Here is a 288,358-nt window from a genome sequence, read left to right on the forward strand (position 1 = left end):
GACCAACAGAGTCAGTGGGAGGAATGCCTCCCTGCCCTAGTACAAGCCTATAATAACAGTGTACACAGCACCACAGGTTATGCCCCGGCATTCTTGATGTTTGGGAGACACATGCGGTTACCGGTTGATCTGTTGCTGGGGACTAAGCCTACGGAGGGAGTTCAGAGTACGACGGAGTGGGTGGGTCGTCATCATCGGCAGCTCCATTACGCCTACCGTCGGGTTACGGACCATCTGAGCGCAGCAGCAGCCAAAAATAAACGGTTGTATGATCGGACAGCTCGAGAAGCCCCCCTACTGCCCGGAGAGCGAGTATTGGTGCGAGACAATCGACGCCCAGGGAAGGGCAAACTCAGCGACCGTTGGGAGACTGTACCGTATGTGGTGGAACGCCAACAAAGGCCTGATCTACCTGTGTATACCGTTCGCCCTGAAGGAAGGCTAGGCCCTGAGCGGGTACTCCACCGGAATTTGCGTCGTCCTTGCCCAAATTATTTGGCCCCGATGGAAGAGGCCCCTGAACGGTCTATGACCCCAGTAGCTCCATCAGTGGGATGGGCCGTGGTCCCAAGGGGCCCCGAAATCGAGGCGGCAAGAGCAGTCCCCTTATCCCCACCTCGACGTTCCCAGAGGGACAACCAGGGGAGGCCACCCCAGCGATACGGCGAGTGGGCCGAAGTTTCCCGGTCCTAGGGACTAGTCCCGAATGGCAGGGGGGGATGTCACCGGGGTGACAAAGGCAGGCGGAACCTTTTAATCACGGCCGGGTTTCCGAGGGGAGGGATTTCCGGTGTGGGACCCGGAAGACTCCAGTTCCGGAAAACTCCGAGCAGAGACGGAGGATGATTAGCTGATACAAAACAGGTGCGGGAGAGGATGATTGCGATCGCGATTGGGACGCGTTGTCAGTTGGGAAGGATAAAAGGACATTTCATCTTCAACAAAGCAGAGGAAGGAGAGAGGAATAGCGGTGGGAGATATCCGGGTGAATCTGGAGATGTGGAGAGGAGAACTGTGGTGGATAAGAGATAAGTGCTGTTGATGTTTGGATTGAGAAATGAGAAATCTGGTGGAGGACGTGATGAGAAGATAAGTGCTGTTGATGTTTGGACTGTGATATGAGAAATCTGTTTGGAGGATGTGATGAGACTGCATGAAGTGTAATTTTGTCTTTTTGGAGGAAGTTGAATGTCCCACGCTCCATTGGAAAAAGTCCAAGAGATTGTGAGAGGTGCAGTGGACCAGACCCCCTGTCTCCGCCCTAGTTTGTGAGTGACGAGACTTTGCAGTGTTGTTCATTAATGTAAACACGTGTGCAGATTTGTGCGAGTTGCAGTTGAGCACGAGTGGAGGTGTAATGCAGTGACATTGGGGAAGCGGTCCTGGCTGTGGAGACATCATCCGCGACTCATTGGATGGAGACCGTTGGAAGAAGTCATCTAGTGGTGAAATTCTCCTATTCTCCTCTTTAATCGTTACGGGTCATTGTGAAGTGTTAGTTTGCTGTGGAATCCTCATCTTCTCTCTGTCTGAGCCCTGTGAATGGAACTAGCTTTGCTGTGGAAACCTCAACTTCTCTCTGTCTGAGCCCTGTGAATGGAACTAGCTTTGCTGTGGAATCCTCATCTTCTCTCTGTCTGAGCCCTGTGAATGGAGCTAGCTTTGCTGTGGAATCCTCATCTTCTCTCTGTCTGAGCCCTGTGAATGGAGCAAGCTTTGCTGTGGAATCCTCATCTTCTCTGTGTCTGAGCCCTGTGAATGGAGCTAGCTTTGCTGTGGAATCCTCATCTTCTCTCTCTGTCTGCCGGAGCCTTGTGAGTAGAACCAGCTTCACTGTGGAATCCTCATCTTCTCTCTGTCTGAGCCCTGTGAATGGAACTAGCTTTGCTGTGGAAACCTCATCTTCTCTCTGTCTGAGCCCTGCGAATGGAACTAGCTTTGCTGTGGAATCCTCATCTTCTCTCTGTCTGAGCCCTGTGAATGGAGCTAGCTTTGCTGTGGAATCCGCATCTTCTCTCTCTCTGTCTGCCGGAGCCTTGTGAGTAGAACCAGCTTCACTGTGGAATCCTCATCTTCTCTCTGTCTGAGCCCTGTGAATGGAACTAGCTTTGCTGTGGAAACCTCATCTTCTCTCTGTCTGAGCCCTGTGAATGGAACTAGCTTTGCTGGGGAGTCCTCATCTTCTCTCTGTCTGAGCCCTGTGAATGGAGCTAGCTTTGCTGTGGAATCCTCATCTTCTCTCTCTGCCTGCCTGTGCCCCGAGAAAAGAGCCAGCTCTGTGCTGATTCCGTACTCCTCTCCGTCCACCCGAATCCTGTGAAGAGAAAGACAGTTCTGCTGTGAATCCGAGAGAAACAGTTCTGCGGATAATTCTTACCTGTCCTCCACCTGTCTGAGCCCCGAGAGGAGAGCCAGTCCTGTGGCTGATTCCGTATTCCTCTCCGTCCACCCGAATCCTGTGAAGAGAGACAGTTCTGCTGTGAATCCGAGAGAAACAGTTCTGCTGATAATTCTTACCTGTCCTCTACCTGTCTGAGCCCCGAGAAGAGAGCCAGTCTTGTGGCTGATTCCGTACTCCTCTCCGTCCACCCGAATCCTGTGAAGAGAAAGACAGTTCTGCTGTGAATCCGAGAGAAGCAGTTCCGCTGATAATTCTTACCTGTTCCTTGCCTGCCAGAGTCCTGAGAAGGACCAGTTATACGGCTGAAACCTCACCTTCCTCCGGTTGGCTTGAGGTTGTTTTTACTTAATTTATTCAATAAAGATTCTGTGTTTTTCTACATTACTTTGCCTCTGTGTCCTCTGTGGTGTTGGCTCCTCGCGGTGGTACGTGAGTCGGGGGCTGGGACGGCCGGTCATCTGGCGTCCACTCCTCCCCCGACCCGGTGACATAAACATTCTTTATTCATATGAAAATATCAAAAATCACACACACAAACCACATAGTCTCGAAATCGTGCATTTATTAGCTTCTTGTTTCAGGTGAAGAGATGTGTCTTAGCTTTGTTGTCACGGAGGTCAGTCAGAATGAGGAGGTGTAAGAGAGCGCTGAGGGGGGTTGCAATATTAAATTGACACAGTATAGAAATTGTAACGATTTTATCCAGCATTTAGTCTTTGTACAATCGAATATTATAATTGCACTACTGTCCTGTACTGCATGAGTTTGATTAGAAATATGTGTTGTGTTCTTTTGTGTTACCGATTTAGTATAAACCCCCCTTCTTCAATCAATGGTATATTTCTCGCGTGTTGCACTCTTCAGTTTGCGGGAAGCACTCTGAAGAGAGGTATGTGTTGTAGAATTAAAGAATACTTTAATCTTTACCGTTCCACCCGCCAAGGATGCCCTTTAAGCCCACTTCTTTTTGCTATTGCCATTGAGCCTCTTTCCGTTGCTTTAAAAACTGACCCATTAATAAAAGGAATAACAAGATTAGGTATTGAACAGAAAGTCTCATTGTGCGCAGACGATCTTCTTTATATCTCTGATTTTTCTGTGTCGGTACCTGCGGTTCTGAACAATTTAAAATTATTTGGTTTTATTTCTGGTTACAAGCTAAATTTAGGCAAAAGTGAATTTTTCCCATTGAATGCAGTGGCCAAAAAATACCCTTTACAACATACTTTACCATTTAAAATTGCACAGTGCAATTTTAAATATCTCGGGGTCTGTATAACCAATAGATTTAAAGATCTTTTTAAGTTTAACTTTGATAATCTACTACTTCAGGTTCAGAAAGACTTTGAACGATGGTCGGTACTTCCTATATCCGTAGCTGGTAGAATTAACTCTGTAAAAATGAATACCCTCCCAAAGTTTATGTATTTGTTTCAGTGCGTTCCCATTTTTCTCCCTCAATCCTTTTTTCAGAGACTGCTAGAATTAGCAAAGCACTTCTTCAACGACCCAAATCTCTTGGGGGTATGGGCTTACCCAACTTTAGACACTATTACTGGGCAGCTAATTTCAGGGTCTTTCAGTACTGGTTAAACCAGGTCAAATCGCAGTGCTCACCCATGTGGCTTGCCATGGAAGCAACTTCATGCATTCCTACTACATTAACTGCCCTGTTATACTCCCCTATTAACAGTTCCTTTTCTCCCTACACAAAAAATGTAATTGTAAAAACTTCACTGCGAATCTGGAGACAGTTTAGGCTGTATTATGGATTACAAACATTCTCTATGTCTGCCCCTATAGCGTCAAACTTTGCTTTTCCACCATCAATGATGGACAAGACTTTTTCCCAGTGGGCAACATATGGCCTATCAATGTTTAAAGGTTTATAAATAGATGACGTTTTTGCATCCTTTCAACAGCTCGTGGATAAGTTTTCACTGCCCAGAAACAATTTTTTCCGATACTTGCAGGCTCGCAGTTTTATCCTTATATGCACCCTCAATTTCCTAGTCTCCCTACTCCCACTTCTATAGATTTACTCCTTGAGCCAATTGGAAAAGGGATGATTTCTTTTTTTTATGACAAAATATGTTCTCTACATAGAAGCTCACTGGCATCTATAAAAACTCAGTGGGAGGAAGACTTGTAAATATTTCAGATGAACTATGGGAGAGTATTTTATACAGGGTGCATTCCTCATCTGTGTGTGCCAAACATGAATGGATCCAATGCAAAATACTTCATCGTACTCATTGGACTAAGGTCAAACTCTCTAAAATTTATTCTGACATTGATCATATCTGTGACCGTTGTCGTCAGGCTCCTGCAACCTTGGCACATATGTTTTGGTTCTGTCCAACCCTACATGGATATTGGACTGATATATTTGAGACAATGTCGGAGGTAATTGGGACAGCAATTGTTCCACCTACTCACTCCTTGTGGATTAGAGACGTTTTTCACTTTATTAAACTGGAAAAAATCAGATACTCACTAAGGGGCTCTTTCAAGCTTTTACAAAATGTGGGGTTCTCTCCTTGCATATATGGAAACATACACTCCCTGCATACTGGAAAATAGTTAATAATTGTATTCTCTACTAGTGTACTGCTCCTGTAATAACACTTATAATTGAATATTGTGGTTAAACATTTACCTTGGCTGGGAAGGTTTTTTTTCTTCTTCTTTTTTTTTTTTCTTGGGGTGGGGGGTGGTTGAGGGGTAATTTTTGCATATATGGTACTTTATTAGTTATATTTGTACATTCTTATTTGGGGTCAACAATTGTTCCCTTTATATTAGGTAGGTCCTGGATCCCTGCGTATCTTCTGATCCTGCCCCTTTTTGTTCTCCTACATATGTTAAATTGTACAACTTTGTTATGGAATGTTTGGAATTTTGTAATATGTGGAGAAACCTATAAATAAAGTGAGGAAAAAAAGTGCATCTCTCCATCATAAAAGTGCATCTCTCCATCATAAAAGTGCATCTCTCCATCATAAAGTGCATATTTCGATCATAAAAGTGCATCTCTCCATCATAAAAGTGCATCTCTCCATCATATCATAAAAGTGCATCTCTCCATCATATCATAAAAGTGCATCTCTCCATCATAAAAGTGCATCTCTCCATCATATCATAAAAGTGCATCTCTCCATCATAAAAGTGCATCTCTCCATCATATCATAAAAGTGCATCTCTCCATCATATCATAAAAGTGCATCTCTCCATCATAAAAGTGCATCTCTCCATCATATCATAAAAGTGCATCTATCCATCATAAAAGTGCATCTCTCCATCATAAAAGTGCATATCTCCATCATATCATAAAAGTGCATCTCTCCATCATAAAAGTGCATATCTCCATCATATCATAAAAGTGCATCTCTCCATCATATCATAAAAGTGCATATCTCCATCATATCATAAAAGTGCATATCTCCATCATAAAAGTGCATATCTCCATCATATCATAAAAGTGCATCTCTCCATCATATCATAAAAGTGCATCTCTCCATCATATCATAAAAGTGCATATCTCCATCATATCATAAAAGTGCATATCTCCATCATATCATAAAAGTGCATCTCTCCATCATAAAAGTGCATATCTCCATCATATCATAAAAGTGCATCTCTCCATCATATCATAAAAGTGCATCTCTCCATCATATCATAAAAGTGCTCCACAGGCTCCGGTGGGTTAATAAAGGCCTTCTGAAGCGATACGTTCGTGTAAGAAACATATTTTTGGGTGAACTAACCCTTTAACTAGCAGAACTTGATTTGATTCAGTCTATTCACAAATATGAATTGTGAATGATTCATCTTTTTTTTTTATTATCACACACACACCGTTAAAACTGTTTATAGTAAATGTATGAATAGCCTATATGTTTATGTATATGTTTAGTATGTATAGTGTGCCTTGAGACAATGAAAGCTCTGATTCAATTATTATTTTGCACCATCACTCAAAACTGACAACAACTTTTTCAAACGTTGTGAAAGTCATTTATTTCTTCTAGAGTTCATGATTTCAATCCCTTGTGACCCAATATCTGAAATCTCAGAAAGTGCTTCTTCATCCCTCATCTTCTGCATCACAATTTTCCTCACATTTTGAACTGTGATTGTTTTCCAGCATTATTTTCTCCACTACTAATGTCATTTCCACATCTTCACTCCTTACATTGTTCACAACCATTTCTGTTATTTCCTTCAAAACCACACTATCCTCAATCTGTTAATTTAATAATGACCCTTCTGTTTTATTATTTCAACTGAAAGATACTTTTGATAGTAATAATGAAAATAATATTTATTATGTGTCACTACAAAATAAAATGAATGAGATCTTCGTCAAAACAGAGTTTGAGAAAGGCACACACACACACACACACACACACACACACACACTGTTCTTACTGTCTCTATGAGGATTTGATACACACATTTATTCTGTTTTATTTCAGTGAAGTTCATCAGTATTAATGTAATGAAGAGGAAATAAGAGTCTATATAACATCTCACTGTTACTGGTTTATCGTGCAGCTCAAAGTATTATGGGTAAAATCTCTCTATATCTGTTCTGAAACATCAACACAGTTTCACTGATCCAAAACCAACCAGAAACCCAGGATAGAGCGGCTGAGTGAATGTGGTCTGGACTGTGTGGATGAGGCTCATTGTGTCAGAGACGCTGTAGAAGGACAGAGTTCCTGCACTGTGATCCACACACACTCCTATTCTTCTGCTGATGGACTTTACAGGGAGAGAAGTGTGTATGTTATTGTGTCTGAATGAGTAACTGGAGGAAGAGCAGTCCAAACTCCAGGACTGATCATTACGTCCAAACACACACTTATTACCCGATCCCTTCCTGCTGATGCTCTTATATGACACTGATATAAACACACGACTCCCAGTCCACTCAATCTCCCAGTAACAGCGTCCACACACACTCTCTCTACACAACACCTGATAACACCAGATATGATCAAATCTGTCTGGATGATCAGGATACGGCTGCTGTGTGTCAGTGCCAGTAATAACTCTGTTCCTCTTAGACAGACTGAGGTGTTTATTCACTGTGTTCAGATCCAGAGTGAGCTGATGGGAATCTGATGGAGAGAAAACACATCAGAAACAGGAATTATGAATCTGTCTGATCTTTTAATGTCTCTGAACTCTTCATGACTCAATGTTCAATGTATCATCAGTGTCTCAGTACAGATGACCAAATATCCTGAGCAAATCCTCATTTACATGATCAATTATAAAACTCTTCTATCATGATTTATTTCTCCTTCTACAGGAAGAACATGAACACATTCAGTGAGTTTTTCTGCTTGTTTTCTAGTGACTCACATTGTAGGAAGTCGTTCCTGGTCTTGGGATTCATGTTGGTGAAAGTGACTGTGGAAATAAACAGACATGAACAGTGTGAAGAGAAATGACAAGATAAAATACATTCATTTCTGAGACATTTCTAATATAATGCTGTATGATATTAGATGATGGACTCATTTCTGAGAGCTGATGAATAATCTCCAGGGGCTTCATTTATAAAACACACACATCGGATTGATCCGTTCATCCGATTGTTCAGATTTGGGATGTTTCTCACACGTCTGTATAAACGAGCGCAGGACTTTACCTCCGTCTGAGATCTTCTTGATCTCCTCTTTGCAGAAATCCAGTTTGTCTCTCAGCTGACGGACAGATTCTCTCATGCCATCAAAAGAGGAGAGAGAACCGAAGGGAACGTCGGGTTCGTCTGTAGATTCAGGAGGTGCTGAGAGAGACTGGAAACTCTACAGAAAACAGAAATCAAAACTCATCATCTCCACACTTCAGCCAATAACCTGCACTATATCAGATCTGTGCGGCTCTTGTAGACTTGACTTCTCTTCAGTGACTCGCTTCAATCCAGCACTTTCACACAATCAGCTCATTTTTAATGGTCAATTTCCCAGGGCTTTGTAAGTGCGTCTCTTTAAACAGAAGATGATCAGATGAGCGTCTGACTGATGATTATATGATAACACAACACTCGACTGAATCTGACTGAATTCCTGACAACATCTCAGTCAACGGCTCATTCTGCTCTCATGAAATGTTTCTCTGTCATAGCAGGATCTTGCTCAAGTCCACTATGATCCTGTTCTCCTAGATCTCTGTTACCTGCAGGAACTGGATGTGATCTTGTGTGTGTGAAAGCTGCTCCAGCTCAGCGTCTCTCCTCCTCAGATCATTGATCTCCTGCTCCAGTCGCTCCAGTCGTCCTTCAGCTCGACTCACTGCAGTCTTTTCCTGATCTCTGATCCGCTGTGTCGCCTCAGAGCGGCTTCTCTCAATGGAGCGGATGATCTCAGTGAAGATCCTCTCACTGTCCTCCACTGCGGTCTGTGCAGAGCGCTGTTACACACACATCACAATCACACAGTGGCTTCAGCAGGACTGACCGAGTCCAAACTGAGACGTCTCACACTTCTCTTCTTCTCCAGACTCACCTTATGAGACTTCACAGCCTCTCTCAGCTGATGAAGATCTTTCTGTCTCTGCTGGATTCTCTGACGGATCTTCATCTGCGTCTCCTTCAGCTGTTTCTGGAGGACAAACCAATGACAGCAAATGACAACTGAAATGTCAACATTATTTCATCAGGGTCCAGTTTTATATGAATCCTTCACCCTAAAGTTTTAATTCTGTCATCATTTACTCTTCCTCAAGTCGCTCCAAACCTGTATGACTTTCTCTCTATTGTGAGACACAACAGAAGATATTCAGAAGAATGTCTCAGCTGTTTACAGAGGCCAAATAAAATATGGTGACACGTCAATAACATCAAACCTCATTGGTTCTTGCACGTCACAGTCACATGACTAAACACCATGATGTCATGACACAAACACCAGTGAAGTTTGATATTTCTGATGTCATCATATTTGATTTGGGCTCCACATACATGAGTTTATCAATGATTGATTTAATTTGTGAATCAAACTTTGGCCCTTTTAAAAAGTTTGGCCCTTTTACTTATTTTGGAAATAACATACTACTATAATGGTGAAATAAGTGTGAACTGAATGTAATGTTTTCAGACACATAATTGCATGTTAATTGCTATTAATTAAATAAAAAATATTATAGTTTAAATGTAAATTTAAAGCAATTAGCTGAACTTAAGAGTGACATTTTGACCCACTTAAGTAGGATTTAAGTATACAATGTAATTTCATAATTCTATTGAGTTAAATTGAAATATTAAATATTATTAAAATGTACTTTAAAATAAAACTTAAGTAAAACTTTAATTTTATGTTATAAAAAGTGTACTTTATAAAATGTACTTATGAAACAGTTATGCAAATTGACTCTCTTTAAGTGCACTTAAGTGGCCTTTCATTTCATTAATATTATATTATCTGCAAGTGCAGTTTTTTTTTAAATACACTTTTAATTTGAAGTACACTACACGTACATGTCAATACACTTAAGTGTACTTCTTTCTTTAACCACTAGTTGTTAGATTACTTTTATGCTTTTTCTCTTTTTTGGAGCGTGAGACTTTTTTTACTCCATTGACTTTCAATGTATAAACTAAAATATATGAGACATTCTTCAAAATATCATCTTTTATATTCCACAGAAGAAACTCAGTCAAACCGGTTTGGACCAACATGAGTAAATGAGTAAATAAAGACACTTTCATTTCTGCGTGATCAATCTCTCTCAGCTCATACCTGTTTCTCTGTCCTCTGTGCTGCAGTTGATACAGTGTTGTGGTTTTTATGTTCATACTCTTTACACCACACACAGATGCACTGTTGATCAGTAATACAGTACATTTCTAGCTCTTTATCATGTTTACGGCAGATCATGTCCTGCAGTCGTCCAGTGGCATCAATCACTTTGTGTGGCTTACGAGAGTGATATTCCTCATGACGGTCAAAATGAGTTTGACAGTAAGACTCCTGACACACCAGACAGGACTTGACGGCTTTGTGTTTTCTTCCAGTACAGACGTCACACTCCACGTCTCCAGCGCCAGCGTAACAGTCAGCAGGAAGTTTAGTCTTCTTCAGTTTCTCCACCAGTTCAGTCAGAATGGTGTTTTTCCCTAAAGCAGGTCTTGGACTGAAGGTCTGTCTGCACTGAGGGCAGCTGTAGACGCTCTTCTCATCCTCCTGATCCCAGCAGTCTGTAATACAGATCTTACAGTAACTGTGTCCACAGTGGATAGTCACTGGATCCTTCAGGAGATCCAGACACACTGGACACATGAACTCATCCTGAGATATTCTGGCTTCTGCCATTTTACCGCAAGAATACAGAGACACAAACACACAACAGCTCAACACTCAATGCTTGTGTGTTTGAGTGGCGTGTTTAAAACAGGAGTGTGTGTAAAGCAGCTTCCTCATTCCTGGTGAAGGAGAGTCACTTTACTGCTGTGTTTATGTGTCCTAGTGGAGTCAAACACATCGTAATGACGAGATCCGAGAACATGAACCATTCAATCCCTGAAATTCTGCGTTATACAGTAAATTATGTTTTTATGCCTCAATTGTGCCTCCGTGTTTGGGCTTTACTTTCAGTTTTATTTGCGGTATTATTATTATTATTTTTTATTTCAGACGTAAATAATGATCCATATTACAGACAAAAAGAGACACACATAAAAGCTATACATTTATCACCTGTATAGGCGCATAAGCCAGTGAGACCAGATGCTAGAAGAATATCGCACCGAGCTTAGTCCAGAGTTAGTCCAGGGTTAGTCCAGGGTTAGTCCAGGGTTAGTCCAGGGTTAGTCCAGGGTTAGTCCAGGGTTAGTCCAGGGTTGGTCCAGGGTTAGTCCAGGGTTAGTCCAGGGTTGGTCCAGGGTTAGTCCAGGGTTAGTCCAGGGTTGGTCAATGCAGTGATGATACTTTTTGCCGAGCTCGAAAGCCTGCACATGCACCTGTACATAAGATTTCGCAGTACAGCAGGGCAGTTTGACAAACCCACATTTACAAACATTTGGCTCGCACTACTCCATCGTGGGACCCTCAGTAGCATCCGCAAGGCATCATTATACGCTACAGTTAGCTTTTTCATACTACTCTTTCTGTAGCGCCTCCACAGGTGTGCAGTATACATGGTAGTGCAGTACGCCTTAGAGAGTCTGATTTTGACAGGTATTGAGCACATCCCAAACCTGCGAATCAGCATGTTAGCCTGTCCATAGAGCATGCCACACTGTCTATAGATGTCTCTGTCATCGGACAAGTCTGCAGTCACATAGTGCCCCAAATATTTACATTCATTTGTGACCTTAAGTCTATTGCCTGACAAAAAAAAAAAAAAAAATCAGGAAATGTCAGTGTGGAGTCCTCCAGGGTGGATGAGAGTGACGTGTGTAACTGCTGTGTCCCACCGAGTGTGGTTGAGGTGAAGTGCTGCACGCATGATGTAAAGAATCCTGTCACGTGTTTATCGCCCTTGTCTTGTGTTACAGTCTGGAGGTCTCTGAGGAAGAGATTGAGAGAATGCGAAGTCTGAGCCCTCTGCACCTGCTATACTGGGAAGAACCAACCGTACTCGAATTACTCACTTGCTGTCTAGTCGACGCCCCCTTCACAGTCGTAAGCTTTCTGCACCTGAGTCCTTGGAGCACTCACTGGCTGTCCAGGCGAGGGTCTCTTCACAGCCGTAAACCTTCTGCACCTGAGAGATCGAGAAGAGTCGATCCTACTGAGAGGCTGGAAAGAGTCAACCGTATTGAGAGTACGCCTTTGGCACTGAGAGACTGAAAAGAGTCAATCCGTATTGAGAGTACGCCTTTGGCACTGAGAGCCTGAGAAGGGTCAACCGTGTTGAGAGTCCTCGCCTGCTGTCCAGTCCACGTCCCCTCCACAGTCGAGAGCCTTGGGCATCCGAAGAGCCCGAGAAGGGCTGACTGTATCGAGTACTCACCTGTGGTCCCGTCGACGTCCCCTGCAGCGACTGGATACGGAGGAGGAAGAAGAAGCTTTTTAATTAGGATTACAAATTATTTTAAGTCAATAAAATCTGTCTAAGTTTTACTCTCCTTTGTCTGCTTGGTTTCTGGTCCGCTCCTCAGTGGTACTCATTCCAAAGGGAGGGTGTAGACCCGGTCGACCCTCCCGACCTGTGACAGTTGACTCGCTCCCTCTGTCAAAATCTAGGGAACAAGTGTCTGTCCATATAAACTTCCCTCGTCCACTTCACGATGAGGAACGCACTTCAAAATGGTGGCAGGGATTCCCCCGAGGGGAAGTGCTTAGGGAAGTTCGCAAGTGCATGTCTAAAAGTGGACTGGAACGCAGCCCTGGAAGAAGATGTCTTCCTCAGACTACTACAAAAAGTAGTATATAAAACATCTTAATTTACATATAGAACTATCATATTTTGTACATATATTCTTTAAAGGGTCTACTGCTGATATATTTTGAGAATTATACTCCTGCATATATATTTTGCTCGTAAGACTTGTAAATTTGTTTACGGTCACAATTGTGACCGGTAGTATAACACAGTGCTTCAATTGAAAACAGAGGTATTGGCTGGTATTGGCAGGTTTTGGCAATCCTACACTGAACATGCCACACCTGTGAGGGGGATGGATGATCTTGGCATGTAGCGTTGCGGTGGAAAGAGGAAAGAGAATTGCAATGTTTTACCACACTCTTAACAGAAATGGCAATACAGGTCCTTCTCAAAAAATTAGCATATTGTGATAAAGTTCATTATTTTCCATAATGTAATGATAAAAATTAAACTTTCATATATTTTAGATTCATTGCACACCAACTGAAATATTTCAGGTCTTTTATTGTTTTAATACTGATGATTTTGGCATACAGCTCATGAAAACCCAAAATTCCTGTCTCAAAAAATTAGCATATCATGAAAAGGGTCTCTAAACGAGCTATTAACCTAATCATCTGAATCAACTAATTAACTCTAAACACCTGCAAAAGATTCCTGAGGCTTTTAAAAACTCCCTGCCTGTTTCATTACTCAAAACCGCAATTATGGGTAAGACTGCCGACCTGACTGCTGTCCAGAAGGCCATCATTCACACCCTCAAGCAAGAGGGTAAGACACAGAAAGAAATTTCTGAACAAATAGGCTGTTCCCAGAGTGCTGTATCAAGAAACCTCAGTGTGACGTCTGTGGGAAGGAAAAAGTGTGGCAAAAAACGCTGCACAACGAGAAGAGGTGACCGGACCCTGAGGAAGATTGAGGAGAATGACCGATTCCAGACCTTGGGGGACCTGCGGAAGCAGTGGACTGAGTCTGGAGTAGAAACATCCAGAGCCACCGTGCACAGGCGTGTGCAGGAAATGGGCTCCAGGTGCCGCATTCCCCAGGTCAAGCCACTTTTGAACCAGAAACAGCGGCAGAAGCGCCTGACCTGGGCTACAGAGAAGCAGCACTGGACTGTTGCTCAGTTTTGCATGTCATTCGGAAATCAAGGTGCCAGAGTCTGGAGGAAGACTGGGGAGAAGGAAATGCCAAAATGCCTGAAGTCCAGTTTCAAGTACCCACAGTCAGTGATGGTCTGGGATGCCATGTCAGCTGCTGGTGTTGGTCCACTGTGTTTTATCAAGGGCAGGGTCAATGCAGCTAGCTATCAGGAGATTTTGGAGCACTTCATACTTCCATCTGCTGAAAAGCTTTATGGAAATGAAGATTTCATTTTTCAGCACGACCTGGCACCTGCTCACAGTGCCAAAACCACTGGTAAATGGTTTACTGACCATGGTATTACTGTGCTCAATTGGCCTGCCAACTCTCCTGACCTGAACCCCATAGAGAATCTGTGGGATATTGTGAAGAGAAAGTTGAGAGACGCAAGACCCAACACTCTGGATGAGCTTAAGGCCGCTATCGAAGCATCCTGGGCCTCCATAACACCTCAGCAGTGCCACAGGCTGATTGCCTCCATGCCACGCCACATTGAAGCATCATTTCTGCAAAAGGATTCCCGACCAAGTATTGAGTGCATAACTGAACATAATTATTTGAAGGTTGACTTTTTTTTTTATTAAAAACACTTCTTTTATTGGTGGGATGAAATATGCTAATTTTTTTAGACAGGAATTTGGGGTGTTCATGAGCTGTATGCCAAAATCATCAGTATTAAAACAATAAAAGACCTGAAATATTTCAGTTGGTGTGCAATGAATCTAAAATATATGAAAGTTTAATTTTTATCATTACATTATGGAAAATAATGAACTTTATCACAATATGCTAATTTTTTTAGAAGGACCTGTATATGATCGACTACGCCACCCCGGAACACCAGGGAAATTGTCCTAAGGACACACAGGTTCGTTTTGAGTGATTGGGTGAGAAGACACGAGTCGTATAAATATAAAAATTTATTTTGTTCAATGTTGAATAATAAATAGACATTCAAAGTTTAAAACTTTTACACTAACATTATAGTAATAATGCATACCATCAATCAGCATCTACTCATACACACAATAACATTCAATTTAAAGACACAAATTAAACAAGAGCAGGGGTGTCTGGAGGTACGGACCAGCTGCCAAAGTGGAAAACAAACCCCCCCCCCCCCCAATAGTCCACTACAAATACCCAACCGCACACGTGAAGGTTAGATGCCAGAAGACGCACAGCACTAGGTATGAGCACACCACACAACTGCCAGCTTCGCCTTCACCCTCCAGAAACCCCCCCAGCTCCTGTAACAAGAGAAACAATAAAAAAAAACATATACACACACAAGTCAAGATGATAAGATGTCAAATAATTCCAAGGATTTAAACCACTTGAACTGTGCTCACAATACCACATGAAAACATATTCACATAAACATAAACTAAGTTCACTACGGTTTATAGTGATCAAAAATAAGACACGAAATAAACAAAGCAAAAGAAACAAATAATCATACATAAGACCATACGGTACTCAACCTATACACACACAAGATGCTGATTTCGAAGTGTAAACTGATGGAATTCAATAGGCGGCGGCCAGCCGGCCCGCAAAGCCATGCACAATCCTCAAATCCGTGAACCGGAATTGTATCACAGTAGCTTAATAGTTGCTATCGTGATAAAAGTCGAGGCAAAACAGCGACGCAGTCGTAATTATACGTGATCACAATTCATTGTGGATGCTCAATTCCCACAAATAACCCAAGAGACCTTCAGATATGCAGGGAAGACCTGCAGAGCATAAAGAGACTACATTTTGATTAAAGAGAAAAACACATTACTAATACACAAACTATAATTCTACATACCACGGGATGTTCCTGCACACAAACCGGGTCATAGTCGCACACCATATTGCAATACAGTGTCTCGGGCAGGACCATGTAAGGGACGTGCTATCAATGCCAACGAGGACTAAACAAATCATAAATAGCCAACCGCGGTCAAATGCGTCTTGTTATAACCCAAGAGCTATACATACCTGTGAGGAGTGAGCAGCCAGCGCACAGCAGATGGAAAGACCAGCTTACAGTCTAACCCTGACAACGAGAGAAATTCACATCACCCGCCTGCATATTACGAAAAACACGAGTTCACTCCAAACAAATCACATACCTGCGGCAACCGCGGATGACGTCACAAGAGCGATACCAAGACGCATAACAAGTGGCCACCACACATCCCTTATATCAAGAAAGGGGAGGTGGCTTAATAAATTAAGCACAGGTGAATGATATCCTCCTAAGTGAATTCAGTCACCCTGCTACATTGGCAAAAGAGAAGTGCTCACTAACACAGATTTAGACAGATTTGTGAAGAATATTTGAGAGAAATAGGCCTTTTGTGTACATAGAAAAGGTCTTAGATCTTTGAGTTCAGCTCATGAAAAATGGGGGCAAAAACAAAAGTATTGCGTTTATAATTTTGTTCAGTGTAGTGATGAGTGTCCCAGAAACGGTCAATGTGCTGGACCTTCTTGACGTACGTGACCCCCTTCCCCCCACCCCCACCCCAAATTGAAAGTGACTGTGATAGTGATGGCTCAGATAGGGAGTACCAGGGTGAAACAGCCCATTTGCCAAGTAGACTATTGAATGGCGATGCAGAGGTGAATTATCTGGAGGATTGGGCAGATGTTCATGAGAACCAATTGGTGTGCCCCACACATGACGACAAACAACCCTTTCCACAACGTACGGCCCATCTTCAGTGCACTGAATGAGTGAACACACATCTCCCTGAAACTGGCCTAGGACAGGGCCCAAGTGTAGTCATGGTCTAGCCCATACGGGTCTAGCCGAACAAGCAGAAGTTCCCCCAGGGTGTAACTTTGTACATGACAACCTTTTCACCTCACTAAGCCTTCTTCACGAAATGACAAAAAGAGATATTGGATGTCTTGGAATGAATTGTGTCAATAGGTCTAATTGAAGAATTTGAATGAATTCTGACTATGTTGTTTCCCACCGGTCACTATTGTGACCGAGTATAAAACCTAATATTTCACTAACTTAACCAACATAAAATCAAAAAAGGCATAATGTTTGAGTGTTAGGGAGGTCTAAGGAGTAAAATGCATGTACTCAAGTTGCAAGAAATTTTTTAAAAGCGGAGACAAAATGCTGCCCTGTAGTAGACACACAAAGTGACAGTTGACAAAAAGATGCAGAGACACAATTTCCCCATTTTACAGACATTAACTGATGCCCATACCAAAAACCAGAACATAGTCAAAGGTCTTTGAGGCATCAATAAAACACATACAAATTGTTGTATCATGTCTATTATACAGATCCAAGATTTCTTTCAAAGCAAAAACGCACATATCTGTTCCATGTTTGGGTTTAAAGCCAAACTGGTTATCAGAGGTCAGCAAAAACTTTTCCAACTTATTTAGAATGGACCTTTCCAGCACCTTAGACAGAGAGCTGGCCAGAGCTATAGGTCTGTAATTGTCTTTACTGTTAATTTAGCTAGTTTTATCTTTTACAATTGGAACCAAAATAACAGACACTAATAGGTCAGGTAAGACTCTGTGTATTAGAAAGCCTGTAAAACAAATGGTGAGCAAGGGACACAGTTTACTGCTAGCATATTTTAAATGCTCGGCAGATACCCCGTCTGCACCACATGCCTTGTTGTAATCCAGCTTCATCACTATCTCAAAGACTTCTTGTGGAGTGACAATCACATCTTCACTCTTCTCAATTTTGTCAACAGTAAAGGAATCACTCTTAACAGCATTGAAAATGTCAAAATAGTGTTTCTGCCACATCTGTGCAATCTATGCTGCTCCATTTACACCATCAATATGTGTTGGTAGGAGCAGTTTATTGCTGTTCATTCTTTTTATTTATTTCCAGAAGTCTGTAGGACTATTGCTTTGCAGTTTCCTTGCCAGTAAGTCAGCCTTGAGAGTGTTCCCAATTACTTTTAATAAACAGTAGGGCATATTTAAAGTTTGCCTTTGCTTTCTTCATATACTCAAACACATGACCACACTTGGGTCTGCCTGATTCAGCCCAAGCTTTAAAGGCCCTTCTAGCCTCAGCATGGGACTGCTCCACATATTCACTCCAGCCTGGTATAGCTTTATATGTCTTCATTTCATACAGAGGTTGACTTGAGACAAGGAGAGAATCTACAATCTTATCATACAATGAACACAGTTTAACTCTGTGCTGCAGATTCTGACAGCTATTATTATTACAGGTTACAGCGCTTCTAGGCAGCTCAATATTACTCAGCCTGGTTTCAGACTGGGTAATATACGTACAAATGTCCTCTTGCGTTAAGGTGGACAACTTAGTTTTACCAACTTGCGTCTCATTGCTCACATATTTAAGAGATAGCACTTTGCCCACATTCATCAACAAAGAGAAGGGCACATGATCCAAAATAGCCAATTCATAGTTGATCCAAATGGATACAATAGAATCCAAAGCATCACTGGTACATATGCAATGGTCTAACCAGGAGGTGGTGTGCCACGCCTCACTAATGTAAGTGTAGCTGTCGTTTGGTAAAAGTGCTTCACTGGCGAGAGAAAGGCTATTTTCTGAGCAGAAATGCTTTAAATGAATAGCAAACAAGGACCTGTTATCTGAGAGATCCGCATTGAAATCCCCCACAATAAAGATGCTGCTAGAAGCATTGTCCTGACGCCACACACAGGTAGTTTGCATGTTGGTTTGATGAAGAGATTCTCAGCTGATCATCTGATGTGATGCGTGTTGCAGAAGCGAGTCATATCTGGCTATACCATGTCATAAAGCCTATAACACGCTATAACATGTTTATTTTTTAGCATTGTTAAGAGGAGTAAAATTTACATATGTAGGTCCAATAACCAGATGCATGTAGACTTGTCCAGTTTTGTCTGGAATGCGGTCCAGATCACCTCCTGATATCGGATTCAAATCCGCTCGAAGAGCATTTACACCTGGTCTAGCAAACCTATCACAGCAAACGCATGAAGTGGCCAGGTGTAAACAGGCCCAAAACAACGGAGCGGTAGCTACACATTACAAGCGCTCAGGGTCATGTAATGATCTTTCGGCGCAACATCCTCTAATATTTTTATTTAGAGCCAAACACTTCATTAAAGCAATTTCCGTGTTTCTTTCTCCCGACAAACACGCTATTACAGTTGTAAAGGGCTGCATTACAGTTTTTCTGAATTGCTAAAACACATTTCTTGAAACCATCACTCACTTTCCAACCCGATCTCACGGTAGTGATGTGTCGTTCATGAACGTTTCGAATCTTTAATATGACTTTAATATGTTCCTGCACAACCGAAAGCTGCAGTTTCAGGACCCCAGTTTTAGGAGCGCAGTTTCAGGACCCTAGTTTTAGGAGCGCAGTTTCAGGACCCTAGTTTTAGGAGCGCAGTTTCAGGACCCCAGTTTTAGGAGCGCAGTTTCAGGACCCTAGTTTTAGGAGCGCAGTTTCAGGACCCTAGTTTTAGGAGCGCAGTTTCAGGACCCTAGTTTTAGGAGCGCAGTTTCAGAACCCTAGTTTTAGGAGCGCAGTTTCAGGACCCTAGTTTTAGGAGCGCAGTTTCAGGACCCCAGTTTTAGGAGCGCAGTTTCAGGACCCTAGTATTAGGACCGCAGTTTCAGGACCCCAGTTTTAGGACCGCAGTTTCAGGACCCCAGTTTTAGGACCCTAGTTTTAGGAGCGCAGTTTCAGGACCCTAGTTTTAGGAGCGCAGTTTCAGAACCCTAGTTTTAGGAGCGCAGTTTCAGGACCCTAGTTTTAGGACCGCAGTTTCAGGACCCTAGTTTCAGTTTCAGGACCCTAGTTTCAGTTTCAGGACCCTAGTTTTAGGACTGCAGTTTCAGGACCCTAGTTTTAGGAGCGCAGTTTCAGGACCCTAGTTTTAGGAGCGCAGTTTCAGGACCCCAGTTTTAGGACCGCAGTTTCAGGACCCTAGTTTTAGGAGCGCAGTTTCAGGACCCCAGTTTTAGGACCGCAGTTTCAGGACCCTAGTTTTAGGAGCGCAGTTTCAGGACCCCAGTTTTAGGACCGCAGTTTCAGGACCCTAGTTTTAGGAGCGCAGTTTCAGGACCCTAGTTTTAGGAGCGCAGTTTCAGGACCCTAGTTTTAGGAGCGCAGTTTCAGGACCCCAGTTTTAGGACCGCAGTTTCAGGACCCTAGTTTTAGGAGCGCAGTTTCAGGACCCTAGTTTTAGGAGCGCAGTTTCAGGACCCCAGTTTTAGGACCGCAGTTTCAGGACCCTAGTATTAGGACCGCAGTTTCAGGACCCTAGTTTTAGGAGCGCAGTTTCAGGACCCCAGTTTTAGGACCGCAGTTTCAGGACCCTAGTTTTAGGAGCGCAGTTTCAGGACCCCAGTTTTAGGACCGCAGTTTCAGGACCCTAGTTTTAGGAGCGCAGTTTCAGGACCCTAGTTTTAGGAGCGCAGTTTCAGGACCCTAGTTTTAGGAGCGCAGTTTCAGGACCCCAGTTTTAGGACCGCAGTTTCAGGACCCTAGTTTTAGGAGCGCAGTTTCAGGACCCTAGTTTTAGGAGCGCAGTTTCAGGACCCCAGTTTTAGGAGCGCAGTTTCAGGACCCTAGTATTAGGACCGCAGTTTCAGGACCCTAGTTTTAGGAGCGCAGTTTCAGGACCCCAGTTTTAGGACCGCAGTTTCAGGACCCTAGTTTTAGGAGCGCAGTTTCAGGACCCTAGTTTTAGGACCGCAGTTTCAGGACCCCAGTTTTAGGACCGCAGTTTCAGGACCCTAGTTTTAGGACCGCAGTTTCAGGACCCCAGTTTTAGGAGCGCAGTTTCAGGACCCTAGTTTTAGGAGCGCAGTTTCAGGACCCCAGTTTTAGGACCGCAGTTTCAGGACCCTAGTATTAGGACCGCAGTTTCAGGACCCCAGTTTTAGGACCGCAGTTTCAGGACCCCAGTTTTAGGACCGCAGTTTCAGGACCCTAGTTTTAGGAGCGCAGTTTCAGGACCCCAGTTTTAGAACCGCAGTTTCAGGACCCTAGTTTTAGGACAGCAGTTTCAGGACCCCAGTTTTAGGACCGCAGTTTCAGGACCCTAGTTTTAGGAGCGCAGTTTCAGGACCCTAGTTTTAGGACCGCAGTTTCAGGACCCTAGTTTTAGGACTGCAGTTTCAGGACCCTAGTTTTAGGAGCGCAGTTTCAGGACCCCAGTTTTAGGAGGCTGCAGTTTCAGGACCCTAGTTTTAGGAGCGCAGTTTCAGGACCCTAGTTTTAGGACCGCAGTTTCAGAACCCCAGTTTTAGGAGCGCAGTTTCAGGACCCTAGTTTTAGGACCGCAGTTTCAGGACCCTAGTTTTAGGACTGCAGTTTCAGGACCCTAGTTTTAGGAGCGCAGTTTCAGGACCCTAGTTTTAGGACCGTAGTTTCAGGACCCCAGTTTTAGGACCGCAGTTTCAGGACCCTAGTTTTAGGAGCGCAGTTTCAGGACCCCAGTTTTAGGACCGCAGTTTCAGGACCCTAGTTTTAGGAGCGCAGTTTCAGGACCCCAGTTTTAGGAGCGCAGTTTCAGGACCCTAGTTTTTTTAGACCGCAGTTTCAGGACCCTAGTTTTAGGACCGCAGTTTCAGGACCCTAGTTTTAGGAGCGCAGTTTCAGGACCCTAGTTTTAGGAGCGCAGTTTCAGGACCCCAGTTTTAGGACCGCAGTTTCAGGACCCTAGTTTTAGGAGCGCAGTTTCAGGACCCTAGTTTTAAGACCCCAGTTTCAGGACCCCAGTTTTAGGAGCGCAGTTTCATGACCCTAGTTTTAGGAGCGCAGTTTCAGGACCCTAGTATTAGGGCCGCAGTTTCAGGACCCCAGTTTTCGGACCGCAGTTTCAGGACCCTAGTTTTAGGAGCGCAGTTTCAGGACCCCAGTTTTAGGACCGCAGTTTCAGGACCCTAGTTTTAGGACCGCAGTTTCAGGACCCCAGTTTTAGGAGCGCAGTTTCAGGACCCTAGTTTTAGGAGCGCAGTTTCAGGACCCCAGTTTTAGGAGCGCAGTTTCAGGACCCTAGTTTTAGGACCGCAGTTTCAGGACCCTAGTTTTAGGACCGCAGTTTCAGGACCCTAGTTTTAGGAGCGCAGTTTCAGGACCCTAGTTTTAGGAGCGCAGTTTCAGGACCCCAGTTTTAGGGCCGCAGTTTCAGGACCCTAGTTTTAGGAGCGCAGTTTCAGGACCCTAGTTTTAGGAGCGCAGTTTCAGGACCCCAGTTTTAGGACCGCAGTTTCAGGACCCCAGTTTTAGGACCGCAGTTTCAGGACCCCAGTTTTAGGACCGCAGTTTCAGGACCCTAGTTTTAGGACCGCAGTTTCAGGACCCCAGTTTTAGGAGCGCAGTTTCAGGACCCTAGTTTTAGGAGCGCAGTTTCAGGACCCCAGTTTTAGGACCGCAGTTTCAGGACCCTAGTATTAGGACCGCAGTTTCAGGACCCCAGTTTTAGGACCGCAGTTTCAGGACCCCAGTTTTAGGACCGCAGTTTCAGGACCCTAGTTTTAGGAGCGCAGTTTCAGGACCCCAGTTTTAGGACCGCAGTTTCAGGACCCTAGTTTTAGGACAGCAGTTTCAGGACCCCAGTTTTAGGACCGCAGTTTCAGGACCCCAGTTTTAGGAGCGCAGTTTCAGGACCCCAGTTTTAGGAGCGCAGTTTCAGGACCCTAGTTTTAGGACAGCAGTTTCAGGACCCCAGTTTTAGGACCGCAGTTTCAGGACCCTAGTTTTTTGTGACAGCGCCACCTACCGAACTGGATGATATCCAGGACCGCAGTTCTAGGATCCAGGTGGTTTAGTTTGTAGGCTACATAGTATCAAGATCCACCTATTATCTTAAGTCTAGTTAGAAAATATATATATATATATATACTGTATATATATTTTTAATAAATAAGATTATGGAATAGAAAAGCTCCTGTAGCAGGTGGATTAGAGCAAGTAGCATCAAGCTAACTTACATGACACAATTTAAAAGTAGGGCTGTCAAACGATAAATCGCGATTAATCGCATCCAAAATAAAAGTTTGTGTTTACATTATATATGTGTGTGTACTGTGTATAATTATTTTTAATACATAAATACCCACACATGCATGTGTATTTAAGAAATATTTGCATGTATATACTGTATATAGACTGAATGTAGCCTATATATAATGTATAATTTTATATAAATATAAACATTTTATATATAAATAACATATTTTTCTTAAATATATACATGTGTGCATTTATATACAAAATAATTATACACAGTACACACACATATATTATGTAAACACAAACTTTTATTTTGGATCCGATTAATCGTTTGACAGCCCTATTTAAAAGATTAATATTACACTTCTACTTAAAGCTCACTTTAAACCACCATCGAGTATTTGTATCATATTTCGGTCGTGGTTTAAAATGGTTTTAAGTAAAAAAAAATATGTTGAAATATGTTATATTTAGCATTTTATATGCAGCTAATGGCTACACCTTGCTTAGCAATACTAGTGTAAACATTCTTTATTCATATGAAAATATCAAAAATCACACACAAACCACATATTCTCGAAATCGTGCATTTATTAGCTTCTTGTTTCGGGTGAAGAGATGTGTTTTAGCTTTGTTATCACGGAGGTCAGAATGAGGAAGTGTACACAGCATACACAGTAGCGCGTCATGGGGATTCGGCAAGATGGCGGAACGGGCAAGCAATACTTTCTGAGCTCTCGTTCACCTGCCCCAAAATTTTTACTTCAAAATTCAATGTGATTGGTCAAAAGGTTTAAAAGTAATTTGAACATTTAAATAAGTGATTGAAACATTTTATTCCAGAAATTTAAAGCCCAATCGAAGTTTTAACCGAACATGCCAAACGAAAAGACCGAACCTAAATCAGCCGTTACCTCAGGCCAAGCAAACACGGACCATGGTTACGCGCAGATGGATGTTTCAACCAGTGGTGGGACAAAGAGAAAGAGTTCCCCTCTTACTCCAACGAAAGTCCAGCGCCACCTTCGAAGGTAAAAACCTCACAGGATTCGAGTCTGAAGTTCCAAACGCGTCTCTTGTTGAAGCTGTAGAAAAGCTCACCTCCAGAATTGACCGCTTTGGTGATCAGCTGAGAGAAAACTCTGTCATGGTGGCTAATATCACCAGACTAGTGGAGCTGAATGCCACTGAGATTAAAGAGTGCAAGGTCAAGATTCAAGCGATAGAAAAAGAAATGCCCCGTCTCGTAAAGGAAAACGAGGAGCTGAAAGATAAAGTCACAGAGTTGGAGCGTTACAAGACACGCTGGAACCTTAAAATACACGGTTTGAAAGAAAGAGTTGACGAAAACACCCGAGACGCTGTCAAGAGTATCCTTTCTAAATTAGCACCGCAGTGGGATACATCGATGGATTCGGTAGTTGATACTGTGCACCGCATCGGGAGAAAGGAAGAGGGGAGAGACCGTCAGGTTATTATCCAGTTCACCATGAGATTCCACCGTGATTCCATCTGGAAGTTGTCCAAAAACTCTCTAAGATTTGCAAAGATCTGGGAATTCAATTCAAGCAAGACTTTTGCAAAGCTGACAGGGAGGCTCGCGCAGCTGCATGGCCGAAGATGGAGCAAGCCAGGGCGGCAGGCCAGAATGTGTACTAGAGGACATGTGGGCTACATCAACGGTAACAGGGTTACTCAGGATTAGACAGCGCTTTGGACAAAAGCATGTCATTTACCTCTCGCTCTAACAGATTGAGATTTATACCTCAGGCTTTATATTAATAGCTTCTGCCCTAACCTAAACATCTTTCCTGATCACACTGTTGTTGTTAAAGGGTAAAGTTATGTTATTACATTAGTGACTATAGTGAGTTCTCAGGTTAATAATCACTATCTAAAAAAGGGAGGAAAAAAGAAAGAAAATTATTTAATTGTTAGCTTGTTAATTCAAAATCAGTGTTTACTTTAAAGCTTTACAAAAAAAAAAAAAAAAAATCGGTTTTTCAAAAAAGTAGAAAAGCTTGAACTAAGTTAATAAAGTATGTTCACTCTAGATCTTTAATTTAAGGAAAATAGTGTTTGTTTTATTAGTTATTCTGATCACATTTAATAATGCTTGATAGGGGCCTTGCAAGATTGTTTACTTCCAGAAATATAAATTCTTTTTTTACACTTATTTCGTAATTCCTTTTTTATATGTTTTCTCATAACCAGATGCTTTCTTATGTTTCACCTAACACTAGGGGTCTAAGAGATTTTGTTAAAAGAAAATCAGTATTTCTGTTTTGTAAAAATGAAAGGGCACAATGCTTTCTTCTCCAAGAAACTCATTCTGTTGACATGGATGAAAAATTCTGGTCAAACCAGTGGGGAGATAAAATACTTTTCTCTCATGGCTCTAATAGGTCAGCAGGCGTTGCTATACTTTTAAACAATTTTCCTGGGAAGATATTAACCACTGTTAGGGACAGTTGTGGTAATTGGAGAATATGTGTTTTTGGAATAGAGGATAGTTTTTTATTTTGGGAAATATATATGGATATAATAATCAAAACCAAAACAAAATATTGATTGATGATGTTATCAGAGTTGTAAAGGATTTAGGTCAAAGGTATCCTACTGGAAACTTTATTTTCGGAGGTGATTTTAATATGGTAATAGATGATTGGCTTGATAGATCTCCTTCAAAATGTACAAGACATCATTACAATCCCATATTGCTTAACTTTTGTAGTGTGTTTAATTTGATAGATGTATGGCGGACTAAAAACCCTTGTATCCAAGTCTTCACCTGGTTTAAACCTGATGGCTCAGTGAAATCTAGATTCGATTTCTGGCTAGTCTCTGAAGTTGGATCTTGTCTGGAGTCAAGCTCTATGGTTTCCGCTGCACCTTTAACTGACCACTGTATGATTAAACTTATTATTAAACCTGCAAACACATGTCAAAGGACAAAAGGGTACTGGAAATTTAACTCAAATCTTCTAAACAGTGAAACCTTTTGTCAAGAAATTATAGCTACAATCAATAATATAACTGGAGATTCAAATTTTACAACTTATAGAGAAAAAATGGGAATATTTAAAATATAAGGTGCTTTTAAAGTCCATAAAAGTGCATCTCTCCATCATAAAGTGCATATATCGATCATAAAAGTGCATCTATCCATCATAAAAGTGCATCTATCCATCATAAAAGTGCATCTATCCATCATAAAAGTGCATATATCCATCATAAAAGTGCATCTATCCATCATAAAAGTGCATCTATCCATCATAAAAGTGCATCTATCCATCATAAAAGTGCATATATCGATCATAAAAGTGCATCTATCCATCATAAAAGTGCATATATCGATCATAAAAGTGCATATATCCATCATAAAAGTGCATCTATCCATCATAAAAGTGCATATATCCATCATAAAAGTGCATCTATCCATCATAAAAGTGCATCTATCCATCATAAAAGTGCATCTATCCATCATAAAAGTGCATATATCGATCATAAAAGTGCATCTATCCATCATAAAAGTGCATCTATCCATCATAAAAGTGCATCTATCCATCATAAAAGTGCATCTATCCATCATAAAAGTGCATCTCTCCATCATAAAAGTGCATCTATCCATCATAAAAGTGCATCTATCCATCATAAAAGTGCATCTATCCATCATAAAAGTGCATCTATCCATCATAAAAGTGCATCTCTCCATCATAAAAGTGCATCTCTCCATCATATCATAAAAGTGCTCCACAGGCTCCGGTGGGTTAATAAAGGCCTTCTGAAGCGATACGTTCATGTAAGAAACATATTTTTGGGTGAACTAACCCTTTAAGTCAAGTCAAGTCACCTTTATTTATATAGCGCTTTTTACAATGCAGATTGTATCAAAGCGCTTCACAGTGATAACATGAAAACAATATAACAAAGTTTGTTTCTAAAAGAAAATTGCGTCAACGTCCACCTTAAGTAAGGCAGATCAATAATATTATTGAATATTAAATGTCCCCAACTAAGCAAGCCAAAAGCCAAGGCAACAGTGGCAAGGAACCAAAACTCCATCAGGTGACAGAATTTAACTAGCAGAACTTGATTTGATTCAGTCTATTTGCAAATATGAATTGTGAATGATTCATCATTTTTGAATTATCACACACACTGTTAAAACTGTTTATAGTAAATGTATGAATAGCCTATATGTTTGTGTATATGTCTTGTATGTATAGTGTGCCTTGAGACAATGAAAGCTCTGATTCAATTATTATTTTGCACCATCACTCAAAACTGACAACTTTATCAAACGTTGTGAAAGTCATTTATTTCTTCTAGAGTTCATGATTTCAATCCCTTGTGACCCAATATCTGAAATCTCAGAAAGTGTTTCTTCATCCCTCATCTTCTGCATCACAATTTTTCTCACATTTTGAACTGTGATTGTTTTCCAGCATTATTTTCTCCACTACTAATGTCATTTCCACATCTTCACTCCTTACATTGTTCACAACCATTTCTGTTATTTCCTTCAAAACCACACTATCCTCAATCTGTTCATTTAGTAATGAGCCTGTGTTTGATCATTGCAACTGAGAGATACTTTTGATAGTGATAATGAAAATAATATTTATTATGTGTCACTAAACAATAAAATGAATGAGATTTTCGTCAAAACAGTTTGAGAAAGGCACACACACACACACACAGTCTGTGTTATTTCAGTGAAGTTCATCAGTATTAATGTAATGAAGAGGAAATAAGAGTCTCTATAACATCTCACTGTTACTGGTTTATCGTGCAGCTCAAAGTATTATGGGTAAAATCTCTCAATATCTGTTCTGAAACATCAACACAGTTTCACTGATGATCCAGAATAAATATAAAACCCAGGATAGAGCGGCTGAGTGAATGTGGTCTGGACTGTGTGGATGAGGCTCATTGTGTCAGAGACGCTGTAGAAGGACAGAGTTCCTGCACTGTGATCCACACACACTCCTATTCTTCTGCTGATGGGCTTTACAGGGAGACGAGTCTCTATCTTATTATGTATGAATGTGTAACTGGAGGAAGAGCAGAACAAACTCCAGGACTGATCATTACATCCAAACAAACACTCATCACCCGATCCCTTCCTGCTGATGCTCTTATATGACACTGATATATACACACCATCATCTCCAGTCCACTCAATCTCCCAGTAACAGCGTCCACACACACTCTCTCTACACAACACCTGATAACACCAGAAATGATCAAATCTGTCTGGATGATCAGGATACGGCTGCTGTGTGTCAGTGCCAGTAATAACTCTGTTCCTCTCAGGCAGACTGAGGTGTTTATTCACTGTGTTCAGATCCAGAGTGAGCTGATGGGAATCTGATGGAGAGAAAACACATCAGAAACAGGAATTATGAATCTGTCTGATCTTTTAATGTCTCTGAACTCTTCATGACTCAATGTTCAATGTATCATCAGTGTCTCAGTACAGATGACCAAATATCCTGAGCAAATCCTCATTTACATGATCAATTATAAAACTCTTCTATCATGATTTATTTCTCCTTCTACAGGAAGAACATGAACACATTCAGTGAGTTTTTCTGCTTGTTTTCTAGTGACTCACATTGTAGGAAGTCGTTCCTGGTCTTGGGATTCATGTTGGTGAAAGTGACTGTGGAAATAAACATGAACAGTGTGAAGAGAAATGACAAGATAAAATACATTCATTTCTTAGACATTTCTAATATAATGCTGTATGATATTAGATGATGGACTCATTTCTGAGAGCTGATGAATAATCTCCAGGGGCTTCATTTATAAAACACACACATCGGATTGATCCTAAATTCCATGAATATCATCACTAGGGATATTTTTGGCCGTTCTGTGGATTTGTTCACATTGCACTTTATTTAGGATGAACTGTGATTTATAAACTGTTATGCATTTAATAATTTTTTTCTGCAAATGGACGTTTTATAAATCATATGAACATTTCAGAAACGGTTGTGCGTTCAGATTTGGGATGTTTCTCACACGTCTGTATAAACGAGCGCAGGACTTTACCTCCGTCTGAGATCTTCTTGATCTCCTCTTTGCAGAAATCCTCCAGTTTGTCTCTCAGCTGACGGACAGATTCTCTCATGCCATCAAAAGAGGAGAGAGAACCGAAGGGAACGTCGGGTTCGTCTGTAGATTCAGGAGGTGCTGAGAGAGACTGGAAACTCTACAGAAAACAGAAATCAAAACTCATCATCTCCACACTTCAGCCAATAACCTGCACTATATCAGATCTGTGCGGCTCTTGTAGACTTGACTTCTCTTCAGTGACTCGCTTCAATCCAGCACTTTCACACAATCAGCTCATTTTTAATGGTCAATTTCCCAGGGCTTTGTAAGTGCGTCTCTTTAAACAGAAGATGATCAGATGAGCGTCTGACTGATGATTATATGATAACACAACACTCGACTGAATCTGACTGAATTCCTGACAACATCTCAGTCAACGGCTCATTCTGCTCTCATGAAATGTTTCTCTGTCATAGCAGGATCTTGCTCAAGTCCACTATGATCCTGTTCTCCTAGATCTCTGTTACCTGCAGGAACTGGATGTGATCTTGTGTGTGTGAAAGCTGCTCCAGCTCAGCGTCTCTCCTCCTCAGATCATTGATCTCCTGCTCCAGTCGCTCCAGTCGTCCTTCAGCTCGACTCACTGCAGTCTTTTCCTGATCTCTGATCCGCTGTGTGACCTCAGAGCGGCTTCTCTCAATGGAGCGGATGATCTCAGTGAAGATCCTCTCACTGTCCTCCACTGCTGTCTGTGCAGAGCGCTGTTACACACACATCACAATCACACAGTGGCTTCAGCAGGACTGACAGAGTCCAAACTGAGACGTCTCACACTTCTCTTCTTCTCCAGACTCACCTTATGAGACTTCACAGCCTCTCTCAGCTGATGAAGATCTTTCTGTCTCTGCTGGATTCTCTGACGGATCTTCATCTGCGTCTCCTTCAGCTGTTTCTGGAGGACAAACCAATGACAGGGAATGACACATAAAACTACTGTCATACAAACATTAAAGTTACATGAATCCAGAATTGCTGGAGGTTAAAGATCTTGCATGGTAAGTTTTTGCTGTCTGGTTCAAACCACAGATTCATGGTTTCCTGAAATGAATGTCAGCAGTATTTCATCAGTAACTAGTTTTATATCATTAGTATCATCATTTACTCTTCCTCAAGTCGCTCCAAACCTGTATGACTTTCTCTCTATTGTGAGACACAACAGAAGATATTCAGAAGAATGTCTCAGCTGTTTACAGAGGCCAAATAAAATATGGTGACACGTCAATAACATCAAACCTCATTGGTTCTTGCACGTCACAGTCACATGACTAAACATCATGATGTCATGACACAAACACCAGTGAAGTGTGATGTTTCTGATGTCATCATATTTGATTTGGGCTCCACATACATGAGTTTATCAATGATTTAAAATAATTAAGTAAAATTTTAATTTTATATTATAAAAAGTGTATTTTATAAAGTGTACTTATGAAACAGTTATGCAAATTGACTCTCTTTAAGTGCACTTAAGTGGCCTTTCATTTCATTAATATTATATTATCTGTTTTTTTTTTATTATATTATGCAGTTTTTTTTAAATACACTTTTAATTTGAAGTACACTACAAGTACATGTCAATACACTTAACCGTACTTCTTTCTTTAACCACTAGTTGTTAATTACTTTTATGCTTTTTCTCTTTTTTGGAGCTTGAGACCTTTTTTATTCCATTGACTTTCAATGTATAAACTAAAATAGATGAGACATTCTTCAAAATTTCATCTTTTAAATTCCACAGAAGAAACTCAGTCAAACCGGTTTGGACCAACATGAGTAAATGAGTGAGTAAATAAAGACACTTTCATTTCTGCGTGATCAATCTCTCTCAGCTCATACCTGTTTCTCTGTCCTCTGTGCTGCAGTTGATACAGTGTTGTGGTTTTTATGTTCATACTCTTTACACCACACACAGATGCACTGTTGATCAGTAATACAGTACATTTCTAGCTCTTTATCATGTTTACGGCAGATCATGTCCTGTAGTCGTCCAGTGGCATCAATCACTTTGTGTGGCTTACGAGAGTGATATTCCTCATGACGGTCAAAATGAGTTTGACAGTAAGACTCCTGACACACCAGACAGGACTTGACGGCTTTGTGTTTTCTTCCAGTACAGACGTCACACTCCACGTCTCCAGCTCCAGCGTAACAGTCAGCAGGAAGTTTAGTCTTCTTCAGTTTCTCCACCAGTTCAGCCAGAATGGTGTTTTTCCCTAAAGCAGGTCTTGGACTGAAGGTCTGTCTGCACTGAGGGCAGCTGTAGACGCTCTTCTCATCCTCCTGATCCCAGCAGTCTGTAATACAGATCTTACAGTAACTGTGTCCACAGTGGATAGTCACTGGATCCTTCAGGAGATCCAGACACACTGAACACATGAACTCATCCTGAGATATTCTGGCTTCTGCCATTTTACCGCAAGAATACAGAGACACAAACACACAACAGCTCAACAATACTTGAGTTTCTGTTTCCTTGAACTGAGGAGTTGAAATGGTTTCCTGCTTGTGTGTTTGAGTGACGTGTGTAAAACAGGAGTGTGTGTAAAGCAGCTTCCTCATTCCTGGTGAAGGAGAGTCACTTTACTGCTGTGTTTATGTGTCCTAGTGGAGTCAAAAACATCGTAATGACGAGATCCGAGAACATGAACCATTCAATCCGTGAAAATCTGCGTTATACAGTAAATTCAGTTTTTATGACTCAATTCCGTCCGTGTTTGGGGTTTACTTTCAGTTTCAGTTTGCGTGTTGGTTTGATTAAGAGATTCTCAGCTGATCATCTGATGTGATGCGTGTTGCAGAAGCGAGTCATGTAGGTCATAAAGCCTATAACACGCTATTACATGTTTATTTTTTAGCATTGTTGGGAGGAGTAAAATTTACATATGTAGGTCCAATAACCAGATGCATGTAGACTTGTCCAGTTTTGTCTGGAATGCGGTCCAGATCACCTCCTGATATCGGATTCAAATCCGTCTCGAAGAGCATTTACACCTGGTCTAGCAAACCTATCACAGCAAACGCATGAAGTGGCCAGGTGTAAACAGGCCCAAAACAACGGAGCGGTAGATACACATTACAAGCGCTCAGGGTCATGTAATGATCTTTCGGCGCAACATCCTCTAATATTTTTATCTAGAGCCAAACACTTCATTAAAGCAATTTCCGTGTTACTTTCTCCCGATAAACACGCTAAAGCGCCGCATTACAGTTTTTCTGAATTGCTAAAACCCATTTCTTGAAACCATCACTCACTTTCCAACCCGATCTCACGCTCACGGCAATTTGGCCAATTCGTACGAATGACCCCTGACCCGCCCCTAAACCTACCCCTGACCATACCCGTCACTGGAATTCAGACTAATCGCACGAATTAGCCACGTTATACTCACTCCTCAAATTCGTACGAATTGGCCGTGAGATAGAGTTGCACTTTCTCAAAACTTTAAACACAAAACCAAATATTCAAACCACATTCAGAGAACCTCTGACTCTTCTGGCAAAATCCTCACAATTGCCTCAAAACCATTTCATCTGTGCTCAAAATCAAATAAAGCGTTCAGATCATACACACAGCGAGCGAGTCAATATTAAACACTACAGATCATTCATTAGACACCAGCCTACATCAAAAAATGGAGAACAAAGAATCCAAAGCATGCAGCTACAGAAAAAAAGTATTGTAACAAAGTTTTTGCAATTACGTAAAAAGAGTATAGTGATGACAACTTACAGTAGTAAGGTGAATATATTGTATACTGTATTCACTGCACTGAATATTGTAGGCCTTGCTATGTTTTCTGTGAGACTTGTTACCGCACTTGTAGAAACTGTTGCCCATAGGCGCCGATTTATGTTTCTGGTAAAATACGCCTCTGTTACCAACCAAACAAAAGCACATTGACAATGACAATGACAATGACAATTTATTTGTATAGCACTATTAAAAACAACAGCTGTTGACCAATGTGCTTTCCACATAGACTCACAAATCAATAAGGAACCCCATATTCAAGCAACATGCAAACACATACAAAACACAGTCTTTAATCAAAAGCTTTTGAAAATAAATAGGTTTTAAGTTTGGATTTAAAAATAGTAAGAGATGGAGCCTGTCTTAAGCTAATTGGGAGAGTATTCCAAAGTCTAGGTGCAGCGATGGAAAACGCTCGATCTCCTCTGCGCTTTAGGCGCGATTTTGGGGTAGACAGTAAGGCCAGATTTGAAGAGCGTAGAGACCTTGCAGGCTTTTGTTCTATTAATAATTCTACTAGGTACGTTGGTGCTAATCCATTTAAAGATTTATAAACTAAAAGTAATACTTTAAATTCTACTCTGTAACACACCGGTAACCAATGCAATGATCTTAGAATCGGTGTAATATGCTCTCTCTTTTTTTTTCCGCACAGAAAACGGGCCGTAGCATTTTGGACACATTGTAAACGAGATAGTGTTTGCTGACTAATTCCCAGATATAACGAGTTACAATAGTCCAATCTCGACGAAATAAATACATGAATTAATTTCTCAAGATCTTTAAATGAGAGAAACGGTTTTGCTTTAACGAGCAGACGTAGCTGATAAAAACATGATTTTACCACGGAGTTTATTTGACGATCAAATTTTAGATTATCGTCTAAAACAAAACCCAAATCTTTCACCCACGGTCTCAAGTACACGGACATCTCACCCAGATTTAGGTTTACAGATTTTGATTGCTCAGATGGGCTAAACATAATGATTTCAGTTTTCTTTTCATTAAAAATTAAAAAATTTAAAGAAAGCCATGCCTTTACCTCCTCTAGGCATGCTGTAAGAGACGTTAGGGTTAAAAAATCTCGTTTCACGGGCAAATAGACCTGTGTGTCGTCTGCGTAGCAGTGAAATGACAGACCGTGTCTTTTAAAAATGGACCCAAGAGGAAGCATATATAAAGAAAATAATAATGGAGCTAAAATAGAGCCCTGCGGAACTCCATAGTGTAGGTGTGCTGTACTCGAGTAACGTTCTCCTATCTTAACTGAGAAACTCCTATTTGTTAGAAATGATATTAACCATTTCAAAGCTGTACCTCCTATACCAACATAGTGCCTTAGACGGTCAGTTAGGATAGTATGATCAATTGTATCAAACGCTGCTGTTAAATCGAGAAGAACAAGTACTGTGAAATCACCAGAGTCGCAAGTAATTAAAATATCATTAAAAACTCTGACCAATGCGGTCTCTGTGGAGTGACATTTTCGAAAGCCAGACTGAAATATTTCAAATAATGAGTTCTCAGCTAAATAACTCTGTAACTGTAATAGAATAATTTTTTCAAAAAATTTAGAAACAAATGGCAAATTAGAAATTGGCCTAAAATTTGTCAAAACAGATGAATCCAGGTTCGATTTTTTAATCATTGGACGGATCACTGCATGCTTTAAGCAGTCAGGCATAATGCCAGATTCTAGACTGCGATTTATTATAATCAGAAGATATGGAGCCATATCAGCAATAAGTTGTCTGAATAAAAAAGGAGGAAGACTATCCAGTGGTGAGCCAGAAGGCTTGAGCTGCTTAGCTATTTCTAACAATTCCGCCTCAGTAACTGAGTTAAACTCATTAAATGACACAGCGTCAGTTTCATTTAAAAGATGGTTATTAGGATTAAGAGAAATTGTAGAGGATGTGCAAATTATACTCTGTCTAAGATCTCTTATTTTGTTTTCAAAGAAAGATAAAAACTCATCACATGACGGGGATGCAACCCCCGGAGAGAGTATGGCCGATGGATTTAAAGTAGCATTTATAATATTAAAAAGTGTCTTTGGTCTGGAGCAGTTCTTGTTAATAATGTTTGATAGATGTCGACATTTGGCTTTTTTTACTTCCTTCTGGTAGCTGTGCAGAACGTCCTTTAAAATCTCAAATGACACCTGAAGCCTGTCCTTTTTCCAATTTCGTTCCGCTCTTCTGCAACAGCGTCTAAGGCAACGAATGGAATCATCAATCCAAGGTTCATAATGGGATTTTTGTCGCGGTGATCTTAAAGGTGCCACGGTGTTCAAGACATCAGAGCAGGTGGAATTAAATCTGGAAAGAAGTACTTCCGCGCTGATCTCACAAGCAAATTCATCGAGCGATGGCATCACTTCGTCAAAGATGGTTAGGAAAGATGATTTTGTATGATTATTAATGTAGCGATACGGAGCCTCATAAGATAAGATTTTAGAAATCTTCGCATGGCAGGGTACAGTGAACATAACAGTCTTATGATCAGAGAACCCGTTTTCACTGATTTCCAAATCAACGATAGAAACTCCATGCTGGAGCACTAGGTCAAGGGTATGGCCACCTTTGTGTGTGGAAACATCGATCCCCATAATAAAATCAAAAGCATTTAGTAGATGCATAAATTCCTTAGCCGAGCAATCATTCATGCAGCATACATGCACATTAAAATCACCCACGATAAGAAACTTATCATATTTTGGGGTCAGATCACCAAGGAATTCTGCAAAATCTGTTATAAAGTTTGAGTTATATTTTGGTGGTCGGTAAATAACAGCAATCAGAAGTGGATCAGCAAGTTCAAAGCAAAACATCTGAAGTTCAAAACTGCTGTAAATGTTACTCGCCACCGAGCGACAGTTAAAGTGTTCTTTATATATAGACACTAGTCCACCACCCCGGCCAGTTGTCCGTGGGGAGTTAAAATAGCGACATTTGTTTGGCAGAAGTTCGGAAAAAGGGCTCAGATCTCCTGGACAGAGCCAGGTCTCAGTAAGAAATAGAAAGTCCAGTCTCTGCACAGAGAACAGATCTTTTAAAATAAAAGTTTTATTTACGATCGATCTGGAGTTTATCAAGGCCATCCTTACATTCGTGGAATTTGATGTAGATTCCTTTTCATGCACTGCATGTGGCAGCGAGCGAAGATGATTCAAACACACTCCTCCACAGTGGAAACGAGGAGAAAAATCAAGAGTGTGTACGCCCGAAAGCGACGCCAGCTCAGTCGGAACCAAGGGAACCATCCATTGCCGAAGCGGATACAAAGAGCGTCTCCGAACAGCTCGACGCCAGGTAAATGGGAGTTCTCCATGCCTCAGCAACTCCATCCTCAGCTTAACCGCGATGCCTGCTCGTTTTCCTCGGCGTCGCCTCCGCCTCAAAATCGGAAAAGAGCCAGGCCAGCGGCGCAGGTATCCAGGTATAGATGATAAATCCGGTGGTGGTATAGAGTGAGAACCATCCTGTAATTGGTATGGCTGCACATTTGATGAGATTTCCACATTTAAATTTAATAAAGTTTCTCGATTATAAATTAATATTGATGCGCAGCATTTCTGCACAGTAGCACAAGTTAAAACATATAAACAAACAAACAACAGACGGAGCAATAGACGGCCTGCCACACACATCGGCGCCATCTTTTCTGCAAATGGAAACATTCTTTCCATTTCCATCTGATTAATTAATTAAATTAATAAACTACCTATAATGTTTACTATAACACTGTAAACAAATAAATGAATAATAATAGAAAGAACCATTATTACCACAGAGGTTTCATCTTAGAAATAAAATTAAATAAATCTTCACTAATTTTATTCAACAAATCATTATTATTATTATTTTTTTTACATTTAAATAGGCCTATAACTTTCTGTAAAAACTAGCATTAAACGACTTTGCATACTTATTCAGTTATTTTGTGGAATACAGAAAAGACCTCCGTCATTTTTATGAGAATATTTTGGCTTTTTGGCTTCACTAAATATTGTGAGGAGGATGAGTGCTTTTATCTAATTAATTTAGCCTACTTTTTATAACCAAATTTCACATTCATAATGCAAGTTTACTGTTTAAGGTATTGAGTGAAGTAAAGTTGGACAGATGCTTTGACTAAGAAAGCCATTGTGATTTTTAAAAGTTTATGAGCTTTACAAATATTAATTTGATATTTGTATGATATTGTACAGTAGCCGTATTTCGATTTCTATATAATTACGGCCATTTTTAACGGTTTATTTAATTTAGGCCTAGGTAGTTAGTTGTTTTTCTCTCTTTTTTTGGTTCCATTTTTGTAATAACTGTATAATGTTCAATATCTGCATTTGAATGAAAGTGCATGTATAATGTTAATGACATCGCTGAAAAATGCTAATTCACTTCCGTTTTTTTTTTTTTTTTTTTTTTTTTTTAGTACGTCAGATTCATGAGGGTGCTGAGTAGAGCAGCAGAAACTGTTAGCTGGAGTACAGTTGGTAAATATCTCGAAGAAAGTGAGGTTATTTTTTTTATTTATTTTTTTATTTTGGAGCATATTCTTCGGAATATATAGGCGGTGGAGCTCGACTGCTCCGTGAATGGATCAGAGGAAGGTAGGGGGGAGAGAATGGAGTATAACGAAGGGAGATATGATGAATGTGGGGTGGAAAAGAGGGGACGGTCGAATGAAAAAGATAAAAGGAATAAAAGAGTAAGAAGTGATAAACATGATGAGTCTGAAAGTGATGAAGAAAGACAGGAGACTCTTTATAAAGAAGTTGAGAAATATGAGGTTGTAATACGATTTAATGAAAAGAGACAGGCAATCATGAAGAAGGTTAGCCCGTTTGTGCTAACATCAACCCTGGCAAGTAAAATTGGGGACATTGAATTTGCAAAAATCCTTAATGATGGGAATTTATTTGTGAGGTGTGCTGATGCAGGACAAATGGATAAAGCTCTAAAAATGAAAGATATAGCGAAATGTAAGGTGGAAAACACAGGAAGGGTGGGAACAAGGAAAAAAGATGGAAAGATTGGAGTGATTACAGGTGTACCACTGAGTGTAACAATGGAGGAATTAAAGAAGAATATTAAGGGAGCAAAAATTGCGAGTGCACAAAGAATGAAAACAAAAAGAGATGGAGTGGGAAAGGACAGTGAAACGGTTTCAATAGATTTTGAAGAAGAGAGAGTGCCTAAGAAAGTATTTTTGGGGTTTATGAGCTATCCAGTGAGGATCTTTGTTCCTAAGCCAATGAGATGCTTTAATTGTCAAAGGTTTGGCCATACAGCAAACAACTGTAAAAGGCAGAAAAGATGTGCAAGATGTGGAGGGGACCATGACTATGGAATGTGTGGTTCAGAAAATGTTGCAATTGCGGAGGAGCCCATAATGTGGCTTTTAGTGGATGTGAAGTAATGAAAAGGGAGACAAATATCCAAAAGATAAGAGTGGAAAGGAAAACTACTTATGCAGAAGCTGTAAAAGTAACAAGAGAGAAGGAAAATATGACTCACAAGGAAGTAGATTTGGTCACTCAAGAGCAACAACAAAGTAACCATGAAGGAATGTATGTGACAAAAATGGAACTAGTTACTTTTATAGCAGGTGTGATAAATTGTACAGCAGAAGTAAAATCCAAAAATGAATTAAAATGCAGTTAACCACTTAGGATTAGTAGGACTGACATGGGAAGAGGTAAGGGAAATCCTTACAAATCAGTCAAGTCAAGAAGTGTCATGTATTGGGTAATATTAATAATTGTTTTAATTTTACAGTGGAATGCCAGGAGTTTATTGGCCAATGGACAGGAGTTTAAACATTTTTTGAATGAGGTGGATGAAAAGCCAGATGTAGTGTGTGTGCAAGAAACCTGGTTGAAACCAAATTTAGATTTTAAATTACATGGATATACAGGAATAAGAAGAGATAGGAATACAGGAGAGGGAGGAGGGGGATGTGCCATATTCATAAAGACAGGAATTCCATACAGAATACTTGGGAAAGGTGAGGAACAGGAGTACATACACTCAAAAAAATGATATGTTGGCTTTACTTAACTTTTTTTTAAACAAAATCTAAAGTTAATAAGTTAATGGTCAAGAGCCCAACTAAAACACACACTTATCTCCATAATGGTGACTTAAACATTCCGGTTTTCTCCTTCAGAGATTCTGCTTGTTAACATCAGGTGTCTTCAATAATGCTCAATCATCACTCAGTTATTCACTTAATTAACTCATTAGCTCAGAGTTTAATTGGGTCGCTTAAAATGACCAAATTCCATGATGTTGAAGTTACATGAACATATTATGTTTGTTTAACGAAACATAGTTATGTGGAACCGGTGGAACCTGTTTACATAAAAAAGTTAAGTAAAGCCAACATATCATTTTTTTGAGTGTAGTGTTGGAGATGTGGGAAAGTGGAGGGGCAATTAGTATTATTAATAACTATAACCCATGGAAAAGATTGGAATTAGATAACCTACTAAGGATAGGAGGGCAAGATGGATCAAAAATAATCTGGTGTGCAGATTTTAATGCGCATAGTTCAATATGGGGAAGTATACATACAGATGCTAACGGCAAGGTAATTGAGGATTTGATGGATGAAAGAGAATTGTTCTGTTTGAATGATGGGAGAGGAACCAGAATCAATGTATCAACAGGGAAAGAGTCCGCTTTGGACATAACTTTAGTGTCTAATTCACTGGCTGGAAATAGTAATTGGGAAGTTTGGACATCTACTACAGTGGGAAGTGATCATTACCCTGTCTTTTGTTCAATAGGTCAAAGATTGGAAGTAGGTCCAGGAGAAATAATTCCTAAGTGGAATTTTGGGAAAGCTGATTGGGATAAGTTTAAGAAATTGAGTGATGATTACATGATCAGGGTTGAGGTTTCAGGAAGTATAGATGAAGTTAACAACCAGATAACTACAGCTATTATAATGGCAGCAGAGGAAGCTATTCCTAAAAGAAGAAACAGGGAAAATAGAAAACTGGTGCCTTGGTGGAATGAAGAGTGTTATCAGGCGGTAAGAGACAGAAACAAAGCTTTTAGATTACTTAAAAGAACTCAATGAATCATTTAATCCAGTACAAGAAAGCTCAGGCAGTGGTTAGAAGAACAATTCGACAAGCAAAGAGGACTAGTTGGAGAAATTTCTGTGATGAAATAGGAAGAACTACGCCGGTGGGAGAAGTCTGGAGAATGATTAAAAGGATGGGGGGAGACAGGAGACAGGGGGATTACCCAGTTATGTCATATGAAGAGGTAACAGCAGTTTCCAACAAAGAGAAAGCAGAAATTATGGCAAAATCATTCATAAAGGTACATAGTTCAAAAAATTTGGAAGAAGAAGGAAGAAGGAGAAGATTGATAACGTTTAATCAGCATATTCATAAATTAAATAGGAAGGAAGATACCAAAAATGAATTAGACGAATCATTTACTTTGGCAGAGATGGTAAGAGCAATAACAACAGCAAAACCTTCATCTCCGGGGAAAGATCAAGTTTGTTATATCATATCAAAACATTTGGGGGAAAAATCAAAGTTGAAGTTGCTTGAGGTATATAGTAAAGTATGGAAGAAAGGAAAATTACCAAATGCCTGGAAAGAAGCGGTAGTTATTCCGATAAGAAAACCTGGTAAGGATCCGACAAAACCCACTAGTTACAGACCTATAGCTTTAACTTCTAATCTATGTAAAATTATGGAAAGGATGATAGTAGATAGACTGACCCATGCCATAGAAAAAAGAGGATTATTGGCTAGTTGTCAGAGTGGTTTTAGGAAGGGAAGAAGCACAATAGACTCTGTGGTAAGAATTGAGACGGAAATAAGAAAGGCACAAGCGAATAAAGAGACTTTAATAGCGGTATTTTTTGATATTGAAAAAGCGTACGACATGATGTGGAAGGAGGGGTTATTAATCAAAATGAATAAGATGGGTGTTGGAGGGAAAATATTTAACTGGGTAAAGGATTTTCTTTTTGGACGGAAAATACAAGTGAGGATAGGGACAGACATGTCAAATCAATACATAGTTAGAAATGGTACACCACAAGGGAGTGTGATAAGCCCATTACTCTTCATAATTATGATCAATGATATATTTGAAAAAGTTCCAGAAGACATTGGAAGGTCTTTGTTTGCAGATGACGGGACGTTGTGGAAGAGAGGAAGGAATATAGATTATGTGGTCAGAAAAATACAGGAAGCAATTGATAAAGTTGTGGAGTGGGGTTTTGATTGGGGATTTAGATTTTCTGTAGAAAAGACGCATCTGTCTTTTTTACTAGGAAAAGAGTTCAGGAAGGCATAAAGTTAAGAATGTATGGAAGAGATTTAGAGAGGACTGGAACTTTTACATTTTTAGGAGTAAGTTTGGATTCACGATTGACATTTGCAGATCATATCAGAAAAATGGAGGAAAAAGGGAAAAAAAAGTGATAAATGTGATGAGATGTCTGAGGGGAAGAGAATGGGGTGCAAGTAGATCATCATTGAAAAGAATATATGTGGCATTAATACGATCAGTGATAGATTATGTAAGTGTAGTAATTGGATCGGCAGCTAAGTCTCAGTTAAAAAAGTTAGATGTAATCCAGGCTCAGGCCCTGAGAATATGCTGTGGAGCGGTCAAAACAACTCCTGTAGCAGCCATTCAGGTAGAAATGGGAGAATTACCACTAGATTTAAGGAGGAAACAGTTAATGGCTAACTATTGGGCTGGTTTAAAAGGACATAATAATTCACATATCACTAAGGCAGTGTTGCAGGAAAGCTGGGAGTATGGGAAAAATTTAAAGGAAAATTTTGGACGGATTGGAAATGAAATAGCCAAAGAACTACAAGTGTATAATTTGAGGATGAGTCCCATGATAGTTTATCCAGAGATTGCGCCATGGAAGATAGTTTGGCCAGCGGTAGACTGGTTTGTGTTACAGGACAAAAGGAAGGCTCAGGAGGAAATTAATTTAGAAAGACTGTTCAAAAATCGGTTGTTGGAAAAATATAATACATATATACAGATTTATACTGATGGAGCTAAGAATCCAGAGACGGAAGCAACAGGATTAGGGGTGGTGATACCAGATAAAGGAACAGGAATCAATAGGAGAACATCTAATCAATTAGGGGTTTAAACAGTGGAAATGTTGGCTATATTAATTGCATTATGATGGGCAGAAAAAAGTATTGTTATGCTCAGATTCATCAGCAGTTTTAACAAGTCTTCGGTCATTCAAATCCAAAAGTCGTCAAGATATTCTGTGGGAAGTACTTCAGTCAGTAACAAGAATAGTTGGACAAGTAAAGTTTATATGGGTACCAGGACATGTAGGGATAAGGGGGAATGAAATGGCTGATCATTTAGCAAAAAGGGCATTAACAAAAGGAAATATAGAAATGCAAGTTAGTATTAGTAAAGCAGAAGTTAAAAGTGTGATATGGGAGAAAATAAATCAAAAGTGGCAAGAAATGTGGGAGAGAGAGGGACAGGGAGACACTTATATCAAATTCAAAGGGAAGTTAAAGAAACAAGGGTTGGAAGTGGAAATAGGAGAGAAGAAATTGTGATCTCTAGGTTAAGAATGGGACATTGTTTATTAAATAAAACGCTTAAGTTAATAGGGAAACATAATACTGGATTGAGTGAAGGATGCCAGGAAGAGGAGTCTATAGAGCATATTATTTTGAGATGTAGTAGGTATGGAGCACAGAGAGAGATGATGAGGAATAAGCTGAGGGAGATGGGAGTTCAGAACATCACATTATAAGGGTTATTGAGTTCAGACTAGAATTCTTATGACTTTCTTAAGAGAAATAGGGTTTTTTAATAGAATATAAATAAAGGTAGTATATGAGGGTTAAAGTATAAATATTGATGTTGTAATTATGGTGGTAATAATAATTGTTGTTATTACTATTAAAATTATTAACATGCAGAATGAATGGGACTCGGGAGGAGCAGTGTGTGAGTGGGAGAGGGGGATTTAGTCTGTAAACCTATTTTCTGTTCCACACTCCGGAGCAGAAGGTGGCGGAAATGCACCAATAAGTTGGATGCCAACCGCCGTAAAATAGCAACAAGAAGAAGAAGGTTTTTAGTACTCGCCATTTTGAGAGCGAGTGTGCGCGCGTGCTCATTGTTGTGCTCGCGGAGCTCAACGGCAACTAGTGTTCGTCACCTCACTGGAATAGGCGAGTCGACTCAGTTTGAGGACACAAAGCGAAGTGAATTCTGATAGTTTGTTGGGCAACAAACTTAAAATGAGTTACGGCAGGCCTCCACCCGACGTAGAAGGCATGACATCGTTAAAAGTGGATAATTTAACGTACCGCACGTCGCCGGAAACGCTGCGGCGCGTCTTTGAAAAGTACGGCCGAGTTGGGGACGTTTATATTCCCCGAGATCGATACACGAAAGAGAGCCGGGGGTTCGCCTTCGTGCGCTTTCACGACAATCGGGATGCCGAGGACGCGATGGACGCGATGGATGGGGCGATTCTGGACGGGCGAGAGCTCCGGGTTCAGATGGCCCGTTACGGCAGGCCGCCAGACTCCTACTACGGCGGGCGTCGCGGCGGGGGAGCCGCCAGAAGACACGGAGGACACGGCCGCCGCAGCCGGAGGTAAACAATACCTCAGATCAGACAGAGTTGTTATCTGCGTACAGCGCTTTTCTATGTGTTTTTACAATCTGTGTGTTGTTTTTCTTGGAGGAACGCTATTAGTTCAGTCTGCTTTCCATGACGTCACATGCACGTAACGTTAGACTGATGCCGTTTAATTCAAAATCATGTTTTTTTAATTATTATATGGACTTTAACGCATTTCATGTGTGCTTTTATTTACCTAACAGTGAGTGTCTATGTTCGGAACAGCTCCTAACTACTTATGTTCGTAGAATATAACGTTAGTATAACGTTAGTTAATATGTAACGTTACGGTGCATATATATATATATATATATATATATCAGGGCTCGAAATTAACTTTTTTACCTGGTAGCACTGGTGCTCCCAACTTCAAAAAGTTAGGAGCACCAGCAAAAATTTAGGAGCACCCACCAAATTTGACGTTTAGCTCTGCCAGTAGAGCGGAACGACCGGCAGCATTCTGATGATTAAAAGCCTTAATAATTGAACCTGATTTGTTTTCCACACACTTGTCCCTGCATTTTTTTGTGCTTGGCACTCTCTCCTTGTTTAACCAAGCTCTTGCGCTTAAAATGTATTGGTTTTCTTTTCGGTGGTGGCCGGTGGACACTGTCATCCTTTCTTGCCCTGTTTTTTTTTTTTTTTTTTATTAAAGCTGTGATTTTACCACTGTATTTCATAGCTTTGTAAGATAAAATCCTTCTTTGCTAAACCTAATCATCATTTTGGTATATCATCATATCAATATCAAAAACTACAATAATAAAGTAGCATTAAAAAGTTTATTGTAACTAATTTTCTACCATATACAATTGAATACAATTAGAAGCTAGCTAACAACAACTTGATTTGCACTTTTTGTTTTTGGTTTCACCTCACTCCAGTCTAAACTAAAAGTTTTTTTTTTTTTGGTAAGTTTTCTTCACATTGTCATTTAAATAACCTGAAAATACTGTAGTTTATTAAGGTTAAATCTTCCTAACCACTCTTACTAAAAATAAATGGGGTAAGCACACTTACATTCTTATTTTAAGAGGTGTTCTGAGTAAATGTGGTTTGATTGGTTAACATTAGTTAATGCATTAGGCTAACTAACATGAACCATGAGCAATACATTTTTTACTGTATTTATGAATCTTTGTTAATCTTAGTTAATAAAAAATACAGCTGTTCATTGTTTGTTCATGTTACTTCACAGTGCATTAGGCTAACTACAAATACATCTTTTGATTTCAATAAGGCTACTATTAATGATTAAATTAGCATTAACAAAGATTAATAAATGCTGTAGAAATGCAGTTTATTAATAGTTAATGTTAACTAATGTAGTTAACTAGAGTTTAATAAATTGAACTTTATTGTAAAGTGTTACCGATTTGTTATACACCGATGCAGACGTCTCGTGAGTTCAGTGTTGGACAGATCAGTTGTTTTAACCATTCATTAAATGGAATCAGTTCAAAGGAGTCATTAGAAAAATCTCCGAATGCTTCACGTGAAACTTCGGTCTTCTTACCTTTTACCATCGTGTCAATTCTCGATTTATATGCGTGAGGGAGGGAGAGCAAGACTGTTTGAAGACTGTGAGAGTGCGCGCGCTCTCTCTGCTCGTTCTTTCAGTAATATGAGCCCTGTCACAAGCGCAGCCGTCAGTCATCTATCACTCACCGATCAAATAAGGCTTTGGCGGTCGCCAAAAAAATTCAAAGCAGGAAAAACCTCGTTTCATCTTCTCTCTTATTCAGCCTTTTAGTCGCGCGGTAGTCAGCTCCCTGTCACGTGACAACGGAGCGCAGCGTAAGTGAATGGGAGTGATTGACAGCTAATATTAACCTATCTAAAATCTGCTTTAAAGTTAGGAACGTAAGGATGAAGTTTGATTGGATGTAATCGTTGGATAGAATGATGGTCCGGCCACCACGTATCAGTGCACATAAGGTACACACTGTGCAGTAATTTGCGAACGTTTTGTAGAGAAATAAAAACAGGTCGCACCACAACAACCATTATTTGCACTCGCACAGATGCTCCCAAATATATTTTTAGGTAGCACAGATTAAATTTCAGGAGCATATGCGACCAAAATGGTCGCAATTTCGAGCCCTGCATATGCATGCATATGTATACACAGCCTCCCGTTTCAAAGTGACTAATAAACCGTTAACAAACTTTTTTTTAAATAATAGGCATTATCGAGCAGATATTGCATTAAAGCTGCTGTCCGTAGCTTTTTTTTGGGTTAAAAATTATCCAAAATACATATTTGATAAAATACATAACCAGCCAGTGTTCAAAACTATCTGCTTGCCTTAGCTCGATGCAAAACGGTAAGCTTGTAATAATGTTTTTAATTTTAGTGGTACTGGTGGATTTCCGTGGGAGATTCGAGCATGTCTTTGTGTCATTACGTCACATCTGTACACATAAAGAAGGAGTCTCGGCTAGTATAAGCTATATTGCGTGTGAGGATGCTGGAGGTAGAGATTTATAGCCTTTTCTCACAGCACTTGATATAATTAAACTTATCAATTTGATGGCGGATCCAGAAAGGTTCAAACGATCATCATCAGTGACAACAGATTTACCCGCTGTAAATGCAAAAGACTTCGTTCGGACTTCGGAGTGGCTACAGAAAAAAAGAGACTGTAACCGGACCCATGCGAAAACAAGGATAATATCGGAAGGACATTACATGATGTAGTCACGCAATGCTTGCTGACGTTGTTAACATTAACAATTAGAGAACATAGTATAGCTACTTTGCACGGTTTTGCGTGAAATGATAACTTATAAGCAATTGTTAGATTTAATCAGCGCGATTTACTGCAATGTCAGAACCAGAACAAAAGTGAATGTTTCTTACTAGTTCAGATGACATTTCCCGGTGAAAATTGTTGTTGGTCATACTTCCAAAAAGAATAATCTGTGATTCTGAATGACAATATCCACATCGGCGCGGTGACTGACAGCTGCACACTCTCCTCAAACACTGTGTTCATCCGCGAATGACTGCAATTGCAGATTTCGAACAGAGATGGCGACAAAGAGGAAAAATGCCGGACTGCAGCTTTAAGCTTAATACGTTTATGACTGTGTTTGTTATAAACCGTAAAGGCTCGTTCACATCAAGATTACTACATTATTATGTTAATCGTTAACATTATTATTACAAGTTAATTATAATTAACATTATAATGTTAATTGTGCTGCAATCATGTAGTCTGTCGCTTTAAAGAGTGCAACAGTCAGAATCCATAAGTAAAACCTCAATTTATTTTCTCCATAGTGAAATAGACTTTTTTTTTAAAATAACTCATACACAGACATACTGTGATTTTTTTTTTTTTTAATCACAACAGCGGAATTCACGGTGAACAACTACATTACCCATGATGCTCTACTGAATATTCCACCAATCAGGGAGTCACGAAGCAGTGTGAATGACGTAATCGAGTTGGTTTCGCTATGCTGTCAAAATATTTTTTACATGATCTATATACATAGCCGCGGGAACATATTTGATCAGGGCGGTGCTAGGATAGTGTTTATACGGTAATATAAATGCTTATTTTGAAATAAACTTAAATGTATTGTATATAATATAACTTTATAGTTATATTATATACAATAATTTATATAATATAAATGTTTAGATATAACTTTAAATGAATAGTTTTTAGGGGTGTAACAATATATCGTGCCACAATGTATCGCAATACAAAAATGCAACAATATGTATCGTGGATAGTTCACCCAAAATAAAAAATTACTGTGTGAGATTTTTTTAGTGCCAGTACTACATTAAACTACCATACATAATGTTGATTATAATGTATAATAATGCAATGGGGGAATATTTCCTGATAATGCCAAATGTCTGATGATGTTGGTCAGTAAAAAGTCCTACATCATTTTAAATATATCTAGTCAGTGACAGAGTGCAATCATATTCGTCTAAAATAATTCTGTATTTTCAGCTTCAGAATCATGAATATTTTTATTCTGGTGTCACCATTGTCCTTTGGTTACAAGCTGAAGCACCAAGTCCATCCTATTCATTTAAACCCACAATGTAATATCAAAGTTAGCATTTTAATCAACAGTATATTTTTTGTTAACCTTTTATCATGTGTCTTGGAGTATCGCAATAATATCGTATCGTGAGTTCAGTATCGTGATATGTATCGAATCCAGACATGAGGGTATCGTTACACCCCTAATAGTTTTATATTTCTCTATAGTTTTAAATTCGATTCGCAATGTTTACAATGGAAATTGTAGTTATTTTCCTCAATAAATCCTTTAAGTACACAGTCTTGTACCTTGTTGTAAAAGGACAAAGTGTTTTTGTCTGATTTTCAAATACATTTTTTTTCTCCAAATCAAAGTTTGTAATGTTGTGAATAATTCACCTCATATCTGGTGGGGTTGGTTCATGGCTTAGGTTTAAAAAAATTTTTTGTTTGGTTCCGGTTTCCGACCGACCCTGTCAATTTATGTGCGACCCAAATTTATTTTATGAGCTTGGGGAAGAAATAATAAAAATTAAATAAATACACAAATAAAAAACTTTGAGGCGAACTATAATTTACGTTTTTGTACAGCACGCGATGCAAGATGCCATCTGTTGTCCTCCAGCAAAACAAACGAGGCAGCTACATGGTCGTTCACACATCGTTCGTCAAACTGAACTATAATACATATAGGCTACAAGTTTTTTTTGTTTTTTTTTTGTCATTAAGGACACTTTTATTCATATACGCACACATACAAATGCATGCATTCATAGGCACGCACACACCACATGATGAGTTACAGAGTAACCTCCATCCGCCTCCCAAGTTTCATTAAAAATCATCCCAAATCCCAATACCCTCTTCTGCTGTCTACCACTTCTTTCGCCATGTATTTGTTCGTTTCTTTTATTATTTTATGCAATCCAAAACACTCTAACCTGCCGCGCTTCGTATCGATCGTATCGTATCGTATTCGATCTCCAGAGCCCGTCTAACTTGTCCGCGACAAATGGATTTTTGAAGGACAAGTAAAAGAGAATTTTACTTGCCCGAACGGACAAGTAGCCTGATTAGAACATCAATAACAAACAAACAAATAACTAGGGAATCACTAAACCGAGAGAATGATTTTATTACATTTATTGTAAGTTGCGATCAATTGTGGATAATAAATGCATTAGCCTGCTGACGGTGAGGTTGCGCTGTTGACGCTCGCGCAGCCTCTCGAGGAGAAATCTACACACATGAGCGCAGCACACACACACTCAGTTAACAACATACTGCCTATAAACAAATCTAAATGTGGAGTTTCTATATTTTAACATATGTGTTAAGCAGCCTCAATTATTTTTCCTGAATACCATATCACGATTGAAAATGTGACATTGATTTCCTACAACAGTTCAATAAACAGTTACAATTAAGTCACTTACATTTTAGATGAAATATTGGCTGTTTTTGTTCTGTTTCTGCAGCGAAAATAGTTCCAAACAAAAATCACAGCAGAACCACGGCGCATCTCACAGGAACACTCAACCTGTTTTCATTATTGAATGATTCAGCATTTTGACCGAATCGGTTGAGTCAAAGATTCAATGACCCATTAATTAACATCTGTCTCATTCTTGAATGAATCAACCGTTTAAACGAATCGTTTGAATTAATGAATCAATGACTCACTCATTAATACGGCCGCCTGCCGCCACCTATTGGCAGTTTAGTGTTATGTTTATAAGTAGCCTAGTATACTTCTTTCCGATGTTTCTTATTTGTACATTTAAATCAATTTCATAACATTATTTTATGCAATTGTAATTTTTCAGTGTAAATTATTTAATTTGATCAGCCCTACTTAGGGTAACAGTATGCTTCATCTTTCATTTTAAATTCCTAAATTTGATCAATAAATTCAATTATTTAGAATAAGACGACACTATAGGGCATTTAATAAGATTGGGGGAGGGGATGCCCTTCAAAGGTGCAGATATTACAATATGCCAATTTAAATATCAAAGCTGATTGAACACTGATGAGAACATTGCTTCAGAATAAATAAATTAAAAAATTAAAACAAATCCGGACAAGCAACTTTTTTACTCTGACAAGTGAATGACAGATTTACTTGTTCGGAGGGCAAGCACATGAAAAGGCTTAAGGTCGAGCCCTCAATAATTTCCTACCTATTACTTGCTGCTGCCACTAAAAAAAAAAAAAAAAAAAAAAAAAAAAAATCCCTACCGACCCATGACCTCAACTGACAACAAACCGGAACCAAACTTTTTTTTTTTTTATGCCTTATAATGCTTTAAAATCGAACAATATAGTATCTTCACTGTGGAATTAGAACCATTATTATTATAACTTTATATTTTTCATCTGAAAGTGATTCCAACTACATCGTACCGTTATAGTTCTGGTGTGGATTTCACTATTCTCACAGAACTAAAAAAGGATTATTAAAAGTTTATTGTTATAGTTCTTGGTGTGAATGTTCCTTATATCTTATCAAGTTGAGAGAAAGTGCAGGTCTGTGTACAGACTCTATTGAAATAATCCATCACTTTTCTTTATCTCCATTCTCCACCCACAGTCCAAAGCGCCGGCGACGCAGCCGCTCCAGAAGCAGGAGCCGCTCTCGTTCCCGCAGCCGTTCCCGTTACAGCAGGTCGAGGTCCCGCTCCATTTCCCGCTCTCGCTCCAAGTCACACACTCCCCGCAAGAGGAAGTCCAAGTCTCCTTCCAGGTCTAGGTCACGTTCTCGATCCAAATCCAGGTCCCGTTCCAGAAGCCGCACGCCTGCATCGAACAGAGGGTCCAGGTCCAGATCTAAAAGCCAGCCAAAGTCTGCAGGGGAAGAAGGACCGGCATCATCCTAAAACGCTTCAGTGGTAAGAAAACGTGACCCCGGACAATGATGTGCTGGAATGCATTTGCTTATTCTTTGCAGATGCATCGCATTGGTAAAAATGCTGCAGCATTTGACAATGCTGTTGAACTCAATGTGGAATTGTTTCCTCCAAGCTGCTGAATCCAGTATGGCAATGTAAAAGCAGAGCTGTGTTGAGCTGTTAGAGGTGTGCCTGCTCCTGTTGGGGTTGCTTTGAAGCAGATGGGTGTTTTGGTGGTGCTGAGGTACGTCTACGAGACAACGGACAGACAGCGTCCTGCCATAGACAAAAGTCAAACACAAACTCGCTGCCAGTTGCTTGCTTTAACCTGGAAATGGGAATAAACATAGTACTTGAGTTTATAACTAGCAGGCTGGCACGACCAAAGTCTTATCTAACCCGTGTGCGAAAAACTAAATGAGATTATTTATAGCAGGTGATTTGGGTTGGGTATCGAGTTCGATACTTTTTAGGCACCGAGCGAATTGCCTCTACCATCGAGTATCAAAAAACCTCCAAATTTCGATACCTAAGGGGTTAATCTCGTCAACGTGCCAATAAGCATACAGCATGATTGGCTGTTGCGAGGCATCAATGAAAAACACTAGTTACACCCAGAGAAGCTGGAAATGTCTACTTTTAAAACGAACCAATTCAAATATGAACACTCTGATTATGTAATCAAAATGAAAGGTGCATTTCTCTGTATAGAGCTGGTAAGTCCCGCCCCTTCCGCTTACCCCGCTGGACCTCTAGGTTGAAAAATCGTCAATGCAAGTGAATGAGAGAAACTGATTATTTTCTAATCCCGTTTGAATTTTGCAATGAATGTGAACATATGTTGTCTGTGAATTTTTTATATAATGTTTCGTGTAAAGAAAGCTACAATTTAGCGGGTAGAATTTTCATACGGTTAGACTTTGTGTGAGAGCACTTTGTGGACTACAACTCTTCGCTGCTTTCGACGCGTTTGCTATGCGTCACCACCACTAGCACACGGATCCCGCTAAACATGCCTTTGTTTGAATGGTGACATTTGGGTACAAAACACACAGGCATCTCGATCTAATTCCTTAGATTATCGCACCGTGATTTGTGGAGGGGAAATGTGTTATGCGGTGACGTCACATATGCGACGTGTCTTTCTCGTTATGTCTATTCCACAACTGCTAGCCAAAGAATCATACAATATACTGTCAAACTCGTTACATGAGAAATTATATAAAAAATTCACAGACAACATATGTTCACATTCATGGCACAATTCAAACGGGATCAGAAAATAATTATTTTCTCTCATTCACTTGCATTGACGCTTTTTCAACCTAGAGGTCCACTTGGAGTTTTACGGATGGGCGGGACTTACCAGCTCTATATTGTGGAGATGACGCGTCCGCAACGTCAACTTCATCTTTGCAGACAACACTGACTCAGAAAACACTAGTTTATTAATAAGCAATTAAAATGTCTCCTTGCTCCCCCTGAAATAACACAGATTTCATCAAATTTGTATTGAAAAAAGTATTGTTCTAGCCGGGGAAAACCCAGACAATTTCCGGCAAATGTAGATTTGCTCTGAAAGTTAGTCTGGCAAAGAGCTCATTCAAGCCCATTTCCAATCCGCCGAAATCGCGGCACCAATCAGAAGCGTTGGGGCGGGCTTTACACGATGACGACAGCGCTGGGATTTTGAAGCAGATTTTGTAGCCTACGTTACAAAGATGGATGCCGCCGTCGAACATCACTCGTTCGAATCAGCTATCGCGTCTGTTTTAAGCCATTTGAACGTTTCCTTTTTGTTAAAAACCGAGCAAAGAACAACACTCTGAGATGTTTCCGCCGCTCTGCATACGTCATCTCCTTCATCGCTCTGATTGGTTTAGGTCTATCCGCGACGTCCGTTGGTGACGCCCCTCTGGAAATGATTTGTCTATGACGCTTTGCCAGACCATAACTCAGTTACAACTGAGAATGGTCTGGTTTTAACCAGGCTGGTATTGTTCGGGACCCGGTATCGGAATCAAGGTATCGGACATTTTTGATCGATACCCAGCCCTACAGATGAATTAGTCTGGCAATCAGTGCAAAACAAAATATTATGTAACATCAGTTTAAAACAAAAGTAAACAAACTAACATTATGAGACTAATACTGTCATTCTGATTGGATGAGACACATTTAAAGTCAAATTTCCATAATGAGCACATGTGACCGGACGTCATACTGCCAGAAATCTAGTCTTTTTAACGGGATGTCATTAATACATCACACATTTTATCTTTTTTTATTTTTTTTATTTATGTGTATAGAGATGTATTTGTGTAATATGTGTAGTTTGTTTTTGTGCTATGGTTAACTGTCCATGTCATCTTGATCCCCAGTTTCTCTCTTTTATTTCCCCACCTTTCATTGCCATGTTTGGGTGCGTTCCCACCATGTCGTAATTACGAGATCCCGACTTGTAAAAAGCGCTGGCGTCCTGCTAGAGCTCGTAATTACAGCTGGATTTTTGAAAGCCATCTCGTAATTACGACATGGCTTTTCCACGTGCTTGGTCACATGGCTGACCGCTGTTTTGTGTTCTCTCAGGTCCGTCTCGTCATGGGGCGATTGTAAATGCGTGACCTCGGTTGGAGCCTGAGGAACCCCGGATTGAAAACCCTGAAATCTACACAAAGGCTACATGGGCCTAAAGGTCATTATGACTGATTGGCATATTCAAACTGTTGAAGAGTTATACAGCCCTTTGTTCTTTGTATACATTGTTCCTGTTTTAAACGTGTATGTCCTTTTTAATTCGTTGAGTAGGACGAGCATCACAATTCTATTGGGCTTTAAGGTAACCCTGTTTCGGTGATGGTTCTGAGAGTGCTAGCTGCACCTCACTTGTGTCACTTTTGTAAGACGCTGTTTAGAAATTAATCTAGATTTGGCTTTTTATTGTTGTTGTTAAAAATCTGCTTTAATCTGCAAATGCGTAAACTTATTTCTCTGCTTTGTTTTGAAATCATTTGGAAAGTATGAATAGCTTGTTTACTTTATATTACAGTCCTGATGTTAAACCAATTTTGTATATAATCTTAGTTAATTTGTCTTTTCATGAGTGATTATTTGGATTCTAACCCAATGTCTTGTGTATTTTTTGTGCACTAGGCGCAGTTGTCTAGCTGTTGAGTTTTGCTGGTTAGCTGTTAAGGTCCGGTGTTGCAGTGCTGAGTGCTTGGCTGTTTCCGGTTTTCTCCAGTTTGCTGCTGTTGCAGGTGTGGGTCGAGGTCAAGCAGCATCTGCACAATAAAAAATTCGGTGGCCAAAGCGCTGTCGTCTGTCAAATTGTGTTACAAAGTTTGGAAAGTTGGGAGTATCTTAAACTGTACCGATCAACTTTGTTCTGTCCTGGATCTTCAATAAATCAGTTATTAAATGCTTCTGTCTTGGTGTCATGGCAAAATGTGTTCTTGAGAGGGTTATTATTATTAAACTCACTTCACTTGAAATAAAATAAATTTGAGCTGAAATAAAGTAAAAAACGCTTTAAGTCCCCCTGTGGTAAAAACAAAAATCACGTTTTTAATGTGCTTAAAGACAAACCATGTGCAAACTCATAAGTCGCCAGCATTGCTGAGTATTTTCTCCTTAAAACTGCAGTGAACCAAAGACAGTCTCAAAAACACGGTGTGAAATCGCTGGTGTTTCTGACGTCACACACTACAGTAACCAATCAGATCAACGTGTGATCGTCAACCAGTGGATCTCTGAGCTGGTGTGAGTGAGTGGAGGTTAAATATATTAACCCTCATCCTTCCCTCGCACTTTGTAACACATCTTTCACTCGCGGGTCAAAATGACCCGAAGCCCTAAAATTATACTTCATTTTTTTTGTCCAGAAAAGCTTATTTTATTTCATTTTTTGTGAATTTTTTCTATTTTAATGCTTTTTTTTTGTTGGTATTTATTATTTTACTAACCTTTAAATGACTAGATTTGATCAATAAATAGTCATTTAAGCACATTCTTTCAATTTAAATTCAAAATAACTCACAATTTCATGCATAACCCTTTTAATTCAGCTCAAAATATCTTACATTGGGTGTCTTTGCCGACGTCTTGTGGGGAAAAAAATAATATAACATGATATTTCATGACTCTAGCCACTAAATGGCCTTAGCTCTATATGGAGCAAATGAGCTGTTCCACTGGTCAGTTCATTCAGTATGCATTCAGATACACATGTAGACATTATAAAACAATTTTTGGTAAAGTTTTATGTTTTTCTATGTGTACTGAAACATTCCTCGCATTCCATTCATTCCTAAGGGGGTCAAATTGACCCGCGAGAGAAGGATTTGTTACTTGTTTACATTTTCACCACAAAATTCATTCAATTTGTTTGTGTATTCATGGTTCAAGTGCGACAAAAGTCCAAGGGTCTAGGACCCCTCCGATGAACACTACATTTTTAAATGTCAAAATGACCCTAAGGAAGGATGAGGGTAAACTTTAAATATGTCATTTTGGTGATCAACTTATTATATTTCAGCCAACATTTCTTATTTTTTTTAAGTTGTAATAAATACACACTGAAATGATAAAAAAAAAAAAAAACTAATACAAATGACAAACGCACAACAAAATTACTAAAACTTAAATTAAAATGTAAAATATTGATAAATATAATAGTATCTCAATGATACTTAAATAAATCTAGTTCTTGAGCTATAGTGTATATTGGCATAATCTGTCATCATAAACCCATTTTATTTCTGTAATCTGACATTTTCAAGTGAAGGACTAAAATGTAGAACAGAAGTTTATCAGGACATGTTACATTGGAAGGGAAAGGATTTGTATATACAAGTTTCTCATTAAAACACCTTTCTTGTTATGATCATCATTTGTACAGTATGATTCCCAGGAAGTGTTGATCCAGCAAGATGGTTTTTGTTTGCTTCAAATCTTTCCAGTGGGACATTGATGCACTTCAGATCCCACTTGTGTAACAAAGCCTCAATGGACCAGTCCGCACTGCAATAAAAAGAAATAAAAACGATTAATTTTTAACTAGGCATCTTGGACGGTGAATAATTATGAATGCAGAACCCTATTAATATTACATTTGTCAATATAGCGGTACTAATTTTACAAGATTGCTTTCTGCAGGGTTCCTGCAGTTATGGAAATAAAATTTCAAACTGATTTCCAAGAATGGAAACATAATGGAAGCATCGAATCGAATCTTAAAGTTATGGGATTTTCTATATTATATATTTTTCTTACGTTAATTTTTGAGCTACAAATTGCTCTTTGTCAGTGTAATCGCTATAAAACTAATGTTTAAAATCAAACATATGGAAGCTTGTTTCTGCCACAGGATAAAAAATGAAAAAAGGTAATTAAGACATTCACAATTCTGACTTTATAACACACAATTACGGGTTTATATCTCACAATTCTGGGGGGAAAAGTCAGAATTGCAGGATAAAAAGTCGCAATTACCTTTTTAAAATTACTCTAAATTTATAACTGGCAATTCTGACGTTTTTATTACAATTGTGAGATACTTGCAGCAACTGAGAGAAAAAAAAGTTTATATCTCAGAACTCTTTATTCTCACAATTGCTAGTTTATGATTTGCAACTCTGACATTATTTCTCACAGTTTATAATTCGCACTTTTTACTTTTTTTCTTAGAATCGTCAGATATATACTTGCAATTGCGAGAAAAAAGTCAGAATCGCAAGATAAGCCGCAATTACCTTTTCTTAATTACAATTTTATATCTTTCAACTCTTGACTTTATTTCTCACAATTGCAAGTATATATCTATGGTGGTCCAGTAGTTCACAACACAACAAAATCAAGCCACAACACAACTAAATCATATCACCTTCTCTCCTGGTATGTCGTCCAGAACTGAGCATGAGGGTTTCTCCTTACGAGAAAGGAGATGGTCACGAGCACGTCTTCAAAATCTGTCCAAAGCAATGTTTTGTTTAATATTTAGAAACCTGTGTAACATTTAAGCATTAGATAAACCATGGGGAAAAAGGTCACCTTCAGGTTCATAGAAGACATCTGAGCCCAGGATGATGTCCAGCGGCGGCAGCGAGAGGAGCTCCGGCGACACCCGTCCCCAGGTGAGTGCGATCGCAGGCACGCCGGGCAGGCCGTTGGCGTCACAGGAGCGCCGGCAGTTCCTCAGGCAGAGGGGCAGCTCAGCACTGTCTGACAGCATCACACGCGCCCCACACCTGCCAGCCACCACCCCAGGCAAACCCACCCCGGCGCCCAGCTGCAACGCAAAAGCACAGTTTATTACACTCAATTTGACCCAAACTCCATTAGCTTGAAATAAAAATAATTTAAAAAAAGAAACGCATGCATTGCTCACAATAAGATCTATAATAAGCATTTAGAAAATAGACAGGGTGAAACTTCAACACAGCAGGACTTGCAATACTAATGGAGGGGGTTTGACTCCGATTTATTTGAAGGGTTAGTTCACCCAAAAATGAAAATGATGTCATTAATGACTCGCCCTCATGTCGCCCCAAGCCCGTAAGACCTCCGTTCATCTTCAGAACACAGTTTAAGATATTTTAGATTTAGTCCGAGAGTTTTCTGTCCCTCCATTGAAAATGTATGTACGGTATACTGTCCTTGTTCAGAAAGGAAATAAAGACATCATCAAAGTAGTCCATGTGACATCAGTGGGTTAGTTAGAGTGTGTTGAAGCATCGAAAATACATTTTGCTCCAAAAATAACAAAAACTATGACTTTATTTAGCATTGTATTGTGTTCCGGTTCTGTTGTGGATCCGCGTTCAGTGCCGCTGCTGACGTGTGTCTGGTGTGTGTGTGTGTGTGTGTGTGTGTGTTCTGGTTCTGTTGTGGATCCGCGTTCAGTGCCGCCGCTGACGTAAGACGCTGCTGACGTGTGTCTGGTGTGTGTGTGTGTGTGTGTTCTGGTTCTGTTGTGGATCCGCGTTCAGTGCCGCTGCTGACGTAAGACGCTGCTGACGTGTGTCTGGTGTGTGTGTGTGTGTGTGTTCTGGTTCTGTTGTGGATCCGCGTTCAGTGACGCTGCTGACGTAAGACGCTGCTGACGTGTGTCTGGTGTGTGTGTGTGTGTGTATTCTGGTTCTGTTGTGGATCCGCGTTCAGTGCCGCCGCTGACGTAAGACACTGCTGACGTGTGTCTGGTGTGTGTGTGTGTGTGTGTGTGTGTGTGTGTGTTCTGGTTCTGTTGTGGATCCGCGTTCAGTGCCGCCGCTGACGTAAGACGCTGCTGACGTGTGTCTGGTGTGTGTGTGTGTGTGTGTTCTGGTTCTGTTGTGGATCCGCGTTCAGTGACGCTGCTGACGTAAGACGCTGCTGACGTGTGTCTGGTGTGTGTGTGTGTGTGTATTCTGGTTCTGTTGTGGATCCGCGTTCAGTGCCGCTGACGTAAGACGCTGCTGACGTGTGTCTGGTGTGTGTGTGTGTGTGTGTTCTGGTTCTGTTGTGGATCCGCGTTCAGTGACGCTGCTGACGTAAGACGCTGCTGACGTGTGTCTGGTGTGTGTGTGTGTGTGTGTTCTGGTTCTGTTGTGGATCCGCGTTCAGTGCCGCTGACGTAAGACGCTGCTGACGTGTGTCTGGTGTGTGTGTGTGTGTGTGTTCTGGTTCTGTTGTGGATCCGCGTTCAGTGACGCTGCTGACGTAAGACGCTGCTGACGTGTGTCTGGTGTGTGTGTGTGTGTGTGTTCTGGTTCTGTTGTGGATCCGCGTTCAGTGACGCTGCTGACGTAAGACGCTGCTGACGTGTGTCTGGTGTGTGTGTGTGTGTGTATTCTGGTTCTGTTGTGGATCCGCGTTCAGTGACGCTGCTGACGTAAGACGCTGCTGACGTGTGTCTGGTGTGTGTGTGTGTGTGTGTTCTGGTTCTGTTGTGGATCCGCGTTCAGTGCCGCCGCTGACGTAAGACACTGCTGACGTGTGTCTGGTGTGTGTGTGTGTGTGTGTGTGTGTTCTGGTTCTGTTGTGGATCCGCGTTCAGTGCCGCCGCTGACGTAAGACGCTGCTGACGTGTGTGTGTGTGTGTGTGTGTATTCGGGTTCAAGTAAATATGGCTGGGCAAAAAAATGCAAGTCTTCCTCTGTGTGGAAATCCTTAGACATGTTTGCGAAGATTGTTTTGTTTCCAGCGTGCGTCTCCCTCAGACTGTGAACGAAGCTCGGGCGCACCAGACACACGTCAGCAGCGTCTTACATCACACACACACACACACACACACCAGACACACGTCAGCAGCGTCTTACGTCAGCAGCGTCACTGAACGCGGATCCACAACAGAACCAGAATACACACACACACACACCAGACACACGTCAGCAGCGTCTTACGTCAGCAGCGGCACTGAACGCGGATCCACAACAGAACCAGAACACACACACACACACACCAGACACACGTCAGCAGCGTCTTACGTCAGCAGCGGCACTGAACGCGGATCCACAACAGAACCAGAACACACACACACACACACACACACACACCAGACACACGTCAGCAGCGTCTTACATCAGCAGCGTCACTGAACGCGGATCCACAACAGAACCAGAACACACACACACACACACACACCAGACACACGTCAGCAGCGTCTTACGTCAGCGGCGGCACTGAACGCGGATCCACAACAGAACCAGAACACACACACACACACATACACACACCAGACACACGTCAGCGGCGGCACTGAACGCGGATCCACAACAGAACCAGAACACACACACACACACACCAGACACACGTCAGCAGCGTCTTACATCAGCAGCGTCACTGAACGCGGATCCACAACAGAACCAGAACACACACACACACACACACACCAGACACACGTCAGCAGCGTCTTACGTCAGCGGCGGCACTGAACGCGGATCCACAACAGAACCAGAACACACACACACACACACACACACACCAGACACACGTCAGCAGCGTCTTACATCAGCAGCGTCACTGAACGCGGATCCACAACAGAACCAGAACACACACACACACACACACATACACACACCAGACACACGTCAGCGGCGGCACTGAACGCGGATCCACAACAGAACCGGAAGACAATACAATGCTGAATAAAGTCGTAGTTTTTGTTATTTTTGGACCAAAATGTATTTTCGATGCTTCAAAACACTCTAACTAACCCACTGATGTCACATGGACTACTTTGATGATGTCTTTATTTCCTTTCTGAACAAGGACAGTATACCGTACATATACATGTTCAATGGAGGGACAGAAAGCTCTCGGACTAAATCTAAAATATCTTAAACTGTGTTCCGAAGATGAACGGAGGTCTGACGGGCTTGGGGCTTGAGTCATTAATGACATCATTTTCATTTTTGGGTGAACTATACGGCGTTATATGTGTGCCTCAATCCTGAGCGAGTAATTGTACGTTTTGAGCACAGAGAACTATATTTTGCAAGCACATTGCATTATATTTTAAACAGAAATTAACAATCGCAAAAAAAAAAAAAAAAAGAAATCGTTTGAGCAAAGAAAAAACGATTCCGTGCTCAATAAATGTATTTGCTATTATCCATATTAACGTGCAATAATAACTCCTCTCACGCAGTTTACAGGTGCTCTCTCACAAACTTATTCTCTGCGCTCCTGTCAAGTCTCCCTCTCTCTCTCTCTCTCTCTCTCTCTCTCTCTCAACCTCTTAATTCTGTGCGCGCTCAACTCTTGACACACACGCTCGGCTCGCTCAACTTGCAACAGCGTTACAAGTGTGCCACAAAATTAACCAATCGGAAAATTAAAGGTCAATTGTTATTGGCTGTTGGCAACAGCCAATAACAATTGACCTTTAATTTTCCAATTGGTTAATTTTGTTGCACATTGTCGGTCTCCAATCAAATCGCTAGTAGAACCAAAGCCCGTCTGGTAGAACTATCCACTACTACAGCTTCGAGCTTACTGGAAAAAAAAAATCGAAAAAATAACTGACTACAGCGAGACTAATGGATTAACACATTTTGGTAAGAATTTTTTATTATTATTAACTTAAAGGTGTCTTGTTAGTTTTGTGTATTATAATGCTGTTGTGTTGTTTAACTTATAATATTACAGTAGCCTATATCTCCTATTGTGACTAAAGTTAGTTTGACTTATCCTTTTCACCATTTGACTCTGTCATGTTTGATGGTGGCTAGAGAAGACATCTATCCATAAAATTCATTTTTCGTCTTCTTTGTGCTGCGTGGTGATTGTTGACCAACAGCCAATCACAATGCACTACTTGCACAACTACTTCCGCGTTCTACTTATTACATATCTGGTCCATTGACCTTTCATGTTACGATTGGTTGATTTTGTGGCACACTTGTAGCGCTGTTGTATGTTGAGCGAGCGTGTGTGTCAAGAGTTGAGCGAGTTTGAGAGAGAGAGAGAGAGAGAGAGAGAGAGAGAGAGAGAGAGAGAGAGAGAGAGAGAGAGAGAGAGAGTTGACTTGACAGGAGCACAGAGAATAAGTTTGTGAGAGAGCACCTGTAAACTGCGTGAGAGAGGGGTTATTATTGCACGTTATATGGATAATAGCAAATCCATTTATTGAGCACGTAATCGTTTTTTCTTTGCTCAAACGATTTTTTTATTTTTTTTGCGATTGTTAATTTCTGTTCAAAATATAATGCAATGTGTTTGCAAAATATAGTTCTCTGTGCTCAAAACTTACAATTACTCGCTCAGGATTGAGGCACACATATAACGCCATAGATCTAACCCTTTAATTCATGAATGTGAACATGTCAAGGCATCAGATGTGTGTGTAATGATGAGTATAAGTACCTCAAGAACAGTCTTGTTCTGTAGTTCCTCTCTTGCCATCCACACATACTGTGATAGCACCACCGCACAGGGCCACACATACATGCCATATTGTGAATCAAGAACCTGAAATAAATCAGTGTTTATTGTCAAATTATTGTCAAATTAATTACATAAAGTATTACAAACTTTGCTGTACCTCAGGGATAGACACCGTTAAGGAGTCTTCACAGTCCTGAAATGTAAATGATTTCTCTATTAACGTGTGAGAGGATTCGTTCATGGCCTTGCTGATGTTTTACCTTCCAGTGCTTGTAGTTGACACAACATTTTCAGCTTTCCAAAACAACATTAAATCCATTTCGCCGAACGTACTACTAGTACGTTTAGGCGGTCTCTTTCTCTGGTGATGTTCTATTGGATCTTTAGTCTGCGCGGACAGTGACTCGCACACTCGGCAGCCAATCGGCGTTCAATTCCAAAGTACAATGTGAATCAGCCAGCCAATCGGATTCTTAGAAACGACTACGGGGCGGGAAATAAGCTACAGGTTAGATTGCGCCATACGGCGTGAAAGAAGCTTGCTGCCGCCAGGTTATCTAACTTTAGTTTATTACCGAACCCTTCAGTGTATCAACCTCCCGTCTCTCTGAAATAAACATAACTTGATTCCTGTATCGCGCACAGTACTGTCGGCCGCAAAAGAACTACACACACATCTACAAGGCCTCCAGTGACTGACTAGCCACTCTCCATAGACTTGCATTGCATTGGCATTGGACTTAGCAATAGCACGCGGGCTAAAAGCGTCACCCAAAGACAAGACGTGCCGAAACGCTGATTCTGAAGAATGAACCATAAGAGTAAGAAACGGATCAAAGAAGCGAAGCGGAGCGCCAGACCCGAGCTGAAGGACTCGAGCGACTGGATCAAACACGATTACTGCGAGAGCTTCGATGTGTCGCACAGGACCGTGAAGGTAACGCTACTGTTCATGCGGAGTAACGCTAACGTTACACGTCGCGGTGTTGTAGTTTGTTGTTAACGTTACACACACGCATGTGTTTGTGACGACGGCCAGTGTCTACGTTGCTCGCCGCACGTACACACTTCCTAGTTTACAAGACACTTGAAAAGTTTGTTGTTGCTTGAACAGTGTGACAGTAAGAAACACGTTTTGATTTTAAGTAGGCTAAATAATGACGTAAGGAAATAAATATTGGTCACAAGTTTGGAAACATTTATTTTTTATGTTTTTGAAAAAAAAGTATCTTATGGTCATCAAGCCTGCATTTATTTGAGTAAAAATAGAGGGGGAAAAAAACGTAATATTATGAAATATTATTAGAATTTAAAATAGCTGGGTTTTTTTTATGTGAATGTATGTTAAAATGTAATTTATTCCTGTGATCAAAGCTGAATTTTCAGCATCATTACTCCAGTCTTCAGTGTCACATGATCCTTCAGAAATCACTCTAAAATTACGATTTATTATCAATAATGGAGTGCTGCTTGATATTTTTATGGAACCTGTGATTCTTTTTTCAGGATTATCTAAAAAGATAATAAAAAGTTAAAAAGAACAGCATTTTTTCAAAATATAAATATTTTCTAACAATACAAATCTTTACTATCACTTTTTGTCCATTTAACACATCCTTGCTGAATTAAAGTATTAATTTCTTTGAAAAAAATTACTGACTTTTGAACGGTGGTGTATATTGTTACAAAAGATTCCTGTTTTAAATGAACACTGTTATTTTAAAACTTTTTATTCACCAAAGAATCCTGAAAAAAGGGTCACATGTTATAAAAAATATATATTAAGCAGCACAACTGTTTCCAACATTGATAATATAAATCGGCATATTATAATGATTTCTGAAGAATCATGAAGACAATAATGTATCATTGTGAACAGTAGTTCAAGTGACTGTGTCTGTATCTGAAATCGCATACTTTTCCTACTATATAGTGACAATATGGCGAATGTAGTACGCCTGGATTACATTCATACTTTTTTAGCGCTCACAAAGTACGTACTTATTAAAATAAGTGCCTACTCATGAGAGTCATGGGACGCGGCCACGGTCTACCTCCTAAAGTGATCAAAATTCATCAGCTCGAGTGGAAAACCTGAAGAACCTTTAGGTCTTAAAACTTCTGAAATGTTATTATTTTCATTTGAATTACAGTTGTTTTAGTTACATTAGTAAGTTAACTAAAAATCAATGATCATGCTAAACATCAAGAATGAAAACCGATTGTCACTCTGATAGATGTCGTCAAATCTAATTGAAGCTTGTATGTACAGTAATTGAATCATTTCATATGAGTGTTTGCTTCTGAAAATAATTATATTGCTAAAAATAATCTGAGCAGCGAGACCTGATAGAGGCAAACTGCGCACTGTTGCTCTTTTACAAACCCGGCCTTGTGCATGTTCCCTGTAATGAGTTTTCTCAGTGGACCTTTAAAGGTTTTGTCTTGATCCGGAGTAGAAAAAAAAACGTTTCTATGTAATTGATTTGACATTCGTTTTAATCTGAAGGTTGTGTTTTAAGCGCATTCAGGAACATAATAGTTCCTTCTTCATGGTAGTGCACGGGCCTTCAACTTCACTTTTCAATGCTCTGATATTAAAGGGATAGTTCACCCAAAAATGAAAATTATCCCATGATTTACTCACTATATGACTTTCTTCTTTCAGACAAATACAATCAGAGTTATATAAAAAATGTCCTGGATCTTCCAAGCTTTATAATGGCAGTAAATGGCCGTTTCTGTTTTGAAGTCCATAAAAGTGCATCTCTCCATGATAAAAGTGCATCTCTCCATGATAAAAGTGCATCTCTCCATGATAAAAGTGCATCTCTCCATGATAAAAGTGCTTCTCTCCATGATAAAAGTGCTTCTCTCCATCATAAAAGTGCATCTCTCCATGATAAAAGTGCATCTCTCCATGATAAAAGTGCATCTCTCCATGATAAAAGTGCATCTCTCCATGATAAAAGTGCATCTCTCCATGATAAAAGTGCATCTCTCCATGATAAAAGTGCATCTCTCCATGATAAAAGTGCATCTCTCCATCATAAAAGTGCATCTATCCATGATAAAAGTGTATCTATCCATGATAAAAGTGTATCTATCCATGATAAAAGTGTATCTATCCATGATAAAAGTGGTCCACACGGCTTTTAAGTTTTAAATAATGATATTTTTCTTACACAAACGCATGGCTTTGCTTCAGAAGGCCTTTATTAACACACCGGAGCCCTGTGGAGCACTTTTATCACGGAGAGTTTCATACTAATGTTTGCAATCCACTCCCATTATAAAGCTGGGAAGAGCCAGGATTTTTTAGTAATATTACTCCTAATTGTATTCATCTGAAAGAAGAATGTCATATACACCTAGGATGACTTTAGGGTGAGTAAATCATGGGCTAATTTTCATTTCTGGGTGAACTATCCCTTTAATGTACGGTGTTCTGTAAAGCTGCTTTGAAACGACATGGATTTTCAAAGGCTCTATAGAAACCGAAACCAACTCTACTGTCTTTGTCCAGGACAACGTGGAGCGAGTGGACACCCTGCGCCTCAGTCCAGAGGAGTTCATCCAGCGCTTCGAGAAGCCGTACAAGCCCGTGGTTCTGCTCAACTGCCAGGAGTCGTGGCCCGGCCGGGACAAATGGACCTTGGAGCGACTCAAGCGCAAATACCGCAACCAGAAGTTCAAATGCGGCGAGGACAACGATGGCTACTCTGTCAAGATGAAAATGAAGTACTACGTGGAGTATCTGGAGTCGACCCGTGACGACAGCCCCCTCTACATCTTTGACAGCAGTTTCGGGGAGCACGCCAAGCGCCGCAAGCTTCTGGAGGACTACCAGGTGCCCGTTTTCTTCAGGGACGACCTCTTTCAGTTTGCGGGGGAGAAGCGACGCCCGCCGTACAGGTAACGCTTCCTTCTTGCCCATCACTTTTCAGTTTCAGCTCTGCTGATGGAAATGAAACAAGCTGCTAATGGCACTTACTGGCCACAGATTAGCTACACTTTGGTGTCCCATTACTTTAGAAAGCGTAAGAGGCTTAAATCCCATGTTATTTGGGGTCTTTTTTCTAGTGAGAAGTATTAGAAATTAAATTTTTACTTAGGACAGTATAGCATGGCATGAATAGTTGGTATTTTTAACAAATCAAATTGAAAGTTTATTTCTAGAAAATAAAGCGTAACAATTAATACTGTTTTTAGACCTTTTCTTATAATATAATATAATATAATATAATATAATATAATATAATATAATATAATATAATATAATATAATATAATATAATTAGATCAACTTTATTGATCCCCAAAGTGGAAATTCAATATAATTGAATTTGTTAGTATTACCTTTGTAGAAAAGGGGTAAATAATACAATTTCATATTATTAATTTTTTATATTTATTTAATAGCAATGTACAGCGAGAGATTTACAAGATTATTTACAAGTCATTACTTTTACAATTAATTGGAACAGCATTAAATATATCGTCGACCTCTAATATAATATAATACAATATCATTTTTTTGTGCTATTATATTTGTTGAAAAAGGGGTAAAATAAAATAGAATAGAATTAGATAAATTTGATCCCTTAAAGAGGAAATATAATATGTTATAATATAATAAGCTTTATTGAAGTTATAAGAGAAAATGTATTAATTATATTATAATGTAATATAATATAAATATTTTTGTTATTTAATTGGGTCATACATTTATTGAAAGGGAGAAAGATAATTTGATTGATCCCCCAAATATGAAATTCACAACAATGTGATGTAATATCATTATTTTTGCTATTACATTCGCTGAAAAGGGAGGGAAAGTAATTTTTTGTGTTCTATAAGCGTTTAGAGCCTATAATTGTGCCCTGCCGGCGGACAGTAGCTAACAGTCGATGTGTTTTCAGTCCATTTAGGCTGTTTTTCACTGTTCACCCAGGTGGTTTGTGATGGGTCCTGCCCGCTCTGGGACGGGCATCCACATCGACCCGCTCGGCACGAGTGCGTGGAACGCCCTGGTTCAGGGCCACAAGCGCTGGTGCCTGTTCCCCACACACACGCCCCGTGAGCTCATCAAGGTGACGCGAGAGGACGGGGGGAACCAGCAGGACGAGGCCGTCACCTGGTTCAACGTCATCTACCCCCGCACACAGCAGCCCTCCTGGCCGGCCGAATTCAGGCCCCTGGAGGTGCTCCAGCACCCGGGCGAGACCGTGTTTGTGCCCGGTCAGTCACTGCACACACACACAGATGTTTGCTAAAGCCCTATTCGGACGGGATTAACTTTACAAGGGTAGATGGAATAATGCAATTTTACCACAGGACGTCTGTAATATTCATGGCCAATTCGCACGGGATAAGATTTCTCAGTAAAACCAGTAGAAGTGGGAGGGGTGGCTCAATTTGGGCATCGCCGTCACCCTCCTGTCGTCATGTGCGTATTACGTTGCTTCCTGATATCACTTGTACAAACACATAACCTATATAAAACAGTTATGTCCGGTCGAACGATGTATTAACTTCAGATTGGATTGTGTTGGTAATAGGCACTTACCTAACCCTAAAAGATGTTTCGTGCCTCTAGCAAGTGCTTTCCATCTTCTTTCTGATCTGAATGGTGTGTGGAAAACACTTTTGCACATGGTCAACCGTATTATCATTGCAGCATGAATTGTTATTGCACGTATTATTGAACAGTGACGTGAACATCACGCAGCCCTCATTGGAACTGTGGTTTTGTGTGTGTTTTGTGTTGTTGTTCATAGGCGGATGGTGGCATGTCGTCCTGAACTTGGACACGACCATTGCTGTGACCCAGAATTTCGCGAGCACCACGAACTTCCCCATCGTGTGGCACAAGACGGTGCGAGGCCGGCCCAAGCTCTCCAGGAAGTGGTACCGGTGAGACCCTGCGCTGTCTGATATCTGTACACGGAACTTCATTCACTACTTTTCAAATGACTTTTACCTGTAGATGTTAGCCTCGACATTATTAGCTGCTTCTCCACCGTCGGGTCAAACTGTTCTCATTTGCCTAACCGTTTCTTTCCGGATGTGATTTAATTTTCCACCGTAGGGCTGATAGTGGAGCTCTTTTGAATGTGTCACAAATGCATCGGTCGTTGCCTTTGTAACGCGGGAGTTTACAGACGATATGAGATGTAAATAGAGACCGCGTTATGGAGGATGATCAGATATTTCTGCTCATTTTATTATTAACTTGTGTTAACTTGTGTTTACTTTGCTCAAATCGCACGCTTGACCAGCTACAGAGAAACTGGCAGACATCATGTGACCAGTCCTGAGTGGCGACGTCACCGTCAGACAACAGTGCTGAGAGAGAGTTACAGGTCGAGGGCGGTTTGTAATGCGCTGAAGTGGAAATGCATCTAGAACTGTTCGGCCCAACGATGGAAGAGCAGCCATAGTTAAATTAAACTACAACATTTTTGTTGTTTTAAATAAAATAAACATTAACTGAAAAAATATGTAATATCTTAATTGAAATTATTTGATTTCATCTAGTTGCCAAGGCAACATTTCTCATTTTCATTTAGTTTTAATTGTTTAGTTTATCTAAGTTGATGTTAGGGCTGTACTCAACCAAAGAAAATCTTGGTCGACTGAAGTCCTGAAATTTCCGACTAAAATCGATTAAAAAAGACGTTAGAAAAAAAAAACCTTAAATTAATTAGCTGCGCACAGTCCGCAGTACTTGGTAGCCTTGTTGTCCTCCTAAATGAATTATAAATAAACATAAAAAACTAGTGGGCTATTTGCAGTATATTAAATCGTTTTTGACCGAATTATTTTGCACTGAAATGAGTCTGACACACGAGTCTGTCGGCTCTGACAGCGTTGCATCACGGGTACCTGCGCAATATCATAGCCTATGATTTCCGAAGATAGTGTTGTCATAGTGATATCATCACAAGAACTGTTGAGGAATATGCAACATAATTTAGACAATTATTTTTGTCATATGTTATAATAATAAGTTATAACTGTCAGACACTGTCAGAGCGAGGCTGAAGCTCAGCTTCGCGGTTGAGACACTAATAGACTATTAACTTAAAGCTTTTACTCTTAATAAACACAAAAAGCACGTCCACTTTAATAAAAAAAAAAAAAATTATTAAACAAACCAGATCAAGAGCAGAAACGAAATAAAGTGCATTAGGCCTACTGAAAAATAAAGCATCTTAGGCTCTAAACTAACACCAACCTGTTGGTGCCTAATGCATTGCACATTAGGCTCCAAATAAAAAAATAAAAAAGTTAGGTTATCACACTAAAACATTGAAATATGCAAATTCTGATATGTTCATATAGCCTACTCAAAACAGACAGAGCAAGCTAACGCAGACAAGTGAGCTTACCACTTTTAGATGATATGTCATGTTTGTCGTCGACCTGTGGAAAACTGTTGCTTGCAAACTTGCATTCGACCTTTTTCCCGTTATCAGTTTTAACAAAATGCTGCCACACTGTCGATTTCTTTGTTGTTGACATGTGAGAAGAGGACTGACTATTAAACGCTCTCACAATTAAATAAATAATATTCAGCATCAAACTTTCTATAGCCTACTTATCGTTCTCTCTTGGGTTGGGCTGATCCAAAAAAGGTGAAAACAAGGGGGGTGTTCTGAAGACAGACTGTTACCTGTGAAACAAGGGTACTCTGAAAACAGCCCCATTAGCAGTTAGTGCTTTCCACCTGATGAAATGAGCACGCCTCAGCCCAGCAAAACTGATGAAATGAACGTGGCAAAAAAATCGACCAATCAGAATTTTGGTCGAACCAGAAGGTATCGACCAATTAATAGACTAATCGACTAGGCCAATACAGCCCTAGTTGATGTACTAAAATAACTTAAACTAACACTGAAATAAAAACTATATAGACATATATATATTTTTTTTTAATTACTTGAACTTTAAAATGAAAATGATAATATAAAAATAGAAATTAATTAAAAATATTCATAACCATATTGTATAAAATAATTCATAACTATAATAGTATAATTCTCTCCACAACAAACAATTTTAGACCTAATAAAGTATTTTTCCCAAAGTAGAGCTGCAGTGATTCGGGATAAATTGAGAATCACAATTTGTTGTTGTTGTTTAAAACAGAGATTGTGTTTCCCCTGCGATTCTGATCAAAGTAACACGTAAACGTCTCTCTGTGGCTTCTCAAAGCTTTAGCAGACATAATATGGTGGATCATTGTCATTTAGGAATAAGTGTTTGAATTGATATCTTTTAAGGATAATCGTGCAGCTCTAGTCAAAAGAGTTCAAAGTTAACTCTTAACTAAACGTTAGTGTATTTAGTTGCCAATAAAAGTGTCAGTGGTAAGAAGAAATTAGACGTGTGAAGAAAACCAAGTAAAATATCTTGTTTTATTTGCAGTCACGCCTTTCTAAATGATTGTTTCTTTTGATGATTTGAATGTGTTTCGCCGCCTCAGGATCCTGAAACAGGAAAGGCCAGATATCGCTGCTCTGGCAGATAAAGTGGACCTGCAGGAATCGACGGGCATCGCCTCGGACAGCTCCAGTGACTCCTCGTCCTCGTCCTCCTCCAGCTCCTCCGACTCCGGTTCAGAGGTACATCCTCCTCCTCTAGATCCACACACACACACACACACTAGATACATCAGATACGCCTGCTCACAGACAGACCCATGTGACCAAGCTCCACATCTAACTAAGATTAAAGATTTAAAAAAAATCTCTATTTTTCAGCCTTTTGATGACATTGTTTTCATCAACATTAATAATTTATTCGATTAAAGCACTTTATGCGCTCAATAAGCAGATTTTGAAAACACTGGCTGTACAGACGTGCATTATGCACTGTTATTATTTGGCAAATTCAGGGTCAGAAATGTCAGATATGATTCGCAGTCCTCAAAGTAAAGTTTTAATGATGCTGTATCTGTATTTTCTATACTTATTAAACAGCCTAAGTGTACACTAGCATTCAAAAGTGTTGAGGTTTTTTGAAGAAGTTAATACTTTAATTCAGCGAGGACCAATTAGAAGCAGTTTTCAACATTGATATTAATATTAAATGTTTCTTGAGCATCATATCAAGAGTGATTTCTGGAGGATCATGTGACACTGAAGACTGGAGTAATGATGCTGAAAATACAGCTTTGATCACTGGAATAAATTACATATTACAATAGAAAACAAGTTGTATTAAATGATAGTAGTAATGTTTCTCAATATTACTGTTTTTACTGTATTTGTGATCAAATAAAAGTCTCGGTGAGCAGAAGAGACTTCTTCCAAAAACAAAAAAGAGCCCAAAACTTTGAACAACGGTGTATTAAAATTGGAAATGGATTGGATTTTAAATGTATGGATTAGATATGTATTAATAGTAATATCGCAGTTCTTTGTTATTTCTGGACTATATTTACGACAATGATCATTTACAGGTAGGCTACGAGTTCTTCACTTGTAATTTGTGCTATTAACGCTAATGATAAATTGATCTCAGATTTGAATGAATTATGAATTATGAATATTCACGATCCCTTTCTGCCCTGCAATAATATGCATTTAATCTATTTATTTTCACTAAAGACAGTTGAACGTGTAAAAAAAAGCAGAATAGATCCTCTTTAATGCAATATGAATCTAGATAAACCTAATCAAGGTATGTTTTCAGCAGTGAAATATTGAAACATTTTTCAATTGTATGCATTTTATACATAAAATATTGATATTTTTGAATGTTTTCATGAGATTTTGGCATCGTTTGTGACCGCGTTTGTCTTTCCTCCTGAAGGCCGACTCGGGCTCCGAGGGGGACGCCATGACCCATCGCAGAAAGAAGAGGAAAACCTGTGGCCTGATGGGAAACGGTGACATCACAAGCCAGGACGACTGCGTGAGCAAAGAGCGCAGTTCGTCCCGGTGACGTCACCCGCGTGATAACAAAACTCAGCCTTAGTGCGCCTTTTGAGATCAACAAGAACAAGTCACCCAAATAATGTGCTTGCTGGAGGAGGGGAAAGATGGGAAACCCCTCTCGTGTTGCCTTTGCCGACGTCACACTCCGGACGTCCCAGTGCCAAGGTCACTCATTCGCCGTTTTTATATGTCCAATATCACGCCCCATCTTGAGGTGATACGACTGGACCTGATGCGTGTAATGCTGCCTTCGACTCTGTGAACCTAGAAAATCGATTATCTTATTACTGATTCTAACGTTATTCTTGAGCCGTTTCTCTCTCTCTCAGTTCGCAGAAAACGTGCCCATAGTACTTAAAACCGGTCAACGGCTGCGATCCGTGCTGCTTTTTTTCACTAAATCATTAAGTCACACAGTTTTAGAGAAGAACTGATGCTAAAGGTTTAATTAGAAGCCCTCTAGTCGTAACTATGAACGCAGCGTTCGGTCCGGTTTGATCTGGTTCTGGTTTAACTCTTCACACAGTCCATTAGCGTTGAGTTCGCTGGTTAAAGTAGCACGTTTGTGGGATTTGACTGAAACTGGGATTTGTCTGTGTAAGTGAAACACTAGAGGGCGCTAATGCTTATTTATTATACAGTGCACTATGAGCCACACAGAAGAGGAAAGGGGGAAAAGTGACTAACCTGTAATGTCTTAAAGTTTTTTTTTTTTTTTTTTTTTTTTTTTTTTTAACAGAAGGTAATTGCGTTAATCCAAAACTGGTAACCTGTGATGACCTAAATTTGTTTCAGGGCTACAATAATGGACTTTTATGTTGTGATTGGGCGTGAGGCGTTTAATGGCCAAGAGTGAGTGTTGTTGAAATGTTTGTGACGGGAACCACGTGTAACGCATCACAGAAGAAAGATGTGGTTAAAAAGTGCCTATTTTTACCTGATGTTGGTTGCTTTGAGCTCTCGTATTTCTCATATCTCATTTCTCAGCTGCAGATTTGAATGGCTAATATTACGATTTAAAACGATGGATGAAGCCTGCCGTTCTCTTTGCTTCAGATCCGTCGTCTTCAATGGCTCGGTCATGTGACACCCTGAGATCAAAACAAAATGAATGATGATGATTGTTTAATAAAAGTTTCTATGTATTTGTCTTGGTGCAGTCATTGTCTTTGCATATTGTCTAGGGTAGGGTGTGATGATGTTACATCCAATTCACCATGGCTGATTGATTACTTTTGACCCTTACATAACCTCATAATTCCTCTTAATGCGTCATCGTGGTTATTTATGATAAGGTAAATTCAAAAGATTTGACGCACCAACCACCATAAATCAGTGGAATATCTACTCTCTTTTATCCCAGAACTTTTAAAGAGGTCAAATATTTTTCAATGGAATAAATTAAGGAGAACATGTCTTGAAATTATTAATATATTTGTTTTAGGTTACTTTCTGGACACCACACATGAAAGAGTGTAGTTATTTCCATTTAACTCGACTTACAAAATGACGTGATGCAACTTCCACAAGGATATATTTAAAGTCATCATGCAATCAAAATGGTCAAGTTTGTTTTTAAAGGAGTATTGCAGTGTTTGTTATAAATGATATATCCTTGCACATCATTATTCGTTTAAATCTTGTCCTCGTAATCTATATTCACAATAACCTCCTTTTCTCTGATGATGTGTTTACTGGCGTGAGGGCGGGGCAACCTGTCACTCACATGAGATCACCCAATAGCAAACCACAACCATCCAATCAAATCCACATGGAGAAAATCAAGCCCCGCCCTACATCTGTTCTTGTTCCAGATGTGTTTCTCTCGGATATACAGTCGCTATAGGAAAGAAAACACTATCGCAACTTCCATTTCGTGCGAAATTTAATTATTAAACGTGATTATAAACCTTGTGAATCTAAACTTTTGTTGAAAAAAAATCAGTAGGGGAGCATTTATCTGGAATAACATCCTTTTGTTAAGAAAATATGAAATTGTTCCTTTTAAGATACGCTGTTTTTAATGTAATTTATTAATGCTGTTGAAGAGAGTGATGATTTAACTGCAGGAAAATTCTACTCTAAAATCTGCACCAAAACCCATTGCTATTTACATGGCAGTCCTCCTCAGACGAATATAACTCTATATTTTCCTAAAATATATAGTACGTTTAGTAGTGGGACGTGTGTACAGTGTTCCATCGCTATAATAACCATACATGTTCCTTTTCAAAATATAGGAAGAAGAGCCCAGTGTTTCGTCGATGCTCCTTTAAAAAGAGTGGGCTGTCCTGTAGGGAGTGACGCTGTGTTGAGAGTCACTGGTCGTGTCTCAAATCCCAATAACCTTCCTAACTAGCATTTATGGGCATCAGCCAGACCTTTAGAATCATGAAAGTTGCGCTTGTAGGCTGTACTATCAGGTTGATTCAATTATTTTTATTAGCACTATTATATTATAAAAATGAATGTTGAAATGTTATGGATTTTCTAAAAAAGCTGCTACATAATGCATTTAATTTGTTTTGAGCGTCTTCATATTATAGGCCAATACGCCCCATGCAGGATGCTGTCTATGTAGGCAGCTGACTAGGTTTTAAGACACGGCCATTCTGGAGTGCGTCTCTCGCACATGGGCTTCATGAGATCTGTCGCTCAGACGAGCTGTAACGGGACGAGCTGAGGCGCGTAATCCGTCCGCTTCACATGCAAACACAAGAAACCGCTCAAACTCACAGTTTCATCTTACTAACAACAACGTCAACCGCAGGCAATCATGAATATTGACGTGCCTGTTATTTTGTCCGCACTTTTCTTTACGATCATTGCCATTATAGTTGCATCGACGCTCCTGGCGAAGAAACCGGCGCAAAAAAAAGATCAGAAACAGAAACAACACGAGGAGAGATCAGAGCGGGTTTCTGCGTATCAGCAGCCCAGAGAGGAGCGACCTTCCCCGGCTCCGGCTCCTGCTGCTGCTGCTGCCCCCGTACAGGAGCTGGTTATTGAAAAGAAAAGGGAAGAGCCCGTTCCAGTCGCTCCTGTTGTAGAAGCTGAAGTCATCGCGGTGCAACAAACACCTGTACAGGTGAGATGCGCGCTGGGATCATTTTTGCGCTGTGTTTTATTTAGTTTGTGTAAATTATGTAGTCTGGAGACTTTGGCCTCGAGGAAATGACACGCCGTCTTATCAGCGTTCGTTAAACGTTCTTTAAATAACTTTTATAGAACATTCTTACAACTTTATAATTTGAAATTAACTTTGTGGCAAGGTTCTCTCAAAGTTCTCTCCGTTTTCGTTCAGATCTGGTCTTTAATAATGTTCTCAAAAAGTTGTCACAAAAGCATATATTGTTCATGGAAGGTCTTTTACCTGAAACGTTTAGTTAGATGTTCGCCTAACGGTTTTTAAATGTTACTACTTGTTTTACGCACAGAGAACATTGAAAAGTTACATTACCATAATGTTTGCAAAATGTTCCCTTAACGTTTGCATAACCACGAAAAAAGTTTTTAAAAGTTTTCAGTGAACATTCAGAAATTTTTTGTTTTTGTAAATTAATGAGAACGCTAGCTAAACTCTCTGGGAACATTTGGCTCATGATGTTTAGAGAAACGTTCAACAACATTGGAACGTCTTTAATGTTTTTACTTTTCATAAAGTTGAGAGGGCGTAAAGTCCTTATGTTATTTGTACTTGATCAATGTTTACGTTAAACGTTTTGGAATATTATGTACGTACAGCACTTATGGGATGTGGTGGAATGGGAGATTTGCATCATGGAAGTGCAGCCAACAATTCTGCAGCAACTGCCACCCATCCACCCATTTACACTCATCCATCCATCTATTCACCCATCCATCCATCTATTCACCCATCCATCCATCTATTCACCCGTCCATCCATCTATTCACTCATCCACCCACCCATCCATCTATTTACCCATCCACCCATTTACCCATCCATCCACCCAATTACCCATCCATCCACCCAATTACCCATCCATCCACCCAATTACCCATCCATCCATCCACCCAATTACCCATCCATCCACCCATTTACCCATCCATCTATCCACCCACCCATCCATCCATCCACCCACCCATCCATCCACCCACCCATCCATCCACCCACCCATCCATCCATCCACTCACCCATCTATTCACCCACCCATCTATTCACCCATCCATCCATCCACCCTTCTATTCACCCATCCATCCATCTATTCACCCGTCCATCCCATCTATTCATCCACCCACCTATTCACCCATCCATCCATCTATTCACTCATCCACCCATTTATCCTCCCACCCATCCACCCAATTACCCTCCCACCCATCCACCCAATTACCCATCCATCCACCCAATTACCCATCCATCCACCCATTTACCCATCCATCTATCCACCCACCCATCCATCCATCCACCCATTTACCCATCCATCCACCCACCCATCCATCCATCTACTCACCCATCTATTCACCCACCCATCAATTCACCCATCCATCCATCCACCCATCTATTCACCCATTCATCCACCCACCCATCCATTCATTCACCCACCCATCCATCCACCCATCCATTCACCCACCCATCCATCCACCCACCCATCCATCCACCCATCCATCCAACCATTCACCCATCCATCCAACCATTCACCCATCCATCCATCCACCCATCCATCCAACCATTCACCCATCCATTCACCCACCCATCCATCCACCCATCCATCCAACTATTCACCCATCCATCGGTTAACACACCCACCCATCCATTCATTCACCCACCCATCCATCCACCCATCCATTCACCCACCCATCCATTCACCCACCCATCCATCCACCCACCCATCCATCCACCCATCCATCCAACCATTCACCCATCCATCCAACCATTCACCCATCCATTCACCCACCCATCCACCCATCCATCCAACTATTCACCCATCCATCCATCCATCCACCCATCCATCCAACTATTCACCCATCCATCGGTTAACACACCCACCCATCCATTCATTCACCCACCCATCCATCCACCCATCCATTCACCCACCCATCCATCCACCCACCCATCCATCCACCCATCCATCCAACCATTCACCCATCCATCCAACCATTCACCCACCCATCCATCCACCCATCCATCCAACCATTCACCCATCCATTCACCCACCCATCCATCCACCCATCCATCCAACTATTCACCCATCCATCGGTTAACACACCCATCCATCCATTCACCCATCCAAAATTTGCACACATCTTCTGTGAACGTCAAGCCCCGCCGCCTTTGATTTGATTGGCCATCTCAGTCATTTTGATATTGCTATTATGGTGCGTTCAAGTCATCTCGTAAAGATCGTAACATCCACAATGTCGTAGATACGAGTTGGAAGCTCGGGATTTTCTTTAAGGCCCGATCTTTGCGAGTTGGGGGCGTACAGTGAGAAACATGGCGGAATACCACAATACTTTAAGGTATTTAGCAGTGATAATGTCAGGATTTTCGAATTACTGCGAAGTAAGCTAATTGCCTGCACAGAATACGATGGCATTATAATATAACAATATAATATGTAACGATAACATTTAGCAGTGGCTTCATAAATTAATTAAAAAGCAAAGCACACCTGATGCACATCTTCGCTTGGACGTGTATATGGTGGTTACGGCCCTGGCCGCCAGTACAGAAGGTTTCTTGTGCTCCGCCTCTTTTAAACATCACAGTAGTGGACTTCTAGAGTTCAGGAGGGTTTCATGTGAGCATGCGTTTGGTCTCGACTTAGAATGTGCCACCACAGCTGTAACCAGAGCTTTAGAAGTGGCAAACATCAGGGTCCTTCTATATATGGCTTCAAACGTATATCCACTATATTTAAAAGTGTATATTGTGTAACATGCTGCAGTTGAGAGCTCAAGGAGTCTTGAACACAGGTGTGTGTGACACACATGATCTTCATGAAGTTCACGAGAACAGAGCTGTTGAAAATCACCTTCAGAGCTCCAGTCGGACAAAACTGATAACATTTTGTAGCGGTTTTGCAATGTTGATGTTTCTCACTTTGGTGGACTTCTAATACATTCTTAGTTTTATACAATAACCATGTTTACATGGAGATCATTTTCCATTTAAAGTCCAAATTATGGCTCTGGCTTTGTAAAAAAAAAAAAAAAAATCTTCCATGCTCCAAAAAATTATTACATCAATAGATTGATTTTTCATCTCCTGTTTTTTTTTTTTTTTTTTTTATATAATATATCACCGACAATTACCTTTGTTTGGTCATGCGCATGTATAAATGAATGTTTATGGATATTAGGAATAAGGTGTTTATACGACCCAAAATTCTGATTAATACAGGCATATGAAAGATTTCCAAAAAGTATAATATTTTTATTTACTTTATCTGGTTGTGGCTGGTTCATGTATTTGCATGACATAACTGGAATATGACCAAATTCTGGTTGATATTAGAATATTCTTGTATCAGAAAATTCTTGTTTGGATTTCAGTTCAATTTACTTCTGTTCTTCTTATTATTATTTATGTTTATTAAATATGGAATTTGTTCTTAATTAAGAAACATTTTTCGATGCTCTAGTCATGTCGTTTCCAACCCGTTTGACATTTTTAATATTAAAGGGATAGTTCACCCAAAAGATGCACTTTTATGATGGATAGATGCACTTTTATGATGGATAGATGCACTTTTATGATGGATAGATGCACTTTTATAATGGATAGATGCACTTTTATCATGGATAGATGCATTTTATCATGGATAGATGCACTTTTATGATGGAGAGATGCACTTTTATGATGGTTATGATGGAGAGATGCACTTTTATGATGGAGAGATGCACTTTTATGATGGATAGATGCACTTTTATAATGGATAGATGTACTTTTATCATGGATAGGTGCACTTTTATCATGGATAGATGCACTTTTATGATGGATAGATGCACTTTTATGATGGATAGATGCACTTTTATGATGGATAGATGCACTTTTATCATGGATAGATGCACTTTTATGATGGATAGATGCACTTTTATGATGGAGAGATGCACTTTTATCACGGATAGATGCACTTTTATGATGGAGAGATGCACTTTTATCATGGATAGATGCACTTTTATGATGGAGAGATGCACTTTTATGATGGAGAGATGCACTTTTATGATGGAGAGATGCACTTTTATCATGGATAGATGCACTTTTATCATGGATAGATGCACTTTTATCATGGATAGATGCACTTTTATCATGGATAGATGCACTTTAATGATGGATAGATGCACTTTTATCACGGATAGATGCACTTTTATCACGGATAGATGCACTTTTATCACGGATAGATGCACTTTTATCATGGATATGCACTTTTATCATGGATAGATGCACTTTTATCATGGATAGATGCACTTTTATGGACTTCAAAACAGAAACAACCATTCACTGCCATTATAAAGCTTGGAAGAGCCAGATTTTTTTTTAATATAACACAATAATGTCATGTACACCTAGGATGACTTGAGGGTTAGTATATGCTAATTTTCATTTTTGGGTGAACTATCTCTTTAAGTTAATTAGGTACTCGTGTGTTACCTCACTGGTAACAGTGTGTTTGCTGTTCTCTTTGCTCAAACAGGCAGAGATTAAGGCTGAGGAGAAGGCAGCTGTTGAGCCGAAAAACGAAGAGCCCGCTGCCGTCGCCCCTGTGATTGAGGAAGTTGGTGTTGTAGAGGAACAGCCTGCAGTTGAACCTGAGGTTATCCCTGTGCAAGAAACACCTGTCCAGGTAAGATGTGTGATGTGATGGACTTGTTTCAAGATGAGTGTAGATGCTCTACTATCCATTATTTATCAGTTAAAGGACAGTTCACCCTGAAAAAAAAATCAAGTCATCATTTAGTGAACTGCAGTGCGGATAGAGTCTCATGAACGTGCGCTGTGCACAGAAAACCAATGGCCAAGGTCAGGATTTTCGTTAAATAATACACAACATTTATTTTCCATACTCCCAGAAAACTTGGAATATACCAGTCAAAAGTTTTGGATCGGTAAGATTTTTAATGTTTTTAAAAGAAGTCTCTTCTGCTCACCAAGGCTGCATTTATTTGATTAAAAATTTTTAAAAAATAGTAATATTGTGAAATATTATTACAATTTAAAACGGCTGATTTCTATGTGAATATATAGTGAAGTGTAATTTATTCCTGTGATCAAAGCTGAATTTTCAGCATCATTACTCCAGTCTTCAGTGTCACATGATCCTTCAGAAATCACTTTGATATGATTTGATGCTCAAGAAACATTAGGCCTATTATCAATGATGAAAACGGTTATTTACATTTTTTATTTCAGGATTCTTTGATGAATAGAAAGTTCAAAAGAGCAGCATTTATCTGAAATGGAAAGCTTTTGTAACATTAAACACTACCGTTCAAAAGTTTGGGGGTCAGGAAGTATTTTTATTTTATTTTGGGGGGGAAATAAATGAAAGAAATCAATACTTTTATTCATCAAGGATGAATTAAATTGACCAAAAGTTACAGTAAAGACATTTATAATGTTACAAAATATTCTATTTCAAATAAATGCTGTTCTTTTGAACTTGCTATTCATCAAAGAATTGAATAATTCATCAAAGAAATGTTTTGAACATTGATAATAATAATGAATGTTTTTTGAGCATCAAATCCGCATATTAGAATGATTTCTGAAGGATCATGTGACACTGAAGACTGGAGTAATGATGCTGAAAATTCAGCTATATTTAAAAATATATTAAAATTATTTTTTTAAATTGTCATAGGTTTTAACAATATTATTATTATTATTATTTTTAAATCAAATAAATGCATCCTTGGTGAGCAGAAGAGACTACTTTTAAAAACATAAAAAATCTTACCGATCCAAAACTTTTGAGTGGTAATGTACATGGGATCATTCTGTGATACTTTTGCGTCTTTAAAAAAAAAAAAGCTTGATGCTGGTCGCTATTCACTGCCATTAAATGGACGAGTGTGAGCGGGACATTTATTTTTTCATTCTCCTTTTGCATAAAAAAGGGCATACGGCATTACAACACCAGGGTGAGTAAATGATGACCTAATTCTCATTTTAGGGTAAACTTTCCCTTTAAGCCAGATATGATTTCATTTTGGTGAATGATTACAAACTTCTTTTTTCTTTTGAAATAATGTACTTCGAAGACCAGTAACACGTGTATTAAAGGGGTCATGATGTGAGAAATAAATTTTTCTTTGATCTTTTGACACATAAGAAGAGGTCATTGTGCTATAACCAAATACCGTTGCTCAGACTCAAATTACTCTTCACTACAAAAACAGCATTTGTTGAAACCAAGAACATACTTTTTTTTTTTTCTCTTGTTCTCTTTTTATTTGGAACATTGTGGGTGCAAAAGACAATATTCATAACAAATAAAACAGAAGTGCTTCATATATGTAAATATCCGTATAATTTTGCTTAATAAAGACAGTCCTAGCATGCCAGTAGTGCTGTGAAGTTCCACACATGAGAAACATTAGAAGTGCTGTCACACCCACTGATCCAATCCCGTCCATTCAGTACAGCAGGAGACCCTCTGGGATCCATTACACAGCGTTATGTAACACGGCTTTTTCTGCCTCCTCTACAGTCTGGCTAAAAAACCATGAGAGTGATACCGTTACAGGGAGAGCCAAGCCAGATTTTGTCTAGTGTGCCGTAGCCAGACTTTAGACTAACTGCATTCAATCTGGTCTGCATTGCAGCTCAATCTGGAGAGAACCAAGAACCAGCCGCCAAAAACGACATGTTGATGTTTGTTTACAAGCAAACAGATACTGTTTATTCGGGTTTATCTGAAATGGAGATGCCAAATAGGATTAGTTTTTGGGATTGGCGACCGCATTTGGTGCGAGTCTCGATGTCCCGTTCACACAGGAGCTGACAGTAGCGTTTCAAATACTTATGGGAGTCAAGCACATATTCTCTTACCAGAAGCAATAGTTAAAGTGACCAAAGTAATATCAAAGATGGCGACGACCATGAAACCGAAAAGTTTTGTTCCTTGATTATCATTTACAGGTTCTAGTTATAGAATGTGATTGTAACTCTCGTAAAAAACTTGGTTACACTTTATTTTGATGGTCCACATTAGTCTAACTGTAAGAAACTTTGCAACTACATGTCAACTAACTCTTATTAATGTATCAGTAGACTCTAGTAGAATTGTAGAGTTCGGGTTAGTCGAATTAAGTTGACATGTAGTTGTAAAGTTACTTAGAAAGTCAGTAGTTTGGGAGCATCAAAACAAAGTCCCTTTAACACAAGTCATTTCACTCGGCGGCCATCTTTGAAACCCCTCTCGGTCATGCAAGTGCAGCTCCTTTCTTTTTGAATGGGGAAACATCAAATTCTCTAAAAAATGTTCGCAAAGCTTACGATTAAATTTCATACTTGAAATCACCAATGAAATCTGACAACAACTGTCTCATAAAATTCGTTTCTAAACGCTCGAATCATGACAGAAAACGAAATTTTTCAGGCTGGATCAAGCTAATGCACATGCGCAGTGGAAGCGCGTCTGACTGACTCTGGAACAGCTGCTGCAGTGACGCGATGACTTTACCAATCGCCGATTGGCTCTTTACCAATCGCTGATATAGAAGGCGGGACTTATTCCGCCATATTGAGCGTTGCACTTTTCCCCGTTCAAAACAATACAATGGACGAGTCTTGTGTAATTCTATAGTATTTGATATTAAGCAGACAGTCTACTAATACTCTAATGACTGCTAATTGGCATGTAGTTGCAAAGTTACTTAGAGTTAGTTGAATGTCTAAAGTGGGCCATTGAAATAAAGTGTTAGCAATGACTGAACTGCGTGTGAACGTAACCATATAAATCGGTCTTTGTCAGGTGACGTCACACTCGTGATACGCGAAGTGCATTATGGGCGTAGCCGCCAGAATTTTTTTTTTTTCATTCTTTTTTCAAACTAAACCATCCTTAACATCATCATCAATACAGCAAACCTATCTTTGCTGTTACTAACTTTACAGGATTTATTTACATTCTTACCGAAGGATACAGAAACTTGGTGAAATGTCCGCGGGCTTTAAGAGATTTATAGTTTTTAAATTGTTCACTGGTAACGTTATATGCGCTTATACCACAAACAAGATAGTTGACAATGCCCAAGTATGAGGATGAGAAAGCAATGCGGGATCAGCACTCCAACTTACTGCTGTCAGCTCAGCTCATATGTGGATCTATGTTCTGAATGGATGACAATTTCTCCAAATAACGGTACCTGCCGTATTTATCGAGTTTATTGCGGTACGGCATTTTCTCAGTTTTTTTGTGCTTCTCCAGTTTTGCGAGTTATCTCTACTCTCGTAATCTCTTCAATGCTCACAGTCAGTAGCGATACCTCAAAAATGGCGCCGCGGTGACGTCACACACAACAAACCCACGTGTCTGACAAAGACCGATACAGAACCGACAATCATATTCTGTTTCTGTGTGAATGTGGCTATCCAGTATTGAGGAAATAAATTCAGGTAATGGTGATGCAGTCACAGTGAATGATTGAACAGAAAACACAACAAATAGTGTGGATACTTCAACAGCCCTCACTATGTTTGGTGCGTTTATCAGTGGATGTCTTCCATACAGAAGCTTGGATAATGTATTACTCATTTATTGAGGCTATAAAGCATATTTACATAACCTAGTTCCTCCTGCCGAGTTTTATTTTCAACTCTGATCAAACACACCAGGCCATAATTTTCTGAATGAACCCCAAGAGCTTGACTGAGACCCGGTTTGCATCCGTGATGTGAGGTATGTTCTTTGACAGGGATGAGCACCTTTGTCATGGGATGAACTCATCTTTAAGATCCTACATGTTATGCACATCGGGATCGAGGCCTTGACTAGCTGGCTCAGGTGTGTTTGGTTCGAGGTGAAACCGAAGTCTGCAGGAACGCGGATCTCCTGGGACGAGATTGAGACTGACGTGTTGATTGGTTTCTAGAGAATAAATAAGCTCTTGTGCTGTTTGTTACCCATGAGGCAGTTCTCTGGTAGATGTGTGACTTTAGAAGAGCGCTGGAAGACGGATCGACTCCAACGGGACTTGCTCTGCCCTTCTACATTTCTATAAATAATGTACTACTTTTTCACAGAGGGCGCCATATTTGATATCGTATATATCATCTATTTAAGATGAAGTCTTGCTAAACTGTGTTTAATGACGTTTAATGTCGGCCAGGCGGTGGCTTCCTGTCTAAATCAGAATAAACTGCAAATTGTACCAGACTTTGTTGCTACTTTGTTTCTCATTGAATTGTTTCTCTTGGACATTTTTCAAGACATTTGCCGTGGAAGGTTGAGAATGTCGTTTCACGCGTTGACTTTAAACTCAGTAACCCCTGAGGTCCCTCATGACCTTTGGCCCTGTGACCTTTAGACATGCTGATGTGGCATAGTTCCTTCTTTGGCACTTTCCGACCTCCCTCTCTCCCTGGAGACATGAGTTAGCATCTGGAAAGAAGGGCTCGGATTTCACCATTCTTTGCACCGAGCCTTGTAGATCTACTTCAGGTTTAGTGAGCAAGGGATTGGTTCCTTAAATGAATTGAACAGGGAGTTTTGTAGGTTAATCATAACCGTGTGAATCTTCATGACTGTGTACACTGTATATTTGCATAAACACATCTCATAATCAGATGTTTTTAAGCTTGTTTAAGCATCTGGACCGGTTAAAGGAAATACAATGTAATAATTGATCCAATATTGACAATTACTTGGTATCCAAAGTGAATCATATGACCTAAATCCCACGTGCCTCGGGGGCTGATTAATTGCTTTCTGCCCGGTTCTTGTTCTTGCCCTTTCTCCCACAATTCCAGCTCCCAGCTCCTCAAGTTTCCTTTGTTCAGAGTGTTTTACCTTCCTTACATGGCAATGTGTATTCAGAGGGAAAACCTCAAGGAGGAAAGCTGTACCAATCTGCTCTGAGGTGCCGCCAACAAGGACTCAACAGCGGATGTAGTCGGCGAACAATTGTCCTCCAACTCGAAGCTTATTGTTGTTATTTTAGAGGGATTTCTGGACGCATAACATGTCTAAAGTGTGAATGAGTGGCTGAACTGAAGGGTTTATTTAAAACTGAAGACGTCAGTGTTGAATTTGCAGACCACAAGCATCTGAAACAGGGCGAGCGCTCAAGAACATTCCTCACCACTTTGTTTCTGTCTCCAGGCCAGTCAGTCTCCTAACAGCAGTCTGCTGAGGAATCTGTCATTCTGCCTGCTGATTGGTCAGACTTTTCTCTGACTTTGCTGGTTTGGAATTTCAGCTTGTTACCATTAACTTCCTTTTTCAGCGATCTATGCAAACATTGTCATGATTTATTTCCTCTAGGTATGAGGTTTGCTGATATTGATGTGGTGTCATAAGACTGTCCACGGTTGTATTGGATGTTAATGGTTTTATGTCCTCAATGATCTGTCTTTTTTTTTTTTTTTTTCATGATATTTAATATGCTATTTTACAGGTTCCTAATTTTGTTTTGGTGTTTCCTACAATAGGTCTGCATGCATCAAAGATAAAAAAAGCTATTTTTCAGTGTTCTCCTAATATACATTGCAGCATCAGCTCTTTTCTCACAGTGTCTGAAATGGTTTGACAAATGATTGTCTCTCTAAAACCCTCCTTTCTGAGAGCCGATTCGGCTCTGATTGGTCAGATGGCCCAGTCTGTTGTGATTGGTCTACTCTGCTCTGATTGGTCAGATGGTCCAGTCTGTTGTGATTGGTCTACTCTGTTGTGATTGGTCAGATGGTCCAGTCTGTTGTGATTGGTCTACTCTGCTCTGATTGGTCAGATGGTCCAGTCTGTTGTGATTGGTCTACTCTGTTGTTATTGGTCAGATGGTCCAGTCTGTTGTGATTGGTCTACTCTGCTCTGATTGGTTAGATGGTCCAGTCCAGGGATGGAAATTAGCACCCGCCACCAGCCAAATGCGGGTGATTTTGTGTTGTGGCGGGTAAACTCGCTTCACCTACCGGCCACCATGGCGGGTAAATAAAAATAGCATACTGTTTCACCCGGACGGCGGACACTTTTAGAGGAGGCACACCTTCAAACAAAAATGTGGTGTTACATCGCAGGCGTAGAGGTCTGCAGAGAAAACATCATGGTGCGTTCACACCAGACGAGAATAGAGCGTCTGGTGCGAGTGATTTCATTGTTAAGTCAATGCAAAGACGCGTTGCGCGCATAAAAAATTCCTGCGGCGCGAATGAGGTGTAGAGCGCGCCGTGGTAGATGCGAATACGCCTCATTCGCGCGGCAAGTTCGAGCTTCTGACGCGTTCCGCGCGCATGATTTTATTGAGTGCTTTTGTGCATTCACGCGTTTGACACGTATTCGCGTCTGCCACCCGAGTTGAAAAATCTGAACTTTGGCGTCAATTCGCGCCGCGTTAACCAATCAGGAGCCTAGCTGCTGTCACGTGGTGAAGTATCTGGATGCTTCAATAAATTATTTTGTACTAAATGCCTGATGTGGTTCTAATGCACAACAAAGCAAATATTTTATCACATAAAACTTGATTTCAATATATGAGACATATTCATTTTGTATTGAATGCTATTTATTCCATTTCATATCTAGATTATATTAAATATTATTCTAATGTAAAGGCAACCAACATACTATAGCTCATAAATCCGTGTCTGGAGAGTGTTGTGTGAGAGAAAAAAAAAAATCACAGGACAGGTTAATTACTTTTGGAGGCTGGCTCAATTTATCATCAAAACAAAAATAAATGACAGATTAGGTGGATGAGGCCGAGGGTGAGAGAAAGAGAAAATGTCAGTATTTCATTGAGACTTGAGATTAAATAAACTGCTTAAGTATTCTTGTAGTATTAATTTTCACATGCAGTTACACATTGTCGGTTAAAAACAAGAGTCTGTTGTGATTGGTCTACTCTGCTCTGATTGGTCAGATGACCCAGTCTGTTGTGATTGGTCTACTCTGCTCTGATTGGTCAGATGACCCAGTCTGTTGTGATTGGTCTACTCTGCTCTGATTGGTCAGATGGTCCAGTCTGTTGTGATTGGTCAGATGGCCCAATCTGTTGTAATTAGTATACTGTGCTCTGATTGGTCAGATGTGAGAAACCACATTCACCATGTTGTCATTATCATGTGACCTACCAGTTACGTCGCTTCACTGACATTCAAAAATCCTATCCTGTGGCCTCATGGGACAGTAAAGCGTCCATCGTATGCACACTTCAGAATCTCGCCGGAAGAAGTAGATCATCCGAGTACTTTTTGTCTCTCTTATGAGTACTTTGAATACAGACTTATACTACTTTTGTCACCTACTTTTTTTTGCCTACTATATAGTAGGGAAGTATGCAATTTCGGATGCAGGTCTTGCCCTTTCAGCCACAAGTGGTGATGTCCCTTAACTAAACAATGGTGCAATGCAGTACAGTATGCTAGTAGGCAGACACTGACTGTACATGACGACTATGGGCCCTGTGAAACAATGACCTTTTTGTAAGAATTCAAAGCAGGGCTGAAGGTCTTGTGGAGAATTAATTTAGTGCAAATGCTTTCCATAAATGAGTTATACAATGAGAGCTTATTCGAGATGCTTTGGCACACTGCCTAAGTATTATTTGCTTGCTGGCAATGTGGAAATAAGGAAGTGAAGATCATCTTTACATGAATAACTGACATTTAAAGCGGAAAAAGTGTTTATTTTTTTATTTATCCTGAGAATCTTGCCCATCACTGTCGCTCTCAAATCAAATTAGCCACAATTTATGTTGCTGTGTCAGTCGGAATGATGCGTTTTATATATTTTGAGAGTTTACCTCTATATTTGATAGATATGTGACTCAAGAGACAAGTTAAAGAAGAAGCATAAAGACATAAAGCCTCTATAAAACCTCAGGATATGTTTGTATTGGTGATCTCTCAAACATGTATTCTCGCCCTGACCTCCATACAGAAGGTCTGTGGCAACATCTACATTTTCCAGAGGATCTGAGATGACAGTTAAGCCTGAGATGACATCCTTTGCCGTCTGACATCCTCACAGGTTGTTCATGCTTTTCTAAGAGCATCAGGACTAATGGACAGTTGGCAGACATCACCGCGAGGAAGAATCCTTCTAAAGCTGCCCTAATTCCCTTGCCGCCTTTCATGTGTTTGTCTCGGGACAGAGTGCTGCGGGACATTAGGTGACTTTATTTAGGTGTTGGAGGAAAAGGAAAACATTGTGAGATGTTGATACCATGTAAACTGAGCTCTTCTGGCTCTAAATATGTTGGGATAAAATGTGTAACCTCACATCAACTGAAGTCTCAGTTATAGTGTCAGAATTTGTTATGCTCTTAAATACAACCATTTCTATAAAAAACAAAACAAGCTACATTTTTTAAGTTTATCCATAGACTTTAAGCATTGTTTGTTGAAACTTGATTTCTGTGGTGATCAACAGCATGTCTTTAATGCTGACGCTAGAGCTTATCTTGAACCTGGAATGTTTCTTTCAGTGTGCCAAGTTCCTACGTTGCTTGTCAACCATAAACAGTCTAATGTTAGTCTAATAAACTGTATAATTTGGTGGATTTATTAGCTTCTCGTGGCTAATTGCTTTAGGATCCCATCATTTAAAAAAAGTGTAATTCACATACTTTATCACACTCTCATTAAAAATGCTGTGTTGTTTCAATTCATGTTTGGGTCAAATATGGACAAACCCAACCATTGGTTTTAATTAACCTAAATTCTAGGTTTGTCCTTATTTTATGTTTTCATTGACATTTGGGAAAGTAAATGATGAAAGTAAAGTAACCTAAAATTTAGGGTTAATTTAAACCAATGGTTGGGTTTGTCCATATTTGACCCCAAACATGGGTTGAAACAAGCCAGCACAAAATGGGTTTTCAATAAAACTTGGCTGTCTATGTGGTAAAAACGCAAAAAATCTTTTGAAATTGGAGATACCTGACTAGAGAAAACCGAGAAAAAGGGTTTGTTGTCTTCCCTTTTGTTGAATAAACATAAATTCCTCTTTCCAGGTAACACCGAGAACGAGTAAACACTGTTCATTTACATATACTACCGACATTGTAGCAATACAAAGCGGGTTAAAATCGGTGAATTTGATAGTTTAATTAATGGCCTTTTGGATTTGACTGTGCTCGGTCGTTTGACTAATTTCTCTGCTCTGGAATCTGGTAGCAGACTTTTTCAATTTGAGGGTTTACCCTCACACATCAGAAATTAGTTTGTGCGAGCTGGAATGCTGGAACCATCTGCTGGTGTTCAGCGGATGCCAAAATTCTGTTAGCGATAAAGTTTGGTTTCAGGGAGGGAAAAGAGTTGCTTTTCTGGTAGCAGCTGTCTTGTCATGTTTAGCCATTCATCATTTTCATTTGGTGGACAATAAAATGCACAAAAACAATCCCTCAGACTTGAATTGAAGGAGGGACCAGAGCCATATATGTTGGCCATAATACCAGAGACTTGGCAACTGAACACTCATTTCACCCTAGCAACTGCAGAATACCTTAGCATGGCAACCATTCAGAAAATCATAGCAACTGCATGGAAACACTAACACCTCAGAATACCTTAGTAAATGCATAGCAACACCCTGGAAACCACTCAAAACGCACTATGAACCACTCAAAATACCTTAATGCATAGCAACACCCTGGCAACCACTCAAAACAGCCTAGAAACTGCGCAGCAGCACTATCAACCACTCAAAATATCGTAATTCATAACAACACCCTGGCGACCACTTAGAACACCCTATAATTGTTCAGCAGCACTAATAATCACTCAAAATTCCTCAATGCATAGCAACACCCTGGCAACCACTCAGAACACCCTTGCAACAGCATGGTGTTGCTAGAATATCTTAACTCGGAATATCTTGACAATGCATAGCAACTCCCTGGCAACCACTCAGAACAGCCTAGCAACTGCGCAGCAGCTCTATCGACCACTCAAAATAACGTAACAATGGATAGCAACACTCTGGCAACCACTCAGAATACCCTAGCAACTGAATAGCAACACTGAAAACTCAGAATATGTTTGCAATCGCATAGCAATGCCACTCAGAGCACCCTAGCAACAGCATTGCAACCCAAGAGCATTGCATCACTCAGAATGCCTCAGCAAATTTACAGCAAGGCCTAGGCGGCAACCACCCGAAAAAGCTAAATATCAGGAATGAAAGTTTTGAATGGGGAAACGCTGCTAATTTTTTTTTTCTTTAGGAAATGCGGCTCTGTTAGTATTACTTTCATTCTTCTTGGCATTCCCTTTCACCAGCTTGTTGTTGACATTCTGGATCACCTAATCTAATAATGGCACAAATCTACAGTTAATCCTAAATTTAACCTCTCTGGATAACCTTAATCCCTACAGACTCCAATTCAATCCAGTATCCACTTTGCTCTTGTATGGTGTAAAATGGTGCTGCGGTACGATTAAGGTCATGTTACCGAGTATGGTAGTATTAGTACGGGTTTCAAATCCTTAGTAAGTTTGATTAACAATAGTAGGGAGAAAAGTGTCCACCAAGGGAAAAGTCCACCAAGGGAATGGTCAAGAAGTCACTTGGTAGTTGGAAGGCTTGCACAGCTGTTTCTCGCTGGGTTAATGTGCATGTAAGTGGTTGAGTTGAGAGCATTCATGGCCAGCAGAAGCAGTGCTGTGTGTTTGGACGAGCTCTGTCCCCTTGTCATGAACAGCAGGTGTGTGTTAAGGCTGGAGCGACTGCAGATGACAGCTGTCACACAGATGCTCTAGTGCCCTCCGCTTGCAGAATGAGCTGAATCAATGTTTGAATTCAGTGGCTTCAAAGTTGTGACGTACCGGTATTCTGTATCCAATGTATGGATGGGATGTTTATAACTTGCATGTTGTCGTGTTTAAAAAGAAGAAGAAAATTCTTTCTGCTAACATGAATTAGAAGACAAGCTAATCCTGAGGTTTTTAGATGTTCCACATTATAAACACATTTTTTCTACATAGAAACTCAAGAGTAAAGTTTTGGTTTTGTGGGTTTTGGGGTTTGTTTGGAGTTTTTTAAATTTTTTTATATTCGTTTTGTTTAGGGTTTGGTTATGTTTTGGATTTAGTTTTGTTTTGGTTTTGTTTGGGTTTAGTTTTTTGGAGGGGAGTTTGTTTTACTTTATTTAGGGGTTTATGTTCATTTTGTTTGTGGTTTAGTTATGTTTTGTGGTTTGGCTATATTTTGGGGGGGGGGGGGGGGGGGTTAATTCGTTTGGTTTGGGGTTTATGGTGCGTTCAAGTCATCTCGTATAGATCGTATTTACGAGTTGAACGCACTTGAACGCCACCACAATGTTGTAAATACCAGTGGGGAGCTCGGGATTTTCTCTAAGCCCCGATCTTTACGAGTTGTGGGCGTGTCACTGAGAAACATGGCGGAATAACACAATACTTAAATATTATGCAGTGATATTGTCAAGGTTTTCTTATTTACAGCGCAGTTAAGCGAATTTGATGGCATTTATAATATAACAGTGCAACATGTCACGATAAAGTTGGAAGTGGCTTCATAAATTAATTAAAAACATAAAAAACAAACTACATCCGATAAAAATTTCTTTGTTCTTCATTTTCTAGAACAAGAGTTTAAGAACCTTACTGTATTTTTGTGTAATTAATTAAGAGACAGTACTCCGGCATCTTCCTCCGACGAAAGTGACTTGAACGCACTGCCGTCGTAAACACGACTTCCCACCTCGTACGTACGAACTTCCCCAGGAGGACTTGAACGCACCATTAGTTATGTTTTGTGGTTTGTTTGGCTTTTTTAGGGTTTTGTTTTGAATACTTTTAATCTGAGGTTCAGTTTTGTTTTGGGGTTTGTTTTTGCTTGATTATTATTTTTATTTTATTTTTTTTGTGTGTGGGGGTTGTTTTGATTCCTTTTTAGTTTGTTTGGTTGAGAGTTTAGTTTAGTTTAGTTTGTTGTCATTTTTAAAATGTATATTATTTCTACTTACATGAATTAACCACTTCATGAAGTGTTGCATTAGAAGTAGTGCTGGGCAACGATTAAAAAATTTAATCGCGATTAATCGCATGATTTTCTTGCGATTAATCGCATTATTACGCGCAAAATTGAATAATGAATTCTAGTAGTGTATTGCGCACTTTTGATTTAAATGTACTGCTACAAAAGTGCAATAACATGTGGTTTGCAAAAACTTTAAACAAATAAGGTGCTTTTATACCAGCAGTATTCCCTTTACACAGTATCAATAAAATATTTCTTGTAAATCTCAACTTAAACATTAATGTAATCAAATCAAATATTTAAACAAAGCTATTTGCCACTGCCAGGGCATTACCTTTTATCTAGCTTGTTAAAATGAGTCCAGTTTTCTTGGGGTTTTTTTCTGAACAGGTATCTTGTATCAGGGAGCAGCAGAAACAGTCTATGTAGTCAAAGGGTCATGATCACTACTACAGATATAAGTCGACCAACGTTACTTCTCTGATAGCAGCTTAGGTTTGGGCATGGCATGCCATGGTTTCCCACGTAAGATTACATTAAACAGAGGTAAAGCCCAATTTATACTTCTGCATCGAACTCACGCCGTAGCTGTAGCGCGCGTACCCTGACGTGCATCTCTCCAAAAATGTAACGTCAATTCTACGCGTACCGCAAGCGCTGTGATTGCTAGAACCGCTCCCCGGGTTTCACACTCTCCCTCATGTGTAATTGCGCGTCAACGCGGACAACGACGCAGATATATAAATGAAAACCAACGCGTTGTCTATAGCGTAGAGGCTCCGGCGTAAGTCCGACGCAGAAGTATAAATCAGCCTAGAGTGAGGTGAAGTGGTCGAGCACAGGTAAAGCGACAAGCGGGTGCGTTCCTGTGAAACTGTTGCAGTCATGCTCGCCTCACGCACGCGCCCGCGCGTTGCCGAAGTTGAATTGTCTAACTTTTTTGTACACGACGCGCAGCACAAATCATTGGAAGAGAGACTGATCCTCGGCTCGCTGTTTGTGAGTTTCCAGAATCTAAATAGTTATCAGGACATCAACAGGAGGGAATTCACATGGCAGAGCATCCCCGCTAAACTAAACGCAGGCCATCAGGTAAAGTTATGTATAATTTTAATTTAAGTTAAAAAGGCTACAGCTGCGTAGCGCACAGAAGCCGGTGCCATGGTTACTATCCATAGAGCGCCTGTCATTCACTCGCGGAGCGCTGTCTCCCTTTCTGTTCACCTGAGAGAACCTGCCAAAGCCTCTCCACTGCTTGTTTGGGTGGGTTATTTGCTGGCTGACCAACATCCCACCCCTCCTGTGATCATGGTTTGACTGTAGGCCTATGTGTATTCAGAGGCAGTGAGCAACGGACTTTCAAAATAATAATAAAAAAACCTCTGCGTTAACGCGCGATAAAAAAATTGTCGGCATTAATTAATAAATGCGTTAACGCGATAATAACGCGTTAACTTGCCCAGCACTAATTAGAAGACAAGCTAATCACGAGTGTCCCACATAATAAACATAATTTTTTTTACATAGAAAGAATCCAATGATTATTTTCTCCGAAAAAAAAAACCCATTTCATTTAATTACAATAAATAATGAATGAACATACCTTATAGGGCTGCACGACTGATCGGAATTGAACTGAAATCAGGCTTAAACCGATTTGGCTTATTTATTTTTCAAGAAAACTTGATTTTTTTTTTTTATGCGCAGCTTGTCAGTGACGTACGGCTCTGTGATCAGCAGTAAACGCTGCTCCATCTGAAAGCACTGCGAGTTTGAGTCGCTTATAATGCGCATTTGAAAAAAACACTTTCCAAACCTCTTGTCAAACAAAAGACAACTTTTAATAACATGTTTTACTCCAAACTCACTTCATAACGACAGTTGAGGATCCTTATGTGCTTCTTACACAGAATAAGGCATACAACATATTATTTCATAGTATTCGATACAGTGGTAAAGGCTATGTCGATTAGAATTGAAGTATAAATATACTTTATTATCATGAAAATACTCAAGAAGGCCTGAAGAACTCATATAAATCATATATTGTCATAGTTGTGTGTTCATTAGTCATGTTTAATCAAAGTGTTTCAATCTTCCGTTTGTTCAGCTACAGATAGTATGATGCCCATAGAGATTTACTGGAATGATGTGCGTTATCGTACTTCTGCGGTGGGGCATATTTGGCGTGTGTGTGTGTGTGTGAGAGAGCGCCCTCTGGCTTTCAGGAGCAGCATTTACAACTGATCACAGAGCCGTACTTCACTTCGCAAAATCGTGTCCGGTTTAATTTTGATTAATCGTGCAGCCCTAATACCTTAAATGTACTGCATTATCAGCTGTGTTTGACACTGATGCATATACATGAGATAAAATGACTATTATTCTATTGCTCTACCTCTGATTTCTACAGGCAGCTCCAGAGCCCGAGCCTGTATCCAAAGCAGCCGTAGAATCCGCACCCGTGGAAGAGCCCGTCCCAGTGCAAGAGCCAGTGCCTGAGCAGGCTCCCACCAAGTCACCAGAACCACTGGCTGCCCCAGTAGAAGAGCCAGTGAAGGAGTCTGTCCCAGAACCAGTGCCTGAACCTGTCCCAGAGGTGCCCATCCCTGAACCCAGCCCCGAACCAATATCAGTGCCTGCCCCAGAAAAACCGTCTGCACTCAGCTCAAAACCTGTTTCTGTGCCAACCCCTGAACCAGCGCCCGTCCCAGAGCCACCATCCGCCCCCGAAGCAGCATCTGTGCCCGTCCCCGAGAGCTCACCCGCGGCCGAATCCCTTCCAGAGGTCCTAGAGAATAATGGTATGATGCATCGGTACTCTTAGGGTGTGTTCACACTTTGTTTCTCTTGGATCTTTTGTTCAAAAAAAGACAATGATACATTTAGTCCTGGTTCGCTCAATGTGTCATTTTTAACACCAAACTTAGACACAAAACAAATTAAACCACTTTTATATTTTGCGACGGGACAAAACAATGTGCTCTGGGCTGAATGTGGTCACATCTTATTACATCACCTCCTGTTTTCGTTTCGTTTAGATGGCTTTGGTCCGCGTTGCTTTCATATTTCAGTCGAACCTTTTCAGCAGTCTCGCTCTACTTGATTCTACAGTGTCCTTGTAACATGTTGCATGAACTTGCTAGTTCAGTAGTTTCATAGTTTCAGTAAATGATGCACAATTACCTGCAACTAACCTTATACCAGACCAGAATCCTTATTAATATTACTTGCATGTCTTATTACACAGTAACACACTTGTTACTCGCTTCATTTGCCAATCAACAAAACTCCAACTTTTTACATGTTTGTCTTGTTTTTATGAATTTTTAAAAAGCACATTTATGAGGTGTTCACACTAAATTTTCTTCTTTTCTTTTTTTTACAGTGAAGACTGTATTTTTTTGGTCACTAGTAGATATTTGATGTTGTGACGTCATTGCTGGGCTGCATAAGCCATAGCTTTTGAAAACACTACAATAAGGTTTAATTTGCTAACATTAGTGAACTACAGGGTTGGATTGGTCGAACGCATGCGAAACACTGGCACCCGCCATTAAAAAGTTTAGTTTGAGGTTAGTTTTGGGGGTTTTGTTTTTGATTGGTTTTGTTTGGGGGTTTAGTTTTGGGGGGTTTGTTTTGTTTGAGGCATTAGTTTTGTTGAAGGTTAGTTTTGGGGTTTGGTTTTTGATTTTGTTTTGTTTGGGGGTTTAATTTTGTTTTGTTTGAGGTTAGTTTTTGGGTTTTGTGTTGTTTTTTATTTTTGTTTGGGGATTTAGTTTTGTTTTGTTTGAGGTTAGTTTGGGGGTTTTGTTTTTGATTGGTTTTGTTTGGCAGTTTAGTTTTGTTTTGTTTGAGGTTAGTTTTGGGGTTTTGTGGTGTTTTTGATTTTTGTTTGGGGATTTAGTTTTGTTTTGTTTGGGGATTTAGTTTTGTTTGAGGTTAGTTTTGGGGGGTTTGTTTTGTTTGGGGATTTAGTTTTGTTTGAGGTTAGTTTTGGGGTTTTGGGGTGTTTTTGATTTTTGTTTGGGGATTTAGTTTTGTTTTGTTTGAGGTTAGTTTTGGGGGGTTTGTTTTGTTTGGGGCATTAGTTTGGTTTTGTTTAAGGTTAGTTTTTGGGTTTTGTTTTTGATTGGTTTTGTTTGGGGGTTTAATTTAGTTTTGTTTGAAGTTAGTTTTAGTATATTTTTTTTAAGGTTTTGTTTTCATTTATTTTGATTTCCTTCTTTTGGGATTTTGGTTCGGTTGTGGGTTTTGTTTGGTTTGTTGTCATGATTTTTAAAATCGTATTATTTATGCTAACACAGAACTAGCATTATTAAAATCAAAAGTTGCATTTGTAAACATTAGTCAATGCACTGTGAACTAACATGAACAATAAACATTTCAATTTTTTACTAACTGACAATAACAAAGTTTGACAAATGCTTTAAAACATATATTGCTCATTGTTAGGTCATGTTAGCATTAACTAAATTCAATAAATGAGACCTTATTGTGAAGTGTTACCAAAAATGTGATCACAAATGAGATGCGTCAGAGGAAAATTTAATAAAACAAGATGTCGTTCTGTTTCGACAAGGAGCCATTTCCTCTAAGAAATGTATATTCTGGAGGGGAAAGCATTTATATGTATCCCTTTTCTTTCTGCAGTCTTTCACATTCCTCTCGTCATGTCTGCCCGTGAGCAGCATGTTTTATTATACTCCATGAGAGCGAGTGTTTTCAGAGCAGGGCTGTAGGTGCTGGCAGAGATAAACACTCATGGGGCGACCCACTCAAACACACGGCCTCTTTGTGCTCTGCGGCTGTAAATTGACGCCAATGTGTAACTGGGTCCCGGTCACACACTTGCTTTGTCCTCCCAGCGGTACATTGGCCTCTAGGTTGCGGATTCTGCTGTGTTTACATCTAGACATCAGTGGGTGTTCTGTGTAGTGTTAGTTTTTCTTAGTAAGAAGATTGTGTGTGTGACACCTAGTGGGGAAAAATGGTATTACACTGCCCAACTGAGCACAACAGGAAGCGCGTAAAGCAATAGAAGAAGAGACTCGTTCTGTGATCTGTGTTTTGGATGCACGTCATTGTTTGCTGTCTAATCCTTGGAGTAGATACGATCGTAAGTTATAAATTTATATTGAAAACAACTGTAATAATGTTGTGTTAGTTTAAGTAAAGTAAAGTGTGCATCACATAAGCACAAAGAAGAACGTGTGATGGAGCTTTATTTCTGTTAGCTATCTGTCAACGCTCGGTCCAAAACACCATTGCCAGGACAGAATAGTAAAAGATCGTCTGCACGGCGGGTGAAGACAACCAAACACAGTTTAATCCAGCTTACAGTCAGTACTACAATAACAAGATGGACGAGTCAGAGGCTCAAAAGAAGGCAGAGGAAGCTGACCAAACGCTAGAAGCAAAATCACGGTCAAGCAGATCACATCGTTCAAGTAGATCTTCAGCTAGTGCGGCTGCGACCACAGCAAGAGCTAAAGCAGCAGCATGCAAAGTAAAAGCTTCTTATGCAGAGAAGGAAGCCATCATGATGAGAGAAAAAGCTCTAATCGAAGAGAATCAACAGAAAACACTGGCTGTAACGGCTCGTAGAAAAGCAGAGGTTGAGGCTGATTTATATGTGTTACAATTGCAGAAAGAAGCTGTAGCAGCATCCACAGAGGCAGAAGTTTACGAAGCTGTAGTTTATGGAGATGGTGCAAGTGTCGACCTAGAAGAAGAATCATACAGTTCGAGCAGAGCTGAACGCACCCGAGAGTATGTGCAGAAACACTCACAGATACAACAAAATGCTCCTAATCTGAATACTAAATCACAACAAACAAGTGAGAACTCAAGTTATGTAATGCGGAGCTATATTGCAGGCTCACTTAGTTCACCACCTCCAATGGTGAAGGAGGAATCGAATGCTGACACAATTCCTATGATGCAGGAACAGACAATTCAACACAACTTCCAGTGTTCTCCTACAAATGTAAAAATGGAGCCATTAGATAGAACTGATGAAGTAAGGTGTCAAAACTATCCTGTAAGAACACCACGTGAGTCAGGCCTGCCCTCTCAAGACCCTGCTGAGTGCTTTAGCCCAACACCACCACAGGCGAAGGACTTCGCCACATATCTGTTGAAAAAAGAAATGGTGAGTTCTGGCCTGTTTCAATTTGACGACTGTCCAGAAAATTACTGGGCGTGGAAAACATCTTTTCAAGCTGTAACCAGTGAACTCAGTATAACAAGCAGAGAGGAGATTGACCTTCTCATCAGATGGCTTGGTCCTGATTCGTCTAAGCATGCCAAACGAATTAAATCAGTTCATGTCAACAATCCTGCCATAGGAGTACGAATGATATGGCGTCGCCTTGAAGACTGCTACGGATGTCCAGAGGTCATCGAGCAGGCAATGTTGAGGAGACTTGAGGCTTTTCCTTACATCACAAACAAAGACACCTATCGTCTGAGAGACCTTGGAGACCTGTTGCTTGAACTGCAGTCTGCAAAGGAGAGTGGACGTTTACCTGGACTCACTTACTTGGACACAGCGAGGGGAGTCAACCCCATCGTAGAAAAACTCCCATTCAGCCTGCAAGACAAATGGATTTCACAAGGTTCCAGGTATAAGGAGGACCATAATGTGTATTTTCCTCCATTCAGCTTTTTTGTCGAATTTGTTTGTAGACAAGCAAGAACCAGAAACGATCCTAGTTTTGCACTCGCTTCAACTGGCCGTTTGAACAACACAAAATTCGACGGAGCTGTCAGGATGAACAACAGAACATCTGTCTTCGTAAAAAAGACTGAAATAATGGCTTCACGACCAAGCCAAGAAAGAAACTCTGATGAGAATGTAGACCCAGATAAGGTTTGTACCTTACACAATAAGACTCATCCACTTCACAAGTGTCGCACTTTTAGAAGCAAACACTTGGACGAACGAAAAGCTCATCTGAAGGAAAAGTCCATCTGTTTTAGATGTTGTGCTTCCACTAAGCATGTTGCAAGAGACTGCAGAGCATCTATTAAGTGCAGAGAATGTGACAGTGATAGACACATTGCAGCCATGCATCCGGGTCCTGCTCCGAGGTCCATTGAAGCGTCTGTATCAACACCAGATCAATTTATGAAAAAAACTGATGAGGACGTTGCTGAGATCAACAACAAGTGCACTGAGATTTGCGGGGATGCTGCTAAACCCAAGTCCTGTTCAAAGATCTGTCTTGTAAACGTTTACCCCTCTAATCAACGCGGAAAGGCCAAACGCATTTATGCTGTTCTGGACGAACAGAGTAATAGATCATTGGCGAAGTCACAGTTCTTTGATCTGTTCAACATCGTTAGCGGTTCTTCCCCCTATACACTGAAAACGTGTTCAGGCGTAGTCTCCACGGCGGGGAGGAAAATAAGTGGATTCTCAATTGAGTCACTTGATGGGAGAACCGTTGTTGCTCTTCCGCCCTTGATAGAGTGTAATACCTTACCGGATGACAGATCTGAGATTCCTACGCCCGAGGTAGCTTTGCGTTTCCCTCACCTCACTACTGTGTCAGATAAAATCCCACCTTTAGATCCTAGTGCTCCTATCCTTCTCCTTTTGGGACGTGACATTCTTAGTGTGCACAAAGTGCGTGAACAGCACAACGGACCTCACAACACACCTTATGCACAACGCTTGGACTTAGGCTGGGTGATAGTGGGAGAAGTTTGCCTCGATGGGACTCATTGGCAGTCTAGCGTGAACGCTTACAAGACCAATATACTTTCAAATGGACGAACTTCATTCTTCTCTCCATGCATAAAAGGCATCAACATCGTAGAACGGGGTGAGTCACCTCTTTTGTCATATTTGCCCGATCCACCATGTTCTCAATGTTCAAAAACCAGTGAGAGCTATACAAAGAGCTTGAAGGAGAATGTGTTCTTCAGATCTCCGGAGGATGATAAAGCTGCTTTATCTGTGGAGGATAAATTATTTCTAGACATAATGGACAAAGAGGTGTATCTTGGTGAGGATAACCATTGGGCAGCGCCACTTCCATTCCGCTCTCCAAGAATTCAACTCCCAAACAATAAAGAGCAAGCTATGCAGAGGCTGAACTCATTACAGCGTACTCTCCTAAAGAAACCAAATATGAAAACACATTTCTTTGATTTCATGCAGAAGGTGATTGAAAATGAGCAAGCAGAACCCGCTCCACCCCTGCAGTCGGGGGAAGAATGTTGGTATTTGCCAATTTTCGGAGTTTACCATCCTCACAAACCTGACAAAATTCGGGTGGTCTTTGATTCGAGTGCCCAGTGTAGAGGGATCTCCCTCAATGATGTTTTACTGAGCGGACCTGACCTTAACAATACTCTTTTGGGTGTACTGTTGCGCTTCCGTAGGGAGAAGATAGCGGTGATGGCGGACATAGAACAGATGTTCTATTGTTTCAAAGTAAAAGTGCAGCATCGCAACTATCTCCGTTTCCTTTGGCACAAAGACAACTGTGCAGAAAAGGAGATCATCGATTACAGAATGACTGTACATGTCTTTGGCAACAGTCCTTCGCCAGCGGTCGCAATATACGCTCTAAAAAGAGCGACAGAGCTTGGTGAATCAGAGTGCGGAACGGACGCCAAGAATTTTGTGTTCCGTAATTTCTATGTTGATGATGGCATCACATCTGTCCCTACTGAAAGAGAAGCCATTGATCTCTTAAAACACACACAGACTATGTTAGCGAAGTCAAGCTTAAATCTGCATAAAGTGGCCTCCAACAGCGCCACGGTTATGGAAGCTTTTCCATCTTGTGAGAGAGCCAAAGATCTCAAAAACCTAGACTTTGAAAAAGACCCGATACCCCTCCAACGCAGCCTCGGCATAAGTTGGAACCTCAAGGCAGACTGCTTTACATTCAAAGCTTCTCAGGATCACAAACCCTTCACTCGAAGAGGCATCCTTTCCACTGTCAATAGTTTGTATGATCCTCTCGGGTTTGTCTGTCCAATCACCATGCAAGGCAAAGCTCTTGTGAGAGAACTTTCAACAACACAACAGGATTGGGACACCATTCTTCCATTAGACAAAAGAGACAAATGGAAAGCATGGACTTCATCTCTAGCTGAACTTGATCGATTGCAGATACCAAGAGCTTATGTCCCTACCTCAGTATGCGGAGCTCAGCGTAGAGAGCTGTGCATTTTTTCAGATGCTTCTACTTTAGCTATTGCTGCAGTTGCGTACCTACGAGTAATAGACTTGAATGGACGGCCTCATGTGGGGTTTGTAATGGGAAGATCCAAGTTGGCCCCTTTTCCTGCTCACACTGTTCCACGCCTGGAGCTATGTGCAGCGGTGCTTGCTGTTGAGTTGATGGAACTCATAAAAGGAGAAATTGACACAGAGCTTCACGACATCCATTTCTATACAGACAGTCGTATAGTCCTCGGTTACATTCACAATGTGACACGAAGATTCCACATGTATGTGGCCAATAGGGTTGCACGCATAAGGAAAACCACGGAACCTAGACAATGGCATTACGTCTGTTCTGAACAGAACCCAGCAGATGTTGCCACTAGGTTTGTGGCAGCAGACCACTTATCCCTTACCAACTGGTTCTCAGGTCCAGGATTCATTGAGGAATGTGGCCCTATAGCGTGTAGTGTAGAAGGGGCGTATGGGCTTGTCAAAGCAGAAGAGGATGTTGAAATTCGCTCTCAAGTGAACACGATGGCAACTAACATCACAGAGCAGTCACTAGGCTCAAGCAGATTTGAACGTTTCTCAAGCTGGAGATCCTTGGTGAGGGCTGTCACTACACTTACTCACATCGCAAAATCGTTCTCACAATCTCTATCTAACAATATTTGCCGAAAATGGCATCAATGTACCGGAACCTTAGATGTGGAGACATCACAGGCTAAGTCAACTATAATCAAAACTGTACAGCGAGAAGTGTACAGAGAGGAATTTGAAAGCTTGATAAGGTATAATAAAGTCTCTGAGCGTAGCAAACTCCAGAGACTTGACCCCTTTGTGGACGAGAAAGGTCTGTTAAGAGTTGGGGGTCGCATTCACTGTGCTGACATCTCAGATCCAGAGAAGCATCCTTTGATAGTTCCACCCAACCATCACGTGGTTGATCTTTTAATTCAGCATTACCACGATCAAGTGGCTCATCAAGGCCGTCATTTTACAGAGGGTGCGATACGCAGTGCTGGATTGTGGATCGTCGGTGGCAAAAGACTTATCTCAAATGTCATTCACAAATGTGTGTTATGCAGGAAGCTGAGAGGTAGAATGGAGAGTCAAAAGATGTCTGCTTTGCCCTCAGACAGAGTTTCTGTTGATCCACCTTTTACACACACTGGCCTTGATGTTTTCGGTCCATTCACTGTGGTGATACGCAAGACAAGAGGTCACAGCACTGAGAACAAGCGATGGGCTGTCTTATTCAGTTGCTTGAGTACCAGGGCAGTTCATTTGGAAGTCATAGAGTCCCTATCAGCGTCAAGTTTCATTTGTGCTTTGCGACGCTTCTTGGCTATCAGAGGACCAGTAAAACATTTTCGTTCAGACAGAGGGACGAATTTTGTAGGAGCAGCGAATGAACTACAAATTGAGAGTAGCAACTCAGAGTTGAAAGGTTTCTTGCAAAATCAGGGCTGCACTTGGACATTTAATGCTCCGCACTCCTCCCACATGGGAGGAGTGTGGGAAAGGATGATTGGGATAGCCAGACGTATTCTGGAAGCTCTCTTGATGAAAACTCCCACAAGACTCACGCATGAGGTCTTAACAACGTTAATGGCTGAAGTCGTGGCCATTATGAATTCCCGACCCTTAACCTCAATTTCGACAGATGCAGGGATGCCTCAAGTGCTCTCACCAGCGATGCTCTTAACTCAGAAGGCTAGTGTTGCTCCAGCACCTCCAGGAAACTTTGAGTTAGGTCACCTACACAAAAATCAATGGCGTCAGGTCCAGATGTTGGCGGATTCATTCTGGAAGCGATGGAAGCAGGAGTACTTGTCGACCTTACAACCCAGAAGGAAATGGACAGAAGAGAGGAATAGTATTCAGGAAGGGGACATTGTCTTGTTGAAAGATGGGGAAGCTAAGCGCAGTGAGTGGCCAGTTGGTCTCATAACAAAGACTGTAGTCTCATCTGATGGAAAAATTCGTAAGGTTATGGTGAAGACTGCTAAGCAGGGAACTGTCAGAGAATACCTAAGACCTATATGTGACACAGTCTTACTTTTGTCAAGTAATCAGAATGCATAGTGGTATAACCCAAGTTATACCAGGTGGGGAGTGTTCTGTGTAGTGTTAGTTTTTCTTAGTAAGAAGATTGTGTGTGTGACACCTAGTGGGGAAAAATGGTATTACACTGCCCAACTGAGCACAACAGGAAGCGCGTAAAGCAATAGAAGAAGAGACTCGTTCTGTGATCTGTGTTTTGGATGCACGTCATTGTTTGCTGTCTAATCCTTGGAGTAGATACGATCGTAAGTTATAAATTTATATTGAAAACAACTGTAATAATGTTGTGTTAGTTTAAGTAAAGTAAAGTGTGCATCACATAAGCACAAAGAAGAACGTGTGATGGAGCTTTATTTCTGTTAGCTATCTGTCAACGCTCGGTCCAAAACACCATTGCCAGGACAGAATAGTGGGTGTGCTCAGACATAACCCTAGTTCGCAAAGGAGCAGTGTTTGCAGTGCCAACACATGTCAGTTTATGAATTATAACAGCAACAGACCCAGTTTCAGCAGCAGATACTGCAGATATGAGGTGCGTGTGAAACAGGCTTCAGCCGTCAACAGCATTTACAGAACAACCTTTATCCTCGAATTAATATAAAGACCTCCTAGCTGCCAGCGCCAATAACTTGACAGGCCTGCAAGTGGATTAGGCTGGTAGGTTGATAATCTGGGTTAGGAACCGGACACAGGAAGGGTTCAACTCTTACGTGACACTGTCTTGTTGCCTGACACTTTTAACACATGCGATTTGCATACAGATGAAGTGTGGTCCTCTCATAGGAGACAGAGGTGTTCGGCTGGAAGTTATGCTTTGAGTCAGTAAGGTTACCATGTTCTGCTCTTTTTCCGTGTTCAACTTTTAGTGTGTAATGTTGCTGTTTGAGGATGAAAACAGCATGAGTGCTGGTCTTCTGTATATCCCTGAACTCCCTGAAACGCCTCCATTGCTCCAGACTAACACTTGAGAGCCGGAGCTGGGGGATTTTTACTCATTGTTAATTTAATCATAAAATGACTATTGTTTTGCATTAATGTGCAGTTACCAATAATATTGCATGTCTGTTAATTGGACATTTAACAGTAAAGCACTGAGCTTGAAATGAGATTAAATTAAATTAACGTATATTAACTACAGTAACGTGTAAAAACATTTTTTTCTTTTTTTACAGGGAAAAGTTAAATATTCTACTCTAATTAAATGTACCATTGATCTTCTATAGTATCATACTGAACTGGGGTGCGTAACTCGCTGCTTCTCTACCATAGTGCGATGCATCGTTGAAGAAATCAACTACTACCGAAACCGTATTGTCGCAAAGTGGTCGTTCAGCCACGTTTGTTAATGACGTCACGCACGTGGTGGATAATAACTACGTTTAATGAAACTGATTGAGATCGAATTAACGCTAGATGTTTTGCTACAAATTACGGACATGGCATCTGAGGACTATTCCTCATTATTTTCAGTTATTTTGCTTTATTGCCAGATTCAATCATAGGCTCGTTCTTACGTACTAGAGCACTAGTCTTCAAAAACGGCGCTTTAAATCCCTTGACAAACTCAAAGATGTAAATGACATTTGTATGTATTCTAAATAAAAGAGATAAGTAATGTCAGTTTGCTTATTTTGCTCAAGATACGGATTTATTGAGTCCAGATGTCATCCAAACAAGAAACTCTGCTTCTAAGCACAGCTCGAGAGCTGTCGTTCCAAACACACAACTTTGCGAAGCTGTCTGCGAATGTTCGTTGGAACGATGTTTTTGGGAAACACCGACTCTTTGAACTACGCTGATAACTACGCAACTTGCGACCATAGTTGGCTAACGATGCTTTCGGGAAACGCACTTCTGACCGACAGCTTTAGTGATTATAAAATGAGCGCTCTTCACTTGCTTTGTGCAATTTAGTCACAATTTGAAGAAAAGGTTTAGTTTTTTTTTTTGTGACTTCCTAATTTTTTTTCATATATTAGGGAGTGGAAATGGCTAACAAGTCAATTAAGTGCTCCTCTACTGGTTATAGCGGTAATTTCATGTCTTTTTAAATGCGTGTTTGTATGCCATGAAGTGCTAGTTTTCCTACATCTTTAAACTTTTTACAGTTTTACAAATCACATTAAAAATCACATTAATATGAAAATGTGAAGCACTTGAAAGCCATTGAAAGGTGCTTGAATTTCACTCTCAAAAGGTTGCATGAACCCTGAGATGAATAATGTAAAAAAAATATTAGACTATTTCTGACACAATACCATACAGTTAGCGTTACTACATAAAATATATGGTGATTTGTGAATTGAATAACTTGTTCGTTCATGGCACAATGGTTTCCACATCAGCTCGGTTTGATCTGAAATGGTTTATAACAGAGCCGAATTTGAACGCTTCCCACTTGATCTCGCAGTGACGTTATTAATACTGTGGCAAATTCAAATGCTTTCTCATTGGTTCTCCCAGTGCTGTGTAGTAACATGTCATGTGATCGAGATCATCCCGCGAGTAAACCTTATCTGAGCTCGCACTGTGCTGTCAATTATTTCTCAGAGACTATGAACGGTGGTGGTAGTGGCGCCAGTGTGACCGATACATTTTTTTTACTTGCAACGGCAGGAAAAAAGGTCGCACAATGCGGCCATTTGGTAGCAGTCTGGAGTTTCCTTCCGGGAACGAACATGTCACAATATCCCTCATTTAAATAATTCCCGCCCAAGGCATACGCAAAATAAAGGGGCGGGGCCTGGTTGAGTGAGTTAGTTAATAGTGTTAAAACTCATGGTTATGGTAAGGGGCGGGACATTTCCCAAACAGGCCAATCACAACACACTGATCCAGCTGACCAATCAGAGCACAGTGTTTTCAGAAGGAGGGGCTTCATAGAGACGGGAACTAAACAGAGCTTTACTGACAGTCCGGGAAGAGAGGAGCTGCAACAATGGAGGATATAGGACAAATAATGTGTTTTTTAACAGAAATGTTTCTTGAGCATCAAATCATCCGATCAGAGTGATTTCTGAAGGATCATGTGACACTGAAGACTGGAGTAATGATGCTGAAAATTCAGCTTTGATCACAGGAATTAATTACATTTTAACATATATTAAAATAGAAAACAGTTCTTTTAATAATATTTCACAATATAGCTGTGTTTTTGTTCAGTTAAAAATTTTTTTTTTAAATCCTCTAGAGTAAAAGGAGCATCACCCACTGTTAGTTTTCTCCTCTTATGGTCATTGATTGTTAAATGTGCCGTCCTCTCCTTCAGATGTTGCCGCCGCTTTAGTGGCAGACGAGGCCGAGGCCGGTGACAAGAGGACCGCCAAGTTTGAGAAGAGAATGACCAATGAAGAGATGGAAGAGGAGCAAAGGTCAGTATTCCCCTTCTCCCTCAATCCATCCACAGAAACATCAGCAACACAGCAGCAAAACCTACATCTCACTCTTTTGTACTTCATATACATCTAGAAATGCTTGAATCGAACAGCATTTGAAGTGTGTAGTGTGTATGTGAAGTATGCAGAGTGACACTTTTTAGTCAGAATGACTCGGCAGTGTGTTGAATTTTCCGGGTGTTAATGAATATGCAACTGACGTGTGCATATTTAGAGGACTGCAGTAAAGGACTTGTGTCCGGTTTCATCACCTGAGTTTGAGGGACGATATTTTCCCATTTAACAAATGCAGTCTACCCTGAAGAAGTGTGTGTTGTTTCTTCTTACGACCTAGACCAAAGGTTTTCAAACCACGTCAGCACAGGTCTATTATAATGATGAAGTAAAAACAAAAAGTCAAAACTATAAATTAAGTTATATCCACAAAACACAGAATATTAATAATATATCAGATCTTGGCCACAGCTCTGCTTCTGTGAAGTCATACTACTACTAATAATAAATTATTATTATTATTAATGGTAATAATAGTAGGTATTATTATTATTATTATTATTATTATGAATGGTGGTAATAATAATAATGGTATTTTTATTATTTATTTATATATAGTTATTGCAGTTTTTTAGTATAATAGTTGCTATTGTTATTAATGGTGGTAATAATAATAATAATAATAGTTGTTATTATTATTATTATTATTATTATTATTAATGGTAATAATAATAACAGTTATTATTGTAGTATTGTTATTATTAAAGGTAGTAATAATAATAATAGGTGTTGTTAGTTTTTGTATTATTATTATTATTATTATTAATAATGATAATAAAAGTAGCTATTATTATTATTTGTATTATTGTTATTGCAATTATTATTAGTTATTGTTTACAATAATGTCTGTTAGGATAACCATTAGTTAATGTTAGCTAATACAAACTAACAATGAGCAATATATGTGTTAATCAGTGTTTATTAATATTCTTCGCTAATGTTAATTCATAAAAGTTCTGTTCCTTGTTGGTTCATGTTAGCTCAGGTCCATTAAGTAATATACTATGGTCTGTCTGAATACTTGATTCTGATTGGCTGGAAGGTGTGCATTAAAACTGTTTAACGCACGGGTAATTCCAGTCAGTTTAATCACATTTTATATTAATGCGCTGCTTTCACACACACACACACACACACACACCCACACGCACACACACGCACACACACGTCAATTATGTGTATGTACATTTAATAATATTTTAGTAATTGTTGAGATTATGATTGTGTAAGAAGATGAAATGCTTTATAACTGTTTTTCATTGTTAGTTCATAACTAATGTTATCAAATGGAACATTACCATTATTATTATTATTAACCCTGCGTTGAATGTGCTAGTTTAGTCCATGTCCAGTACAGATCTGTCGTGAGAGGAAAGTTCTTGTTCCCCCCTCCTTTGGGCCCTGTGTACCTCCTCCAGCCACCCCACTGCTCACTGTGTGCGTGTGTGTGTGTGTGTGTGGATAAGGAGGCGGAGATGTCACACACACACGTTAAGCGCTCACATTATCTGCGGCAGACTCTCAGGGTTTGCTGGAGGCTCAGGCTCGCTCTGTCTGCGCTGGGTGCGGTTTGTTTACCTGATAAAACATGCAGATTGAGCGGTGGAGGATCTGACCTAAAAAAAAGCAGATATGTGAATGTAGATTGTCATGCAACACCAAAACATTTTGAGCAAGTTCTGTCTAATTTAAAATGGACTTTTAAATCTAGTATTTGTTGTAGCCATAATTAGCTTAGCCGCATGCTAACTGCCCAACTTGAAGGTTTCCTTTTCAGTTGTTCTCAGACAGCAGATGCTAATGTCAGCGTCAGAACTTGTCATAAATGTGCATGTAAATTTGAGATGATTTCAACGATTCCCTTTTGCAGAAGTCACTAGTGTGTGCATCTGTGTGGCTGTAGGAACGGTGTGTACATAGGCTAATATCCTCTGCTCCTGCCCTTTATCTTTGCAGGATAGAGTTGACAAATGACTTTACCGCTCTTTAAACAGCACCAGGCAGTATGCCTGTGTCAGACCTCCGGTAAGGTATCATTTACTTCAGTTTGACCCCCTGACACCCCCACAGTCTCACCTCCCCCGTCCCGTCCCGTCACCTTGTGCTGCTGACTCTCAGGGTGTAACACCAATATCTTCCCCTCCACTCACTTTCCCTACTCAGTGACCTCAATGCCACTGACAACTCGTGTCCTGACATGTGCTGGGTTACAGTTATTTACATTTTTATTTCAGGATTCTTTTGATTTGATGAACAGAAAGCTCAAAAGAGCATCATTTATCTGAAATGGAAAGCTTTTGTAATGGAAAGCGTTCAAAAGTTTGGGGGTCAGTAAGAATTTTTATTTTATTTCTTGGGGCAAATAAATAAAAGAAATCAATACTTTTATTCATCAAGGATGAATTAAATTGATCAAGAGTTACAGTAAAGACATTTAAGATTCTGTTTAAAATAAACGCTGTTCTTTTGAACTTTCAATTCATCAAAGAATCCTGAAAAATGAATTTGTACACAACTGTTTTCAGCATTTATAATAATAATTAATGTTTTTTGAGCACCAAATCCACATCACCTGTGACACTGAAGACTGGAGTAATGATGCTGAAAATTCAGCTTTGATCACAGGAATAAATGACACTTCTCTATATATTCACATAGAGAACAGTTATTTTAAATTGTCATAAACTTATTTTAAACTTACTTTTTTTTTTGTTGGTATTTTAATCAAATAAATGCAGCCTTGTTGAGCAGAAGAGACTTCTTTTCAAACATTAAAAATCTTACCGATCCAAAACGTTCGACTGGTTGTGTATATTAAAAGAGTGTATTAATAATCATGCAGTGGCCTGAAAGTGTATTTGCACACTTAAAAATGTCTGACATGTCATCGTTGCATTATCAGGGCAAGTGTCTGTTCAAAAGAATGATTTTGAAGCATTAGTTGATCATGTTTATAGTTAATGTGATTCTGGACACCTGTGTGAACCCGAGGAGAACTGACTTCATAGGTCATACATCCACTAAAAGTCACCAGAACGCCTGCTGGTTCATAGACACTGAACACAAATGATGAAGACGAGGGACGTTAGTGGCATTTGAGCGCATGTTTTGCTATTTTATCATCAAGATGATGCAGTGACTTGCAGGCATAAATGTATATGTAGCTCTTGGGTGTCCAAATATATATTTTTTTGCATTACCTTACATGTACTTCCATCCAATACAAAAAAGAGTTACCGTAAATAAAAGGTCATGCAGTGAATTGTACATATCAGGGTGAGGCAAAATTCACATTTTAAGAATCGTCCCCATTTTAATTCATGAGAGTCGAATTCGACACTTAGTTTCAACACTTTTACATAACTTGACTTTTTATTCCCCTGATATGTAGAATATTTTCCCCTAGTGATTAGACACACTTATATAAATGAAGTTCAGTACTGTCAAAATAATAAACAGCCATCAACATTTTGTCAAACAGTACCATATGACATCCATTTTCCAGTGATTTAACCATTAGCCATGTTTCACATGATATACATATCATGTGAAATCAATCACATAAACAATGCTGGATGGAAATGCCAAGAATCCAAACACTAAAAATGCGCTCATTTGAGGCGGATACATTTATCCGGGAAGAAGGCATTTATCCAACTATGATGGAAACACATTTACTGAATAAATTCCTCGATGTACAAAAAAAAAAAAAAAACTCACGTGACTTTTTCCTCAACAGAGGATGTGATTGGATAACTGGAGTAACCAACAGACCAATCACATCACGGCATCTCAAATGTGTGTTTGATCATTCTGAAATGCTTGAGCCAAAGTTTATTTCCTCACACGATTACATTCCCAAACGCCATGACAGCGTTTGATGGAGGAAAAATCCATGATCCATTTTTGTTACAGATATTTTGAGGCAATTTCCCAGGAAGCGTCGGTTTTGTCCTCTTGAACTCATGGTATGGAAAAGCTGCTTTGTTCAGAAATGTTTTACGCGATATTCCAATTTTCTGAACTTTGACTAGAAACATAGATAGTGATTTGTGTATTTAGTTTAATTGCTTTCGTTAGGATTGCTGGTAACATAACACCACCATTCAAATTTGAGCTGAGAACATGTTTGTGGGCATTTCACCCTGAAAAATGACCGTATTAATAAAACCTATTGAATTTTAATTCCACGTCCTTACATTTAAATTAGTTTTGTATACAGTTTTGTACACAATTGTATACAACCTATATTCATATTCTTAATCTGACGCTCATCATTTCTAAATAATGCCCGACCCCGGCGGTACACAGAGATCAACTCAACACATTTCTATAATGCATTATTATAGGTATATTTAGAAGAGATTTACTGTACCGTGAACAAACAACAGAATATATTATTCAAAGTAGGGAGGCGTGAAGTGCTGTTTAATGAAGTTAAATGATACTAGGTTTTCTGACTGTCTGCGTTTCTTTGCATGCGTTTTTGCACCATTCTTGTGCTCGGCATGGGAAACAATGGCACATTCACAAAATATAAAAGGGATCATATCATAAATTATTATTATCATATCAAATTTTTCATCCAGCCTCTCTCTGCTCCTTTGAAATGAACAGTGTGTTTCTGAATCCCCTAGGCGTGTGTCATTGATGTGTAAATGCGGCGGGCAGTCATGTGTTGATGCACACACTGTGTACAGTTTCTCATTGGACGCCAGGCTCCTTTATCTCAAAAGATCAAGGGAGAATTGATTCCCCGTGACATGTCGCCGTTGTGGGTCACGGCATGCTTCAAATAATTTGGATTTGCCGTAATCGACTAAATCTGATTGCATGAAAACCAATGTGTTTGCTATAGACACTTTACTAACATGACTACAAGCGTGTCTCCTGAATGTTTCCACCGCCTCCGACCGCTGCTCGACTAACACGCTCGGCCAAGCCTTAACCAGTAACATCACAGCACCAGAGCTGCCAACGGTGAGTCATCGATTCATCTCTCATAACTCAGTCTTTATGATTTTCACTGAAATCAATGGCTCGTCACAGACTCGGTAGAGCTGCACTATGTAACTTTTGGCACTCTAGCGGTTAACAAAACTGCCTGTATTTTGTGGAAGAACATTGTTCTGGATGTGCTTTGTCTATGCGGATGAATATGTTTTATGAGCAGTGGATTAACCATTCACCTCTAGGCTTAAGAGATATAACCGGTTTAGATGGAAAGGATCTCAAGCTGACTGGCTGAAGACGTTACTGTAGCTTTACCCTTTAATGGACACGCACTTCCCTTTAATTAAGTTCCAACACAGCGCTACAACAATTATACTGAAATGACCCTTCACAATAATGCTTTACGATGAAGAGAGCTGCATATGCCAGTTTATCTGTTCAATAAAATACCTTACTCCTGTTGAGTGATAAACACCATCATCCCTGCGTCGCTTTTACAACATTTTAAACCCCTCAGTTTTCGCCATCTCCGAAGCCAAGCCAATGTTGATTCTTGTTTTATTACGAGCTCAGTTTCGATCTCTGTTTGCCAGCAGACGCTCCTCTGTTTGGCATTTGTTTAACCCACTGGTGTTCTTTTTTTTTTTTTACTGAAAATTTTACGTGTATTTTTATTTATTTTTACTTCATCGGAATGGTACGAATCTTAGTAAAGGTTTTGGCTCTTGCTATGTTTACACTCAAATAATTATGGACATGATACGAAAAGGGTAAATTGTCCTGAAAGAAATAGTCACACTTGTGCTCCTCACGGTCAAAATGAGACATTGGAAATGAATGGTTTACGAATTTCATCTAGTGGAGACGTGTGGTACTGCGGCCAAACTAAATCTGACTGAAAGCTCATTTATTGAGATATCAAATTTACTCAAATTTGGAACACACCTTGTTTATCTTTATAGATTTGTTTTTCTTGCCGTTTTAGAGTAAAACGTGTTTTTGAAAATAGTATTTCTTTGCATTTTTCATAACGAGAAACCTTTTTTTTTTCACTTTTTAAAACATTTTTCACATTTTCATTTTTCAAGTGTCGTCTTTAGTCTGCGCTCCAAAGCATTCATTTATCACAGTTTAAGTTGGAAATTAAATATTTATGTCTATGCTCAAAAAGTGAATAAATGGATTATAAATACAGCGTAAATATAATTTAGTACCATAAAATTAAAGAAATAACATTTTCGAACTTAGTACATTCAAAACAACATGTTTTGGAAGAAGTATTGATGATGTATTGACTAATTATTTAAATTGTTAATTTTGAACAAAAATGGTTACAATAGTGTACCTTTAATATGATTAGAAAGAAATGACAGACATTTCAAGGAGAGACACTTTAGGCAAAACTATAGTTTTTTTTCAGGCACTGCTCAATTTTGAGACTTTGGGCTTTTTTTGCTTCCATAAATTTTCTTTCAGAACTATCTGCATATGTAGATATTGATTACAATGCATATCTTTAAATGCCGTTTTCTTAAAATGATTTTTCTTTTCTCCTTCACTGAGCCAGAAATCTCACTTTTATTCCTGTATACATTCATATATCATTTTCATGTATTGTAACATTTTATTCTAAAAAACATAGTACAAATTTTTTTCTGATTTATGGCGTGATTAAAAAGAGAAATCCCAAAAACCCCTCCGTTAAAAACTCTAATGGATCAACAAAATGAAAGAAGAATTTTGAACCTGCTCTCATGCAATGTTTACATTATTGTGTTGGACATTTATGCGAATGAGTGCATGTTAAAAAATAGAAAATGCTTGATTTGCATATGAAACATACCATTTCGGAATGTAATACAGAACATTTGTTTTACTGTGATCAATCAGTATGGTGAAATCCATTAGTTACTCTATTGACCTGAAGTGTCTTGCTATTTAATTTAGAGTTGCTAGTACACATGCTTTGGAGAAAAAAAAAACCTTTCAATGGGGTTCTATATAGAACTCTAGGGTTCTAGACTCAATTCTAAAGAACCCTTCATGCCAAAAGGTTCTATATAAGGAGAAATGTCTTAAATGATAGCATAATACTTTAATGTTTAACGACTTATTTAAACTTTTTCTGTATGTTAAGGAGCTGTTTAAATCCTAAAATTTCGAATGAATTCAAATTAAATTGATTTTAACTATAAATCCATAAAATGGTCCCATAATGGAACCTCTAAAAATGTCTAGATATGAAGCGCCCTTTACGGTTCTATACATGTAAGTTACTGGTTAGTGTATGATGGCTCTGTTTTGGCCTATAGTCTTGTTTCTCTGAGGCTAGTATGTGGAAGGAATGTGTGTGTCTCAATAAGTTCATGTTTACTGGTTTATGAGACTGAATTTTGTATTTTGTTTTATTTTTCAGAGTTGCTGAGTGAGCAGAAGTCAAATCGTGTGGAAAAGTGTGTCCCCTAAAAATGAATCTCGAGGACCTTTGTGGAGTGACTTCTTCTTCGTTTGACTGTCTCTGAAATGTGTTGTGATGGAAACTGGGTTTTTCTTCTGTTTTCTGTACAGGCTACTTTGCATTTCTGCCTGTGAATAGCAAGCTTCTTAAAGCAAAACACCAAAGAACATTAACATTTGAATATTGTATGTTCCTGCTCTTCTGAAATACCATCACGCCCTCTTGTGGACACACACACACACACACCGCTATGACGATCACAGGCTGATGGGAAATGTGCTCACACTGCAGAGTCACACATCTGTGTAATGAAATGCAGAATATAGATTTTTCTGTTGTTGGTAATGTTAAATAATAATAATAATAGGTGAATCTCAAAATCATTTTACTGTCCAGGAGACATTTCACCCCAGAATCAGAAGAGATTGGATAAATTATAGTTTTTCATAAAGAAAATTAAGCCTTTTTCTTTCTTTTTTTTTTAAGAACGTGTTTTTTTTTTTGCATGCTTTTGGAATGGTTTTTTTCTGCATTATCGTAATGAGAATTTAATTTAGATTTTGCTGTGAAATGTGACTTTGACAGGGTTTCGTGCGATTCACCCTATGGCTTTTGTAATATTAATAAAGAGCCAAATTTGATTAATGTCTGTTGTGGCATCATTTCTTCTGATACACCGTAACTCCAAACAAAAGTAAATGTTTCAAATATATTTTTCAAATTAATTTAATTTAGTTAAAGTCCCCCTGTGGTGAAAATCAAGTTTTTAATGTTGCTTGTATGTCTATGTGGTGTTTTTAATGTGCTTAAAGACAAACCATGTGCAAATTCATAAGTCGACAGCATTGCTGAGTATTTTCTCCTTAAAACTGCAGTGAACCAAAGACAGTCTCAAAAACACGGTTTGAAATCGCTGGTGTTTCTGACGTCACACACTACTGTTTAACCAATCAGATCAACGTGTGATCGTCAACCAGTGGATCTCTGATACTATTGGGCTGAGTGAGAGAGTGGAGGCGGGGCTCATTTGCATATTCATAGAACCGCGTATACTAAATGAGGCAAGGGTGTCGAGTTACATTCAAGCTATTTTAAGGCATGAAAAAGTTTAAATATGTAATTTTGGTGATCAAAGATGAGTTTTAAGGAATACAATTATTGACTACAGGGGGATTTTAAGCCCCTTTTGAGCTGAGACAAAGCCTTGGTGAATGATGAAGACTGCAGATAGCGCTGTGTGTGTGTGTGTGTGTGTGTGTGTGTGTGTGTGTGTGTGTGTGTGTGTGTGTGTGTGTGTGTGTGTGTGTGTGTGTGTGATTGTTGTTTATGCTGTTGTGTTTGTGTCGTAGGGTTCAGCAGGAGCAGCTGGCTGCCATCTTCAAACTGCTCCGAGAAAACCAGGACACATTCGGAGAGATGACGGAGGGAGACATGGAGGAACAGCTCAAACTTTACTCTCTTTAGTCTGACCACACACACACACACACACGCAGTTTCATATAGGACAGAATATGGGCTTGTCACACTGCACTTGCCCCTGAGTTAACATCTGTAGCACTCATGTCCTGTTAAAAATGACATACTTTTATGCTTAGGGTCACAGACACCCCAGCTGTGTCAAAGTAATAATGTGAGTGTGAAAAGTTCAGCTTGATCTCCTGACTTTATCCACACACGATCACTGTTTAAAACAAGACACAAGTAGGCTACTGTTCAGCTGATATGGTCGTGAGAGTTTTTTTTCCCCTCATATTTTATATTTTAGTGCATGAATGGGAAATGTAAATAGTCTGCATTAGCATTCTGGTTCTTCTTTTGGTGTTGATATAAATTAATGCTTCATATTCAAATCTATTATATAGAATGCAAATGGCATATAACTTGTTTGTTCATATTTACTTGAATATATATATATAATATATATATAAATAGCATTTGTTGTTGTTGTAATTTCCCTCAGTTACTGAGATTGTTCTCTTTTACACAGTATTGGGGAAAGTTACTTTTAAAGCAGTGCATTACAATATTGCGTCCTATACAAGTGTGAGAGACGCTCTGAGGGTTCGGTTCTGCACTAGTAGACAATGGTAGTGGGAGTTTCGGATAAACTGGAGAGAGAGAAATAGGTTTTGTTTTAGATTATTTCTGGATGTTTGAGGTATTAAAGGGATTTTCTCATAGGTGTGTGTGTTTTAATCAATCACTCGCAGGAACAAAAAACATGCAGCGGTCTGTATTGTGTAAGAAAACAAGTGTCTCTCTCGATGTATAGACTGTCCCCCTGATACTTGTTCAGGCATGTCTTGACTTGTCTAGGCTTGTTCAAGCATTAAAAATAATAATATATACATATACATGTATACCCCCAGGGGGACTCACTTAAAAAGTATCTAATTGTGTTACTTTTTATGGAAAGTAATGTGTTACGTTGGGCTGGGTTTGCTTTTTAATGTTAAAAAAAGTTATATTTTTGGCAAATGTAAAGCACATGTAAATGTACCGCAGGTTTACCTTATCTTTTTTAATTCCTTTTGAGGAATACTGAATCTGTTTTTGTGCAAGTGAGATGAGTAAATTCATTCTCACATTAATCTAGAACTACAATAACCATCATGTTTACAGTGTTAGCGCACGCCATTGCAACTGACTTAAAATGAACGCGTTACTTTACTCATTGCTTGAAAAAAGAAATCTGATTACGTTACTCGCGTTACATAATGCGTTACCCTCAACACTCTCATTCTGGATTAAGATGGTCGGTAAGATGTAACAAACTAAACATAGTAAATAAATGTACAACCAACAGTATTTGTTTTTATTGAAAATATGTTATTTACTGTAGACTATACGGGATTCATAATGCGAGTGTGAGACAAAGGAACATTCAAGAGTTCACACCTACAAATAATCAGTAAAAGAAAGTCCAAGGAGAGGTCTCCGAGCTAGGAATCTGATCCGACCCCAAAGTACTCCATTTTGTTTTTGTTTTTTTTTACAAATTTAGTGTTCATCAGAGGGGTCCAAGACCCTATGACTTTTGTCGCACTTGAACCACGAATACACAAACAAATTGAATGGATTCGAGGAGTTTTGTGGTTGAAATTTAAAAAAGTAACAAATCCTTCTCTCGCGGGTCAATTTGACCCCCTTAGGAATGAATGGAATGCGAGGAATGTTTCAGTACACATAGAAAAAAACTCAAAATGCTCAAAATTCAAACTAAAAATGCTAAAACTTTACCAAAAAATAGGTTTATAATGTCTACATGTGTATCTGAATGCATACTGAATGAACTGACCAGTGGAACAGCTTATTTGCTCCATATAGAGCTAAGGCCATTTAGTGGCTAGAGTCATGAAATATCATGTTATATTATTTTTTTCCCCACAAGACGTCGGCAAAGACACCCAATGTAAGATATTTTGAGCTGAATTAAAAGGGTTATGCATTAAATTGTGAGTTATTTGGAGTTATTCTAACCTAACCCTAAGTTGAAAGAATGTGAGGAATGTGCTTAAATTACTATTTATTGATCAAATCTAGTCATTTAAAGGTAAATATATATTATTATTTTTTAAATCTCCCAAGAAATTGCATTCACAATAGAAAAAAAACATTATCAAAATGAAGTATAATTTTCGGGCTAAGCCCTGGGGCCAGTTATCTTCAAGAGCCCCCGTCCCCCGTCACAGTTTCATAGTGAAATTAATATATTTAGAAAAGTTCTAACATAAAAGCTGGAGACAAAGTGGTGGAAAAAATATCAGAGGAAAAATAATAAGTCAATGCTTTTGCGTTCTCTCGCAAAATGTCCGCGTTCCCCTGTGAAACTTTCCATTCGGACACAAAAAGCATTGCCAAATAATGCAAGTGCAAGTGAAGAAATTAAGTCAAACATATTGTAATGTAAAGTCAACTAATATGGCTTGTGAAATATATTTTTTTAAATAGACATTTATTGTACAGTGCATTTGTTTTATTACTGTCTTCTGTTAATCTGGAAAGCATCTGCTGTGTAAAAACATCTGATAAACGTCTAAGAAAAGGCAGTTTGACATACAATCTTAAACATCTTAAAGACATCTTCTAAATGTCTATATGACATCTAACAGGAAACGTCCTAGATGTATTGCAGATGAGCAAACACTAAAAAATACATCTTGCAGATGTAAATGCAGACATCAAAGACATCTCCGAGATGTAGGCCTAGGCTACTTGTGCTATAGGGATATATCACAACTAAAAAGAGGTTTGAGTCCACTTCAAAGCCCAGGTACAAGTCAATACAAAGACTTTTCACTGTTCTATTTGAAAACTGGACATGGGTTGATGCTCTTAATTTGAACTCTCAAAGTGCACCAGATTGATGCATTTAACTTTAAAATATACAACATTGTCATGCCCCCAGACATTACTAGTATAGAGGAAAAAAAATCCTGTTTGAAACATGGGGCAAAATAATAAGAGGTTTGGGGGCCTTCATATAGGGCCAACAGTAACAGGAGTGCCAGCCATCCAAGAGCCTTGTTTATAGACCCATTTGTCAAGCATTAAAAAAAGGTTTTCATTGTTGATGGGTTTTCTAAACCAAACTGGATAACAGCCAGACTGTCGCATTAAATCATTATTAAAAGTAATGTAGTGTTTAGCGCTTTTGGTAAGAGACAAAAGCCCCCACTGTGCGGTTCGTCGGGAAACCCCCCACTTCTTGCAACGCCCAAATGTTTTGGCGGATGTTTTAAACATCTGTTGCGGGAGAAGAGCAGCACAACTCAACGCATTGTTACCTCGCCTGAACACACCGACTCATCGCTCTACTGCGACCTGCGTACATTACCATCGCTAAAATGGCGGCCAACCTCAACGGTATGTATATCGTTTATTTTTAAACATAAGTTAGACATAGGCTAGGCCAATTTATCTATGAAAAAAGTATAAGATTGACGTGCATGGCCTTCACAGGCAGTTTAACGTCAACATTCGAAATCGAATTGGAATTCGACATCAGTTCCCAACAGAATCCGCTGTTTTAATACACAATATTCCAAACAAGATGTTTTATTCTCATTCCCCAGTTGACGGAGCTCGTCTTCTAATCGGCGAAGACAGTGCAACTATTGGTAAGTTTTTTAGACCTAACGTTACACATTTGCTTTTCTCGTAGCTTGTGTGAAACATCCACTAGTCTCATTCTCCGTGTGTGGACGCTGTCTCACACAACTTTAGTTGTGAAACACAGTGAAAGGTGTGGGGATGGGAAACACGTGGTAAAGTATTGAGATGTTCTGTTGTTGTTCAAAAAAGAAGCGAAAACAGCGTTTGCTCAAGAAAAGTAGCTATCCAAACGAGGCAGCGAAAAGTAAACACTCTAATAAAACGCTTTAAAGTTAAACAGTGGTTTCAAGATGTTAAAGCAAAGGGAAGAAATTGAAAATAGCCTTGTTAAGCGTTGTACGCTCGCCCATCAAACAGATTAAGACGGTGAACAAACATTCTGTTTTTTCGACACCAATTTCATATTAAAGCACCAAGAGTTAAAAAAAAATTCCGACGGATAAAAATAAAGAATGATAAACCAAATCGAACTAAATGCCCATTCGTTACAATGATCGATTACAACTAACTTATATGTGGAAGAAATTATAAGCATGATACATTTTTGATGTCAACAATTCAATTTTCACTAGTTAAAATGCTAATTCTTGATATCAGGAATTAGATTTCTCCTTGTAAAAATGTATTTCTTTATATCACACGCTGACGTCGTCACTATAGCAGAAATATGAGTTCTTGATGTCAATAATTAAATTTCAACTAGCAAAAACGAATACTTGATATCTGTAATTTTCACTAGTGAAATATCATCATAAGCTGCAATTTAAATTCAGTTGTTGATATGAAGATTTTATTTCTTATTAGTTGAAATTTCAGAAACACAATGCTTAGAAAAAATACATATTTTTTTATATCTTGTAACTAGTAAAAATATAAATTCCTGAAAACAAGAATTAAATTTTCACTCTTTGAAATGCTAATTCTTAAAATCTAAATGTATTTCAACATGTTATATTTGTTATTTCTGATATCTGAAAATGTATTTCTGATATCAATAATTAGGAGATTAATTTCCGATATCTAAAATGGCTTTCAATCACATTGCAGATATCATAAATTAACATTGTCACTAGTAATAAAGTGATTGTTGAAATCAAAAATAAAGGTTTTTACTAGTAAGAATTGTATTTCTGATATGTGAAAATTGGAATTTCAACAAAGAAATCAATTCTTGATATCAACAACTGAATTTGATAGTGGGCTCATTTAACTAGTGAGAATTATAGTTTTGACTAGTTGACATTTAATTCTTGGTATCAAAAATTGCCATCGTTACTATAGTAGAAATGTAATTCCTGATATCAAGAATTCATTTCCTGGGAATGAATAAAAGTAAAAACGGCTTGCCATATGCTACAAGTAATGGCGTTTTGACAGTGTACACCTAAGGTCTACTGTGTGCCAACTGAGTGCCAAAGTGATGTTTTTAATATCTAAAACATAGATGAGAAATATCCAAATGGAGGGCCATCTAACACACACACGAGAAATAGATAGACCACTGTTTACGACATCATACAGGACCATTCACGCTGTGCTAGGAAACGAGGTGTCTGGTGAAGAATATCTGGCTCTTTGAAGTCAATGGTCCTTCAACACCTAATGCCTGGTCGCATGTGCTTTTATCTTGGTGGGGGTCTCGAGATCGGTGTGGGCGGGGGAAGAAGTAAAATGATGTAAACGTTTAATGTTACTCAAAAAAATGTTACTCACTCACTTGGGTGTATAGAAGAATGTGTCTGTGCTCAAACGTATGCAGTTTTGTATGTGAAGCCCTGTGACGCACAAAAAAATTGAATGCATCAAAGATATTCTTCTCTATAAGAATGTATAAAAATACACGAGATGTTGTTTTAACTTTTTAATCACTGCTTCGTGAAGCTTCTCAACATTAACAAATGATTTGTTCACATCAAACTGCCAAAGTCATGTGAATTCTGCTTTGTTACGTCATAAACGCTTTGGCATTTTAATGCCGCCAGGGGGCGATGATCCCTCGAACCAGTGCCTACAGAACAGGAGTGGTTAAAAAAAGGTTTAAAGGGGGCCGGATTATATGTCGTGGACACACCTGGGGGCCGGATACTTCTCCTTCAGGTGCTATTTATAAACGGACTGAATATTTTGTAAAGGAAAGTCTGGAATCTGAATATAGATTACTGAATTTTTAATTAGGAAATGTGTGATCCTTTTTTTTTTTTTTTTTTTTTTTTTAAATACCACCAATTCCTGCCACCAGAAATACAAGCTCTGAAAATGCAGTGCATTAAAATGCAAGCACTGCTAATTTAATGCTTTTTTTTCCATGTGCGATTTGTTTCAAAGACATTTCTTATTAACTTACTTCCAAATTTATTCATGTAATATATTAGCATTTCACATAATGATCGTGATTTAAATAAAAACAGTTCATTTAGATATTGCTGCATGAGGCTCATTTTAGGTTTCATGACAGCAATTTGGTGATAAGTAAGATGTGCATGAAAGATTAATCTTCTCTTTAAGAAGGGCAACACAACAGTGCTATACTAGCCTTAGTGTTTGTTTGTTTTTCTCCTGACAGTGATCAGCTACACAAGATCATCAAATTACATAATGATGATACTATTTTAGTGTTTAGGACATTTTGTAGGACAAAGGAGTCTTAGGACTCTATGCGGTTTGTCAGAGCGTGGACCCTGCTTCTTTAAACTGCTCAATGTTATTGATTTAAAGAATATTTTGCTGTTTTTTGACCAGCTTTTTAATGTGACTGTCGGTGGTATCTGTAAATGAACCATTTTTGACTTTTTTTTGTGTTACTTGCATCCAGAAATCCGTTTGTTAAGTCTGTGACGCCATTTTGCATAATCCGGTGGACTTTTGACGGCTCCAAGGCTTTTATGAACTTGCCTTTTTGTAATTCCCAGTCACGCAAAGTCGGATCGACGGAGAAAACCCTCTTTCTCTGTTTTCTCTAGTCATGTAGCACCGACTTCAAAATCACGTTTCTTCTGCATAGACAGCAAAGTTTATTAAAGGGTTAGTTCACCCCAAAATGAAAATTCTGTCAGTAATTACTCGCCCTCATGTTGTTCCAACCTGAGATTTCACGTAGTGAAACAGCGCAACGCTTCTGTGTTGTACGTCACACGCATCACACACACATGACCAGCGTCGCCCAATAGTGTGTCTACGTGTGACGTACAACACAGAAGCGTTGCGCTGTTTCACTACGTGAAATCTCAGGTTGGAACAACATGAGGGCGAGTAATTACTTACAGAATTTTCATTTTGGGGTGAACTAACCCTTTAATAAACTTTGCTGTCTATAAGTCGTTATTTTTGTTTGTTTTTTTGCGCACAAAAAGTATTCTCGTCGCTTGATAAACTTAAGATTGAGCCACTGTAGTCACTCGGACTATTTTAACGATGTCTTTCATAACTTTTCTGGGCCGGCCAGTTTCGATCCCTTAAGAAGCCTATGGAGGAGTGATCCAGCTCTCAGATTTAATCAAAAATATCTTAATTTGTGTTCCGAAGATGAACGAAAGTCTTACGGGGTTGGAACAACATGAGGGCGAGTAATTACTGACAGAGTTTTCATGTTGGGGTGAACTATCCCTTTAAAAACCAATCTTTGCCAGTGGTTAATTAGTTTTTTAAACATTGGAGAACAATTCATTGTTACCATTGCCTGAACAATGACTTGTCTTACTACCATGACCTGCAAATAAGCATCACTAAAATATCTGCCAATGTTAACGGTGTTTGAATCATTTGTTCGACAGCTCTCTGGAACAATTAGCTCCTTTCACACCGAAATCCCAGTAAATTACTGTAAATTTACCTGAATTGTTTTTCCGATACACAAATGTGCGTTTCACACATGCAACTGCCTTTCGTCTTTTTACCGGTAAGTTACCAATCGCACATCGGTACCAAAATACCGGTAAACTCTGTGATGTCTATCATTGGAAATGGCCTTTAAATGCTGCACTGTTTTCTTCATCCATCTGGATGAGAAGTGCTTTAGGCCCTGTTTACTCCTGGTTTTAAGATGCGTTTTGGTCGATCAGATCACAAGTTGGACGACGCTAAATACAGGTGTAAACGGGGTCTAAAATGTTTTGAGCTTGTCCACTTTTGACCACTTCCAGAGGTAGTCGAAAATGCGTTTGACCGGATTGCTTTCGTAGTGTAAACGCTCATGTGGTCGAATGTGTTCAAACAGCCACAAAAGACCGTCTTCTCTCCGCCTACTGACCTAATGCGTGAACATCATGGGGAGAGCACTAGCCAGACAGGATTAAAACTTTGTCAGCTGAAGACCCAAGTTTGGTTTGAAGATCCAATGGTATTTATGTCCTGTTCACGCATGATCTCGTAACCAGTAAAGACTGCATGTGTGAAAGGGGCTATTGGAAGAATTGTGTTCTTTGTTTTCTTTTAAGCCCTTTTTAATAGGCTACACAACATGCTAAACGAGGGTTGTTTCTGTTTTCAGAGGCTCGTCTTCTAACAGGCGTTGAAGAGGACACAACTCAAGGTAAGCTTGTTACGCCACCAGGCGTCCCAGGGTTGTGTGTAACTGAAAAAGCAGCCGTCCCGAATGACCTCATAACCGAGGTATCGCTACCTTTGAGTGGCGATAACAGCGGGTCCAAACCCTGTGACGGAGGTGTAGCTGTGACGCAACAGGATTCACCTCAGGCTACAACAGCCCCAAATCTTGATCCCGAGTCCAACGGGAAATCTGGGGAAAAGCGGGAGAGGGAATCGGACAACACCTCTGGGATTCCAGTCAAACGTCGTTTGAGACTATCGGAGGACACTGAGCAAGAGGGTGTGTATTAATAATCCAGCATCTAGCATCTGCAACGTGCATTTAGTTGTGTTTTGATTCAAATGTATATTTTATTGTTTCGCAGGTGTACACGATTACGATGCGAGATGCGCCGAGCTATGGATCGATGGAGAAATTGCCGCTTGCGAAGCTTATGAATTATCTCAAGCCAGCAGCAACGCCAGACGCCAATACTTGCTCAGAGACCCAAGACAAGCGAACAATGGCGTTCGACGCAATAACAATTCTTCGGCTCAGCCGGTCACCCAGCTGACGGTCGGCCCCCAAACCACCATAACCACCTGTTTTAAAGAGTTCATCAAGGTTTTTCGTCAGACCGAGGTGTTGCGGAGAGCGGATTTCGCAGAGTTGATCAATTTAGTTCGTGGAATGCAAAGGGATTTCAGAGTGTTGTCAAATGAAATCCATAATACTCGGGTGGAAATCCATAATATTCGGGTGGATCAAAGACAGATGTTAGATGCATTCTCACTTATGTTGGAAAGATTGAATGTCATTCAAATGTATGTGACAGACACACACAAAACAATGATGGGCAATAAATGATGTGTCCGTTTATACTGATTTGTGCTTGAGCCTGGTGTTTTTACTGGTTCTCAGTTTTATATTGTAATCACGAGTGATTTTTATGGCACCCACTCTTGTTCATAAGCTCATGCATGTGTGTGTTATGCATGTAGTTTTTAAATAAATCACTTCAAAATGGCTGCTGAAAGATGTCGTGTTGATTTACATGACTGCTAGACCGATGCTGAGCAGGGCACTGAACATATACCTTATTTCTGACCTGGTGACTCCCCTGACTGCCTCTGATTGGTTCATGCACTGGACTGGCTGCAACCTGATTGGTCCCCAAGTCTAAAGCCCATCCCTACACTATAGGTGGTTTTGTAATGTGATTTTTCAATTTATGAGTAAATTAAGTCTGTGGTAAACATAACTTGCCATGTTCTACACACACCCATGGCGAAAATGCGAATTTTGAAGCGGTTATGTTTATTTTGAAAACGTATGTTTCTAATAAGTAACTAGATAACACAGTTTGGGTTGTGAGAGTGTGTGTGTGTGCAGTGTAAGTTGTAGAACAAAACGTCAAAATATCGTCATGTTATATTCACCACAGACCTTATTTTTACTCATAAATTATTAAAAAAAACATTATAAAACCCCATTAGAAAATTGAAAAAGTGACGTGAAGGCATTATTAGGTGTGAAGCGTATCTTAAGTGGCCAAATACTGAGACACACATAATTAAAGATGCTCATCAAAAAAGTAATTAATTGACTACAGAAAAGTGTCAATTACAATTTAGGGAAATGACTATTTATATGTGCTGTGTGTATAGTACAGACATCTTGCTAGACTTGTTGCCCTGCAGAGTTTAGCTTCAACCTTCATAAAACACCTGATCCAGCTAATCAAGTCCTTCAGGTGTAATTGAGAGCTACGGTTGGCTGCATATCTTATCGACATGGCATCAAGCACTGCCGAAGGCTGTCACAATTTGAAGGATCCTTTGTCTGCATTTAACTCCACTTTTAGACTTTGTGTCGTATACTCTTTTAAGTAGGTACTTATTTTAATTAAGTAATTACTTCACGACCATTAAAAAAGTATGTTATATAGTATGAATGTGTGCAGTATGAATGTAATACAGATGTACTACATTCTCCATGTTGTCAGTATCATGTGACACTTCACTGCATTCATAAATCCTCTCCTGTGGCCTCATGGTATAGGCCCTGTCCCAAATGGCACACTCCGGACTTGTGGACTTCCTCAGAGTCCACACTTCGGTGACGTCATGCAGTGCAGACCTATAGGGCCCTTAGCGCGAGTCCGCATTGAGAGGTATTTTTGGGACAGACTCGATCGTCACCCCGGAAACAGGAAGACGGTCTGATTGTTGTTATAGACAGGAGCTACAGGTTCGGGGAAATATGCTGCCTATTGTTGTTGTGTTTACATATGACTCAGTAAAGCCCTGACATTCTGTTCTATTTATTTAATGAATCATAATGCGATCGTATTATTCAGCTCGCTATTATTCGCTTATGTTTGAGACATCAACCACTGGTCGATGATCATAATGTTTGTATAAACTTGTCATAAAAACCGTAATGATAATTACACTTAAATATTTTCTTCTCAGCCATGTTAACAATTGTCCGTGAGCGAAATCTCCTCCCATCCGTTGTCTGATTGGCCTTTCGCAAGGATTCCTGGGTAGTTAAAGCGCGTGGAGCCTGCATCTATGCGCGCTTCGCAGAAGACCGCTTCAAGGGTACAAAGGGGGCGCTGCTGAGCACACTTCAGAGCGTTAAAATGCTAAATGGGACGGCCTACGGACTCGTAGACTCGGCGAGCACGCGCAATTTAAGTCCACGAGACCGAAAGTCCGCATGAAGTGCGCCATTTGGGACAGGGCCATAGTAAAGTGTCCATTGTATGCATGTTAAGGGTAGATGTGACTGAGTCGTTGTGAGCAGTTGTAAGCACTCAGGAGAGGTTGGATGAGTTTGAACAGATGGGATCTTTTTATTTACCCCAATTAAGGCCAATGAAAGGGAATAAAAATAAACAATAAAAAAAAAGAAAAATCCCCCCAAAAAACACTATTTAGAAAATAAAGTAAATTGACATGAGAGTAAAAAAAAAAACAATCAAACTTTTAAAGCTGTTTGGAAATTGACCTTAACACAAGTCACTTATACGTAGAGCATCGACAGACTCATGTCCTCTCACTCCCTGCCCTCCTGAAAGAAATGAGGGTAACACTTTACTTGAAGGGGTGTGCATAAGACTGACATGACACCTTCATAACCATGACATGACATATGTCATGAATATGAAGTAGGGTTTATGCATGTTTATGACAACTGTCATTAAGTGTCATTCGCTCAATAATGACATTTTGAATGCAAATATGACATTGTTTAAGATGTCTTTGTTATGACATCTTGACATAAACCATAACATCATAACCTGTCAGTGTCTTTGTCATGACAACTTGACATTAAATTAAACTGTCATGTGGTTGGTTTTAACACTGGCTGTCATGAAGCCATTATAACTGTGTCATGAATATTTTTCGTGACCTCAACTACAGTGGTACACATTCAATTTGTCATTAAAAAGTTATAATGGCTTCATGACAGCCAATGTCAACACCAACCACCTGACAGTTTAATGTAATGTTAACCAAATAAAGCTAGGTGGTTTCTTAAGTTTGATAATGAATCTGCTAGGTCATGTTTATGACAGGTTGTGTTGTCTTGACAAAGAGACTGACAGGTTATGATGTATTTGTTTATGTCATGGTGTCATAACAAAGACATTTCAAACAATGTCATATTTGCATTAAAAATGTCATAACTGAGCGAATGACACTTAATGACAGTTGTCATAAACATGCATACAACTTCCTTCATATTCATAACATGTGTCATGTCATGATTATGAAGGTGTCATGTTAGTCTTATGCACACCCCTTCAAGTAAAGTGTTACCGAAATGAGATATAGGCTTTATAGCCCTAAAGGCACCCCTGCAATTGGCACATACCAACACACGATAACAATACAGGGGTGGCTCAGATGAAAAGGTCATAAATGCCTAAAAACAGCCGAAATGTTACCCTTGTAAAACTAGATAATTACAGAATATTATTTATATAGTTCCAGTTCACAATTGGCAAGCCACAAGTCATATTAACAGCTAAAAATTAACAACTCAAACTCCGGGTCACTTCCCATTGACCCGGAAGTCATAGCGTCATTTAATTCACACAATTGCGGCAAATCTTCCTTTACACAAACAAACCGGAGACGCCAGTAAGACACAAAGCTATGTTCCTCTTAAACTAAATAAACAGATACAGAATTAACAAAGACATGTGTTGCGTGGTTATTGTAACTGGTTAGAAATGTGAAGTAAATGACATGGTTTCTTTTCTTTCTTTTTTAAACAGCAAGATATGTATTGATAGTAGTAGCTATAGCATATAAATCACCATAGTATTAGATGTTAAAAGTGTGCACACAAAAGCTAGGGGATAACTATGGGGTTGAAAGGCTAGGCTAACCGCTGATTTGAAACAGTATGAGGATTAACAGAACACATTGACACGCTAGACAAACAAATACAGGCCACAATTGCACTCAGTCTTTGTGCACTAGAATGGGTATAGCGCATCGCTGCCGTGACGGTAGCAATGTGCCCCGTCACAATGCGCACTTCAGGATCACACCAGTAGGTGCTCATCCGAAAACTTTTTGCCTCTTTTATGAGCACTGTGAATTCAGACATACTTTTTTTTGTCACATACTGTTTTTCGCCTACTATATAGTAGGGAAGTATGCGATTTCGAATGCAGCCATAAACTTGTGAACTTCCCTAAGCACTTCCCCTCGGGTGAATCCCCGCCACCAATTCGAAGTTTGTTCAACTTCATCAAGTGGACGAGGGAAGAGACCCTCGACCCCGCGATTTTGACCAAGGGAGTGAGTCTACTCAACATGTACACTTCAGTCAGATCCATAGACCACAATGCACCATGATTGTGACGTCACAACAACAACTCGCAGTGGTTGCACTTAATTTACCCACAAGTGATCAAGGGTTTAGGGTGTTTCATTTAAACACACTGCAAGGGTTCCTCGCCTCCAGTAGTGGGCACTCGTGCAACATAAGCAATGACATACATCTAACTGAACGATATGGAGGGAAGTTAGCAAGTAAAACACTTTATTTGGATGGTCCACTTTAGACATACTACTAACAATAAGTAATTTTGCAAATTCATGTCAACTAACTCTCATTAGAGTATTAGTAGACTGACTGCTTAATATCTGCTAACACTCGCTTGAATACCTCTGAAGTAAACTAATGCTATACAGCATATGCAGTCAAAATAAGCCTTTGCAAAAGTAAAGAGTTTAGTGTCACGGCCGGTTGAAGTGAACAAGAGAGTAGGATCCATTTGCAGTATTTATTAAACATACAAACTCTAACTACAGAAACATGAACTCAGGAACAAGAAACACGGTCAGGACAGAACAACCAGCTCACAAACATTAAGCACTCACAAAGACTACACAAGACACACAGGCTTAAATAAGCTAACATGATAACGAGAGGGTGTGGTCAATGGGAAACACCTGGGAAGAGTATTAACACGCAGGGAACAATTAACCAAGAACATTACAAAACCACAAGACTAAACACATGACCACTAAACATGAACCCAAATACAGAAACACAGAACTAAACACGTGACAGAATCCCCCCTCTATGGAGCGGATACCAGACGCTCCACAAACATAAGTCCCGGGTGGTGGTGACACAGAGGGAGTCCATGAGGGAGGTGGGAGGGACAAGACAATGAAATAAACTCTGCCTGCAACCAGGGTGGGGCAGGCAATTCAGGAACAAACTCAGTGGCGCCCTCTACCACCTGTTCCGGGTCAAGTCTGAGAGTGACCTCCATGACGTGCTCCAAGACCGACTCTCGAGCAGCCTCTACGGCGTGCTCGGGAACAAACCCGCGAGCGACCTCCACGGTGTGCTCGAGAACAGACTCGGCCTCGCTCTCCGCAACGAATACAGGGACGGCCTCCTCCTCCGCGCTCCCAGGTACAGCTTCCTCCGCCGTGATCTCAAGAACAGCTTTCTCTGGCGCGATCACAGGGACAACCTCCTCCGCGGCGATCTCGGAGACAGGTTCCTCCGCCGTGATCTCAGGAACAGCCTCCTCCCCCTCGATCTCGGGAACAACTTCGTCCGCCGCGATCTCAGGGACAGCCTCCTCCCCCTCGATCTCGGGAACACCTTCCTCCGCCGCGATCTCCGGAACAGCTTCCTCTACCGTGATCTCAGGGACAGCCTGCTCCACCGCGATCTCAGGGACAGCCTCCTCCACCGTGATCTCAGGGACAGCCTCCTCCACCGCGATCACCGGGACAGCCTCCTCCACCGCGATCTCAGGGACAGCCTCCTCCACCGTGATCTCAGGGACAGCCTCCTCCACCGCGATCTCAGGGACAGCCTCCTCCACCGCGATCACCGGGACAGCCTCCTCCGCCGCGATCACCGGGACAGCTTCCTCCGCCGCGATCCCCGGGACAGCTTCCTCCGCCGCGATCACCGCTTTTGGGAATAAAGTGAGCTTGTGGGGCTCCCCTTGAACCGAACCCACATTGAATGGTGAGTTGGTTATGAAAAGAGCAAAGCCAACATACTGTGCCAGTGTGTATTGCGGGGTATCAAACGGCCTAAGTGAAGAAAGGAACTTGTCGATTCCCCGACCAAACATGTCCTTCAAAGCAGCGTCCTCAATATCCACCTCCTGGCAAAATTCACAAAACTCCCGCACATACTCATCCATCGGACGATTCTCCTGGCGGGAGCAAAAAACTGCTGGATCCTTTGTCTGGTGAGTGCTTCTGTCACGGCCGGTTGAAGTGAACAAGAGAGTAGGATCCATTTGCAGTATTTATTAAACATACAAACTCTAACTACAGAAACATGAACTCAGGAACAAGAAACACGGTCAGGACAGAACAACCAGCTCACAAACATTAAGCACTCACAAAGACTACACAAGACACACAGGCTTAAATAAGCTAACATGATAACGAGAGGGTGTGGTCAATGGGAAACACCTGGGAAGAGTATTAACACGCAGGGAACAATTAACCAAGAACATTACAAAACCACAAGACTAAACACATGACCACTAAACATGAACCCAAATACAGAAACACAGAACTAAACACGTGACAGTTTAGTATGGGGGTCACCGTCCGCACCACAGTGTTATTTTGAGATACTATTTTAGGCTGCATCCGAAATCGCATACTTGCCTATATAGTAGGCTAAAACAGAATGTGAGAAGAGTAGTATGTCTGAAATAACATTCATACTGCACTCATTCATACTGTACTTTTTTAGCACTTGAAGTAATTACTTATTGAGAATCATGTAATAAACTTATAGTCAGACATATATGGAGGACAGAGGGTACATCACACCATACTATTGAGCCAAACATGCCAAAATTCATTCTTCTACTCTCACACACACACACATTCTCCTTTCACATACATACTCACACACACATACATTCTCTTTTCACATACATACTATCACACACACTTACATTCTCCTTTCACATACATTTCTACTCTCACACACACTTACATTCTCCTTTCTACTTATATTTTTGCTCCTATGTTCCCATATTTTATAATGCACACATTCTTAAATTTGACTCTTATATTCATATATTTTTTAACGCACATTTACAGCCTACATTTTGTACTCGTAAATATTTTTACGCACACATTTATACATTTTACTCTTATGAAAATGTATTCAAAGTATACATTTAATGTTATAAATAATAAATGTATGTAATGTGGAAGAAATTTAAGGGGGTATGTGTATGAATATGTGTATGTAAGAGAATAATGTATGTATGTGTGAGAGAGAGTATAGTGGAAACGTACTCGGTTACTAGCGTAACCTCGGTTCCCTGAGAGTAGGGAACAAGTATTGCATAGCTAAAACTTTTCTCGAGAATATTGAAGCCATTCATTTAAAACGCAGTGCAGCTGCACAGCCAGCACAATGCAGAGCTGTCTAGCGCGCTGATTGGCTGGGCTGCGGTAACTGCACAAACCTATGGCGAAGCGGTGAGGAAACGCAAGAATGGCCGTGGCTGCTGACTATATAAGCGGCCCATTTCGCCATAGGAATCAAGTTAAATCGACTGAAGCGACAGACCTGAAGTGCAGCTTAATAGCACGGCTGGCTCTCAATACTTGTTCCCTACTCTCAGGAACCGAGAATGTTCCCTTTCGAGAACGTCCACTTCGTATTGCATAGCTATACGCAGTGGGAACCCAGTTTAAAACGCTGTGCTATTGGCTGACGACCTTGCTCTGAACTATAGCCTGGGGCTGAGTGCCTGAGGCACATAGTAGAACTAAAGTCATAATCCAACGGGGCTCAGACCGAGTCGGGGCCCGCGAAGGGATATCTAGAGGATTGGATCCTGAAGGCCCAATGTCTCTCATATAGAAAGCACTCGTGCCTGCAGAGCTGGCACTTCCAAGCTATACAATTTCACAAATGTGGACTGCGAAGAACAGCCAGCCGCCGCACAAATGTCTTTTATTGGTACACCACTGGACCACGCCCATGAAGAGGCCATGCCCCTTGTGGAATGAGCCCTGACACCTATGGGATATTGCAGGCCCAATGAGGCATAGGCTAAAGAGAGAGCGTCCACTATCCATCTTGATATTCTCTGTTTCGTGACCGGAAGCCCTTTGGTCCGGCCGCCGAAGCATACAAAGAGCTGTTCTGACTGTCTGAACGAGGCAGAACGCTCTAGATAAGACTCAATTCTCTATCGTCTTCCACTGAGGGAAGCGCCAATAGCGCAATGACCTGGGCTCTGAACGGAGTTGAGAGCACCTTTGGGACATAACCTTGTCTTGGCCTGAGGACGACCCTGGAGGCCTGAATTTGAGACAGGAAGTGTTCATGGAGAGCTCTTGCAAGTCGTCCACTCGCTTGACCGATGCTAGTGCTAGCAGAAGTGCAGTCTTAAGTGAGAGAGGCTTTAGGTCGGCCGACTGAAGCGGCTCGAAAGGGGGTCCCTTAAGGGCCCTGAGGACCGTAGATAGGTCCCAGGCAGGTATGGAAGGGGGATGAGGCGGGTTAAGCCTCCTGGCCCCTTTAAGGAAGCGCACGACTAGGTCGTTCCTTCTCAATGACTGGCCGGCCACACGAGCATGGAAGGCTGCTATGGCTGCCACATACACTTTGAGCGTGGAGGGGGTCCGACCCGAAAAGTCCATCAGCTCTTGCAGAAAGGAAAGTACAGATGGTACGTCACATGAGTAAGGGTCAAAGTCCCGAGCTGTACACCCAGTCGGTGAACACTGACCATTTAAGACCGTAGAGGCATCTGGTTGACAACGCTCTAGCCTCAGTGATAGTGTTTAGGACCTTTTCCGGGAGGTTCCTGGATACCGTTTGAGGGGTCATACATGAAGGACCCACAAGTCGGGATGAGGGTGCCAAATTGTTTTGTTCCCCTGTGTGAGTAGGTCCTTCCTCAGCGGTTACAGGGCATGGTGATGCCTCTGTCAACTGTGCCAACTCGGGAAACCATGTCTGGGTTTTCCAGAGGGGAGCTATCAGAAGGATCGCACATTTGTGTTTCCTGATCCGCTCGATGACCTGAGGGAGCATCGCGACTGGGGGAAATGCATAAAGGGGGAGGCTGGGCCATTCGTGGGTCAGCGCATCCCTGTCCTTTGAGAAGAATATTGGGCAGTGAGAGTTGTCTTTTGAGGCGAAGAGGTCCACCTCTGCCTTGCCGAAGACACTCCAGATCATTTGAACTGACTGAGGGTGAAGAGACCATTCCCCTAGGGGAACATTGTCTCAAGATAGGATATCTGCACCCTGGTTCAGTATGCCTGGTATGTGCACCGTTGTCAGCGAGAGCGGGTTGCACCCATAAAAGAAGGTGTTTGGCCATGGCGTACAGGTTGTTGGACCTGAGACCGCCCTGGCGATTTATGTAAGACACCACTGACATGTTGTCCGGTTTTCAGGGCTAGAAAAACTGCTCTCATTTCGAGGCAGTTGATATGTAAGCGCTTCTCCGAACTCGACCAGAGGGCGGAGGCTGGCCTGCCCTCGCACAGAGCTCCCCAGCCTAAGTTGGAGGCATCTGTCGAAATCACCTTTCTCCTTGAGACCACACCCATGTTTTTACACCAGACTGGTACCAGCTGATGTTTTTCCACGGGGCCAGGGCTTTGATACAGCCGTAGCTCACCCTGATACGTAAGTGGCCGTGATGCCATGCACGAGCTGGGACTCAGGGTTTCAGCCAGCGCTGAAGAGGATGCATATGCAGTAGGCCCAGTTGGAGTACTGATGATGAACGTTTCAGTGCCCTCTGAAACGTTCTGAGGGGCCTGAAAGAGCCCACCACGAACGAAGCCGCTAGCTGTTGGATAGAGAGAGCACAGTCTGGCGTGAGCCAAGCTCTCATTTGAACAGAGTCGATAACTGCCCCCAGGAAGGTTATACACTGGCTGGGGAACAGCATGCTCTTTGAAAAGTTGATCCTGAGCCCAAGGCATTCCAGATGGCGGAGGAGCCAGGATCTGTGGTTCAGCAGTTCGGCCTCCGACTGGGCTAGAATGAGCCAGTCATCAAGGTAGTTCAAAATGCGCATTCCCCACTGTCTCAGGGGAGAAAGGGCTGCGTCTATGCACTTCGTAAATGTACAAGGAGCCAGGGACAGTCCGGAGTTAGGTTGGCCATGTTTCTGCCAATGGTCTTGGCAGTGGTCTTTGTAGCGCTGCGCAGAGGAGTTTGGCCTGGAACACCTGGAGGACTGTCATCGTGTGCAAGGCCGAAGCAGGAGGAGGAGGAGCTTAAATCTAATTCCTATGGCGAAATGGGCCGCTTATATAGTCAGCAGCCACGCCCATTCTGGCGCGCGGGAAGTGTCCCAATAGGATTGCGCTTCCTCACCGCTTCGCCATTGGTTCGCGCAGTTACCGCAGCCCAGCCAATCAGCACGCTAGACAGCTCTGCATTGTGCTGGCTGTGCAGCTGCACTGCGTTTTAGATTAATGGCTTCAATATTCTCGAGAAAAGGAGTTTTCCCACTGCGTATAGCTATGCAATACGAAGTGGACGTTCTCGAAAGGGAACGGAAATCGTACAATGGAAACGGAAGTCAGGTCTGGCGTGATCGGTGTCACCGGGACAGGTCCTGATCAGCATGGCTGAGGTAGATGAGGCAGCCGCTTGTGCACTTCAACAAGCTATTGGAGTTTTAAGAAATATTTTATCATCTCCTGAAACGGTTACATCTTTGGCCTCGTCCCTTGAGCGACCAAGGACAGGCTCATCCGCACGTAATACTACATACAGCACGGTGGAAAGTGAGATGAGGGCACTTTTCAGGTCTGGCAGCTCACAAGTCGATGCTTCGGCAGGTCAAGCTGCCTGCAACTCAGAAACACTCTGGCAACTGGAGCTCCAGGTCAAGGAAAATGTAAGAACAACACACATTTACAACTTAACAATACCTAATGAAGTTAAACATAAGGTCGCAAGCCAAATTATTTACCATATACAGTAACTTGCGCGAAGGATTACACGGAATGCACTCAAACTCGTGAAAAGTACGTTTGCTAATCTTGCAACACACTTTGGCATCGCAGTAAACACTGTAGTGTTAGCTAGATAGTGTTTTCAAAAACCATGTCCGTAATAAAAACAGTAAACGCCCTTAGCCTTGAGTACCTTGGCTTTTATAAAACGGTTACCACACAATACAAATATTAAAGCAACAAAATATTTATCAAGTAAAATCACTTAAAGTCTTCATTCCGCTGGAGAAAATAGTCCCTGACCGTGAACAGCAACAGAAGTTACATTATTTTGCCATTAGATGGTGGCAAAGACTGTTTTTATGAGTGAGTCAGTCAGTAGAGAAGACGTTTACATTGAAAGAACTGAAACTTCTTGTGATTGTGAACATTGAGGAGAAAGATGCAACGTGGCAGGGCACAGGAAGACCCCAACTGTTAAAAGCACAAGAAATGGCTGCAGTCATTGAAATGTATTTACATTTACATTTATTCATTTAGCAGACGCTTTTATCCAAAGCGACTTACAAATGAGAACAATAGAAGCAGGTAAACTAACAGTAGGACAACAATACGTAAGTGCTATAACCCCTCTCAGTTTAATTTTAGTGCAGTGTTTTTTTTTTTTTTTTTTTTTTATAGAAGAGAAGAGAAGAGAAGAGAAAGTGTTAATTCTACTGAATCAAGTGCTGCCGAAAAAGATATGTCTTCAGCAGTTTCTTGAAAGTGGCTACTGACTCAGAAGCTCTGGTTGAGTTAGGCAGATCATTCCACCAACAGGGTACAGCCATGGTAAAGGTCCGAGAAAGAGATTTTGTGCCTCTTTGAGATGGTACCACAAGACGACATTCGCTAGCACAGCGCAGGTTTCTGGATGGCACATAAGTCTGAAGTAATGAGTTTAGGTAAGAGGGAGCAGTGCCAGTGGTTGTTCTGTAGGCAAACGTCAGTGCCTTGAATTTAATGCGAGCAGCAACTGGCAACCAGTGCAATTGTGTGAGGAGAGGAGTGACGTGTGCTCTCATCGGCTCATTGAAGACTACTCTGGCTGCAGCATTCTGGATCAATTGTAGAGGTTTGACAGAGCAAGCTGGAAGACCAGCCAGGAGAGCATTACAATAGTCCAGTCTGGATAAAACAAGTGCTTGGACAAGGAGTTGTGTAGCATGCTCTGTAAGGAAGGGCCTGATCCTCCTAATGTTGTGCAAGGCAAATCTGCAGGACCGGGCAGTTCTAGCAATGTGGTCTGTGAATTTCAACTGATCATCAATTACAACCCCAAGGTTCTTAGCTGACCTTGATGGAGTTATGGATGACGAGCCTAGCTGAATGGAGAAGTTGTGATGAAGTGTTGGGTTGGCCGGGACCACAAGTAGCTCTGTCTTCGCAAGGTTTAGTTGAAGGTGGTGGTCCTTCATCCAGCCAGAAATGTCTGTCAGGCAGGCTGAGATACGAGCAGCTACCGTCGGATCGTCAGGCTGGAATGAGAGGTAGAGTTGCGTGTCATCAGCGTAGCAATGATAGGAAAAGCCATGTTTCTGAATCACAGATGCTAGTGATGTCATGTAGATGGAGAAGAGGAGTGGTCCAAGCACTGAGCCCTGAGGCACCCCAGTAGCTAGATGTTGGGTCTTAGATGCCACACCTCTCCACGACACCCTAAAGGACCTACCTAAGAGGTAAGACTCGAACCATTGGAGTGTAGTTCCCGAGATGCCCTTCATCTTTAGGATTGACAGGAGGATCTGGTGGTTAACTGTGTCAAAAGCAGCAGACAGATCCAGCAGGATGAGGACTGAGGATTTGGAAGCTGCTCTTGCCAGTCTCAGAGCTTCAATTACTGAGAGGAAACCAGACTGATTGTCGTCCAAGAGGTTGTTCTGTGTAAGAAAGGAGGAGATCTGGTTGAAAACAACTCGTTCAAGTGTTTTCGCGACAAATGGAAGAAGAGATACCGGTCTGTAACTTGTTAGATGTGCTGGATTTAGATTGGGTTTCTTAAGCAGTGGGGTTACTCGAGCCTGCTTAAAAGCTGTGGGAAAGGTACCAGTGTGAAGAGAGGTGTTTATGATGTGCGTGAGTGTGGGTACAACTGAGGAAGAAATGGCTTGAAGTAGATTAGTGGGGATAGGATCAAGCGGACAGGTAGTAGGGCGATTGGAAAGGAGGAGTTTAGAGACTTCCGCCTCTGAAAGTAGAGAGAAGGAGGGTAAAATGTGTGCGTTTGTTGGTAAAATGTGTGTGTCAGTTTGTGGATTGGTAAATTGGCCGCTGATGGTGGTTGTTTTTTCTATGAAGAATGTGGCAAAATCGTCAGCTGTTAGGGTTGATGAAGGAGGAGGAGGAGGAGGGTTAAGAAGAGAGGAGAAGGTTTTGAAAAGCATGCGAGAGTCAGAAGAAATGAAAATTTTGTTGTGATAGTAAGCCATTTTAGCAGTAGAGATATTAGCAGAGAAGGAAGAGACAAGGGATTGATAAAGACCCAGGTCTGTCGAATCTTTCGATTTGCGCCACTTCCTCTCTGCACCCCTGAGTTTAGTACGATGTTCGCGAAGAATATCAGTTAACCAGGGGGCAGAGGGTGTGGCGCGGGCTGGCCTGGAGGAAAGGGGACAGAAGTTGTCCAAGCAGGATGTTAAAGTGGAGAAAAGAGTATCAGTTGCACTGTTAGTATCAAGTGTTGAGAGCTGATCAGGTGGAGGAAGTGTGGATGAGACCAAAGAGGATAGGTGAGAGGGTGAAAGTGAGCGTAGGTTTCGTCGAAAGGTGACCTGTGGAGGAGTGTGTGTTGTGTTCTGAGGCAGGTTGAGGTTGAGAGTGAGGAGGAAGTGATCTGAGGTGTGCAGTGGAGTGACCAGTGTATTGTCCGTAGAGCAGTAGCGTGTGTAGATAAGGTCCAATTGGTTACCTGATTTGTGAGAAGCCACAGTAGATACTCGTTTGAGGTCGAATGATGCAAGCAGGGTGTGGAAATCAGCAGCCTGAGGTTTTTCTAGGTGGATGTTGAAGTCTCCAAGAATTACAAGAGGAGTACCATCTTCAGGGAAGGATGAGAGTAGCACATCAAGCTCCTCCAAAAAACTGCCAAGTTGACCTGGGGGACGATATACAACTACAAAATGAATTTTTTATAGGACTAGTGATGGTAATTGAATGTGATTCAAATGAGCTGTTGTCAAATAGAGGTGGTAAAGGATCAAATTTCCAGTCATTTGAGATGAGCAGACCAGTACCACCACCCCTTCCGGTCAGACGGGGGGTGTGTGAGAAAGTGAAGTTAGTGGAGAGGGCAGCAGGTGTGACAGTGTCCTCTGGTCTGATCCAGGTCTCAGTCAGGGCCAATAGACTGAGACCTGAATGACTTGAAAAAGATGTAATGAAATCAGCTTTGTTAACAGCGGACTGGCAGTTCCAGAGACCAATAGGAAAAGAGAATAAAGTATTAGAAGACACCGGAAGGGTACGGAGATTGTTAGGATTGCACCGCCTCTGACGTGTGACGTTTGATTTACGTATGTTAGAAATAGTAGAGATTTGAAAACACATAGTGAAAAGGAGCTTACAAACAGAAAGATTCAAAGAAAAGTGTGTAGAAGAGAAAGGAAACAACAATAAATAAACAAGAAGAATTAATACTCAAGTGCTTTGTCGGTGTCCTTGCTCATTTGCTTATTTGTATTACGAATAGTACTGACCTAAAGGAAAATGTACTGTAAATTAGTGGTCGACCGATATTGTTTTTTTTATATTTATATATAATAAAATTAATGATGGCCAACTTTTTTTAAAATAGCTGTGGTGTGAATATTAAAATCATCCTAAATTTTTTCATGTTTTATGGTTCGATGAGAACAGATTTCAATTGTGGATGAATAAATATCAAATAAAATATCTGCTTTGTTTTCTAGGGCCAAAAATCATTTTCATGATACTTTCAACAAAGATCCTTCTTCCAGCAACAGTTGCAAGAACAAGGACATATATTGAATGGATTTGAATTCCAGAAATCCTGGGACCAGAGGACTGTAGCTGAACAAGTAAGGGATGCCTTTGGAGAAAACAAGTCACTCGAGGGTTTTTCCAAACCTGCCTTCTCAGAAATCTGGTTGCAGCCGTTGATATCTTCCCTTTTCTGCCCCGTCCAGGTAGTGTAACCACTGTTCCTTAAACTTTGAACTTGCGAACTTTGCTTCCAACGGTGTCTCCAGGAACATTTAGTGCCTTCGCTATCTTTTTGTATCCTGTTCCTTGTTTTTTAAGGGTGATGATATCTTCTCTTAACTTTTTGGACTATTCTTTTGACTTTCTAACATTGTTTGATTTGTTCATTGCAAACAGCTGAAATCTGTACATTTTGCCTGATTTGTATTGGGGGTTGAATAATTTCGATTACAACTGTGTGTGTATATATATATATATATTTATATATAGGCTATCATTTCAGTAAACCTTTATTTTATTTCAAGCTACAAAAATGATCATGGTTATATAGTTTTAGTTTCAGTAACTATAACACAGCATCGCACAGCACCAGTCTAATGTTTCAAACCTGCCCGACTTTCATTATTACTGTTTACCACACATTCGAATTATGTGTAGTATGTAGGCTATTTTACATGGTCTCATAACTATCACACAGAATTCTTTATAGCATATCAATGCCATGTTCGTGTCTTGTCTAGTCTTGTCCAGTTGTCTCACAACATTGTCATGTTCTGTTTGCATGTTTTTTTCTGTAACCGAGTTTGTTATTCATTTGTTCCCATGGTTTTAGATTTAGTTACGCAGCTCTTGTTCCATTAATCATTCCATCTGTCTATTTAAGCCATCAATTATTTCTGTTCATTGTCCGGCGTCTTTAATACATTATGTGTGCAGAGTTTCTCAGTGTTTATTAAAAGCTAACCTCGCATTGTTCATTCTGCCTTTTGGATTTACACAGCCACCGTGGCAGTAATTGTATGGACTGGCATTAAGATTTGTTTTCAGTGCATTTAACAGCCAATATTATAAACCAGAAGTGGGTGTATCAGCGGATAAAGTGGCCAGCTTTGAGCTTTTCTAACTAATGACTATTTACCTTTTAAAATAGAGAGCAACACAGGCTGCACTCGACTCAATATTTACACTGTCTTACCTTTCTGGATTCAAATTTAGTATGTCACATGTTAATTCAGTTGGCCTTAAGGGATAGTTCACTTTGAAATTAATTTTTGGTATGTTTTAGCTTACCTCAAGGGCATCCAAGATGTAGGTGTCTTTGTTTCCGCAGTAGTTTCAATTTTGATATTTTTAGGTCAAACCTTTCTTGTCTGTCAGTCATATAATGCAGGTCTATGGTCACCACCTCAAAGAGCATGCACAGAGAAGTCCAAATTAAACATGATTTAATGACTCGTAAATGTAAAATGTAAAAGCGCCGGCGCCCTCAGATCACTTGGACGTGGCTGTGGTTACAACAGGGTAAAAACGATATAAATACTGTTCGTTTTCTCACACAAACTGCTCGTTTCGTGTCTCAGGCCATCAATGTGTACTTACATTTACGAGTCATTAAATCATGTTTAATTTGGACTTCTCTGTGCATGCTCTTTGAGGTGGTGACCATAGACCTGCATTATATGACTGACAGACAAGAACGGTTTGACCTAAAAATATCAAAATTGAAACTACTGCGGAAACAAAGACACCTACATCTTGGATGCCCTTGAGGTAAGCTAAAACATACCAAAAATTAATTTCAAAGTGAACTATCCCTTTAAGTACAGTTTAACACCAAAGCACTCAGGCTTTTATGTCTTTCTGCTTTTGGTTTTGGTCCTAATTGCCCTACACATATCATCGGTGTGAAAGCTGTTTGGTGAAAGGTAACACACGAAGAGAGAACACATCAGGAACCAAGAGAACCTGAATCTCAGGTATATTCCAATGTTTTTCCGAGTCTCTTTTTGTCATTTAATCACAACAGTAGATTCCTTTCCTTCACATTGTCATGTGAAATCTATTTGTACATGTGACTATTATCAGCTTAGAGGTGACGTGCAATTTCCCACAAATGCGTGTTGTAAAACTGGTTGTGCAACTGTTTAGATGCTCTAGATAGGGGGGGTTCAACGCATTCAGTAAAAGGCCACTGCTTGTTTTGTCCGCAATGCTTTGCTTGTCATTATGAAGAACTTACCTGTTGTCTCTTCACACATTTATCGCGCACGGTGCGGTCGCAACATGAAACTGTGGTTTGTTAGATCTTTTATGGCTGCATGCGTTTGCTTTATCTACTGGAGTTTGCTGGGATTGATGTCATCAGAGGACTGGAGCACATTTCAGAGGTCAGTACCAACACACACTCTTCCAGGGGCGCGGAGATCAGCACTTGTCTCATGTAAAAGATTGATTGAAAGCATCCGTTTTAGTCACATGGCGAGAAGACACCGGCTTAAATATGTCATACTATATAAATATACACTACCGTTCAAAAGTTTGGGGTCAGTGAGAATTTTATTTTTATTTTTTGGAGGAAAGAAATCAATACTTTTATTTATCAAGGAATAATTAATTTGATCGAAAGTGACAGTAAAGACATTTATAATGTTACAAAAGATTCTAACCCTAACCCTATTCATCAAAGAATCCTAAAAAAAAACACACAAAAAAACTGTACAACTGACAGACCAACAACTGTTTCAACATTGATAATAATAATAAATGTTTCTTGAGCATCAAATCCTCATATTATACTGATTTGTGAAGGATCATTTGACACTGAAGACACTGACACTGGTGATGCTGAAAATTCAGCTTTGATCACAGGAATAAATTACACTTTACTATATATTCACACAGAAAACAGCTGATTTACACTGGAATAATATTTAATACTATAACTCATTTTTGTTGTATTTTTAATCAAATAAGCGCAGCCATGGTTAGCAGAAGAGAATTCTTTTAAAAGTATTTAAAATCGTACCGACCCCAAACCTTTGAACGGTAGTGTATATATGATAAAAAATATATGAAATATATGTCCTACTGATAAAAAAAGACGGTCACCTATGGCAAGCCGTTTCGACTTTTAATCATTCCATCCATTTCAACAATTCAGTTGACTCTAATTAAAATTATTATTCTTGATGTCAGTAATTGTATTTTCACACATAACAGCTTCCATTCCAATTTAATTACAGATATCAATAATTCATACTAGTTGAAATTCCAGTTTCACATATCAGAAATACAATTCTATTGTAGACAAGACAAGAACGGGTATTGTTCAAAATTCATAACTTTGATGAAAGGTTTTGATCCACTTCAAATGTTGACTACTGTAGTTTAGATCATCATTTTTGATATCAGTAATTACATGGTTTTAAGTGCAAATGTCTATTATTTATATCAACAATTAAATTGCTATAGTAAAAAAATTCATTTTTGATATCAATTTTTGTTTTGTTTTTTTTTTACCTTTATTTAACCAGGAGGTCCCATTGAGATTCAGAATCTCTTTTACAAGAGAGACCTGGCCAAGGTAGCAGCCAAACCACAACAAATGCATACATAACAAACACTAAATTACATTTTCATGATAAAAGTAGTACAAAAAGAACACAATTAGACTCTTAAGAAAAACAAGAACATGTCTCCATCACAACACTCTTTACAGTAGTTTTAAATTCATTTATGGACATAAGGGTTTCTAACCTTAGCTCTTTTTGTAGATTATTCCACCCCCAAGGTGCTAAATAAGAGAAAGCAGTTCTTCCCAATTCGGTTGTAACTCGTGGCACGTTAAAAAGCAACCACTTTGAGGAGCGTAGCTGATAGGTACCAGAGCAGACAGAGAGGAGGTTACAGAGGTACAGTGGAAGTTTGCCAAGTATAGCTTTATAAATAAAGATATACCAGTGCTGCTGTCTATGAATTTTAAGTGATGTCCAACCAACTAAATCATAAAGAATGCAGTGATGGGTAAGGGACTTTGTATTTGTTATTTACATTTACATTTAGTCATTTAGCAGACGCTTTTATCCAAAGCGACTTACAACTGAGTACTAAACCAAGCGAGTCATCGTGAAGAGGCAAAAACAACGCAAGAAGTGCTCAAAATACAAAGTTCAGACATAGCTAGCATAAGCCAGGCAAGCGAGGATTTAGAGGAAAGGATTTTTTTTTTATTGTTTTTTTTTTTATGTTATGTTAAGTGCTCCCGGAAGAGATGAGTTTTCAGTTGTCTTTTGAATGCTGTCAGCGATTCTGCATTACGGACGAGGGTGGGGAGATCATTCCACCAGCATGGAACCGTGAATGAGAATGTTCTGGAGAGTGATTTTGTGCCCCGCTGTGATGGTACCACGAGCCGTCGCTCATTGACCGATCGTAGGCTTCTGCGAGGGGATGAAAAAAGAGTTCAAGTTCAAGTTCAACCTCCCCAAAATAGTGCATGTAACTAAGGGCACGTTTACACGACAACGATGTACTAAAAACGTAAAAGTTTTTCCTTTTCACGTACAGATGACAACGTTGTCCCAGTTTCCGGTCACCGTTTTCAAAAATTCAAGTTTTGCTTTTTCAGGCCCCCAAAACGGCGTTGTTTTTTAAATGTATGACCAAAACGCATAAAAAGTTAAAGTTGAAAACTGTCAACGTAGCTAAACATTTAGGCTAATATTTGACAAAGGTTTTACGACAGAAATGTTCAGCGACCGACAATAATATCCAGTGATGCAAACTTTTAGGTGAAAGAAATTTCACCATTTTAAATTGATCATACGCTATTATTTACATAATTCATGTAATTCATAACTGAATGTGACGTGACAATAAACTGTTTGTGTTTTTACATATTAGACATGAATAAGAGGGAATGTGCATATTTTAAAATAAATCATCATTTGCACATAGTTTAAATTGATTACTTCATAACTACAAACGACCTGGGGCCAGTTGCATAAACTTAGCATAAAGTCAATAATTTTATCACTTAAAAAACTCATCGTTGATCACCAAAATTACATATTTAAAAGTTTTTTCCTTGAAAAAAATTCATGTCTTAAAATAGCTTGAATGTAACTCTACACCCTTGACTCATTTAGTGTATGGGGTTCTATGAATATGCAAATTATGTTTGTGATGTCAGAAACACCAGCCGTGTTTTTGAGACTGTCTTTGGTTCACTGCAGTTTTAAGGAGAAAATACTCAGCAATGCTGTCGACTTATGAGTTTGTACATGGTTTGTATTAAAGCATATATTTCTGATTAAAATGATTTCTATTTACCTTTTTACTTAGAAAGTTAGAACCAGTCTAGAAGAAAAAATTAGATGACTAACTTTAAAGACTAGAGTGAGTTTATGCAACCGGCCACAGGAACTTTAACAGTTCTATCCCTTTTAATACCTTAAAATCCCCTTTAATCCTTTAATTTAATTCCTTTGAGCCATCAATGGTTATACCTATAACAATAGGTTTAACAAATGCCACAATGGCAAGAACTATGATACATTTTTATAAGGCAAGTACAAAGAAGCAAGAGCTTTTAAAATGTTGGGTCCCTGCGATATCCGCCGCCCTCACAAGTTAAGTTAAGTAAAGTTAGACTTCCCACGGCACTTTCAAGCAGAAAACTATCAAACTGAAAAGGTTTCAGATGCTTAAATAAAATAAAATAAAATACTTCCTATCTATCCTATGCAAACAAGGAATTATGTCAAATATTAATTAACTGCAGTAATCAACTTTACATGTGTGGGTTTTAGGTAAGCTACCACAAAACAAAATACTTCAACTAAAATGCTTCATACGTGAAGCCACCAATGTTCAAACTAGGTTCACAGGAGTTTAAGCAAATTTTCTGGACACCGTGTGTGAACATTTCATCTGTCTTTTATGTAAATAAGCCTTCTTGATTCACAGGCAGCTTTCTGTGTATCCTGTTCCCAATAATTGACAACAGGCACATTCATTCTTCTTGACTTTCATTCTTTTGAAAAACACAACATGCCTTCTTACCTCAGGTTATAGACTAAACTAAACTATGTCAAAGTTCTGCTGCTTCCTTCACTAACTGTAACAACTAAAGCATGAGTTAAAATTTGAAAAAGATACATATATACGATAATTAATAATAATTCATTACATTTATATACCGAATAAAGCACCGTTTCCATCCAGTCAGTCGAAGAGAACAAAATCGTCACTTCCTGATAAACTGGTGCTATAATAAGAAAAATGGAAGTTTCTGCAGTAGGAGAAGCCACTGTATATAATAATGTTCATATAATATAATACTCTAGTACTCGTCAGAACGCGCAGACGAAACGCAATAAACACGGTCCTGTCATCTTGCTTTCCGAGGCGGATGCCTGTTTGGGAATGCAGTCGTGTAAGACAGGAAGGTTATTTTCATGGGAGGTTATTTTACCGAACAATTTTGACGACAGACTTTGCTCAGGCATTTCAGAACAACCAAAACAGCATTTCAGATGCTGTGCAACGAGATTGGTCCGCCGGTTGGTCAAGTTATGCCATTCCATCATGCAAAGTCGCATGACTTTTTTAATGCGCATTGGGGAATTTATTTGTTAAATGTGTTGCTATCATAGTTTATGTGTATGTTTTCTTATTGGAAAAAAAAAAATCAGACTCAGTTGAGCGCATACGTTTTATTTTTGAATTTATGTGCATCTTGCCGTTTCCATCCAGTGTTTTTTATGTGATATCCCAAAATGTGCTTAAAAATAGGTGGATGAAAACATAGCTAGTGACCGCTGGCGACAGATCAAGCGATGCAAGTCATGTGACAAAGTTAAAAAAAAAGCTAATTTTGCACAACCAAGGCCCTGTCCCAAATGGCGCACTTCATGCGGACTTTCGGTCTCGTGGACTTAAATTGCGCGTGCTCGCCGAGTCTACGAGTCCGTAGGCCGTCCCATTTAGCATTTTAACGCTCTGAAGTGTGCTCAGCAGCGCCCCCTTTGTACCCTTAAAGCGGTCTTCTGCGAAGCCCGCATAGATGCAGGCTCCACGCACTTTAACTACCCAGGAATCCTTGCGAAAGGCCAATCAGACAACGCATAGGAGGAGATTTCGCTCACGGACAATTGTTAACATGGCTGAGAAGAAAGTGTTAATAATTTAAGTGTAATTATCATTACGGTTTTTATGACAAGTTTATACAAACATTATGATCATCGATCAGTGGTTGATGTCTCAAACATAGCGAGCTGAATAATACGATCGCATTATGATTCATTAAATAAATAGAACAGGATGTCAGGGCTTTACTGAGTCATATGTAAACACAACAACAATAGGCAGCATATTTCCCCGAACCTGTAGCTCCTGTCCATAACAACAATCAGACCGTCTTCCTGTTTCCGGCGTGACGATCGAGTCTGTCCCAAAAATACCTCTCAATGCGGACTCGCGCTAAGGGCCCTATAGGTCTGCACTACATGACGTCACCGAAGTGTGGACTCTGAGGAAGTCCACAAGTCCGGAGTGTGCCATTTGGGACAGGGCCCAATAGGAGTGAAGACAGTCAGTGGAGTTCAGAAAAAGCTAATTTAGCTTAACCAATAAAAGTGAAGACAGTCAGTGGAGTGCAGGCAAGACAGGACCGAGTTCGGGAGCGATTTCGCTGTGCTAAATGATTTGACTGTATAAAACGATGCATGGAAAAGAAACTGTCGGCAGTGTCCGTGAGTTTGATTCGTACATTGATAGTTCTTTCAACTCCTTTTTAGCAACCCCAGAGTGATTGGGGGAGAATAGCTCAAACCCTGACTTGAGTAAAGGTACTTCTCCAGGACTCAATATAGTTAATTGCTAAACTATAAAATCAGGGGCGGAGCTAGACGCTCAGTACAGTGGGGGCGGAGCTTCATCATGGGGCCCTCTGCTACCAAATCATTTTAAAATTAAAACCGTAAAAAAAACCGTAAAATATCTGATGAATGCATATGTAATAATGTGTCACTTGTTTAGCCAAGTAAGCTTATATGTTAAATAAAACACAAAGGCTATCTCGTTCTTTTCAGAGAACAGTCTGTTTTCTTTCGTTTTGAATTGTTCTGTAAAAGTACACATTTCGAGCTTTCTAGATATATTTCTCAGGTGTGTGAGGCAAGTAGGCCTACCTTATACGCTGTGTTTCGGTTCATTTATGACTCACAAGACGAGCTCCAGTTCACGCGCCGGCCCCTCCGTGTCGTGATTATCAATTGTCTGCTATAGCCTATTTACTTCTTATTTATTAAATCCAGGCAATTGGTTGATGAAACATTGATTAAAATTAAGATACAATTAATACAAAACGAAATTCGCCTTAATGAATGGCTTTGTACTTTGATGTCTTTGATGAAAATTTTAAAGCAGTCTTTCAGTGGCGCTTTCAGAGCGCTCACGTCCGTAACGGGGAACTGTCTCGTAACATTGTTTTTCCCTCATAAATGCGAGCACGAAAAATAAGACAAAATGAATATTTTGTTCTGTGGAGATCCAGCCCTTCTTCATCCGGTGGGTATTGCTTTTTGTAGCTACGTTTGCCACCTAAAAGTTAAAGTTTTTTTGTGTCACGTCCGTGTATTTCCCTCATATTAAATATAAAATGCATGTGTAGACTGATATTTTTCTAATGTCTGGAGTCTGGACTCCTTTATTAAGGAGTATAAACAGACGTTTCAATATATTGGTATTAAATGCATTTTCTAAGAATTTACATTTCAAGTTTTTTTTACCTCAAATGTCACGTCCATAACGCTGGAATTGCCCAATTTTAAAGAAATTATCCTCAACTAGTTTTGTGGTGTAGGTCTACGTATTTTATAATGTTAACTTCAAATAATAGCCTACTAATAGTAATTTAAAGATGTGGTAGCATTGGATCTGGACAGGAAGGATAACGCTGGGAGTTGGAGTGTGTCGCGATTCTGCCTTCTCACACACGTTTCGGTATCATATTGCATATCAGCCATCATTTCTAAAGAAAATGACAAAAATAGTAATGCACAGTAATTTGGATAAGTAATTTTAATCTGATTACTGGTTTGGAAATAGTAACGCGTTATTACTTGTTACTGAAAAAAGTTACCGGCATCACTGCTGGCGAGGGGCCCCAATTGGCACGGGGCCCTGGGGCGACCGCACTCAAGCACCCACGCTATCTCCGCTACTGTATAAAATGCTAGAATAATAAGGAGGGATGCCAATGGTGATCCTCCTCTACTCATCAGTTCATAACACTGATCATCCCTATAGAAGCAATCCACCAAAGAGGAGCATAGATCCCTTCTTCAAGACCCAACATCAGTCGGGGAGGAAAGGGAGGCATAATTGCAGTTTGCCTAATAACTCTTATCACCCAGTCTCTAAACCCCAGGAAAGCCCCAGGGGAGCATAGGCCCTACTTAAAGACCCCAATGTAATTGGGGGAGAGCAGCTCATACTCTGTCGTGAGTGAAAGCACTCTAAGACCTGCTAATGCTTCGTCTTTTTTCAGCACTAGAGCCCAGTATGCAACAGATAACAAGGAGGGATGCCCCACAGGCGAGTTTCCTCTACATATTAGCATTGTCGAACCAGGACTATGGTAGTGTATACCCATAAAAAAACTCATCCAAAGGGTAGCATACCTCCCCAAATAAGATACAAAAATTCGCTTTGGACGCCGTGCTGGTGCTTGATAAAGGACAAAAGGGACAGTTGTGTGTCAGGTCTGTAGCCTAAACACTATGGCTGACTCAGAGCAGGATCATCGATAAGAGGACTCGTTAACGTCGACGGCATACCTTATCGATAGATTGTAAAAAACCGGTTCTCGACCGGTTTTCAATTCCCATCCCTACAATGGACCTTTATATTTCACTAATGTCACCACACCTTAATGTCAAACATGTTTTGATTACTCAGTGTAAACCTTCTGCATTAAATAAGCATTTTCATATCTTTTTAATCTCATCTAAGGGACCCACAAATCCACTAGTCGGCCCTGATCTTTTCAATGAGTTTTTTGACTGAGGGCTAGTTATCATGCAATATAATATAGCCTACTATTATGTAAGAACAGTTGTAATGATTGCTTCACCATGATTTGATGTTTACTCAATCTTTTGATTTTAACCTCGAGCGGAATGTGTTGACACACAGAAACGCCTCAAGCTAAATTTCGTTTTTAACTGCATACCATATTCTTACAGATAGATACTGTTTCCTCATAGCCCAGTGTTGCCAGACGTACGATAATTATCGTATTTGTACGATAATTTTGACCTCTGTACGATGTACGATCAATAATGGAAAAAAGCCCATAATGTACGATAATTTCAGAATTTTGTGACACTTCAATCGGAGGTCATTGTAATCATAGTGCTTCTACACTCATTGATCTAGCTGTGGATCTACGTCATGATTGTGAGGAGAAAGTGAAGATGAGAGAGCACGGCAGAGAGCGAGAGACCTTGCGTGTGTGTGTGCCTCATGAAAGCCAAACACCCCATCAACAATCCAGTCACCTCTCCCCCCAATCAATAATTCAATCCCCCTCCCCTCCCCTCCCTTGAGCTTCTGGTATGATACTTGGATATTTCCAATCTGGCAACACTCTCATAGCCTCCAAAGTGGAGTGGGAAGTATATTTTAACATTTTGGAGTGTCTCTGTTATTTTGTAACAAGTATAAATGTGATATTTAAGTATAAATGTGGCATTGTGATTTTGCCGAGTTAGACATGTTCCTGGGTCAACATACTTTGATGATCATGGAACAACATTCCTGTCTGAAAATGTAGCCTTATTTCCCTACAGCTAAACCTAACCTTACCATACATTCTCCCTAAAATCAGAGGGGAATGATGGTGAATAATTCTGATGTAGAAGCACCTAACCCTGACTGTAAACCTAAACTTGACATCAACTTTAATCTTATCCTTCAAGTCTGGTTGGTTGACTGGAGTGTTGTTTCAGGATCAACAAAGTTGAACATGTTTTACTTGGCAAAATCAGGTTCTGTGTGACTGTTGATTGCCGAGTCCCGCATATAGTCTAGTGTTACCTTAACCAGGCCATTGATTTGGTAAGGCAAACTCGAGATGGAATCTTTCGCAAATTTCATTAGTCAACAATGTGGATTTGAACCATGAATTTAATTTCTACTCTTCTTCTAAATGTGCTGAAATGCAATGGCACTCTGTTTCATATCCCATTAGCATTTGAAGGGAAACTGGAGGTTATGTTTCAGGAATGTGTTCCGGTATAAGGGTCAATGGGGTCAAGTTTCTGTATTTCCTATATACCCTATATATTGATTCATATAATTCCCCTCTTGTTAAAGAAAGACTTTCTCTTAGGTTTTGATCTGCTTTGCTCTGCAGGGCTACGGAAGTAAGCTGGATTGTTAACGAAATCGCTGAAGAGGAAGTGCCATCCTGCTCTTTGAGACGTATCATAAAGCAGGAAGACAGTCTGAAAACACATTTTAGCTTCTCAGTGCCTGTTCTGCAGTGGCGTGATTCTGTTATTTACTCACATTGGCAAACGCTCCGGAGAGAACCGCTGCCCTACGGCTGGAAGGACCAGCCTTTCCATGGTAAACCCATCCTATAGCAATAGCACCATAAACAAGGAAACAAAACAAAACCATAAAAGTTCTCAAAGCATCTTTGTTTTCCAGAAATTTTCAAGACTCTTTCATTGCTTTCACATCCTGGCAACAGTCGTCTGTTTGAGCGGAAAACGCCGGATGCATGTGTGCGTTGTGCCGTGGTGGGTAACGGAGGTATCCTCAGAGGATCCGGGCAGGGGAAGGTCATAGACAGTCACGATTATGTTTTCAGGTTTGTGCGTTCTATTAGGAAAGCAAATGAGCTGCCTTCTGATATTCAGTTTCATAAAAATAAAATGAACCTTTAAGATGAAGTGTGTAATCTTTTGATGTCAAAATCATTTCTCTCACAGTGGTTTATATGTGCACGCAGTGACTCTTAAAAATAATGGTTCCAAAAGGGGTTTTGCAGCGATGCCTAAAGAACCTTTCAGTGAACAGTTCTAAAAAGAACCATTTTTTATAAAGAATCTTTTGTGGAATGGAAAGGTTCCATATGTTCTTCCATGGATGTTAAAAGGTTCTTCATGGAACCATCGATGCCAATAAAGAACCTTTATTTTTAAGTACGCTTATAAGAATAAATAATAAATTAAGGGGAAATGTATAAAACCATACAGTGTTGGGTGTAATGCGTCACTATAAGTAATTAATTACTGTGATATAATTACTTTTCCCTTGAAAAAGTAAAGTAAGGGATTACTCTTAATTTTTCTGTAAATTACTTCTAATGTAATTGCATTAAATATTGTATAGTTATAGAACAATTAAGACTATAGAACAATTCTATAAAAAACAAACAAAAGTGGATTTAACATCAAAATTTTAACGCCTAATGATATATTTGTATGTTTTTAATGTAACTGTTATGAGGGATTCTGTTCTTGTGTTTGTTTTTGGTGGGTTTGCACTTTCTTTGTTTCCAATGTTTGGTTCCCAAGGTTTTTCAATGATTGGATAAGTTTCTACACCTGTTACTCGTTTCTTTGATTGCTTCAGCCTTGTGTATTTGTGCTTGTTTTCAGACATACGTTGATCGGTTTTCGTCCTAGTTGGATGTTTCCGTTCCTGGTTTTGAGATTGAGTTTCCTGAGAGTTTTTGTTACAATTTTTGAGTTTTGAAAATAAACACTGCACGCGAGTAGATCCAGCTTTATTTCGGAGTCCTGCCGCCCTTTCAACCAGCCGTGACAGTAACCTTCTCACTTTAAATACTTTGGTCAGTTAAAGAATCATTTATGCAATTTCATATTATTTATTTGAAAGAATTTAAAAAAGAGCCGTTTCATGTATATCCTTGTATTGTTCAACTGGTCGAGATTGAAATGGGATTTAGAAAGTAATTAGTTATACAATACTTTATATTGAGAGAATAATTACAGTAATCTAATTACACTGTTGAAGATTTAATTAGTAGCTAGTAATTAATTACTTTTTTAGTAACTTACCCAACACTGATGTCATATAAGTAGCCCAATAAAACGACTTTTTTTTTTTTTTTTTTGAGGTCACCTAATGGGGCTGGACATGTTGAGATCACATGACCAACCACATCATCTCTGGAATAAACCAATCATGACAAACAGTGAATAGAGCCTTTCTATAATGGCATCAGTAACTGATGCATCGGTCCTAATAGATATAGTTAAATCAATTTAAAGATAACTATTTTATTAAAATATGTCATTTTACTATTTATCCTTATTTATATATTATATAAACATATCATCAAACATTTCCTTGCTAGAATGCATTGTGAATAATGTCCTTATGTTGGATTAATCAGATCTCTGTAGCTATAAAAAAAAGTGTAAACAAAGGTTTTTAATTTAGTTTAAAATGTAATTAAACATGAATAAAAAGAAATTAGAGTAAAATAAGTAAATGAGTGAACAAATTAATAAATACATATAACAGTACAGTACTATAATGGGTAGAAACAAATATAATGTAACCTTCCAAATAATATTTTGACATAATTATGATTTTTTTTTTCACAGTACAAATTTGCCTTTTTTAAATTTTAGGATGGGGGTCACTCACAGAAAAATAATTATATTTAGGGGTCTGTCTGTGGGCGTGGCATCTAAAAGATTGAAAACCCCTGATCTAACATTCACTAAACCAATTATTAGAACAAAATATCTTGAAATATTATGAAATATTAGAAAACTGATTAAAAACATTCACTGCATGGGCAAATTCTAAATATCTGGCATTTGTTTTCTTTAGATTATTAGTTGGATTAGTACTACCATGATAGCGCAATGATGCTAATACTAATTGTAATTATTGTTTAGAGTCAATGGGGCAATCATCAAAGGTTTTGAAGACGATGTTGGGACAAAGACGTCTTTCTACGGCTTCACCACCAACTCCCTCAAGAACTCCATTCTCGCTTATTACGAAGACGGGTTCGACCAGGTGCCACGTGACCCGGTAACGGACCTTCTCGTTTGCTATTTAGGAATCATAATGCGGAAACGTTACCCTCTGCTGGTTTGCTGAAGAATTGCGGTGCGAAATGACTAATGTCTGAGACGTTTAACCACAGGGCATTGGATATATTTTTATACCTGCGGAAACTCGAGACTATAAGATGTTGTCAGCTGCCATCCAGGGTGTGTCTGTACCCTCCGGGCCTGATAAAGGTGAAAGGTGGGTGTGACAATAATATTCATACACGTTGCTATTTACTGACGTCTTTTTTCAATCTTAGCAGGAACCTTGCAGCGCACAAAATGAGCAGCAGATGGTGCATTACTCCTACAATTTGGGCTGAGCCGAATTCACAATGTAAAAAAAAAAAAAAAAAAACCTGGCTCAGATGACACACAAGTTGATTAAAAGTCGTTGCAAAATGTGCTCAGATCAGAAATTGAAGGTAGTTTTAAAAATAGCAACTGCAATGATAAAGTGTATATTTAAGTGTGGCGTCCAAATAATTATTTTGTTCAAGATGACAGGCTATCAAAGTAATTAGTAATATGTGCAAGGGTGGGGCGAATGTTTTCATGTTATTGTTATTATTGTTATTATTATTATAGCAGTTCCCTCTCTTTTAGTTGAATTGGCCACATGTCCAATATAGGATGGAATTTAAACTGGAATGGCGATGAATCTATTCTAACAGTCAAAGAGAAATGCAACACAGTCAAAAAGAACAAAAGAACTTCATTAGTTCAACATACAATATCACTAATTACGTTGGTTAAATATGGCTGTTGGTTCCCTGATGTTTATAATAAAAAATATGTATCTGGTCATTCACATTTCTCTGTTAAATAACACTGGCCAAAACTGATAACTGACAATTATTTAAAGCCCCCCCCTGCATGTAGTCAATAATTGGATCCCTTAAAAACCAACTTTTTTTTTTTTTTTTTTTTAACTCACCTTTGATCACTAAAATTACATATTTAAAGTTTTTCCCCTTCATGCCTTAAAATAGCTTGAATGTAACTCTACACCCTTGCCTCATTTAGTATACGCGGTTCAATGAATATGCAAATGAGCCCCACCTCCACTCACTCACTCAGCTCAGAGATCCACTGGTTGACGATCACACGTTGATCTGATTGGTTACAAGGTAGTGTGTGACGTCAGAAACACCACCGATTTCAAACCGTGTTTTTGAGACTGTCTTTGGTTCACTGCAGTTTTAAGGAGAAAATAGTCAGCAATTGTTTTGACTTATGAATTTGCACATGGTTTGTCTTTAAAAACACCACATAGACATATAAACAATATTAAAAGCTTGATTTTCACCACAGGGTGACTTTACGTATTAATTACTGAGCGAACCACATACAGTACCTATACTCTATTAATTCTTTGAGGGGTTTTTTGTACTGAATGTGTAAGATGGCAGTTACTTATAATAAAAATTCATGCCCCAAAATTAGAAAAACTTTTATTATATACAATTTTAATTTACTTTTGTTGTTGAAATGAAATAAATGGCCAAATGTACATGAATTCACCCTATATGATGAACATATTGTTCATATTTAAAATAGCCTATTTTTGTATGACAATACCTTTATAGGTCATTCATATACAGATCAATAAAAAATGTCATATATGTCTAAAAGTTTTATTCAGTTTTTATTTTGCTTCTTAAAATTTAAACTACTATTTTGCATTGTTTCTGCTTTACTTAAATTGCACTGAATTGTAATTCTAAAAGGCATTCTACCGCTTCTAGAGTTTGAATTGCTATTTGAACATTTCTTTAACTTCAGTTTATTTGGTTAATAAAACAGGGCCTCGGATCTTTTTGGATATAATCCTGAAATGCATCAGTTCAAGATGATCCATCCATCCTTCGTTCATTATGTGACTCAGAGGTGAAAGTATTTTTCAACACATTCGTCAATTATTGTCACTTTTTTTCTCTCTCTCCCTCAAAGTAATGCCATTTGTATTTTTGAACAGGTTTCTGAAATCCCCACAGCTGGATGAATACAGGGATATTTACATGCCCAGCACGGGTGCTCTAATACTGCTGGCTGCTTTACACACCTGTGACCAGGTCAATCTCGAAACTCTGGTTTATTCTTATTTAAAATCTATTGCTGCAGGTGTTGCTAAATAAATGTTGTGGATGCTGGCTTCTCTCTCAGGTCTCTGCGTATGGCTTCATCACAGACAATTACATAAACTTCTCAGACCATTACTATGACAAGGTCATGAAGCCTCTGGTCCTCTATGCCAACCATGACATGATGATGGAGGGACGTCTGTGGAAGCAGCTGCACTCTCATAAGGTCTTGTGGCTCTATCAGAGACAAGAAACCAGAAAATGATACTTGATACTAAAAAAATGAACTTGCCGAAGAAGTATTTTGGATTAATCTGTTAAAAATGTCAGATCAATTCAAAGATTCGCAGTTGTTTTGTTGCACCCTGCTTTTCCTGCAACATTTAGAGGTAAGGCAACATCACTGAGAAGGAAATCCAGTCTGGTTTCCCATCACAAAACCAGCACAGAGACTGTGTGTATATTCATCTGAATTCTGGTTCTGGCAAAATATCAGTGCTGATTGATTTAGTGCCGCACTCTAGACCACAATACAGTCCTAGATAGACTGGAAAACTGTGTTTGACTCGTTGATACATGGTTTAGGTCATATATATATATATAAGAAATGGGTTCCTGTGAGAACATACACTGTAAAAAATTATCGTGATTTTAACGGTAAAAGACTGTAAAACGGTAAAAATGCTACAGTGCAAAACTGTTAATTGGTTAACAGAAAGTTTCCTTACTATATACGGTAAATAACTGTGATAGATCTAACGGAACATTTAATGTAATTTTACTGTAAAATACCGTTAAATTTACAGTTTTTGAAAGTGAAAAGAACAACTCATTACAGTGAAAAACCGTAAATTGACATTCCCACAATTCCCTGCATGACACTTCACATTTGATTTATTTTTGTTGAAATAACTATGTTTCTTCTTAGTTTTCTTAGCTATTTTCTATTCAGTTATGTACATTAGGGTTTTATGTTACATTTAATGTTGTTAAATTAATGTTTATTGCATTTTTAAAATTTCACGTGTGTTACCATGATGGTGGTTAATGTTTGTGCGAATAACACTGTGCAGCTTCAATATAATAGTATTAACTTTCTTGTGGAAGATTGTTTGTAATGAGCTTTGATTTATCATGTGACTCTCATCACTTCTGTGATGATTGTTGGTTGTCAGTGTATTACAATGGTACAAAACAGATATTAATACTTCAATAGGTTGGTAAATTATCATTATGTCAGATAATGAATTATGGTTTATTACTGTAAATTTTAAGTTAAGTCTGTAAAATCAAAAACGTTGATACCGTATTTTTGACGGTAAAGTTCTGGTAACCACAGAACTTTACCGTTTTTTTTTTCGTAAAAACAACTGGATTTTTTTTTACAGTGTAGGCAACTTTAAATTGACCTCTATGATGTGGCATCCCCCAGGGTTCAGTCCTTGGACCTCTCCACTTCAGTCTGTATAATGTGTAAATTTATATTGTCATGCCAAAAATGTATTAGACAAATCGTTCTTCATTGGTACTGTAGAGCATTCATGAAGATAGATAAAGATAAAGAAACAAAATATGTCTCCAAAAAAGACAAAACCATCCCTTGACATTTGTTGCAGCCAAATGACTGGAGCTTGGCAATACGGTAAATGATTTCTGAAGGGTCGTGTGACATGACTGCTGAAAGTCCAGCTTTGCCATGACAGGAATGAACTACATTTTAAAATATATTCAAATAAAAAATAGTAACTTTAAATTCTAATAACATTTCACAATATTATTACCTTTTTTAATCAAATAAATGCAGCCATCTTGCAGATTTCTTTCGAAGACAATAAAACAATCTTAATTATTTCGAATACTTTCGAATACGTCACAACAAAGGGCTCTCAAATCTCTGTTCTCTCACTCAAATCTCTGTACTTGATGGCACATTATTGTTTCCAAAATATACTTTGCTTTGTGCAGTGAATCTGTTCATTTATCTTACTCTATAAAAAAATCTTCAAAGCAAAGTAAACTCTTTTTTTTTGCTTCAAGGTGCTGGTTTTTAGCTTGTGATTACTGTGATAGTGACATTAACTGCTTTATTTAAACATGCCCCAGGTGTGCAACATCTGTTTGTGGGATATCCGGAAGGTGATAGCAACCCCTGATCCTTTGATCACCGCTCGCCCTTATCTCTGTGGGAGCAGGTGAAGCGATGCAGAACCACAAGCCTTGTTCTTCAGTTTTCACCTGGTTCTCCACAGCACACGGTCTCATTCAGACACTTGTCAGAGCCATATTCACTGTCCTGTTCCAGGTGACTTCATTTAGGAGGGGACAGGAAGCACTTTGATCTGTGACTGAAAAACGAGACTTCTAGATCTCAATGCATGCACCATCAAGTTTAAGCATATAAATGAGTCCAAGGAGGGTTAAGTTGTTCAGACACTTTCATGATAGCGTGTCTTCAGATACATTGAACAAAACAAACGTTGAGTTCTATTCATTTGAAGTTGCTGCACAACAACATGCGACAAATGAATGCAGATTTGGGGGGATGAACAGTATCTCACGTCTTTCTCCTAGAGACAGATATTTAAAGGGATAGTTCACACACAAATTTTAGATCTTGACTTCCATAGTATTTTTTTCTTGGAAGCTAGTGGGGTCCATCATTTTGTTCCCCATATTCCTCAAAATATCTTCTTTTGTGTTCAGCAGAAGAAACAAACAACTTGAGAGCGAGTAAATGGATAGCCTAACAGAATAAGAATTTTAGGGTGAACTATCCCTTTAAAGAGGAGCGCATGGAGACGTTTGATTATGTCTTGCTTCTTGTAAAGTAGTTTTGAGTTTGATTTCTCTTAAAATGTATCAGGACAAAGAAAAAGTAAAGCTTGTTATGGATTCATGCATCAAATGCAACACCCTTGTGGAAATGGCGAAGAGCGGAAAATGGCTCAGATCGCCATTGCCTTAATAATGCCTCTAACCATGCTCTCATTTACCAGGATATCAAAGTTTGAAATCAACTTCAAAATCTCAATATGTAGTGTTGGGGAAAGTTACTTTTAAAGGGGTAGTATAATGCCCTTTTCACAAGATGTAAAATAAGTCTTTGATGTCCCCAGAGTGTGTATGTGAAGTTTTAGCCCAAAATACCCCACAGATATTTTTATATAGCATGTTAAAATTGTCACATTTTTGTGGGCGAGCAAAAACACGCTGTTTTTGTGTGTGTCCCTTTAAATGAAAATGAGCTCCTGCTCCCGGCACAGAGGGCGGAGCTTCAAGAGCTTGTGTGTGTGTGAGCCGCTTCGATTACCTCACACAGACTCACACTGAAAATTTCAAAAACTTTTATCCTTTTATGTTCAAACCGGAGTCAGACAATGATGGAGAGACTCAAGAAGAAGTGACAACATGTAGAAGCAACAGGACATTTCTGAATGGTTAGTTGATGAATGTTAGTAGCTTATGTGTAGTTATCTTCTAGTCATTGATTAACTATATTCTGTCGTGATACTCTATAAATCGTGTTCCGGGGGCGGGATTTATGTAAATTTTAGGGTTGGTGATGTAACTAACCGGGAGGAATGTCGTGTAGTCCCTACCAGCCGTTTGTTGTAGTCCTTAAAAAACGATTTATTTAAAAGCAAAAATCTCCCTTTGCTTTGAACTTTGAGCGCTGTAACTTTGCAGATGTTGTTTATGCTCAAACAGCAACATTACACACTAACTAAAGTTCTAACTAAAAGTCATAATCAACCACCCCTTTAAAAGCAATATTGTGTTACTCCCTAAAAAAGTAACTAACTGCATTTCTTTTTATGGAAATTAATGCGTTACGTTACTTTTTCTCATCTAAGCTGCGCTTGCTTGCTTGTTTTTTACAAAAGTCATTTTTTTCCGCAAATGTAAAGGCCTTTTCACACCAAAAGTGAAATGAAGGCTGAAGAAAATGCACATTCACACCTGTACAGTAGAGGGCGCCGCTCAAACAAACCTTTCAGCTGTTCTGCTGAAAAAAGTTCAACACAATAAAACAAAAAAAGAAAAGAACCACAAATGTGATGTTAATCTAAAGTCATTTTTGCTTATAAGTAGGGTTGAATTGGATCAGCAGCAAAGAAATTGTAGTGAGATTAAATACAAAAAGCATGTGTAATTTAACATTTGGTTTGCATAATATTCTGAGTTTGCATTTTATTTTTTTTATTCGTTTTGAGAAATAGGGAATGTTTTTGTCCAAGTGAGATGAATAAATGCCTCCTCACATTTAGTCTAGAGCTACAATAACCGTCATGTTTACATGATCATGCCTCAGGAGAGGTGTCAGTCATGGGGAAACAAACTAACGCAGATATTTTGATGTACATTTAAAAGTAATGTGTTACTTTGCTACTTGAAAAAGTAATCTGATTACATTACTCAGGTTACTTGTAATGCGTTACCCCCAACACTGTCAATGTAGGATAAAGCGGGGCACAACCTAACGCGGGGCTAGTTGTAACACATGGTTTAAAACTTTCCACACATGCTAGCTTGACGAAACTAGTTGCCATATCAATATAGAGAAAAAATTGCGGCAAAATGAAGAAATCTTTGGAAGATATCACTGAACATTTATTTAGCAATAGTACATATCTTACTTAAGTTAATTTTTCATCTCTGTTTTTTGTGTTTATTTAAAATTAGACAAATCTGATATTATTTTAATCGCATATCTATTATTTAACAGTTGAGAACTTAGAACTATCTATTCTATACTTTTATGAAATCTATTGAGAAACCATGAGAAAAAGGGTGAATAAAGACTGATTCATTATTATTATGTTTTGAACTATGCTGTATAGATGTTTTGCGGTGTGTTTGTTGTCAAACTCAAAAAGTAGTTTATTTTTATTTATTAAAACATGTGATTATTTTATATGAAAAAGTTAATAATTGTATTTTATTGACAAGATTTTTGAGCTTGTCTCCAAATTTTATTTATTTATTAGATCATATATGGTCATGTTACAATGGGGCACGTTGTCACATTTCACTTTCATTCTTTCTCAAGATTAAAGTAGCCTATACACTGTATTAATGAAACAACGCCACATAATTATACTAGACATGTGGGAAATTAATGTGGGAAAAAAATAAATACTCTGGACCCCAAGGGGATTTACACAAACTGATGCCCCACTCTCCCCTATACTATTTTGCATAAAATTTCCCCAAAACCAAATGATATGAGCTGAATTCTCTCCACACACACTAATTTCATAGCTTTATAGCTCTGTGCAATGAACAATACATTGAGTTATAGGTAACACTTTACTATAAGGTTAATCAGTTAACACTAGTTATTAACTAACACGAACTAACAATGAGCAATACATTTGTAACAGTAATTATTAATATTTGTTAATGTTAGTGTTAAAAGCTGTTCATTGTTTGTTCATGTTAGCATTGCATTAACTAATGTTAACAAATACAACCTTTGGTTTTAATAATGTTTCAGTAAATGTTGAAATTAATATTAACTAAAATTAATAAATGCTGTAGAAGTGCATTATTAGTTTATGTTAACTCAAATAGCCTATAACTCGGTAACACTTTACAATAAGTTTTTTTTAGTTAACATTAGTTAACTAAAAAAACTTGTTGTAAAGTGTTACCGAGTTATAGGCTATTTGAGTATCTAAATAATATAACTGCTTCACGAATGCATCAGATAGGATGGGGGTGAAGGCGCTCCGGTGAGTGGCGGCGGATGGGTCCCAGAGGGCGGCAGAGCGGCACAGCTGATGCCCCGGAGCGCGTCGCGTCGGGCGGCAGGGCAGCGCTGCTCCCTCCCCCTGGAGGAGGGCCGATCCCCCGCACTCGAGCTGCTCTGACTGCCTCTCTCACACTCACAATGCTGGAGCTCTCCAAACACGCACATGCAAATCCATGCAGGCGTTCAGTTTGGGAGAAAATACTGGCGAGAAAATAACTCGAGAGCGCGATTAGCAGTAGTCGAGGTTGTTCACACTTCTAGCGTGTTTATCGGCTAAGAGTTGACTAAAGGTGACTTTGAGTTGGTTGTTGTTGCTGAAGAAGTGTCTGGACTGGAGCGAGTGAACGAGCCACTGATCCCGAACCCGCTGTTATGAACTCTTTACACTAAAGTAATGGTAAGTGTGTTTATCATAATTGACGGGGGAGTATTGTTTGTGCTGAATATTGGGTTAAAGTCTTACAATGTTGTTTTAAAGCAATTTGTATTTTTGTTAGTTTGTGTTTAAATCGATAGTTATCGCGCTACTTGATGTGATTTCACCGAATATCGTTTCACTTTCGTGTTTTCTCAAACTAAATCACCGTACTAACTAGTTCCCGCGAAAATACGATGTTTATTGTTTTTGTTTTAAAGTTGTAAAGTGTATGAAGCTTTATGGTTATATATATTTCTTTCATTACAGCGGCAGCTAATACCAATACCTTTCAGTTCAGCTGTGGTATTTTGGCGGACACTAATGTTACAGTGTGCTATTAGATGTAGGATAGCCTACCTTAACTTAACTAGCGCCTGCTGCATGTTTTATGGTTGTATGGTGGTGTTATGAAGAAAAGTGTTATGTCATTGTTTGTTTATTTTGGCACTCATGTGATGTCTGTCCTCGGAGACTTGCTGTATGGATTGAAGGGGTTGTGTAGTAAACATCTAGGCTGGTAACCTAAAGAATAACCCCTCAAGAGCTGATCCTTCATCAACCTCAGGTTACCTTTCAGAGATATCTGTTCACAATTGGGCTGTGTTAAAAATAAGGCTGTAACAGTATGATATTTTCACGTTATGATAATCTTCTCAGAAAATATCATGGTTTCACGAAATTCGGTATTCAAATAATATTATCATCAGTTAATATATCAATCAGCTTACTTGATACAGCTTTACTGTCAATAGCAGACTTGAAACCATCTACTTTGTTTTGTTTATTCACATTTCTATGCTCAAAAACATGTCTAATCAATTGAATGTAATAATTGATTATGGATTTGATTAACAACTTATTTTAATTAATCATTTATTAACATTTTTAATAGTTATAAAAGTCCTATGAAATCTATTTTATTTAGAAAATATTTTTGTTATGATTTAATACAAATATATTATAAATGACGGTGATAATCAGATTAATAATGCATAACTAACTATTTAATTAAGACATTTAAAATGTAATCAAATGAAAATTGAACAACTTTTATCCTTTTTTTGGCAAAGTGCTGCACAACAGATAAACATGGACAAAAATGATATTCCTTCAATAATTTGTATTAATATTCATTGTATCATTATTATTATCATCATTTTGAGAAGTACATTCTATTGTGAGCCCGTTCTCATCCCAAGGCGTAATATACTGACTCTTTTGCCAAAGCGTCTATATCCCACGCACATGGCACCCTTTAGTCATATGAGACGCAGATATATGGCGCCTCCTAGTGGTCTAACCCTAACACTACCCCAGACCTAAACCTACCCAAAACCGAAGCGCGTTATATTGACGCTAAAGGGTGCCGTTACTGCCGTATGCGTGGGATATAGACGCTTTGGCAAAAGAGTCAATATATTACGCTTTGGGATGAGAATGCGTTGCTATTGTAAAATAGTAGGCTAATATTTCTGTCATGATTTCTTCAAGTTGAACCAAACTTTTTTTTTGACGTGTTGTAGTGAAGACCTTCGAGTTTCGGGGTGTGTTTGACACTGTTTTCCTCAAATAAAATGCTGAGATGCTCCTCAAGCGTTCTCTCAGAGCAGCTCTGAATGTGTTCACGTATTCACGGCCTCATATTGAGAGACGGCAGACGCATACTTGAGTATGTAGTGGACGAAACAGCTCATTCACACAGAGACACGCAGAACAAGCAGATTATATGTTTATTTTTGCGTTTTAATATTCACAAACCATGTCGCGATTTGATTTATTGTGCAGCTCTACTTTCAATTTATTCATCCATCAATCAGTTTGCACATTTTACATGACATCTGCGTTATTACCAGCATTTCAGTAATAGAAGTGTACATTAATCGTACGTACGGTGCTCGGCAGGGGTCAAAAAGGATTTAAACAGTGAATTTTGAAGTGATCTCTTCTTGTAAACTTAGAGATGTGATTCGGACAGCAATTAAATCGCCACACGATCTTGGTGTTTGTAATTCGGCCGGGGATTTTTACCCGGGTGGTGGGAGAAAAACCCTGACATTCTGGATTCGGACGGCAATAAACTCCCCAACTAACCCCTGTACATGTTGAAAATACCTTACGACCCCCGAGAAACAGTTACCATCCGAATAGGACTATCGATTGTCGTTTTTAAGAACTGATATTGATTTTTAAATTCCAATGACTGATGCTGTTTTCAGTTGGTGCGTGATCAAAAGTTCACTAAACATTATTTGTAGTGCGCATACGATTAGATCTTTTAATCTAAAAAGTGCAAGTATTGTACAAGTATTGTACAAAAACACACCTGATGTAAAAAGGTCAAGTGAAAAGTGATCTGAACGCACCCGACGTCGTACTTACGGCCTCCCAGGACCATGAATAGTGAGCACCTGTTCAGGCAACCCATCACTTATTTCTTTGCATCTCTCAAATGAATACGATGGTTCATAATCGAGGGCCAGTGACTGTGCTTGGCCGACCATTATTACTCTGTTAATCATTTTCATAAGCTTCGGTCTACCTTCACGTTCACCTGTCCTGTTCCTCTTCTTTCTTTTTTCCGAACGGTGGATTACCTCACGGTAAAGAGCAAATTTCAATCAAAACGTTATAAACCCATCATAACAGCACTCCACCCTGGCTCAAAAACTCACATTATCAGCGGTTTGGCAGCGGCCGGCGTGTGAAGAGTATTGGCCCTGAGGGAAACGAAAGAGGACGTGATTACAGCTATGGAGAGTGGCAGCTTTGCTTACTCCCTCCGAGTGCTCTGGGTGTGTAGAGAAGGCAAGACCGTTCAGGGTTATGCAATGGAGGAGTGATTATGAGACGGCCGTGTGGTGCTCATTTACTGCTCACGCTGTGACCGAGACACCGGGCAGCCTGACCGCTGAGTGTGAAGTTGCCATGTGCTGCGCTGCATATGGTTATCATTGTTTTCAGATTTACTGACCACACTTACCATTAAGCTTGTGCTTTTATTCTATTTTTTTTTTTTTTTTTTTGCTTTGACAGCATGTTTGAGATTATATGCTATCAAGACTTTTTTAGTTCATATGCTCATTCTTAGACTACGAGTCTCAGCGTTTTTTAAATAGTGGTGTTAAGGGAATTACTACTACTACTACTGCTCATACTTGGGGTTAGGCATGCAAATGCAGATACAAATGCTTGGCCAACACATTTTAAATGTGCAGGCGCATGCGTAAATGCGAAGTCTCACTGGCGATGGTTACAGACCGTTTTTGCAAAAATCCCATCTTCTTCTGTAGGGTGTCTGCGACACACAACGATTAAAGCTGAAAGTAGGGTGAATTTTGGCTGCACCACATTTACAACCTGAACTTACATTGCTTTGTGGATAAAACGGTCAAGTAATGTTATATTTTAAGAGGCTTATTGATCTTGACACAAAGTCATGCAGGTCTGCTGAAGTCTTTTCTGCGATACTTTGATTTAGCGGACAAAACTTTTGATGGTTAACTTGAAGACTTCAGATGTTTATAATAATGTAATAAGATTTTCTTTTAAAGAATATTTTTTTCCCCTTTATTATCCACCATGACGTTTTTTTTTTATTCTATGACCGACCCCAAAAAACATCAAAATGAATTGCATGAGCATCATGTCATTGACATATGTGACAATGAATATTGTTCACCCAAAAATGAAAATCCAATCATATTATGTAATAATAAAAAAGGTTTTTGTCAATGCAATAATTGTCAATGGGGTACAGTGTTATTTTGAACCTCACTGACTTTAATTATGGACAAAAACAGTGTGGTCGTAACATGTTTTACACTTTTCTAAAAGAAGTCTTCAGCTCACCAAGGCTGTATTTATTTGATAAAAAATACAGTAAAACATTAATATTGTGAAATTTTATATAACTGTTTTCTATCTGATAAAATGTAAGTTATTCCTGTGATCAACTCCAGTCTTCAGTGTCACATGATCCTTCAGAAATCATTCTAATATGCTGATTCGATGCTCAAGAAACATTTCTGATCATTATCAATGTTGAAAACAGTTGTGCTGCTTCATAGTTTAGTGGAAACAATGTGAAAATTGAATGTGAAAAGTCTTTATTGTCCTTTTTGAAATGCATCTTTGCTGAATAAACTTTTTCAGCGACATTTTTGAACAGTAGTGTATCGTCTTTTGGTTTCAACAATAGAAAGTCATACAGGTTTGAAGATGAGTGATGACAGAATTAATTTACATTTTTGGGTGAACTATCCCTTTAAGCATGCAACCTGCAACCTTTCCTTGAGAAGGAATTAATCAAGTGTGAGAGGTGAAAAGAGTCTCTAAGGCTTGCTGTTTTCAGCGTTACTCTCCCTGTCTTGCTGCTGTACTTGGCTGGTGTATTAACAGTGCTATTTTTCTTGCCGGCTCCTTTTTCAGGTCCTGGTCTGCTGATCCAAACTATCCAAATCTCCAGTGTTAGTTCTCAACCTTCGAAACCACAGCATCAACAGGGCCCCTGCGTTCCCAGAATCTGAGCTCCACGCGACCCAAACCGACTCGGTTACTCTGAAAAGGCTCTGGAAACTTGAGAACGAAAAACCGGAAGGCAATTCATAAGGCAAAATAGATTTTCCATTCCTCCGGCCTTCCGCATCCATAACCAGACGGAGAGCTGAAGTTAGACGGTCTGTTGATTTTGATGACGCGATTGTTGGAGAAATACGGATATCTGGTTGCTTGTGGTTCTCTCAGACATCCGGCTGTCAACTACCCGGAGTGAAGTAAGCACTACCGAAAGAGAGGATTCTAGGATAGGTTCATGCCGCGGTTGCGCCGCTGTATGGAGGTGTAAGGGAGGAGCGGGACTCTTGTGGGACGCTGGTGGAGTTCTGGCTGGTGGGGATCATGGGAAAAGAGCAGGATCTTCTGCAAGCGGTCAAGAATGGAGATCTAGCTACTACACAGAAACTGCTGGCCAAGGTTAAAGCCAGCAAAAGCAGTGAGTAACAGTTCATTGCTATTCTAACACAGCTTTTGATGTGCATCCATTGCTTTCGCAGCCCCTCGTTGGCTAAAAGGGAGCTAAAAGATGGGCTGTGAAACGTTTGAATATTTCTTCTGATGATCCTGGTTTGATATTCATACACCCATGACTAGGGCTGGCGGGTGATATATCTCAAAAAGATTCTTGATATGCATGTACTTGCTCTAAAATGGTCTGCAATGGTAAACTGTTGAACAGATTCTGCATGTTTTTCACATTTTCTCCATGAAATGTGAGAGACATTATGTAAGATTTTAAAGAGTAGTTTGACCATAATTCTGAAAATTGTCATTTTTTTATTCACCCTCATGTCCATCCAAAGCTGTATGACTTTCTTTCTTCCATAGAAGAAGTTTAGCGTAATGTCCACGCTGCTCTTTTTTAATACACTGAAAGTAGATCATAGTCGTCAATTTTATTCATAGACTATATTCCGAGTTTTCTTAAGCCATACAATAGCTTCAAGTGAGGAACAGACTGAAATATTTAGGCTACAATGTGCTCAAATTCTCCTGTTTTGTTCCACTGAAGAAATAAGGGTCATGCAGGTTTGGAATGATGTAAGTAAATGATGAAAGATTTTAATTTTGGGTTAACTTGGTTAAGCATGCTAATTCATGGTTGAATGCATGATCAAATTAGCCACAATATTTACTTAATAAGCATGCAATGTGGTGATGTGAAGAACTTTCACTTTCGCACGCTTTCTGTAAAATTGTTGCAGAATTCATGTATTTGTCATTTTACTCATGACAAATAAAGTCATTGGGAAACACATTTGCACATATTTACTTGCACATAGCCCCAGTTACACAGGTTTATTTCACGAGGTCAAAGATCGGGACTCGCTTGTCTGCTCAACAGTGGTGACTGTTGTTTTGGTTAAGTGTATTTCTATGCTCTTTCTAATGATCTAACACGAATGAACTCACTGCCCAGACAGTCCCATTCATGCCTGTTTTTCCCAGTCCCACCAGTTGGTCTTTGTTTGAGGTTTATTTTATCTCCTGGTGTGTGTTCTTTAAGAGCAGTGCGATTGGCCTTTGGAACATCTTGCCAACCGGGTCCTGATAACATCAACAGACTCTACTGCGTGTGTGCACTCTACTTTTATCTCTTTATGGCAGCACATTAGGAGAGAGCTGTGTGCACTCGACTCCAGCATAAAGAGCCCATGCTCTCTGTGATGTGGTCCAGTCTGTAGAGGGGAAGAGAGACAGACGTTCCCCCAATAAGACCTCACAAACTGCCAGGCATCAGAAGAGAAACGGGGTCTTTTCTCTGGGATAACATGCAATATGCCACTAAAGTCTGTATGTTACAGTCGTTTTACTATGGTAAAGAAGTATAGTTGTGCAAATCAGTCGTTGCATTTTAAATTGAAATGGTATTATTTTGTAGAAACTAGGGATGCTAACGATTAATCGATGACTAATGATTAACGATCGATAGGGCTGCAACAAACGATTATTTTGGTAATCGATTAATCTAACGATTATTGGAACGATTAATCGACTAATCATCGATTATTTTCACAGACTAATCAGTAAGTTTGGAACGATTATTCAGCTTTTCCAATTATTTAAAACATTGAGTTATACATATTCTAACTATAATATAAAAAAAGAAAATCACTTCAGCTTTTGAAATAGTTGTTTTAATGAACTTTGAGCCAACTAAACAGGTCATTCTCTTTAAGTTTTCAGATTTCGGTCCAACTCAAATCACACACAAATGCTCTCTAAGCATTGTTTAATAGGCCCACTGCTTTTCTTAGAACTGAAACAGAAAAAGGGACATTTACTTCAGGACACAAAGAATGGTAAAATATTAATCTGCAAACAATTATTATAATTATAAAATTACAATCTTTTTTTACATGACAATTGAGCTGACAGAGACGTTCTCATTCACCTTTTAATTTATAGTATGAAAAAGTAACTGCCATGATATTGTTCCTATATCATAGGAAGGATAGGCCTATAACATCTCGTTTTGTAAGTCTTCATGATTATTGAACAAAATACAGGCAAGTGATAAGACTATAATAATACCTAATATACTAATAGTGTTACAATAATAAAAACAGCCCTGACTCCTAAGCTGGATCAAGCTTTATTCTATACAAAATAAGTCATCACATTACTGTAATTATATTACTATTGATAATATTATTACTATTATTAGTAGTATTGCATTCTCTAATAAAGAGAGATTTGCCGCTGGTTAGTAAGCTCCAGCTGGAGAACACTCACTTCTCACCGGCTCCTCTTTTGCCGGGATGTTTCCTCTTGCACTCCAACATGCATGTTGTGCTCCTGTGAAAATTGCACACGACAGCATTCTTGATTTGAAGTTTTGTGAAACTTTCCCAAACCTAAACCTTGCTAGTTCGGATTCGTTTGCACTGTCATAATTCGCGCTGTATTTTCTTCTACCGCAATAGCATTTGCAAGGTCTGCACTACACTAGCGCTACAGCGCCGTAGCGGTCAAATCGCGGGATTGCAGGCCCTTACATTAGGTCACGTGAGATCAAACGACTACTCGACAACAAAGATATTTGTCGACAAATTTTTATTGTCGACGTTGTCGACAACGTCGACTAATCGTTGAAGCCCTAACGATCGATTAATAATTGAATCGCTAAAACGGGTCGATAGTCGATTAAGCAAGGTCATGTGCATGCGTGCTACTCAACCGTGAAACACGTAAAGCAGACACGAGGAGAAATGAAGCGAACGTGCCGGAGTTATGTTTGGGACCATTTTACGTTAAAAGAGTTACACCTTTATGACTTTGCGGGTGCATTCAGAATTTTCCTTTCGGTGCATTCCTAATTTAATGTATTCTTGCTGAATAAAAGTATTAATTTCTTTAAAGGTGACATATTAGGCCCCTTTTCACAATATGTAATATAAATCTATGGTGTCCCCAGAATGTGTCTGTGAAATTACAGCTCAAAAGACAACCCAGATCATTTATTATAGCTTGTCAAAGTTCGCCTTTTTTGGGCGTGAGCAAAAACGCACCATTTTTGTGTGTGTGTCCATTTAAATGCAAATGAGCTGCTGCTCCCCGACCCCGTTCAGAAGACGGACGATCCTTTACACAAGCTTCGGATACTCCGTCAATAACAAAACACGTTTAGACTTAACCTGGACGTTTCTGAATGGTTAGTGGATACAGTTATACAGTTGTTGTGGAGTTATATTGATTCACCTCATCAACTTGCATGTGCCGTCATGTTTAACTTTTACACAAGTTGACAGTTCCCCGAGCTCTTTATAAGACAGCTGTGACATTTTTTGGTCAAATAGTGCTCTGTGCAGCCAACGACAGAACGGTTTGAGTGCTTTGCTCGAACTTTTGTCATTGCGTTAGAACTGGTTACACTGTTGTCGCTCGCGAAAACCAAATGGCGGCGCCGTGGGTGGAAACGTGTAGATTAAGGGGCAGTAATATTATAATAATTAAGATCCCCTTCCTACGTCAGAATTGTTTTATTTTTTGACATGCTTGCAGAGAAAGGCTTACCAACCCAAAGTTACTGGGTTGTCACTTTTCATGTTTTCTGGGTTGGTAGATGCACCGGGGACCCGATTATAGCACTTAAACACGGAAAAAGTCTGATTTTCATGATATGTCCCCTTTAAATTAAAACAAGCTAATCCTAAACTTTTGAACGTTACTGCACTGTATATTCACATCATAAGATAATCGCTGTCCTGAAAGGAAAATACTCTCATGCGACTTCACACCTGGGGCGACCTTAGCCCTAAATATACCTTTGTACCTTGCAGGTGACCTTTTCACATGTTTGCGAAGGTGCTTGTAATTATCCATTAAAACACAGGGAACTTTGTCTTTTGAAGATCGTGTCCTCTTGTTGGACAGGTGCCTGTATTTATCGCCGGTAACTTGGCAGTATGTTTGCCTGGGCCTCATGGAAAAGAGTATAGGTCTGAGTATAGGTCTAAGAATAGGGCTGTATCCGAAATCGACCCCTTGAAGTTCACTTGAAGAAGTGAATGAAAACGAGGGAGTGAATTCAGACAGCCGTTGAGCGTACATCGCCTGTACACTTGTTATTGCAGTGCAATGTGGGATTGAATAATTGCACTCAATAACGTCCACTATGGTTTCAGACACCACTACAAATGGCTGTCCCCTCAAATAATGCCCTATTTGAGGGTATAGGGGGCGATTTCGGGTTCAGCCTTGGTTTTTTTTTGTTTTCTCTACACACCTTGCCGCTTTAACACCTGGTCATCGAGACTTCTACCTTTACAATTGACTGTTGGGTTTTTATTTGGACTTAAGCTTCAGGATTTGATTTCCAAGGCCAGCGAGAGGTCAGTATGATAACCCAGCACCACCTCAGCTATTCTTTACCCGAGTGCGTGTAAACACACACAGATAATACAGCCACTTCAAGGCAGGACAGGGTCACGAGTCGATCTCGTGTATAACCTTCTCTTTTGTCTTTTCAGGCCAGAATCAAGGCCCGAGCCATTGTGTGAGTGGCACACAGGCTGAGTTATTGCTCTATAATGTCATCTTTAGTGCGCTAAGGGTCATAATCGCTTTCATACAGTCATTAACGCGCGGCGGGCTTTTGTGGCCCTCATCCTTCAGGCTGGAGAAGACCCGGCCAGCTGACTAGCCTTCCCAGCATGCCTCCGCCCCTTCGTTCCCGCCGCTTTGTCTCAGTCCCTCAGGGGCTGCGCCGCAGCCTGTCAGATTACCCACGACCCTTTGTTCCAACTCGCAGCTTTACTAATTCATCACCTTGCGCTCCGCACACGTGCTCACCCAGGCTGCGCAACCCAACAAACATTTAATGCATCCATTGATGATGAACGCATCCGTTGCTCCCCTTGACATCTGCCAGCGCAGGTTTGCTTTCACCCCCGTTCAGACTCTCATAAATCATGATGAAGACCCAGATGGTGGCCAAACAGATTACAGGGTATTATATGAGACCCTTCTTATCATGTCCTGGTCTTATCATGACCTATTTTAGATCTCCATGTTTGTATGTATGTTGATAAAGTTCTCATGGTGAGTCCCGAGCACGTTCGATATACGCTGACTTTGGTTTTTGTAGGATGGATTTTTTTTTTCTTCTTGCCCTTTTTTCTTTCCAATAAGAGATGGAAGTCTGAGGTTTGGGTGGAATTGTGCAGTAATTTGTTTGTGTGGGTTAGTGTGATAATGTTTTGGGTTAAATCCATGGAGTAATCCTTTATGATTCCAGATTTACGCCAGACGTTTGATCCTCTAAGTCCTGTTGTTTTTAGTGCTGGGATGTTTGTAGGCACATGTTTTTCAAAGGTACAAGATACAACATGATAAAGTGACAAATCTCTTCCATGTAAATCTGAGTTTTTGTCCCAGCCTGCCGCGACTGGCACATTTTGTCGTTTGGTTTGTACTTTTGCTGCTTCAACCAGAGTGAAATTTCATCTACGTCCATCATTTCCTCTGTCAATCCAGAAAACTGTCATAGTGTTGGGTCAGTAGGATTTTTTTGTTTAAAAGAAATGAATACGTTTATTCAGCAAGTACACATGAAAATAATCAAAAGTGACAAAGACATTTGTAATGTTACAAAAGCATGCATGATGATTATCGACAATTTTGTACATGCATCAACAACAGAAGTGTCATTTACAGTCTTTAAAGATTGAGTGTTGAGTTTCTAAATGCTTCTTGAACTTCTATGGTTTCTTGCTCTCGGCACCCAGTAATTCGCCACACAAAGCACATTGTGGTCGGCACAAAGCGTGTTTATCCTCGTTGCTGAGAATGTACTCAGATTAAGTACCATTGTATTTAATTAACTGGATTATCCAAGTATAGGAATTAGGCTACCTCATGGTTATTTGACATATAAACCAATTTTTTACAGAATAAGATTTTGGTCATACCACCCACCACTAACCTCCAGCATCTTGGATTCAGGGTGCAGAAGTTCCCCATCAGTGTTTTCTCTTGTTTAATACTCAGTTCAATGAATGTGGTTTTGACCTCAAAGAGCCGGTGGTGGTGGTTTCTCAGTTTGTATCGACGCCGCTCAACATCAGAATCACAGATGATTTCATTTGATCCTCTGAAAGAGCCACTGTGGTGGTTTTTCATTCATTACTTTGTGGTTAAACTGCATGTTAATGATGCTCCTTTATATCAAGCAAACCCCCATCACTACTAGTGAAAAAAACTAGGGGAAACTAATGAGATTTTCTCCTTTTGGTCGGGGGGGACATATTGAAGGGGACGTGTTAAAACCCTTTTTGACAGACTGTGAAATTCTGTCTCTGTATGGTGGTTGTCTGTCGAGTCTGACACTTGCCTGCTAAATGTTTAATTGGCTCGCTAAAGAGAAACGTCCTGAGAGCATGTCAGGTGCTGTTCAGAAGATGAGAAATATTCCTATATAAGGCTATAAGGGCTGTTGTCACCTGAATTATCTCTGATCATTTCAACCAAACAGCCATATATATATATATATATATATAATATATAGCTTATGATGTGATGCTAAAGAAACTATGGAAGCTTGTTTCCGCCACAAAATAAAAAATAAAGAAAGTAATTGCGAATTATTACCTCGCAGTTCTGACTTTTTTTCTCTCAGATTGTAAACTTGCAATTATGAGTCAGTCTTTTTTCCCTCATAAATGGACTTTATAACTTGCTATTGCGAGTTTATATCTCACTATTCTGAAGAAAGAACTCGCAATTGTGAGAAGAAAAGTCGCAATTATCTTTTTAAATGTTTTATTCCACTGTGGAAAGCAAGCCTCCGTAAGAAACACTTCTTTTCAATGTGAAAACAGTTGTGCTACTTAATATTTTTAGGGAAACCGTGATACATTTTTTTCAGGATTTTTCGATTAATAGACAGTTCAAAGTCTTACATTTGATCAATTTAATGTGTCTTTGCTAAATAAAAGTATTCATTTCTTAACAAAATCTTACTGACCCCATACTTTTCAATTGTATCTTAAATTTGTATAAAAATTTTTGTTTTCTGAGAATATCAGAAAAAAATGAGTGACTCTCCACATGAAACGTGTGTGTTAGAGGCCCGAAACACAATCGTATTACATTCTGAAAGTAGTTAACCATCTGAACAGTTGAATGGTTGAAATCATCCTGTTTGTGTGTGTGCATTTGACCCATGCACTGTTTATTTTCCGTCGCGGTCTTATCTCCTTATCCTGCATTTGTTGTGTCCATCTCGCAGATGCAGTCTTCAGTGTGTCACTGAATAGCTTTGAGATTACGGCAATTATTCTCTGCCTATGAATGCGCATTCAAACGTTATCTTCCTGACACAGAGGACTCGTGCTGAGAAAAGTGCTACAGTCTTGCCTGAGGCCAGACTAATGCTGAATAAACCACAGAACAGTCCCTCAAAGGCCGCTTTGCTGTCGTTTAGCTTACATGCACAGTATCCCAGCAGGTTTTTTGGCTGTATTTAGGGATGGAAAGTTACTATAAGTGCACACAGCTTTTAGTAAAACCCCACCAGAGCTTCATAACACTGAAGTCAATTAATGCATAAGCCCCGTCGCATACGACCAGTGACTACGCCACGTTTCTTTTCCACACAGGAATGCGGGAGCAGAATCTGGTAGTATGTGGAAAATAGGTCAATATTACCTCAGAACACTGTATGCAGTGACTTATGAGCCACAGCTGCCTTGAGCCTAGTGTTTCACAGATCATTTTCTGGCACTCTTCCTTCTCCGAGCATGCCAACCATTGTCCAGGCTTCGACATAACACTCCAAACTTTGAATGAGGGGGGAAAAAAATGCACAAGAATAGGAGAGATGATGTCAGCTAGAGGGAATGTACGCCCCACAGCGCTCTCTGTGTCCTCTAATAGAGTTTGAATGAGTGCGTTCAACAGGTACTGCAAGACTTTCTGTGCGGAGACGGTCGTGGACGAGGGCACTTCACAACACTATACTAGTGTACAGTCTGCACTGCACAGGGGGATACTTTTTAAAATAATGGTCGATAATGGTAATCAGACGATATTTACACACCGAGTGAGTTCTTTGGCTGGTTTAGGCCTGTCATTTATTCAACCGATTCATTAAAAAATGTTGAATCATTTCGGAACGAAATAGAGACATATTAACCGCTCTGTTGTGGCTTTATTTGGAAATATTTTTGTTGGCAAAATAGACAATATTGGGTCTAAAAAATTACATTTTTGTTACCCTCTGGTGCTCTTCGCATGGCGGTCAAAAATTACAGAATTTATTAATTTTTTTTAAATGAAAGGAATGTGCTGTATTTTAGTTTGATAATGTTTTTTATTTAATATTTTGTATTTTTAGGGGATTTTATGGTACTACATTATATTTACGCAGTAATTATAATCCATGTTACGAGCATAATCCATGTTTCGAGCATAGACCTGAAAATTAAATTTTCAACTTAAACTGGTGTAAACCGTGAATGCTTTGGAGCACAGACTTGAGTTTGATCTCTTTTTAAAGACGACACTTGGCAAATTACTTGGAAATTGTTTTAGCTACAGAATTTTACGTTTATTGCAATGAAAAATGCACAAAAATACTATTCAAATTTTTTATATGAAATCTATATTTTCAAAAACATGTTTTACTCTAAAACTGCAAGAAAATCAAAGCCATAAATCTAAAGTGTGTTCCAAATTTGAGGTTGATATCTCCAATAAATGAGCATTCAGTCAGATTTTGTTTGGCCGCAGTACCAAAAGCTTCCACTAGATGAAATTCGTCTACCATTAATTTCCAATGTGTCATTTTTGACCGCGAGGAGCACAAGTGTGACTATTTTTTTCAGGAACATTAAACCTTTTCGAATCATGTCCATGATTTTTCCGTGTGTTCACATAGCAAGTGCCAAAACCTTTACCAAGTTTCGTACAATTCCGATGAAGTAAAGAAATTAAATCAAATCAAAACTTTACATTTTTCGGTCAAAAATGACGAAGAGTACCAGAGGGTTAAACTTCTGTATAAAACCAATATCACGCTGCTCTCTCAAGGCGTGTTTGTTGTTTTTTTGCAAAGTAAGTGACATACTTGATATTGTCAGCTTCCATATCGTTAAAACAACAATTACGATATTATCGTCCATGAATGATACATAATGCACATCATCCCTAATGATAATGGCGATATCAGGGTTGGGGAGTAACTAAATATAGCAACACTACTAACTGAGGGATATTTTTAATCATACAGCAGTTGAATTTTGAATCCTTGAATTTGATTGGCTGATTGTTCCAATAATTCTGATGTAACAATCCACCAGCACTGGGGCTTTTTAAACCAGTTAGTAGCAACAAGTGGGCCTTTATGACCTTTATGACACCTACTGATCGTAATGAGTGAGTCATTGAATCCTTTACTAAACCAATTCATTCATTCTTCAAGCCGGGATAATATTCGGAACAACATCTGACTTGCTCTTGTGAAATTTCTTAATTAATGTTTTCTTAAAATGTTTTTTTTATTTATTTTTTTATACAAACTGTAATTTGGTTAAAGTGCCTCTATTATGCTATTTTAAAGTTCCTAATTTTGTTTTGGATGTCATTATTGTTACATGCATCAAAGGTAAAAAAACACTTACATTTTCTCATAATATAGAATGTAAATCACTTAATTTCTCAAAAAATTTAAAATGACTTGCTCAAAGATCCTGTCTCTCTAAACCCCCTCCTTTCCACGAGTTGAGCACAGTCTGTTGTGATTGGTCTACTCTGCTCTGATTGGTCAGATGGCCCAGTCTGTTGTGATTGGTCTACTCTACTCTGATTGGTCAGATGACCCAGTGTGTTGTGATTGGTCTACTCTGCTCTGATTGGTCAGATGGCCCAGTCTGTTGTGATTGGTCTACTCTGCTCTGATTGGTCAGATGACCCAGTCTGTTGTGATTGGTCTACTCTGCTCTGATTGGTCAGATGACCCAGTCTGTTGTGATTGGTCTACTCTGCTCTGATTGGTCAGATGGCTCAGTCTGTTGTGATTGGTCTACTCTGCTCTGATTGGTCAGATGGCCCAGTCTGTTGTGATTGGTCTACTCTGCTCTGATTGGACAGATGGCTCAGTCTGTTGTGATTGGTCTACTCTGCTCTGATTGGTCAGATGGCCCAGTCTGTTGTGATTGGTCTACTCTGCTCTGATTGGTCAGATGGCTCAGTCTGTTGTGATTGGTCTACTCTGCTCTGATTGGTCAGATGGCCCAGTCTGTTGTGATTGGTCTACTCTGCTCTGATTGGACAGATGGCTCAGTTTGTTGTGATAGGTATCTATTGTACACACTGTAAAAGCTCGAACAATGGCATCGATTTTACCATATCAATTTGAGCGCGAGTCTGATGATGAAACATTGGAAGAACTAGTTATTCAACCCAAACCTCTACCCCAAGGACGACTTGAGCCAGATGTTTCTCAGTAATAAGTTTTTACTTTTGTTGTACATTATGAAATGATGCAACTGTAATTCCTCTTCATCAGCATTAACTGATACACAATATACATATGTGTATATTTCAGATTTATTGAGGTGCATCTCAAGAATCTTTTTCTTTTGGGAGACAACAACTTTATTTAACGTGCACTTTGATGATCTTTAAATCTTTGGACATTCACAAACAGCTAGGCTATATTACACACTGCATGAAAGGTAAAATCTGAAAAATATAATGGGGCACTTTAAATGCTGCTCCTTTTTTTGAGAAAGTCATACAAATTACAACTATCTAGTGATGCTTGGTGTTAATTGAGCTTTTCAAATTCTATTTCATTCAAAGAATGATGTTTAATTTAATTATGTTTAATTAATTTGTCACAGTGTATTTGCAGCAAGGAAGAGTTTGAGGCAGGATTTAAATGCAGAAATAAAACTTTAATAAACAATAAAGCAAAATAACAAACAGCCAGGAGGTTATCCACAAGCAGGAACAGAACAACCACTTAACAGAGACAAGAACAAAAAACAAACTGAAAATGAGGGCCTTTATATATATATAGCAACCAATGAGCACATATGAGCACACGCATCCAAAGGAAAACAGGAAAACAGGAAAACCAAACAGAACATAATCCTTACAATTTACTTAAGATAGATATATTTTAATGTATTTTAACGGGAGAAATGGAAATGCTCCAGCTCTTTTCATATGGAGATGAGCGGACGTGAGCCAAAGCACAGATATGGCAGGAGAAGCGCTCTGCTGTTAATCTGTCACCTTATCTCCTGTAGCGCCTGCGTATCTCAGACGGATACGGGCAATCACATGCCAGCAGCACGTGATCTCTGTGAAATATAGAGTGGGAGTGGATTCTGGGTAAAGCGATGAAAGTTTGGGATAGGAGGAAAAAAGCCATTCTGAACAAAGCATGGGGTGTGAATTTCCTTTTCATCATGAGAACAAAATGCATTCCTTTGTGTGTGTGTGCGTGTATGTGTGTGTGTGTGTGTGTGGTGTTGAATAACAGTTTTAGCTGCTGTATGCATTCTAAAGAAAAATATTTTTTTGCCCATGAAATTGGTGCTAAAATATTTTATATTTTTGTTTTAAAAAGTGAATCTCGTGAAAACAGATCAGATCACTTTTCACCCCAAAATCAAAAGAAAGACGAGAACAAACTACTTCTTCATTTAATGCTTCTTATTACTGTAATACAAAGTTTTCATTTAAATCAGCACAAATTAAAGGAAGTACAAAGTATACTATCAGGATGGACAGTATAAATATCTCTATAATCAAATTTTATCTCTTTTTTGGGTTACAGTGATGGGAAATTTGTGTTTTAGCTTTGCTGAAAATGTGCTTATTTGTCATGAAAATGTCAAAAAATATACTTTTTGATATTTCTAGAAACTAAAAATACATTTGACAGCTGTATGCTACACAATTTACGAACAGTGAAGCTTATGTAAAAGGGAGTGTGAAGTAGTGGCCAAAACTCTGATTTGCTTATTTGGATGGACAAATTACACCCTTGATGAAGACACTTAAAGGGATAGTTCACCCAAAAATGAAAATTAGTCATCATTTACTCACCCTCATGTTTTTCCAAACCTGTATGAGTTTCTTTCGTCTATTGAACACAAAAGAAGATATTTTAAAGAATGTTGGTAATCAAACAGTTGAGGTTAGCCATTGACTTTCATAGTAGAAAAAAAAAATACCATGGAAGAAGTCAATGGCTACCGTCAATTGTTTGATTACCAACATTCTTCAAAATATCTTCTGTGTTCAACAGAAGAAAACAAAATCTCATACAGATTTGGAGCAACATGAGGGTGAGTAAGTGATGACAACATTTTCATTTTTGTGTGAACTATCCCTTTAACCTCATGGAAGACTGAACCAGCAATAAGCAAACTGTTAGTCAAGTTGGATAAAAGTCTTAGCTAAATGACTACTAGCAGAACATGCTTAGTAAACCACCTCTGCATCAACACGTCAACATACCACATATTCAGCAGTTTTGATTGGCCTCTTCCTCCATCATCATCCTCATCATAAGTGTCATCACCTGTGCTAAAGTGACACTGAATGTTCTGCTGAGTCAACAAACCGTGAGAGAGCCACACAGAAACACGCCTGCCATGGTGTTGCAGCTGCTCAACACTGGAGCTGTGACTCTCTTATATTTGCCTTGTCCACGTGTATCACACACACCCACATTCAGAGCACTGATCATTTGCGTGCTACGATATGAGGCTTTGCATTCTACCTTATTACCCCTAAAATATGGTTTCAAAACCTAAAGCGGTGGCTGTAAGTGAGGACTGTCTCAAAATGATAAGCTGTGTAATTTGGGCCAACATTTGAGGGATTGCATCACACTCTTCTCTTTCAGAAATACCACAATTCTTGACAGCACACACCGTATTGAAAACCATTTGTAGCTCCAGCTAATTGAAGATCCATTATTTCGCTCAATTCTGATCCTAGATCAATTGTTTTCTCTAAATCAATGACTTGATGTGGAGTGCTGCATGAATATGAGTGTTATTTTCAGTTTATTCTCACATGCCTCCAATGCAATTGTCCCGATCCTCTGGTTGTAGTGGGAAAACCCATGACTGGAACAGATGTTTCCCTCTTCTTCAATAATGTCCATCTCTTCTGTTGTTGCTTTTGAGACATAATAGGAAGCAGGAGGAGGAAATTACGGCTTGTTTTAATCCTAGTTGAAATGCATTCCCCTTGTGGGCACTGGCACAACCTTGCACCTGTGATCTGGATGGTGGTTTGGGCCATTACAAATATTAATGAAAAGCTTTTCCGCCATTCTAAAATTCTTTATACTATGTGTTGTTTCAGAAAAGTGTAACGCTTTTACGTAATTTAGAGTGACAGCATCTTATTTTTCTCTGTCTTGACAGGCTGCACTTTACATTTATGGTTTGTTTTATTACTAGCTTCATAACCTGTTTGCACTTTACTCATCAAATTGTAGTTTTGGAGCTCTTGCACACGTATAATTAAGGCGGCCTCTTGTCATGAAGCAGTTGAGAAGTTTTTTTTTTCTCTTTTGGAATAGCGAGAACATTTCCTTGAGTCTGCTATTTCTTCATCAGATGTCATGGGTCTACTCTTGAGACGTGCAGAAACACATCATCAGCAGCCCCAGACTTTTTTTTCCAGTTTTTCCGTTCTGATTTTTTGGGGAAATCTGCTTAGTATTTATTTAACCATGGCACATTGTGTTAAATGAAGCGACATTAAATTACAATGACAAAGCACCCTGAAATCATTCATTTTTTAATGAGATTTCTGGAAATTACGTACCGTTCCGATACCTGGATCGAGTTACTTCACAGGAGATCAATACAAATTCAAAACTGTATGTTGGCTGACTCAACCAAGGTCCAAAAATGACAGAAAAACACTGCGAAGCAACTATCACTTTGACTCTTCAAAAACTTAATAAAGAGAACTTAAAAGTAATTCATATTGAGCGGTTTAGTCCAAATTTTTATAAAGAGACTCGATCGCTTTATATGATAAACTGATTTAATTTAGTCTATTATTCACATATAAACATTGGTCAGCGAACATAAACAAAAGCTCAACCGAACCTGCTTGAAGCGCGAGAACAAACCTCATTGGGTTTTATGGAAACTCAAACGTGCTGTGTAACACGAGAATGAACCTCATTGGTTCTTGCTGAAGCTCAAACGTGCTGCGTAACACGAGAATGAACCTCATTGTGTAACATGTAGGCCTATGTTCTGTGTTCCCCCTTCATTACGTTTCATTTTGGTTTAGTCCTGTGACCTAGTTTTCCTTGTCTGTTTGATTAGTCTCCCTCAGTCTTCGTCTGTTCTCGTTAATGGTATACTGTGTTAAAGTGTTCTCCTCCTGAGTTTTGTATTAAATCCTGTTTATTCCTATTCTCAGTCTTCATCGTGCTTTTCACTACACCACGTTATGTAACACACTGGTTCTTGCAGAAGATCAAACGCGCAGCGTAACATGAGAATGAACCTCATTGGTTCCACATCAAGCGAGCTAACTTGAGCTTCCGTTTACCATATTTGATGTGTGAGTTGATGAATGTTTATATGTGAATAAAATCCTAAATTAAATCTGTTCGTCATATAAAGCGATCGTGTCTTCAGAAAATTTGCACTAAACCGCTCAATTCATATGGATTAGTTTTACGATCTCTTGATGAACTTGAACTTTTTGAAAGACTGCGTAGACTGTCAGTGGAGGGACAGAAGTGTCTCAGATTTCTCAGAAGATCAAAAAGATCTTCATTTGTGTTCTGAAGATGAACGAAAGTCTTACAGGTTTGGAACAACATGACGGTGAGCAATTAATGACATAATTTTCATGTTTGGGTGAACTATCCCTTTATTAGAAAGCCAGTTGATACAATACAAAGTATCATTTTAATACAAAATATTTGTCCAAAATGACATTTTAATAGTATTTTTGTGCCGTGACCATGAGGGCAGGAACATGTGTGACGTAGCCATAAGCACTTACTGGACCGTCCCATTCTAGCATTTAATGCTGAGGAGGACTCTGGACTATGAAGGACACAGCCTGACTAGGATGCAGCCTTCCATTTGAGAAGCACCTTTATTTACCACACCAGATTCAGATCATCAGCTTGTTTAGAGAGAACAACATGAACTGCACGTGAGTGTGTCAGATAAGAGAGACACTGCTGTGCAATGGTTCCCCAAGACCAGGACTGAAAACCACTGCTCTACTACACTTAAAGAAGCAATATGTGAAGAGCAGGGAATGTGTAGAACTTGGTGAATGACAGGCATTCCAGTTTGAAAATTGGCATTCAGCATGTGTTGTACATATTCGCAGAGGACCTGCTCATCAGTGATTTTACAGTTGTTTAAGAAGTGTTTTGCTCTCTTGCGAGTTTCAGGGCCTCCTCTCTGCTCTCCCCAGTGGCCGGCCCCACAGCTGCCGGGCCCAATCATTTGGCACGGAGATGAAAGCGTGTCTCGCACTCTGCTCTGTCCTCTGTGACACGGCCTGACCGCAGTGCAGTCACAGACGTGTCCATTAACTGCTCTGCTAGCCCTGTGACAGCACGACTCCGCTGACACAACAGACTCCCCGAGACTGAGACGGAGCTGAGAAATCTGTCATGCACGTAGTCAGCACACCCACGGACTTCTATTACTGATTTATTGGTATAGAGATTGCTTGCTCCGTCTCTAGAGATCATTTTGTTTTTATCTGACTTTAAAGGAAAACCAGGATTGGTTTCTTCAGGACATAAAAACATGGAATGTGTTTGGTTTGGATATGCATAGCCTTCCAGAGGCCACAGATCCAGGCCTTGGCAGCGGCAGTCTGCCACAGTCTCTCTATAGAATGGCAGCGCTCTTTGAAACATTTTGTGATTTGATGCCATTTCAAAAATGCAGTCTTGTGTTTAAAGTTGAAGGCGTGGCAAAAACCGAATGGCAATTCTATTATTTTCCTCAGTGCATTTAGGACTAGTTCTAACGAATGGCTTTTGGAGAAATTGGATGCTGCAGCTGTGCATTTAATCTAATATTCTTAAAGGTCTTAGCTTGAAAGCAAATTGAATCATTGCAAATTACTTTGGCATTTGCGTTAAAGTAGTTTGTAACAATGTGAGAAGCTTCATTGAGGAGACACGGATTGGGCCGAACTTTGAGAATGCTGTAGGAACACAGTGATCTTTCACTTTTCCAGTTTAAGAGAATGATCAAACGTTGAACTTTTACATTTTGTTGAAAAAGGCCAACGGTCATATGATTTTTGTTTGTTTTAGCATTGGTTTGTCACCATGGAATGAGTTTGAACACTCTCCCACAAAAGCAGTTGGAGCTTATTGTTTCCTAAGCTTAAGACTGTGGTGTTAAAACTAATCTTGTGCTCAACCTTTGCCCTCTGACTCCTGAGATCAACTCCAACTTACATTTACTGACCCTTTTAGGGGACGTCGCAGCCCTGTTCCGAACTCCTCCTCTGCTGTGGAGGAAATGACCCTAATCCTTCAAAACTTACAATATGAAAGCCAAGATGAAAGTTTTCTCTTTTCCTCAATAATCTAGTGAATGGATTTTCTTTCCACATTCAGAGTTTTATTTCTTGACATTTAACCTTTTGAGACTCTAGGGGCTGATTGCACCAGTAAGGTACTTTTTAGCTTAGCTGTGGCGGAAATGGGCTCACCAATATATTAATAAAAAAGTATTTAAATGACTAATTATATTATTTCATGACTATTTATGCACCTTATTTCAATGGAAATGTAATTTTACCAATTAAAGATTTTCTCAATTTGAAGACTGCTTATTGTATAGATAAATATAAAAGTCATTATGTGACCACAAATTACTTAAAACCCACTAGCTAAGTTCTACCTTCAGAAAACAAATGGTGGAACCAAATTAAGAACAGAGCTGAGTTTGTTACAAACTAACTAATAGTTAGTAGTAGTCCTAGCATTAACTGTCTTTCCTGTCTTTTCCAACTTTCTCCAACTTTTTTCAGAGGACTCTGATACGTATGTTTAAAGGGGGAGCTCTGCGGGGTGTTTGAGTTGGCTGCATGCGTGACCACATGCGCCTCTGGGCCCATCTGCAACGATTATTTATTTACACGCTGTGATGCTTAACCCCGAGCAGGCAAGGGCATCCCAAACCTCAGCAGCAGCAGGACAGCACGAACTCTGTACGTTCCCTGCTTCTCTTTAAACTTGACGTTAATCCATCCTCCGTACCTCCCTCAATCATACTACGAGCCCTCTTGATTCTTCCCAGACGTCACAGTTGACATTCTCAAGGCTCCAGAGTCAAGAAAAATGAGCCGCTGCCTCCTAAAATTACTTTTTTGTAGTTGGCAAATTACAGAATAGCACGAAATAGATGGTGGTTAAGAGGTAGTGTCATCTAGGGGTGACACGAAAACACTAGGGTTAGGGTATGTTAGTGCTGTAGAAAACACTGGAAGTAACTAACAAACAGCTTCTTACCAGATGAAATATGTCAAAATAAAGTGTAGACACAAAGTTTTCCTGACTGTCATCATTGACACGACTTGAGTCGCATATATTTATTTTTTATTTCATTTGCAGCCATTTTAGTTGCAAGTAGTTTAGTATGGGGTTTTCTTTCTTGCATGCAAAGTTTAAGGCCTAAAATACTGGAAAGACAGATATAACACAGATAAAGACCAGCTTTATATCTCACGGATGACCTGACTCTCTGTTATCAGTGATTTATCAGGGTTCTTGAGAACAGGCTGACGTGAGTCAGTGTGGAGAGGTTTAAGTGTGTAAAAGGTCTGCCATCCCTCCTAAATGAGAATCACTATGAGCTGGGCCAGTTGTTCACCTTTATCTTCATTCACAGGCAATGTTTTGCCGGTAATGCTGCAGTGATCATCTCAGGGGAACTGCTGGGGATAGTGTGGAACAAATTACTTGGCTCAGTTTCCACCATTTTTTTCTTAGCTGCATATAAAATGTAGAGTATGTAGTTTAACTGACAGCCTGACACATCTCATAGTGCTCAGGGCTGGCTGATAGTTAAGATTTTTCAATCAGAGGAATCTTCATTTTGAAGTAAAAGCCATTGTTGCCAAGTAAATTGTAGATGTTAAAAAGTTCAATGCAGTAAATTACATGGTAAGAAATAATAATGTCTTGTTTTCTTCCATGATCACTGTAAGTGATGGCACAAATGAAACGTTAAAATGATTCAGTGAAATGTATGGTGATGGACATTGAAATATAGCTGATTTCCAGAATCTGAATATGTATTTTTGATGTTAAGGTTTAATCCAGAGAGAGACCACCGTGGCCATTTTGTGACACAAGGAACTGCCATGGAATAAGTTCAAACCGTAGATAAGTGCCGTGGCACATGTGCTACCCACTAGAAGCAAGAACAACAAAAGTGTTTCTTGAGTGAGCTCACCAGGAGATCTTCTCACCCTCTGGATGGAGACCTGGAAGTGTTTTACTGGGGAAGACTGAACGTACACAATAGCCTAAGTGATCCTACTTTTTGGAACAATGGTCTAGGGAAGGAAGTGCAATAAGGGGCCTATCCCAAGTCCTTGAAAGCCTGGCTGCTTTCGATGGGGCCTGTGTCAACAGACCCCCCACCTAATCTCGCCAAGGGTCACACTTGCTTTTGCACCCTCTGTCCCCGCTCTTACAATCCCTTCGTCTGTACGGACACCCCCTCTTCCCTCCCCACCTCTGGTTTGGGATAGCACAAACCGGAAAAGTGGCTCACAAAGGGAAGTGTATTCTTCCATGAAGGAAACAACGTGTAAACAAAGAAGACCACCAAAGACATGGTAGGTGAACTGAAATGGGTTTGTCTTTGCCCGCTGGTGCAGAAGTGCACTGCGCCTCCCTGTCTCTCGTTGTGCACGGTATCTATGTGCGCTTCACAAGAGCTAGAAAGATGACCAAAACAATGAAGATGGGTTGGAATTTGGTGTCATTACGTAACTTGAGACTGGTTAAGAGAAAGAGCTTGACGGTGAGAGGGATGATGCATTTGCCCTGATCAGTGTCTAAGATTCCTGTCTGTAGATGTGGGAAAGATCCCAGATGTTCACTGATGTGCTGGAGGAAATCTTGATGACAGGATATTAAGGGTGTCACCGGAATTAAGTCACAATCTCGAACTTGAAATAAAAAAATGAAATCGTCGATGTTGCCACGCCCCCATGTCACGTCCGGTCGGCGTGCCAAGCGGAAAAAAACACGCGTGTTGAAGTTCTGCGAGTCAACCTCCTCTAATTTAGCCACAGCCAGTCAGAAGATAGCATGGCAACTGCAGATGCAGGAGACCCATCGACAGAACTTGAACCCCCTACTCTTTCATTGAAGTCGCCGGTGTGGAAGTATTTTGGATTTCCAGTGAGGTATGTTGACAACGTTCGCGTTCGTGCTTCAAAAAAGCCACAGTTTGCAAGCTCTGCTATGTGCGTGTACCATATTCTTCCACTGGCAGCATGACTAACATGACAGGGCATCTCCGCAGGCACCACAAAAACATAGATTTATCTGTTAAACCAATAACTGTTTGTTTGTTTTGTGAACTTGAATGTCATCTTCTGTGAAGAAGACTGCAGTTACAAAAGAGAAACTGTGGCAGGTTATTTTGCTTACATTTCCAATTGACTAAAGATATAAGTTATTATATTAAATTATAAGCACTTTATGTTGTTAATAAATGTTTTAAATTTGACAATGTAGTGTGGTACATTGCGAACAAAGGTCCGATATTATATTGCATAAAAAGACTAGTCTAAAAATGGCATAGCAACCTGTGCTTTAAAATAAATAAATGTAAAAATCGAGAATCGAATCGAACCGTGAACTTAGAATCGAAAATTAAATCGAATCGAAGATTTGGAGAATCGTGACACCCCTACAGGATATGGATGTTACCTTAAGTATAGGGCTACTATAGGAAGCCTAATTCCTTCTTCCTATGATCTCATGCTTCCGGTGACATAATCAAGCAAGTGCTAAGAAAATGTGTATACTATGGCCAAACATGTATACTATATGGCCAAACATATTTTGTAGTGTACTTGGTTTTTGTGATTCGTTTTCTTGGTGAAGAATTTTGTCGCACCATTGTGTTAACACTGCAGGGCTCTGAAACAGCCTAGTTTTGTGAGCAAGACTCAGTTTCCCAGTGATGATATGGTACAAACATACAGAGGGGTAGCTGTCGCCAGCCTCATTTACACAGCCGATAAGAGGACCAGTAGAAGTGCATTTCTCCTTCTCCAAACATGTAATCTCCCAGCACTGCAAGCGTTCCATTGTCAGGTCAAGAGGACTGGAATGGAGCTGTGAACTTCCTGGAATCTGCCACCTCTGACTGTCTGTTGAAATTCTTCAGGCCTCAAACATTTGAAACAGCCACAGATGCTAGGCAGTCCACTCCTTCCTTTTGACTGCTTTCTTTCTGTTTAATCGAGAAGTTTCTTAAGTAGCCATTACAGAAGAGGAAGGTTGCCAGTCATGAAGCCATTGTTCAGTGGTCATGAACTGCTCAGGGCGGGTTGGTGTGCAGGAAGGAGCCGGTGTATGGAAATCAAACATCAAACATTTAGCTGAAGGATCAAAGCCACACTTGATGGCAGTTGCAACCTTGATGCAACCTTAGGGAAATATAAGAATCTCCAAAAGCTTCTCCAAACTGTTTTCCAATTCATTTTTTGAGACAGTCCATCTACTGCACCTGCATGTTCTGGAATAAAACGCACAGTAATACCTTTACCAAATAGGTCATGGGCGTCCAGTCCTGTTCCTGCTGGTTCAATTTCCTGCAGAATTTAGCTTCAACATATCTGCCCGAAGGTTTCTATTGATCCTGAAGACCTTTCTTACAGCCACCATAGTGTTGTGTTGAAATTTTGGCCATACATTGTACTAAGTAACTCTCCATTTAATGCTGCACAACAATGACAGAAAAGTGATTATTGTTATCTTCTGGTATGCAAGGTATGCAAAACTAGATAGATGCAAATTTGATCATCAATAGTGGTTTACATCCGTAAGTTTTAATAGAAGTACACGTGTAGCGAAGCCCGACCACTTGTTCAAATGCACCAAAATCAGACATCAAATAGACTCCAGCTTCCAAGTTCTCATTCATAGACCTGTCCACATGTTTCTGAGTGCGTGCAGCAAAACTCAGTCTAGAATTTAAGCCATAAATTCTAGACCATAGCCGTTTTGATTTGACTACCTGTGCAACAAAGCCTGTGATGTTTTACTATGGCAGCACAATCTATCTGTGTGACTTCAGCCAGAGTAAAATCATGAGCCATGCTTTTCCTTTGGGTGTGTATGTTTACAGCTTGGCTCCAACACATTGTCAGTTATAGTAGTGAAAGGCGTTGGCTGTTCTTTTGTAGATGAACATATAATTGTGTACTTTTGATATAAGCAGTGGTTGTCTAAATTTAGTGCTTTCTTTTTTACAAAATACTTCACAAAAACAAGCAGAAACCTGCATCGCAGTCAGCGTTGCAGTTCAAGAGCTAAATTCTCAATTGTGCAGAGTTGAGCAAAAACGGCCAAATGCATTCTTGTGGTGGAAAACCTTTTCTTCTTTATGCCTGCCAATTTTAGCATAAAAAAATAAGTAGTTATTCTAAGCCTCAGCAGTGTGGTAACCAAAGAGGGGGTGCTTTTTCTAGCTCATAAACGACATTAAAAATAACTTGAACAAATGTTTAGCAGATGAACGTCTTAGAAGGTGTTTTTTTAGCACGACCAGTGTTGTCCGGTTCACATACAAATGACTCTTTTTAGCAGGTTCTTTTGAATGAATTAGTCAAAAAGGCAAAAGAAATCAGTCAGACACAAACCAGCTCCCTCAAAAGTACTAAAAGAATCGTTAATGGAATTGTTAAGTGAAATAACCTAAGCAAATTAACGATTCGGGTTTGTTTCCCATTCTTTAAGGAAGAGCTCTTCACTTCAAAGCTTCTCATTATGTATGGAAGGTAACTAGGTTTCATTCAGACCATGTCAATTGAGGTTATAGAGCTTGACTTCAAAGGGTTTTTTTTGTGTTTTGGTCACTTATGGCTGTGACAGCTTCATAATAAGGACGGGTGATGGATCATCACTGTGACACCACATCGTGGGTGTATCCAGTGTCTGTGTTTTAGGTCCAATTCTATCCCAATGCCCCCTTGTCTTGAACTTTGACCTCACCGAACTGGGTATACAAACAGTCGATTCACCTTTAGGCGGACACTGTGGTTCCTATGACGTTCCTGTGGTCTGGTTAAATTGTTCTGTCATTACTCGGGAAGGATTTGGAAGTACAAAATGAAAGCTGTGGTAAAACAGAACATGTAGATTGAATAATGAAACAAAATATAATAAAGGAGCATGGAAAAGAATGCAGGCCATATTTCCAAGTGTAAATTAAGGCTCTGCGATGTGGCTAAAAATTATATCTCCATATCTTTCTTCTGACAATAATTAACATCTCTGGAAATTATTTCAGTGTATCAACAAACCAGCCATGCAGGGTAGCCAAGTAGAGTTCAATTTCACTTTCAGAAGATGTTTTCAGAAGCTAAACTTACAAAACTCCTGTGAACATTTTAAGGGATGTGGTTTTGGCATATTGGCTTATGGTCTTCAGAAGAATTGGAGAAGAATTGTCTCCCTTAAGGGCCACCATTGCTGAAGATCAAAGACTCCAATATCACTATTGAGTGGTCTCTTATTTTCCATTCTCCTGCCAGTTTAACACCCCCTGAGCTGGCCAGTGAGGTCAGGCAAAGGTCAGAGGTTAATGAAGTGCCCTTTGTTGTTCACAGGAAGAGACCATGTTATTTAGTGCTGTATATCCTAATAAGCTAACAGGAATCTCCAGAGGTCCTCAGACCATCTCATCAGTCTGGATCCCAGACGCCCTCCGGGGCTCTAATGGGAAAGACCAATGTGAACTACCTACCTAGCAACTCGTTTTTAGCATGAAGTTATGAACCTGAAAGTTAGAGGTGCAGTCATTTCTGCACCGCTAGTGGCACCAAAATATATCTGTCTAATAACCACTTACAAACCATCAGGGACACTCTAACAACTGCCTTGCAGAAATCCACTCGTCCACTCATAATACATCTATTTTTCCAGAGTTACCACTCGACACATTAGCAACTACCTAGCAAGGCCTACAAACACTTCAAACCCCACATAATGCTCTCTTCAAACTATCCAATTATTCTGACTTTTTTTGTTACAGGTTGTTGTAAAATTCAAGTGAATATGTCTGTGTTATTTCTGTACGTGGGACCTGATTGCTGATCCTGTGTATTGATGAGAGTCTATTAGAGATCATCACACATTACACAGCGAACGGTGAATGAAAGACAGCCTGTCAACACACAGCCCTCTCATTTGCTTCATGTGGCATATCAGCCGTGACTCTTTAGGATGTACTCAGGACAACTCGAGAACCAGACCGAATCAATTGAGATGAAATGGAATTGGTGATAGTTGAAATACTAGCCAGACCAAATAGTAAAAATATAACTGGGCACCCTGCTTTCTAGTCATTAGTATCAGTTCACCATCAGTTCTGAACCACTATGACTTTCTTTACACTGTACACAACTCCAGGTTGTGTGTCTCATATATAAGGTTTTGATGCAAATCTCAGCCCTAGCATCTTGTTTTGCTTCAAAAGTATAGTTTTTGTATTGACTTTCTTCATGTGAAGCTGACGTCTGTGTACTTTATCTTGTGTTGTAGAGTTACTGGGCTCCACCAAGAGGCTGAACATCAACTATCAGGATCCAGACGGGTGAGTTATTGTTCTGTTGTGGGTGAATCTCATAAGGACATGTCCAGGTCAAAACACAGGGATGTGAAGTGCAGAGTCAGTGAACACTTTCACAGCATTTTTTGAACCTTATATTTATCTCACAGCCCCACGTTCCCTGAGAGTGTCAGTGTGATCATGTTCGTGCATGTTGACTTCCTGTGTGATGCATCATGATTAGTTTTTGAAATTGATAGGGACAAGCTTTTGGGAAGTTGTTGAATCACATCAGCACATTCGTGGTACCGTCTTAAGCTAGCCTGGGAAAACCCAGACAACTTCCGGCAAATTTAGATTTGCTCTGAAAGTTAGTCTGGCAAAGAGCTCATTCAAGCCCATTTCCAATACGTCGAAATCGCGGCACCAATCAGAAACGTTGGGGTGGGCTTTACACGATGACGACAGCACAGCGACGGTGAAGGAGATTTTGTACATTTACAAAGATGGATGCCGCCGTGGAACTAGGGGTGTGACGGTTATAGTTGAACACCGTCATTAGAACTCTATAACCGCCAAAACCATGTTATTAAAATATTAACATTAAAATAATAGTTACAACTGAGAATGGTCTGGTTTTAACCAGGCTAGTCTTAAGCTAAAATGCTGTAAATGTCCTCTCCGCACACCTCTAACCTCTCTGTTTGTTCTCTGACAGACCGCTGAATAATAAATCGGCCGTGTCTTCATCCATCTTTGCTGAAATGATCATGTTTGGCCAACTTCATATACACACTAAGTGCACTATGAGCTATTAGCCTGTGTTTATAAGACTAGATCCCTTACCTGTGGTTCGTCTTAAACTGACCAAGTATCGTTGCTCCCACAGTCCATTAAAACATGCTATGTCAACAGTGTCTTTGAGATAAGATGGGCCTCTCTCAGGGCTGTAAAACGGTACATTGACCTCATATATTTTAAGTCGAGACTAAACCCCCCACCCCACCTCTCTGTCGTAAAGAAGAGAAAGGGGGGTTGGCCAGTCGAGGGGTCAGAGATGGCCATTCGTGGATAAGGACCGTAACGAATTAGATAGTGTTTACAAAGCACCGAACAGCCATTATTGAGGCCGGATTGGAAAGGCAAAAGGAAAACAGGGAATGATGGATGGAGATTTATGGGAGTTGTTGAGTGCTGGTCTGCTTTCTTGTGTAGCTGGTGTGAACAAATATGCCACTATATGGCATTTTAAATGGATAACCAGAAATATTCAAGATAAACTTGTGGATTAGACTGGCTGACGTCTTTAAAGCGGTCCACTCTGAGTTTGAACAAGATGCATCAGTCACGTTGTTTTATTTTGCTCGGTTAAGTTGCCATGGTATCTACTGACCGGCTTTTGTTATATAACATCTCTATCCAATGGAAATTTACTGACAGAAGAGGAAAACAGGAAAAATGGTTGAAAGGATGTAGGCTAGCTGAACTCACTTAGAGTGTGTGTAACACAGTCATGCAGAGACCTGTATCACTTATTAATGGGAATAAAGTACATAGACTCACCCATGTGTAGGAAGAGGAATCTGAATCTTACGAAATCTGCAACATATGAGTTAGACTTTGAGTTTATTTGACATAAAAAGTAGCAATTTAACATTGTTACAACTTCTTTGTGAAGGATAACACAAAGTTGCATTAACTTATTTTCCTTATGGTCCTTGATTTTTTTAACGAGACATTTTCATGATAAACCATGTACACAAAAAAACAAAAACAAAACATGTATACATATCTATTACGCCATCCTATCTGAAAACAATCTCTTCACACTTATACTAACAATGCGGGTCATACTACTCTCCAAAATCATAAAAATGTGAAAATATTTTTATGTATTACATTATTAATATATTTATACATTTTATAAAGAAAATTAAGCTACTTTTTAGGACCATTAGGATTTATTTCTGTGACATTTTATTACAATTATACAGAGCCCTGCACATGACATGCGGGGAAAAATACGTATATTGTGGCCATGAATGAACAAATAGTTCCCACAACTTGCTAATATGTCAGCACGTTTTACTAATTCATTCCCTTGTTGTTTAAAGTAAATCATGCACACAATATAATAATTTGTTCCATTGTTTTGGTTCAGTCAAAACGGGTGAACGAATTAGTACAACGTGGCATGATTTACTAAAACTAGAGAACGAATGATTAAAGGCACAGTATGTAAGTTTCGCCTCTAAATATTGCTCATTTAAAACAATAACAAAGGTGTGGCTTGATGACGCTGTGAATGAGTGTGGATTCATGGGAGTGTCGTCTTCACCTCCACAGCCGATGGAAAGCAATCCGACGGGACCCGACAGAAATCATGTTCATGGATGAGCGAATGTATTCAAGTTTTATTAACCCTACTGTGGTGTGAAGCAGGACGGCAGCGAGAGCCTGGGACATTTTACGTTGCTGTTTTTGTTATTCTAATATGCCGCTGACTCTCGTTTCGTTTTGATGTTTATGTTTATTTTACGAATAAAGTTATGGTTAAAGTTACGATTAACGTTCGCCTCATTCATCCCTGAACTTGAACTTTATTACAGTTACGTTTGATCACTTAAATTCACATTATTTTATTTTATTCTAATGAAACAGCGACAAGTGCTGAATTGCTCATACAGGTCCCTTTATTTTTACGGATTAAAATTGTGAGGTAATGCAGCGCTTTTTTACTTGGTCAAAACAACAAAATACATTTGAGTGTGTTGACAGTTATAACCTTACTCTGTGCGTTCGCTCTGTGACTGGCATGAGACACATGTTGCAGCTGCAGTAATCTAGATCAATATAAGAATATATTAATAAAAGCTGGATGACTTGTGTTGCTAAACGGCATGCAACTTATTTTAAGATGTATTGTAAGGTGGAGAAAATGCTGTGTTACTGTTACTACAAATAAAGCTCTTTCTGATTATGCTATGCTAGCCACTTGATAAAATAGTGTTGTCTCCGATGCATGACACAAACATGTTACAATCAAGAAAACGAGAGTTTCAAACAATAAGACTAACCGTGTTGAGATGTATAACAATGATTCGCTTTCTGTCTCTAAAAATATCCAAACAGTTCCTCATCTGTCTAATAAAACATAATGTTTTAAAGAGTCGCTGGTGTTTTCATGGTTTCTACAGAAGTAAACCAGAAATCGAGTGTAGCGCGGATATGACGTCATTGACATGCGACGCAATGACACGGTCCGTTACACTGGTTAAAGTAGCTGATTTCTCTGGATTTAAACATTGTTGGAAACATTTGGGATAATGTTGGAAACATTTGGGATAATGTAAGTACACAAAGTCAACAAAATACAGTATATAACATTGTTCTAGTGGTTTTTGGATATTTTAATCGAAAATTCTTACATATTGTGCCTTTAATTTGTGGCCACGATATATATATTTTTGTCTGCATATCATGTGCAGGGCTCCATATAATTTACATAAAATCATGCCAGACTAATGAGTAAATAAATAAGTAAATACTTAAAAAAATATATAATATAAAATAATATCCACAATTTTGTAAAAGGTGTTAGAGTTTGTTATGTATTTATATTATGCCAATCAAATAAACAACAACAACAACAGTATTTTTAATAATACAGTAATTCGAATGGGATAATGGGAATCACAACTGAGGATAATGAAGAAAAAAAAGTCATAGTGGCAATGATAATTTTTGTTCAGAATGTGCTTAGTTATTATAAAAATATCTTAATAGTGATAAAATAGTCTTCATTTACTCTATGCTTTCTTTTGATTTTGGACCTGAACATGCATTCGTCAGATACACCCATCTAAACTATGTTGGAGTTGCGACACTGTTGGGAAAGCCCTTGTTTCTGCATGCCACTTAATGATGACCTCAGCGTGCATCATACACTGTACTTTTGATTGTGAAAGTTTGTAATAGTTTTGCATGCCCAGGTCTGTTAGTAAAAGTGAAAAAATGAAATGCTTGGTTTGGGTGGTGGTGGGGGGGTTCCAGCAAATAATAGTGGTGTAGCACTGAAGGTTTTGCTTGTCTGTGAGACAAATTAGTATTTGAGCCGCCTTTGACTTTCTGGGGAACTGTTGGGATTTGTATGGGGGGGCGTTTCCATGGCAAACGTCCTGGAATGCGTGTGAATGAATGGCCAGGCCGGTGTGAGAGGGACTCTTTGGAGCCCTGTCCTTTGTCCACCCAGGGCCGCGCTGCCAGGACGCATCAAATCCGTCCTGACATCCCGCGAAATGAAGGCGAAAGTGGACAGGGCTTGTAACACAAGACCCTCGCTGAGTTCTGGGAACTTCTCCGAAATTGTGTGTTTGTGGGTAAATCAACAACTGCTCAATATCGCTGCGGGCAGTCATCGGACTGTCTGACCCGCTCTTGATATTTCCTGGGGTGCAAACCTCTGTTTTTGTCTGGTGTGATGGCGAAATGCAGCCAAATCTTGCTACTGATGAAGAACGTGGTAGAACATGATTCCAATTAATCGAACAAGTTTCATTGTATGTTTGAAACATTCCAAGTATTAAGTGAAGTGGTAATCTCTTATTGAGATGTAATTGTTGTTGAATGTGTTTACAGTGTTCTAAAGGTTTAGAAACAGCTTTAGGGTGTACCTGTACTAACATATTCCCTTAAATGTTGTATTGTGGGCAAGGCTTAACATTAAGGATGGCCCAAGGCTAGATGACAGTACTCATACTTGATGACAGTACTCACACTTGTCCTGTCGGGCCAGTGCTGCATTGTCACAAAATTTTGTTTGTTTGTTTTTATAACATTTGGTTTTCTGTCATGTATCCAAAATTGTTGCTAAGTAATGTATCCAAAAGTGTTGCTAATTCTTCTCATTTAAAGGATTAGTTCACCTCAAAATGAAAATTTCTTGATTATTTACTCACCCAAATGCCATCCAAGATGTTCATGTCTTTCTTTTTTTTCAGTGGAAAAGAAATTAATTTTTTTGAGGAAAACATTTCAGGATTTTTCTAGCGAAAAATCTAGGGTCTTATCTACCGAAACGATCAGTCATTTTCTTAAAAAAACAAAAAAACATTTATATACTTTTTAACCACAATTGTTCGTCTTGTGCTGGTGTGCGACGCGCCAGGGATTACGTCATCACGTTGGAAACGTCACGTCATCTATCTAAGTTATTTGTCTGTGTACTCCGGTTCAAAAAGGGCGAAAAATTCCATCTCATTTTCTCCCGTTTTCTCCTCCAACTTCAAAATCGTCTGACATCTTTGTTTTAATTTATTATTATTATTTTTTTTTTAAAAAGAAAATTTGTGACGTTTCCAATGTGATGGTTCAATGCCTGGCGCGTCGCCGACCAGCACAAGACGAACAATTGTGGTTAAAAAGTATATAAGATAAGATAAGATAAGATAAGACCCTATTCCTCAGCTGGGATCGTGCAGAGCCGTTTGAAGCACTTCATAGGCCTTTGAAACTGCATTGATTTGGACTTCAACATGTTGGTTGCAATTGAAGTCCATTGTGTGGAGAAAAATCCTGAAATGTTTTCCTCAAAAAACTTAAGTTCTTTTCCACTGAAGAAAGAAAGACATGGACATCTTGGATGGCATTGGGGTGAGTAAATTATCAGGAAATTTTCATTTTGAGGTGAACTAATCCTTTAAATATAATGTTGTTTTATGTTTTTCTTATTGGTAGCCATTTACATTTATTTATATTTTAATATATTTCATGTATTATACTTTTAACATGTAAATAATAAGTTAAATTTCTTTTGTAACTGGGTCGGTGAAAATGTTGGAAGGGCAAGTTGAGCTGCTGTCCTGACTGGGACTGCAGAAATGTATATAATATTTACCCTAGCTCTTCATGGCACATTAATGTGAGAAAAAGCGTTGTCCGTTTTATGAAGAAATGATTCTTTTGAGTCAGATCTTTTGAATGGTTTGCTACTTCTAGTTCACAAAAAAAGTGTGAGTTGTCAGGGTGAATTGTTCACAAATTGGACCGATCTGGTTCTCAACTCAATGGTCCATTTTTTAGCAGTCCACTATTATGATAATTTAATGATGGTTTTGCATTATTTTTAGGCTTAACAAGTTTCAGTCCCCATTCATTGTAATTAAATGGAAAAGAATAACCAGCACATTCATCAGATACTTCATATGAACTCTAAACAACACGAGGCTGAGTAAATAATGACAGTATTTACTGTGCGTGCCCCCTAATCATCAATGCCATTTGTATTTGGTTATACTGTTGATTCAGGCTAGCATGAATTTCATCCCGGTTCCCTGGTAAAGTGGGCGTCCACTCTAGATCCACTGATTAAGAGAGATGAAACAACCTCTCACTACAACAACCCATCTCTCCTCAGAGCTCCCAGTTTCTTTTAGTTTTTTCATAGAAAGCTGATGGAAGTGTGTGTGGACGTGTGGAAGAGAAGAGTACAGTCTTCTGTTCGCAAGAGAGAGAGCTCTTTCACAACACAGGTTTCTTTCAGCATCTACATCCCCTCGCAGGGCTCTCAAGCCCAGCCATCAGTGGGTCAGGTAGAGGTAAAAAGAAAGACAGCACAGGGGAGTGATTGTGCCATCTTACCCAGAGCCCCACACCTCACAACACGACCCACACAGAATATGCAGACTTTTCATGCACTGTTATTGGGTTGAAATCTGCGTACTTCTGTGGAATGAATATAAATGTGGCAAAGTGCATTAAACACAACTGAGAGTACCACATGAAAGTGTTATCAAATAAATGCACATTATCCGAAGACCCCTATGATGGTGGTTCCAATGCTGCGGAAAATTGTGTTCTGCGGGCACATGACCTGTGTGGGCTTGCTCATGACACAGCCAGGGCCTGAACTCACTCTCTTCCTCTTAGTTGTGAGGCTGACGTTGCCCTCCTCATATTCTGGAGGGTTAAACTTGTGATGTTATGCCTATTGCTTTGTGCCATGGAGCCTCTGGCAGTCTCCATTTCCTGCCTTAACCTGCCCTCTTGTTGTAGTGCCGTGGAATGTTCTCCGACTGTGGAGATTTTAGTGTAATAATTGTGTTTATACCATGGTCTGGGTGAGTACTCGATTCTGATTGGCTGCAGAGTGTCCGTTAAAAAGTGATAGAGGACACCTAATAAAAGAGTTCTGGTGAAACTGACTGTTTACCATTCGAAATTAATAAATAAATGCGCTGGCTACATCAGTTGTGAGTAACCATAGCAACAGGCAGTTTAAGTATCCGTTTACAATTTATTGTATCAAAACAAACATCTAGTTAGCCGTTATACTATGCCTACCTGTGTGAATTAATTATAGGTTAAAAAAAACAAAAGTGTAACGCCCATGGCTAGACAAGCCTAACTTACATGAAAAAAAAATGTTAAGTTTCTGGCTCGTAAGTTAGCTAAACTGAAGGGTTCTCCGAGCTGAGCGGACTATAAATATCTCCGGTTGCTAAATAAACCGTCAGGCGTAACCAGGGATACCAAGTTATTGTTTGTAAAAACTTTAGATTTCGATTGTAAAACTAATTAAAATATAAGCTAATGTTTTAAAAATGTGTTATTTGGCAAGTGACCATGGTATAAGCGTGTTAATGCCCTTCGAGGTGTCCATTGTCAGGTATTAATGGACTTCGGCGGAAGCTGCGCGTCGGACGGTTCACGCCTCGCCGTCGTCCATTAATACCTGACAATGGACACCTCGTCGGGCATTAACCCTTACATAATGAACTCTACTTTAATAGAATCTTTTTATTAGTAAAATACCAAAACCAGTGGAATGTTTTTTCTGGGACTTTCACGCAAAGATTCAATGTAGAATTTGGTACAGGGATTGTCCCTTTGGAGGAGGGGCCTTGCAGCAAACTTCTGGTTTCTAGTCCTGAGTTTTAACCACTATGCCACATCACCCCCTTTCATACACCACTTAAACCTTAGAATGAATTATTAATATTCAAACCTTCACAGCTGTCACACCTTTTCTCATGAGTGTCGAGAACGTCCACTGTGAAGACACTTACGCGACTCAGCTGATTTATATCCGAGCGTTTCCGCTAAGCCGTGTGTCCTGTGTGATTCAACACAATGGGAGAGTTTGACACCAGCTTGTGATTCAGAGGGTAGAAAGACCTTGCAAAGATTCATCTCTTCAAAGGCACAGTCGGCAAAGTGTTTTCCCTCAGCTGGAGTCTCAGTGTGTTCATGAAAATAATCAACTTTAGCCATCATATTTACCCAGTCTGATCCATTTCCACTCTACTTGTCTGTACTGTTACATTTCACATCTAATATAAACAGCTGTCTGCTCCAAGAAGCTAGTCTGAGGTCATGGGTTCAGGAAATGAATGGCTCCTTTGGCTAACCCCGTTTGGTTTCTTATTGAGTAAAAGCATCTGATCCTTTACTTTTAGTTTGATCAAATGTTGGGCCAAAATATATGCATTGCAAAGTAGACCGCATAAGATGTTTCTCGATGATTCTTGATAAGATAAGTCAGGCATGTTGTGGGTCAAGGCAAAGTTTCCAGACTGATGCTGCAGGCTTCTAGAAATGTAGGATTTGCTTCTTGTCCAAGACTTGCAAAAACTTGTGAGCTGACCGTGTAGGCAGCTTTTTAAGGCTTTGTTGGCACTTCGGACATAAAGTCTGTTCCCAAAGATCAGCAGCATGATTGCCCTGCCTTTTAAGACGCCTTCTTTTGGCAAATTTCTAAAGCAGCATTTCATATATTCTTTGCAAAGAAGGCAATCCCAAAATGCACTCAGTTGTAACTGAAATCATTTGTAAGTTGAGTCTCTTAAATTGTCCCGAAAGGGTCCTTCACGAGGTTCACTTTCCAGTGCAATGCTGCCTGGAATACACTACATCAGTGGTTCCCAACCTTTTTTTGTCTGAGACCCCCTTTTTCCCAAGAAAATATTTTAGGGCCCCTCCTTTACATTTAATGATATTAACGCTCTTGTAAGCTTGCAGCAAGGATGACAAAATATGTTTTTTTTCAAACAAATGGTATGTTTATGCACAAATAATAGCCTATAATATTGAAAAGACAATAACAAAAACATCAGTAGGCCCTTTGTAATTTAAAAACGTAAGCCTAGGAGAAGCCTATAAATTGGCCCTATTTGAAATGCAAAAACAAAAATATTCGCACTGGTGTGTAGGTAAAAAAAAGAAAGAATATAGGCTATTACTAAATGACTGTTGTCTGGGGCCTCAATACTTGCATGTTATTTGTGAGGCTTTATTTGTTACGCTTTTGGCGCTATAGCGAGCGATAATAAACTTGCATTTATTAACAGAATAATGCGTCTTTCGGAAGAACATTGTAGCCGGAACTACTTCTCTCTGTGTACGTCTATGACGAGTCACGCAGGTACTGGGCTACTCCGCAGCGCAGCGATCCGAACCAGTGTAAAATAGTCCCACTGTAAACACTTATTATAGGTGTACCATAGTGGTTCAGGATAAGACAAAAACACGGATTGGAAAATGGATTCATGATGAACTCGCTCATTATATACATTTTGTAAATTTTGAACAGAAAAAAAGTTAAGGACTTTTGCTCATTGCTCAAACCTTTCAAAATATGACGCGACCCCCCACAGAGCTCGCTGAGGCCCCCTTGTGGGCCGCGACCCCCCTGTTGGGAACCGTCGCACTACATGACTTTTCTGAACAGATTTTAAAACACTATGCATCATACACTTGCCGACTTTATACTTACAAAGAATAACTGGGCATCATACACTAAATGACTGAGGATCACACACTACCAGACTTTCAAGTTATTCTGAACGCAACAAACTCAGAAATGTGCACCTTGTTGCTGGAAGACGCATGACAAATGACAAAAATATGTGTTCTAAAATCAGCTTAAAATATCAAACATGTTTAAGATCCTCTAAATGGATGGAATCAACGTATACATCAGAGTCTGTGCTCATTATGCACTATGCCATTTTCTGTGAAATCTGGCAACAGAGCTTACCTCTCAGGCACAAGAGCAACAAGTCACAGTCAAAGGTCATTGTTTTAGTAATGACAGCCAAGCTGTGACTTGACATTTAAAGATATTAAGGGGGATATGTAGGCTACCGGTGCACAGTTTATTCCAAAAGCACTACAGTAAAGTTGTACTTGCCAAATCAAACTCTGCTCATTCTTTATGAGGCCACTTGTGCCTCAAGTGACAGCTTCCCCTTCTAAAAGTGATATGTTTGCAGTATTGGCTGTGGGCGAGGACTTCACTAAGACGAGATTCTGGAAGGAGATTTACGTCCGGGACGTCTGAAGTGTTTGAGGAGGGGTGGTTGAAGACAGCCCTGTTAATCTTCTGTTAGAGGTCTTGCTTTGGTTTCGGCATGTCCTAGCAAAATACATCCGCCCCAGACAAGTAGCATTTCAATTTGTCATGCATTTCAGTAAACATCAGATCATATGAGGGCGTCTGTGCCCCGAGGACACAGTTTTTTATTGCCTGAGCTTGTGCTGAATTGAATATATCTCCCCCTTGTCGCCCTGATTCTTTTTTTTTTTGTCTCTTGAAACCTTGTAAATTTCAGACTTTAGTCTCTAATTGTGCCACAGCTTGAGCAATACGAGGCACTTTTACTAGACATTGGTTTGTTGGCAATCTCACATTTACTGGAGTTTTTTATTTTTCCATTCTCTTTATGACCACACATAGCCTCAAGTGTGGAATGATGAGAGTGTAACTGTGAGCTTTGGGATCAAATTAAGCTGATTAAAGTTATTGAGTGGCTTCTTTATTATTTGCCTGTAGCCTGCATCTTTCCCAAAAGTACTGTTTCTTAGTTGTCAATGTTTTTTTTGTGCTTTTGACAACTCTCACTCCATCTCTTTCTAAAGTTTTCTGCTTTTTTTCTCCTCCACTCAGGTTTTCAGCGTTGCATCATGCTGCTCTCACGGGCACTACAGAGTTGCTCTCCCTGCTGTTGGAGGCTCAGGCTGTTGTGGACATCAAGGATAGCAACGGTTAGAACGGCCTCCTCATTAACACCAAGAATGATGACTACAAAATAACGATAACTATAGAGCATAGGTCTTCAACCGTGCTCTTGGAGGCCCACTTTCCTGCAGAGTTTTACTCCAACCCTAATCAAACACACCTGAACCAGCTAGTCAAGCTCTTCAGGATCGCTTGAAAATCTCAGACTGAAGCAGGTTTGATATAAACTCTGGGCCTCCAGGAGTAGGGTTGAAGACCTCTGCTATAGAGGGTATGCATGTGCCGTCACCGTCGGAGGGAGTGACTGCGGTTACGCCCACTGAGCGGCAATATTGGTATTCAGCGCGAAGGCCGCGACAAACACACAAAACACATCTAAAATGGGAACGAGCTTTGAGATTTGACAAGAAATCTGAGGCATATTTTTACAGACTGCCGAAAGTATTTTTACGTGCCATCGAGTGTTATGTTATTCCCACATAGATAGGTATTAATACAACCGCTGAAAATAGAAAAGAAAAGCAAATGGATCGCTGCAATTCACAGGAACAACTGGACTCCAGGCAGCGAATCTTAGATTTGCAGTTATCCTTTTGGGTTAATATGCAAAATTTGGGGGTAAAATCATACCCTATATATTGTATTCTTATATATTGTATTGACTTACAATTTTAATAAACTGACAAAATCTATATAAGTTTTAGTGCTGAAAAATATGACGATATATATAACATTATTACACGGCTCTGTGGAATACTTGACTCTGATTGGTCAATCGTGCCATCCAGTGGTATATTATTCCCAGACAACAACCGCTGAAAATAGGCTCACACAGGCTCATCATGGGATACTAAAGTCAGCAGCGCTAAACGCTTGCTAGGAAAGTTTTTTCTTCGTGGAAGTTTTGCGTTTGGTCCAACTATATCGAGTCCAACCGTTAGTTTAAACTGATAATCGTTTGTTTTACTCAAATTTTCGCAGTTTCCCCCTATTAAATCCAGTCATGTTGCATACCATCTATATTAGCGTCCACACCAACGAACAATATTGTTCTGCAGTTTTGTCGTCTGTCACTTTAAATGCTCACGCTCTTAAACGGGGTGGATTCTGATTGGCTGTCAATGTTCTTTATCGCTCATCAGCTGGAAAAAAACTTTGGGAATGCGATTCCACTGACATTATTTCAGTGTGTTGTAACTTGATTTTTAAACTATATCTTTATCGGTATCGTCATAGTCATCGTCTTTGTGAACGAGCCTCAACACATGAATTGAAATGGAGCCAATTCTTACATTTTGTACACAAAATGTAAGAATTGCTCACAGAACTCTGAGTTCGAGGTTGAATTTTTGTATGTTTTGTTCTGCAGGGATGCGGCCGCTGCATTACGCAGCATGGCAGGGTAAAGCTGACTCGGTGCTCATGCTCCTGAGGTCAGGGGCTGCGGTCAACAGCGCGTCTCACGACGGGCAGATCCCACTGCACCTGGCCGCTCAGTACGGACACTATGAGGTGGTGCGTATCCACTAGCCCGCACTCAGAGGCTTCAAAACAGTTGCTGGTCTCAGACACGTCACAAACACAAACGGCAGTGCAGTTTGTCCCTTATGGAACGAAAATATATTTCCCATATATGAATGATCAATATATTAAATGGTTTAACCGTATATTTGAAAATATACAGTATAATATATTGTGTTAATATTACAATATATTGAATAATACATACGGAATTGCCGCTTTTCATATATTGAAAAATATGTGACAATATATTTACTAATATATCACAATGTATGACGTTTTTTTATTCAGTAAAACAGTTCATAATACCGGTATATAGATGTATATGTGATCAGATATGGTACTGCATGTGTAATATATTGCAGATATGTTTACTCAAGCAAAATAAACACATATACAGTATATAGAGAAATATATAATGTAATGTATTATATCATTTCTAATTTTTAATTATTTACATTATAAATGTCTCATATTTTCAAACTAGTTAACAAAAGCACAAGCACACCTGCATGTACTAAAGTATCTAACCAAGAGACTATCACTGTACTAAGGAGTGCACAGCCATTACTTTTAATGTATAGTAACTATAGTCTTAATTATGTTGGGCCAATCATCAACCGAACCACAGGCTCTACTCTTCAGCACAATGGTCACCCCAAAAACTCACACACACACCAGAAAACCTTTTAAATTGCAAAATAATAGAACAATAAACACTAACAGATCTCCCCCTATATTAATATTGAGCAAAACACATTAAATAACACTTAATTTTAACATTTGCTTTCCTTCAACAGTCGGAAGCAAAGCATGCTGGGAACTAGAAATCTGTTGTAACACATTCTGTGTGAACATACATTCACATTTATATGGGAACATGTATGTGGAATATACGTACACAATAAAGGATAAAACATTGTGAATATTACATGTAATGCTATTTTTGTCTTCATGTATAAATATTTTATATGTATTAATATATAGCCATACATTGGTCAATGCATGAGAAATATAAGCACTAGTTTCCCATCTATGGAAATGTATCGCATTATATTTTGCAGTATATTCCCATATATTTTTGTTCCGTAAGGGGTCACTCTAGCTAGCATCAATGGGCCGGCCTGACATTGTTCAATGTTTTTTCTATTGAAAATCTTTCCATAATTACTTTGTTTAAAAATGTGGTTCCATAAGCCAGCCCAGTCAGCCCTACAGAGAAAACTGTCCAGTCCATCCCTGTTTGAGGAGCAGTGTTGTTGGATACCGCACCTGCAGATCGTCTGACATCAGCTCACTGAAACGCAAAGAAATATGATATCTGCGTTGCGACATCAACAAGTCACCCCAGATTGTTTTTTTCTTCTTTTTGTGTGTATAGTACAGTATTAGTGAGGGATAAAGATAATCTGCCTGTTTTTATGATTATTTTCTGTCTCTTGTAACAAGCTGGATAGTTCATAACAAACATAATTCATCTATTCTGTCTCTCTTTCTGTTTATCAGTCTGAGATGTTGTTGCAGCACCAGTCGAACCCGTGCGTGCTAAACAAGGCTAAGAAGACTCCTCTGGATCTGGCCTGCGAGTTTGGCCGGGTGAAGGTCAGTCATCTCATGTCTGGTCATTTCTAGCTTGTTTATGAGCATTCTTCATGTGGGATGTCATTCGTTACGTCACTGTCACTATGACTACTGTGATCTCATAAATCCTGTTATCTGATGCGCGGTTGATAAGAACATGTCCAGTAGAGCTGCACGATTCTGGACAAATTGAGATTTGTTTTGTTTCAAATACGATTCTCCATTGATTCTACATAGACAACTAAACATAATACCATGGGATTTACCAGGTTCTTTTTTTTATTTTTTATTTTTATTTTTTATTTTTTATTTTTTATTTATTCACAATTTAACACATTACACACAACACAATCACAGAAAACACCAAGAAGAATACCGCTAAGTATATCGACAAGACACACAACAACAACAACAACAACAACAAAAAAGACAAAAAAAAGAAGAAGAATCTACACAGTCTGTGGGTTATCCATTATTCCATTTAAGTTGATAATTGTATAGTCTCTATATAATTTAATACTAAGGCCCATGTGGTTTGGAACTCTTGCAGTCTTGAATGCTGTTTACTTGTAATTTTTTTCAATGGGCAACAAATCTATTATCTGATCCAGCCATTGACCCAATGTGGGTCCTGACTGGGAAATCCATGCAGTAAGTATGCATTTTTTTGCAAAATAAGAAAACATTGTAAACACACATTTTTTTGTAAAGGGAAACTTGTTTTCAATATCATAATTCAATAAATATAACATAGGGCATAGCTCAAAAGTACAGTTACGCATATCTTGAATAACTTTATGAATCTTCTCCCAAAAAGAAAAAATAGCTTTACAATACCAAAATAAATGCATGAATGATCCTAATTCAATTCCACATTTTCTACACATAGGAGAGTTTGTATCATTAATCTATTAAGCTTCACTGGAGTTATATAGTATTTATACAGAAATGTATAATTAGTTTCTTTAACTTTAATGTTCACACTCAAGCGTAAGGTCAAATTGATACACAAAGTTAACCATTCTTTTTCGCTGAACTTCCTTTTAAGCTCTAATTCCCAATTTGTTCTCAGAGAAAAAAAAAGAATTTGGGGAGCTTTCTAACAGAATTTTATACAAATGAGAAATCTTCCCCTTAACCGAAGTAGCAGAAATAATACATTTTTCCAACTCTGTAGGATATAATCTAAGTTGTCCCTTTTTATGTAGAGATGTAATAATGTGACGAACCTCCAGATATTTAAAAAAATCTGTTCTAGGAATTTGATATTCAACACAAATAGCAGTAAACGATTTAACAGACTTAGAGTCTTCATCAAACATATCCGCAAAAGTTTTCAGCCCATGAAGTGACCAGTTTCGAAAATAAGTTTGGGAATGTGCTAAAAAGTCAGGGTTAAATGCAATAGGTGAGTTTTTACTTATATGACCTTTTGTGCTCAAATACCTATTACAATCCTGCCAAGCTTTCAGTGTGGCTTGTAAGGGGGACAACCCCTCTACCTCCACACTCATCAGAAACTTCAAGTTATTAACATAAAGTGTTGATGTAATCTCCAATCGATAGGATTTACCAGAGGTTCTGATACAAGTATTGAACACTTTACAAGTACCGAAAGAATTTAGGGTGCTTTCACACCTGGATCGATTTGTTTTGTTCCGGAACAGATCCGAAACAGAATACTTTGTTCCGAATCAATTTAATACGTCAATCTGTTCACACCACACTGTTGTAAAGCGGTCCAAATCGCGCACCCTTCCAGGGCTTTCCTTACGCCTTTTCGTCACTACCTCATGCGTGCAGGTCGCGCATTCCATTGTGGGACATCACCATGACAACAGTAGCCTAACACAAAATGAATCGCGGGTTGACTTGGTGCTACGAAGAGGTGAAATGCCTCATAGATATTTGGTCGGAAGAACACATCTCCCGGATATTGGACACTACACACAAGAACACCGAAGTGTGACCAAACGAACCGGGCCAAAAGGGAAACGCCCCTTTGTTTCGGAACAACGTCTCCAATCGATCCAGGTGTGAAAGCACCCTTAGAGTATCTAGAGGTTAAAAAACAAAACTGCATGTATTTTGTGGAAGAACATTGTTCTGGATGTGCTTTGTCTATGCGGATGAATATGGTTAATCCACGGCTCATAAAACATTCACCTCTAGGCTTAAGAGATATAACCGGTTTAGATGGAAAGGATCTCAAGCTGACTAGCTGAAGACGTTACTGTAGCTTTAACCATTAATGGACACGCACTTCCCTTTAATTAAGTTCCAACACAGCACTACAACAATTATACTGAAATGACCCTTCACAATAATGCTTTACGATGAAGAGAGCTGCATATGCCAGTTTATCTGTTCAATAAAATACCTTACTCCTGTTGAGTGATAAACACCATCATCCCTGCGTCGCTTTTACAACATTTTAAACCCCTCAGTTCTCGCCATCTCCGAAGCCAAGCCAATGTTGATTCTTGTTTTATTACGAGCTCAGTCTGTTTGCCAGCTGACGCTCTTCTGTTTGGCGTTTGTTTATAAAGGGCGATTCCCCGGAGGTTGGAGATTTAGGGCCAGATTTACTAACAGCTAAACCCTCTTTTGGCGTTAAAAAACTACTGTCATGATTTACTAAAGACACGCAGTGAAAAATGAGCGCTGAAAAGACGTGGACAGGGTTATTTTCGCGGCTGACCTTTGTAGGAGTTTCACTTTCAGACGCAAAATTTACGGGAGGAGAGTATTCAAATGAATCACCCAGGTTTGCGCTCGTCAATGTACTGGTGTTTGCAACATTATTTACCGCCCACAAAAGCATGTCTTAAACCAAACGCTAATTTGCGCTGCTCTTGGTAAATTGCGTTGGTCATTATTATAGAAATGATCCGGCTGTGTTCTTTAATTTGCACATCGTCAGTAGATCAAGCTCATAACTTTCCACTCCCACCAGTGTTTTTATGGGATTACGCTCACACTAATTTGCTCCGTTTTGTAAATCTGGCCTTTTGTGACACCTAACCAATGCCACTCCCACACCATACACACGTCAAAGTAGCCGGAGCAACTTTTCTCTATTTATGGATATGACAAGACATGCATGGGCGAGTGACATGTGAAAACTGTCCCGACAGGTTTAAAATATAAACACCAACAGTTTTATCAAAAGCGACAAAAACATGTTTTGGAAGAGGGATTGACGATGTGCTGACTCATTATTTTGTCAATTATTAACAAAAAATGGTACATGCAAAATATAAATGGACAGTTTTCGTGAGAAGAGAGCATCATACCGTGGTGATACCTGTGTGCATGCAATCAAATTCATTTCCCTCTTCTCTCTCTTTCTTCCCTGACTGTGATTTTGTGTGATTTTTGTGTGTCATTCGTTCTCTCAGTGAATACGAGCTCAGAGTTTGACATGTTCTCGCACACACATGCCCAGCGGTGTTTGATTTCAGTTCAGCTGTGTATTCAGGCCTTTTGGAGGTGTTACTTTAAGGGCAGTGTGTGTGTGTGTGTGTGTGTGTGTGTGGTATTTAATCAGCTGCTGTATTGAGGTATCAGGGTGCGGCTGAAGCAACCGGATCAAGTCTTTCTCTCTCACCAAACTCAGTGCTGCCGCTTTACAATGCACAGCATCTTCAACATGACAAACGATTGCTTTCAATGCGTGCTCAATGAAGTCAACGTGAGCACGGATTACGCATAGAAAAATTCAAACTTTAGTACTACCTGTCACAAGTGTAGCATATCTACTCAATATGTGTAACTTTATAATACTTATAACTTTATAAGTACTGTTTTCTGCATTTTTGCCATGAAAACTATGAAATAAAATGGAATTATTTAATTACCAAATAGTTGATTTTGCTCAAAGAAGCTTTTACTTTTTAAACAGTTTTTTCCATGCATGCTCCACTTCACTCCACGGTATCCCACAATCCCCAGTGCAAGACAAGTCCGACGCTTGACTGACGCTCAAACTGCAGAAATCAACTGAAACGTCTCCTCAGGCCTATTAGTTTGTGGCCCAGATGTTTTGGGGTGTTAATGGTCACTGGGACACGGTAGCATGAGCTCATCCTCACCTGTGAGACCTCTGCGCATGTGTGTGTGTGTGTGTGTGTGTGTGTTCTAATAACCACATTTTAATCTCTTCTTAACACCCCTTTTCAAGCTTTTTTGGAGACTTTCGTCCAATAATGTTTCTCCAAATTCAGTTTTAGTATAAAAAAATAGGTACTAGATATTACATATGAATTAGAATTTACTTTGCAACCGTTAAAAAAGTATGTTCTAGAAGTATGAATGTGTGTAGTATGAATGAAATTCGGACGTACTACATCCACCATGTTGTCACTGTCATGACACCTACCACCATCAGATGCTGCATCACTTCTCTTCCATTCACAAATCCTCTCCCGTGGCCTCATGGGATAGTAAAGTGTCCATCAAATGCACACGTCAGGATCTCGCCGGAAGTCATCCGGGGACTTTGCCGACTCTTTTATTATGAGTACTGTTGTGTTAATTCGGACATACTACTCTTTTGGCATTATATTTGTCACATACTATAGTAGGGAAGTGTCCTATTTTCGTACAACGGTGTTTGTAGCTTACCTATACCATTTATTCCGTTTAATGCCACAGTTTATGTAAGAATGGTTGGTAACACTTTATTTTGATGGTCCCTTTTGAACATACTTTTGACTATAAGTAGCTTTGCAACTACATGTCAAATAACTTTCATTAGAGTATTAGTAGACTGTCTGCTTAATATCTGCCAACTCTTTATTGTGATGCTCCTCCAACAGACAATCTACTGACTATAAGTAACTTTGCAACTACATGTCAACTTATTCTATCCCTAACCCTACCAGTCTACTGATACTCTACTAACACTCTAGTGAGAGTTAGTAGAGATGTAGGTGAAACGTTACTTATAGTCAAATGAATGTGTTAAAGGGACCATCCAAATAAAGTGAAACCGAATGGTTTTGTTTAGAAATTTAGGAACGAGAGCTAGTACAAAATGTGTAAATATAAATAAAAGTAATTTTATCAAATACAATAAAATATTTTTGTGTGTAAAAATGTTATTTTAGTTGTTATTTATACACTGTTTATTCATATTTAGAATTTTATTTTCAGGTTTCATTTTCATTTAGTAATTTTTTATTATTATTTTTTTATATTTATATTTGGCGTTAATTCATGCATTTTTATTTCAGTTTTAGTAATTCAGAACTACAATTTAAACGTACTTATTTCAATTAGTTGACAGGGCACCATTTCACATTTATATGTTATTTTTTTTAGGTTTTTCATAATTTTTTTTAGATTTTCTTGTATTTCAGCATTGATTTAATTATCGAAAAGATTTGAACAGTTTTAACAGTTTTAGCTTTAGTGATCATCTCTAACTAATGATGTCGGCCTCTCTTGTAGGTGGCCCAGCTGTTGTTGAGCAGTAATATGGTTGCGTCTCTATTAGAGGGGGATCGGAAAGACGCTTCGGACTCGAACTGTAACACTCCTCTACATCTCGCCGCACGCAACGGACACAAGGATGTCATCTGGTGAGCTCTTGAATAACTCGTGTGTGTGTGTGTGTGTGTGTGTGTGTGGCGCATCTGTAGGCATCAGTCTCAGCTGTGTCGGGCTGTCCTGTCTCTGGAGAGCTGCATGTGTGTGTCCGCTCTGTTGTGTGTTTAATGCATTGACGCAGCATTTCATTCTTGGCTGATTTCAGTGTTAGTGCAGAAGCACAGCTGATATATTGTAAAAAGGACACTTAATAAAAAAGTCTGATGGGATGAGCCACATTCAAAACTGATATGTAAACCTGTGACCATAAGTTCAATTATTGACTGTAATTGTGTAGATTTGTGTGATTTGATCAAACACACCATCCAGACACTGTACACACACAGCAGAGGATGAGACTGGGGAAGTCAGTGCTCTGTCTGTCTCTCTGACTCACGTTCCCCCGCTAGATCGTCCCGGGGGAGAGGAGTGTCCCAGTCTCTCTAAATGTGTGTGATCATCACCTCTATGTGGGATCTGTCTGAGATGAGTGTGCTTGTGAGTGGATTAAACAATGCTTTGAGTCATCACTCATCCTGGAAGACACACAGCACTTCCTGTATCACATCAAACTCTTTAAGATGGTATCAGAGAGATTTACAGTTTTGAGAGACATCTGTGGGGGTGATTCACATGAAACACTAAAATCAAACAAAATAATAATATATTACATTGAACCAAATTAAACAAAGGCTGTTTTAGGAGCAATATGATTACATTGTAACATTATTTTCATGACAATTAAGCACATTTACCAGTAAATTCTAATGATTAATTGAGAAAACCTTCGATAAATCATAATTATGACATAAATCGTTTAAATTATGACATTAAAAAGGGAATTTTTTAGAAGCATGACTTTTTGTGTCATAATTTCAACATGACGTTTTTTTAATCTTAGAAATATGACTTTTTAAGTTATAATTCTGACTTTTTATGTCGTGAATCATGCTTTAGTAAGTCATATTTCTTTCTGGCGTGACGGAAAATGTGTCAGGATGGGCTTCCATACATTCTCATTTTGTGTTGTAAAAAAAGATTTTATAAATATTTTAAGTGTAATGTATGTATTTTATATAATATCATGGCAGTATTTATTATATTGCCCTTTATTTCTTTTAATTTAAATAAACAAAGTAATGAGACTGTAATGAAAATCACAAAAAAAAAAAAAAAAAACTGATATATTACAGTAATGACAATTTTGAAGGAAATGTGTGCTTAATTATCATGAATAATAATAACAGCACAATGGCAAAAAGTAAAAGTTTTTGACAGATTATAATTTTGACAGATTTTGTGAAATTCACTGTGACATTTGTGCAGTGTAGTTCATTAGTTTGGTTTTATTAGTTTAGTTTATGTTGACACATGGTGTGTGTGTGTGTGTGTGTGTGTGTGTGTGTGTGTGTGTGTGTGTGTGTGTGTGTGTGTGTGTGTGTGTGTGTGTGTGTGTGTGTGTGTGTGTGTGTGTGTGTGTGTGTGTGTGTGTGTGTGTGTGTGTGTGTTTTCTACGGCTGTCACGCTAACAGATCCCCCAATGCCTGGCATTCCCAGTGAAATTCCATCCAGCATTCCCACAGATGAGCGTTTCTGATTCCGCCTGATGTGTGTGTGTGTGAATTCCACAAGTCTGTGTGTGTTATAGCCCCTTCAGTGTGTAAATATAACACAGAGTGCTAAAGAGCATGTCATGTCCTCTCTTTGGAGTAGTAGTAGGTCCATTCATCCAGTTTCCACCATCTCTCTGTCTCCAGGCTTCTCCTGAAAGCGGGCATTGACATCAACAGAACCACTAAAGCTGGCACAGCGCTCCACGAGGCGGCCCTCTATGGGAAGACAGAGGTAGTGCGGCTTCTCCTGGACGTAAGTTCATCTTTTTTTCCTCAGGAATGTCTCGACTGCAGGGGTTCTTACATTCTTACATTAAGTGTTGTTTTTTCCCCAAGGGTTTTAATCACTTTGCCATATCCCCCCGAAGTGACTTTTTAATGTATTTCTGAACATTTCTTAGTAACTTCCCCTCATGTGCTTCTTTTTGAGAATATTGTTTCGAGAGAAAGAAACTCGAAAGGATGATAAATCAAGTCCCACCATAACTTTTGTTTTCACTGAATGTTTCACTTGGAAGTAAATCACATTGAAGTAGTGACTGTTTCATGTTAACTGTAAGATTTACAGGTGCAGGTTTTTAAAATGTGCATTTATATTTAAGGTTGATAACTATATCGAAATTAATATTTTATATTTATGTTTTTATTGCAATACTGTTCAAAAGTTTTGAGGTCAAAATACATTTATAATGTTACAAAAAGTTTATATTTATAAATGCTGTTCTATTGAACTTTCGTGAAAAAAAATGTATCACGGTTTCCACAAAAATATGATGTAATGAATAATAATATTATAAATGTTTCTTATAATGGCAGGCCGGGATTGATGTAAATATCCGCAACACTTACAATCAAACATCCCTGGATATCGTCAACCAGTTCACGGCGTGCCACGCCAGCAAAGACATCAAGCAGCTCTTACGAGGTGAGATGCAATCGGACAGTCAGTCGTATGCTGTTTTGTGAACTGAAGTGTGTGTGTATTTGTGTCTAACAGTGTGTATGTGCTCATACTGCATTTGAACGTGTGTGTGTGTGTTTGTCTTTGGTTTGTAAGGGGTTATGGGAGACGTTTGAGCTGCCATGTAGTAAGCAGCTGTTTAAACTCAGGATTATATAACCTGCTGATTTCTCCGGGGAGATTTGAGTGCATGAAAGAGACAAAAGACATCTCCTGTGTGTGTGTTTGTGTGCAGATGCATACCACAAATCTGTGGAAAACAGGGATTTATGAAACATAAGATGGGGCCCGCACACAACTTTACTTCATACACAAACACTTTTTTTGAAACTGCAATGCTAACGGGAGACTATGATGTTATTTGGGGGCGAATTTAGCCTTCTAAACGTATTCTCTTTATAGATATTAGGCACATTTAAGTGTTAACTGAATTTGTAATTCATGAATGCATTGGACCTATGGTCGATCTCGTTTTAAAGACTCTCAGCAGATTATTGCTGAAGTGAGAAAAAAATGTATTTTTTTAATATTATATATATATATTAGGGCTGTCAAATGATTAATCGTGATTAATCACACCCAAAATAAAAGTTTTTTTTACATAATATATGTGGGTGCACTGTGTATAATTATTTTATATATATAAATACACACACATGCTTGTATATATTTAAGAAATATTTTCATCTATATACTGAATATAGATTTATATATAATTTATATTATATATAAATATAAATATTTTATATATAAATAATATTTTTTTCTTAAATATGCATGTGTGTGTATTTATATATATACAAAATAATTATACACAGCCCTAATATATATATATATATTTGAAAAGAAATGACGACTAAAATTGCTATAAAATCAAAGCCATATATCTAACCAAGTTTTTTTACCAAATTTGAGGTTGATATCACAAAAATGTAAGTTCCTGTGAGATTTTGTTTAGGCACAATACCACAAACAGCCACTGGGGGACAAAAACATTCCACTGAATTGTTTTGATGCGTTCTCTTGTCACATATTAATACATTTCTGTCACAAAACAGTCTTTAGAAAAGATTTGATTATAAAATAGAGCAGTAAATTTTGTAATATTTGAAATTTTGAGTGTTTGAGCTTTCGAATGATGTGAGGCAAAAAAGGCTAGACACTCACAGTTGACAATTGTTTTTCACACGGAGTCACACAATTCGACACACGTGATCATCCGTATTTAAATAAGTCTGTTGTGCTTCACACAAAACGGAACAGCATTCTGTAGCTCAACACAAAGTTACAAAGTACTCAAGTTGTAAATGATTGGTCTTGAATCAGTTTTTAAATGTGCCTAAGCTTATAGATTATCACATTATATAGGCTCAATTAACGTAGTTTTCTGGTAGTGTCGGATAATTTGTTAACTGCGCATTTTAATGTTGTGATTTCAAGAAAACAAAATGGCTAATTCACAATATAATATGAATAAAAGATAATAATTGAGACAGATATTTAGTGAAAAGGATTTCAGTCGTTCCAGATGTTTAGAAGCATTCTTCGCACAAGCACATAAACACACTAACAGGCCTCAAGGGGGCGATAGTTTCCTCCAAATGTCTGTGACGTTAAATCTAATGTTATTGGTTAGGTAGTCTCAGACGGCCACGGACCGTTAGCTGAACGTCTGATGCATTAGGCACATAAAATGGGAAACACTTCAGGAGTTTCGAAGTCCTCATCTGATTGGTTGAATTTTACAGCATTTCCAGGAGACGTGTGTGTCGCGTTCTTTAACAGTCGTGACGCCAAACCCCCTCATGGAAGAAGAAAGCCGTCGTGTTTACAACTGTGACAGTAAAGTTCAACAATCGGGTCCTGGAAGTAAAAACTCGTTCATTTTCTCCATAGAGAAAATAGACTTTGAACACTAACTCATAAACCTTTAAAGAAAGTCCTACTGTGAGAGCTACGAGGTTGTTAACCAATGGCATTTGCTTCTGCTGAAGCCGTCATCCCACATCATTTCAACTTAGTTGTAAAATAATCGTGTTTAACATCGTCATTTTTGATGAAAAACTACATTACCCATGATGCTACACAGGAAATTCCACCAATCAGAAACTCTCCTTAGCTCCGCTCACTCCCATGAAGCTCTGCAACTGACGTAATCGAGTCTATCGCTCTAAATGTTAGTAATATATGTATATTTTGCAATATACTTTTTTAAAATGAGTAGTTTTACATCTCTCCATCATTTTTAACTGATGGAGAAATCTAATGCTTCATAGTATTGTAGTTCTTTCCCTCACTAAAGCCGTTTAAATCTGTCATTTTGTCCGATTTTCAAATACTTTTTTGCTTCGAATCAAATTTTACTTGCTTTTAATTAGTCTTCCCATTAGAGGCGTCATTTAGTTTGCGCAGGAAAACAAGAGGCGGGATTTATCTCATCAACCAATCATATCCAACCATAACCAATCATAGAGCGATGGAGGCAAACTCTCTCCAATATTTAAAATTTCAACTGCTAGCTTGTCAATATTACATGCTGAACCTTTAACTAGTTTCTCTTCAAACAGTTTCTCCAATCTGACCTGAAAGAGAAAACTGACCACAGAAGCAGACTAGTTTCCAGTAATGGCCAGTGCTCTTTGAGAGTTCATTGCTGGCTTGGGTTGGGTTGTGAATTGTGTACTGATAGATTTCGGACTCGAACTTCACTTCCACATCAACCAAATGAACAAGTCTAGCGTCTAACAGACTCGGCCCACACTAAAAGCTCTCGGTCTTCGTAAACACACTTGTGTCCTTGACATTAAAGTGCCTGACGTGTGATCTTGCATGTGTTCTGTAACATCTGCGGGATTTATTTTCATTTATTTATTTCGGTTTGTAGCGGTGGATATAAATAAATATTTGAAGTCGATGTTTATATGAGCCACTCATGTCTGTGCAGACAGCTTTTGTCATAATGAGCACAGAGACGGGCCCGTCTGCTCTGTGTGTGCCACATCGCTTCCCCAAACCTCAGGGTTAATTATTGATCCAGCGAGCCGTCCGTGTGTCCGTGTGTCATCAGCACATTCCTTCCGCTGGAAAGAAAAAATCACACAAATGACACGCTGAGAAGTCCAAATGGCGGGATCTCGCTAAACTATTTTTTAGGAACATTACGTTTTCTTTGCGTTTGTATTTTTATGATTGTTGAACATAAAGTCTCAAGCTGTAACAACAAGCAAAAAACATAAATAAAAGCACAAAAAATATCTATAATGGGAATATGTGCATAAAAATTAAGGAAAAGAAATACAAAGAAATGTACCTAAAAAACAAAAGTAAATAAAATATTTGTAAAATGTAAAAATAGGCTACTATACTGTATACACGTATAAAGTAAGATTCTTTTTTTCTTTGTAAATTTTATAATAATAAACTTTCATTTTAAAATTGAAATTGAACATTTGAAAATGAAAAATTGGGAAAGAATGTGCATTTTATGATTATTAAACAGAAATTCTCATTAAGGAAAGCAGTAAAAACTAGTAAAAACATGAATGAAAGCAATATATATATAATGTAAATGTAATTGGAAATATAGTGGGAAATGTGCTTTAATACATATAATGTACCTAAACGTAAGCTTTCTTAAATTTTAAAATAAAATATTTAAATATATAAAATATTTATATCAAATTTAAACATTCCACACACACATTCTTATTTATTCAAATTTTCGACTGAGATATATGTCATAGCATTTTATATAGTGATAAAAAGCTTTTTTTCTTTGTAAATTTTTAAATATTACACTTTTATACTTTCAAAATTCTAAATATAAATTTTTATATAATAAATAGTGTATTTGAAAATTAAAATTTAGGGAGGAATGTTTTAAATAAAAAAAAGTAATGCTAGGAATGCAGAAAAATATAATGGACCCATGCTTGTCATTTTTATTAGTAATACATATATATGAAATACTGTTATGTATATGTGTGTATAATTTTTTTATTCTTCCTTTTGATTTTGGTCTGGATGAGTTTCATTAGACTCAGCGATGTAGTGTAATGTTTGTGGTATCGTCCAGTGTCTGAACTCTCTGAACTATGTGAACTTGTGGTGTTTTGTTGTATCAACACAGATGTGTGTGTGTGTGTGTGTGTGTGTGTGTGTTTTCAGAAGCTACCGGAGTTCTTCAGGTCCGAGCTCTGAAAGACTTCTGGAACCTACACGACCCCACGGCCCTCACCATACGCGCCGGCGACGTCATCACGGTACGGCCGCTCACGTGACTTCATTAAACATTTGCCGTGTCCGAAATCGACCCCTATACCCTTAAATAGGGCACTATTTGAGGGGACAGCCATTTGTTGTGGTGTCCGAAACCATAGTGCACACATTCAATCCCACAATGCACCTCAATAACGAGTGTACAACCGATGTACGCTCAATGGCTAGAGAATACCCATAATGCACTGTGAGAGTCGAGTCGAGTCCAGCGTGATATCATACAGGTATAAATTCCTTCTTAGTTTGTTATTAAATTGTTTAATTAAAGTTAGTTTCCATGTAAGAGTGCAAGATAAATCTTTTCATTTGCGGACAGTTTTCCTGTTTCAAATGATTATTATTAACAGCAAAGCACAAACGATGCCAAAGTGTCCGAATTCGTTCACTCGTTTTCTTTCACTCCCTCAAGTGAACTATATTAGTGGAGTAATATAGGGAATAGTGAATGATGGTATAGGGGGGCGATTTCCAACACAGCAAATATGTGTGTGTTTTTATTAGACTTTTATTAGACGATTCTGGATACATTGAGAATCATGATTTTTTTTTTTTTTTTTTTTTTTTTTTTACCGAGATCACGATTCTCCCATTATTCTGAACAGACAACTAAACAAAAAACATTTAATTTATTAGAGGCTCTGACAAAATGTTAATTGCTGCAGTCTATTTAAAAATATTTAATCAACTTGAATTAATCACTTGTTTCATCACTCGATGAATCAGCGTTTCTGAACGAACCGCTTGAACGAGTGATTCAATGACAAATACATATTTAACAGTCACTTGTCGCCACCTACTGGCTTAACGATGTAATTGACACAGTCTTTATTTGACACACCAAGTTACTTTCAAAGATGCTTACTCTATTTTGATCAGTGTTTATATCCGGACTATAAACTTTTACCCCAGTACTTGAGTGATCATTTGAGTTATTGTAAGACAGAAATAATGATCGTACTTCTCAAAGCTTTAACAGACATATGCTGAATCATTTTCATTCAGGAATAAGGTCGCGTTGGTGTTTAAAACGAGATCAATGTTTGCTTGTCTTAAAAGGATACTCCATTTTTTTTGGAAATAGGCTTATTTTTCAACTCCCCCAGAGTTAAACTGTTGAGTTTTACCGTTTTTGAATCCATTCAGCCGATCTCCGGTTCTGGCGGTACCACTTTTAGCATAGCTTAGCATACATCATTGAAGTGGACAAGACCATTAGCATTTCTAAAAAAAAAAAAATGACCAAAGAAAATCGCAACATTACATTTTCCGTCGGTCTTAGTGCACGATGTAACTACAGAAGAGTCAAGGTTTAAATAGGAAAAATATCGAAACTCTTGTCATTTTTTTTTTGAGAAATGCTAATGGTCTTGTCCACTTCAATGATGTATGCTAAGCTATGCTAAAAGTGGTACCGCCAGAACCGGAGATCGGCTGAATGGATTCAAAAACGGTAAAACTCAACAGTTTAACTCTGGGGGAGTTGTAAAAGGAGCCTATTTCCAAAAAAAGTGGAGTATCCCTTTAAGTGCTATAGCAAACCCCTGTGTTTCCTGTTGAACTGGCAGTTTCTGACTTGAACTTGAACCAGATTTCTCTCTCTCTTTCTCCTTCCACCGAGTTTTAATGGCTCTTTCTGTTCCATCGCCTTGGTCTTTAAAACGCGCTAAAGATAAACTCACAAGTGTTTATTTGTGAACTCGAAAAAAGGCAGATTTCCACACAGCATTGTTTCCCAGGAAAGGGTGGGCAGAACATAAGAAGGGGCGATTGCTGGAGGGTTTGGAGGTGTATTTCGTGAGCTGCTGTAATGTTGCAGCTATTGTATGCTTGCAAGTGTTTACTTAGGGTGGGAGGCTGGGGTCATGTTATCTAACCTTCAAAAGCTTTCAGATCACGCATTGTCTCTGAACTCCCGACCTCTGTTTTGACTGGTTGTCAAGGACGTGAAAAACTGCTGGATTAGAAATGGGATGAGGTCAATGTGTTATGATTGGCAGGTGATAGAACAGCATGTGGACGGACGCTGGAAGGGCCACATTCATGACACCCAGAGAGGAACGGACCGAATCGGCTACTTCCCCCCCTCCATTGTGGAGGTCATCAGCCGACGCTCAGGTACAAATCATAACCTGAATTCTGATTGGTTGTTCTTCTTAACTCTCACTTTTGGAGCCTCACAGCCTGTGGTCACTATATTTTTTCATTTTAGGGATTTTATTACAGCCATTAACCCCACAAATAACAGCGTTTGCTCTCCTGAATCAATAACATGCTGACTTCTACAACCTAGGCGTGTCTCTTTCTTCCATCCCACTGCTTCCCATGTAATAAATGGCTGCGTCCGAGAGCTGAAAAACACAGGCGGCATACGGAAGTAGAAAGGCACTTGCTAGAAGGCACGTCCATATCCAATGATCGTGTCACATCCTGTTTTTTTTAAAGACCGCACAGATTATTGAGAAAAAATATTGAGAAATTAATATTGCAGTAATTAAAGGTGCAGTGTGTAGATTTTAGCGGCATCTAGCGGTTCGGATGCGAATTGCAACCAACGGCTCAGCCCACCGCTCACCCCTCCCAATCGAAGAAGCTACGGTGGCCAAAACAGGACAAACATGTCGTCGTCTGAGACAGCAGAGAGCAGCCGGTCAACCGACGAGGTTTCTTTACAAAGATAAAATAAGAAATTATATTTACTTAATTATTCAGTAAAACGATATGTTATTGCGAATATTATTGTTGCGATGAAACGTTTGCAATAGGCATTTACCCTTTGAGTTACCAAGTTACACCTTTGTGTGCACAGAAGCGAAGCAATACCAATAAATAAGTTGCACTTTATTTATGCAAATTCTGAAAGTAAGCATTAATGGTCACTTGATTGGTACACGGTCCTGTTACATTAAAATTACAATCCAATTACATATTTTTCAACATTGACAAGGGAAAAACCTTACTTCTCGCGGTGATTATGCCCAATTTTGTAGCTAAAGAAACCAGTTTTCACTTAACGTTACATTGCTAATGTTGGGCTAACTTACCTGTCCAGCAGAAAACAGGCAACTTCGCCATCGTTTCAAAACAAAATTTCCTGCAAAAATGTTCTTACCATCCGGAAAAAGCCATACCGATGTTAATCCGGGATGTCTGCCGCCGTCTGACCCGACTTCATCTGGCTGCATCATGTTTTCTTTTTTTTGCCTACACGATTGACGCAAAATTATATGTGTGGTCCTCCATTTGTTCAAATTTCACTGCTAACGTTACTATTACTACTTCTTCTTCGTGCATATTCACTTAGTGACAGTGCAAGTTGCCTCTAAAAACACCAATAAGAAGAAGAAAAACAGCAGAGTTACGAAACGCGCTCTGTAGAGAAGTTTGTCCCTTTAGGGCTACTGTAGAAACATGGCGGCGCAAAATGGCGGCTTAACGTGTCAGGGGACCCGCGGTGTATGTAGATAGATAATAAATAGATAGATAGATAACAGATAGATAGATAGAAGGTAATGAAAACAAAACGGTTCATTTTATAAGGTCTTCATACACCACTCAAAACATAGTTATTATAATGCATTTCTGACAACATACATTTTACACACTGCACCTTTAAATCTTCGCTTTATCACCAAAGCTCGCTCTGTTTATCTGTCGATTATTAAACCATTATGCTTGCTCAGTCTGTCCGAAATGAGGTACCTTCGTGCGCAAACGCCGCCTTCAAGGTCATCGCCTGATCAGTCGGACGCAGCCAGTGTTCATCTCTAACCTCCATCCGCTTGCATTAACCCTCTGCTCCTGTCATGTGTGTGTGTTGTCCTGTAGGGGGCACCCTGTTACGACACGCCTCTCTGCCCTCCCAGAGGCAGCAGCTGCTCTCCAGGTCCGCCCTCAGTCCCAGCGTGAGTCTGAGCGGGGGCGGGACCCTTCAGACCGACGACTCCTACAGTCCGTACACCCCTAACCCACACCTGGTCCTCCCCCACACCAACGGTCTGAGCACCAACCCAGGTATAGCACTCGCACCCACCTCGAAGGGTGCCTTCTCACCAACGCCCCCTTTCCACCCCGCATTAAGACGCGTTTTCAGCGATCCGATCGCTAGTGGTGAGCTGAGACACACACTGTTTCCACCTGGTATTAATACGCAATTCAAATGCTTCTCCTGTGGCCATTTGTGTTCGTATTTCATTGAGACACTCTCCTCTTATTCTGCCACAGTCTGCGCGAGTGCCACATGCGTCATATTGAATACTATCGACTCGATGATCATTTGTGGCTGTTCATTTGACTACATGGGTGGCTAAACTACAGAAGCAAAAGTACACTTTTTTATTTAATTTAATTAAATTTTTTACTTATATAAACGGTTTATATATTAAATAACAAAGTGGCGAGGCTTTTTTCTTTAATAATCCAGTTAATCTGAGGCTATTTTTTTGTTTTGTATTCATTGTTTGTTTCAACATGCTTTAATAATGCTAAAAAAAAAAACATTCTTTTGCAGTACCTCTATTCCCAGTCTTTATTTTTTTATAAATCTTAACCAGCACTTTAAATTTCATCCATTTCCATTGCTTTTGCATTAAAACACAGTTCACTGAAGCATCACCTTCTTTCTTTGCGTATGCCTTTTGGTGGAAATTATGCTAATATTTCACATTGTGACACAATTTGAGGAATATATGAACTTGAATAAATAGTTCAAATATTCATAATTAATATCTGAACTTCGATCTGAATCAGTTTTCTCTGACTATCCTTTAGTATGAGCTTTGTAACTGCACAAACAGATACATTATACACTAAAGGAAAACACTAAAATGCATCATATGCATCATCTCCTTCTCATTTTAATATGTAAAACTTGAAGGATACAAACACAAGGATGTTTCATAATTAATTAATGACAGTCTCACATTATGTAACACTTGAGTTAAAAACAAAAGGCTCAAAACAGTACAACTAAAGCAGATAGTTCTTCTGACTCTAAATTCTGATTGGACAAGCCACATACTAAGCTGTAAAATGGCCGATATACGCATACCTTTGAATGCTATATTTATCATGCAGGTTGCGGTGTTGCCCACACATCTTGTATTTCCCATTGCTCTCACTTATAAATAGGAGAAACTCCTGAAAAGTCCTGCCCTACTAAAAGCAACACAAAAATATCTACAGCAATATATATGGTGTATCAAAATACGTATAACATTGCACTGCAAAACCAGTCATCACAAGTCGCACGGGTATAACTGTGGCAATAGCCAATGATACATTGTATGGGTCAAAATTATAGATTTTTCTTTTATGCCGAAAATCATTAGGATATTAAGTAAAGATCATGTTCCATGAAGATATTTAGAAATTCCCTACCGTAAATGTATATAAAAAAATATTTTTGTTAGTGAATGCAGCACAATCGCGAACATAAATGGACAACTTTAAAAGGGATTTTCTCAATGTTTCGATTTTTTTGCACCCTCAGATTGCAGATATATTTAATAGTTGTATCTCGGCCAAATATTGTCCTATCCCAACAAACCATACATCAATGGAAACCTCCGTGTGATGTATACATCTCAATTTAAAACCCTTGTTGTTTGGTAAGACCCTTGTGACTGGTTTTGTGGTCCAGTGTCACATATGTATAGCCAGTAAGTGTTCTCCATTTGTTGGGCAGTTGAGTCAAACGCCTGGTTTTGGACCCCGTGGTTCTTCTGCACGACTGATATAGTACAAACACCATCTTTGCATATAAACACTATACAGTGGCACACACTCATCTGAAGGCCCTGATTTGGGATGCACACCCACATTACCCTCCCCCACTAGACTGAGGTCAGTGGCCCAAAAAAAAGTGTTTGTGTCCGCTAGGTGGGCCTCCCGGCGGTCTGTCCCAGCACATAAGCCCCAGCATGGAGGACGTGTGGGTTTTGCGGAACTCCTGCGCTGGTAAGAACCGCTGCACTCCCCTTTCGCTGAAACGCTCCTCCCCTGCGCCCCCTACTGGCTGACACCCCCTCCCTGCTACAGACAGACCCCCTGATTGGCTGCCCTGTCGGACGCCACACAAACCCAGCTGGCGTGTCCGTCTGTCCAGATGCCAATTCCCTGTTAGCGTTCTGTGATCCCTCCCGCTCCCGTAGCAGACCGTAGGTTGTGTGCTGTCGTCTGTAAACCCCATCACCACATGCCTGTGGCTTTGCCCTGCTCCCCCCACCCCACCCTGCCTGCTGCTTCAGTAGAGATCCAGTGGGTACGGTGTCCTCACGGCTGTGGAGTGGCACTCCGGCATGGCAGTGCAGACGGCCGCTGTGATGCCATGGCCGCGGGCATGCTATGATTGCAGTTACTCATTGGACTAATGCCTCCGTCTCTCTCTCTCTCTCTCTCTCTCTCTCTCTCTCTCTCTCTCTCTCTCTCTCTCTCTCTCTCGATTTCGCAGCGGGGGACAGGAACAGTGTGGGCAGCACTGGCAGTGTGGGCAGCACCCGCAGTGCGGGCAGTGGCCAGAGCACAGAAAGCAACAGCGCCCCCAACGGACCCCAGCAACACCAACACGTCACCAACCCTGACACCAGCAAGGTAACCAACCATGATGCTTTAAGAGAAAGACAACCCTGAGGCTGAATCCGAAATCGCCCCCTATACCCTCATATAGGGATTTATTCGAGGGGACATCCATTTGTAGTGGTGCCTGAAACCATAGTGGACATTATCGATCAATCCCACAATTCAACGCATTAGCGAGTGTACTTCCAATGTATGGTCAACGACCATCCGAATTCGCTCCCTCGTTTTCATTCACTCTTTCAAGCGAACTGTATTAGTGGACTAATTTAGGGAATAGGGATTTAGGGTTTAGGGATTTTGGATTCAGCCTAAGGCCTGGGACACACTGGCTGCGTGGCGTAAGCGTCTCAGCTGCGTGGCGTGTCCGTTTTTATTTCGGCTCCCATGTTAACAGGTTAGAGCTTGCAGACTGCCTGCGTGATACGCGCGTCTGGAAAACGCGCGAATGCTAGAAATATTTTTCACGCGACACGCAAGTGTGTTGGAAGCGTTTCCAGGCAAAATTGAATAGGAAAATGTGTTTATATGTTATTTTGTACACGAATAAATATTAATAAATTACATTTTGATGGTTGAAAGTCTAGGTTTTGACATAAATTCAGATATACACTACCGTTCAAAAGTTTGGGGTCAGTGAGAATTTTATTTTTATTTTTTGGAGGAAAGAAATCAATACTTTTATTTATCAAGGACAGTAAAGACATTTATAATGTTGCAAAAGATTCTATTTCAAACAAATGCTGTTCTTTTGAACTTCCTATTCATCAAAGAATCCTAAAAAAAAAAAAAACTGTACAACTGACAGACCAACAACTGTTTCAACATTGATAATAATAATAAATGTTTCTTGAGCATCAAATCCTCATATTATACTGATTTGTGAAGGATCATTTGACACTGAAGACACTGACACTGGTGATGCTGAAAATTCAGCTTTGATCACAGGAATAAATTACACTTTACTATATATTCACACAGAAAACAGCTGATTTACACTGGAATAATATTTAATACTATAACTGATTTTTGTTGTATTTTTAATCAAATAAGCGCAGCCATGGTTAGCAGAAGAGAATTCTTTTAAAAGTATTTAAAATCGTACCGACCCCAAACTTTTGAACGGTAGTGTACATATAATTTAAAAATAAATAATGATCAATTTTCAAATATTGCACCTGTCAATACAGAATGAAATATTCTGTAGTCTATTTTGCTGTCAATACTGCTGACGGTGTCTTTATCAGTAGGCTTTATATTTATGCTTAACATGAAGTATAGGGCTTCCACAATACGTCCTCCCTGTACATCACCTAGCAGCAGCAGCGCTGCGTCAGACACGCTTCTGGTGTGCAAAGACACAGAAAACGCCACGCTCACGCCACGCAGCCAGTGTGTCCCAGGCCTAAGAGTATTCAGTCATGATCTAAGGATCTATAAGAGGTGATAATGAAATTTGTGAAATGAAATGTGAATGTGATAATGAATGATCATCTCAAAGTGCTAATGTTGCTTTTTTAGCAGGTAAAATGTTTTGTTCCAGTACAAAGAATCAGTTTTTTTTTTGTTTTTTTTACACATAACTATAATGAAATTCCAAAGTCGGCACATCACAGCTCCAAAAATACATCCGTTTTGTTAAATTCCCACTTTGAAAGGTTTTGGAAGCCATGACTCTTCTTCACAGCGTAATGAACATGAAAAGCAACTCTTATTATGCTCAATTAAAAACACATGGCACAAATTAACCAGTGACCACCCTTGTACTTTCACACCGGACATCCAGTAATCACAAATGGTTGAAAAGTTTGTGGAAAATCATTGGTTAAAAATTTTGGGAAATCTAAAAGTAAAAATTGCTACTGGCTATGAAAGCACTACAGTCCTGTCATTAGAGTAATTATAATTCCTGTTATTTTCTGTTAACAAACCCTTTTAGTTTCAATGCTTGTTGTTTATATGTGTTTGATAGCTTGATAGATTTTTTTTTTTTTTTACATTTTCTCTCATTTTACGTAGGCGGCGCCCTCTGCTGTGGATTTACTACAGCCAGACCAAAACAAACATCCTGACGCATCCGCAGGTAATGAGCTGTGACATGTTTACTGTGTGCATCTGTATACAGTTTACGTCTTACTTGTCTACTTGCATGATGTATTTCCTCTATTTGGCCCAAGTGTTCAAGTAGGCGTAAAGACTGCAAGTGTGCGTAGAACTTTTGATTACTTGATGGGACACACTTGTAGTCTTGCAAAAAATGCAAGTGTTTACAGAGCTCTTATTTATTATATTTTCAATACTTTGCATTTTAAAATAACCTTCTACGTGTCTGTTCAGTTGGCGCTTTGCAACTAACAGAAGACACAAATGTAAAATTGTGGTGCTTCTAATTAAGTGATAAAAAAATAGTTGCAAATGTTGTACAAAATAGGCCCACACTTACCATACTCATCTTTGCACCAATAAAATGTGCAACACTTTATGTTTTTACAACCAAATTATATGCATCTAATTAATTTAATTTCCAGTGGAATGTTTTCCTTGACATCTCGCGATTTCAGGGCACATGAGTTCCCGAACATAATGCATGATGGTATACGCTTAGCCTCTTACGCTTAGAGATGGTGTGGGTTTAGTGTGCATTAAGAGCACTGCACTTTTGGCATTTTTAAGACATGGGACAGTCTTGCGAACTTACTTCCTGTCGCGTGCACCACGCACTTTCAAGTGGCCAAGACCGCAAGTGTGGGTATTTGGACACTTAGCCATATTCGCACGGGACTAAATTAAATGAATGCATGCGAAACATTGGTGCACAAACCAAACCACTTCTTGGTAGCTCAGGTAGGTCAAAAAACACATGAGGAGTAGCGTTAGCATAATGCTGGATTACGCCATGCCGTAATTACTGTAATTTCGAGATGACAGCATGTGATTTAGTACTCTGAGCTAGTCACGTCATTTGTTGTCATTTGACTGGGAATTATGCATTTCTATGGCAACACTATCAGCTGGTACAGAGGTCACATGGTACAAGTAGGAGCTCTCCGAAAATTCCCAACTTACAAGTTGTAATACGAGTTCTACAAGGACGTGAGTGCTTTTTACAAGTAGAGGTCCTGTAATTACTGTAATTACGGCATGGCGTGCACCTTAATTCAATATAGGCAATCACAGACATTCGCATTCTTACTGGATTCAATTTCTCAGAGGACCGTTGAGTTGGCGAAAAACAGTAATTTGGTAACTCTAAAAAACATTTAAAAACTCTCCAGCTGATTAAAAGACATTGAAAATGCTGTTTGGTAAATCCGTGTGCATATATTAGCGTGAGCATGTGTGTTGTTTTTGAAGGAGTTCCTCGCAGACCTGTGCTGCCCACACAGAGGCCAGGAGAGCAGGGTTTCTCTCAACAGTTTGTGCGTCCTCATCAGCTGCTAGAGGGAAAGGTCAGAAAACACCATTACAGTGCACAACACCAACCTGAACATATAGCAAATTACCAGTGGAACTACAGCTTGCTCTGCAATTGGTTTTGATTAAAAGTTTCTCCTTTTTAAAAGTCTCTTCTGCATCATGTTTGCTCTCCTGACTTCATGTCATGTCTTTATCACTGTCAGGACGCAGAGGCTATATATCAGTGGCTGAGTGAGTTTCAGTTGGAGCAGTACACTACAAACTTCCTCAACGCTGGCTATGATGTGCCTACAATCAGCAGAATGACCCCAGAGGTACGATCAGAGCGCCAGTTGCTTTGAAGAGATACGCCGTTCAGTCTCATTGGCGTAGGTAGGGTTGATGTTGATTGAGTATTATGCCTATTTTTCAGGATCTCACTGCTATTGGTGTGACTAAACCAGGCCACCGTAAGAAGATTTCCCTGGAGATCGGCAACCTCAGCATTCCAGAATGGCTCCCAGAGTACATACCAGTAAGTCACCGTATAGCTTGAATGTCTATGGCGTTGTCTTCAGTTCACTCACAGTCAAATCTCTTCTCTTAGCAGGATCTTGGAGAGTGGCTGAGTGCCATAGGCCTGCCTCAGTATCATAAGAAACTCTCGGAGAACGGCTATGACTCGATAAACATTGTCCGAGATCTCACGTGGGAAGATTTACAGGAGATTGGTATCACTAAACTAGGTGAGCTTAAACTTAAACACAGAACTTAAGTGCATTGTGTAGTTATATACAGGGTTGGCAAAGTCAAAGAATAACAGGGAATGTTAAAATTGTGTTGTTGAGCTGTTTTAAATAATTAATTTGTTAAATACAGCTCAAATTGTGTTGAACAAAACCTGATTTTAAACTAAAGCAATGTCCAATTTGTTTACAAATGACTCTTTTGAGTCAGTTCTTTTCATTGAGTAGGTCGAACTTGTTCACACTGGTTCGGATGATTATTATGGTCAGAATTTGAATTGTGAATTTGATTTTTTTTTAAAACCATTATCCCATGGTCATAAACGATTGTCCATTAAAAATAGCTGGAAATACATGGGTCAAAAAGTGTGGGAACCCTGCAAATACTTCAACCTCCATATATGTTAAAATTGTGTATGTATATATATATATATATACAGTGTATATGTACCAGTCGTAGCTGCTGGGTAGCTTTTCCTGTTTTTGTTCTTACCTTGACCAGGTCATTTTCAAGTCAAAATGTCTAGTTTAAGGTTTCACTTGGTTTCTATTCCTGCAGCAACATGCTATGTTGACCCGTACACATTTTAATCCGATTGATCCAGTTTCATATGACTGATGATCCAGCATCAAATATGCCCTGAGATTGTATAGGGTCACACAGCATTCTCACCTTTGATGTGGACAGATTACTTGTTAAGCGAAAAAGTTGTTATGTCATGCCTGCTAAGGACATAGTGTGAGTTAAATATATATCCTGTGAAGTATATCCTGTTGCGTTAAAGGTACAATATGCAGGATTTTTGCAGTAAAATATCCAAAAACCACTAGGCCAATGTTATATATTTTGTTTAGTTGATTAATTACAATATCCCAAATGTTTCCAACTATTTGTAAATGGTGAGAAAATTGCGATTTTAACCAAGGAAACGGGGCGTGTGAGCAGGGGTGAGGAGTCGCCAGTCAATGGCGTCATATCCGCGTTACCCTCGGTTTCCGCCAGGTTTGACCTCGTACTGCAATAGTAACCATGGCGACAGAAGTTGACAACTGGGTTATGCCTAGAAGGACGCTCACGCTGTTGTTGTTTCGTTCAAACATTATGGACCATGGCAAGCAGACTTTGAGACAAAAAGAGGACTAGAACGAAGATCAACATCTTTCGAGATGCCGAGAGCTCCACGTCCGCGACTAACTTTGACTTGACAGAGATTCGCAGAGTGTTGCATGTTACTTTATTAGACAGGTGAGCAAATGTACATAAAACTAATCAATGTTATTTAGTTCAATATTATGAAATGTTAGAATTAGGGTTGGGTACCGAAACTCGGTGCCAATTGGGAACCGGTTCCGACGTAAACGGTAGTAACCAGACCGAATAAGAACGACAATTTCGGTGCCTGACGTAATTAGGCACACACGCACAGTCTCTTCTGTCTCACATGCGCGCTCTTGCTCGCAAGGTTTGGCTGCATTTCACGTGTAAAATTACGCGTCAGAACGCCCTCTGGGTGTGCCGATAGTCTGAATCCATATAGAATCAAGCCAATCCATTGGCTGATGGCGCGGGCGCCGCCTCGACGCACTTATGTCGTCATATTATGTTGGCGCGCGCGCCATCTGCTCCTCAGATTTCTTTGCCGAAAAAGGAGGAAGCTGGTCGGCAGCGCAAGGAGCTTGGCAGCGTCTCGTTCCCTATTGAGAGATATGTTACACCAGTAACCAGAGATGTTCTCTTTCAAAGGTTCACTCAACGCTGCGTAGCTAAGAAGCAGTGGATTTGTAGGCTGCTGTATCACGTGCCGTTTGAACTGACGCGCTTCAGCGATCTGTCACATTTCAAAGAGCCAAAACGTTATTTATTGTGTGAATCTCGTAAAAATATTGACAGAATCTGACAGCTGTGGATTTGTTCCATATCAAAAGTAACCTTGTCTGTCGGTGTAAGTGTCCTCTTTGTCCGCGATTTTTCTCTGCGTGAGAAAATGGATGTGTGGCGTGCGTGAGAGCGTGGTTAAAAGGGTCAATTGCGTGAGTCTCACGGTCAATGCGTGAGAGTTGGCAGCTCTGCCTGCTAGTAATCTCTATTAATCTCCAGTATTATTACATTGTTTGATACAATATTGTTTTATTTGATATTATGTAAATGTGAATTTTTATTTTATATTGGTTTTATTATTATTTGTATTATATTGTTTAAAGATTTAAGTTAATATTGTGTCCAGTTTGGCCCTGTAAATAAAAGGGTATTATTTTTTGATAAAGTGTGTGCGGTTTCGTTTTCTTAAGTACCGCTTCAAGAACCGTTTAGGCACCGGAACAGTTTAAAAAGTACCGAGTAGGTACTGGTATCGGATAAAACCCAACCGATACCCAACCCTAGTTAGAATATGATCTGTATGTTATTCTAATGTTGATCTAGCTCACTGCTAGTCTCATACAGCCAACAAACAACCTAACTAACAACATTCAACACACTCAAATGCCGTTTAGTGTGATAGTGTAACTGTTAGAGCTAGTGAAACACCGCTGCGTTACCTCAAGTTTAATTCGTCTAATAAATTGACCTTTGTGAGTATTAATTCAGCACTTGCGTGTAGTTCGGTAGAATGAAATGTCCTGTTCCTTTATATCCGCGGGCTTGCGTGTGGCGCTGGTACGTCTAGCAATCGCGCCCTGCTTCATACCACAGTCATGTTAAAAACATCAATGTATTCACTCATCCATAAAAGATCCATCAGCTTGACGACAAGATCCATAATTCCGCTTAATGCGGAATATACGTCATTAATATACGCCTTTGTTATTGTAAGAGGTTAGCGACCCCTCGTGGCGGAAAATCCTGCATATTGTACCTTTAAGTTCATGTGTGACATCTACAGTAAATGTGTGTCTCTAACAGGCCATCAGAAGAAGATGATGCTTGCGGTGAAGAAGTTGTGTGATGTTCAAAAGGCTCTTCTGCAGGCAGAATCAGGGCATGGCACTCTGCGGCGCAAAACCCCTGCTGCCCTGGACCTGGTCACTATCGAGCCGCCCCCTGAGAGTTTCGACCTCCCCTCACCCCACACGCCCAAGATGATGACTTTCCAGGACAGTGAGCTGAGCACTGAGCTACAGAGTGCCATGTCCTCCCAGTACAGTGGCTGTCAGGAAGGACTGGCCATCAAGAATGCAGTAGGCATGTCCTCCAGTCAGGAGAGCATTGACACACGCTCTCGAGGCTCCGGCCGCTCTCAGGAGCCCCCCAGCACTCCCTCCTCCACTTCAGGAGCGACCCCTTACAGCCGGTCCCGAGAGAGTCTATCGAGCCCAGACAGCAGTCCTGGTAAAGAGCGCAACATTCCAGAAGGCCGTGACCAGGTCCCACGTCCTCAGCTACCACAGCAGCTGCCGTTCAGTGCTTCTGCAGGCTTTAAATACCCAGCGGTGCCTGCCAAACCCAAACTGGGCTCTGCTCCTTCTCCGCAAGGTTCTCCTGCTCATAAAACCCTCAATTATCCCCGTGTACTATATAACAGTGCCACGCTCGACCGTCGCTCTCCTAGCGTGGCCAAGAAGCGCACACAGAGCCTGTCCCGGTATGCTTTGTCGGATGGTGAACCAGATGAAGAGGATGATGATGAAGCAGCTCAGCTAGCCAGCATAGCCATGCCTTCATACGCCACACTGAGCCGCAAGCTTACCCGGGGCCAGCTGGCACGTCTTCAGTCTGCCCCTGAGCAGTCTGTCGGCCGAAGCCACTCTTTCGCCATTAGGGCTCGACGTAAAGGACCTCCTCCGCCGCCACCTAAGCGCCTTAGCTCCGTCAGCAACAGCAGCACTAGTGTCGAAACTGTCTCGGACACTCCTGCGCCAGCTTCTGGAGGAGTCGAGAGCGGCAGACCTGGGAGTGTAAAGAGCATCACAGCTGCATTAGAAACAGTCCTACCTGTGCCTACGGTGGAGCTCCTTCAGGAAACCACGACCACCAACGAAGAGTCCAAGCGCAGACCTCTGAGTCAGAGTGAATCCAGCCAGGTAGCAGCCAAAGCAGATACTGATAGAGCAACAAAGTCTGACTCAGAGGAAGATGATGGGACGAAGGATTCTGGCCTGGAGAGCTCATCCTCGCCCCAGAACAGCTCCAGTGAGTGCATCCCCTTTGCGGAGGAAGGCAACCTCACCATCAAACAGAGGCCCAAAGTTGGCGGGCCACTCAAGGTGGAGAGCACTTCTGAGTCTCCAGAGAAAGCCAAACCAGCCAAAACCCCTGAAGTCCCAGAGTTCAACTTGAAAGAGTCAGACACAGTGAAGAGACGGCAGAAGCCAAAGGAGAAAGAGCAGCCAAACACAGCGTCCGACAGCAGTGCAGATGGCACACCTGTTTTAGAGACTCAGGACACAGTGAAGCTCTGCATTTCTGAAACAGATATGAGTCTGCCATGTGTGAATCTTCCAGCCAAACCAGTGAAAGCACCTCCACCTCTTGCCCCTAAACCTCCCAGCCCCCTGAATCCAACACGGCACACCTCTAAACCCCATCCTGCTCCTGTAACAGGTACAGCCTACAGATACAAATAAAGTCAGCTGGCTCGATATCGCTGTTACATGGCGATAACTTGCTAAAATTCATTGACCTCAAACCTCATATTTTAGATTCCTTGTTTGTTCGCTAGATTTAGCAAATAGGTCCATCTAAACGGTTAGATTTATTAGTTGTTCCCTGAAGTCCTTGACAGAAGCTCTGCCCCAATTCAGAGGCTGCATCCTTCGAAGGACACAGACTTCAAAGTCCACGAAGGTCGAACCGAGCATTGTTTAATGGGACGGTCCAGCCCAGGGTTCCTACCTTGCAGAGTTTAGTTCCAACCCTAATCAGAGACACCTAAACAAGCTTATAAAAGGTCTTCAGAGTCACAGTTAGGGGAGTTTGATCAGGATTTGAGCAGCGGCCCTCCAGAGCCAGATTTGAGGAAGCCTATGGAGCATTGCTCTTGTTGCCTAGCGGTTGTAAAGTTTGTACTGGACTGGTCTGAAAACAAAACAGGGTTCACAACATTCGAAGGAGCCTTTGAATTGGGACAGCCTTCATCGCCCCGCTGTGACACATTCGGGCTTCGGGAATGCAGCCTTCGAGGGATGCAGCCTCTGAATTGGGACGCAGCTAAATACTGTTCTGATTTTATAAATGGTTAAAGCTATTCGTAGCAACCCTTTGCTAGTAAGTTACAGTATATGGATTGTGATTCTTGTTCTGTCTGCAGCTGTCGGCTCCAGTGTGACTCTCAGTGTTGTACAGAGTGTTGCCTTTGCAGCACCCCAGTCTCCAGTGCTGTACTCCCCCTCAGCAGAGAACACGGGTCACAGTGTGACATCAGGAAGGCCCCAGGCTCTGGTGGAAAATGGTCAAGGCTCAACACTGAAGCATCAGAGGCTGGAGAAGACCAGCTCATCCCTTGAGGAAGCACTAAAAGCTGTGGAGAGAAAACTCACTCTTGAGAACAACAATGTGGGGTGAGAGACACTTTCCACCAGCTTTCACACAAATATGATGGGGGGGATGAAACTATTCCCTTCATGTTTTTTAAATTTTCCTTTAATTGTTACTAATGTATCACTCCTAAATCACTCCTAATTAAACATTATGTTGCGTCTCTTTTAGCACTTCTCACATAGTGAAGTCTACAGGGAACATTCTGGATGACATTGGGAACATGTTTGATGACCTTGCTGATCAGTTGGATGCTATGCTGGATTAAAAATTCTCCTGGATTTGGCCGTTTGGGGGTTGTTTTGTGCTGGCCCAGGAGGGTAGAGATCTACCTATAGAAGCATGGGTTCTTCTTCCTTATATTTCAGATGGAGAGCAGAGAAAAACTCTTGAACACAAAAGTGGGAACCTCCATTTGCAAAGACCACACAGACATTTTTGGACCAGTCTCCTGACTAATGTCAGTCTAAGTGTCATTTGTAGTTGTTTGTTTATATTCCATTTTCTAATCAACCAGCGTATATATATGTTTTTGTGTTTTTCATTTTGTCCTGTCATTTGTTGTTGTTTTTGGGGCTGAACCATGGACTTGACTAAGTGTGACCCCAATGGACTTTATATGATGGACCCAGATAGAAGAAATGCAAAGGAGAATCATTCCTAAAGCAATATACATTTCAAAACACTACACTGATTCAAAACATTTCTAGAAAGTTTAAAGGGACAGTTCACCCAAAAAGTGACAATTCTGTCATCATTTACTTGCCCTGATGCTGATCCAAACCTGTATTGTCTTTTTTTCGGTCTGTGTAACACAATAGCATAACGCTTTGAATAAATTTTACGCTGCCTTTCCATACAGTAACATGCCATCAAGACAAAAATACAGATTTTTTTATTTTATTTTTTTGAGTGAACTGTTCCTTTAATATAACTACATTTCAAAACATTTCACCTCTAAAAAGTATCTGGTTTTGTAAGGAGCACAGGTGACTTTTATCCATTTCAGCAAGTAAAGCAGGTATCCATTTCCATGGAATTTTTGGTGCTTGTATCTTATTTTTTTCTTAATGAAATTGCAAGATTTGCAGGTTAAAATACATGACTGACATTTATTTTTGTATGAAAGTGTGGTTTTAAAGGGAACATGTTGAAATGAAAACAGTAACACTGCCTTGTGTAAGTAGAGCAGGATCAATGTACAGCAAGCAATTCAGGTTTAAGTTACCATGAACTATTTTTGAACATCTTTAAACTTATATTAGTCCAAATAGTATTTAAACTTTATCAAAATATGTATATTGTACACTAAAGGTATATTTGATTGGGAAGCAAACCTGTTTGTTGTACCAAAGCATATGTATATTTTTATTCAAATGTTGGATAATGCTAATGCTAGCAGACTTATCTTGCAGCTAAACTAATGAAAGTTAACCCAGTGGCATTTCCCCTTTGCACATAATTTGATATGACGTATCTGATGTGGAATATTTCTACACGGTTCTTGTGTGCCATTCGGATGTTACGTTCAGGCTCTGTCTCCCAATTAACCAAGATGTAATGAATGGAATTTGTTTAACTGAAGGCCGTTTTAACATTTAACCAGTTTTAGAATTGCATTTCAGGCCCGTTCACACCAAGGACTATAACTATAATGTTTAAAATTATCGTTCCAATTCTATGAGAATTGTGTCCACACCAAGTCCACTTCACAACTATAATGATTACGACACAGAGAAACGATATTGCTGGAATCACTTTCAGACATAACTACAGTAAAAGGTTATCGTGCACTTTTGTGGATGCGAATATAGTTATTATAGTTTTAGTCCTTGCTATGAACAGGCCTTTACTTATGTTAATGCTATATACTAGTGATGTTTTTGATTAGATAAACATAACACTGATATGGTTGTTCAGTACCAAGCCTGTCTTTATTCTAATTTGTTAACATTTTCTATTAAATGAATTTAGCTATTTTGTCCTTTTTTTTTGTCTGTCATTTTCAGCATTTACATTGCAAAATAGAAACGTCTTCTGTCTGATTTGTCCAGATTCAATGGTAGGGTTGCAATTGCAATTGCAATTGAAACTTAAAGTCCACATTAGAGGACTTCAGTGGTAACTAACTCTGTTCTTAATCTAGTTGCACAATTTGTTCTTAATGCAAAAATGGCTAGTAAGTTGTAAGCTCTTTTTTAAAGTAACCCATAGTTGCATAATACAACATTTGCCTTCAATTATCCAATAGCAGCCTTCAAATAGAGTGCAACAGTTGGTCCCTCTGCATAACCCTGCGAAACAAGCTATGCAAATATATATGTTGGCAGGCAGGACATCCTATCATTGTATTCAGACCGAATGCAATGATTGGACGAACATTTTTCGGCCCTGAGACTTCCACAGAATATGTACATTTACATATTTAAACCACTTCTGTTATTGATTGCTAGGATGTGAAGAGTTTCAACCAGTATAACAAAAAGTGTTTATGCAAAACATTGCCTACCCTACCTTTAAGCTACATGTTAAAATGTCTAAATAGCGCTACATTTGATAGCACAGACAAGATAAGAGAGCACAAGCACACTTTGTTAAATTTAATGAGTTCGCCTGCCCATTCATTCATGATGGCTAATGGTAAACCATCTTCCCAGACAGCAACATAGTGTCGGCCCAGATCCGGCCCACGTCTGGTACATGTGGATTCCACACGTGGCGGGCCCATAAAAAAACTAGTTCTTTCCATTAATTCACAGGCAATCCTTTCTATGAAAGAACATGCATATCTCCAGGACATTGTGTGTAGGCCTATTATTATTACTGTCTTGTACAGTGTATTTTGCATTGTACACTGCATGCTTTATGATAGCTATTACATAATGTAGCCTCAGTGGTATCATGCTTCACACGAAACTGCCAGCCCACTCTGATCATGCAAATGAGCTAGCTTCATTACACCCTCTTCATTGGTCAAGCCAAGCTCGAGAGGTTTGACCTCTGCAGGAGTTAAAAGTACATATCTCCTCTTGCTGCTGCTGTCGGCTGGAAAAAACTGGAGACATCCGGTCCGTTGGTGGTTCTGGTCAGGTGGTTAACTCACTCGCTTATTTATTCCCCTGTTTCGATTTCATTTATTCACTTTCCCCAATTTTACCCATGTATGCGTGAGTGTATGTCTTTGTTTAGACTATTTGTGTTTGTGATTTATTTAAGTAAAACAGTTCACATGAGTGTTGATTCTGTGGTCACTGCTTGCAAATCAAATCAAAATGATGCGAGAATGCTCTGAGTAACACTGTACCCAGTAATAAAGAGTTATTTTTCCGTGGCCACGACAATGACCTTTCTGAGAGGTGATAAATGACTAAAGTGTTCGCTGGACGAACAGGTCAATTGATTGTAATAATTCTGCTACACTAAGTCGAGTCTTAAAACTGATCCATATGTTATATGAATTAACAAGTTATAATTAATTATTCACATTTCCCTCGAGCCAATTTACCGCAATGTGGAAAAAAAAAAGTCAGATTTAATGTCAACTAAATGTATCATGAAATATAGATGAAATGTAAAGTACATTTTCGTCAATAGAGAAAATTTATGACAAACAAAAATCTGATCACTTAAGATCAATGATATAATGAGATGAATAATAGTCAGTCTCGTATTGGCTTGTTTAGCTGATCCATCCATGGAACAAACAAAACTGGAAATGTATAAAATAACACATATTATACAGACACATGATATTTAATCTATGATTAGTAAATTGCATTTAATAGATTTTACTTTCAATAAAACATTTGCAATGGGTTTGTAAGAGGTGTTTTATGCATGTTTGGCCCGAGTTTTTGTTGTATTTACACTGTTTCGACCAGCAGGAGTCACCAGCGTGTGGAGTTTGAAACAGTCAATCATTAGTGACGCAACACAGTGTTAGTATGGTGTATCAAAGGCATAAAACACTGCAGAAATCATTTGTCCACTATAATATATTTCTGAACAAAGTGGGATGCTCTATAAACGTGTTACATAATATAGAAATAACATAAATATGAAATAACTTGACAACACAGTGATCAGTAGTGCAGGATTAAAAATGGTGTCTCAAAATACCTCACTGGTTGGAACAAGAGACCATTATACACTAACAGGAGTTTACAGTGGGCTCCAACCCGGACAGCAACATAGTGACGGCCCAGATCCGGCCCACATAGAATCCAGATGTGGGCCGGATCTGGGCCGACACTATGTGGCTGTCTGGGAAACGTCTCAGGCCACTAGTGAAAATCCCTATTAATGTTGTATTTAATACAAAATACTTCATTGCTTATTATAGGTTTCTCCGACTTTTGGACACCACTGTGTCTGTTTACAATAGTAAAGGTGAGATGCCTGTGATTACAGTGACAGTCAGGAGTTTAGGATGCAAGTCTTCATTTGTTCCTTCATTATAAGACAACTAAATCTTTCTCAACAGAATTGGTGGAGAAATGAGCTTAGGGCGGCTCCAGAAATCATTCATAAATCAAACATTGCTTTCACTCTAAGAAGATACATTTCTATATAGAACCTTAAAGGGTTCTGTCAGGCACTTCACATAGACACTTTTTGGCATAAAGGGTTCTTTAAATTGAGTCAAGAACCCTAGAGTTCTATATAGAACCACACTGAACCTTTTAGAGTAGTACAGCCTCATACACAAAACTCACTGATCACACACACACACACACTGAATTAGGCTCTGTTCAGAATAGCATACTAACATAATATCACTATTTCTGTATAGTATGCACACACATTTACAGTGTGACAAATTAATTGGAACTACAGCCAAGAGTTTTAACATCTGTTTTTACTCATTGTCAGACATTAAAATACATATTCACACAAAATTGAATTAATAAAAAATAAACTTTATTTTCAAAAAGACAACTGCATACTGCCCATTAAATTCAACATGCAATGTAGTGGTCACGTGACAACAGTATAGCGCACCACTGTATGCAGAACACTACTACTACTGTTTTACTGTATTTAACATGTGCAATGCACAGTATTTAGTGAGCGGTAATATTACAATAAGCACTCCATTCTGAACATAGCCAGTGATTGTAATACATCACAGTTGTAGAATGTTACATTCCATTTGCCCCGTAGCTGATGTACTAATATAATCTGTTAGTAATTCAAATACACAATTCTGAATACATATAAATCTGTGTGTGCATATATATATTTATACACACACACACACACTGTACACACATCATATTGAGCCTACTTTAATGATAACCTCATTATAAGATCTGCTCTGTTTCATCAAGTCTTAAACAGAGCTGATGGATCCCAGACAGCAACGTAGTGTCGGCCCAGATCCGGCCCACATCCGGTACACATGGATTCCACACGGCCCAGATGTGGGCCGACACTACGTTGCTTCTGGGATGGATGGATGAGTGGATGGACAATCGTCTGGAGGTCTATAGGTTACTGAAGAGTTCGTTTTTCTTGCTCCAGTCCATGGGCGGAGCTCTCTTATTGGAGCGTTTCTGGTGTGCGCGCTCTTTCACCTGCTGTAAGGACAGACTGAGCTCTGGGATAGCATCTCTGATGGACGGCTCCACGGTCTGCAGGGAGGAAGACAAACAAACAAAAAGTTATGAAATACCCTGAAACAGTCACCCCTCAGGATCTGCTACAAGCGTGTGGAACAGCGTTCTGATGGAAAATATTTTCCCAATATTTCATTTAGGGGTTGTTTCAGAAAGTTTTTACTGTATACTACTGACTTTTTTTTTTTTAAATAGCATGTGAAACATTATGCATAAATGTCAAAGAGTGAAAAAAAAATGATTAATTGTATTGAATGTGCACTTCAAAAAGTATAATTTTTAAACAAAACTGTATGTGCAGATAATATAATATTACTGAAATGAAAGAATACTTAAATACACTTAAAGTGAGACACTTTCATGACTTTTTTTATCACACTTAAGTAGACTTTTAAAACTGCACTTTGTAATAAGTTTTACTTTCATGTTTTGATCTTTTGTCATGTTTTAAAGAAGCACTCATATAAGCACATGTGAAGTAACTGATTATAATTTTAACTGTATTGTGTTAATATTACATTTAAAGTTAAAATATATTAAATGTACTAAATTGCAACGTCTTCATAACAAATATGTTATTACAAATATATTCAAATAGATAACATTCAAGGTGCAATAGAAAAGACATTAAAGTATATTTTAGTTGATCATAAATGTTTATCAGCACATTCAGCAGTAACTTTAACCATAATTCAAGAACAATAGAAGTAATTATGAAATCACATATGATGAGTGGTTGAAAAAAAACAATCAAGTTCGACTAATAGATTTTAAGAATTTTTTTTAATATTAGACATTTTTTTCATAATTATAACTATCATGTTATTATCAAGTTTCCAAAACATTACATTCAATTATCACTTAAGTATATTCTTTTAAAAGTATATTATTTTCTTATTAAAGTATTCTTTTTTTTAAAAATAAAGAGCATTTTTATCTCATAATGTCTATTGCATTGTGCATGTTTAATTCTGCAAGTGCAAGCTATTAATAACATTATTTTGCATTTTTCATAAATTTTTCATAAATTGTGTAAACATATCTTAACCCCCGAGTCAAAAACATGAGAACAAAAATCTAAGTTTATATTACTTCCACTTTATTTGTTACACTGGAAATGCAACGCTTTGTATTGTAGGATACAGTCTGTTTACTGCAAATTTTGGCAAAGTAAGAATCTGCATGGTGCAAACAGCATATAGTCGTGCTGAATTCAGAACCGCATACTACTCTTATGATTTCCCCGTGTCTTTCTATGGCAGAAACAGCGAGAGTAGTATGTTAGTCTGCGGTCCTCAGTCTCACCTCAGGCGGCGGAGTCACGAGGGAGGCGTTGGAGGAGGCGTTGGAAGGGGACGGACTGACTGATAACTTTGAGTCCTTCAGTTCCACCTCTTTGGCCACATTCCCATTTACCTAAACAGAAGGCAGATTTCAGTCAGATGTCATGTGAGAGAAATTAGGCCCTATTTAAAGCAGCACTAAGTAGGAATTCCGTTTTTGTCAAACAGCGACCCCTAGAGTCGCTGTGGAGTACTTGTACTGTCGTGAATAGCACTCACGCAGAGATGGCTCGCACTCACGGCCTGATCCCCTCCCCCTGTACACCGGTACCTGTTCAGTAGGATGGACGCTGTAACGAGTGGAAATAAGGTATGGCCCCTTTAAGAGCTGCGCGCGCCGTGTTTAACTGTCGGCAGTCTGTATTGTATGTGCGCCTCGAACACCACATGTATACGGCGCCGGGTTATTTCTGTTTGATGCTCATTTTGTCAGAATTTTATCAGATCTGTTTTTTGCCGTAAAGCAATTCGTTACCTCGCGAGACCTGATATCACCGCCGGCCCAAAGTTGCAAGGGTGGTTTTGCGGCTCACAGGCACCAGGGGGGTGCGAGACGACCACCATTCAACACGAAATCAGTAATCTAAACATTACAATGACTCCAAAGCTGTTTGGTTAAGGTAAAAAAGTTACTTAGTTCACCTTTAAACAACGTGGCGCAGGACGTGAAAATGATAACTGCGTCGGGCTGAAACTAGCAAAACACACTTGCCTGGCGCTGCATTGCACCGGGTGTATGAGAGGGCCCATCCTGCGGTTTGTGCAGTAGGGGTCAGACTTGAGCCTGTGTTGAACCGTGTGACAGCCGCAGTGTGTGTGTGTGTGCCTCTGAGACTGAGCTTTATTAACTCTATGAGTGGGCAGCATTAGCCAGGCATCAATACTCCTCCTCTGACAGCTGACAGCGCCCCCTTATTCCCTCCAGCCAGATACATCTAACACGTCAGCCATTAGCCAGAACCTGAAGGATCCCTGCATCCCGCATCCTTTCCCTCTTTAGAGAAACCGTCCCCAGCGTGTCTCTATCTCTCTCTCTCTCTCTCTCTTTTCTGGGGACACGGTCTCAAAACGTACTAACTCCAGCAATGAGTGGCTGATCCATCCATGTCAACTCCAGCGGGATGAACGCAAAAATGGAAGGTGTATTCAAAAAAGTAAATATCACCGGCCACACTGGAAATTTTATTTTTGCCTCATAATCTCGTCTTATTTTTATTGAAAATATATTTTTTAGCCTGTATGACAGTGTGTCTTGCATATTAGTGTCGAACAGCGCGCGTCATCGTGTCACTAGCGGCGACATATTCAAGGCAGTCTCTGTCTCGCAGTCGAACTGCTCCTGTCACAAAAAAACTACAGATATATCATCATTGGGGTGGCATAATGTGAGAAATATTACACGTGTGTGTCACCACATGGAGTCCTTTTACTGTGCATCAGCTCTGAGCACTATAGTTACATTAAATCCCTCCAGAATAGCGATTAATCATGTCAATTTCTGAATAAAGGATTAATCTTCAACCTTTAATGGTCTTCTGTCATGCCTTTTGTAACTTTCGTCATTGGCATAATCACAATAATTGTGTATGATACACAGTTTTAACCGCAGGCATTCCCTTCATATTTGGGATGACTTTACTAAACCTAATTATAGGCTAATACTGTATTTCAATAATAGGCTAATATCAAAACATGTAAAGGTTTCCAATAACCTCTGAGAAACCTCTTGTTTTCCTGCTATGAGAACTAGGTTCAGGCATAGGCTAATACAAACTATTCAACTTGCTGAGTTTATTTATTAAAGAGCACACAGAATAACAAATAAAACCCCAACAGGAAAGTGTACATGGCTAAGAACTGAGAAAAAATGTACAGTATTTGCTCATTTCATTTCTCGCTGGTTAGATTCAAAACATCTAAAACCAGAACTTTTTACTAAATAAAACATTTGGAGGCATGATATTTAATCACAAACGAACCAGATTTTGTCCATGATGCTCAATTTTATTAAAGCAACACATTTTGTAATGACACATTTGAGCTTGATTTTCTCTATATTTCAAATGTGTTACAGGGATAGTTCACCCAAAATTTTTCATTTTGTCATCATTTACTCATCCTTAAGTCATTCCAAACCTGTATGACTTTTTTTCTTCAATGAAACACATAATGGCTTTTCACACTTGAACTAGTTAACCCTGGGTCATTAATAAACCCAGAGTAAACTGAATCCTGGGTTATCTTGATTCACGTTTCACATTGCTCATGATTTACCCAAGGTTAACATTTAATCCTGGGTATTCATAAGCTGACGTTTCACACGGTACATTCCTAAACCCTGGGTTAATGTCCTTATTTGCATATTTGTAGTGTCAGTGTCACTGATTGGATGAATTGGATTGCGCATCCTCATACTATATAATGCGTTTACATGCACGTTCTTAACCCAATTGCTTAATAAGCCGACAATGCACATGTCTGAATATTGGTTTGCATGTAAACCCGGACATTTCAATAAGCTGATTTTTGTGAGTTATCAGCAGTTAGTTATTTTACTTATCAGATTTGTGAGTTATCAGATTTGTGAGTTATCAGTTATTTTAGTTATCAGATTTGTGAGTTATCAGCACACTGGGGTGCATGTAAATGTGCTCACTGTCACGTTTTCTGTCGCCGTTTGACATTTTTCCTCTCAAGCGTTGAAGCTGCTGTTTTCATGACTGACCAAAGCCAGTTGTTGGTTCCTAAGCATCTAGTCATGTCATTCTAACACCGCTTTGTTTCACACTGTACAAGTTTGGGGTTAACACCACAAAACCAGTGCTAGCCCTGCTCCGGAGAAGGGATTCCAAACCCCGGGTAAAAAGCGGTGCTAATCCTGCATCACAAGTGTGAAACGTTCCTTTACCCGAGTTTAAAAGCGGGGTTTAGAACGATGATAACCCGGGGTTAAAAGCGGGGTTTAGAATGATGATAACACAGGTTTAAAAGCGGGGATTAGAATGATGATAACCCGGGTTTAAAAGCGGGGTTTAGAACGATGATAACACAGGTTTAAAAGCGGGGTTTAGAATGATGATAACCCGGGGTTAAAAGCAGGGTTTAGAACGATGATAACACAGGTTTAAAAGCGGGGTTTAGAATGATGATAACCCGGGGTTAAAAGCGGGGTTTAGAACGATGATAACAGGTTTAAAAGCGGGGATTAGAATGATGATAACAGGTTTAAAAGCGGGGTTTAGAATGATGATGACCCGGGGTTAAAAGTGGGGTTTAGAATGATGATAACACAGGTTTAAAAGCGGGGATTAGAATGATGATAACACAGGTTTAAAAGCGGGGTTTAGAATGATGATAACACAGGTTTAAAAGCGGGGATTAGAATGATGATAACACAGGTTTAAAAGCGGGGATTAGAATGATGATAACACAGGTTTAAAAGCGGGGTTTAGAATGATGATGACCTGGGGTTAAAAGTGGGGTTTAGAATGATGATAACACAGGTTTAAAAGCGGGGTTTAGAACGATGATAACACAGGTTTAAAAGCGGGGTTTAGAATGATGATAACCCGGGGTTAAAAGCGGGGTTTAGAACGATGATAACAGGTTTAAAAGCGGGGATTAGAATGATGATAACAGGTTTAAAAGCGGGGTTTAGAATGATGATGACCCGGGGTTAAAAGCGGGGTTTAGAACGATGATAACAGGTTTAAAAGCGGGGATTAGAATGATGATAACAGGTTTAAAAGCGGGGTTTAGAATGATGATGACCCGGGGTTAAAAGTGGGGTTTAGAATGATGATAACACAGGTTTAAAAGCGGGGTTTAGAATGATGATAACACAGGTTTAAAAGCGGGGTTTAGAATGATGATAACACAGGTTTAAAAGCGGGGATTAGAATGATGATAACACAGGTTTAAAAGCGGGGATTAGAATGATGATAACACAGGTTTAAAAGCGGGGTTTAGAATGATGATGACCTGGGGTTAAAAGTGGGGTTTAGAATGATGATAACACAGGTTTAAAAGCGGGGTTTAGAAAGATGATAACACAGGTTTAAAAGCGGGGTTTAGAATGATGATAACACATGTTTAAAAGCGGGGATTAGAATGATGATAACACAGGTTTAAAAGCGGGGTTTAGAATGATGATAACACAGGTTTAAAAGTGGGGTTTAGAACGATGATAACACAGGTTTAAAAGCGGGGTTTAGAATGATGATAACACAGGTTTAAAAGCGGGGTTTAGAATGATGATAACACAGGTTTAAAAGCGGGGATTAGAAAGATGATAACACAGGTTTAAAAGCGGGGTTTAGAATGATGATAACACAGGTTTAAAAGCGGGGATTAGAATGATGATAACACAGGTTTAAAAGTGGGGTTTAGAATGATGATAACACAGGTTTAAAAGCGGGGTTTAGAATGATGATAACACAGGTTTAAAAGTGGGGTTTAGAACGATGATAACACAGGTTTAAAAGCGGGGTTTAGAATGATGATAACACAGGTTTAAAAGCGGGGATTAGAATGATGATAACACAGGTTTAAAAGCGGGGATTAGAATGATGATAACACAGGTTTAAAAGCGGGGATTAGAATGATGATAACACAGGTTTAAAAGCGGGGATTAGAATGATGATGACCCGGGGTTAAAAGTGGGGTTTAGAATGATGATAACACAGGTTTAAAAGTGGGGTTTAGAACGATGATAACACAGGTTTAAAAGCGGGGTTTAGAATGATGATAACACAGGTTTAAAAGCGGGGATTAGAATGATGATAACACAGGTTTAAAAGCGGGGTTTAGAATGATGATGACCCGGGGTTAAGCGCAGTGTGAAAAGCCCTTTAAAAATATATTTTGAGAATATATGATTTTTTTTTGTCCATACAATGGAAGTCAATGATAACCAAAACTGGTTACAGTACCAACATTTTTCAAAATATATATATTTTTTAGTACACAACTAATTTACAACATTAAAGTCCCCCTGTAGTCAATAAATGTATTCCTTAAAACTCACCAAAATTACATATTTAAGCGTTTTTTCTTAAAATAGCTTGAATGTAACTCTACACCCTTGCCTCATTTAGTATACGCGGTTCTATGGATCAAATGAGCCCCGCCTCCACTCACTCACTCAGCTCAGAGATCCACTCGCTGACGATCACACGTTGATCTGATTGGTTAAACAGTAGTGTGTGACGTCAGAAACACCAGCGATTTCAAACCGTGTTTTTGAGACTGTCTTTGGTTCACTGCAGTTTTAAGGAGAAAATAATCAGCAATGCTGTCGACTTATGAATTTACACATGGTTTGTCTTAAAGCATATCAAAAACACCACATAGACATATAAACAACATTAAAAACTTGATTTTCACCACAGGGGGACTTTAAGATTTTCTTCTTTATTGCAACTATACGGTGAACTGTTAGTTTAATAGCTACATAAAGCTCACTTTTTAGTTTCTGTAAGTACACTTTGAAGAATACTTTCTTTAAGTGAACTTAAAAGCATACTTATAGTTTATGCATTTTAAGTATGCTTATACTATAAGTAGACTTATATTAAAGTAGACTTGAAATTAACTACAATATATGCCACATATACTGTATTTATAAACCAAGTACTGTATACTACACAAGGATAATTTTGTATATCTCTGATAAGTACATAAAAGTAGACTGAAAGTGAGAAAATGATGACAGAACTTAATGTTGTTGAATTATGCCCTTAATATGGCCTGCTAGTATTCTGTCATTTGAGCGGTTGTCTTACCTTGTCCTCCATGTCTCCGTTGAGCACAGGTTCAGGCAGCGGTCCTGCGGGGCAGACAGAAGCAGCACGGGTCAGTCACAGATCACACAACTGCCCCTAGTACATCTGCGTCTGTCAGGCGGGACACTTTCTCCAATAATGCTCCTCATCAGAGACAGCCAGGACGCACAGATTAAACAAGACACTTCCAAACACCAAGAGAATAGCTAGTATGACATTCACTCCTCCTCGGGTTGCAGTGAGCAGATGTCGACTCTGTTACATACTCAGCACAGGTATTCGCTTCATTTATTATTCAGATGCCGATAATCACCGTGGTGAGATCCGTGATACCTGGATACCTGTCGACCCCCACAACTCCACAGGGAAATAAATCTAGAGGCCTCCATAGTGGATTACACTTTAACGAATGAACCTGACATGAGAGATAAAGGACTTGTGAAAAAGACGTACACTTTTAGTATACTTCTACTTCTGTTGTCTTTGAAATACGGTTAAAGTTACTGCTCAATATATTTGTAATTACACATTTGTAATGACAAAGTTGCAATTTAGTAGATTTAAAATATATATGAACTTTAAATGTAATATCAAATAACACAGGCCATGGTTGTAGGTAATGACGAGGAAACATTAAAATGTACACTGCAAAAAAAATCTTTTCTAGTAGTTTTGTCTTCTTTCCAGTCCAAATATATATATATATATATATAAACTTAAATCAAGATTAGTTAGAAAATTTGAAATTATGCGTTAGAAACGTTATAAATTATGTCTTGTTTTCTTAAAAAAAATTAAAAAAACAGCTAAAAACAATTATCTGCCAATGGGGTAAGAAAAATAATCTTGTTTTCTGTTCTTGTTGTTCCTTTTTCCTTCTGTGATTCAGTTTGTTATCATCATCAGGTGCCTTTACTAATGCTCAATAATCACTTATGTATAATTATGGAAATCTCATGTTAAACTTCATGACATTTACCTTTATTTAAGAAAGATGGCCTGTTTTTTTTCCAGTGGTCTGAATATCTGTATTTTTAGGGAAAGTTAGCAGTTTAAATATAATTTTTTTTTAAAGTGAAATCGTTTTTAAATTTTACTGCATTTTCTCTGTAAAAATACATTTATTTCCCCAACTCTGAGATAAAAAAAAAATCCAGAATTTTTTTTAATGAACATCTCACGTTAAAATTAGAATTTTGCACATGAAAATCATAATTGCCTTTATTTTTAAGAAAAAATACTTTTTCCCAGTAAAACTATAAAAATATTAACTTGTGAATGTATACATTTTTATGTAAGTTCACACTTCTGATAAATAATGATACCACATCTTCTCTGTAAAAATACTTTGCAAACAGTGTGACAGTTGCGAGTTTAAAACATTTATTTGTGGTGCTGTACACTTGCACTTGCCACAACCGTAAGTCTTTTACTGTAAACAAGTTAGCCGTTTTCTTATACGCTAGAGGACAATTATACTCAGTGATTTGAAGATTTGAAGGGTCACAACACACTACTTGTGACTGGAGGTCACACAGTGTAACTGTAGGCTGTTTGTGGTTACAAAGAAACGTCACAATTTCCTGCATTAACAGGATTTAATTGATGTGCGCTCAAAAAATGTATCATGATCATCAAGAGTACCTTTCATTTGTAAAGTAATTAAGTGACTGGATAATTTAAAACATATTACTTCGTACTTAAGTAACATTAAATATGTTTTGGTTCCAAAAAAAAAGATGTTCCTACCGCCAGCCATACTTTCTAGGAAGAAGAAGAAGAAGAGTAAAGCAGTGAGGCAGATAACAGAATTGGAAAATAATCCCGACCCCCTTACCGCCTTCTTGTCTCTAAATCTTTATCTTTCTACCGCCGTCTGAAGGATATATGAGTGGCAGAAAACTGCAGGGAAGGTATGATAACACAGATCCATCTGGCCCCTGATCGGCACAAAACACACATCACTGGCTGTTTGGACACTTCAAATGCCCTTCAGTCCCAATACGGCAATCTGAGAGCCACTCCAGACCAGCACCTTGGAAACCACACAAGTCCTCCTTCCAAATTTGGCTGACAGGCAGCAGAGAGAGACAGAGTGTGTGTGTGTGTTCAGACAGAGCAGTGCAACTGTGTGCGAAAGAGAATAGAAAACAGCTGAATGTAAGACTCTGTAAAGAATAGAATCCTACAATCTGAAAAACCCAATGCCATAGAAGAACCAGTTTGGGTTCCACAAAGAATCTTTCAGCGAACAGTTCTTAAAAAAAAAAAAACACATAAAATGTAATAATCTGATGAACCTTTTTCAACAATTAAGAATCGTTTGTGTAATAGAAAGATTCCATGGATGTTGAAGGTTCTTAATGGAACTACACAGCTAACACATTTGTGTTCTAAGAACGTTTTCCAAACATTCCGTTTTGGTTATGGACACGTTAAAATGTCCAGTTTTCTTGATGTTAGTGGAACGTTTTTTAAAAGGTTAGTTTGATGTTCCAAAAACATTCTTTCAACTTAATCTTTACTAACGACTCAACATTCTAGAAATGTTGATTTGTAACATTCCAAGAACATAAAAATGTCCAGTTTCCTTAATGTAAATAGAATATCATATAAAGGTTAGTATTATGTTCCTGAAACATTCAAACACCTGCTTTTAACAAGCAGAATCACTGAAGGAAAGCGAAACAACAAGAACAGAAACTACAACTGACTTCCAGACACAGTCTTACTGTAGGTGAAATCTAATCTCTGTTAAAAATTATAAAAACAAATATAAACTGCTTGAAAAATATAAATTGATTATTGAAAGTCAATATGGATTCAGAAACAAAAGATCTACATCTATGGCTTTAATTGATGCAATAGAAAAATTATCAAATGCACTGGACAATAAAAAATTGACCATTGGAATATTTATTGATTTGAAAAAAAGCCTTTGACACTATCAATCACGCAATACTACTCAAGAAACTAAAAAGTTTGGCTGGAAACTAGGTAAAAAACTACTTAAGTGACAGAATAGAATATGTGCAGAAGTCCTCATCTAGCTGTCGTGCCCTTTCTTGCGGTGTCCCCCAGGGGTCAATATTGGGCCCTAAATTATTCAACTTGTACATCAATGATATATTTAATGTTTCAAAATTACTTAAGTGTGTTTTGTTTGCAGATGACACCAACATTTTCTATTGTGATGACAATTATGATAAGGTTATTAATGTTGTAAGAACTAAGGAATATAAAAAAAAAATGGATGGAATAAATTATCTTTAAACTTTAATAAAACTAAAGCCATATTATTTGGTAATTAACTAAAAAATACGGAAAAGATTGAGATAGATGGGATACAAACTGAAAATGTCTCTGAAATAAAAAATTTAGGAGTTACAATAGATAATAAACTAACTTGGATAACTCAGATCAGACACATAAAAACCAAAATCTCCAAAAGCCTTGCAATAATAAATAAAGCTAAACATGTCTTTGATTACAATACACGCCGTACCCTGTATTGGTCCCTGATTCTACAGTACTTAGCTTACTGTGTTGAAGTATGGGGAAATAATTATAATAACTCCTTACAGTCATTACTTCTCTAACAAAAAAGGGCAATACACTCTTGAACAAAATCTTAAGACCGGGGGAAACATTGCAAGTATTCGCATTTCGCGCTGGTGGATCATAACCGGGTTGTAAGTACTGCTTCAAAATGCCAAAAGAAGAAACAGGAGCAAGAGACAAAAAATAGAGAGTAGGCAATTTATTGAAAACTGCATTTAAACTTAAACAGGCTGCAGTTGATCAAAAGTTTAAGACCATAGGCATAAAAAGGTAAAATCTGCACAAAAATATGGCTTTCGTGTCATTGATCTTCAGGCAGTCACACTGCTATGATCTCCTGATGGCAAAGGCAAAAAGGCTTTCTCTCTTTGAACGTGGCAGGATTGTTGAGCTGCACAAGCAATGCCTCTCGCAACGCGCCATCGCTGCCAAGGTTGGACAGTCATTTTACATTTCTGAAAAGATCCTAAGAGTTATGGGACAAAAAAGTCAAGTGGTAGACCCCAAAAAATTTCACCTGCACTGAGCCGCAGGATAGGACGGGTTGTCCGTGAAGACAAAGGTCGATCCTCGACCCAAATTAAGGCACTTACAGATGCTGACTGTGGCCCAATAACCATAAGACGTCATCTGCGAGAAAAGGGCTTCAAGAACAAAAAACGTCTTCAAAGGCCACGTCTCCTCCCACGCCACAAACTTGCCCGTTTGGAATTTGCATGGGAGCACCAAACATGGGACATTGAAAGGTGGAAGAAAGTTTTATTCTCTGACGAGAAAAAATTTAACCTGGACGGTCCTGATGGCTTCCAACGTTACTGGCATAACAAGGAGATCCCACCGGAGATGTTTTCTACGCGGCACAGTGGAGGAGGCTCCATGATGATTTGGGGTGCTTTTTCCTTCAATGGGAAAATGGAGCTTCAGGTTGTGCAGGGGCGTCAAACGGCGGCTGGCTATGTGGACATGTTGCAGCGGGCATCCCTCTTGACTGAGGGCCCTCATCTGTGCGGTAATGACTGGGTCTTTCAACAGGACAACGCTGCAATTCACAACGCCCACCTGACGAAGGACTTCTTCTAGGAGAATAACGTTGCTCTTTTGGACCATCCTGTGTGTTCTCCTGATCTAAATCCCATTGAGAACATTTGGGGATGGATGGCAAGGAAAGTTTACAAAAACGGACGTCAGTTCCAGACCGTGGATGCCCTTCGTGAAGCCATCTTCACCACATGGAGCAACGTTCCCACCAAAGAACCTCATGGAAACAGTCCCATCAAGCATGCCGAAACGAGTGTTTGAAGTGATCAACAAGAACGGTGGGGCTACTCACTACTGAGTCCTTTTTTTACACTTTTAGTTCTGTTGTAGGTTTATTTTTGGGCTATGGTCTTAAACTTTTGATCAACTGCAGCCTGTTTAAGTTTAAATGCAGTTTTAAATAAATTGCCTACTCTCTATTTTTTGTCTCTTGCTCCTGTTTCTTCTTTTGGCATTTTGAAGCAGTACTTACAACCCGGTTATGATCCACCAGCGCGAAATGCGAATACTTGCAATGTTTCCCCCGGTCTTAAGATTTTGTTCAAGAGTGTATGTACAATACACAAGGCTGAATATCTTGAACACACAAATCCACTTTTTCTCAAATCAAAGTTATTAAAAATACAGGACCTTGTCAAATTCAACACGGTACAACTCTTATTTAAAGCATTTCACAACCTATTACCTGCTAATATACAAAAGTTATTCACACAGAGAGAGCAGTTGTACAGTTTGAGGAGCTATGGGAACTTTTCTATAACCACCATGGAGGAGTTTCTGTGTGTCTGTATGCGGGGTTAAACTGTGAAATAGTCTGGGGCTCGAACTTAAACAATGTCAAAGTATTCACCAGTTTAAAGCACTCTATAAACAGAAGGTCTTGTCACAGTACAAGGAGTTTAATCGTCTAGGTGTTGTATTTATGTATTCGTAGGCCGTGTTATCTTACCTTCGAGGTATTCTGATTACCATTGCTGGTATCACTATAACTGTATAGATGTATTCATGTTTTCATAGGCTGTGTTCTGATTACCACTGCTGGGATTACTATAATTGTCATACTAAAACATATGGTGTGTATTTAATAAGATATGCTGCGGGGGGGGGGGGGGGGGGGGTTCACATGTGTATAAATAAAATTGTAATTGAGAGTAATGATAATGTCAACAATAAAGGAAGCAGCTACCTTTGTTTTTCTTTCTTGTTTTTCCTTTAACTGTAACAGACCGGGGTGGGTCTAAATAAGTCCGACTTCTTCCCACTCCGTTTCGAGCAATTGGTTGATTTATGTTGTTAAAAATCAAATGCTTCGTATTGCCTTTGTTATATGTCACTATATTGCTCGAAATAAAAATGCAAATAACAAAATAAATGACATTAAATCTTCCAAGATCTCAGCAGAGGAGGATTAAACAACTCCACAAACAGCATTACCAGCTTCACCTTTAAATTTATTACTAATTTTGTTTCTGCCATATATCTACAGAAGTTCTTATTGAGAAATAACAGAGGTTTAGATTTTAGTTGATGTTTGGTTGAACATTTTTGGTTTGAAGTCACCATTATGGTGATTAGTGTGTCCTTTAGTTGGTCTCTTGACCCTTGATTTTTGTTAGTTTATTTCTCTTTCAGTAATTGCAGGTGTTTTCAGAAAATTATAAATTGATTTGATAAAGATTTGATGCATTGATTTGATTTGATGCATTGATAAATAGACTGATGAAAAGGCAGACAAACATGTCTGTTTTATTGACAGTGAAATGACTGCATTAAAGTGGTTTTAACTGCTTTTTCTGTAGTTTCGTGACAGACTTAATTAAGTAAAAAAGTAATAAACAAATTCAACCGTTGACAACCTCTTGTGTAAAAGTTGAGAGACGCTTCAGACATCAACGCTCATCATGCAAACCTCGACAATGGTGACAATCAAAAATATTCAAATATAAATAGTAAAAGAATTCAGCTACATAATTTATTTGTATCGCAATGCATGCTGGGAGCAAGGACTGAGTTTTGTATGCTTGCATGAAACATGTCACAATTGCTGAATTTCATATGCTGATTGATGTGTGTGAGTGTCTACATAACACTGTAGTTTCTAACTTCCTGCTCACTACATGTTTTCATTTTTCGGAAAGTCTGATTTTCAGCAGCACAATATTTAATCGCATGAATAACAAAACACACTTCTGATCTGTGATTAGACTTCAAATGTGATCCTTGAATCAGACCACATCCTGATGATGTCACCATTAATTAACAGCCAACATCATCTGAAATTATTCACTACAATGACATATTTAAACTTTTTTTTCCTGTGAAAAAAAAAACAAAAAATGTGTCATGCATTAAAATAGCTTGAATGTAACTCTACACCCTTGCCTCATTTAGTATACGCGGATCCACGAATATGCAAATGAGCCCTGCATAGACATATAAACAACATGAAAAACTTGATTTTCACCACAAGGGGACTTTAACATTTGAAGAACGTTCAAAGAATGAAGACATTTAAAAAACAATCCATAAATAACGTTTTTGTGCTAACCTTTTGAGAACAACCAGATAATATTGAACAAACACTCTATTAACGTTACTGGAAGAATGTTTGTTCATAACTTTAAGAGAACCTTGCCAGAACCAAAGTTATGAGAACGTTCCCTGTTAGCCGGGTTGCTAGTTGTTAGCTAAGCTAGTGCTCCCAGTCTTCTGTCCCTGTTGACAGCTAATCCCACGGCCTCACTGTGAACAGAAAAGAGCTATTCAAACCGAAACGCAGTGATTCTGGCAGAAAACAGACTGATCATGAGTATTAAACGAGCCTCGCTGAGAACAGCAGCACCTGAGACGTCTAAAAGCCTTCATCTGGTCAATCCTGCCATTTTTACTCAAACAGATGTTTACTCAAACTGATAAAACGCAATAGCAGTGATAACAGCTAAGGAGAGTTTCCACTAGTGCTGACGCCAACAACTTGCTAGGTAAATAAAACGAGTAAACATCGTGTCTCCACTCACTCATGACTAATCTAGTTGTGTCAAACACACACACACACAAACACACAGTTTCCATGGCTGCATTTGGCACTGTTGCAGATTGTTGGCACGGGGTAACAAAACAAGACGGACAAACTAAATTGCTTAATAGGAAACCCAAAACCAGCGCAGCGAGAGAGACACGCTTGCCTGAGTGACCCCTGCTCAGACGCCACCTAGAGAGATGCCATGGGGAGTTACAGCTGCTGGAAACCTGTTGAAGTCTTACTTCATGTTTTGTGTGTGTACCTGTGAGGTGTTCTGCGGTGGGCGTCACTCGACACTTCTTGAAGAAAGCATCTGTTTCTGGATCTACGACCAAGAGTGTGGTGTCTTCACCCCCGGCTTTAATAGCAGCCACCACATCTGCATGCTGCTTCCCATCCACTGAAACCGCGTTCACCTGAGGACAAACAGCACATCAGAGGACATTCACGTGCACCAGTCACTGACTCACACTTAAAGGGACAGTTCACACCCAAAATTGGTGAAATTTCGGTCATTAATTACTCACCCTCATGTCGTTCCAAACCCGTAAGACTTTCGTTCATCTTCAGAACACAAATTAAGATATTTTTTGATGAAATCCGAGAGGCCATAGGCAGCAACGTCATTGCAACTTTCAAGGCCCAGAAAGGTAGTAAAGACATAGTTAAAATAGTCCATGTGACTACAGTGGTTCAACCCTAATGTTATGCAGCGACGAGAATACTTTTTGAAAATAACGACTTTATTCAACAATCTCTTCTCTTCCATGTCATTCTCCTACACTGTTGACGTAGTGTAAAACAGTGCAGCGCTTCCAGGGTCTACGTCAGGACGCCGGCTCATTATTGGCCAGCTCCTGCATCACACGCATGTGTCGTGGTGATCACGTGACCAGCGTCGGCCAATAGTGAGCCGGCGTTCTGATGTAGACCCTGGAAGCGCTGCACTGTTTACACTACGTCAAATGACGTGGAAGAGAAGAGATTGTTGAATAAAGTCGTTATTTTTGTTTGTATTTTGCATAACATTAAAGTTTAACCACTGTAGTCACATGGACTATTTTAACGCTGTCTTTACTATCTTTCTGGGCCTTAAAATGAGCATCGATGTTGCTGCCTATGGCTGGTTTAGAAACCTCTCGGATTTCATCAAAAAAATATCTTAATTTGTGTTCTGAAGATGAACGATGATCTTACGGGTTTGGAACGACATTAAAGCGTGAGTAATTAATGACAGAAATGTCATTTTTGGGTGAACAAACCCTTTGAAGTGTTACCGTAGTTCACCCAATGTCGTTCCAAACCCATAACACCGAGTCCTGACCAAAGGTATCTTTTCCATGTTAATCAGGGTTTTTTGTCCAAACCAGCCGTGACAATGAGATGCAACAATTCTATATTAGAAACGTTTCTATTTTTTTTAAACACACAGAGTATGAGAGTGATAATCTGAGATAATGATTATGTGTATTATTTAATGTTAAAAGAACTGAATGTGAGTTTGAATATCATTTTGTGTGAGATTTATAGCCATACTGAAAGCGACAATCGATAATTCGTCTCCGATTTTGAAATAAAAAAATGTTCAAACTGTGAACAAACAAGTGTTTTCTATAACCCGGTTTGTATTTTTAATAATGTTAAAATGGTGTAACATTTATGTATTGTGTCCGCCCATACGCTCTTCTGATTGGCTGTGACTTTTGATTGATTTATTCGCGTCTGGTGTGGACAGATGATGAACTGCCTTCACGTCTGGTTATGACACGGCGTAAGACTTTTAATAACAACTGAGAGATTTCTGTCCCTCCATTGAAAGCCTATTCCACCATAACGTTGACAAAAAAAAAAAATTCATAAAGAGATTGGGAAAGTAATCCAGATGAATTGAGTGTTTTAGTCCAGTGCTATTTTGGCATCATTGAGATAATATAGCCCAATTGTTCTTATTTTTATATTTTTCCTGTTTTTTTTAAAACATGTCTATATAGGTTTTTTTTTTTATTAATTTTTATTTCAGTTATTTTAGTTCAACTAAACTAAATGAGAAATGCCTTGGCAACTTTAGGTTAAAGTTTTTATCAGTTAAAGTTAAATTGTCTGTCCTTGCAAAGGTCCTAGAGCCTTCAGTAAACACCCAACTTAAGGGCTTCTTGCTAAATTATAACATACTTTGTTCGGCACAATCAGGCTTTAGGGCCAAGCATAGCACCATTACTGCATTACTAAGGTGCTTGATGATATCATCCGTGACCTTGACTATAAGATGAGCTGTGCTGCCCTGTTCATCGACATGTCAAAGGCCTTTGACACAGTTGATCACTGTATTCTGCTTAAGAGACTCCGGGACATTGGCTTGGGCACTAAGGCAGTTGATTGGTTCAGAAACTATCTTGCCATCAGAACTCAAACTGTAGTTGTCGATGGGCATAGTTCTGCCCCACTGGGGGTCCGGCGAGGTGTCCCTCAAGGGTCTATCCTTGGTCCGGTCCTATTTACCATTTACATAAACACCATGGCCTCTGTAGCAGATAATGGTAAAATACACCTCTATGCAGACACCACAGTACTATATTGTTCCGCCCCCACCCTAGCTCAAGCTTATCATTCACTGCAGCAATCTTTTAATTTATTACAGGCCGCCTTCATTGATTTTAGACTGGTTTTAAACGCTGGTAAAACTAAGGTGATGCAGTTCACAAAGTCTCGCACAGTACTCGCATCAACCGCCCTAGCCCTTTCCACACTGGATGGGAAGTGTGTTGGAAATGTTTCATCTTATAAATGTCTGTGGATTGATGAAAAGCTAACCTTTAAAGTTCATAGTGATAAATTAGTGAGAAAGCTGAGAGTAAAGCTTGGTTTTTATTTTAGAAATAAATCCTGTTTTACTCTCCAAGCTAGGAGGAAATTGATCAGTGCCACTTTCTTACCAGTCTTGGACTATGGGGATGTTATTTATATGCATGCTGCCTCTACCACGCTGCACACACTTGACACAGTCTACCATGGTGCATTGCGGTTTATTACGAATGCCAAGTCACGCACTCATCACTGTCGTCTTTATGAGGCGACTGGTTTTAGCGTAGATGGTTCCACTAGCACATTTTTATTTATAAAGTCATTAACGGTAATTTACCTGATATCTTACCAGTCTGTTGACCTGGAATCATTCCTTTTACAATCTCCGCTCCGTTAACATTCTGGCTCTAAATATCCCACGCATAACAACTGGATTTGGTAAGTCTGCCTTTAGGTATGCTGCTCCTTGGTGTTGGAAATTTGCTCCAAAAAGTATTGAAGCTTTCTGTTTTTATCTCACTAGAACATTTTAAACAATTACTTAAATGCTCCAAATTTGAACAATCTACATGTTTCAATGACTACTTTAAGTCATTCTTCAGTTGTTTTACATGCACTGTAAATCTGTTGTGTTTGTTTATGTGATTCTGTGTAATTTGTGTAATTGTTGCCCCAGGGCTCCCTTGTAAAAGAGATTTGAATAATCTCAATGGGACATCACCTGGTAAAATAAAGGATAAATAAAAATAAAATAATCATTTTATTTGATTTCAGTTAGCGTTTATTTTTATTTACAAGTAATTTTTTTAATGGTTTTAATATTCGTTTTTAAAACTAATATTTTTAGTTATATAATAGCCGTGGTTTAAACCAAGACACATTCACTTTATATGATGGACAGATTTACTTTAAGCTTTTATTTACATTGATTAGAAACATTGATCAACTCTACTCTAGTTGCTCTACTCAAAATAAGACGACACTTATTGACGTCACCCCGAAATCTATTTTTAGATGCATTATTCACATCTTCATTGTTCCAACAAAGAAAGTGTTTATCAAAGCTGGGATTCATTTTTCAACATTATCGGTCTCCTTTCCTGCTGTCGAAGGGAAGGATATCCTGTGTCTTCGATTCACAAACATTCATGCATTACACGTTTGCCAAAAAACCCACCAGAGGCGTTTGTGTGCACTGATTGGGGAGGAATGTCAAGGACAAATCGGACAGGATCCCACTGAGGCATGAGTTTGGAAGAAAATTGTGATTTGAAATATTTATTATTTGATATTTAACAATATCAAATATTCATAAACACTGATTTATTATTCATAAAATATGAATATGAGTGAGAAATCGACGTATGTTTCATTTCAGTAAAGGAAAAAGTGCACACGGAAATGGAAATGCTGTCATTCTTTTCTCATCGTTTGGTTTTTCTGACCTAATATTTTCTTTCCTCTTTGAAACACAAAGATGATTTATACTGCCAAACTTCGAGAAAGACAAGCCAGAGGTGGAATATACAGGAGCTCACTTTAATAGTACGTATTACACTTTTAAAAAAAGGAGGTTTGATTGGGTTCTTGTTGGAGTCTCTTTTAAAAAAAAACTTTATGCCAAAAAGGTTTGACACTTTTAAAAATAAAGGTTCTTTATTGGCACTGAACAACCTTTCCATTGCAAAAAAGGTTCTATTATGGGAAAAAGTTTATTAAAATGTTGGCATCACTGTCAAAACTCCCTTTTGGAACCTTTTTTTTTTTTTTTCATAAGAAGAAATGTCAGAAATGACTGCATAACACTGACATGTTTATAGAGATATTTAAAGTGTTAAAGTATGTTTATGAGCTGTTACATTCATAAAACAACATTAAAAGGGCTGTAAGTAGTTTTTTTGACTGTACTAAAGCACTAAAATGCCATATTACGTGCAGATATTTAGGAAACATGCTAAGTTCACACTTGTTTCTCTTTCTCTTGATCTGTGCTGCCAGTTCACCCAATAGTATTTCGACACCCCAAAGGTTGCCAGTTGGTGGAAAACACATTGTATCCCAGCAGAGGAAGCAGGGTCAGAGATCGCAGATTCAACCCGACCTAAAAAGCCTCGGCATCCTTCTAGAAATCTCTATGACCAGAGGCATATTAAAATGCGTATATAAAAGGCTTGTCGCCTTCCATTGTCAATTGCATTATTCCCTCAATCTGGCAACCCACACGAGTGTCGAGGAGGTGGAAACAACTCTCCAATGTTTTGAATTCGGACTGCAGTACCCATTTCAACCACTAGCTGTCAATGTTATAATTTACACTAAATCCTAAAAATGATCCTATGATCTCGTCGTATATAGAAAATTTGTTCTATATATGAAATTTGCTCCATATAGACCCTTTTCTTCTAAGAGTGTGGTTTATAGACAGCATCTTTCACTTTGTGTTATAGTGATAAAGGAATGTTGAAATGAGTTTAGGTGTGATGCGAGGCAGTGTGGGAACAGCTCAGCCCGCCTGTGCTTCTATATATGTGGAATGAGGGTGTGTCTGTTAGTGGAGCTCAGTCCCAGAGAGGAAACGGACAATGTGGGCTCAGCAGGAACAATAGCTGCCTGTCCAACACAAAGAGCCCGGCTCGCAGGAGGAGGCCTGGAGGCCCCTCGGGGACAACAAAGACCCCTCCATCCCTCTGCTTCCTTCCCGCCCTTCACTCGTTCACTGGTGGCCTTTCCGTGGCTCTCGCTCCGGATTGAGCGGCCAGACTCAAGAATCACATCTCGCACAAGAACCGGACAGAGAAAAACCTACAGAAACATACACCTACTCTTTCTTTATTTTTAGTATTATATGTACATTGTCTACAGGATTATGAGCATTTGAATGCATTTGGGAAACGAAACACACACTGTGTTGCTCGAAGGCAAACAACAGTTCTGCTGTGGCTTTGTTTGGAACTATTTTCGTTGGCGAAATAGAGCAAAAACAGACAATTTTAACAATACTGTGTTTAAAATATATATATATTTTTTTTTTTTTTTTTTTTACAGTAGTTGTGTTTGCTGGGCTGTTATATAAAATCAATATCACATGTTTTCTTTTTAGCTAAGCCGAAACACAGCACTCTTGTTCATGTGATTCTGCTTAACTGAAAAGAACACATCCAAAATACACATTTAAGAGTTTATATTATTACACGTTGTCTATACGCATCTGTAGGTTTCAATTACAGTACATACAGTATCTTTAAAGGCAGAACTCAAAATAGTTTTAGCATCTTAATGAACATGGCAATTGTTCATGTATTTGGTCTCTGCGGAGTAGATCTGATATCCATGACATCCAAACTTTACAATCTATATTCTGAAGGTTTTTTTTACAGAATGTATATATCATTAACCTAATTTATATAACATTTTATCGATTGTATACCAAAAAACAGTACATTTTTGTTTTCTGGCCGTTGACAGAGTGAAAAAGAGAGAAATAAAAAATTTGTCTGAATTTTAAACCTGGCTTTATCCAATGTTCAGGTTTCTGTTCTGGAAAATTGTGCAATTTGGTGCATATTTACTTAGATAATGCCCAATTTCCATATTTAATCATAACATTTCACAAAACTTGCAATACAAAATAATTGTCTTAATGTACTGTGATTATCGATGGCTATTAGTTAAAACTCTCACTCTATTCACCTGAAGCGTCTTGTCTTAAACCCTTGTTTAATTTGAGGGTCTGATATGGATTTGAAGAGCAGGATTTTATACCAAATTTAAATAGTTTACATCACATCGTGCTTTGAAACTGGTCAGTGCTGCGCTGTTCATTATGCTGTGACATCTTAAGTGTTTTTTATAGCGGTGTTTAATCGAAAAAAGGTGGGCAATCCTCAAGTTTCCTCACATTTTTTGTATTTAGACAGTCTGGAGCCCTGACATAAATTCAGACTGGTATGGTGTATCCTACACAGTACACACAGAATAACACAAGCAGAGTCTCAGATTCCAGTATAGTAGTATGATTATTGAGTATTGCTCATGGCTTCTCGACTCTCTAATGTTCATGAGGGTGATGTGCTCGATTCCAGGGCTCTTGCCCATGTTCCGCTTCCGTCCCATTTGTCTCTGCTTCTCTGTTCTCAAACAGGATACGCTTAAAAAATGTGGCACAATGTACAAATTTCCCTTCCAGGAACAGTGTTGCCAAGTCATAATAACACTATACTTGGAAAATAATAAATCTATCATGTTTTATTCTAACACCAAAGACTTTTCTCACCAAAGTTATTTAGTAAAAAAAACCATGCCATTGTGAAAAAGAAGTGTGCTTAATTGTATCGAATGTGTACTTTTAGTGCACTTTAAATCTTTTTAAAAAGTGTATTTTTAGATAATATAATACTACTAAAAATAAGGCCACTTTAGTGCACTTAAACAGAGCACACATTAATGTTTCTTAACACACTTAAGTGCACTTAAAAAGAGCACACGTTCATGTGCACTTGGTAACACTTTACAATAAGGTTCATTAGTTAACATTAGTCAACTACATTAGTTAACATGAACTAATAATGAACTGCACTTCTACAGCATTAATTCATCTTGGTTAATGTTAATTTCAGCATTTACTAATACATTATTAAAATCAAAAGTTGTATTTGTTAACGTTAGTTAATGCACTGTAAACTAACATGAACAAACAATGAACAATTGTATTTGTATTAACTAACGTTAACAAAGATGAACAAATACATTAACAAATGTGTTGCTCATGGTTAGTTCATGTTAGTAAATACATTAACTAATGTTAACAAATGAAACCTTATTGTAAAGTGTTACCGTGCACTTAAACAGAGCAAACGTTCATGTTTCTTGACACACTTAAGTGCACTTGAACAGAGCACACGTTCATGTTTCTTAACACACTTAAGTGCACTTAAAAAGAGCACACGTTCATGTTTCGTAACACACTTAAGTGCACTCAAACAGAGCACAGGTTCATGTTTCTAAACACACTTAACTGCACTTGAACAGAGCACACGTTCATGTTTCTTAACACACTTAAGTGCACTTGAACAGAGCACACGTTCATGTTTCTTAACACACTTAAGTGCACTTGAACAGAGCACACGTTCATGTTTCTTAACACACTTAAGTGCACTTGAACAGAGCACACGTTCATGTTTCTTAACACACTTAAGTGCACTTAAAAAGCACACATTCATGTTTATTGACACACTTAAGTGCATTAAAAAGAACACAAGTTAATGTTTCTTAACAAACTTAAGTGTAATGTTTTTTTTAAATGCACTTTGTAATAATGTCTAATTAAGTTTTACTTAAACGCACATTTTAAAACACTGCAAATGTTTTTGTAGTGCTTTAAAGAAGTACACATATTTTGATGTACGTACTAATATACTAAAGCACACGTAAAATAATTTATTTTAATTTCACCCGAAGTGTGTTGTCCAAAATTACATTTGTTAATGTCTTTTAAATGTGTTTAGTGTATAATATATACCGTGGTAACCTTTAGTAAAATATGTTTATATTTAAAAAAAGCTGTACTTGTAGATAATATAATATGAATTAAATAAAAGATCAACTAAGTGCACTTAAAGAGAGACTTGAGAAGGTGCTTTCTTGTACCTGTATTATCCGGTCTTTAGGTTTTAGGCCGGACCTCTGTGCCGGCGAGTCCTCATCTACAGCTCTGATGTACTGGCCGGGTCTGGACTTCTCGCTGTGCAGGTTAAAGCCGAAGCCATTGGGGCCTTTCTTGATGGGACAGAGCCGCGGTCTGAGCTTGGGCTTCAAGTCCTGCAGGACAGACACAACACAACAAACACAACATCAGCACAATGAAACACAAGCGAGCGGGTGCCACTGGAATGCAGGAAGTTCGGCGTCAGAATGTCTGTGCCCTTCATCTTATAGAATACAGTCTTATCTTAAAGAGCAAGGTCAAGGTCAAGGTCACTTTTATTTATATAGGACTTTAAAACATTTCTGCTAACCAAGGTGCTTCACAAAAACACGATAAAAATTGCTGAGTATACACAAAAAATACAGAGTATAAAATTGTTTTATTAGCAACTTAAACCATTTTTAAAATCAAGACTAAGAATTTTACTCACTAAGACTAACATATCCAAAACTATGAATATGCCTGAGAAAAAATATACATTTTCAGAGATGACTTAAATACAGATAAAGAAGAAGATAGCAGATAACAGGTAACAGATTGAGGTAGCGAATTCCACAGCTTAGGGGCAAATATGGAGAAGGCTCTGTCACCAGGATGGTTCCCCGAGAACTAATGATTCCCTTAGGAACGTTTTCCTGGTTGCATTCGCACGGCCAGTAGGAACTCCGAAATAACGTAAGCCGCGCTTTGTGGTTGTGACTTTTATTTTGACGGCGCTGAGAACGCCAGAGCCACACAGTGCTCGCATTCTCTGTGTTCATTAGTTTACGATCTGTCTAACAGTCCTGTCTATTACGTTATTAGATAGAACTGTTATACATAGAAAGTAGACACTACAGTAATGAATTATTAGCGTATGCCGTGTGGTTGCCAGTGTCACTATCTGAGCAGAAATACATAATCATGTTTCTCTTGGTCCCCTCAAAGTTGCGTTGGATTTTCTCCTCAGCGTAAAGTTTAAGAGGTCCATCTATCACTGTTTTCCATGTTCGCAGAGTTAGTTTCTGGAGGAAATATATAGGCTATAATTTGTGTGTTTCCACAGCTTTTTTTTAAATGGCGGGTTCTGGTGTTTCGCGTGCGTTCGGCCCAATCAGCGCACACTAACGTCACGGATAGTTCCTATAGTGCTGGTTTAGACTGACTCTGAAGTAGGAGCTAAATTAGTTCCTCCAAAAGGAGTTCCTAGAACTAAAATCGTTCCCAGTTCCCGCGGCGCGAACACGCCAAAACCCGGGTACTTCCGCCAATAGTTCTAGGAACTGTGAAAAGGTTCGTCCGGTGCGAAAGCCCCTATGGATGATTGTCTCTAGGTCACTAAAAGATAGAAAAGATTTCAATTTCCGTAAGCCCCTAAAGCTGGAAAAAAATGCTTACATTTTAACTCTGAAGCAACAACAACAACAACACCCAGGTTCTTTACATGAGTGCGGATATTCGCTTGCAGAGGTCCTAAACTAGAGGTCAGGCCGTCTACCAAACGGGGGAAGCCAAATAAAATGACTTCAGTCTTGTTTTCATTTAACTGAAGAAAACCGACAAACTGAGCCGTTATACTTAACGTCAGAAGCCAAGAAGACCTCATTCAAACCTGTGGCAGGCTGCATAAACTGCTCAGACTAGTCTTACAGTAAAAGTTAAGTGATCTAATTTCTTTCTTGAATCCAAAATTAGACTGACTATCCCTTGACTAACTTCTAGTTGGTCAGACTAGCTCTTAAAGGGATACTCCACTTTTTTTGGAAATAGGCTCATTTTACAACTCCCCCAGAGTTAAACTGTTGAGTTTTACAGTTTTTGAATCCATTCAGCCGATCTCTGGTTCTGGCGGTACCACTTTTAGCATAGCTTAGCATACATCATTGAAGTGGACAAGACCATTAGCATTTCTAAAAAAAAAAAATGACCAAAGAGTTTCAATATTTTTCCAATTTAAAACTTGACTCTTCTGTAGTTACATCGTACACTAAGACCGACGGAAAATGTAAAGTTGGGATTTTCTAGGCTGATATGGCTAGGAACTATACTCTCATTCCTGCATAATAATCAAGAAACTTTACTGCCGTAACATGAGAGTAGCAGGCGTAATGATATGACGCAGCGCCTGAAAATAGTTCCGTTGTGTTAACGGAAGGTGGCCTATTTTCAGGCGCTGCGTCATATCATTAACTCTGGGGGAGTTGTAAAATGAGCCTATTTCCAAAAAAAGTGGAGTATCCCTTTAAGACAGAGTTTTAACATAGAGGCTGTGTTTATGTAACTGCTTTGAACAAATCTAAGATCGCAATTATATTGCATTTAGGCACAAATAAGAACACTTAATACCTAATATTCACGCCTGCCGGTTGAGAACCTTCCCCTTGTGAAACAGAAGTACACTTAAGCATTAAAGTACTGATTACAGACATATATATTTTAGAAAGAATATACTGTACTTAAAGGGTTAGTTCACCCAAAAAAAGAAATGTATCGCATAATTGACCCTCAAGCAATCCTAGGTGTATATGACTTTCTTCTTTCATCCAAACACATTCGGAGTTATAATAAATAATATTCTGGCTCTTCCAAGCTTTATAATGGGAGTGAATAGAGCCTGAGTTTTTGATGCCCAAAAAAGAGCATCCATCCATCATAAAAGTAATCCATACACTCTCCAGGGGGGTTAATAAAGGCCTTCTGAAGCGAAGCCATGCGTTTTTGTAAGAAAAATATCCATATTTATAACTTTATAAACTAGAATCACCGGCTTCCGGTAACGGAGCACACCTAGGATAAGCCATACACACCTAGAATGGCTTGAGAGTGAGTAAATTATGGGATCATTTTCATTTTTGGATGAACTATCCCTTTAAGTACAAACTGAATGTAATGTTTTCGGAGACACATTCATGTTATTTACAATTAAAAAATAAAATGTATTATAGTTTTTAAACAAATTAATATGAAAGGAAATTAGTTGCACTCAAGAGAGCTTTTTTTTTTACTGCAATTACCATAAGTAGGACTGAAGTACATCTTTATATGTAATTTCATAATTACTTCTATTATCTGTGAAATATGGCCAAAGTTACTGTGCTGAATGTACCGACAAGCATTTATGGTACAGTAAAATACAATTTTATTGAAACTTATTGTATTTATACATTAGTGATGAAGTTGCAATTTGATATATTTAATATATATATTAACTTTAAATGTAATATTGAATAACACACTAGTTTTAATTATAATTGAGTGCTTTAGTATGTTAGTCATCATCAAAACAAGTCTTTAAATTAAAGAAAACATGATTTAAAATGTACCTTTAAAATAAAACTTTAATTTGACATTATTGTGGACACTTAAGAAAGTGAACTCTCTTTAAGGTCTTTTATTTCATTGATCAATATTACATGATCTGCAACTACAGATTTTTGTAAATATTATTAAGATTGTAATGACACATTCTAAGCAGACTTGGTTTTCACAAGGGTTGTTGTACTGGACAGAGGAATAGACGACCAGACGGAAGGAGGTTTTCTCTTCGTCCTGAATGCGGTGGAAGTGGACGGCTCACCGGATGACGTCACCTGATCATGAGCCGCCCCTCACTGTTCTCAGACGGCACACGGTTCAGTGCATTGTCATGCAGGAAAATAACACCCTTCCGCTACGTTCAGCTAGTCGGGTCTATTTATAGTTCTGGACAGTGATTCAAACTGCCATTTGATCATTTTAACTGCTAATTTTAACAGCTGTTGATTGTATTTAGCCAAGAGAACTGTACAATGAAAAAACCCCCACAGATTTTAGAATAAGGTTCCTTCGTTAATGAATAACTACACAGGAACAAACGAGTAACACAATATTAACAATCTAACTACTATTAACTAACAAGAAACTCTGATTAACGAACTAATAGCGCACAGATGAAAGTGGTACTTCACTATTAACTAATCAATAACTACTATTTTTTTAATGCTTCCCAGAGAACTACTGAGAAAGTTTCATAATTCATGCAAAACTATAATCAATAACTAATGCAGGACAAATGACTAGCACTACATTAACATTTTAACTGCTACTGTAAACTAATACACGAGGTTGTTTACATTATCAATATGTAATAGCATAGCAACTACATAATTTAATTTTAATAATTCATATGTCCTGTGGCCAATTTTCCGGCATTCCTCTGGGCTGGCATTGATTCACTCGAGTCATGGTGAGTAATGGGACATATTGAGTCATCAGCCGCCCAAATACCATATACAGTTATTTGAATGCCGGAAAATTGGCCACAGGACAAGTAAGGTCCCGACAACTGCATTTAAAAATTATGAAACTTTCTCAGTAGTTCTCTGGGAAGCATTAAAATAATAGTAGTTAATAATTAGTTAATAGTGAAGTACCACTTTCATCTGTGCGCTGTTACTTACTAATTCGCTAATCAGAGTTTCTTGTTAGTTAATATTAATTACTAGATTGCTAATATTGTGTCACTCATTTGTTCCTGTGTAGTTATTCATTAACGAAGGAACCTTATTCTAAAGTGTTACCATTTCGAGTTTATTGTGAAGACCGTCGCCACCAATGTTCTCTAGATCAACTCGGCTAAACGCAGCGCCGGTGTGCACAATTATCGTTATTCAGAGTCTGCGCCATATTTAGTTTGATGCAAACGCAAATTATTCTTCATATCTGTAGCACAAACGATGCTGGGAGAGTCAGAGTTCATGTAAAAGTGTAATCCTTCAGAGGATTGTTCTGGCTAACTGCAAATATAAGCAGTGAAAACATGATTAGCATTAGCATTTACAATCCTCTCGGCATCGTCACTCTTACACACACAGTGCTCCGGCAGCATTTCCTCTCTGTTTGGCTCAAGCGCAGGAAGAGCTGGACGTCCTGAGGACCACACCTGCTTTTCACTGTCAGAAACAATGCGGAAACACCACCCGCCCAAAGCCACAGCGCAACTCACACGCTCCGTCACAGCGCCGTCAGTCAGGACATCGTGGAGACGAATCAGCCTGTGAGGGGTGTATCCCGCCCTGGTGAATAGCTCTGCTTCTTCCTCGTTTCGCCTCAATTCTGCAATCTATAAATAAATGACAACACAACAGGATCTGATCATTCTGCCTGCTTGATTAAACCAATCAGACATTTCACAGTGGATTATATAATTATGGATCAAACGCATTGAAACACCAGTGCTAAATTTGGTTACATATCGCTTAATCGCATAATCACTTGAATAGCTCTTAAGGCTCATTCACGCCAAGAACGATGTCTGTAACTATGAGGTTTTAATAATGGTTCTAAATGTAAAAGAATAGCACACCACAACTATTATGATAATGATAAAGAGGGCCCTATTTTAAGGATCTAAGCGCATGGTCTAAAGCGCAGGGAGCAAGTGCACTTAGTTTAACGACTGGCAAATGGTCGGCGCGCACAGCGCATGGTCAAAAAGGGTTGTCCCTATTCTCTTAATGTGTAAAGAGTGTGTTTTTGGCGTAACGTACAATAAACCAATCAGAGTCTCATCTCCCATTCCCTTTAAAAGCCAGTTGCGGTCGCGACATGGGCGGACTCGCTATTTACATGGCGGGATTTGCAAATGGAAAAACTGAACGCGTCTCAAGCGAGGATACGAGGTTAAAGCGCAAACAGACTATCTACGGGACAAAGTGTACCCACGTTGTGGACCCGCCTATAGGTGCACATTACTAACGCGCTCTTTAAATAACAATAATAAATATTGCGCCATTGACTTTAGGCCATGTGTCAGTTGCTCAATGGCGCAGTCTATTTCAGTTTCCCTCAAAATAGCAGTGCCCCAACAATGCACAGTCTGAACACACCTGGTTTTCAGACCAGCAGCTCATGGGCGCACAAAGGGGTGCAAATGCATTTGCTATTTAAACAACGTGGCGCAGGATGTGAAAATGATAACTGCGTCGGGCTGAAACTAGCAAAAAACACTTGCGTCGCGTTTGGCGCTGCATTGCACCGGGTGTAATATGATAGGGCCTAATGACTTGAATAGCTCTTAAGGTCCGTTCACACCAAAAACAATGTCTATAACTATGAGGTTTTAATAATGGTTCTAAATGTAAAATAATAGCACACCACAACTATTACGATAATGATAAAGATAGTTCTAAAAATCACTATAATGACAAAGGCACAGAGGAATGATATCGCTGGAATGACTTTCAGAACAATTTTTTTCCAGCTGATGAACAATAAAAACATTGACAGCCAATCAGAATCCATCCTGCAGTAACGAATTCAAGCATTTAAAGCGGTGCATGCTTATAATAAACAGAAAACCTGAAAAATAACTTAGAGAACCATCCTTTTATGAATTGGTAAAAAAAATTATTGCCTTTCGAACTGCGATATTATCAAATATTTAACATCCCGTATTGCTACTGCTTAGACTAGCAGGCATTAAAAGACCAAACTACCAATAAAACAGGTTTCCTTTTAAGCCTGTTCACACTTTGGTTCACTCTAGTGGTCGTCCAATATCCAAGGCCGATATATCGACTGATATTTGGCATTTTATAATCATCAGCATCAGCTGAAAAGTATTTCTGTTTTGCTGACAAGTGTCAGAAGTGGTCTTTTATTTTGACAGCGCCAAGACTTTTATTTTGACAGGACTGAGAATGCCATGAGGTTAAATTATTAGACAGAACCGATAAACAAAGAAAGTGAACTGATTAGTAACTGGAATAGGCAAATACTATAAAACTTTCTCATATACTGTCGCCATTTAGCAAATATGTATCTGTAACATTTAAACAGGTCTTTGAATATCTAATAATTGGCGAATCCAGCTGTTTAATCTTTTGAGGTGTGTATTTGCAGCCTGTAAAAAAAATATGTACTCTGCTGCATGATGCTCCGTCCATGCTGTGCTAAATCCAGTTGGCCACTTTTTATTCATATTTTTCAGCTATTTATTTATAATAGGATTAAAGAATAAAGAAGTTTCTATCTTAAGTATAAATCTGTTTATTTCAAATTAAAAATAACGTTTTCAAATGATTTTTTGAATATTACTATTATTCCTATTAATTATTTCTAATTTAGTAAATATTTAACATAAATATACACTTTATTGGAACTTATTATAATCATTAAATTAAATTAACTAACATCACATATTATATCGACCATCCTGCTCTCTAAGATATCAACATTGGCCATAAAAAATATCAATATCAATTATATATATATATATATATATATATATATATATATATATATATATATATATATATATATATATATATATATATATATATATATATATATATATATTTCCTCTGTCAGTAACCATAAAGTGAACAGTAAAAAAAAATCTCTCTCCAGCTTAGTTATCATAGGTTACATTAAATTCTATTATCAAAAACTATTCCTATTGTACTAATACTATTATCTTGTTCAATAACAAAATCATTTATTTAATAAAAATAATATAAATTGTCTTTTACAGAATAACAATAAAATTACAGTAGTTACGGCTGTCTTCATTTCTTCATTTTCACTAAATCATCAAGCTTTTATTTTGGCAGGGGGTCAAGCCTCTTCTTAGTTGGCAACAGTATTATAAACGCCTCTCAATACAAATCTGGTGAAATGGTAGTTGCATGTTGCGTTCCCAAATGCACTTTATTGGAGGCCCAAACTCACAGTTTGGAGCATTTACTGTGAATGAGCCGCTCTGAGATGCCGAAACACCAGATCATGAGCTGCTTGAGTGCAAATTAAATCAGTGTCGCGCATATATTTATTGAATTAAATCGCAGCTATTGATTGTTCAGGTCCCTAATCAAAATGAAATGACTGATCCCACTGCTCAACTTTATCTATCCCCGATTCACACCGGGCCCGTCAGCGGCGCAACAGAGGATGTGTTGTGCGTCTCGTGTGGAGGAATCTCAGAGAGGGCAGGGAATCTGAGGAATCTGCTGCAATCACAAAAGCCTGTCCATCTCGTGAGGAGGAACCATTGAAAAGAAAATGGGAGGCACCAAGGTTTGGCTCCAACAGAACATCCTGTGTACACAACCTCGGCCTTGACCTGAGACCAGCCCTGCCAACCCGACACAACCACTGCAGCTGCCAACACCAGAAGATCTTACAAACTCTGAAACATGGAGGGAGTAAGTACTTACAGTCATTTGGGTTGTTTTTACTACTGGGGGGACCAATGCATTGTGTCAAAAGCCTAAATATTTGAAAACACAGCTGAGTTCGGACCAGTCAAAATATAAGAAAAGATTCAAAACATGGTAGTAAATCTCTGTTCGTGCAAAAACAGAGAAAATTACATACGCTGTATATCACAGCGTCCAGATCAGAGTCCTGACCTCAGTTCCACAGACGTGCTGTGCTGTGATCTGAAACCAGCCGTTTACACATATACAAGGGAAAAAGATCATGAAACTGAACACCTTTACCTTTTTGTTTTGTCTTTTTGTCATTTTGGTTCTTTAGTGCTGATGCAGCAAAAATACAAATAAAAATTTGGTTGGTCTGGCTAATGTGCATTCGCAATGAATGCACATTAGCCAGACCAGCCAAATTTTTATTTTTATTTGATATATTTTTTTAAAACCATTGCATTTATAATACCTATGTACTAGCAAATAGCTGTCTAGAGGGCGTTGATATTCTGACCGCCAAGTTAACAAGATTTTGTGCAGCCAAACAAGCCATTTCTGCGATTCTAGAATATGTTCTCATGGCTTCAATTTCATGACACAGCAAGATCATATTTTGTAAACTGAGTCAGCTGATTTGATGTTAAAGGAAAGCTGAAGTATGGGGATTTCCTGCTACACTGGGGAAAAAAATTTAGAAACAATTTTCTGTCTGAAATTTAAATAATTACAATGAAGTAACACACTGTATTAAATGGGAAATTTTGACATTGACATTTGACATTTTGAACTGCAGTATTTAAGATTTGCATGTGGAAGTGGAACAACTTGTGTATATTGTTGTTACAAAATGTAGTTACATAATTCCTGTTACACATGTGTACTTACACATACCGTTCCGTGGGTTGTTACATACGTGTAGTTACACAAATATTACAGCTGTAGATACTATGTACCAGTTTGTACTTACACTGTAGTTACATACAATGTACACATGTAGTTACTATGTAAGTTCACAGGTATTAGGGTCACTTGATATAAAGTGGGACCGTTACGGTCATTTACACCTTCAAAAATAATTATATACAGCGTGCAGTTGTGTGTAAACTCATGCTATGCATTGCAGCACTAGCAAAAATGCAGATGAGTGTAAATAAACAAGAAATGTAGGCCTATAGCTCTTGCTCGGCTATTTGAAATGTGTAAATGTGTTGCAAATATAAAAAATAAAAAGCTGAACTGGATTCTTTGATGACTGGTGATTCCCCGATTAAAGCTTTACATATTCAAATGACTGTACCCGATACTATACAGCTTTGACTAGGCAAACATTTAGCAAAGGAGTGCTAGTGTTTAGCTGGCTGTTTACTCTGTGATATGTTTATCCGTCATCTAATTCTACTGTCATGTCATCAATGAATGTGAAACCCCCTACATTGCTATTCTCTGTGGAGTTTGCATATTTTGTTCCTGCAATATAAAACAAAAACAAAAAAAAAACTTTAAAAAAAGTTTATCCTTTGCGTTTTTCACGTACAGATGACAATGTTGTCCCCGTTCCCCGATCACACGGATCTGTGAAAACGGATAAAACCGCTGTATTATTCGTGCCAGGCCAATAGATGGCGATGTCACTAAAAAGTTTCACTATAAAGAAACACTACAAATTCACGTTTTTGTAGTTTAAACGGAGCCGATAATGGTGTGGTTTTCAAAAACTTGCACTTTGAAACCCGTTTTCAAATGTTTGCATTTTCAAGCCTCACATTAGATGAGAAGCGCTGTGGGGTGGAATAAAAAAAGGAAGTCTTGTGTCGTACGTACACAGAAAATATCTTGATTACGTGTTGAAAAGGTCGTTCTTTCCAGCAAAACTGAATTTAAAACCAGAATATAGGGCCTCAAATATATTGAAACAAATTAGGTTAAATATTTCAAAAGGGTTACCAAAGGTTGTCTTTAGGGTTCGGGGTTGGTTAGGACAATATATAAAATAAATTTAAATAATTAAACAACTAAATCATTACTGAAAATAATAAATATACAGAATAGATAGGTAGGTGCTCTAAAATGGTATAAACTGCAAGTACATAAAAAGAGGGTCCAAGAAATGCTGTCCTAGCACTGCGGTCCTGAAACTGCAGCCTCCAGTATTACTGACCAATCACACCTGCCAGGAATTTTCTACTAATCCTGAAGACCTTGATTAGCTGGTTTAGGTATATTTGAGTGGGATTGAAGCTAAACTAAGCAGTAGTCCCTCCAGTGTTGTAGTACTCGAGTTTGGACAAGACCGGACTGAGGCTCAAGTCCATCTCAAGTCCAAGACCATACTTTCTATGAAGAGTCGAGACCAGTTTATTTGAGTCCGAGTCCAGACCGCCGAGTGAGCATTCGTGAAAATATATATGGTCTTGAGATGGACTTGAGTCCAAGTTCGGTCTTGTCTGGACTACAACACTGGTGTTTCCCTGTCCAAGACCCGCGACTCTGGGATAGGCTCCAGCATTACTGTGTGGTGGTTTACCAGTGTTTCCCAACCCTGTTCCTGGAGGCACGCTAACAGGCACACCAAACTCTTTTCAAACTCTTCCTAAACAAACAGCTGATTCAACTCATCAGCTGACTTTAAAACCTGAATTGGATGGGTAAGATAAGGGAGACATAATAATGTGTACTGTACTGTTGATGTGCCTCAGGAAACGTGTTGGAAAACACTGGTGTATAATCTAGACATATATGGTAAATGGGTTGCGATGACTGTACAATCTTGACCAACAGTTTACTAGAATGCACTTGCAAGTAAACCCGCTGACAATAAATATTTACACATAGCCTCTCATGACTCTATGACACAAGTCACATCTGTTCAGAGATATCAAGGCTTGATAAGTCAAATTACAGCTTTCTTCACAGGAATTAAAGATGTTTCTCAACACACATTTCCATTCACAGCTTCATTTCACCCTGTCGGGTCCAAAGTTCACCCATATTCGACTAAATGGCCTGCAAATTATCAACCTCTCTGTCAAGCATGCCCAGCTCTGGACTACATGACTACAGATGGCGTAAATCAAAAACAAACAGCATGTGTTCTTGAGTCAATAATGTTCTTGTATTATTGTTCTGGTAGCAGGTGGTTTATTCCTGATATTTCCCGGGAATGATATCAGAGCTATTGAATAGACAAACATGTCCCACAACTGAGCCCTATTGTGTCTTTAAGTGAATCCAGACAGCCCAGAGTCTATTCCTCTTATCTGGGGAAAGTCTAACGCTCTCCTTCCACTCGACTGGTTTGAGTCCGACTTCATGGGTAGATCTTTCATGGTATCCTGGAAGGGAGGAGTGTCTAAGGGCACATTCCCACTAGCGTTTCTGAGTCACTTTACAGGGAAACTAGCATTGTCTCTTCCTAAGTCTGCCTCATGGCAGTATTCAAGATGATGAAGCAAGCATACCATGGTTCTGAGTCAAATGCACAAACAGTGAGAAAACAGCCTAAATTTAACCAGAAACCCACTCGGGGTACCACAGGGTTCGATACATGGCCCCCTCATCTTCTTTATATACACTCTCTGGGACCAGTTATGTACTTAATTATCTCTTATACCATAAGACAGTGCATTGTCGTGCTTCTTATGTTGCTGTCTTCCCTTGTGAAAAAGAAGTGTGCTTACAGTAACTGTAGTGAATGTGCACTTGTAGTTCACTTCTAACTTAATAACACAGAGGTACCAGAAAGTATTATAGTACTACTAGTATGTTTTTGTACTTCGTAGTTCAATGATATTCTGTATTGTATTGAATGTGCACTTGTAGTGCACTTTAAATCTTAAAAGATTTTTTTAGTCAACTGTATTTGCCGATAATATACTATTCATGAAATAAAATGCCACTTAAGTGTACTCAGAAAGTACATCATGACTGTCACTTAAGTACAATTTTTAAAAGTGCACCTTGTCAAACTAAAGGTTTTACAAATAGAAGTAATTATGAAATTACTTATAAAGATGTACTCAAGTCCTACTTCAGTGGGTCAAAAAAGCACTCTTAAATTCAACTAATTGCAATGATAATAAAGGGTGATAGCAATACGAAATGAGTCAGTTTTGCCAAACGTGAATTGCTCAGGTTAATCAGTCATTACACTTGGTGTTGCAGAATGTGGTAATCTGCATTTACATAAATGTGTTCATAATCCTGATCTGCGCTGGTCATACAAGTTTCATGTTGCTGTGCTTGTAGCAGTGCCACTGACCAGGGTGGAGATGCTGATTTATTTTAGGTTGATAGACTTCCACTTTCCACTCAGGCTTTTCTAAAGGAAACGGTTATTGTCAGAAGAAGTTTGTGAACCCTGCATAGAAGAGGAAATGGTATGTAACAGTGTAGTAGCTGCTATCCACAAACCCCAAGAGGCAAAACCCTGCCCTTCCTCTGACCAGCCACCTAAAACCACTGACCTGCCTGTGAATGTGAGGTGGGTTTGGCCCAGTGGCACAATAGAAAGACCTGAGCTCCACCCCTGGCACTAGACAGAACACACACACACACAAGAAATCCTGACTACCTTCAGAGGAACCTGCATCCACCCACCTCTATCTATACAGTCTGTGTTTACATGCTAACAATCATCCGTTTCAGGCCATACCACACAGAGACTGGTGTTTGTTTATTAAAGGTAGAGTGTAACATGAATCATTTGCTTTCACAATGACAACATTGTAGCAAGTCGTAAATAAAAGCTACACATCTAGGACAGAATGTTACTAGATGTTCTGGGCTAAATGAAACCGAGATGTACCGCCGAGAATAAAATACATTTGGTTCGAACATTCTGTGTGCACACAAATCAATGAGGCTGAGTTTGATGTTGTACTTTATGTCTGAACAGCATCAATCAATGTGAGTACCAGCGTGAGCGTTATGGTTTGCTGGTGCACAACAGAGTTTGGAAAACTGGTTTCATACCAACCAAACAAAACAATCTCTGATGTCAAAAAGATCAAAAGCTCTATTGTGAAAGTGCCCAACTAAACCAACCATCAGAAGACGGAAACCATTTAGAGTTCAGTGCCCCAGGGTTCGATACGTGGCCCCCTCCTGTTCTTTATATACGGACCAATTATGTCTTTTAAGTGCATTTTTAAAAAGTGAACTTTGTCAAATTAAGTACTAGACCAACTAAACCAACCTTTAGTAGATGGAAGAGGTTGTTGCATGAAGTTCTCAAATAAAACGTATTTACATACAAAAAGAAAAGCTTTGCTGACCACACTACAACCAACAAATACGTCTGGATAAATACTGACACAAACTAAAGAATGCAAGTGATACGGATGCAGCCACAAGACCAAAAGTATTTCCTTTGTCTGGATCCTGAGCTTGTTTGTAATTAAGAAGGACAGCTTCAGGGTCAGATGTTCTTGTCGTTGTTGATGGCCCGAGGGTGGGAGCACTGCTCCTAGATCAGTGCTTACAGACAGGGGAAGTGTGTGATATCTGCACATCCATGAAAAACAATCAGAGGAAACCACTCTCAGCTTTTGGAGTGCCTGTTCTTACAGCGACTCCAAGAGCAGATTCCCACAGACTAACTACAGCCTCTTTGAAGATCCGCTTTCGAAAAAACACCCCGATCACATGATCTTGTCTCTTCGCGCAGTGCTTATGCTATAAATGTGATTATATTTAAAAGAAAGCAAAATGTATTGAAGTTCATTTGAAACAGAATGAAGCCTATAAATCCCACAGGGTTCCGACACCTTTTGACCGTATCAATTGAAATAAAAGAAACATTAAGTGAAATAAAATAAAAGTATTTTATTTCAGCAAGTTCACAAGGCATTGTCATTCTCATTTTCAATTAGTTTAACTTGATGTGCTAAAATAAACTGAAATAAAATATATAACAACTATTTAGCTATGTTTTTAAATCAAATCAAATAAAAACGACAAAAACACACAACAAAATAACTAAAATTTTAACTACACTCAAATCGAAATATTAATAAAAACTATGATAGAATCTCAATAACACTGCTTTTGCCCAATGATTTTCCATCATTGTCCACTCTGATTTTTAGAAATGAAATCTAAAAGGTTAGGTTAGGAAGGTCAGTGCTAAGCATAACTAGAAATATCTATATTAATATTGAATGTTCACAATATACTAGAAATGATTTTGCAAGCTACTCTAGCTACATATAATATTGAGAAAGACCATGATATGACCATAGCGATGATTCAAAAACATTTTTATTTAGTGATTCATTCTTAAAGCGTGCATCATTACACCAGTTTTCACTTTAAATAGTGTTCACAATTTAAATTTATGTTACAAAAATGGCATTAGAGTTAGAAAAGACAGATTAATTTCTGTGAATCCGTTCAAACTGTCCATGTAGCCTAATCGAATTGCTTCAAAACTCTGATACAATCATCACTCAGAAAAGTGTTCATAGGAGTTTCTGTGTGGCATTTTTTTTTACTGTATTGTAGTTGGTAAATAAACATTATTAAATTTTCATTTTGTAAAAAATAATAAAAAAAACTATGTGGAAAACGATATTTCCAGTTTCCTAAGTAATCTTAGTTTTAGTTCTGATTAATTTCGAATCGATGTCTGTTGGTGTTTCCTCTGAACAAAATCAACATATAGTTCATCCCAGCCTCCAGCATGGTTTTGACAGGAAATGTCCCGAGATCGTTATAGCTCAAAGACTCCAAGTCCTTTTTGTGTCAATGCTCTTACAGAAAGTTAAAGTACATCAGGGAGCTTCGCTGAGATTCCCGAGTAAATACGCCACGGGGTTGACGACGTACCCGTGCTTCTTCCTGACAGAGGAGTTACGCAAGAAACAGCAGTTGACCCGGAGAGTCACAGTCGATTTCACCCGACACAAAAGCACTTCCACGCAAGTAATTGCCTCAGAGAAACGGCTTATGTAAGACCAGTCATCTGTGCACGGTTGAAAAACAGCCCTGCTATCTTCACAGGTTTCGTTCGGACTTCCCCTCGGGGCAGTACAGGAAAGCAACGGGCTTTTGAAAGGAAAACCACGGGAGGAGTCATGTGCTGGTCGTGAAAACATCGGAACACAGACCAGGTTTTCTCAATTATTTTCATTCAATCACTCCTGTTGTAGCACAATAGAGAATCACAGCTCTTGTATATTAACAAAGGCCAAATGATGGACTTGCAACATCAGCAGGTTTTAAAGGGTTGTTCTTTAACGGAGGATACACTCCTGTGGAGTCCCATGTGGTGTAGCTATTTCTTGCCTTCTGCCACTTGAGAAAAATGATTTAGTGATTTAGTATATGACAGTATTGGGACTCAATGTGTCGTAGGATAGCATGCCTGTATCGTTTTAAAAGACGACATTTGCTATCGCTTATCAAATACAATTAAGCGCACTTCTTTTTCTCAAGGGTGTACAACCTTCAAACTTCCCTTCAAACTGGTTTAGCTTTGAAAAGGGAAGTTTGAAGGTCGCACACCCTTGAGAAAAAAGAAGTGCGCTTAATTGTATTTGATAAGAGATAGCAAATGTCTTCTGAAAGGTTGAGAACAAGACTGGATTTGAGTAACAGTCGCTAGATTTCAATGGGAATCTACGGGATATTTAGATTATCAGCTACGAAGAAGTTTGAAGTTTGCCAACATAACTAGATTGGAGGTTTGTATTGTTTAAACAACCTGATCACTCTGTAGCTCTATATTCTCTCTAATACACGATTAATCAATAAAAGATTGCGATCTCGATTCAAACATCAACGCCATCTCATTCCTAAATGAATGTGTCTATTAAAACTTTGGCAAAATCACACTGAAACATTCAGATCTGTGTTGGCGCTGCCGCTGAGTCGTCATGTACAGCTATGAAACAGATTTTCAACCAATAGTATCATTATTTCGGTGTTACAAATATTCAAATGACCACAGAAGCACTGGGATACAAGTTTATAGTTCGGATATAAACACTGATGTCTACGATAGCGATCAAAATAGAGCAAATCACCTTTTGAAAGTAACTTTGTGCTTCAAATAAAGATTGTATCAATTACATCGTTAAGCCAGTGACTGTTAAAATATGTATTTGTCATTGAATCATTCGTTCAAGCGATTCGTTCAGAAACGCTGATTCATCCAGTGATGAAACAAGTGAAGTCTTTACGAGTGAGTCGTTGAATCATTCATTCAACCCTATTTTTAGTCATTCAAATGAATTACATTAAATACAGCAATTAACATTTCACCGAGGGCTTACAGAACAGATCCGCACACTCAGACCATCATGCCAAAATGGCATGCTGGGTAATTTGGTTATGCAGATGACATGAGAATGAATAGGGGGTCTAAGTGGTAAACAGGACTGTCACCATGGGGAGCCCAGCTGTTCTGGAGTCTGGCCTTTTTCCTCCTTGAGCAATGTGCAAATCATTACCACGGCAGCGGCACACACACACACACACACACACACACACAAAAGACACCGCGGTTACAACCGTCTGAACAGAAAATAGAGCGACGCGTGAGAAAACTACAACAAGATCTTTCTCAGACAGCTCGACAAAATCCTCTAGCTTGCGAACACACAGATGATCTGTTCATCATATGATCAGCTTTAAACGGTGCTAATAATGTTCCTCCTGGAACTGTGTAATTGGTTGTGGTGTGTGAAACTGTGTATTAAAAGTGTTTACTCAAGGACGGAGGCTGAATGGAGTTGTTTGTCTTCGGTGAGAAGTAACTCTTCCTGCGGCGGAGGTCGTCCTCAACCACCCACAGTCAACGAGTGAAGAAGCACTATAGGTGTGCGCCCTGCCAAGTGCACTACAGTGTGTAGGTGTGTGTTTCACAGTTGTCATAGCGCTGTTATAATTGCTTGAGGAATACAAAGCCATTTTTCAACTGCACATATGGACAAAAAAAACCCAAACTGAATTGTATGGTGGATGTAATTAGACTTCTCCAAGAATAAAGTATGCCGAATTTAGATTCAAGGGTTAGGTTTAGGGTTCAACTGTGACAGTACCATGGTAAAGTGATTACATTAATATACAATTACCATATTCATCATCCACCCATGCTTTTGCATGGTGCTCCAAGGTACTAGTTCAAAGACTATCATGGGATTACCATGGATCATGTACAAAAGACCATATCATAGTACTTTGCTGGTGTATTTTACAAGACATTGCATGAATGTAGTAGTCTAGTACCATTAAATCATTGTAGTTTAATATATCACAGATGTGATCAGATGTTCAGATTAGTGTTCGACCAATACTTTTTTTCAATGGTTGATTCCAATTATTACATAACTTCCCTTGTGGAAAAAGAAGTACACTTTAGCATACTTTTAAAAAGAGCACTTACTAAGAATACACTTAAGTGTGAACTGAATGTAATGTTTCCAGACACTTAATTGCAATAAATGAGTTTAAATGTATATAATGAAATTAGTTCAACTTAACAGGTTTGGCCCACTTAACTCTTTATATAACTTCATAATTCGATTGTCTTCGAAATATGGTTAATTACCATTTCATGTACTGACAGGCATTTCTATGATAAACTAAAATATACTTTAATGTAATTTCCATTAAATATATTTGTAATTACACATTTGTAACAATGAAGTTTAGTACATAAAAAAAATTCACTTTAAATGTAATATTGAATAACACATGAGTTCACATTATAATCAAGTGCTTTACATGTGCTTTAGTATGTAGTGAACACACCAAAATAAGTGCACTTCTTTAAAGCATGACAAAAGATTAATGTAACATAATGATTTAAAACCTTTCATTTGGCATTATTACACTTTATAAAAGTCTACTTAAAATAGTCATGAAAGTGTCTCTCTTTAAGTGCTCATAAGTGGACTTTAATTTCAGTAATATTTTCTGCTTTAACATATCTAGTTTTTTTTTTTTTTTAAATATACTTTTATGATTTTAAGTGAACTTCAAATCTTCAAATTATACAATTAAGCCCAATACAATTAGGCACACTTCTTTTTTTCACAAGGGTTTAGATCCTTTATGTAGGCCTACATTATTTACCATGGTAAATGACTACTTAATCATACATATGATGCATTCAAGCACATAGAAGAATATCATGGAACTACACTGTACAAAAAACATACTAGTACCATATATGGTGCATTTCTGTTAGTAGTCATTTCATGAAAACTTATAAACAGAGTGCACTTTATCCTCGCAAAAAGTGTTATTATGGCAAATATGGTAATATTGCAAGAGTAGGCTACTGAAGGATTACTATATTTACTTCTAAGAATACCAAGGTACTTTTTAATCATCTTAGCGCGGGGTCTCTCACCGTATCCGAGCTCACGGATGTTCTGAGTTTCTCCACCGCGGGAATGTAAACGGGGATGATCTCTCCGTTCCTCTCCGGCACCGGGGGCGGCGGCGTGTCGTCCCGCATCATCTCGTCGCTGATCTCGGGCTCATCGTCACCCTCGGGCACCGGAATCCCCTCCGTGACGAACTCCCTCACACACTTCAGCTCGTGTTTCCTCAGCAGCAGGTCGGTGTCCACGTCCACCACTATGAGCTCCAGGTTGCCGGCGCTCGCGCGTATCCTCGCCACGACCTGCTGATGGCTGTCGCTCTCCACGCGCTCTCCGTTGACGAACACCAGCCGGTCGCCCGCGCGCAGCCCGGCCAGCTCGGCGGGGGAGTCGGGCTCCACCAGGCGGATGAACTGCCCGCTTTTGCCCTTCTCTCCGTGCAGATGGAAGCCGTATCCGTTCTCGCCCTTGTCCAGGACGCACAGTCGCGGGCGCTGAGTCTGGCTGGGCATCACGCGAGTTCACCTGTGGATTTAAAATCTGACAGCCTGAATAAATAAGAAATGAAGAATAACTGAGGTGTCCTGCGCTCAGGTGCTCACGGATGAAGCATGTTAACCCGCTCAGTCTCAGTAAATGAAGGGATTTGTTGTTGATAAAGTGTGACGAGAAAGTTCGAGTGTTCGAGAGTTTGATAAGCAGCACATCAATATACAAACCCAGCCCATGGAGGAGTGACTCTCTCTCTCTCTCTCTCTCTCTGGAACCTCCTCCTCTTCTGCTCAGGACAGGGTGAACTGAACTGGGGTCATCTCATTCTCTCTGGGACTTTTTTTCGCACTTTCCACTTCTGTTGTTTACTGTGATGTCATCCGCACACTCAGTTTAAATTTTTTTTTTTTTTTTTTTTACAGAAATTAAACTGAAATCAGATATTTTAAAAACCTCTCCCTGATAGCACACGTACACCACAGAGACGTCTATTTGATGTGTGTGTGTTTTTAGAGATGTATTTTTTAGAGTGTTTGCTGCAATACGTCTATAGGACGCTTCCTGTCAGATGTCAAATAGACGTTTAGAAGATGTCTTTAAGATGTAATGATTTAGAATGTATGTTAAACTGACATCTTAAAGATGTCTATCAGATGTTAGTAAACAGCAGATGTTTTCCAGATGAAGTGATCTTTAACAAACATCTTGCAGACGTACGTGTGCTATCTCTTCGCGTGTCGGTCAAAAATGATTTTTTTTTTTAATGAAATGAAAAGCCTACTATATTTTTATATTTTAGTTAATGGTACTATGATTCTATGGTACTAAATTATATTTACGCTGTAGGCCTATTTGTGATCCATTTAGTCACTTTTTGAGCATATCAAAATTATATTTCAAACTTAAACTGTCGTAAATCTTGAATGCTAGAGCACAGACACTTGGCAGATTATTGCTGATGTGAAAAAAGATTTAAAAAGTTAAATCTTAACCAAAGTTAGAAGAAACAAAGTTACAGAATTTTACGTTAATTGTTATGAAAAATATGAAATATATATTTTCAAAAACATGTTTTACTCTAAAACGGTGAGAAAATCAAAGCCATAAATTTAAAAGTTGTTCAAAATTTGAGGTTGATATCTCAAAAAATTTGCTTTCAGTCAAGATTTTGTCTTCGCTGCGGTACCACACGTCTCCACTAGATGAAATGTGTCTCCCATTCATTTCCAATCCCGTAATTTTTGACCGCAAAGAGCGTGACTATTTTTTTCAGGACCATTTAAGCTGTTCGAATCATGAACCTTTTTTTTTTATATATTTTTTTATTCACATAGCAAGTGGCAAAACTTTAACAAGTTTTACCATTCAGATGAAAAAACAAAACAAAAAACAAAACAATTGTAAAAAAAGTGTCGGTCAAGCATAACCGAGGCGAGGAGCACCAGAGGGTTTTTAATACAGTATCGAAATGTGCACACAGCCTTGCCCATATGAAGGAGTAAATGTAGGCTACACATTATAACGTCCCAATGATCCGTATTATCTGAATTCCTCCAATAGTCTGCTACTGTATATGGGAAACTGGGGCTAGTTGTCACATATGGTTATAATTCACTGGAGTGAAAAGTGTGACAGTCTCCTTTATCTAGTACAATCCTAAAATATTAATAAAAGAGCAATCATTTGAAGTGTTGTAATCGTGTAAAAATACAAATCTAAATCATCATCTTCTAAAGAACAATAAAAAAAATCAGGATTACGGTTAATTTGAGATGCATCATAAACTGTAATCTCACAAAACCTGTTATATGTTTTACAGTAACTGTTTAATTAGCATGCTTATACTTTTTTAAGATCATTTGTATTTCGACATTCATGACAATTCCTCCCCTTTTCTCATATCATAATGCACAATACACTGCATTATGCAATGCACAAATAATTATAAATATTAAATTCACATTAGGCTGTATTGGTTGTACTGCCTTCACGTTTTTGCTGACTTATATTTTTAAAAATACAGTATTTTCTTAAATTAGTATATGCTAAAGGGATAGTTCACCCTAAAATGAGAATTAAGTCATCATACTCACCTGGTGTTGTTGTAATGCTCTATGCCCTTCTTTCTTTTATGGAACACAAAAGGAGAATTGTTGAAAAATGAATAGCGACCAGCATCAAGCTTTTTAAAAAGTAGCCCAGTGTTCTGCCCAGTTTAACAAAAACACGACATGAAATATCTACAATCAATGTAGCCTAACTTCTTTTCTGAGGTAGGCCTGTGTTCGTCGTAACAATTGCATTCACATCTGTCAACTGGCACAACATACATTTAATGAATTATTATATGAATACATTTCTCAGACACAAACATCACCAAATACCTAGGCTACAGGCCAATTTGCAGTTTACTGTACACAACCTCTTTTCAAAATGTTTAAACTTAAGTTCAAAAACTCAACACAAATTCATCTAAACACTGAAAAGCTAAAATCTGAATCTAAACACTGGAAATATTATCAAAATAATTAGATGAAGCTGCACACCTACACAAGTGTTAGGCTTTCAATTTCATTGCTATCTATTCTCAAGGGGAAATTTAGGAATAATTTTGTACTGGAATACATGGACTATGTAACATAACATAGCCTACACTAAACAAAAAGGTTGCTGCCTTAAATTAAGTACAAATAACTTGGATGTTTAAGTCATATCAACTTAAATTAGGCTACATTTAACATTTAAAAAAATGAGTTGAATCTTGTTTAACTTTAACTAAAAAAGTTGAAATGGCTTATTTTGATGAGTAATGCAATGCATGTAATTAAAGCAATGTCAAAACATAGCCTATATTGTCATAACTTATTGATCGTATAATGTTTTACACTTCAATGAATAATAAACATCAGAGGGTGTCATTCTTGTTTTTGTTTTATGAGTTTGTTTGAAGTGTTTGTTGGTTAAAAAACTTTGCTATAATGGAAGAATTTGAGACATGGCTACGAAGTGCATTTTGAATGTGAAATTAACTGTTGTGTCGAGCTGCAATTTGAGAACTGTGTGAAGAGTTTTGAAAAAGTGACTAGCCTATTGAAAAATGCTTAGCGATTGTAAAAACAAAACAAAAAAACACGATCGACGATCTTCCAAATGGTCGTCTTAAATTGCATGTCAGATTTAGTGTTAGAAAGTCAGCCTTTTTTACTGAGACTGAGATCCGTTTGCAGAAGGTGAATATGCATTTAGCTTAAAACAGAAACAAACGGAGTCACAAGTCCCAGATATTTAGCAAACAGGTGCAGTGCGGTCACGTGACTCAAAATAACCAATAGCAGTCCACAGAGCAATGTCTCGCCAAGCTCAAATAACGTTTACATTTATTTATTTGGCAGATGATTTTATGCAAAACAACTTACATAGTACAACACAAGCATTTGCTCATTCAAATAAGACTTGTTCATCTTCTCTGAGAACCATCGGTCAACCTGACGTTCACCTAATTCACTTTATTTAAAGGTACAGGACACATAAACATGAAAGATAAGGCAACAATTAAACCGATGAGCTCATTATTTATTCGTAATTCTCGGTGTGTAACACCGCCCCCCTGTGGCTTTAAATACTAACAAATGAATCGATGGAAAACACCCAAACAAAACACCCAAACAAAGCACTGAAAACAAAGCCCTCTCTTACAAAACACATGTATGTGGTTACATTGAACTTTCTCATGGCACTTTGTGACCACTGTGAAAAAAATTATATTTTACAATAGGCTACAGCCCATATTCACATCAATCCCTATGCATGTCAGACAATCATACTAGTGAGTGCGACATGTGAAATTAAAACCCATATTACATCATGATCAAGGCCTGACTCAGTCAAGCTGTGCTATGATTGTTTTCAAGTCAATATATACACTGATTGTAAACATAACACTTAACAGAAGCTGATATTTTGACTCTGCAAGACACTCAAATATACAGGATTTTATAAACACTGGACACAAGCTCACTGCCCGGCACATTCGCGTGGCGTATAATGTAATGTAACACCAATATATTTTATTCTGTGTGTAGACAGAGGCTATAACCGTCAGAGAAACGCAGAAAAATCATGTTACACAGACAGACGTACCTGGAAACTGTACACACCTGGATTAATGCAGTTTATAAAGCAGAAACCACCTCCAGAGGCTTATTACTCTGATGTACCTCAGCAGTATTTGGCTGTATATTCCTGACTAGAAAGCGAACAAGGGTCTGGGGGATCATCGGACACATCAAAACAACGTTCACACACACATCTTCGTATAGAAATATCTTGGACGTGGAGGAGGTCCGTCACACGAGGCAACAGCTGGACTTCTGCTTCTGCGAGTCGATGTAATCGTGGATCTTGAACTTGGGCTCGTGGGGCTGCTGGAGATTTCTGTGCTTCAGTTCTCTGGGTGGAGATTACAGAGGGACATTTTAAATGCTGTGTGGAAAACTTTAAGTGTTGGTTTGACAAAGCCTTAAAAGACACCTTATGCAGTTTGAAGGCCCATGTGAAAAAGATGAATAACAACACATGACATATTACACCGTGCATGCCAATCATTTTTTTAACAAAAAAACTAATGCGTTGGCCTTACTGTCCCCACAGGAATTAAGAGAGTAAGAATCAATCAGTTTCTGCTAATCAAATGTCTTTGATTGATCATCAGCAAGTGTGATCTCCTCTATAAAAGCAGAAGTTGTGTCAGTTTGCTGGTCTGGATCATTCAGGTGTGTGTGTGTTCACACAATAACGAGGAGGAAACACCTCAGCAATGATCTCAGAGAAGCAGTTGCTGCTGCCATCAATCTGAGAAGGGTTATACGGCCGTTTCCAAACCATCTGAAGGCCATTATTCTACAGTGAGGAAGATTATTCACAAGAAAACATTCAAGACAGTCGCTAATCTTCCCAGGAGTGGACGTCCCAGCAGACTCAGCCCGGGTCAGAGAAATCACAAAACACCCAAGAGCTTCATCTCAGACTCTACAGGCCTCGGTTAACATGTGAAGTGTTCAAGTTCATGACAGTACAATTAGAAAAAGACGGGACAAGTGTGGCATGTTTGGGAGGATTGCCAGGAGAAATAATCTTCTCTCTAAAAAGAAGCACAGCTTAGACACAAGTCATTGAGTCGACCATGAACTCCTCTGTAAACCATAGAGTTAAATGTGAGACTATCTGTCCGAAAGCTAAAGCTTGGCCGAAACTGGGTCGTGCGACGAGACAATGATCCCAGAACAGCAGCAAATCTACAACAGAAGGGCTGAAAAAGACCAGAATCAAAGTGTTGCAGTGACCCAGTCAGAGTCCAGACCTCGGAGGAGACCGTAAGAAAGCTGTGCAGAAACAGACGCCCACAAACCTCAACGAACCGAAGCAACGTTGTAAAGAAGAGCGGGACACAATTCCTCATCATCAATGTGAGAGACTGATACTCACACACACACAGAGAACGATTCCTTAATCTTATCGCTGCTAAAGGCGGCTCTACAAGCAGTTGAATCATAGGGTGTACTTAGTTTTTCACACATGGCTTCCCCATTTCGGCTTTATTTTTGTTAAATAAATATTGACACGGTGTAATGTGTCATGTGTCGTTGTTCATAAAAGGTGTCCTTTCTTTTTCACATGACTGTCCGTCACAATAGAGAGGAAAGACGAGCTCATCTTCAGTTTCATGCTAACTTTAATATTTGTTTATACAACTGTACATATGATCAATAGTAATAGTGACACTTGTTTGAAAGTTAAAATTCACTTAAAGTATATAGTGAATAAAGAGAGTCTCAGACCTTGCTATGGCTTGGAAAGCGAGTTCCACGTTGACACCGGTCTTGGCACTTGTCTCCATGAAAGGGACTCCATATTGCTTTAGTAAAGAAAAAGAAAGTGTTGAAGTTAAATCAAAATAACTGTTCACTGATCATTTGTGTGCGTGTTATACCTTCGCCAGCTTCTCCCCTTCCTCGTGTGTGATGACCCTCTCAGCAGCCATGTCTGACTGGAGGAACACAAACACACACCAAAAAGACATTTATTACCGATAACACACATCCTTGGCATCCTGTCAAACTAACCAATAAGAGTGCGAATAGAGGTCCAGTTTTTAATATGCTGTTAGGATTTTATTAAAGGAACATTCTGAGATAAACAAGTTAACCCTGTAAAGCCTGACATATGTAATAATAGTGATGGGTAATGGTGGCGTAGTGTACAGTCGGGCACAGTTTCTGATGCTTTACCTTCAGGCTTTGATTCCATCCAGTTATTAAGGATATTAAACATATTTGATATTTTGAGCCGATTTTGGAACACATATTAACGTCATTTGTCGTGCGTCTCCTAGAAACGAGGCGTGTGCTTCTGCGCGAGTTTGTTTTCGGAACGACATAAGTCTGTCGTATGTCATCCTCAGTCGTTTAGTTTATGATGACCAGTTTTTCTCTTAAACATTCACAAAGTTGGCAAGTAACACACTGAATTAAACGTCTAATTAATCCGTAATTGTTTTATTTACAACGTGAAAATCTTTTTATCGTGTAGTGTACTCCAGTCTTAAAGGCACAGTATGTAAGTTTCGCCACTAGAGGTCGCTTATTCAAAACAAAGGCGTGGCTTGATGACTCTGTGAATGAGTTTATTTTTTATGTTTATTTTATGATTATTGTTGCGATTAACGTTCGCCTCATTAGTCCCTGAACTTGACCTTTATTACAGTTACGTTCGATCATTTAAATTCACATTATTTTATATCGTTCTAATAAAAAAAGCCACAAATTACTACTCATACGGGTCACTTTAGACATGAGATTCAAACAATACAACTAGCCGTATTGAGCCATTGAGCCGTATAACAATGATTCGTTTTCTGTCGATAAAAGTATCCAGACAGTTGCTCACCTGTCTAATAAAACATGATATTTTGAAGCGTTGTTGGTGTTTCTACAAAAGTAAACCGGACGTTGAGGCTAGCGCGGATTTGACATCGAGAGGCGACGCAACCACGTGGGCCGTTACACTGGTTAAAATATCAGATTTCTCTGGATTTAAACGTTGTTGGAAACATTTGGGATAATGCAAGTACACAAGTCAACAAAATATATAACATTGTTCTAATGGTTTTTGGATATTTTAATCCAAAATTCTTATATATTGTGCCTTTATGTTTTCAATAAACGGATACTTGTTCACTTAAATATGGATGGAATCACTTATGTAACTTATTTTTGTTCAAAATGAATAGTTTAAATAATGTATGAGTACATCATAACATTCAAACCCTGTTTTTGTCTTGATTCACTAACTTATTAAGTGTTAATATGGTAACAATAAGATCGCATTTGTTAATACCAATGCATTAACTTGAAAGAACAATGAGCAATATGTTTAACCTCTTTTAATGTTAATATCAATACAATGTTTTACCTTATCAGACTAGCAATCTTTTGCACGGTCATTAATTTAAAAACATCAGCGCTTCCAATTATTCAAAATTACAGCATACGGCACTTATGTGCTTACATTAAGCCTTGTGGACAATGTACTTTGGCTGTTTACATTTATATATTCCCAGTCCCTTTTCATCATTTAGTCCATTACCAGTGATTTATAATATAAAATGAGGCTTTCTGGCTCAATCAGTCCATTAGGGGGCGCTATCTAATCCAGCGCAAAACCAGTTAGTGCAGTTACACCAGAACACACCCAAACCGCACATCAAACAATGAAAGAAAGATGACCAAAGGCGTGTGGTAAAAATGCTTAAAGGGATAGTTCACTTTGAAATTAATTTTTGGTATGTTTTAGCTTACCTCAAGGGCATCCAAGATGTAGGTGTCTTTGTTTCCACAGTAGTTTCAATTTTGATATTTTTAGGTCAAACCGTTCTTGTCTGTCAGTCATATAATGCAGGTCTATGGTCACCACCTCAAAGAGCATGCACAGAGAAGTCCAAATTAAACATGATTTAATGACTCGTAAATGTAAGTACACATTGATGGCCTGAGACACGAAACGAGCGGTTTGT

At 39.2% G+C, this 288,358-nt stretch overlaps 11 protein-coding genes across 23 annotated transcripts in view; 6 read left to right on the forward strand and 5 right to left on the reverse strand.

Annotated features, from left to right (window-relative positions):
• Positions 1–6,857: 6,857 nt before the first annotated feature.
• On the reverse strand, positions 6,858–10,760 carry LOC130085366 (tripartite motif-containing protein 16-like). Its single transcript, XM_056251102.1, has 6 exons — positions 10,153–10,760; positions 8,920–9,015; positions 8,591–8,824; positions 8,064–8,220; positions 7,775–7,822; positions 6,858–7,527 (listed from the first exon to the last, which is right to left on the reverse strand). Exons 1-6 carry the CDS (start codon positions 10,723–10,725, stop codon positions 7,004–7,006), a joined length of 1,632 nt encoding a protein of 543 aa, XP_056107077.1. The 5' UTR covers positions 10,726–10,760; the 3' UTR covers positions 6,858–7,003.
• A 16,795-nt stretch (positions 10,761–27,555) lies between these two features.
• Positions 27,556–31,622, reverse strand: LOC130085374 (tripartite motif-containing protein 16-like). 2 transcript variants are annotated; one of them, XM_056251114.1, is made up of 6 exons: positions 30,826–31,616; positions 29,786–29,881; positions 29,457–29,690; positions 28,927–29,086; positions 28,484–28,531; positions 27,556–28,236 (listed from the first exon to the last, which is right to left on the reverse strand). In XM_056251114.1, exons 1-6 carry the CDS (start codon positions 31,546–31,548, stop codon positions 27,707–27,709), a joined length of 1,791 nt encoding a protein of 596 aa, XP_056107089.1. In that variant the 5' UTR covers positions 31,549–31,616; the 3' UTR covers positions 27,556–27,706. The 2 variants fall into 2 exon arrangements, with proteins under 2 accessions (XP_056107089.1, XP_056107099.1); XM_056251124.1 differs by lacking the exon at positions 28,484–28,531 and having other exon boundaries at positions 30,826–31,622.
• An 11,291-nt stretch (positions 31,623–42,913) lies between these two features.
• On the forward strand, positions 42,914–53,745 carry srsf2b (serine and arginine rich splicing factor 2b). Of its 3 annotated transcripts, XM_056251150.1 has the most exons (5): positions 42,914–43,387; positions 50,021–50,318; positions 50,452–50,562; positions 52,908–53,013; positions 53,472–53,745. In XM_056251150.1, the coding sequence occupies exons 1-2, from the start codon at positions 43,026–43,028 to the stop codon at positions 50,304–50,306; spliced, it is 648 nt and encodes a 215-aa protein (XP_056107125.1). In that variant the 5' UTR covers positions 42,914–43,025; the 3' UTR covers positions 50,307–50,318; positions 50,452–50,562; positions 52,908–53,013; positions 53,472–53,745. The 3 variants fall into 3 exon arrangements, with proteins under 3 accessions (XP_056107125.1, XP_056107111.1, XP_056107118.1); XM_056251136.1 differs by having other exon boundaries at positions 50,021–50,562; XM_056251143.1 differs by lacking the exon at positions 50,452–50,562.
• Positions 53,746–55,170: 1,425 nt separating this feature from the next.
• mettl23 (methyltransferase 23, arginine) lies at positions 55,171–61,481 on the reverse strand. Of its 2 annotated transcripts, none has more exons than XM_056251166.1 (5): positions 61,342–61,481; positions 61,164–61,268; positions 56,370–56,607; positions 56,203–56,287; positions 55,171–55,340 (listed from the first exon to the last, which is right to left on the reverse strand). In XM_056251166.1, the coding sequence occupies exons 1-5, from the start codon at positions 61,423–61,425 to the stop codon at positions 55,181–55,183; spliced, it is 672 nt and encodes a 223-aa protein (XP_056107141.1). In that variant the 5' UTR covers positions 61,426–61,481; the 3' UTR covers positions 55,171–55,180. The 2 variants fall into 2 exon arrangements, with proteins under 2 accessions (XP_056107141.1, XP_056107151.1); XM_056251176.1 differs by having other exon boundaries at positions 61,164–61,211; positions 61,342–61,476.
• Positions 61,482–61,991: 510 nt separating this feature from the next.
• jmjd6 (jumonji domain containing 6, arginine demethylase and lysine hydroxylase) lies at positions 61,992–71,142 on the forward strand. The gene is made up of 6 exons (XM_056251157.1): positions 61,992–62,121; positions 64,711–65,099; positions 66,138–66,424; positions 66,964–67,099; positions 69,675–69,813; positions 71,006–71,142. The coding sequence occupies exons 1-6, from the start codon at positions 61,993–61,995 to the stop codon at positions 71,135–71,137; spliced, it is 1,212 nt and encodes a 403-aa protein (XP_056107132.1). The 5' UTR covers position 61,992; the 3' UTR covers positions 71,138–71,142.
• Positions 71,143–73,759: 2,617 nt separating this feature from the next.
• Positions 73,760–114,902, forward strand: si:ch73-366l1.5 (FILIA-N KH-like domain-containing protein). 3 transcript variants are annotated; one of them, XM_056251197.1, is made up of 6 exons: positions 73,761–74,218; positions 78,789–78,938; positions 93,667–94,057; positions 105,779–105,881; positions 107,916–107,984; positions 114,720–114,824. In XM_056251197.1, the coding sequence occupies exons 1-5, from the start codon at positions 73,907–73,909 to the stop codon at positions 107,947–107,949; spliced, it is 990 nt and encodes a 329-aa protein (XP_056107172.1). In that variant the 5' UTR covers positions 73,761–73,906; the 3' UTR covers positions 107,950–107,984; positions 114,720–114,824. The 3 variants fall into 3 exon arrangements, with proteins under 3 accessions (XP_056107164.1, XP_056107172.1, XP_056107174.1); XM_056251189.1 differs by lacking the exon at positions 107,916–107,984 and having other exon boundaries at positions 73,760–74,218; positions 114,720–114,902; XM_056251199.1 differs by lacking the exons at positions 107,916–107,984; positions 114,720–114,824 and adding an exon at positions 113,329–113,782 and having other exon boundaries at positions 73,762–74,218.
• A 3,246-nt stretch (positions 114,903–118,148) lies between these two features.
• LOC130087386 (uncharacterized) lies at positions 118,149–124,032 on the forward strand. The gene is made up of 4 exons (XM_056253675.1): positions 118,149–118,236; positions 118,446–118,490; positions 122,990–123,310; positions 123,396–124,032. The coding sequence occupies exons 1-4, from the start codon at positions 118,218–118,220 to the stop codon at positions 123,875–123,877; spliced, it is 867 nt and encodes a 288-aa protein (XP_056109650.1). The 5' UTR covers positions 118,149–118,217; the 3' UTR covers positions 123,878–124,032.
• Positions 124,033–140,657: 16,625 nt separating this feature from the next.
• Positions 140,658–154,927, forward strand: st6galnac2 (ST6 (alpha-N-acetyl-neuraminyl-2,3-beta-galactosyl-1,3)-N-acetylgalactosaminide alpha-2,6-sialyltransferase 2). The gene is made up of 8 exons (XM_056253423.1): positions 140,658–140,852; positions 149,888–150,102; positions 150,187–150,349; positions 152,418–152,556; positions 152,672–152,775; positions 154,383–154,466; positions 154,555–154,651; positions 154,743–154,927. Exons 1-8 carry the CDS (start codon positions 140,692–140,694, stop codon positions 154,923–154,925), a joined length of 1,146 nt encoding a protein of 381 aa, XP_056109398.1. The 5' UTR covers positions 140,658–140,691; the 3' UTR covers positions 154,926–154,927.
• A 5,511-nt stretch (positions 154,928–160,438) lies between these two features.
• On the forward strand, positions 160,439–233,131 carry LOC130085445 (caskin-2). 3 transcript variants are annotated; one of them, XM_056251207.1, is made up of 22 exons: positions 160,439–160,812; positions 165,262–165,823; positions 189,671–189,722; positions 200,623–200,720; positions 202,064–202,209; positions 203,722–203,817; positions 209,251–209,381; positions 211,146–211,254; positions 211,818–211,926; positions 216,130–216,224; positions 218,238–218,355; positions 220,066–220,251; positions 222,118–222,195; positions 222,689–222,828; positions 224,833–224,896; positions 226,168–226,262; positions 226,434–226,544; positions 226,643–226,744; positions 226,817–226,955; positions 229,858–231,495; positions 232,202–232,451; positions 232,600–233,131. In XM_056251207.1, exons 2-22 carry the CDS (start codon positions 165,730–165,732, stop codon positions 232,694–232,696), a joined length of 3,948 nt encoding a protein of 1,315 aa, XP_056107182.1. In that variant the 5' UTR covers positions 160,439–160,812; positions 165,262–165,729; the 3' UTR covers positions 232,697–233,131. The 3 variants fall into 3 exon arrangements, with proteins under 3 accessions (XP_056107182.1, XP_056107188.1, XP_056107195.1); XM_056251213.1 differs by lacking the exon at positions 222,118–222,195 and having other exon boundaries at positions 160,440–160,812; XM_056251220.1 differs by lacking the exons at positions 220,066–220,251; positions 222,118–222,195 and having other exon boundaries at positions 160,440–160,812.
• Positions 233,132–237,832: 4,701 nt separating this feature from the next.
• On the reverse strand, positions 237,833–280,430 carry nherf1b (NHERF family PDZ scaffold protein 1b). 3 transcript variants are annotated; one of them, XM_056251252.1, is made up of 7 exons: positions 279,822–280,429; positions 266,263–266,379; positions 261,242–261,412; positions 253,056–253,209; positions 245,173–245,216; positions 239,352–239,462; positions 237,833–238,061 (listed from the first exon to the last, which is right to left on the reverse strand). In XM_056251252.1, exons 1-7 carry the CDS (start codon positions 280,305–280,307, stop codon positions 237,915–237,917), a joined length of 1,230 nt encoding a protein of 409 aa, XP_056107227.1. In that variant the 5' UTR covers positions 280,308–280,429; the 3' UTR covers positions 237,833–237,914. The 3 variants fall into 3 exon arrangements, with proteins under 3 accessions (XP_056107227.1, XP_056107243.1, XP_056107234.1); XM_056251268.1 differs by lacking the exon at positions 266,263–266,379 and having other exon boundaries at positions 279,822–280,430; XM_056251259.1 differs by lacking the exon at positions 239,352–239,462 and having other exon boundaries at positions 279,822–280,430.
• Positions 280,431–283,947: 3,517 nt separating this feature from the next.
• LOC130085495 (ras-related protein Rab-37-like) overlaps positions 283,948–288,358 on the reverse strand; it is a 44,056-nt gene continuing 39,645 nt past the window's right edge. For all 3 annotated transcript variants that reach the window (XM_056251281.1, XM_056251295.1, XM_056251289.1), the window contains 3 exons: positions 286,277–286,333; positions 286,125–286,201; positions 283,948–284,736 (listed from right to left, as the gene is read on the reverse strand). In XM_056251281.1, coding sequence (XP_056107256.1) covers positions 284,634–284,736; positions 286,125–286,201; positions 286,277–286,333 — 237 coding nt within the window. In that variant the 3' untranslated portion in view covers positions 283,948–284,633. The remainder of the gene's footprint in view (positions 284,737–286,124; positions 286,202–286,276; positions 286,334–288,358) is intronic.

This window comes from Rhinichthys klamathensis, unplaced genomic scaffold (genome assembly GCF_029890125.1).
Source record: "Rhinichthys klamathensis goyatoka isolate OS25496 unplaced genomic scaffold, OSU_Roscu_1.1 h1tg000004l_1, whole genome shotgun sequence".
NCBI classification, from domain to species: domain Eukaryota; kingdom Metazoa; phylum Chordata; class Actinopteri; order Cypriniformes; family Leuciscidae; genus Rhinichthys; species Rhinichthys klamathensis.

Excerpts from the sequence above, each read along its gene's own strand:
- LOC130085366 (XM_056251102.1), bottom strand. The coding sequence starts at position 10,725 with ATGGCAGAAGCCAGAATATCTCAGGATGAGTTCATGTGTCCAGTGTGT. Across the intron at positions 8,825-8,919 it reads AGGCTGTGAAGTCTCATAAG|CGCTCTGCACAGACCGCAGT; the intron begins GTGAGTCTGGAG and ends TGTGTGTAACAG. Across the intron at positions 8,221-8,590 it reads ATCACATCCAGTTCCTGCAG|AGTTTCCAGTCTCTCTCAGC; the intron begins GTAACAGAGATC and ends TGTTTTCTGTAG.
- LOC130085445 (XM_056251207.1), top strand. The coding sequence starts at position 165,730 with ATGGGAAAAGAGCAGGATCTTCTGCAAGCGGTCAAGAATGGAGATCTA. Across the intron at positions 189,723-200,622 it reads AACTATCAGGATCCAGACGG|GTTTTCAGCGTTGCATCATG; the intron begins GTGAGTTATTGT and ends TCCTCCACTCAG. Across the intron at positions 231,496-232,201 it reads CCATCCTGCTCCTGTAACAG|CTGTCGGCTCCAGTGTGACT; the intron begins GTACAGCCTACA and ends TTCTGTCTGCAG.
- st6galnac2 (XM_056253423.1), top strand. The coding sequence starts at position 140,692 with ATGAAGAACTTACCTGTTGTCTCTTCACACATTTATCGCGCACGGTGC. Across the intron at positions 152,557-152,671 it reads ACCAGGTGCCACGTGACCCG|GGCATTGGATATATTTTTAT; the intron begins GTAACGGACCTT and ends GTTTAACCACAG. Across the intron at positions 154,467-154,554 it reads GTTCATTATGTGACTCAGAG|GTTTCTGAAATCCCCACAGC; the intron begins GTGAAAGTATTT and ends ATTTTTGAACAG.
- LOC130087386 (XM_056253675.1), top strand. Across the intron at positions 118,491-122,989 it reads CGAAGACAGTGCAACTATTG|GCGTTGAAGAGGACACAACT; the intron begins GTAAGTTTTTTA and ends GTCTTCTAACAG. Across the intron at positions 123,311-123,395 it reads GGAGGACACTGAGCAAGAGG|GTGTACACGATTACGATGCG; the intron begins GTGTGTATTAAT and ends ATTGTTTCGCAG.
- nherf1b (XM_056251252.1), bottom strand. The coding sequence starts at position 280,307 with ATGCCCAGCCAGACTCAGCGCCCGCGACTGTGCGTCCTGGACAAGGGC. Across the intron at positions 261,413-266,262 it reads ACGGCGCTGTGACGGAGCGT|GACTTGAAGCCCAAGCTCAG; the intron begins GTGAGTTGCGCT and ends TCTGTCCTGCAG. Across the intron at positions 239,463-245,172 it reads ACGGAGACATGGAGGACAAG|GTAAATGGGAATGTGGCCAA; the intron begins GTAAGACAACCG and ends CCTTCTGTTTAG.
- LOC130085374 (XM_056251114.1), bottom strand. The coding sequence starts at position 31,548 with ATGAGGAAGCTGCTTTACACACACTCCTGTTTTACACACGTCACTCAA. Across the intron at positions 29,882-30,825 it reads CACAGAGGACAGAGAAACAG|AAACAGCTGAAGGAGACGCA; the intron begins GTATGAGCTGAG and ends TTTGTCCTCCAG. Across the intron at positions 29,087-29,456 it reads ATCACATCCAGTTCCTGCAG|AGTTTCCAGTCTCTCTCAGC; the intron begins GTAACAGAGATC and ends TGTTTTCTGTAG.
- si:ch73-366l1.5 (XM_056251189.1), top strand. The coding sequence starts at position 73,907 with ATGAATATTGACGTGCCTGTTATTTTGTCCGCACTTTTCTTTACGATC. Across the intron at positions 74,219-78,788 it reads TGCAACAAACACCTGTACAG|GCAGAGATTAAGGCTGAGGA; the intron begins GTGAGATGCGCG and ends TTGCTCAAACAG. Across the intron at positions 105,882-114,719 it reads GAGATGGAAGAGGAGCAAAG|GGTTCAGCAGGAGCAGCTGG; the intron begins GTCAGTATTCCC and ends TTTGTGTCGTAG.
- jmjd6 (XM_056251157.1), top strand. The coding sequence starts at position 61,993 with ATGAACCATAAGAGTAAGAAACGGATCAAAGAAGCGAAGCGGAGCGCC. Across the intron at positions 66,425-66,963 it reads CGAGACCGTGTTTGTGCCCG|GCGGATGGTGGCATGTCGTC; the intron begins GTCAGTCACTGC and ends TGTTGTTCATAG. Across the intron at positions 67,100-69,674 it reads CTCTCCAGGAAGTGGTACCG|GATCCTGAAACAGGAAAGGC; the intron begins GTGAGACCCTGC and ends TCGCCGCCTCAG.
- mettl23 (XM_056251166.1), bottom strand. The coding sequence starts at position 61,425 with ATGAACGAATCCTCTCACACGTTAATAGAGAAATCATTTACATTTCAG. Across the intron at positions 61,269-61,341 it reads TAACGGTGTCTATCCCTGAG|GTTCTTGATTCACAATATGG; the intron begins GTACAGCAAAGT and ends GATTTATTTCAG. Across the intron at positions 55,341-56,202 it reads ACGACATACCAGGAGAGAAG|TGCGGACTGGTCCATTGAGG; the intron begins GTGATATGATTT and ends TTTTTATTGCAG.
- srsf2b (XM_056251136.1), top strand. The coding sequence starts at position 43,026 with ATGAGTTACGGCAGGCCTCCACCCGACGTAGAAGGCATGACATCGTTA. Across the intron at positions 43,388-50,020 it reads CACGGCCGCCGCAGCCGGAG|TCCAAAGCGCCGGCGACGCA; the intron begins GTAAACAATACC and ends CTCCACCCACAG.